The following is a 288,358-nucleotide window of genomic DNA, read 5'->3' as shown; positions in this document are numbered from 1 at the left end:
ACTTCCCCATGCCATGCTTCAGTAATGCTTGTTTAGAACATCCCCAGTGCTTCTTCATTGCCTCGTCTCCTGGCTTCTTTGGCTGGCCGACTCCTTCGCTGAGGCTAAGAGATGTTCATGCACAACAGACAGCACCCCATACCTGAGATATCTTTTATAGTTTTTTTTGTTTGTTTTTTTTTTTGTTGTTGTTGTTTGGGTTTCTGATGTGCTTGCCTGCTGAGCAGGACACTGGATGTTTATGTATCTCATTCCATAAGCAGTTTAGGACTTCCCTACGTTTATTGTAAACACACGCTTGGCTGCTCCATGTTACACAGGAGAAAAGAACACAGGCAGAAAAAAGGAAAAAGACAAGAAATATAGGATAAAAAAGTTTTGACTTGTAGGTTCAAATGATAACAATAACCACCTCAAACAAAGCTTTCATCATTTTTCTTTCAAAGAGATGGGGAAAAGGTGCTTATATCAAACCAGCACATTATTCTGCTTCTTTCAGATCTGCAGAATGAAATTTCCCCTCTGTTTTCTCCCCCTGCAAGCAAATCTCCAAATGTGCAGAATGCTCTGGAGCAAAAGGGCTCGACTGGTAATGACGGGGCTACAGTTTGAACCAGCAGCTTCTGAACAAAGGACAACAAACCCTCTGGGATTGCTTCTGGGACAGACAGTGAGTGTGGCAAGTGCAGCCACGTTTGGGCTAGCTTCCACACAGCTAGCAGGCTGTAGTAGTGAGGCTGAGCAGTAGGGACTCCATGCAGGATGCTCAGACTAGATACTACTTGAGTCACTCAGCTACACATTACTATCCTGGCTCCTCTCACTAACTGGAAGTCAGAGAGCTGTGCCTTTCACTGATAGATTTCTGGTTCCCATTGCGGCAGATTCCTGAGAAACAATGCTGTTGGAATTATAAAAATAACAGTCTATTCAGATGCACAGAAAGTAGACTTTTTACATTTCCATCCACAAGTAATGGCTGTGACTTCTCTCTTGCAGGGAAGTACAAGATCATTTTGCTTCCCATTTCTTTTGTTTTGTTTAGAGAAAATCCCCATTGTCATTTAACAAAATACAATCCAGACTCAGAGAATTTCAAACGTCTTGTTCCCTCTCTGAAAATCTTAAGCTTGCAAATATCTGCATGACCATATTTAACTCAAAAGGGGGAAATCATACATGCAGATTATACTTAAACATACCTTGTCAGTGCAGCTCTTCCTCTCCCCTTAGCACCTCGATGCATGTATTTTTTGTGACGGTCCTGGGCTCTGCCTCCTTCTTGATCCACTGGGAAAAAATTCTTCCTCTTCAAGAATTACCACAGTCACAGAAATGCACGTTCTCTTCCAAGAAAACTTCTAGGTTGCTATTCTCAATCTAGTGGAAGCAAAAGCAGCTGACACACTGCTGGATCCATGCAGTGAAATGAGACTCAGATGAGAGCAGATGAGAATCCCCAGAGCAGGGATGGACAAGGTCTGAAAGTACTTTGAAGTTAAAAGAAAGAAAAACCCCAAAACCCAGCTCAGAACTTTGTTACACAAACACCACAGGTGATAGGAACTGAGGGCAGGAAAAAATAGGGTGTGTCGTCAACCACTACTGATGACTAGTACTGATACCAAACCCCTAGAGTTGTGAAGATAAAAGACCAAAAGGACGCGGGGTTTGCAGACTGCCAGGACCTCAGCTGTGTTCATGAAACACACGCCTAATGCTGACCTTGAGAAGCCTATAGCAATCAGAGCAGAGTTTTGGGGCAAGCCAGGTGTGCTCAAGATGAGCATGATGTGAATATCTAAGGAAAGCAAGATCCTTTCCAATGAGCTTTTTGTTGCTGCTGTCCAGTTCAGGTGGTCTGTCCTTTGCTATGCAAACCATTCTCACCTACCAGCTCCATGTAAGGGAATCTTTTTGACACCTCTGCAACCCCACCCCTGCCCCCCCCCAGTCTAAAACATCTTTAATGTTTACTCCTCCTTCCCATGCCTGTATCTGAAAATGACACAAACTGCCAGATGTATTGTTGCAGCTGAGCTTTGCTTGTGCAAAGACCCAGCAATGAGGGAGAAAGTGAGTATAAATTAGGCTTGTGTTTCTTTGGTCCTAGGTTGAGCTGCCAGCAGTGCAGAGGCAATACGGGCAGCTACAGGTCCCTGAGAGGTTGTGGCAGGCAAGCTACGAGACCCATATGGTGTGAAAAGCCACTTCTAGCTATAGTATCTAGAGGTATTGCAGGTATGGTGATATAAACAATTGCACCTGCTTTCTGGCTATGCTGCACGGCCAGAACAGTGGACATGAGCTGCACTGACCCCAGGATCCAACACAAAATTCTATCCATTGTTCCCAAACATTTAACATAATGGGGAAAATTAATCCTCCTTGTCTGAAGTAAGTGGAGTAAAACAAGGAACTAATGCTACTAAGCAAAAATAGAGATTTTTAAAAATATCTGTTATTCCGTGATAATGTTCTCTGCTTAGCACCATTCAGAGGTAGTGCACATATGCAGCATTACTAAGAAAATGTAAACAAGACAATCTGAACATTGCTTTGCAGAGTCAGGTCCATTTCCTGAAAGAAACCCCAGTGTATAGCTGTGCACTTAGCTGACATGTTCAGTTACTAAGACTGAACTATGCATGTGTTTGGATGGAGTTTCTTGATGGTCCTTTTTTTAATTGTCTTTTGACATCCAGACCTAATCTCTGATCAGATTTATCTTTGGCCTCAAGATCCGAGATTTCTGCTATCAACCAAATTAAGTGCTTTCACTAACATCCCCAGTTCTGCAGAGAATTAAGGTTTGCAACAGTTTTTCATTCCCCTCTCCATGTGGTATTTCTGAAGAAGGTTTTGACTTTGACTTTTGAATGCAGTGTTCACAGAGCGCTGTTCAGTAGCCACTTCAGTACAGAATGTAAAAAATGATAGAACGAATTGAGGTTTAGCCTCTTAATGAAGGTAAACCTGAAGTTAATCCACAACTGGTAGAAAAACGAGCAGAAATCAGAAACCTTTCACAGCTGACAATGGAAAAGACACATCCCAAAATATTAATCTTTAATTGACGCATTGTTCATTCTTGCAGGGTTTTCTTTAAAGGAATTATCCTAGGAATGCCACCGATAGCATTAAACGATACTTATTTGTGTTACATCTGGTTTAGCCCTTTATTTATTTATATTTTACCTGAAAATGTATTTTCTTAGAGACCTTATAACAGCATTTCTGCATTATCAGTTCATTTTGTTATCCTCTTTCCTGGATACGCTAGCCAGGAAAAGGAATTCCCAGTCTGTAACAGACAGATTAATTCACATGTTTTAGGTTGTCCACACAGAAAATGCAATTTCTGGATCATTGAGGCATATGGATTATGAACAAGACACTCCAAAAACTAACTATCTAGACGGGGATATACTTACAAAAATCTTTTATGTCAAAGTCAGGATTTCACAACATAACACGCTAATGCAAAATCCAGTAGCACCTGAAAGATTAAGGTAGCTGCTGCTATCACTTGCACATACTTGAAAAAGATTTAAGAAAAAAATAAAAGAGTAAAAGTACATTCTTCAGAGAACAGCAAGTGTATTTCAAAATAAAAAACTGTATTTTTTATTTTTCTTTTTTTTTTTGTTGGGTATTTCTGTTAGGTTTTTTGGTAATTCTTTTTGCTTTTCTTTTTTTACAAGACTTAGTTGCCATATAACAAGTTATACGTGATGTGACTGATCTCCCCTCCAGTGCAAGTTCATGGTCATGTTTTCAGGCTATAGAACTCAACACTGTTTTCTCTTATACATATTCCCATAGTTTCATCAAAGATAGATACAATGTATAATACCTGTCTCTGGGAAAGTAATGTTTCGAACAGGCAAACTTTCATCTTAAAACAGAAGTGGAGAGGCTACAGTAGGTATAGCCACCTAAGTATGAACTTTAGGTCACAATTTCTACACATTCACCTACTGCACATAAACATTAAAAATAGTCTTAGCAATAGGATTTTATTTATATGTGCACGTATGTCCACCTTATCCCATATTTATGTTTGGCAACTATTTGGGAATTCAAAGGTGCAGCCCTCATTAATTGTATTATTTAAAAAAAAGAAATGAAGCATATCTACTCTATGAGAAAAGAAATTCTCAAATATCAATTTCCAATTTTAAATTTAATTTCAATAGGAAAATATTAAAAATGTGCACATCTAAATTTTTCCATGTTCTGTATATACATATGTGTGTGTACGTATACATAGAAATACTCATGTACCACACATATTCACAAAATTTAAGTGGAAATATTTCTGTCCACTATTTTCCCACATGTAAATGACATCATATCTTTAAAAATGTCAATAATAATATCATTAAAAATAATATTACATTTATTCCATCATCATCTTTTTGTGGTTTTATTCTTTCTTCATCCTTATTATGTCCATTGAGCATTAACAGGCCGGATTCTCCCTGCACTTCTACAGATGTTATGCCAACTGAATGTTGCTGACATCACATCAAGGACACATCTGGTTTACAGCAGCTTAAGTGAGAGGAGAATCAGGCCCAAACATCCCCAGGTAAATTAAAAATTGGTCATATCTGCTCATCTGGACCTGATGAAGATATACACACCACCATCTAAAATCCACTGAATGAAAAACATGTAGCTCACCACAAAGTTTTCAACGAGTAGCACGCTGAACCAAGCTCCCCCCACCCCTTTAATAAATAAAATAAGTGAGAAAATACCCTAAAAATATGGAGAAAACTTAAACATTGTGTACATTACATACTGTATAATACATGACAGTTTAGCATTTGACCTAAACTGTTTTCCTGACTAGTCAGGGGAGACCTGATAAATCATTGGTAAAGAAAAAAACAGGTATTTTAGAAATAAAGCATGTATTTCTAATATAAATGAGAACCTGTGTGTATTATATGGTATATACACACAGTACACACATGAAAAGAAACTTATGTTTTCTAGTTTTGAATAGCAGTCTCTAAGTGGAGAAAATTGTATTGTACAAATTTAATAAGCAGCTAGATTTCATGTTTAACATTCAAATTAATTTGGGGAGCAAACAAAGGTCCGTGCATCTTTCGACTCTGAAGTCTTGACACTCATTCATACATTTTAAAAAAAGCCCTCTTCAACATTACAAGCAATTTATGGCAAGAATGTACTTTGATGCAAGACACATGACACTTGGCTTACCTTTCAAAGAGGTTTGGTGGGTTTTTTTTAAAATAAATCTATTATATAAAGAAATGTGTGTTTGCCAAAAGTCTGTTAAAATTACATCAAAACAACTTTAAAACCTGCTCACTGAGGATAACTGAATTCAATTTCCTGTTTTTAAACATTTAGTTAACAGTTCAGAATATTGCCTGGTGTAGTTTCAATAAAGATGTGATATGAAGACCCATAAAAGAGTAAACATGTCTCCATTTCAATTTGCTATCACAACAAAACTTCTAGAAACAGCTTTCTTGGCTGGACAAGTTCAGTGTATGAGTAATCCCTTACAATAGCTCTATGCCCTTAATGCAATCTGTAATAAAACAGTGCTCCCCATAAGCCATTATTCACAAAACCTGAAATTCATGTGACATTCTGAAAAAGTCTCCTGCAGAACAGGTTAACAGTTAATTGAACATACATATTCAGTATATGTATCAAGGCCAGAAAGCAAACAACTGGCTATTCCTTGTTATCTGTGCATGTCAAATTTTACATTTAAAATTCACAGGGGTTTTTTGCCTTTTTTTTTTTTCCTGGTGCACTCACCTTCCATCATTGGTTGGCTTCAAAATATAGTTAAGTGGAAGATAGTATCTCACTCTAATTACATGGAATTCATATGAAAAAGTAAACCTTACATTGGACAATATTGTAGAACACCAGAGTAAGCTCCATAAAGAAATACGGTATCTTCCAGTATATATATATATAGAAAAAACCAAAAAACAACCAACCAACCAAACAAAAAAAACCCCAAAAGGAAGAACTTTATACAAGCAGTTATAGTAACTTTGTTTCAATTAAAGATGCAACTCTGTCTCACTCCTGGCAAGAATAAATTGGTAATGGCACTGCTTCTCCACAGTGCAAAGTATCCTGAGAAATTATTAAGAACAACAAAATACAGGGCTGTCATCACTAAGTTCTTGCACAAAACACAGCAATTAAGTATCTTAAATAAATAAAACAGCAGATAACCTATATTGTGTCTATCACAAAAAGGGGATGTGACCTGGGACACTGCTAATTCTTCCATCACTGGTAATTAGAAAAGGATTGCATTCAATTACTGTTAATATCTTTCAAGTTATCTATGGCCAATAATGTACAAGGAGGTAATTTGTAATTCAAGTTTTTTTGTTTGTTGTTTTTTTCTTCAACTAGCTACAAGCAGAGTTCTAAATTTTACACTGAAATATGACTCAAATTTAAAACAAGCCCTCTCCAAGGAGCATTTTCTAATTTTGTGCAACTTTGATGCAGAGCCCATCACAGTCCTATGAAGAGAGACAGTGCATCTTTAAGCTGATTGGCACTGAAATCCCGTTTTCTTTAGCTGCATTCTATTAGCTTGGCCAAGTTATCTCGTAACTCTGTTAGTTCAAATATTTTTCCATCAAGAATTTCTAAAAGTGTCTTCAAGTTATTGCGAAAAGCTTCTTGCTCATTCTGACTTTTCTCCAGACGTTGCTCTAGATCAGACAGCTGGCCTTCCAGGTCTTTGTTTCGAATTTCTACTTCCTTCAGAGAAAATACATAACATGTTAATGTGTTGTCTGTAAACAGAAAGCAGTCTAACCTCCTGCTGGTATTCGCGTGCTATTTTTGTCAACTGTTTTTTAAAACAATTTGTGACCCTTTACAGTTTCCGCTAAGCCAAAACCAGAACCCAAATAGTTATTTTGATTGCTACATATTGATGTACTACCACGTCCTCCATTTTTTCAGGAATTCATCTGAAGGACAGAAACTTTTGGAGAGGGATAAAATATAGTACGTGAACAACATATGTGATATACTTATTCAGGTAAGTTATTGTTTCCTTCATTCAGAAATGTGCCACCCACTGAAAACAGCTTCTCAAAGGTTTACTTAAGTTCAAGTATTCCTGATTTAGACTACATGAATTGCTCAAGGACATAGTCCCTATGAAATGGTGTCATACAGAAACTCATCCAGAATACTGCTTTATGGGTGGAGGAGTACTACCTTACTCCTGTCCCACATTACAGGCCTTTTCCCCCTGAAAATTAGAAACATAAACTAGCACGGCTGATGTCAAGGTGACACTGATTGTAACAAATTTAAGTGCAAGCCGAATGTCTTGTCTTGCTGCACGGTGCCCGGGAGCACCCGCCTGTGAGCCCCACGCTACCGCAGCTGCGGGAGCAGGGAAGGCGCGCGAGCCACCGGTGCCGTACGGACAAGCTGTTCACACAGCGGTGCACGTGCTGTGCACTGCTGAGGGGACCTGACCCCGAGCAAACTCGGCTCTCATTCACGAGGAAGGCAAGCCCCCGCTGGCGCGAGCCCACCGGGACCCCTCACAGCTCTGGCTTGCACCTGACAGGGGAGGGAGGTCATGGCTGCTCGGCTCTGTGCAAACAGGGTGCCCTCCCTTCCATCAAATTACTCACGCAGCAGTCGCGTGGGCCTGGAATAGCATATTGTTACTTGTCGCACGTCTTGTAAATTCACGCTAAATGTCCTAATTTCAGTTATGAAAAACACTTTCAAAGGCAGTGCAGGGACAGCGTATTTAGTACACCGTACACCCTGTGCAGCCATCCTCTGGAAAAGTGCATAGTGAATTCGTACGTACATTAACATTTTTTCAACACTGCTTCCCTTTACAGCAGCTTTGTGTCACAAAGCTTTAACAGGCCTGCTCTGAGTTTTTACAACTGGTTTCACACAGCCATTGGGAGGGAGATTTGGCAACAGTCACTGCTCGCAGCATGAGCGACTCCTCTTCCTTCCTTCCCGCTGTCCCACTGGTTTTGTTATGATTCTTCTGCCTCCCTCAAAGCTAACAAATATATTCATGTTTACACTGGAGAGATCTCAGCTAACCATAAGAAACAACCTGACCCATACAGAGTATGTATTTGGGCAGTCAAGAGTAAGAGGTATAAAATGCCAGCCTTGTGTCAGTCTGTAGCCCAAAACATGTTTCTTCTACCCATGAGGAGTCTGATGGAAGCACTGGTCGTCTGCTGCATCCCTGGCCAGAGAAGGGATGGGGTGATGTGGCCAGTGCTCAGTTTCGGCTCCCAGCCTCTGTGACCGGGGAGAGCTCTGCAGCCCCCAGCAGTGGTGCAGGTGGAGAAGGCAGAGCCTCGGGAACCTGACCACCTCATAATTGTGGCTGGTTGTGCAGCCAAGGATTACATCCAAGCTGAACTGGAATACCTGCCTTACTTCTTGTTTGTAAATGGGCAAGTTAACAGAGTTTTGGGCACTGGCCTTGAACAGCACAGCTGAGAGCAGGAATTACCCCTTGCTGCCAGGACCAAGGGAAGAATTAGTTTAATCTGTTTAACACTGAACAACATAGTGGCCAAAGCACTAAAGGAAGCTAACTGAAAAGATTATTTGTAGAAACAATATAAATTAAAATACATACATGCTTATGTAATGATTAGCTACCCCACCACTGCTATAACCAAACAAGCTAACTGATTATAACCCAGCCATGCCCTCTGAAGGGTCTCCTTCACTGAGCCTACTCCTGCCCTCCAAACTGCATACTGACAAGTACTGCCTGGCGTAGTGACTGCACGGGTTCCAGACCCTCTGAGGCCAAGTGACTGCAGTACAGGACAAAAAGGGAAATTCAAGGTCCTCTCAGCTCTACAGGAACGACACAGTCCTTTCCTTAGTTCACACAAAACTGATTGCTGTTTCTCCATGTTTGCTCAGGCGTCCTGCTTCTCCTGTCACTGCTCCTCTTCGACCCACCAAACGTGGGTGCTCTAGGAAGTTTCCTTGCCGCTGCTCTTACCCCAGAGATAATTAGTTTCTATAAGTAGGCCAGCCAGTGATGAAAGGGACCGCTTTGGAACAAATCCATGGATATATATATGGTTTTATTTTGTGATATCTGGGCCTGAAGAGCATCCCATTGGCCTGTATCTAGCACTGAAAATCATCTTTCAGGCCCTCCTCAGGCGCTCTTAAACAGAGGAATTGTTCCCCTGTGAGCTGTTAGGGTGGGAGCACCCAGATAAAACCGAAAGCTTTATGTCAGATGTAAGAACTTCCATCCATATTCAGCAAAAGGATGACTTTCAGTTGCTAGTCCTTGCCCTGTATCTCTTCAAATCAGAAGAGCTCCCTTCTTCTGTTTAAACTTCCAGCTTGCACATTTTATTTATATTCCATTCTTGACATCTCTTTCCTAATCCATACACATTTTGCTTCCCAAACATTTCCTCAGATATACTTTCTCCCACACTTCCTCCTGTTTTATTTTCCCTAACTTATGCTTAACTTATTTAATGATGTATGGGAAGTAGAACTAATTGAAATATGCAGGAGCTGTTGCTTTTAACTTCTGGAAAATGCTTCTTCCCAAATTTTACATTTGCTCCTTACACATATTTACCCTAGACTAGTATTAATAATTTTTGCAATAGCATTGCATTACACGTTCAAGTCCAGCTCATGTGCAGTTTCCTATTACAAATCAGTCTACCTCAAAACTGTTGCTTCTTGATTGGAAGAAGTGAAGAGGTATCCATGTAATGTAATCTCTTCCCCTAGTTGCGTAATTTCACTTTATTTGCACTTAATCTCATCTAACAATAAACTGACTCTTCTGATACATTCAGGCCGCTTGCAAGGTGTATTTTACACCATTTTTTTCAAGCTCTTCTTACAGTGGAGACAATAATTTCTTATACATTGTTTTCTTTTAGAAAAGAAATAAATTATTAACAGGTTATCTTTGTTGTTTGCACTGTAACAATCTTTTGTGGAATTCAGTGCAAGGATCCGAATAAAATTTCAAACCATACACAAGAGTTATATTTAGGAATCACCCATAGTAATAAAGGTATCCTGACTTACTGTGAGAGTCACACTGATCATGACTCATTGATATGTCTTCTCTACATTGCTAATGAAATTATTAAGTAACAAGGGTCCCAATACTTACCCTTCACAGTGAAAACATATTGCTCTTCACTGGAATTTGCCAATGATGGATTTCTAATTCATTCCCTGATATAAGTGTGTCAGAAATGCAATATACCTTGAAATAGTAATGTCTTTGTATAGCATTTTTCATACAGGCTATATTCCAAAATATTTTAGAGTTACATAATCCATTTGCAAACACAAGAGGGAAAAAATAAAGGAGAAGTAAAAAAGAGATGAACGGATATGGACCCTGGAGACAATCGCCCTGAAGACAGATGATGAGTCAACTACGTGAACAGATGTGAGATGGTTAGTCTAGAGCTACAGAAGAAAACACCATTTCACTGACGTCACAGGTGTAGGGTGAAGTGGCTCAGAGAAGGCCAGTACCATCAAAGCAGGATGATTACAGCAAAGCAAAGCAGGATGATTATAGCAAAGCAAAGACTCAAGATCTTTTAGATGGTCTGCATCAGGTCAATAATAAGCTTTAAGCTTAAAAGGCAGCTTTTAACTCAGATCGTAAGTGAGATTTAAATTTACTTGAACAGAACCATGTTGAACTATTTTCAGAAACTGATCACCTACAACATGACGTATGGACATATATACACAATATATCCATTTGGTTACTAAAGATATAAATATACCAAAAGGAAGCTACTGACTTTATAAAGTACAAATTTTAATAAAAAACTCAGGATTTTCTAATCTTTCATCTCTTGCTAGTCTCTCATATTTCTCCTTGCTAAGGATAGCTAATTCCTGGCTTGCTATTACTTTTCATATGATCTTACACTGAAATTATTGCATATGCTACTGCCAGAACAATTTCCAACTTTCATTATAATCTCCCTTTTGAGTCTCTCAGATAAGCCCCTTTTCAGCTGAAAACTCCCATTTTTAGCCTAAAGCCAGCAGCAATTTTTGGAATAGCAGAACAGGCAAGCACAGGTGTATTCAAAACAATCTTTAAAGGTTGTTTAAAGTAATAACTTGCTTTTTCCAAATAATTTGACTTAAGAATGGGGAAAAATGAATAAACTAATTTTGTTCTCATGTGGTTTATTCTGTAGGTTAAAATGAGATTCAAAGAAGTTCCAATTCATGTAATGCATTTTGAAGAATAACTGCTTAATGATCTTTAAGCTGTGGCTAGTCTGATGGGGCTTGCTTTCTGCATGATTTAGGTCGAGCCACAGAACAGCGAGGGTCACCTTTCAGCAGTTTGGATCTGGAGCTATTTAATGCCTGAGTTTCCAGTCCCATCAAAACCCTGAAGTCTGAATTCAGAGTTTAACCCACCTAAGCTTTGGGTCAGCCTCACTCCGAAGGCAGGTTTCACAAGGGAGGTGCGTATGTGCTGGCTGGTCAGCCCCACGACAGACAGACAGGAGCTGAGACATAGCAAGGGAGGGTATACTGAGGGCACACTGATTCTGGTAGGCTGAGGTATCTCGCTTTACACACAGTAAAGAAACACCCCAGAAAAAACAATAAAAACAATAATTCTAAATAATTCCAAGAGAATGTCAAAGTGTGTTTTTAAAGTCTGTACTACACAAAAACACTTTAACCTTTACTTTCTCAGGACATGTTTCAAAGCTGAATACAAACTCATCCCAAATAATATGATACACAGCCTGACAGTTTCAGTGGCACACAAGACCTATGGGAAGACACTGCAGTGAAAATGAGACCAGAACTGCCCAAGACATGTATTGATGAAGGACATCTGCTAGCCTGATAGTACTCTGTGGACTTGTAAATGAAATTTGGGTCCAGCAGGTGGAAATTTGGATACAAATTCCTAAGGATCATCCCAACCCACCACTTCACAATGCAGTCTAACATATATTTATCTGGCACCTTCAGTGAATATAGCACAAGTTGCTGATGCGAACTGCTCACTTCACGATCATTTTTCCCTTCTCTCTAAATTAAGATGATGCACTTTAGCTCACCTGTAACTTCTGGGTCAGAGAATCCCTCTGTGCCTGAAGCTCTCTGGCATTGTCAATTTCTTGTTTCAATCCTTCAATTTCCTAAGGGAGAAGAAACAACCCTGCTAGCAACGCGTTACCTAGCTTGGCCTCAGTGCAGGTAAGCTGGCTATCGCTTCTTCTCATGAGCAAGACATTGCAATGATACCAAAACTGGCAGTTGGCTACTGCTCATTACAGCACACGACATTTAAGCCCTGCTCTCAATAGTCCTGAATCACAGTCCTAAAACAGCAATTCCATTGTGAATAAACAACAATACAGATAAACATTTTATTTTATAAAAGTCCAAGGTTTCCACTCCCACACAAAAGATCTGAAATCATTTTTTCCTGGAAAAGTAAGTGTCCTTGTAATTAGAGAAACAATTTTGTACTTTAAGTTCTATTAGAATCTATCCTTCTCCATTTTTTCAAGAGAAAAATCCAATTTTCATCTGTGAGCTGCTTATTATGTCACTAGCAGTGGGGCTGAGCATCAAAAAATTGCCTGCTTTGACCATCAACTTCTGTAAAAAGAGAGTCTAAAAGAAAATGGTATCTTTAATTTAGCAAGAAGAAAGTAATAAGGTATAAAAATAACAAATACAGATGAAAAATGAATGGAAGAGAAACTTTTTCTTAGCTTACTTTCAGGAGACAAGAATAGAAACAGTTAATTAAACTAAAAGGTATCAAAACCATTAAGTACTTTTCCCTGGAAGGGCATATTCACCTCCCAGAACTCCTTTTGGAAAGATCTCTTTTCAGCCAACAACTCAGCATAATTCAGAAGTGAATGGGCACCAAAATGGGAAACATTACCAACCTGAGGCTAATCTCTTAAGCATGAGGGAGTTTGGAAAAGGCTTTGTTCCATTTTGGGAGGATACTCTGTAACTACTGTGCCTCTCCTGCATCCTCCTTGGAAACACCTAACAACTGCCCCGCTGGAGGCAAGACCCTGCAGGACACACTGCCCCTGCCAACACGCACACCAGTGCCCGCTGCGTCTGTCACAGAGCTCTTGAGGCATCTGCTCTTACACGGGGCACAAAATCCTTTATACACGGCTCCTTCCACCTCCTTTTCCCCATCCATAAAGGGGCGATTCTCGATCATTCTGTGGCACAAACCTGTTTTCCTCTAGGACCTGTGCCAGTGCAGGTGTTACTCCAGTTCCTTTTATTTTCTTGCTGCTGGCCCAGCCCAAGGCAGATGGCACAATAAATATCAAGTTTCAGGCTGGGACCTTGGCATGCGTTTAAGGAAATGGATGATCGTGAAAGTCAGCTATATTAACATAGCCTGAAAACCAGATTGGCCTGAAAAAGGCATTGATCTATTACTTGTCCAAACCCTACTCTCCAGAAAAAGGAAAGCATGCTTATGACAGCTTTCTGTCTTAGTGAATTTGGACTGCACCAGTGTGATGACTGCTCTGTGGAAACCACTTATAACTTACTTTTGCAAACAGAGATGCTTGGTAAAAGCAAACAGGAAAACATAATACTTTTTTTTATTGTTCAGATACCCAGCTCTATATTGGACCGATGCAATTATATACACAGAAATATATTAATCATTTCAAAGAAGCTGAAAAGGATTTTACTTTGTAACATCTATAGGAAATAATACAGTATTTACCAGCCATCACAAGCTTAGTATTGAAAGTCTTTAGAAATGACATAACAGAAAAGCCAAGAATAAATGTGAGCAAATACCTCTTCTTTTTTCTTCAGCGTAGACTCTAACTCCTGTATTGTCTGGTTTAATTCTGTTTTATGTGTGTGGACTGCATTGGCTTGACTGCTCACACACTCTAGCTCAGTCACCTGTTGAAATAGGTAGAAGCAACAAATAGAGAATTAAATTCAACAAATTCAAGGTACTATTACTTCTTTGCATCAATAGCTGCATTTGAAATATACCCTTAGTTCTGGGTGACTTATGTTGATTAAAATGTTGAGGGTGTTCTCACGAAGTCAGCATAAAATTCCTTAACAAATTGTTTAGCAAAAATTGGTTGCTATGACTTCTTGGAAACAATACATTTAATATGTTGCAGGCTGAAAAGAACATTAATTAAAACTTATACTTACTAATTATTGAAAATTTTATGAAAGAAGCTGAATTACCATTCCAGAAACAGTAATGGCTAGATGATTATACACTATACACTAGAGCTAGCTGTCTAACTAACCTCTCCATCTGACACTTTTTAATGTTGCACCATCTTATTTAACTAAGGCACAATGCTCACCCACTTCCTAGCAAGCCAATTAACATTTCACAGCCTCAATTTCTGACTCGACATCAACAGTGTAATAGCAGACACTCAGCCATCAATGTACAGCTGCCAACTTCTTACTTCCTCTAGTTTCAGATCTCGTCTCTCAGTCACAAAGCCAACAGCTAATGGCACAATTTGGATTTGCACAGTTCCTCTTTACTAGCAAATAGCAAATGCTCTCCATCTGCTCGTGGATCAGTTAAGATACCTGGCAATGGTATGCCCTTTCAATTTTATTTTTTAATCGAAGAGATGTTAATATCCTGCCATTCACAGATAAACAGCTGTCAAAAAATAGCTTCTGCACCAAAGAAATAAAATCCATGCAGCTAGAGTTTATGCAGAAAAGTCTTTGTTCATGTACCTCCCAAATTACAGATCAAAATATTAGAGAACTTTCACACTGCATGTTTGCATGGATGTGTGCACTAAAACCTTTCTGTTTAGTAACAAACTGTTAAAATATCAAAAATTCTATTTAAAACCTAATAACTCATTTTTTTCCCAGAAGATATGAACCTGTCAATCTTAGTATACAGTCTTCAACAAAGCTGCACCACCTACCTACAGTAAATAAGAAATCTGGCCCAAAAACTCCTTTGCACAAAGTGCTACCCAATTCTGCAATGAAAACCCTTAGGCCTCCCTTTAACTTTCTTGGAGGAGTAGCCCTTAGACGGAGGGCAGGCATTCTCCAAGACAATTTTATTTCTTAGATAAAAGAACATCTCGAGGAATCAAGACTGATGCCCTCCAGCACCAATGCAGTCTAGCTAGTGAAGCCCCTGTGATGCCAGTAATTTCAGACTCTGAACTATTTGTAGGCTCAAAAGGTACATTACTGAGTGCAGAGAGAAGTCAAAGGGAAGCCAAGATGAAATACAAGAACATTAAAACAAAACCCCTATCAACTTCTCCTTTATGAGTCACAGGGCATGAACTTCCCCTCTGTAACAGCCATGACGAGTCTAGTTTCTTCTCCTGGAAAACTGTGATTAGATTTTTTTGCACGTCAGGTTTATAAATGGAGAGAACTGAGATTACAGCAAATTCTTGGGAGGGGTAAGGGGAATGAGAGATGAGGATATAGCTTGGTAACACAACACCCCATCTTCCACCCCAAAGAACTATCTTATTTGCTGGAAGTGTCCCAAAAGAAATATCAGTGCTCATGCTGTTTGCTCAGTTTTATATGCCACTGAGCATTACAACTTTTAAATAGAATTTTCGATATTTTAACAATTTGTTACTAAACAGAAAGGTTTTAGTGCACACATCCATGCAAACATGCAGTGTGAAAGTTCTCTAATATTTTGATCTGTAATTCGAGAGGTACATGAACAAAGTCTTAGATAATTTTCTCAATTTGCTTCAATTACACAAAAATATATCTATGTAGATTCCTTCTGACTGCTACCAGTTGTGACTATTACAGTATTCACCACTACAGTTACACAAACATGAACAAGCAGAATTGGAACACACCAACTGTGATAAACCTATGTCTACACAGTGTCTGAACTAACATCTAGACACAGCAAGAATCACAGAGGCACAGAGTAATTTAGGCTGGAAGAGGACCCTGGTGGTCATTTGGTCAAGGCCTCCTGCTCAAAATAGGGCCAATTTTGAAGTCATGTTTCGTTGCTCAGGGTCTTGCCCAGTCAAGAACCCTTCACTATCTAGTAGAGCTGCCACAGTTTTACACAGGTTCCTGTATTTCTGACATTGAGGGTTTATGCAGAGCTCTAGCTTGTTCCTAAGTTTTGCTGGAACTGTCAAACTCACTCACCTCACGTACCTTCACCCCTTCTGATGTTTAACTTCTGAAACGTTTCCAAGCTTTTCTGCTGAACTGAGTCTTGAATTGGAGGTGGAAGCCCCTGTGAACCCAGGGTTAGGGTTGTTGAGGGAACCCAGGGTCAGGCCCTCTCCCACGCGTTGTGAAAGACTGGAACATTGTATGGTAACCTCCAAGAAGGCCAATTTCTCTTTTAAAGCTGTGGCACTCAGCAATACCCACTGGCTCTTACAAAGCACTAGCGCAGTGAATACTCATTTACACAAGTGTAAGAGCCTCAACTGGAGAGACAGAAGAAAACCCAGTCCCCAAACCACTTCTGTCCTAGCACCTAGTGCCTTGGAAGCAAGTATGCAGAAGTGTCTTAACCTGAGACTAAGGAAGCACTTGGACCCCCACTGTTCTCCACATGGTTTCCTCTGGACTGCTACACACAGAGATGATGCATGTCTTGGTGCAAGCTTGGAATCCAAGGAGGCTGGTGGATTGAACTCTGGTGGATGAAATATTACTGCTCTCAGCTGCATGTAGTGTTGCTGGCTGAAAACACCTGCAACAGCCCCGCCAGTTGCATGGCTCACATGAATGCTCCCCAGTACACTCTGGCCCATACTACCTCCAGATACCTATTGAAATTGCTTAAGCAAACACAGCTAGTTCTGCTTGAGCAGAGCAGGGAGTCCTCTCACAAACCTCCTTGCCAACAGAGGCAACTGCTGTCAGAAGGGCAATTAATTACCAACACTAAAAGGGCTGTGATGTCTTACTCTGGTCCAGCTTTTCTCTGGGCAAATGTCCATCTCTTACTGCTTATGCAAGAAATTAATGCATTGGTCAACTGTTTTGTTTACCATTCGTTGAAAAATCATTAAGTTGGAAAAAAAGAACAAATTCAATTTAAAAAACAGGGTTACTTTAATTGCAGTCTTATTTAAATGTCCATTCCTACAGAGATCTGAAAAGATGTCAAATATCTGCATGATGTTATCTTCTTGAACATACCGATAAAAAAGAAAATCATATTGTGACCCTTTCAAAAAAATCTGTACAGTAAGATGGACTAGAAAATGATGCGATATAAAGAATATACAATTGAAACCAGAAGTAACAAAAGATAAAGCTCAAGGCAAAAATCTGGATAGTATTTACTTGCTCTATTTCCTCATTTCAAATTGAATTTATTTTTCTCATGAACAGTGGTCCAAAAATCATTAAAAATAACTGTTTATGCATTATGCACAGAAAGGGGCATAAAGATGAGCTAAAATGCTTTGGTCTGACCCTCCCACGTGCTATTTTCAGGGACATCTCATTCAGTGTTTCATGTTTAAGAGCAAGGCTCAATCAATCATTCAAGCCTTTGCACAGCAACACTGAGCAATGTACCTGTGATTAAGCCTTGCTTCCAGTACAGAATTCGGACTGCAAGAACAGTCTTTGAACAATAACTGATTAAACAAGGTTTTCTATTGTGCTATTGTAAGACTGCACTGACTTGCATACCTGAAAAAAGTCAATACTGTGGCTTTGTATTTGAGACTAAAAAAGAAAAATTGTTCTTAGCCTCTGCTGCTTTATTTTGCATTTATCATCCAGGTAAGGATTGCAAGTAGGGAAAAAAAATCTGAAAGGGCTTTTTAGTGACTATTTAATGAGCTAACTCTTCTAGTGTATGGCTGGCATTATACTTAACTGCATACTTTAGTGAGAAATACATCAGCTGAAATAAGACAGCAAGGCAACTTGTTCTGGCAGAGCCTAGACCTTCTCAGCAGAGGCCATTCTAGAGTTTTCTGGAAATTTTAATCTAGTGTCAATGGCTTATAAATAGAGGAGGATGCCAGGCAGAAGTTTTCATTACAGCAGACAGCTAGCACACACTGGGCTGTGGGGCAGACTGGAGGAGTGAGTCTTTGGGCCACGTAACACAACAGAGTAACAGCCTTGATGTGAGCTTAAGACAGTGACTGCCCAAAGCTTCAGAAGACTGAAAAATCTCTCAAAGAAAACAAATCAAATCACAAAGAAACCAAGAGAGGAGATTGCATCAAATCCCAACACAGACAACAACTTCACAGGTAAAGACTTGTTTAGTCTTTACTCTAACTTGACTAGCTAGACAGAGGCAAAGAAGTGGGAATGACGGAAATATTTTGAGTGGTCACCTTCCCCAAGCAATTATTGACTGAATGAGTCTGCGCTATGTTTGCTGCGGGTTGATTCCATTTTTCAAACCACTTTGTTGAGATAAATTTGTACACTTCTGATCTCAACCAATAGTTTTTATTCACTATCTTAAATTCAGTACCAACAGATCGTGAAATTGCTTCTAAACTTCATGCAGAAATTACTTCAACTGCTACAGAAATGCAAAGACAGACAGTTTGGAACATATTTTCAGTGTAGCTGTAGCCTATTTTATATACCTGATGCTGTTAATCTGTTGTTTCCTAAAGGTATTTTTATCCTTTCTATTTACTGTGGAATGCAATATCCAAGGTCTACTAGCTGAGGCTACAGTACAGAACAGGCAGAGTGCTCACATGCAAGACTGAATTTAAATATTAATTATGTATTTTTAGCTGGTTGAGTTACATCCCTAAATGGATCATAACTGTGACTGTGACAATAATATTCCATCAATAATTCAAGATGAACCTCCTACAAAATAAAAAGAGCTCTTTAGTTTCCACAAGGAGAAGAGAAATGATGTTGCATCGCTCAGCAAAACTAGGAATAACTGCATAAAGTTTCACATATTTTATGCAGAAAAAGCTTCTCATTTCTTCACGGTCGACAGTAAGATGCAAGACAGCATGCAACAAGCTGATCATAAAAATAATTCCGATATAGCTTTCAAGAAATGTGAAAATGCAGAAAACAAGGAAAATTGCTTTTCAAGGTTGCTGCTGAAAGAACAAAAAGCACACCATAGTATTATTCATATATATCACTTCTGACAGCAAATTAGTTATTGTAGTTTTCCAAGATTTACCCATAGATAAAATGATAACCTGGGGGCAGGGGGGAGCTTTGTGCATTACCAAGAATATATTACTTTTTTCAACAGCGAAAACAATTAAAGATTTTGCTGAAAAGGACACATTTTTCTCTGTGGGCACTGATGCCTCAAGTCATGGAAATATCAAAATGTTTTCCACAGTTAATCATTTATACAAAGATAAGAGAGGAATAATCCATAATCTCCTTGATTTTTGTGAAGAAAGTAATGGAACTGCAGAAGGAATATTTGAAAATTTAAGAAATTTACTAAAATCAATGCTTTGAGCTTCAGCCGTGCATTATTACTTGCAACTGATAATGCTAATACTAACTTCAGGGGGCATCCCTTTCCCTGCAATCTAATTAGCGAATACTTTTTCCAGCTATCTGGCCAGCTCATGAAATACACGCAATGGCAAACACAGTACAGATATGTCATCCTTTAATCCCGAGGATTTAAATCCAGTAATTTCCTCATACTCCAACAGAATTATGGAATTATAGGATATAATTAATTCTACAAAGCTTTAACTACATCAAAATTTTGTGGCATGCCTCCACAAAGGATGCTTTTTCTAACTTGCAGATAAATGGATCTTAACACTTTTCTTAGGTTTTTTAGAAAGATGAAGATGGGGATGAGACACCCTTCAGTGAAAACTTTTTTTTCCACTTTCCCATACTGACAGTAGTTCGATTGGTGGTTTGGGGTTTTTTTTCAAATTACAATCTCATATATAACACATTCAGTGAAAGTGAATTCCCAGGAAAAAACACAATGAAATAGTCTTGGGTCCTAAATGCAAATCTGCTCTAAAATCAAACCAAGGCAAACAGAAAAAGACAGGAAAGACTTGCCTTCAGTTCACTATACATTAAAAAAAGCCAAATTCATATTTTGATTTCACGAACATAAGCTGATTCACCTTCTCTGTCTGAAAAGAGGCCATCTTTTTAGTAAACTGTAATTATTAACTGAGGTTGAATCTTGATAAAGGCTAGATGTGGATTATTTGCATTAGGAATCACACACAGAAAGGGAGCTGAGTGTATGTACTGGATTTCAGAAATCCTGTCCTAGGAAATGCTGTGATAGTCTAATGTCAAGACTGACAACTCATACCATTTGAAAAATAATATGGAACTTATGATAGTTGAAATGGATATTGGAGGAGTAAAAATGTACATCTAAGAAAAAAATACATATCTCCTGAAATAAAATGCTTGTATTTTTCTCTTGATATGCCCTAATGCCATGCAAAGAAGGTGGTCAGCCTCTGCAATCGTTTCTCAAGGATTTTTAAAATATTACTCTGGATTTCTTTTTACTAGAAACTAGTTCCACTGCAAGAAGGATAACCCACCTTAACCAGATAATTACAGCATGCTCTGAAACGTAAACTCTTTTTTAAGGCAAGATTGTAATTTCAAAAACAAAAAAGTCACCGTATTCCCATATGTCTTCTAAAAACTCAACTATCACAGTTAGAACAATTAGCCTTTCTGGATCTTACTGTGTCACAGAAAACCTTAATATTGCCCAGAACATCTCTCTTGAATATTTGGTCAATATTTAACCTTATGACCTCACTTGGGTAAGAGCTGCCCTTTTTTTGCCTTTTCCAGAGTTTCTAGTGCAACAAGAGTTTGCTTACAATTCCAGATGAAAGGACTGCATACGTAAATATATGGACTTAGTTGGCCATTTTTCGTGCACTCAGAATTGGTCCATCTGCAGACACATTTCTTTCAAATAAATGCATAAACAAATACTAACAAAATTATAATCCCACTGTTTTGGTTAAATTGCCAAGCTATCCATACCTACCCTGCAAAATATTAATCTATTTTCATTAGAAACAAATGGTACCAAGCTGCTATCTAGCCACATGCTAATTACAATACCTTAAGAAGGAAATTATATGTGGGTAACTTTTTTCTTTAATCAATGAAACCAAGTTTAAATATAATGAAAGTTTGGATTGTTCAGTGAGGGTAGGAGGGACACAGTCTTAAAGGAAGGATGGCAAGCGACAGGCATCACATAAAAAAGGTGCATTGCCAATAAATTTTTGGATCAAAACTCCATTTATAAATTTCTTGTTACCACACTTGCTGTCACCTTTTTCCATACTTCCACTTTTACATAATGTCCTTCCTCGGCCACATAAAACCAAACAGTTTTCATGGTAGTCCCACAGTGGTGGTAGGAAGACTTCTTAGCAACTATGAAGCCCACAATATGGGCTCTGATTCAGCAAGCAACTTTATCACACCTGCATGTTCAAAATTTAGTTTTGGTTATTCAATTATTAATGCAGCTGGTGGAAATTTGGAAGTGACTGCTAAAGGATCTGCAAAGATTTTCCATACATAATCTGAGCAGATGGCTTATATAGCATTCTATACTTCTTGTGGACTTTAATAACTGCTTTTAGAGATTGTTGTTTTCTTTAAGGAGCATAGAAATAGCTGAGTAAAATGACCATGGTTTTATTTCTGTATGCTCATGCATTTTTTTAACATCCACTTTAAAATTTCTTTTAACAGTAGTGAAATCAGGGTCCATTGTTTGTCAGGTGGTTTTGATGACTATATAAGATGTCCTCATACTTATTTCATTCATTGAATAAGAGAACCAGAACATAATAGGCTAATTTTATGTTATTTCCTAGGATATCCTGGTAAAATAACAAGCCAGAATTTAAGAGTTTACTTCTCTGTTCTTTCAGGAATACCCAAGAGCTTGATCACTTCCCTTCATCTTTTTTTATCTTAGGTTTCTTTTCCCGCATATAAATGATTTTCAAGGACTGCAGCTCTTATTATTATGCAGTGGTGTTATTACTCTGTGCTATTGCCCAGTGTCATAGGATGATTTACTTCAGCAGTTACCATGCAAGAAAAAAATTAATCATTTTCATTTTTAACATGACAAAGACAGAACTTTGGGTTACTTTCCATAATTCATATCACCATTCAATCCTTTCCTTTTTGTGGTATCCGGATTAATGTTAATACCAATGCTATTCTATTTGTCTGAAGTAGCTCACTTCAGGGTTTTTCTTTCTGTTACTGAGCTGTTCTAAACTCATGAATCCCTTTTGACTTCAAAAAGCTATGCAAGGTGTGTAGGAGTGCTCCCCAACCCCGCTTATGGGAAATCCTTGTTGTTAAGTTGCTTCTGAACAGATTAGAGGAGTGAAGGGTGAGAGCTCCAAGTTAAGCTCTTGACTGGGCATCACATCTTCCCAGAATTATTATCTCTTTGTATTTGAGAGGAAAAAAATCCATACACTCATTTAGCAAACTTTTGAAAAATATAATGTTGGACAAAATATCAAAGTACAGTATTTCTGACATTAGCTCACAATATATAAGAGGAGAGAACAAAACTTTAATTTATTGAAAACTTTGCACTCAGCCACACTGAATCTGTATTCTGTTTCATCTCAGCTCTAGGCATTATTAATGCAGAGAACAAATGGAAGAAGGAAGATAAAGGCCTCAGAGAAGGCAAATAAATGTAGGTTAATATGAAAAACTGAACTGATACATGAGTAAATCTTACACTTAATCAGAAATGGCAAATAATAAATGAAATCAATTTCAAAGAATGCAATCAAAATCAAAGAAAGGGGCATTTTAGCTTTGTTTCTGTATTTTATAAAGTGTAAACAATGTGATACGCAGAAAAACTATTTCAGTCAAATTTTAAAACAATTATAGAATAAAAAATGGTGGGCTTAAAATAATTTGAAACAACTTAAAAAGCAGAGCTTACAACAAATACTGCACAAGACCCAGTTTACCACAGTGAATGAAAAAAATAGAAGATAAAAGTTTACTAATCAATATGCATTACTTCTCCACACACACCACACTTGACAGAGGATATGAGTCTGCTGTAGCTTGCAGACAGATGACTCAGGCACCAAAACTTGTATATGAACCTAAAACATGTCAGGAGTGAATACCACAATTACATTATGTATAAACCACATAATATACTATTAAATTGAACTGAATATAGCAGCTAATGTCAGTAGTACCATTTTTCATTTTGGAGGCTGGTCTATTTCATACAAGTCTATGATCTTGTAAGTGGCTGTATCCCTCCAATGCATATGTATCTACACACATTCTTCTCCAGTTGGCAAGATGCTGTGACAGCCAATATTTCCATATAGAACAACAACTACATTACAACCGAATGTGCAAACTAATTTCCAGATTTTTCTTTCTCCTTGGAATCAAATCTTCTATGAGTATTTCTAAAGATCTGGTCTATCCAACTTTTCTCACCAAAGCTTCTTTTGGATCAAACCCCATTTTTCTGCTGAAAGGGCAACAGATGCGAGTTGCAGAATGGCAAATTTCAATTAGATATTAGGAAAAATAACTTGACAAGGGTGATCAAACATTAGAACAGGCTGCCCAGAGAGGCTGTGGTATCTCCATTTTTTGAGACTTGATTCACAGCCCTGAGTAACTTGATCCAGCCCTGGAGCTGGCTCTAACTTCAGTTGGCCCTGCTTTCAGTGGAGAACTGTACCAGATAACCTCCAAAGTTAGCCAGCATGCTAAATTATTCTGTGATTCTATGAACTAAAGATGGAGTTCATTTCATCTGACTAAAAGTATTTCTGTAGGACTATCTAGATGATTATCCTATGGAGAAAAGACAAGCACTTACAGAAGCAAATTCAACTCAACACCTTAGTCAGTTTGCTTAAGACTGGGACGCCTACTCTTCATGCTTTTGTCTCTCCAAGAATTAAAAGAAAAAAAAGATGACCATTGTAAACTTGATATATAACTTCTACATAATCTCAGGTGAAACAGATTCCAGTTTAAGGAACATTTTTTGGATCAGCTGCAGCTACATGTTTATACTGAGCTTAATGGATAAACTGAACAGAAAGATAACACAATACAGTGACGTAACACTGCTTGCTACCACATGTACCACAACCAACAGTCTCCAGATCTGCTATTTCAACAGCACATTTTCAATCTGTGGAAGAGAGAAACATCTGACTTGCAGTTTCTTTTTGAAATGGGGCACTATTTCAATATGAAAGATCAGTCTCCAGCATGCAGGTTAGAAAAGCTCTTGTATCACACCGTATGGATAACAGATTGAGGCTGATTTTTTTTTAACGTGTTCTGCATTCTTTTGCCTACAGAGTTTGATTTATTGGGTTAGCCAAGTCTGTGTTTTTCTAAAAGCAATTCCAATAGAGGGCAGTACTCTTGATGAACTATCCTGTTGTAATTTACAGGCATGCCCAGAGAGACAGAGACACAGAGCGTTCCTATATTCTATGTGAGGTATTAACAAGCCCCTAGGTCACAGATTACAGAAACATTTAGTAAAGGTATGTAAACGGTGATCAAAAGAGCACAGTGTAGATGATCCCATGTTACAAGATTTTGTGTTCCCTCAGAAATACAAAATAATTCCAGGAAATTTGCTGGGCAAAGGTTATGAAAAATCATCAGCTATTAACGTATGCAGCTACAAAGACTTGGTTACTACTTCTGTAACTAGTATCATATAAAAGCAAAGTGACATGCTAAAAATTCCTATGTTCATTGATTGTATTTGCCAATAACAGATCTTTTAATAAGATTTAACTAAGAGTGAGAGTAACATTAAAAAAAGGTATCTTTGCCTGTCTTGTCTAGTTGGGTCTCCCCACAGCAAATGCAGCTGCTGTTGCTATGTGTCGCTTTTCTTTTCTTTCTTAGGTAAGGACTGTATTGTCTCAGCTTTGCACCAAAAGCCATTAATACATTTTATTAGGAAGAATGCTACCTCATTATATCCACATTTTAGTGATGAGTTCTTCACTCTAAAGCTCAGCTGGTGGTCAAATCCACCTGAACATCTGCACTATATTTTAATACAAGGTTGTAATTTAAATAATTTTATCAACAATGACTGTTATCATCTATTCACAAACCTTGAGCACAGGTTAGAAGTCCCACCCTTCCAAAGTAAAAGCTTAAATGAGATGACAGACAAAGCAAAAGTCTCTCTCTGTACAAACACACATGACAAGCTTGTGCCCAACTGGAAAATTTCTGAAGCAAAGCAGTTTTCTCAGCAACTGCCAATTTCTTGAACTGAAAGCACTTTGCAAAAAGCACCAGTTATTTTAATTACACTTCATGCATTTCGTCCAGCCAGCGATACCACACACAGTTACAGTCCATTGGAAATTGTCGTTCTTCCCTATCAAATCATTTGGCTGGAACTTCAGGATCCTTGTCTGCAAGTCAGTCTAGGTATAGGACAGCCCCAACAACCTGCCATTTCCCCAGGTTTCTCAAGCTCAAAGGAATTCTTGCTACTCTTCCACATCCCCCACATCCCCAGGTTAGATGTAGCCCCCCTCTGATGAATATGAGCCTTGTTCTTGGGACTACTAACAGCCTCCAGATAGACAGGTCCAGCGCCGGTCTGAAAGAACCCTTCGCAATTTGCAGGATTTGGCTACCTGTAATTACCATACCTTATTTCATACAGGTGAGTAAAGCATAAAAAAAACAAATTAAAAGGTCTGCCACATTTGCTACTTGACCTTGCCCTTCTTGTGAACATATTCATGAAACCAGTTTTCATGCAAAAAGCAATGCTTTTGTTTTTATTTTCTTAACTAAGTACAGCTGTTTGATATTTTTCTAAGTTAACTGGTATTAACAAAAGTAATAGTTTCATCAATAAGACATCTTCCCTCTATACATGTGCTAATCTTGCCTTCACTTTGCACAAAAATGTGTCCTAAGCCATGATGACATATTCATATGGATAAAGGTGAATAGATTATACAATATATAAAGAATTACATGTAAAAAGAGAAGAGAAATGAAAATATTGTATGCTTGTTTTCATAATGCAGCCTTCACCTTGCATGTTTTATTCCTCCCTCAAACACTGTCACTCCTTCCCTCCCTGTGCACTAATTTTTGGTTTGCCAAATGACCTCTGCAAAATTTACATTGAAGGGAACCGGACCCAGCCCCTCCTGTATGAAAATGGAAGCAGATCTCTAACTGCATATAATGATCTTGAATCTATGTTCAGTTCTCTTTCGGTGCAAGGATAAGAGGAAGCTGTTCGTGTTTGTTGTATGGGGAAACTACAACAGGGTTTCTGTAACTTACAGATGAGATGTCAAGTTTCTGTGGACTTAAATGCAAGAGGTACTAAAGTGTAGTGCTATGGAGAAAGTCCTGAAACAGATGTGATGGCATCAAATGAAGAGTGAAAGATGGCAAACACGTTATAAGGTTAGATAACTCTTCCTGCAACAATATCCTTTGCAGAAAAAGAACTGCTACAAAGGATTTTCCCATCAGAGGAACCCTGTGTGCTTTAAAATAATCATTAATTTCTGTTTCAAAGATTAACCTAAAGCCCCAACAATAAACATATTTGTTTTACTTGAAAATGAGCGAATACCGTCACCGGTACTTCCACCTCAAGGATCCTGGCCATTTGCCTCGACTTACCCGCTTATGAAGACGTTCTGCTTCCTCCTGATACGCAGCAAGTTGTTGTTTCCATTGTTTTACGTTGGCAGTGGACTCCAGCAGGGCTGCTGTGAGCTTAGCGTTATTACCCTTCAGCGTGGCCAGTTCTGCCTCCCAATGCTTGCTGATTGTCGAACTGCACAGACAGAATGAGAATGGTCAGAGCCCCCAGATCTCTTCCTTTTTTCTTTTTGTTAAAATGTCTTATAATTTTTTTTCAAAATATCCAGGAAAAACATAATGATGCAAATATCCTATGACTGAATGTCCAAATGAGAATCCAAATGCTCAAATCATCAAAATTATAAATTCAGAAAACATAGTTATGTCGTTATTGGAAAACAACTTCTACCCTCCGAGTTCAACAGGGTATTTTTTTTAATAAAATGTTAAGGATGATGAAATCCACAACATCTTCCCAAAAGCAACAACATGTAATTCTGGAATATGTATATGATTAGTCACTATAGTCATACATATGTATTGTGAAAGTGCTTTTTTAATCTACTACTTTATGAAATATATTGTAGAAAAAGATTTGTCACCAACTTGAGTAAAGAGAGCTAATGTAGTGCTTCAGAACTACATCTTAGTTGTCTTAATGCAAGCCTTCTATCCCTGAAATACACTTTCTTTATTAAATACCATATTTACTTTGTACTTGCAAACTCAAAGATCTTGAATTTCAACACCATAATACTATGAATATACCTTTCCTCCATATATCAGCAAAGACACTAAAGACCAAGGAGCATAGAGATATTATTGCTCTGTTGCAAAGAGGAAGCCGATATTGGGGTTTACTGAAGTAGCCTATGAAGGAACAATCCTTGCCTACAGTTCAGTTATTCTCTGAGCAAACACAGGGCTTTAATTTTCACAGGTAATTAGTTTGCCATCATCCACAGACCCTATCTATGCACTCAGTATGCAAGCGGAAAACATCTCAGACACATCAGGTGAATGTATTAGTATGCAAATAGCATTTTAATGTTTACTTGTATAATGCTAACAGCATATGAGGTGCACACCTACATGGAGAACACATAGAGAAAATAACTCATTTTGTCTAACTGGCTTACTATTAAAGGCATCACTGAAAAGCAAAGATCTGTAACTCTGGCCAAAATTATTTTGCATATAGGCTTGTGATGAATTATGAGGAATTATTATAATCTAATTATTTATTATAACAAATATTTTAATACACCTAATTTAATTATAAATTTACTATTTTGCATGTAAGTTTATAGGTTTATTTGAACTTTATACATATGAACAACGAAACATTCTGCCATCATTTTGTCCACCAAGTTTCTTTCTTCCATTTCATGCATATGCACAGTCCGTCCCACCAAGGCATATTTCAAAAACATTATGACTCCTATAAATGCTCCTTAGGTGTTCAAAATCAAGCAGCCACCAAGGAACATTCATTACCAATTCAGATCACATCTACTGTTTCACTAAAACGTGATGTCTGATTCTTCCACACTCCAGCATTTCCTTCCAAATACGCTGCTTCATCCCCTTGAATAGGAATACAAGTTCCTTCAGAAGAGGAATATGGGTTCTTTCAAATTGCTCTAGCATTTCATGATCTATTCAACTAATTAGAAGTTCACCACTGGAAATTTGAAATCTTAAATGACTAAACTAAAATAACGATAATCCTACTTCATCAGGAACACTGACTCATATTAAAGGAGATGAGAACAAATTTCTGTAACTATGTCTACTCTTCTGTTTCTCTAATCAGATTTACTTTTCACTTATGGTAGCACAGCAGATCAACAAATTCTGTAAAAGACATGCTAAAAAAATCTAGTTCATTATCATATTCATAACTCCTCCCTGATGTTCTGATCTGGCAAACAAATATCTGTTCCAGCCATTTCATGCAAGGGAGTAGTTCTATTTAGTAGTCCTGCTGGGCAGGACTAGTAGCAAATTGTGTGTGTGAGACACCTGTATATGTTTACAAAATGTGCCTTACTACTCATCTTTCCCCACAGAAGAAATATACACACCAGGTTTTATACTGATGTAACGCAGCACACTAAAAGCTTTGTATCTGGGACAGTTACACGATGAGAACTGTTTGATCACTTAATATCTTAATTTAATAGGCAAACAGGGAAGAGAATGGATTTTTTCTTTCAATGTAATAATTTGTATACTCACAATGATACAAGGTAAACTTCTAAGCCATGAAGATCCCAGAAGACAGACTCTCAGGTAGTGCTGAGTAATAATGAGAGGGGGATTCGTGGTGTGTTTCACCTTCTCCTTTGCCCAGTGCCCTTACTAACCCACCAAGAAAACAGTCAGGAGCTCTTAAGTTATTGCTTGTATACTGGAATGTCAGCATTAAATATGAAGGATGTGTTTTCTATTACTGCCATGGCTACCCTTGTACAAAAGCTAGAAGGTTTCTTTGGAGCTGGTTATTTTAAAATTGTTTGTTTTCTATAGGAATGCACTAGTATTATTTCTCAATCGTACTTTTTATCCCTAAGAGATCTACATAGTGGGCATGAACATGTCTATTGTAATGCAGACAGTATTTGTTTGTAGCATATACTGTTTTTTTCTACAAATAATTTCTACTGTATCTTCTACAGATTGTACTATGGCTCCATAAAGTAGAAACATATTACTTAAATTACTCTAGTTTTGTATCTAGTAATACACAATGTTTCCCAGCTATTTAAACTTGTCCTGTTGCTTCTTATAAAACTCCACATTCTCTGACATAAACACAATGATGTGATGGATATTATACTAGGAAACACAGAACAAAAAATGTGATTTTTTTATTTCACAAAACCTAATTAATTAAAATAGCCCATAACCAATCCTGCCAGTGCTGACTTACTTTTTTCAAATACTTTCTTGACAAACTAAAAAAGAAAAAAAAAAAGAATTTAAATTATGCTTTGTGGATTAGTTTGGTTAAAACTGGATTTATTTTTATTTAGATTAATTATTTTAGGACCAGATAAAAGCACACCTACAGCAGGCCATTCTTAAGCTAGCCTAAGAGTATCTGCATTGATGCCTACATCTGTAGAGCTACATTGGTTCAAATTTATCAACACTTCCAGAGGAAACGCTGAGAAACATTCAGTTCAGACACAATGAGAATTCTCTCTCAGAAAAGAAGATGCTGGGGCTAACACCTGGGAGAGGGAACACACAGATCCAGAAGCTGAAGGACACATGTGGAAAATTCAAAGGGCTCCCAAAAACTGCTAGAGCCCATGGCCAGAATTTTGATGGTGGAACAGCTGCACTACAGTCCCTCAGGATAGCTGTGGGAGGGATGCACATACTCTTTCTCTCTAAAACCTTTTACTTAATTCCTGTTTGAAAGGTTTTTTGCAAAAAGGAATTGGTTTTGCCCTTGATGCATTAGATTCTGTCACAGGAGATACACACACAGGTCTGTCAGGTTATCTTAACAGTTTTAAGTATCTAAACCAAACCCAAATCATTCCTCGTGTGTTCTGAGATTATTTGCTGTAAGAAGCACATGAAATACGAACACTTACTCAGTGATCAAAGTGATCCAAACTGCAGTGCAACTTCTACCAGAACACCTTTCAGTTTTGCACCGTCATGCAAAGAGCAAAGCTGTATGTATACATTGCGGGGGACAGGCATACACGTTTGCAGTCCTGCAGTGCAAGAATTCCACCTACATACATGTTTCGTTTTGTTCTGAAAGCCATCCATCCCTTTGCCAGCAGTGTCACAATTTTAACAGTGAGTTCTTCAGACCTGTCAGAATTAACATCACTGACTGCCTGGCACACTCAAAGTTTCAAGATGGTCCTTCCAAAAAAGAGACATCCTTAACACTCCTGCTTGTTGCCTGTTTCTCAGTGTGAAAAGCTCCACCAAACTTTTAAAAATATCCTAACAGAGAATAAAGCCGGTCATTTCCCTTGTGAAACTTCTGAACATCTGAAAATAAGAGAACAAGCTGTTTTGCATACATCACTACATTAGTGCCAAACACAAGAGGGAGAACGGGCCTCTAATGGATAACAGCAAAATACGAGTCTTATTGGCTCAACTGATCACGCTACACAAAAAAAATGCTTTCATAACAGAGGTTTAGGTCTGATTGCACAGAAAATTGTCTTTACAATGACAACTGTTCACAGGATTGTAAGCACTTGTTAGTGAGCAAAAGCTCAAAATTCTCCTGAATCTCTGACCCCTTGGTGCCAGCCACAGTATCTGGTATGTGTGTAATATCAGACATATCCGCAGTCAAAACACCACATGGTTAACATCTACAGTTCCTGTAATTCATTCACTACCACAAAACACTCTTAGAACAACTGTTGGCTGGTATCATACAGCCTAACTGTGACGCCGCCTGAAAATTAAAGTAGGAGTCAATGATCTTCCATACTTTTAGGCATTTTGACGAATCAACATCAGGACAATCTCCTTTCTCATTGGAAGATTAGTTACAACCCCAGTAAGTCACTGAGGAATAGCTTTGCTATCTGTCCATCTGTGACCTGAATAGAGCGCCAGAGGCTATAAATGCATGATTATCTTTCTCTGCAAAGTAGGTCACTTAAGGAAAATTAATCTGAAAAGCTCCAATCACCATGTTTAGCCAGTTGGAGAAGGCTTGCAAAGGCAGGGGGCAGGGAGCAGACATTAATGAGTTGCATTCAGAATGAAGTTATTTGAGAGAAGCCTCGATGAAATGAAGAAACAAAAGCAGGGCTCCACCATGCATAACGGTTACTTGGGACGACAAACGCCATCACTCTGAACGTGCCCCCCTTCCTTCTTCTTCCCCCAGCTTTTACTGCTGAGCATGACATCATATGGTATGGAATATCCCTTTGGTCAGTTGGGGTCAGCTGTCCCAGCTGTGTCCCCTCCCAGCTTCTTGTGCACTCCACCCTGGTGGGGTGGTGTGAGAGGCAGAAAAGGCCTTGACTCTGTGTAAGCGCTGCTCAGCAGTAACGAAAGCATCCCTGTGTTAACAACACTGTTTTCAGCACAAATCCAAAACATGGCCCCATACTAGCTACTATGAAGAAAATGAACTCTATCCCAGCCAAAACCAGCACAGCAGTTCAAAGCAAGAGATTTTTCTGCTTTTTGAATCAGTATTGCTTATTCATTGTTTGCTGAGTTGTATGCAGTATCAACACTATAAAACATGGTTTAAGCTTTATTTCAGATTTACAGAAATAAAACGTGTGCAGAATTCTGCTTTATTAATATATTATGTGTTTTAATATTGGATTCATTGCATAAAATGAATTAATTTAGAAATTGGATTTCTCACTACAGCATAGTCATGGTTTCAAAGAACTACAGTTACTCAAGAGCACGTAAATTCTTTTCTTCAGGTGTCACTGTGATCTGCACTGGAGGTGTATGGTGAGCAGTGCTGTCTTGGGACAGCAGAAATGAAGAGGAATTCATCTGGGTAGAGAATGGAGTACTTTCACTACAAAATTTGGCAACTGGTATAGTAATTACATCCATAAGACTTGACAAACATGAAAAGAGCAGAGTCCCTGTAGCTGCTGCTCAGATTATAAATAGTGGCATGTGTTGGAAGCAGCACAAGAGCCTGGTGGAGCGAGCATTACCTATCAGCGGGAGAGGTATGTCAACCAGCTGGTAACAACGCGTTAGCTGTGCTGGCAGCAAAGGGTGATCCTTTCTGACAGCCTTGCTGGTGAGCCTTACGGAGCAGCTCTTCATGCTTAAAGAAGCAAAGGGGGATTGTGAATGATTTGGTTCTGCTACAGTAGCATCCAAGAGCTCTAGTGAACTCAAGCAGTGTAGCTTCTTCTCTTTGGAAGTGTAGGGCAAGCGTTTGGGTTTATGTAAACCCAATTCTGCACAAGGTCCTTATGAAATACTCCATATGAAATAAGTTTCAGATAATGCTGAGGTCCCAGGCTGGAAGGGTGAGATCTCTGCAATGGGCTACGCTTGCTATTGCCTACATTGGCATGATGTGACTGTCCTATCAGATGGAGATGTTGACTCGGCTGGCACAGAGGATGAGTGCAGCATTGCTCGAGGTATTCCTAAAAGCTCACAAGAATCCTCCTTTCGTTCATGCCAAGAATGACAGAAGCTCCTCACTTCATGTCGTGATTTAGAAGAAATTTTAAGCAGGCATTCTGGGAATTTCACCCCTTTTCAGAGATTTCAAAAGGCATCTTCTGTGGCCATCTATTAAATGTGTGAAATTACTTCATGACAGAAAGGATTTAAACATGATGGTTTTAGAGTTTGTCCTGCTGCTAGTCCAACGTACCATATGCCCTTGTTAATGACATGGAAATTTCTCCCTCTCTCTTGAACACTCAAAGCAAAATTGGAAACAGAAAAAGGTTTTGTCATTTATTTAACTATACCCAATTAGGAGTCCTAGAATAAGTGGGAAGCTGAAGAAAGTGCAGTGGAACGGATCAGGTCCTATCTCACCATGCCAGGAAGAGGCAAGAAAGAAAAATTTTGAGTTATTCTGCCATTTTAGTCTTCGTACAAAGCTGTCTGCTTGTACAGGCCCAGTAGATCTCAGCCACTCAAAATTTTGACTCTGAACTTATGGGCATGAGGGACACAGTCATCAACAGTATCATTAAGTAATTAAAGACCAGCAAAGGAAGGAAATGTACAGTAAGAATGGCAGCTTTTGTAAGAAGAAAACTTAAGAAAGAAACCAAAATTGCCTCTTCACAGCTACTGCTTATTGTCTTATCTGTAGTTGTGATTAACTGGACACATACAAAAGGAAGACTTATTTGATAAACTGGAATTTATTAAAAAAGGGTAAATCCTCTCAAAGTTATAATCAAGAGATAATTACCAGGAAATTGCTTTGAGTTAAATATTTTGAGTGAGGCCAATGAAAAACTAATTAATATTCAAAGAGATCCTTATCCTTAATTAGAGTATTCAAAAGAATTTTTAGCAAAAGAGAATAGCTCCCGTGGGGAGAGAAGTGGGAACATTAACAGAGCATGAAAGATCTGTTCTTCCCTTTGGGATAGGGAGTATCTACATGATCTCAATGGAGTTACATCAGCACAACACTAGGGAAACATAGTTGTGAATAGGCTCTTTAGATGGGTTAAATGACAAATTCGATCATAGTAAAAAAGATGAAGGAGGCCCTTGAAGCACATCGTACTTTAAGTGAGGTGACTAATAACAAAGCCACACACATCTAGTGGAAAGTGAGAAAGGCAGCTGAATGGCTGAAATCAGCAGATGAGAGCATGACTTTTCTGAGAGTCTATCATTCTCTACAAATGTTGAAGGTTTATCCAGAACGTATTGTTTTGTTTTGTTTTGCACACCCCTGTGCTTAACTCAGAGCTACAATATGCTTGAACTCCTAATTTCTATGTCACTGTAGAAGGCAGAAATGCAGAAGCTTTTTCTACAAATTTGGGTAGAGGGTTGCTTATGGAGCTATTACAGATTTCTCGTTCAAGGTGTTTCATATATGATCTTTCACTTTCATTTAGCTTTTAAGTTTGACCATGCTCTTGGATTCTGAATCATCTGAAGTATCTGTGCAGCTCATGGACAGAAGAGTTCCCTTGCCAGTTCTGTTACAGGCAGTCCTGTTCTCAGGCACCTCTTGTGCTATGCTTTATCAGCTCACTGGGGAAGGGTCAAGACCTTTGCAGACTTGACAGATGAAGATGACCAAAGAGGCTGAGTAATGGTATACTCTTTCCACTATATGACAGACCACTATACAATGCAAATTGGTGGCTATACTTTATTTAGATCCACCACCTAAATCCGTGTTCTGTATTTTGTAATACAGCCTTCATTCACCACAGGCCCCATAGAAACCACCACAACACAGACTGCCTTTCAGTATGGAAGCTTATCACTGAGGAATAGACTGGATATTGAATTCTTTTTAAGGAAGGAGAATTTCACAGAAATATTCTCTATGGTAACCCAGCAAGGTATTCCTGCAGAAGACAACAAAGCCAGAGAAAAAAATTCTAAAGTATGGTGGTGTTCACTGCTTACTGAAACAGTAAGAGTCAATAGCAACAGAAGAGCTCCTGAAAGGCACACCATGGGATGCAAAAGATTGGGTATTAACACAAAATTAATGCTTCAGCTATGATCCTTATCAATCATGGACTGAGATCCCAGCCCTGACCCAAATTAAAGTGGGGGACAAAGAGTAGAGTCATTCTTCTCCACAAGAAACAATAAAGTTTCCAAGCTTCTTGTATTGTCTGCTAGTATACTCTGGATGTGTTTACATAGGTGACATTTAAACTCTGTTTCTCATTAAACTTACACTCTTAAAAACAGTTTTATGCATGTCTTTTGTACACTGTAGCACAATGCATAAGACTTGTATTTAACCTGAATCATCACAGTAGCACTAAGAAAATCCCTGATTTCTCTAAAGAAGCTCAACTTTAATTTTATTCTTTTAAAAAGATCTCATTTTTGTCTTAGTCATTTCATTTTATACAGTAAAGAGACACTAGGTTATCTCTTCATGAAGGCCACAGAGCATAAACCCAAAGCAGTAACTCTGTCTTATAACTTTTAGCCCTTTGCAAGAGCAAGCATAGCTAATCAGTTTCTAGGGTTTTTTGCACTAAACATTAAAAACCTTGTAGACCTAACATTTATCACAGACTCTGAAAAATTAAAAAAGACTTGCCCTTGTTCCCTTACTGAAATTGCTTATCAGTATCACTGCAAGTATTTTATTCTCATGCCTGTGAGACATTCCAGACCTAAAATTTTATCACATAGCCTGAAAAAGTAAAAAAAAGATTTGCCCTTGCTCCTTTATTGAAATTGCTTATTGGTATCACTGGAAGTAGTTTATTCTTGCACCTGTAATGTATCTCATATTTTTCACAGCTGATACCCTATATGTTTTTTTAGTGCATTAAACACTAGGCATAGTTCCTTACTGTTGCTATGGTGCTGAACACTTCAAATATTCCAATAAAACTACATTTTTCAAAAGCAACCTAAGTTATTTAGGAACATAGGTCCCATTTTCTAAAATGACTAGGTATTTGGCTGTGAAGAAAGTCAAATTGACTTGGGCTCCTTATGGCACTTAATCATTTTATGAAAGCAAGTAGCTGATGTGGTTATCAGCATGTCATATACCAGGACATGGTGACCCTGACCATGATCTGAATTACAACCACTTTTATTCTGGAACTCATTTGTACACACAAGAATTTAAAGCAGTTTAACTGTAAATTCACACTTTGAATTAGTATAGATTAATTTTGCTGAGGCCCCTGGCTAGATAAAACTCTGTTTCCTACCTATAAGAACAATTTGTGTGTGCATTGAACCAATCCGCACTCTGTCAGCGGTGTAACAGAAGAGAGTATTTGACTGCCCTACACTTCTCTCACCTGGGCTCTCATTTATTGAGTGCTATTCTGATTTTAAGAGTTTCACTGAACTGTGCTCTCAATTACACCTTGGTGAGTTTGAGAAACTTCCCTAGCTTCACCACAAAAACGCTGTGGTAGTAAGGACAAGGAACAATTCTTTTCCCAGTAACCATACCTCTGCCACTAAGTAAAACAGGGCCAAAAAGCCCTGAGCTTCTGAAGGCCATATGGACGGAGGAGTCTGCACCCTCCACAAACTGCCCTGGTCTGTGTCAGCTGGCCAGACAGATCCCACAGTTTGCACATAGTCAGGTTTAGCACCCTTCCATCTTTGCAGTCTTCCAAGGCTTTATGTGATCTGCAACCCTTCCATGTCCATCTGAAACACTTCTGGGCATGCAATGCACATCCGTGCTCTTGTGCAATGGGAGTACCACTCTGGTGCATGGCAATGCAGCCCTCAAATCATGGCAGGTATGTGGAATTGGAAAAGGACTCCAGACAAAACAGTAACTGTGTCTTACAGCCACAAGGACACCTCATGGGTGCAGAAGAGATCCAGTGTCATTGCTGTAACGTGGAAATGGTTCAGCCCGCAGCCCTCAGTGCCAAGGCTCATTTTATTTAGTCGTGTAGATGTGGTTCATGAGGCTGTTGCAGCTACAGGTCGATTCTATGGAGCTCAGCAGGGATTCTCAGCTTTGTAACAATAGAGTGAAGACAGTAAAAGCTATGCTCTGAGCAATTGCAGCCACATGTAGAGTAGTGAGTTGGGTAAAGGGACTGATGATTAAATTTAATACATGGGAAGTCTCTGATACTGTCACTTTTTCTATGAATTACAGATTAACACTCACAGGAAGCAGTCCCCATGTAAGCTTTTCTCTCTCCTGTATTGTAAAAAAATTCCAGTTTTTAAGAAAAGCCTAACATGGCACCTTCCTTAATTCACTGGTAGTTGCTAGTTCTTATTTACTCAGTCTAGACTAAGTCATCTTAGGTTTCCTTCAGCTTCTATTCAGAATAATGCATAGGTCAGATGATTTGGCTCAAAAACTCAGCTGGAAGTTAAAAAGGCAATAATTTATAGACCCGCTCTTCCCACCTCAACACTTAATTGATGCAACGGTTTCAAAGAAGAATACAAAGCTTGGCTCCCCACTTCTCTCCCCACCCCATCTCACTTAGCTCGTCACAAACCCAACAGGGATGCCAAGAGCATGAAGTTGCACGTTAGTTTTGCTAGTTGCGAATTCACAGACAGCAGAACAGATGCTGAACTCCCTTCCTTTCATGAGGCTATGCCTATGTGCCGCAGCATTGTTTCAGCACATTTGTTTTCTAATATTGCAAGCTCTATTTCACTTGCCCTGATAAGGCACCTAGACTAGGAAAAGGATAGGGCAAGCAGCATGATGTAATGATGTTTAAAAGCCAGCTTTCCTGAGCCTCCTGCTGTGCTGAACATAAGCCCAGCACAAATGATCCCTACAGCACTAAAGTAGAATTAAACAAGAATACTAAAATCTCTGGAGAGTGTAGAAAGAAGGTGCTACACAATCAGTGTTGTCATCTAATTACATCAGTTTTAAATTTCAGAGTATTTCCTAAATAAAGTGAACAGGTAAGCCGCAGTCATACATAGTGATCAGTTAGATCACACTTCGGGCATGTAGGAAACTACTTTAGCTATCCTCTTAAAATTCAGGGCAACTTAATCTGAATGTATGGCCTACATGAAAAAGCATTTGGCTTCAATGAACCCATGTCTTATTTCTATACCTATTTTCACTATAGTGAGGGGAAAAAAAAACATTTCTTTTTCTTCTTTTGGCAAACTACAAAGTTGGATAACTTACTACAATTGAGTCAATTCAGTTTTAGGGTTTTGGTTTGGTTTGTTTTTTTTTGTCTGAGCCATGTTGTTTAAATAAAATTACTTCTTAATTTCCTATGTGGTTGCAGTCTCCCAGAAGAATAATTTCCACTATTCTAACTTCAACTTCGAAACCAAATCCCTTGCATTTCATGACAGCAAGACAGCACATCATTACACCACAGTGCCACAGAGTAAAATCTGCAAAAGCAACAACTCTACAATTGAAGTTCATCACAACAAACAGACTACATGTAATGTTTTATTATTGTGTACTTGAGAAAACAGAGTCCTAGACATCCCGGACACTTTATTTCAGCACCTTCACCCAGCTCCAGCTTCCTTCATTTGCCAAAAGGCTTAAGAGCTGATTAAAAAACCCCTTCTTATATTTTAGCTCATTGGTGATTTGTGCCAAGCCAATTCATTACAGACAAAACTTGATGGCTGTTTGGTGTCACTGTGAAATACTTTGAAGATGCTTATGAATTGCCAGTTGTCCACATCTCACCAAAGTGCTATTCAGCAACTTAAATTCATCTCAGCAGAGCCCCCTGTTATATGATCAAATCACTGATCAACACAAACCACTTTCTGCCTGTTACTACAAAATGTCACTGGCATCTACAGTGATATTAAAAGAACTCAAAAAATGTGACTCTTTATGTACAGAAGGCTTCCCTAACGCATAAAGCTGATGGAAAACTACAGGAAAAGTTGATCTCCATTTAGCTGTCTACCCTGTTTTATTCTTTAAGCTCTTACCTCAAGAAAAGAATATATTAAGTACTTCCTATTTTTGACGGACAAAATATTCCACTTCTATGTTTATGTGTGCCTGCCCCTAACCTCTACCTAAGTCTGCAGGAAGTAGGTTGATGCTATCGAGTTCTACTGCAAAGGGTCTGCCTACTATAATGCGACAGAAAATAATCAGCATGACACAATTATGTTCAATAACAAAACTTGTTCAGGTGTAGCCTGAATACTGTTTGTGCATTCAGACACATTCTGAAATGGCTTACAATAAAGCAACTCTGGACTTTTACTTGGTGAAAGAGTTTTTACTCTAGTCTTCCAGCAGCTTATGCTAGAGTAGGGAAAGGGAATGAAACAGCCCACCAGCCATGGAAGGGGGACAGCAATGCTGGGGAACACAACACTGTGTTGCCTCCATAGAAAACAGGAAACACAACTCTGGATCATAATGTTGGCAGGAGGTACAATTTAAGGCTGGACCTGATAAAGAGGACTTAGTGGCTGAAACCCATCCTCCCCAGGTTTAGATGTTTAAAAGCTAGGAGAGGTTAAGTATCCTGAGATGGCACTTCACCTGACCGGTCTTAGGCGCCAGCCTAGGAGGAAATGCATCAGGCACTATGGAAGCCCCTCAGGCGTAATTTTTCAACCTTGGTGTCATGTGGATGTGGCAGAATTTGCTGGTTTCCCCACAGAGGACCCCAGCCACAGCATTCTCCAAAGGAATTACTACCTTAACTAGGCTTACTTGTAAAGCCTACCTCTAAATAAGGGAGAAATCTTTAGCAATCTTAAGTCATTTGACAAAAACAACACACTCCAAAGAGTATCATATTAGTAAAACAGCATGGATGTTTTGGATTAGACTTGAAACCAAGCTTTTTACTTCATGTGAAAATTAAGAGCTCTTGGTCCTCTGTCCTACATCTCTTACAGGGATGCAAAATGATCCCTCAAAGAATACACAGCTACACAGCTTATGAATTTCAGTCAGCTCTATTCCAGATAAATTCTAGAAAAAAACAATTTTGATGAAAGCTATTTTTTGTATAAGGGATTCATTTAAATATGAAACATTTCTTTAAAAAATATACTAGGTTAGTCCTCATGCTATGTATTTTTAATATAGAGTGAGTTCTCTAAACTGCTTTTCTCTGCTTTGTCAAACTTTAGTTTTTCAATATGCATTCTTTCAAGAAGTGGGCAGAGGTAATCCATTTGGCTGAATCCTATCAATAAATATCTAAGACCAGCAAAGTGGCTTCATCAAGTTCACAATGATCTCTCTGCACCACGCAGACAACTGTATGTTGGCTCTGAACTGGAGAAGTCAGTAGTTCCTAAGCCACATGTGCCTGGGAGTGAAAAATATTCCAGGGGACAGAAGTGTTCATACAGCTCTATCCAGTCCTCCTTTCTGTGTGACCGCTGGAGGAGCCCATACCAGCTGCTCAAGGTACAGTTGCTAATTCTGAAGCTTTAACTATGGCATCAGAGAGGTAGCTGATAGGAGCTGCAGCCACCTCCTAAACTTATGCTCCATCTCTGCTTCCTTTCAACCCAAGCAGAATTTGGCACAGCAGCACATCCGTCTCGTGTCTTCAACAGGAAAAGAATCTGTAACTTAAATATTTGTTGCCAGCTATCATTGGCTCTGACTTTCATGGTCAATGCCCTAGGAGAAAGTTATTTAACTGATTAAAAATCAGCTAATTTTTGAGTCGATACGGGCTTCATTAACACCATCTAAGCACTTTATAATGGCAAAAGCCATGGATCCAAGGAACCACAGGTGAACCCACAAGTAATAATTCACCAAGACTTAAAGTGGAAACACTCCATGACTTAAGATGCTTGGCATCTTGTAACTCAGGTCAGATGTAATGTAAATTCCCCTACCCCATATCTAATAGTATCCTTATAAATGACAGTAAGAATAAAATGAATGACAGGCTCTTAAGCTTAAACATCTGCAGAAGATGGTGCTAGCCAGACTGATTTCTGTTTCCAGAGTGTGGTGTTTAGCTGCCTGCTGGGTTAAACCACAACAGTGTACCTCTTCTCCAAGGAAGAGTGCAGTTAATAAGGGAGTAATACAGAAAAGACTAAAAGGAATATAAAAATCTATAAAGTAAATTGATTATTTCATCTCCAGTGTGAGTCATTGAAGCATGAAGGTATGTTTATTTATATTCTGCTTGAAAGTTTGAGAAAAATGAGTTCTACACTGTTTCAAGAATAGTAATTGTTTAGTCATTAATGTTGTCATCATAGCTGTATGTCTATCATCAGACGGCAGTGAAACCATAACCCCACAGCACATATAAGATTTCAGAAGTGGACATCTATGTGTATATATGTGCAGCTTCCCATATGAGAAGTCCATGTATCTCATGATCTACCACTACACCTGAGGTAACACAGAAGGCAGAGTAACTTGTTGGTATCAGTAAGAGAAGGACTAAATTGGTATCAGTCAGATGCATTCGATGGAGCTTCAACTTCACTAAAACGTACTCAGTTACAGACTTCTTTTTTCCTCCTTTTAAAAAATACTTCCCCCAAGTATTCCACTGGTTTTGGCTCTGCTGCCTAAAAGACTTAACACATGTCCTTTCTCTTAGAATAGAACAGACAGATGAGGTACAGCAACACAGAAATTTTCAGAAGAGCAGAGGAGACACTACACCTGGCACAGACATAGAGGGTCCAAGTGACTTGGAAACAAAAAGAGCCTCCATTTGAAAAGAGACACTAACTGAAAGGTTTGGGCTTTTTTTGTTGTTGTTTTGCTGGAGTTGTTTTTCTTTGTTTGTTTCAGATTACTTCATTTTAGCTCCTGTCTTCTCAGTAAAGCAGGAAACTAATTCCTGCTACAGAATCATAGAATGGTTTGGGTTGGAAGGAACCTTTAAAGATCATCTAGTCCAACCTCGCTGCCATGGACAGGGACATCTTTCACTACAAGAGGCTGCTCAAAGCCCCATCCAACCTGACCGTGAACACTTCCAACCATGAGGCATCCACAACTTCTCTGAGCAGCATGGTCTGGTGTCTCATCACCCTCGTCATAAAAGATTTAAGTGAAAATATTCCAGTACTCGAGCAACTGAACAACAGGAGATGTTTCTTCATTAAAAACACACACTTCACAAATATTCAAGAAAGCATGGCTTTGCGGGGCAGGTTTATGTGGGCTTTAAAAGAGCAAGGCTGTATTTTGAGAATATATTGTTGCTATGAGTTATAAAACATTTCAATATGCCAAAACTGACAAAAAAGCCAAGTTTTCTCTTGCTTTCTGAGTTTTTTTAAAGCTTTTTTTTTTTTTAGCTTGTGGACTTTGAACTCAAAACTGTTCAGCAACACTTCAATTTCCTTTACTTCTAAGGAATATGACAGGCATTCTATCATGACTACAATGACTGTAAGTTACACAAGTTCATCCATGTTCTGCATATTGATTTTACAAAATAATCCAAAGTTGACAATAAGTGAACCTTGCAATGAGTAAAATACACAAGAATCAAAATAAAATTGTGATGCAGATTGCATACTTAAGAGTGATCTGAAGGCCACAAATCTTCAATTCTCTTTAATTTCCTTCCTCTAAAACCGTGTAACCTTTTCAATAATTTCTACATGGATGGGAATATGTATGCTGAAACCCAAGTCTAGACTATTCTCCAGCTTCATAGAACCAGATTAAAACTACAGTCCATTTAGAGGCAGAAAACAGTAAATGAACAAGTCTGGAAAAGTTTCTTTAGCATTTGTCTACCCATATAGATGGTTGCATAAGCGTTGTATTTTGTGTTGGTAAAGATAAGTGGACTAATTCTTGTACATGAAGCAGCTACACACCAGCTACAAGGAGCCTTTATGTTCTGACGTATACTTTTGAGTGGCTGTTGGGGCGTAATTTGAAGAGATCTCTTTGGAGAGGCAAAGCATGTGTGTGTGCAGAGGGGTGCAACTGTGTGATATTCTTACCTGCAGAACAGACTGCCATAGGAAAGTCTTGCTACAAACAGTCAAAATTCCAGGCTCTGAAGAAAGCCCCCCACCTCCTCATCAAGAATTAATCCCAGGCTGAAGGTATGGGCCTGAATGGTTCACGTCACCTTGGTCATGAAATACTTTCATGCATAACTTTCCTAACCTACGAGCAGACAGTGAAGTTTGAGTGATCAGACTTTGTAAAAAATACGTTTGTCCTGCAAAACATCCCCTCTGCCTTTGTTTTTCACAAAAGGCTTCTCTTTTCAAAGGTCATGACTGTCGCAAAACTCATTTGAGACTCAGGGGATGAATACCTGTGTGGTTCTTTCTTCCCTGGTTACTTCAGGTGTTACTGGCTTTCTGGTTTTGTTTCTTTATTGGGTGGCTGAAAAATGGTAAGTATGCACTGAGGCTTCCAATCCAAACAAAGCATGACAATTGTAGTTTCAAAGTATTAAGTCTTTCCACAGATGATTTTTTTAAAATAAAAAGAAGTCTACAAAGTGCCTATTTCCTCTCCAAATTTTTCATTGTGTTTTTTCTGGAGAGCAGTGCATTGAGACCTGCAGCATTTCTTCGGTGTCTGTTCTCTTTGATACTAATGATACTTCTCAGTTTTGAAAACAATGTTTGAAGAGACACTGGTTGTAGTCGGAAATGCCGCCCTAGCTTCAGCAAAATTTACCCAGAGAGACCTCAGGTGTATTAAAGACAACACCTTGGACCCCATGGTGTCCGGGGAAAGTTCAGTTTGCAGTTTATCCCTACTTGCTGGTTGAAGGGTTTCCTATGATGACACTAAACAACATCAAAACCACTGATAGCAGTAGGAGTAAAGAAAACATGAGGTATCAACTGTCTACATAAGATCTTCTATGACTATAATTTTAATTCTTCTTCTTGAAAAGATGATTGCATGGTTGAGCTTACAACTCACAAAACAGCAGATTCTAAATAGTATATGTACAAAATCATACCACAAAACAAACCTCACAGACACTGCTTACAAATTTAAACAAGTATACACACTACTACCAAAATGCACAATAGAAGTTCATTATTCTAGTAAATTACTAGGAAAATCTAGAATAAAGAGAATAGCTCCTCCACCAATGCCTAAAAATGACAAAAAAGTCACTCTGTGCTAAGAGTAGACTCCTAAAATGAATAACAGAAATTTCAGAAAACTGTATTCTTCAAAATACCTAACAAAATTAATGATTGTGAATTAATGCACATGACCAAAAAAAGCCAGAACCATTCACCCTGCAGAATCTGATTGAATGTTAAATGTCTTATATCTCAATTCACCGAGCCAATGTTTACAGCTGCTGAAGTATTAACAATCTTTTAATATCACCTTTTAATATCACCTTCTAATGTCATCTATTAATGTTATAATAATGTCATCTTCTAATGTCATCTTTTAATATGACTTTGGATAGGTTGAACACAATGGATGTATTTTAGAAAATGAAAGTTCATTCCTTAAGTAAATAGTTTCTTTTTTTTTTTTTTTTAATTTTTACTGGGCTTTTTTTTCTTATGTGTGCGATTAAAGGGGGGAAAAGTTATATAGTGCAAGTAGTATGTGGTTGGTTTTGTTCGGATTTGGGGGGGGGGTTTGTGTTTGGTTTTTTTTTTTTAATAGATTGCGTAAGCATTATATTCCTCTTTTACGAACCTACTTGACAAATATGTTTCAAGAGTGCTCGCTTGTCCCTGAGGATGGTATTTATATCATCTAATTTCAAACACCCAGCTCACATCGTCTGAACCACCCCTTGGAGCTCTCCCTAAATAAATGGCAGGAAGTAGTAATTCACATGCTCCAAACTAGAATGTGCTTAGGTGCACAAGGGAGATGGTGAAATTACTCTCTTAAGTGTTAGGCTATTTTTAGTTTTGGCTCCCATCCATTCCCCCAGCCATTAAAATTAGCTCTATTAGCTGCAGAGCTTCTTCATTTTGAAAAGCTAAGCAACAGATACACCATGACCATTCTTCCAATAGCAGGTACAAGTCCTCTCCACCTCTCCTTCCATTACTAGAGATATCTTACGGAAATGTTACAGGATGAGCTGTATTACGCTGTTACTGGTTTAAAGCCATGTAATGGTTTACTGTGTATTCCAAAAATAGCTTAAAGAATTTTTAGAAATTGTCACAATCAGGAAAGTCAGAGACAGGAAAAAAATTACATGAACACAAGGTAAGGTTTTCCTTTCAAATTAATAATTCCCTAGCAAGAACTTCTATTTTGAAGGATAGCCTACTTGTGCTAGATCCCAGCAGCTTAGGCAGAAGCGCAGGAGTGTGGGAAGCAGCAGGAACTGGGTCAGGGATGGATGGGAGAGCAATCCCTCCCTGTGTGCTTCTTCCAGAGACCACCAGGCTCTTGCCGGTGGAGCACAAGAGGCCAAAGAACAGTACTCCTACAACCTTCACAACATCAAACACATGTTGGTTGAGGTGAAGTCAAGCCCTATATCTAAGTTGCTATATTAACCAGCTCTTTGCTTACACTGACAGCAGGAACATATTACCTTTGAGTCTCTTCTCTGAGTGTGTCTCAAGAAATAATAATCTTTCCTCAACTGAGTAATTGAATTTACCAGAGTTCCTCCAGTCTGCCCTACAATGCCACAGTTCATTATAGTACTGTGCAATGTGAAGACAGTTACTGCCTTTTATGTTACAGAGAAACCTTTTTAAAAAGCCTGGTTTTATCAGTCACCATTCTAGAAGGTTTTCAAAACCCAACTGGATAATGCTTAGAGCAGCCTGGTCTGATCTCATAGCCGACCTACTTTGAGCAGGAACTTGGATTAGAGAACTCCTGAGCTTCCTCACAACAAGAAATTATCTTATGATCAGGTTAAATAACATTCAAAACCAAGAATTAAAAAAAAAAGTAATACACCCCCCCAGGACTACTTGGTAAGGAAGCTATGTGTAACCCTATAAAGAACATCCAAATACTAGGATTTGAGTACAAATTCAAATTACAAAACACCATAAAAACTACTAACTCAAAACTTTTGCTTAAAGCCAACTTAACAGTTCAGCATGATCCACAAAGTACCTTTACTGTAGCATAACTAAAATATTTAAGCTTGTAGAAGTGAGTAGTTTTAATACACAAAGTGAAAAATCTACTAAACAGATTTCTGCATACAACTTTTAATGAAAACTCAGTGAAGAAACATGAGCTAGCAGCAAGATTTCTGTTTTTTCTTTGTTGTACAGCATTGGATTTACATGCAGCATTATTAAATTGTAAGCTATCTAGACAATAACATATCTGAGATATAAACATCATTTGAAATAAGTCCATTTTCACTAAGGCAATGAGTCAAAATTCCCTATTAAAACTTGTTTGAATACAAAAATAGGAATTTTAACGAACAAGTAACAAACACACACATATATATTGTCTGATCAAAACATTATGTAATAGAAATTCCAAGTTTATGTATTACAAGAAAAAATGAGGTTAACAGATTCAAGTCACGGTTGACAGAAAATTGAAGACTTTCAAGAATTGTCCCAGAAGAATCCTCTTACGTTTTGTTTCTGAAAGTGTGTTTTATCAGCTTCATAAGGTGCCAAAAATGGAATAAAGCTTATTATAAACGAATGTATTCTCTTCAAGGGTGAAAGAGTTACCAAAAAGCCCCAAGCAGCAGTTTCAGAGTTCGCCAGATACACTATTCCGTTTTAATATTTGATTTATATTCTAAGGCTGAATAAGCTTAGTATAGTATTTCTTTGTGCTCATTCAGATGACCAGGAATTGTATACTATGCACCACCAGGATTAAAACTTTTATTTAAAAGCCAGTCACATCAGAAGTAGTTAAAATTTTTTAGCAACTTTTTTCTCTCCAAACCCCATTTTATGAACAACAGTTTTCAGTTGGGAAAAAACAAAAATCACAACTTAAAGAATGTGGAAAATATTTTTTAAACAAGGAAGATGTCTGAGGAAACTAAGACTTACTTAAGAATAAAAATACGTACTTTTTTTAGTGTTAATTATCTGAAATATTAGATTTAACTAGCTTCTGTTAGCAAAAAGCCTTCCTGGACTAGCTATCATTCAGAAAAGGACTGATCGGTGTCTCAGCCACGATTTTTTAAAATTCTAATGCCGGACTTAGGCTACATTTTACTTTCATTTGTTCAGGCAACATTTACTTATGAGAGCAGTGCTCAGGCTATACCATATTATAGGATGTGGGAGTTCCCACATAATATTACTTAATAATTCAACATTAACCATCATAGATAGTTTAAAAAAAGGCAAGATGTTTAATTACAAGAGTTTACCTTCTGTGCAAGGCTCGTAACTGTTTAATATCCTTAGCTCTCAAGCAATTGACTAGAATTACACTGCTTGTGAACAGCATTAGAACTTTCCAGATGAGGATAAATTAAAGCAACTAGACTTCTGCTTTATTATGCTTATGGGGTATGAATGGGATTTTAGATATATACCGGAGAATGTTTATTTCAATACTTATAATTATTTTCTGAAATAATAAGAAATTTGAGTTCTAATAACAAAATTCTGGTGACTTGGGTAATGTTGTTTTTTGGCTTTTGGGTGTAAGTGGTCAGAAAATAACTATAAATACCAACGTAGTCTACACTTACGCTGCTGAAATAACAGGCCCCAACTACTTACACTAAGACGTAGGAAGAGCAGAGAAGAACGCTTGCAGAAGAGGACATATCTGGCCAGTGAGGACATGTTATAATAAAATCAAATTGAACATTTTTCAGGTGTGCAGAGTAAAAATGACAAGTATTAAGATGTAGACTAAAGCATGACCTCCACACCTGTGATTTCTGACCTCGTTAATTCCTGTCAGACCCTTTCAGTTCATACAAAGACATGAAAACCCCTTACCTATACCACTGTTTTGACAGCAGCCCCCTTCAAACCTTTACCCCTGCCCTCTGCCGCAGAGACACCTGCACTCAGCTGAGCTTGCCAACCCTCTTGGCAGCGACGCGGTTCCCACCTCACCAGCCACCCTCACCGTGCAGTGCCGCGGCACCTCATCCTGCCCATGAAGCTCCAACACTTGCCTGATGGCTGCCCCGGCTCCTGCTGTGCATCCCCACACATGCCTTCCCTACACTCCAGCCTAAACTGAGGACCACTCCTTTTGGTTCTTCACAAGGTTAAGTATGTACTGGCAATGCCAGAGCAGAATATAGCTGTCCTGGTTTCGGCTGGGATAGAGTTAATTTTCTTCCTAGCAGCAGGCATAGTGCTGTGTTTTGGATTTAGTAGGAGAAGAATGTTGATAACACGCTGATGTTTTTAGTTGTTGCTGAGTACTGCTTATGCTAGTCAAGGACTTTTTCAGCTTCCCATGCTCTGCCAGGCGCACAAGAAACTGGGAGGGGGCACAGCCAGAATAGTTGATCCAAACTGACCAAAGGGCTATTCCATACCATATGACGTCATGCTCAGTATATAAACTGGGGGGGGTGGCCGGGGAGCAGCGATCGCTGCTCGGGAACTGTCTGGGTATCGGTCGGCGGGTGGTGAGCAATTGCATTGTGCATCACTTGCTTCGTGTATCATTATTATTATTATCATTATTATACTGTTACTATTAGCATTACTATTTTACTTTATTTCAATTATTAAACTGTTCTTATCTCAACCCAGGAGTGTTTCTCACTCTTACTCCTCCAATTCTCTCCCCCATCCCATCGGGGTAGGGGGAGTGAGCGAGCGGCTGCGTGGTGCTTAGTTGCTGGCTGGGGCTAAACCACGACAGTCCTTTTTGGCGCCCAACGTGGGGCTCGAAGGGTTTGAGATAACAACAGATTAACCAGAGTGTATTAAGGAGTCTGTTAACAGTTGCCGGTCACGATATTAGTTCTTCTGATCTGCACCATGTTCTTTTTTTTGCAGCATGCGTTAAAGCTTGCTGTCAGTTTGTGTAGTGTGCTATGCTCTGCAGTGATTCATGATCTTTTGCTTGGGAGGCTCCTTATCAAAACCCTGACCTTGAGCATTCTTTGGTATTTGGGTTTCATACAGAAGTCACTACTGTACTTCTGGTACTATCTTATAGAGAGAGTTAGCAATTATACTTCTTACTCTGAGAGGCTTGTTGTGGAGGAAATACAGAATGGCACCTTTGCTGCTTTCTTCTATGATGTTTCCTCCTTCATTACAACAACTTTCCTGTATCTTGAACACCCCTGGGCAGTTAAGATACTTCTATTGATAATTCTTGGGAATGTTGTTTCCGTTTTGATAAAGGTCAGTAAGCAGTTTAAAAATACCATCCAGAGATCTACCCCAAGGCTGGATAGTTATGAGTGGCAGGGTGTGTGGGAACGTATGCGCAAGTACCTAGGGCAGTGGGGACCTCCAGTGTTTTGGAACTTCACCCCTGAACAAGTGCAGAATCCTGAAGAATTAGTAAAGTATTTGGAAGAAGTATGTTGTCACCCTGGTAGCTCCAGAGAGACACAAATCATTGCAACATGCTGGGGACTGGCCCATGCCTATCGAGCCGTGGTCAACGCTAATCAGTACCCTCAAAAGAAAGAGAAGGTCTCTGGATCTGATGACAAAACAACAAGCACTGTGGCTACTCAAACCCCCACTACAGGCCCTGCGGCTACTCCAACCCCCACTACAGGCCTTGCAGCTACTCAAACCCCTGCCCCAGGCACTGTGGCTACTCCAGCCACAGCCATGAGCACTGCGGCTACTCAAACCCCAGTGACAGACACTGTGGCTAAACCAGAGAACCAACCTGTGCCGGTATCAGTTGCCCCTATACAGAAGAAAAAATACACGAGGAAATCAGTTCGTTTAGTAAGGGATGAAGATGAACCAGGGCCATCACGAGAACCAGAGGAGGAAGAACCCATAAATGAGATGGTGACCACCCGATCCCTATCCCTGAGTGAGCTGCGAGATATGCGAAAAGATTTTGGTCGTCATCCAGGCGAGCACATCATCACCTGGCTGCTCCGATGCTGGGATAATGGGGCCAGTAGCCTGGATTTAGAGGGTAGGGAAGCCAAGCAGCTGGGATCCCTTTCCAGGGAAGGGGGCATTGACAAAGCAATTGGAAAAGGGGCAAAACCGCTCAGCCTCTGGAGGCGACTTCTGTCAAGCGTGAAGGAAAGGTATCCCTTCAAGGAGGATGTTTTATACCGCCCAAGCAAATGGACCACCGTAGAGAAAGGTATCCAGTACCTGAGGGAATTAGGCGTGCTGGAGGTGATTTACAGTGACCTGAATGATGAGCGGTTAACCAAAGACCCAGATGAAGTCAGGTGCACACAATCCATGTGGCGGAAGGTGGTACGGAGCGCACCAGCATCGTATTCCAACTCGTTGGCAATACTAGCCTGGAAAGACGACGAGGCACCAACGGTGGATGAAGTGGCTAGACAACTCCGGGACTACGAAGAAAAGCTCTCTTCCTCCCTACAGGCCTGTGTCTCAGCTGTGGAAAAACTGTGCCAAGAGTTCCAACAACTCAGAGAGGATCTGTCCTACTCCCCACCTGCACGGACCAGTGTCTCAGCCATTAGGAGTCAACGTCCCTATGCTCAAGAGAGAGGATATAGAGGATACACACCACGGGGCACCCTGTGGTTTTACCTGCGTGATTATGGAGAGGACATGAGGAAGTGGGATGGAAAACCCACCTCAACCTTAGAGGCACGGGTGCGTGAGTTGCAAGGAAAAACTATTAGAAAAGGAGGTTCTCCCAGGAAAATTGCAGCTCCAGTTTCCAGTGAGCAGTTCCCAAGACAGAGTAAGAGGGCTAATTTTACTTCCGACCTTGATCAGGGGACTTTTGATTCACATTTACAGGAAGTGAACAGCGAATACTGTGACCAGTGTTAGAGGGGCCCTGCCTCCAGCCAGGTGGAGGAAAGGGACAACCGGGTTTACTGGACTGTGTGGATTCGATGGCCTGGAACGTCAGACCCACAGGAGTATAAGGCTCTAGTGGACACTGGTGCACAGTGCACGCTAATGCCATCAAACTATAGAGGGGCAGAACCCATTTGTATTTCTGGAGTGACAGGGGGATCCCAACAGCTAACTGTACTGGAAGCTGAAGTGAGCCTAACTGGGAATGAGTGGCAAAAGCACCCCATTGTGACTGGCCCAGATGCTCCGTGCATCCTTGGCATAGACTACCTCAGGAGAGGGTATTTCAAGGACCCAAAAGGGTACCGGTGGGCTTTTGGTATAGCTGCTTTGGAGACAGAGGAAATTAAACAGTTGTCCACCTTGCCCGGTCTCTCAGAGGACCCTTCGATTGTAGGGTTGCTGAAGGTTGAGGAACAACAGGTGCCGATTGCTACCACAACTGTGCACAGGCGGCAATATCGCACCAACCGAGACTCCCTGATTCCCATCCATAACCTGATTCGTCGACTGGAGAGCCAGGGAGTGATCAGCAAGACTCGCTCACCCTTTAACAGTCCCATATGGCCAGTGCGAAAGTCTAATGGGGAGTGGAGACTAACAGTGGACTATCGTGGCCTGAACGAAGTTACACCGCCGCTGAGTGCTGCCGTGCCAGACATGCTAGAACTTCAATATGAACTGGAGTCAAAGGCAGCTAAGTGGTATGCCACAATTGATATTGCTAATGCATTTTTCTCCATCCCTTTGGCAGCAGAGTGCAGGCCACAGTTTGCTTTTACCTGGAGGGGTGTTCAGTACACCTGGAACCGACTGCCCCAGGGGTGGAAGCACAGCCCCACCATTTGCCATGGACTGATCCAGACAGCACTGGAACAGGGTGAAGCTCCAGAACATCTGCAGTACATTGATGACATCATTGTGTGGGGCAACACAGCAGAAGACGTTTTTGAGAAGGGAAAGAAAATAGTCCAAATCCTTCTGAAGGCTGGTTTTGCCATAAAACAGAGTAAGGTCAAGGGACCTGCACAGGAGATCCAGTTTTTAGGAATAAAATGGCAAGATGGACGTCGTCAGATCCCAATGGATGTGATCAACAAAATAACAGCTATGTCCCCACCAACTAGCAAAAAGGAAACACAAGCTTTCTTAGGCGTTGTGGGTTTTTGGAGAATGCATATTCCAAATTACAGCCAGATCGTAAGCCCTCTCTATCAAGTGACCCGGAAGAAGAATGAATTCAAATGGGGCCCTGAGCAACAACAAGCCTTTGAAGAAATTAAACGTGAGATAGTTCATGCAGTAGCCCTTGGGCCAGTCTGGGCAGGGCAGGATATTAAAAATGTGCTCTACACTGCAGCCGGGGAGAATGGCCCTACCTGGAGCCTCTGGCAGAAAGCACCAGGGGAGACTCGAGGTCGACCCCTAGGGTTTTGGAGTCGGGGATACAGAGGATCCGAAGCCCGCTATACTCCAACTGAGAAGGAGATACTGGCAGCATATGAAGGGGTTCGAGCTGCTTCAGAAGTGGTTGGTACTGAAGCACAGCTCCTGCTGGCACCCCGACTGCCGGTGTTGGGCTGGATGTTCAAAGGGAGGGTCCCCTCTACACATCATGCAACTGATGCTACATGGAGTAAGTGGGTTGCATTGATCACACAACGGGCTCGAATAGGAAACCCCAGTCGCCCAGGAATCTTGGAAGTGATCATGGACTGGCCAGAAGGAAAAAACCTTAGAATATCACCAGAGGAGGAGGTGACACGTGCTGAAGAGGCCCCACTGTATAATAAATTGCCAGAAAATGAAAAGCAATATGCCCTGTTCACTGATGGGTCCTGTCGTCTCGTGGGAAAGCATCGGAGGTGGAAAGCTGCTGTATGGAGTCCTATACGACAAGTCGCAGAAACTGCTGAAGGAGAAGGGGAGTCGAGTCAGTTTGCAGAGGTGAAAGCCATCCAGCTGGCTTTAGATATTGCTGAAAGAGAAAAGTGGCCAGTCCTTTATCTCTATACTGACTCATGGATGGTGGCAAATGCCCTGTGGGGGTGGCTGCAGCAATGGAAGCAGAGCAACTGGCAGCGCAGAGGCAAACCAATCTGGGCTGCCGCATTGTGGCAAGATATTGCTGCCCGGGTAGAGAACCTGGTTGTAAAAGTTCGTCACGTAGATGCTCATGTACCTAAGAGTCGGGCCACTGAAGAACATCAAAACAACCAGCAAGTAGATCAGGCTGCTAAGATTGAAGTGGCTCAGGTGGATTTGGACTGGCAACATAAGGGTGAATTATTTATAGCTCGGTGGGCCCATGACGCCTCAGGCCATCAAGGAAGGGATGCAACGTATAAATGGGCTCGTGACCGAGGGGTGGACTTAACTATGGACAGTATTGCACAGGTTATTCATGAGTGTGAAACATGCGCTGCAATCAAGCAAGCCAAGCAGTTCAAGCCCCTTGGGTATAGTGAACGATGGCTGAAATATAAATATGGGGAGGCCTGGCAGATTGATTACATCACGCTCCCACAGACCCGCCAAGGCAAGCGCTATGTGCTCACCATGGTGGAAGCAACCACTGGATGGTTGGAAACATATCCCGTGCCCCATGCCACCGCCCGGAACACCATCCTGGGCCTTGAAAAGCAAGTCCTGTGGCGACGTGGCACCCCAGAAAGAATTGAGTCAGACAACGGGACTCATTTCCGAAACAACCTCATAGACACCTGGGCCAAAGAGCACGGCATTGAGTGGGTGTATCACATCCCTTACCATGCACCAGCCTCCGGGAAAATTGAGCGATACAATGGATTGTTAAAGACTACCCTGAGAGCAATGGGTGGTGGGACGTTTAAGCATTGGGATACGCATTTAGCAAAAGCCACCTGGTTAGTCAACACCAGGGGATCTGCCAATCGAGCTGGCCCTGCCCAATCAAAACTTCTACGTACTGTAGAAGGAGATAAAGTTCCTGTAGTGCACATGAAAAATATGCTGGGGAAGACAGTCTGGGTTACTTCCCCCTCAGGCAAAGGCAAACCCATTCGTGGGATTGCTTTTGCTCAAGGACCTGGGTGCACTTGGTGGGTGATGCGAAAGGATGGGGAAGCCCAATGTGTACCTCAAGGCAATTTGATTTTGGGTGAAAATAGCTAATGAACTGAATTGTATAATATTAATTGCTTTATAATACTGTATGTTATCTCTTAACTATATGTTATCTCTTAACTGCATGTTAATATAATAATATAGTAGGTTAACATTAAGTATATAATACTATATATTATGATTGCTATATGCCGCATCAATGGTATTGCAGTAAGAATTGCCCAGCTTAATGAAAATGAACTTTGATGAAACCATGTTGGAATGAGAACTGACTTCAGCATGCAACAGTCCAACACTGCACACCACCTCTCCTGCTCTGAAAGACTGTGATAACAGATGGAACCCAAAGTCATGGGCTAAATGAACTCAATGGACATTTTAGAGGGATGGGCCATAGACGAAGGGAATGATATCTGTGTGTATATCAAGATAGGGAAAGCGGTGGTGATTAATTGGAACACATTGGAAAGGGGAGGGCCTGTGCATGACGTAGATGGTATAGAATAAGGGGTGGATACTGTCCTGGTTTCGGCTGGGATAGAGTTAATTTTCTTCCTAGCAGCAGGCATAGTGCTGTGTTTTGGATTTAGTAGGAGAAGAATGTTGATAACACGCTGATGTTTTTAGTTGTTGCTGAGTACTGCTTATGCTAGTCAAGGACTTTTTCAGCTTCCCATGCTCTGCCAGGCGCACAAGAAACTGGGAGGGGGCACAGCCAGAATAGTTGATCCAAACTGACCAAAGGGCTATTCCATACCATATGACGTCATGCTCAGTATATAAACTGGGGGGGGTGGCCGGGGAGCAGCGATCGCTGCTCGGGAACTGTCTGGGTATCGGTCGGCAGGTGGTGAGCAATTGCATTGTGCATCACTTGCTTCGTGTATCATTATTATTATTATCATTATTATACTGTTACTATTAGCATTACTATTTTACTTTATTTCAATTATTAAACTGTTCTTATCTCAACCCAGGAGTGTTTCTCACTCTTACTCCTCCAATTCTCTCCCCCATCCCATCGGGGTAGGGGGAGTGAGCGAGCGGCTGCGTGGTGCTTAGTTGCTGGCTGGGGCTAAACCACGACAATAGCCTTCCTATTTATGGAAGAAATGAACTTGCTATGGTAGTGTTATTTCAGTGAAGCATAGCCAGCCTCAGTGACTCTCATGTCCCCTACAACTGAACTCTCTGGAGGGAAGACTACAAAGCCTTTTCTTTTGAAAAGCGCCCAGCAATTGATCAACAGTCTCCTGGAGGAAAGGCAAATATGCAAAAAGCATTGCCACGCACAAGACTACACTCAAATACCCTTCCAGCATTACCTTCCTCACCCAGAAGTACTGGCTAAACTTCACCTTTGCTGAAAGGCAGGGTGCAGGAGGAAGAGGCTCAGTGATCAGCAGGAGTCACCAGGGTGGACAAGTAAGGGGCTCAGTTCGGCAACTCCTCTCCGTCACACATGGAGTGCCACCAACACACAGCATCGTCAGAAGGGCAAGGACCAAGGAGGAGCACAATCCCTTTCTTTACACCTGACACATAAAAAGCCCAGGGAGCCTCCAACAATCGGGGTGTAAGGTTTGTTTTTTTTTTTTTCTTTGAAATCAGGGCAAGCAGGCTGCCTGCAGAGAACACCCTTTCAGCCAGCACAAGCAGCTAGATATGTCTACCTACTTGCCAATTTAGTATTATGAAATGCCTCCACAAAAACCAAGACTAACACAATCCTGGAGGCTTCACTTTCCATCTCTTTCATGCACTTCATGCATCTTTATTTATTTATAATAAATAAATAGTCTTTATTTATTTATAATAAAAACCTTATCTAGTCCAAAATTCAATTTATTTCAAAGGGGTTTAAGAATTTGCATTTTCTTCAGTAATAGCTTACTAACAAACTTGAAGCTACCATTAGCAAGACAAAACTCTGGTCTTTTGAGAATCATCATGAGGAGTGACCCTCAAGATGCAGAGTTATTGTTGGAAAACCAATTCTAGCTAGTGGTATTTAACAGGACAAAAAACTAACACCAGGCACTCACACTGCATACATAAGTAGATAGGAAAATGCAAAGCACAGAAAAGTTTTGTAACCTCTATTCTACACCACAAAAATTACAACTGGATAGTTTCAAAACATATCTTCAGTCATGCTCAATGCAGAGCAAAGCATAGTTACTATACTGGCATACCAGAAAACATTTACATACGCAGAATGACAGGGGAGATCTTGCAGCTCTCATTTTTTAAAGAAACAAACACCACTACTCATGTGTGGACTTTATAACAACTCCTTTTCACAAAAATATTGATAGAGAATTCCAACACACAAACAGTTTAAATGAACTCATTACAGAACACTGATAGATGTGCAACATTTGTAATACTCCTTCAACATGCACATAGCACTCTTACAAAACACCATCTCTTCTAAAACATGTAATAGATGCACTGGTGACAGTTGAAGTATAAAAATAAACACAATAACTCTGTTAAAAAATTAGTGCAAAAGTATAATTTTTTTCTCATTTGAAAATGTATATTATTTTTTCCAGATATGTTTAATAGTATTATTCTCTTACAAAAACCAAGAAGTCCTGCACAATTCCAATTCCGTCTCTGCTCATTCTGAATTGCATGACATATCTGATGTCCTAGTATTCCCCAACCTTTGATCAAGAGATCTTAAACTCCTTTTAAACTGAATTACACAATGTTTAGAAAAATAAATCTAGTATTTCTAGCTCTGTTCTAAGTTTATTAAATGTTTCAGTTACTCTCCATGGTCTCAATACATTATGTGTTTTATTGAGTGACCCATTTACAATAATTTCTAATAGGCAAGATATATCCACCTTAACTCATTATTTGTATCATCAAATAAAAAGTCCTACCTTTCTTAAAGAACAACAGAGCACAGCATTCCTAGTGCAACAAATGATAATTAAGTCTGAAGCAGAACTATACTTCTCTCATATTTTGAAAAAAAGTTGAAAAATGTTTTCAACTGTCAGAGAACTGTTCAATTAAAGGCTGCTTTAAACTTCATAATCCAGAAGTGTTGTAAGAGTCCCTTTTCTTCCAACAACTCGTCAGTGAAAGGCTGACATCCAGTCCTATCAGTCATTTAAAGAATGCGTGCAAAAATAATTTAATTGGAATATTCTACGAAGCAGTTAATTTTACTAAGATCTCAGACATTGAAATAATGCTTCCTGTTAAAGGGACACATGCACTAACCAGTGTTCAAGGGCTCGTGTTAAGCTGATTAAACTATAATGTTCCCCAAATCTTATTCCAAGAGATCTTCTCACATATATTTTTCTTAAAACAATGATTATATTGCAAATCTGAAAGCCAGTCCATTTTCGGGGGGGAAAGGGTTGGTTTTTTCCACACAATACAGGAGAAGGTCCCTTTAACGAGGAAGCAGACAGGTATCACTTAATCAGGATGTGGGAATGGAATCTGTACCTATGGGTAAATGGCAATGCGTTCTGGGTTGGTTCAGCCCTTGGTTCTGAGTTCTGTGTCACTTCCGGCGTCACTCTCTCATCATCTGTCCCGTTAATACTTTCCGGCGTTAAAGGAGACTGAATATCCCCTCCAGCTGATTCCTTAAGTAAAATAAATAACACATTAAAATTACAAACTGACCTGCTCAGGAAGGCAATGTGTATATAAGCACTAACATTAAGTCTTAAAAGAAACACAAATTTTAGGTAGTATTAATGTGAGGCTTACATTTCCAGCATCACTCACAGTCATATTTCATCATGTGAATTTAATTTATAAGTATACTACCATAAGATTCACATTATCTTCTACAAAACACAACTGATCTATGAATTATTTGCAAGTATCCAGCCTCGTGCTTATTACGGACCTCTCTCTCTCTTACCTGATCTTACATTCAGCCCTCATCCTGCTACACAATGTGTGACTATTGACACCGAGGATTCTTGTCTCTTTATATTCCAACATGGTGAAACAAACAATTCTGATATTTGTTTCAAAGTCTAGCTTTCATATTGTTTATTAACCAAAGTGAACTGTGGAAGGGCCATGGGTGGTGCGTTCACAGTTTCACCTATGAACCATCTGTAAAGAAAACTTGTTCAGCAGAGTCCTTGCAAAACTTTCATAGGCACATTAGACTGGCCTAGCTCTTGCTGGTCATGGTATCAGCTGGGAAGGAGAACACTCCAGCTATACCCAGGCCGCTTCCACTACTGCTATTGCCCTGATTTCAGCCAGGAGAGAGTTAATTTTATAATAAAAATTTTATATTTTATAATATAAAATTTTTATATTTTATATTAATATTTTATATTAATTTTATAATATAAAAATAGCAGCAGGCATAGTGCTGTGTTTTGGATTTAGTAGGAGAAGAATGCTGATAACACGCTGATGTTTTAGTTGTTGCTAAGTACTGCTTGTGCTAGTCAAGGACTTTTCAGCTTCCCATGCTCTGCCAGGCGCACAAGAAGCTGGGAAGGGGCACAGCCAGAATAGTTGATCCAAACTGACCAAAGGGCTATTCCATACCATATGACGTCATGCTCAGTATATAAACTGGGGGGGGTTGGCTGGGGAGCAGCGATCGCTGCTCAGGAACTGTCTGGGTATTGATCAGCGGGTGGTGAGCAATTGCACTGTGCATCACTTGCTTTGTATATTGTTATTACTGTTATTATTATATTGTTATTATTATTACTACTATTTTACTTTATTTTATTTCAATTATTAAACTGTTCGTGTCTCAACCCAGGAGTGTTTCTCACTCTTCTGATTCTCTCCCCCATCTTATTGGGGCAGGGGGAGTGAGCGATCGGCTGTGTGGTGCTTAGTTGCTGGCTGGGGTTAAACCACGACAGCTGTGTAGCTGGATACCTGAAAAGCTTAATGGCTGCCTTCCAGCAGAAGGCACTGGTGTGATTTTAATGACACTTCATCATGCCAACATGTACGTTTGTGTTTTGGCCAACAAACACCATTTGCTAATTTCCAGTCACTGAAAAGGACTTCTTTTTTATGCAAAGTACTCCCTTGTAGCCCACATCCTAAGTTAGAACTTTATAGGCTTTTCAGTCCCTGTATATGGTTCAATTTTAGTATTTTCTTTCCTGTTATATTCTTTTTCAATTAATGATTTTTGCAGGAGATAAGCAAGTCATATAAGCTAAGTAGCTCATCTCAATTTTAAAATGTCTTAGTAGGCTTTTAGTAGTCAAGTGGTAACATTTAACTCTAAGATAGAAGAGTTTCATTCATAGAGTTCAATGGATGTCACGGAGGGGTGTCTGTACAACAGAGGAATGGTTGAATTACAGTATTTCCAAAAGGTAAGCATCTCCTATGACCACACAGCCTTCTACCATCTGCATGGGGAACAGATAAAACTGCTATTTAATGTTATTAAACTGAAGCACAAGCAGAGTCTCTGGAAGACCAGCAGCTCCCCTTCCCAGCTTTTTGACACTCTGCATAGGAAGCTGAAGAACAGCAATCTCAGAAGGAATTACAAAGTATCTGAAGATGGTCATGATCTTACAAGACCAGGGTTTAATTTTGAGCCTCCACTTGTAGCCTTCAACTCGTTTACAGGGATAAGGCTTTTTGAAAGCCAATACTGAATCTGATCCTCCATCTATAGGAAATGTTGTCCTTCACTTTAAGACTTAACTAGATGGAAAAACTCAGTTCTTTTAAAGAAAGTAAGATCTGGCTGTCATCATCATGTTCCACACCTTTCTGGTGTCCCTTAACCAAAAATACTGTTGCTCAACATTTTCATTGCACTTTAAAATACATTAAGCATTTGCAGCATAACAGTTGTCAAAATTTTGCTTTTATTCTGCCATGTTTCTCACATAGTGAGAGATACGTATCTCACTCTACAACCTGAATTAGTGGGTGATACAACATTTTAATACTGACTTCAAATTCTATTATATTTAGCATTCATCAAGTTATACAATGCACATGCACCAATGTCTTCATTCTGTACCTTCTTATTAAATTTCTACTGATTAAAAAGCAGAAATTAGCTTACACTGATTTAATTCCACAGCTATAAACTGTTATTTATAATAGAAATGTAGTTTTTTTATTATATGAATGCAAATTGTCACCTACTTTCAGGAAGAATCTTGTTATTTTATAGTCAAAACTATTATCTTAAGTGTTAATACTTTAAAAGTCAAAACTAAATCTTGATTTTTACAGAATGACTTTACTGAACTGAAAATGCATTGAAATTGTGAAAGGAGAGCAGAGTTGGCAAGATAATCAGGCAAATTATTTTATACAAATTATATGGTTTTGTGTGTTATTATCCTCTAATTTGATAAACAGTTTCCACTGACATTAAATGAAAGCCAAGAGTTTGGCTTTCATATAAATGGGAAGAGAAAGAGTTTGGTTTTCTTATATATGGACCCCAGAGTTTCTCTTTTATTTCCTCCTCTTCCCAAACTACACTAGATAGTCTAAAAAATACATACCACACCCTACAAAATCTGGATGGCTTGTATCTTTAAGCTAAAGTTCCTACAATACTATTATTAGATACATAAAAGCCAGAGCCTACTTATTAAGATGTTTTAAGTGTGAATGCATAAAAATTATTTCAGTGTAAGGAAAACTAATATACAAGTTCCATCTAGGCTTATTTTTCAGCAAAGCACTTTCATAGACTTCAAATGTGAATGGAACTCAAGTGACAAAAATGAATGAAGACAAACATTGCAGTCTATGTAATACCTAAAGGTTCACTGCCTGCAAATTCATGAGGGGCTGATTTTGTAATTACAAGAGAAGCATCAGATTCTAGTATGTGTTCCTTCCACCAATAATACAGGTTAATCGGCACTCGCACACACTCACAACTATCCCTGCCTGATAAGTAATTTATTTGCTGCCAACTATAATGAAGCTAGCTATGAATAAAGCACCAAAGACAACAGAAAAAGCCACTTAAACTGAACAAAACTTTTACAAATGTTTACAAAGAGGATGTTCCCATTATATATTAATTGGAGAGAGTAAAACAATTTTAGAAACATTTTTGTGAGATGTTGATATGTAATGAAATTTTTATTCTATACCATTATAGCTTCACACATCCACTCCAGACTTTACAGAGTTGTGGAAGAAATTGCAGTCAGCCTTAAAAGAGATTTTCACCCTTTCTTTCTAGCTAGGAGAGCAGGTTAACTTAGTTCTAACATTCAACTCTATAGACACTATATGGAAAAAACAGTGCTTAAATTGAAAATGACAAATGTTCCTGTAAATCAGTAATATATTTTAAGGCCTGATATTTCCCACTTATAACAGCTACAAATAGATATTTCATCCATTTGAGAAGAAAGGATTAACAGCTTTCCTGTGGTATAAAACCACTATTGTATCATATATCGGTTTCTGGAGGATATTGAACTTTAAGTCACTCACCAGTCCTGGACTTACATATGGACTGAGGATTAGTGTTTTTCTACATGACAAGTGAATGTGAGAGTCTGACTCAGGTATATTTTGCTATTTAAGAGTTTTTCAAACATCTGCACTGTCTAAAGCAGCTCTGACCCTACTAATGAGTATGCAGGACTCTGGTGATGCCAAGCAGTAGAAAAATTACAGTGCCTACAGTATATAAACTAAACATAACAGAGGGGAATTAATCAAAAGATGACTTAAATTTCAAAATCTTATGAGCAAAACACATGCACTCACAAGAGGCTTTAAAGTAAAACAAGCACACTTCACAGCACAGATCACGCCACCTTTTAATGGTGACTAAATACAGAACAGAAGAAAAGGAGGAGTAGGTGGTTCTAAAGTCATGAACAAACCAAACCAATTCCAGCTCGTTTTCTTATTGGGTATTATACTGTTTTCTCATTAAGTATTCCAGACACTTCCCTGGCACTGCTGTTCTTTGTAGTGCTTCTCTGTTCAGTACTGACTGGCAATGGCGTAACTCTGCCAGATACTGATTCAGATACCACAACACATGTGAAACATCTGTTCCGGTATAGAAATTCACATAATATCCCAGAAAGTTACTTTTTCCAAAAGCTTTGTAAGTAAATTTTGTAATTCTACAAAGAAAAAGCCAACAGGTCATCAACTATGACCATTTTGCCAAAACCAACCCATTCCTTGCGCTAAAAAATGTTGTGATTCTAAAACGTTTCAGGCAATAGCTATTCCTAATAGTCTGCATAGGAGGGGCTCAGAATCACAGACAAGACTATTTTGAGTAAATTACTCACTACATAATTTCGGAAACTAACAGAGGTTTTAATCTGAAATGAGTGGGGTCAAAAGAAGTATCTGAGGACAGATTCTTGCTTAGAGAAAAAGAAAAACTGAGGTTCAGACTCCAGTTGGTTGCGAGACTGATGGTGTGAGACTGCAAACCACATGAACTGCTCTGTTTGGTTCTATACTTGAACCTAATTAAGGTTAGTTTGAAAAAGAAAAAAAAAGGGGGGGGCGGGGGATGACAACACAGTTTTCAAGCTATTGCTTCCTGCAGCTCAGTGAACTCCAGATCGAAGTGTTGCTCTTTCAGTTCATAGGCAAGCTTGCAACCGAAAGTAGACCGTGGGTGGCTTGTCACTGTAAGTATCTCCCTACCTATCATTAATTTAATGCAGAAGGATAACTGCAAGTCCAAGACAACAGAGGGATTGACACTTGCAGATAACTGGGTTATTGTTACAGAGCTCACTACTCTCATGCTACCTCCCAATGCTTTTCCTGTCAAAGCTTCCTAAAAAAGCCAGGTTCCTGCGAAGTCTTGACTGGCCACTGAAAATGTCTCCTTCCTCTTTTATTCTCCCTCTGCAAAGGATCACTATGCAAAATGGAAAGAAGAGCTGTAAAACAACTGAGAAAGGCACCACTTGAATTATTTGCCTTGCAGCCACTTTTTGGCAGATGATCAAAATGACAGCGAGTGCTCCTTCAAATGTGTCTAGGGTCCCACCTTCCCTCCCCACTACCAAGCACTGATCTTTCCCCCAGGTCATAAATCTGTTTGAATGAGCCCCAGCGCCATGGAAGTGCTGCAGCTTGCCATGAAGCCATCGCTTCTCATCTGCTCCAAACTCCAAAGTTCCTGACTCAACTCCCTTCTCTCTGGGGAACTAATGGGAAGCATTAAGTATGTGAAGACTATTATGCTGATGTGTCAGCACTTGCACTAACTCTATCCTTCAGAATAATATGCTAACTTATCAACACAGCGAAAAGCCACAAGATGAAACGTAGAGCCTGAATATGAAATTATTCCTAAGTGTGCAGTAATTAAATTGCAGCTCTCAATGTGCATTATAGAATTGCTCAAAGTAACATTTCTGTAACTGCCTAGAGTATAAAATGTTAGGTTCCAAGTATAAAAGGAAATCTGTACAGGAACATGAACATTATTAATAGCTTATACAGTTTAAGAGAAAGCTTTAACCCTGGGCAGCTGCTAGATGAAAGCATCTTGTCTCTGAGCAAGTAGTTCAAATTTATGTCCAAACCAAATGATAAGTCACTCCACTCAACAGTGCCAGGTTTAACTTCTGAGTCCAGACTATTAATCAATATGTCAAAAGAGAGACTGAGCAATTGTTTTGCCTATGATATCGAGTAACTAGAGGCCTGGCTAAAGTACTACACCGTTTCTAAAGCCAAGTGTATATTAGGTTATAATATTGAAATATCTACTTCCATTATCTCTGTGTTTATTTATGGAATTTATCAGAAGTTTAGAGACAGTCAAGAAAACTCATAAAAAAAGACTGCCTTATTTTCCTCCTGTTACAGCAGATCAAGCGGTTTCCCATTAATAACAAAGCCCAACCTAGCACTTGGGCAAAATGCCTACTGGGAAAACAAGATGAGGTTGGTTCATTGTGTATATTCTTGTGGTTTCCACTGACTTCTCTTGGAAGGACACCAAATATAGCTTTCTGGTGGCAATAAAACTATTTGTACAGCATGCTGCAAACTGCCTGCTACCCTTGTTCCATCAAAGATCAGGAGCACATTACAGCACAAAGCACCCAACAGATACACCGATTCAATGCATGAAAACTCCCCAGAAAAAAGACTCAGCTGCATTAATCCTACTCAACTCAGGAATCCCTGCTATAGTTTTAACGCTGCTCCATCCTCCAAGAGAAGGAATTACCTTTGTCTTCACTATTGCTTAAAACAAAGCAAATAGCTACACACACAGCCAGGAACACTGGATGGCAGGGGGCACAGGAGTGGAGGGACATAAAAGCCTCATGCAATTTCTTTTTTTAAAGCAAATTCAAAATATTCGTTTTCAAGAAAATTAATTTTAGCCATGACTAATGTAAATGTGACTATATTAATTTATCCTCCTGTTAGGCCTATATTAACCCAGTTCATGTTTGGAGATACCTTTTATAAACTCTTCTTTTACATCATGGCTAACTGTAATATAACTCCAGAACCAGCATGTGAATCTGTCATCTTCCTTCAACACATTTCACAACTGAATACTACAGTAGGAAATAAGTAAAAATAGTTTGCTGTTTTAACTTTGGTTTCTGTTGTAATGATTCTTCTATAAAAGTCCTTTACTGTGCACCACCTGAAGTTTCACAGATACAATAAGAAAAAGCACAAAAGGTGTTTACTGTAGATTTACTTACATAACTGCTCACCATGTTTACTCGTTTTTCTGGGGAAAGCTCAAAGACAGGAATGGGAATAAACAAAAGGCCAATTTTATTTTAAAACAAGTCCCTTTGACACTTCTGTAGTGTATGTTAAATGTATTCTTAGACTTCTTGACACTTCTAGCTGACTGTTGAGAGGATTCAGGGTAACTAGGAAGTACTCCTTTCATTTTTAATACAACATGTGTATGGAAGATACCATACAGTAAGTAGCACAGATATGAAGTACCAGGCTTGAATCAGGCAATAAGACTCACTTGAGAGGGTGTACTTGTTAGCTCCATCTTTTCTTGGGATTTTTCCTTTGCTAGTCGTGCAGCTTCTTTGAATTCCTGAAATTTTTCAGCAAACTGAAGGTACATATGTTTAAAAAAAAAGGAAAAAGAGAAAGAGTAGGCGTGAAGTAGTACATTACATGCAGAACAGAATGCTGTACTTAACATTTTACAAAGTCAAATTCTGTCAGTAGAATTTTTTAATGTTTCTTCTTATTAGATACTCATTTAAGTGAGTTGCAGTCCTATACCTTTCAGACAAAATGTACACTGTTTACATGTCAGGAAAATTACGATGCAATGAAGTTTGAACTGTTGCTGATAGTGCTAAAAAAACTCACCTCAGAGATGGCTAATAATAGTGACAAGCTGACTTACACAGCTGCTTTCAGATTCAGGTTTTACTCTCCTCCTTACAACAAATGATCTGGTTCTGAACCCTACAGTGGTCACCATTAGCCTACAGCTTTCAATAGGCTTCATTCTTTCATGACGGAAACAATACTTATTTCTTCCCAAATTTTAATGGTATTTATAATTTCAATAGCTAATTAGGAAAGCAGCAGTGGGAATATTGAGTCAAGTTCATTTTTTGATTGTTCGTTGACATCAGTCAAGTTAAAGAACAAATTAATTGAACCAAACGCATATACTGAACACTGAACTCAAGAATTCTACATTGAACTGCCATATGAAGCTTGATTTCTATGCTACATGTACCTCTTCCAGAAAATAGCTAAAGCAGCAGTTTAGAAATATGTGCACCCTTGAATTTGAGAGATTAAATCAATTTATTAAGAATAGGGCCTAGTTTCTCTGCCTAGAGAAAAAATTGGCTTCATACATCTCAGCTTGACACTACACTAATTGCTACAGTGGCCAAGCATTTGTTTTTGTTTCCTACTGCTTTTATACAGAACATTACCTTATTATGATCAGCTTAAGACTGAAACGATTCTGCAAAAACACTGGAAGCTTCACCAACACCTTCTAAGTCTCTCCAGCAGCAGCATACAAAGAAATTGTTTTGCACTGCGTGTATTGAGAAGGGATGAAGGCTACCCTTTGTGTGACACAATCTCCTCAAGTATTTTAAATCAGAACGTCACTGCCTATGCAAGACCTAAAAAACTTTATTGTCTTTAAACTTATCCTGGTTGTCTACTAGTATTTGAAGAAATATAATTTCTCTCCACTTGTACCCTATATTTCACCTGTCAGGTTATTTAAAAGTATACATTTCCTGAATATAGAAGGAGACAAAAGATACCACCCTGAAAGTCTAATCCAGCATCAAAAAACGTCTCAGAACAGATGATAAAATTGGCAACTGATCACCAGAACTAGGTGATACTTATTTAAGACTTGTACATAGACCTCAAAATCTGATGGGTAACCTATTATTTAAATCAGCTTTAAGACCAGAGGATTGGTAAAGGCAAAACATGATGCTGAGGTTTAGAATAAATAGCTGAAGACATACAAGGCAGTAAATATGATCTTCTGTACCACAGTGGTAGAAACTGTAAAAAAAAAGAATAATAGACAGATAAATAGATAACATTCTAAGAAAGAGCCAACAAGGCTAATGTAGCGGAAATTTCACAAATTTACTAGAATTCCTTCAGATAGTCAGGTGATGGGTAATAGCAATCTCTTGATAAAATTCCTGAATAACAAAGATGAGATCTCATGGTATGAAAGGAAAGGTTCTCTGAAGGATCAATATTTTAAAGAAAAGATGAAAAATTGTGCAGGGAGACTAGAATAGGCTCTTACAACTATCTGTAGTGGCACTTCTGACATTTAGCATACTCTTAAATTATATGGAATAAATCAGGTCAACTAATTCAAAGGGGTAAGACAGACCACAAACCTGAAAAGGAATATTTTTTCTCATACATCAGGATATCATCAAAAGCACAGACTTATATTCTGAATGAGAATGTTGTCTCATTTTTTTCTGAAAATCATGGGACATTCTGTTCCTCCTACTGCAGCAGCAAGAAGGATTCTGCTAGCAAATCCTGATCCTGTGAAAGGAATATTCTTCAACATACGAATAATCTTTCAGGTATCACTGACTTCTGATGGAGCAATCTTGAGGTGAATTTGTGGTCTAACATATTGAGATCTAATGAAGATAAATAAATGTTTAATTCATTTTCTTCTATACTGTTTGTATGTGAAGTTGATTAGAGTGCCATTATTTTTCTATCAGATATTCTCACTCTGCTAATTCTCAGTTACAATAATTCTACAGAAAGAGGTTACTGCTGTTGCACTCTGCCCTAGTAATTAGTTTAGGAGGACAAAGGTACATGAACCAAAAAAGAATAGTCCAAAAGTGAAATATCTACTATAAGCTAAGCAGACAATGATCTGAAAATAAACAGTTTATTCTTATCTGCTCTGATTATTTGCTTCATTAATCTGTTTAAATCAGTCACAGACTAGATTAAGTTTTTTGTAGTTGCAGGCTGTCTTTTGCTCCCTGGAACTTGAAATATTCCATTGGGGCCCAGAGACACTACTGCAAAACAAATTACATACAACAGAGGTGTTCACTTAAGGACTTTGATAAATCAAAATACAGAAAAGAAGTTCCAGAATCAATTTTTAAGGCAACTTCTAGAAGCAACCTGTTTCTGAACAAATCCATTAATACAGTTTGTTTGTTTGTTAGCCCTGTTATTAACATGCAGTAGTACCTTGAGCCCAAATTAGAGTTCATGTCCTACAGTGCTAGGGGTACCAACAGCACTCTGGCAAACGACTACAACACCAGTGCACAGAAGTCAGAGTTAGTAATCTGAGCAGAGAGACAAGACAAGAAAGAGAATATAGATGTGATTTCTCTAAAGCTACACAGCAGATCCAGGCTTTCTAATTCAGCTTTTCTGATTCCAAGACCAACATATCTACCAACTCCAGTGACTGAATAGACTGTAATCTAAAGAAAATTTTCCTTTCCCCCATCAAATATATTTATTAATTTTAAAATAACACCAGAGTTTCACCTTTATCAATTTTAGTAGCAATGATCAGCAATTTCAACTCATATGAATATCAGTTTGATAATTAAGATATAATACAGCAGGAACAGTTTTCTGAAAAGGTCTGGAAGATTGATCACCATAAGCTTCAGAAAAGGTCTGTGACTTGGTATTTTTCTCAACAGATTTGCATACTCTTTGTAAAACACAGCAATCTGAGTAACTGCTAATCAAACATGTACTTAAGACAAAATATCTACTGTAGCTTTTCAGATTATTTTTTCAACAACAATATAAAGTTTTAAGCCAAGGGCATGCTTCCAACCATTTGAGAACAGTGAAAGAATGGGATTGAAACAACTGTAATTAAGAAGGCAGTAAATTACCACATGGGGAGAGCAAGAAGTGAGTGAAGGATAGGACAGATAAAAAACAAAAAATATTTTCACTGGCAAGGATAACCTAGTGTTTAGGCAAACCTAGTTAGTCAGGCAAACACAGAGTGTGCATGACTACAGCGTGAGACTTTGCCTCCAAAAAAGCATTCTGTTACAGAAAACAACCTAGTCTACGAGGGAGGTAAACTAAACTAGCATTTATGCTAAATCCATTGAAATATTAAGAAAAGTTATTAGCATGTTGGTAAGCAAGTGCCTTTAGCACATATACACCTATTTAAGTAAGTGACAAAGTTTCCAAGTTCACTGAAGCAATGATAGGTGCACAAACGGACATGCAATATTAGTATTATTCAGAATTTCCTGTGTTTGTGTTGCTTTGTGGAAATCAAAGCTATCTGATTACAAGAGGAAGAAATCTTACAAGTGTAATACTTGTACAAATAAAGCAGATATACTCGTTCTCATTTTAAGGGTTTTCTAACAGGCCCATGTTTATCCTTGTATAGTGACAATTACTTTCTCAAAAGGGCTGGTACGATTTTCGTTTTTTTCAATAACAAGACAATCATTATTCCTTACTTAAACATGTACTATACATTCCTTTTATTGCACTTGGGTTTCCAAGTATCTTTTGTATCCTTCAAAGATGAAAATTCTCTGCTTAATGTAGAGACATGTTCTTAAACAGAACTGAAATTCCTCATTGAAAGAAAAATGACACCAGCTTGTACAGGTTCCTGAACTTATCTACCAGAGTAGTATCAATAGCAATAGGTATTGTAGAAAGGGTGCTCAGAGGAACTATACCATCACTTTGAGAAACAGGGGTTACTACTGCTTTCCTCAGAATAAGGTGTACTTCCCTCCTGCACACGTAGACCAGGAAAAAAACCTCACATATGGCACAGAGTTTCTTTAGTAAACATTTCAACTTTTGTATTCCAACAAGAAAATGTACTTTTCTTTTACACTGAATAAATTTCCCACTAGCTTTACTCTAAGCCTGCAGACATTGAAATATCTGTAACTTGATGCAGTAGTAGAAAAGTGAAAGTGAATGTGGCTTAAAAGACAAAAATGCATCTGAAGACTACCAACAATTTTTTTTTCTAGATCTAAATACAGAAGAAACACTAAATAGCTTGTTCCTTTAAATTCTATCATGAAAAACTGTAATGGAAGAACAACTTTAAAAAAAGAGAAACCTAACAAATAATTAGAAAGCATTAACAACATACACAGTGATAGCTGAAACCTCCCTCCTTTCCTCCATAAGTTAAAAGAAAATTTTCAGGTATCACACTTGTCTTTTTACATTATATGCATCGATATAATTTTTTAAAATTATTTTTAAATAATAACAGTAGTGAGCACTGAGTGAAGATACGGTGAGCAGGAATCAAATACTCCTAAGCCACTTGACTAGCTGAATAGTTGCCACTGGTCATACTTACTTTTGAAAGGTGATGTTCAGATGAAAATCCCAAGCCATAGACTGTATTCGCCCTGCTGTCTGCCCACTGGCCAAACTTCTGGGATGTTTTAGTAAATGTCATGTTGGGGGTGATAGTGCTATTTATTATTGCCTGAAAAAAAGTAATAGTTGTAAAAAAGGGATTTTGTGGTAGTGATTTTTTTTTTTTAAAGACTACTCAATTGAAAATGCCAATATTGTAGTCAAGTATTTGTGTACACCGAATGAGACACACACTGGGAACTAGGGAACAGTTTCTAATTCAATCACAGCTAAAATTACAAAAGCGTATTTTCACATACATTCTGTAAAAGGAGCAAAATTGGGGGGGGGGGGGGGCAGCACCTGTTTGCAATTGCAAGCAGTCACTTAGTAGTTAGCAAGTCTAAAAAAAGTCCTTTAAAGCATCTGCATAGGCTAATGAGATCAGAATACAAGAACTAGCAAAGTCCTTTTTCGTCTCACAAGTGTATTTCTTTGTCCCCCAATGCAGCGCTTCTTACGCTCCAGTGTAAGCTTCACTGTTGTATTCCCCCCAGCCCCAATGCATATGCAGTCCTCACTGGAAAACATGCAATATAACAAGAAGCCAAATTTCTTTTTACATTTCTGTATTACAAGAATCTGTTTTTCCTTTATACACACACAAGCATGCCTAACAGTGACAGGGTCATACACCAACTACAGAAGAAGAGATACTCTTAGAATAACTTTTTTTCTGAAGTTCTCGTTATATACAGGATGGAAGAAACACATCCTCCAGCATACAGCTTCTGTTAATGTAAACAAAAAATGCAACTATTACGTGATATGCTGGTTCCACTAAAAGCAACTGAAGTTTTACCATGGATTTCAACATATTTCCATCACATTAAAGTTTGACTAACATGTTCTAAATCTGCGATGCAGAACTGTCTAGCTGACTTAAAGTACGTCAAGATAAAGTCTTATAGTGACACCAATGGGTTCCATTTAACTAAAAACCTGATGGTTAGTACAGTTTATAACCAGCCAACACAAACAAGAAAGACTAGCCATAAACCCAAAGATATGTATATTTGAAGCAAAATGCATGCATGCTTTCTCATCTGTCTGGTGTCACATTTGTTAAATAATTCACAGCCCTTTTCATGAATCACTGGCGCTTTGTAACACCCACGTGAAGAACATCCTTAAAACTTCCCAGAAAATAGCACACGCTGTGAGCAGAACAATTCAGCAAGAATCTTTCTTACATGACATTTACTGTGCTCCAAAGGTTACTGTCAGTATGTGTCCTACTGCAATTGTCTTAACAATACCGAGTTGGGGGTCTTTTGAACATCAGTGTGCATGTTTCCTGCTTCCATGAAACCATAACCCCTGCCTTACCCCGGCAGGTTAAAGCCAGTGATTACTGAAGAATCCTAGAGCCGCAACAAAATCCACAGGGTCCAAACCATTTTCTCTGTCATAAATAACAAAATCTTTATTTTATTCTTTGAATAGCAGGAACTGTACAAATATGTAGAGAGTAACAGTATTTTCTCAGGATAGTGACAGTGAGAAATTTCAACATCAGAAAGACCAAGCACTGCTCTCCCAAGCCTGAGATCTTCTAGAAGTCAAAATCAGTCTCTATTACTTGCATGAGATGGCCTTCTGGGCAGATATTAAAATTAGTAGTTACAGAGTTTACTTAGCACGTTTTGCTGACATTTGGGTAGCACTGGAGCACAGCTACCATCAACACAGAAATTTCTCTGAATTCTACAGGGCAAGCCTGAAAAATTTGCAGCTGAGGGGCCAGCTCAGCCCAAAAAGAGCTCCCATGTGCATATGGTGATTCTCAGATGAACTGGCGGAGAGGTGTATTGCAAGAAAGTTCAGAAGAACACATTGTATTGCAACACATAGAAAGACAAGCAAAGATATTGCAGCACAGATGAATCTAACAAAACTGGCATCTTCTACGGTGGCTTTGACAGCTCCACTATACTCACATTAAATTAGAAGAGCAAATCTGGATGGAACTGAGGACATCAAACAGGCAGTTCTCTCTGATAACCTTTGCCTCAAAATGCAGGCTTTGGCTACCATTGTGAACAACTCCTGGAAAATTCTGGAATACCTGAAAGCTTACATTTGAACCAAGAAGCCTCACCAGGTGAAGGACAGGATTTGCAATGTGATCAGAGACTGAAGAACCGTCTCCAGCATTAATTGCCCACTAAATGTCTCCTCAGATTTTCATATAGGAGAAGCTGGTCAGTGAAGTCAGTGATAATTCAAACATCATTCTCCTTTCTTTAGACAAAAGGTTCAGAGCCCAAATAAAGCCAGCAGGCTTGCACTTGCACTATGGCCTCCAACTGACTTCATAGAAAATGGATGTTTATGCCACGTAGGACAGAAGAGATAATGTGAGACAGGTAGGTGAACTTCTTGGAAAGGAGGTGTTCGGGAGCTCTTTTTTTCTTGCATGCTTCTTGTCTTCGTGTGCACTGTTAGGGCTTGGAAGCCCGCTTTTGAAATAACCTGGTGGAAGCCCAGAACAGAGCTGTGCAAGTTCACTTAATGCTCAATCTCTCTTGCTGTGGAAGCTGTCAACAGTAATATGTTTGAAACTAAATATCCTGGGGACAGTGTAGAAAAGAGTCTTCCTCCCAACTCAAGCTCTAGCTATGTTGTCTAGCTTGCTTAAGCCCTAGTTCCATCCATTGCTTGATTAATAAGAACTTACATCACATATTTGAGAGTGTGCAGATTATGTCATGGATGTAAATTCCTCAAAGCAGAAGATGACTCTGAGGACAGGGACTTACGACCTCCAAGAAACACACAGGTTTAAAGCCTCCAGGACTGGCATTTGCTGCACTGGCATATCTGACTGCAAATTCACCCAGCAAAAAACGTTGCAGAAACCAACCAGTTTTTAGCTGAGATTGGTCACTGCTTCAGCTGACCATGTGGCTGGCTGCACAAGAGAGAACCCAGAGCAGGCTGCCTGGACCAGGATGTGGTATCTGTTTTGACAGCAGTCTGCATTTAAGCTGCGTTACAGTGACTGTCAAATAATTTCCTTGCAAGGGAGAAAGGTAGGAAGAAAACGTTTTAAAAAATAATTGTATTGCAAAAAGAGTTGTTCTGATTCTTCCCTTCATTTTCCAGCAGAGAAAACTGAGGTGGCTCCACTCCAGTGGACAGTATTAGTCCAAAGACAACAAGTTTCTCACTGGGAAGACTGCATTCAGTTCCCAGTGATACAAAAATAGAGTCCTTTCATTATATTTACCAATTTTACAAGGAAATCAAAGCTTTCAATCCTCACTGAATTAAAAGCATTAGTATGCTAGATATCTTGCATGCTAAATTAATTATGCTTTTAAGAAGTGCAACGCTACAGCATACTATAGATACAGTCAGTGTCAGCTACTTCTGGAAAATACTGGATATTAATCCTTCATATCTTCAGCTTAAAAAAAAAAAAGATTTATTTTTTAAATTATAATTTACAATTAAGCCTGTCTTGTCTACTCAAATAGGTACTGCTTTAACTGCTGTCCTCTACGCCACATTCCACTGTAGAATTACCAGTGTAACAAGTGTCAAATATTTCATCAACTTTTAAGAATGTTGTTAGTATAAATGTACAAGAATATCTTAAAAGCAGAACAGAGTCCATCTGACAGGCAGACATTTAGCTTTTGAAGAAAACTGATTTTGTTATCTTTAGATTTTGTTGGAATAATAAAATAGCTTTCATGTTTTCCTTTCATATTAGTTTAGCTACAAGAAAATAGGGCATGTGTCTTAGCTGTTTGTTTTACTGACTGCAAACCCAACAGCTGCAAGATATACAGCACTGGTCAAATACGATTTTATCTAGTGCTAAAATTGATGGCAATAATAATTAACACATGCAGTATTTAACTTCTTCAAAGGAAGATCACTGAATAGCTGTGCTTAAACACCTTACTTAAAACCTGTGTTTAGCATTAAACAGGTTATCACTTTAATGTGTGACTAGTTTCTTTTACAACATTCATTAAAATGTAAAGAACATCTATTGCAGTAACACTGGTAGGAGACTTGACTCAGAAATAATATCTACAAGGCTCACAGAACCTACAGACTGGAAAACCACTCTTTTCCAGAGTCTTCTCTGGTTTTAGATGAGCACAAATTATTAGGGGTTTTTTCCTATCTTGCATATATCAGAGAGTTAACTAGCACTGCAGGAAGCACATTACTTGATCTCCTTTCTTTTCTCAGTGATTAGCAGAGATTGAATGGAAAATATAGCATGATTCTGGGAATAATCCTAGGGTCTGTCTGCAGCGTTACTGGAGAAATAATGGAGGCTTCCTTCCATCACCTAGGATAAATAAGTACTAAAACACATTTTTCCCAGGAGCTATGAAATGACTATGTAATTAATGAGAACTGAAAGCCTTAGCAACAACTGCTCAATGTTGCCATGTCATATTGCATAAGAAATTTTATTTTTCAGGCTTTCTCTTGATTCCTAGAGTGGTAGGAGAAAAAGGTCGCATAAGAGACATTTACTTAAGAGGTCACAGAAACCAGTCTCGACTTCTATCAGATTATTATGCCCCACGCATTACAACTGTCCCTGTTAAGAAAAACAGGAGGGTAACTGTTGTAGGTGATTCCCTCCTGTGGGGAACAGAGGACCCAATATGCCATCCAGACCCATCCCACAGGGAAGTCTGCTGCCTTCCTGGGGCCCGGGTTAGGGACGTTATTAAGAAACTCCCTGATCTGGTACAGCCCTCTGATTATTACCCACTCCTGGTTATGCAGGTTGGCTGTGATGAGGTTGCAGAGAGAAGTCCAAAAGCGATCAAAAGGGACTTCAGGGCACTGGGACAATTGGTTGAAGGATTGGGAGGACAGGCAGTGTTTTCCTCTATCCCATCAGTGGCAAAGAAGAATGCTGAAAGGAACAGGAAAACTCACCTGATTAACAAGTGGCTCAGAGGCTGGTGCTGTCAGTGGAATTTTGGTTTTTTTGATCATGGGGACGTTTACATGGCACTGGGCCTGCTGGCAGCAGATGGAGTTCAGCTATCTCCAAAGGGGAAAAGGATTGTTGCTCATGAGTTGGCGGGACTCATTGACAGGGCTTTAAACTAGGTTCAAAGGGGGAAGGGGACATAACCCGGCTCACCAGAGAGGAGCCTAAGGGTGGCATGGCAACGTTGGGGGTGAAATCGATAGCCCGGCTCAAGTGCATCTACACCAATGCACGCAGCATGGGCAACAAACAGGAGGAGATGGAAGCCATTGTGCAGCAGGATAGCTACGACTTATTCGCCATCACAGAAACATGGTGGGATGACTCCCATGACTGGAGTGCTGCACTGGATGACTATAAGCTCTTCAGAAGGGATAGGCAAGGAAGGAGAGGCAGTGGGGTGACTCTGTACGTTAGGGAGTGTTTTGATTGTATAGAGCTCAACGATTGTGATGATAAGGCCAAGTGCACATGGGTGAGGATGAGGGGGAAGGCCAACAAGGCAGATGCCCTGCTGGGAGTCTGCTACAGACCACCCAAGCAGGATGAAGAGATAGATGAAGCATTCTATAAGTGGCTGGCAGAAGTCTCACAATTGCTAGCCCTTATTCTTGTGGGGGACTTCAACTTGCTGGACATCTGCTGGAAATACAACACAGCAGAGAGGCAACAGTCTTGGAGGTTCCTGGAGTGTGTGGAAGATAACTTCCTGACACAGCTGGTAAGTGAGCCTACCAGGGTGGTGCCTCACTTGACCTGCTGTTTACAAACAGAGAAGGACTGGTGGAAGATGTCATGGTTGGAGGCTGTCTTGGGCTTAGTGACCATGATATGATAGAGCTTTCGATTCCTGAAGGAAGGAGGAGGGCCAGCAAAACCACTACCATGGAATTCTGGAGGGCAGACTTTGACCTGTTCAGGACCCTGGTTGGGAAAGTCCCATGGGAGACAGTCCTGAAGGGCAAAAGTGTCCAGGAAGGCTGGACATTCTTCAAGAAGGAAGTCTTACAGGTGCAGGAGCAGGCTGTTCCCATGTGCCATAAGATTAACCGGTGGGGAAGACAACCAGCCTGGCTGAACAGGGAGCTTTTGCTGGGACTCAGGGAAAAAAGGAGAGTCTACCACCTTTGGAAGAAGGGGCAGGCAACTCAAAAAGAGTTCAGGGATCTCATTAGGTCATGCAAGGAGAAAATTAGAAAGGCAAAGGCCCAGCTAGAACCCCATCTGGCCACTGTTGTAAGAGATAATAAAAAATGTTTTTACAAATACATTAACAACAAAAAGAGAGCCAAGGAGAATCTGAGGTACTTAATGCCGCCTTTTCCTCTGACTTTAATAGCCAGACCAGTTATCCCCAGGGTATTCAGGCCCCTGAGCTGGAAGACAGGGATGGAGAGAAGAACGAAGCCCCCATAATCAAGGAGGAAGCAGTTAACAACCTGCTACGCCACCTGGATGCTCACAGGTCTATGGGGCCAGATGGGATCCACCTGAGAGTATTGAGGGAGGAGCTTACCAAGCCACTCTCCATCATCTATCAGCAGTCCTGGTTAACAGGGGACGTCCCTGATGACTGGAGGCTTGCCAACGTGATGCCCATCTACAAGAAGGGCTGGAAAGAGGATCCAGGGAACTACAGGCCTGTCAGCCTAACCATGGTGCTGGGGGACATCATGGAGCAGTTCATCTTGAGCATGCTCAACAGGCATGTGCAGGTCAACCAGGGGATCAGGCCCAGCCAGCACAGGTTCATGCTTGACCAACCTGATCTTCTATGACCTGGTGACCAACCTAGTGGATTACGGAAAGGCTGTGGATGTCATCTACCCGGACTTCAGTAAACCCTTTGACACCGTCTCCCACAGCATTCTCCCAAGGAAGCTGGCAGCTCACGGCTTGGACGAGCGTAGTCTTCGCTTGGTAAAAAACTGGGTGGGTGGCTGAGCCCAGAGAGTTGTGGTAAATGGAGTTCAACCCAGTTGGTGACTGGTCACAAGCGGTGTTCCCCAGGGCTGTGTTTTGGGTCCAGTCTTGTTTAATATCTTTATCAACGATCTGGATGAAGGGATTGAGTGTGCCCTCAGTAAGTTTGCAGATGACACCAAACTGGGTGGTAGTGTTGGTCTGCTCGAGGGTAGGATGGCCCTGCAGAGGGATCTGGACAGGCTGGACTGATGGGCCAAGGCCAACTGCATGAGGTTCAACAAGGCCAAGTGCTGGGTCCTGTACTTGGGTCACAACAACCCCATGCAACGCTACAAGCCTGGGGAAGAGTGGCTGGAAAGCTGCCTGGCTGAAAAGGACCTGGGGGTGTTGGTAGACAGCCGGCTGACCATGAGCCAGCAGTGTGCCCAGGTGGCCAAGAAGGCCAACAGCATCCTGGCTTGTATCAGGAATAGTGTGGCTGGCAGGAGCAGGGAAGTGATCGTCCCCCTGTACTTGGCACTGGTGAGGCCACACCTTGAATACTGTGTCCAGTTTTGGGCCCCTCAATACAAGAAGGACATTGAGGTGCTGGAGCATGTCCAGAGAAGGGCAACGAAGCTGGTGAAGGGTCTGGAGCACAGGCCTTATGAGGAACAGCTGAGGGAACTGAGGTTGTTTAGCCTGGAGAAGAGGAGGCTGAGGGGAGACCTTATCACTCTCTACAACTACTTGAAAGGAGGTTGTAGTGAGGTGGGTGTTGGTCTCTTCTCCCATGTAGTTAGCGACAGGACAAGAGGAAATGGGCTCAAGCTGCACCAGGGGAGGTTTAGATTGGATATTAGGAAAAATTTCTTCACGGAAATGGTAGTCAAGCTTTGGAACAGGCTGCCCAGAGAGGTGGTGGAGTCACCATTCCTGGAAGTGTTCAAAAAACGTGTAGACATGGCACTTTGGGACATGGTTTAGTGGGCATCGTGGCATTGGGTTGATGGTTGGACTGATGGTCTTAGAGATCCTTTCCAACCTTAATGATTCTGAGTTTTCACTTTCATTAAAAAATAATCCAGCCACCAAGCCAGGAAACATGAAACTATTACTCTACCCTTAATTGTTTTAGTGGTGGACTTGGTAGTGTTAGGTTAATGGTTGGACTGGATGATCTTAAAGGTCTTTTCCAACCTAAACAATTCTATGATTGGCACCAGGATCTCCCTGCCATGGGCAACAGGGATCCAGATACTGTATGTGACTATAAAACACAGCCTGTACACTGAACATTTGAACATCTATGGTCCTAGAACATTTTCTGGAGTCAAGTTAGAGGGAGATGCATCATTTCTTGTGCAATGTATTTTAAGAGGAGGTTGTAGCTTCAGAAAACAACATTACACAGAATGCATTAAAAATAAGCAGAACTTGCTTCTGTAGGACCTCTCTCAGCTGAATACGGCTCACAGAATCATTGTCATGGAATAAGGAAAAAAATTCTCTCTCAAAATACACCAAAGACCCACTCAAGCAAATTCAAGCGGGAATCTGCAACATACAATAGCATTCCTCAGATGTGAGTGAAGATCATGTCTTAAAAATGTCCTTTTGTTTTCAGGAAGAAAGATTTAATGACTTTCAGACAATCAGTACAGGAGTTAAATTTTATCCAGCAATCCTACTGAAATCCACTGACCTAAAGAGAGGGAAGCATGTGGGACAGAAATAGGATTATCACTCAAATCTGAAGTGTATATCTCTCAAACTTTCCTTATTGCAGTCTAAATGAACATACATGTGAGTTGCCATCACTTAACTGACTTACTGCTCAGCACCTGAGCCACTGTAACTGAGCAGCCACATGCATGTCATTCTCTCCACCGTACAAACCTACAGGGTGCTGTAAACCCCACCAGCAACAAGGTATACAATAAAACCTGGTTGGATCTATTCCCTCCAAGGGAGGGTCAAGACAGCTTCAAAGCCAGTATGGTTCGACAAGTGGTTTTGGCCACTGGCAACATGTGTATTTGAGACATTTTCAATGTAAAATTAATTTAAAAAAAAAAAAACAAACCACAAAATCATCTTTATTCAGTTTCATTTCAAAACTTAAAAATGGGAGAATTAAATTGCATAGCTTTTTCTCCTTTGCAAATTTAACACTTCTGTCTGACCAATCAACAATATAAGGCACTGCAAGCTCAGATGCCAGTAGTGTTACTGACACCCAGCTGTATGCCATCTAGCAGAGACACTACCTGGATGCACTCCAAACTTAAGGATGCTTTATATTTATCCCTTTGTACACACTATATTGTATATGTACAGACATGTTAAACAACATGGGGCCTTAATTAAAAATAAAAAAATTCTCTAGGAATTATGCTGAAAACCTTAAAATTCTTTCATGGGTCCCCCTGCTGTTCACCTGTGTATGTTTCAGAGCACTGTTGTGACGCCTAAAACCATGGGTCTTAATCATGATTGGGATCCTAGACCTTAGTCAGACATCTAACACTTGGATGAAAACATTATTAGGATTGCAGCAATCACAGACAGAGTAAATAAAAGTGATAGATTGCATTATCAATATGCCTTGCCAATAGTACTGCAAACGCAAAAGAAGTGCTGCAGTAGAAAAAAGAACAAATAAATAGATGAACAACAGTTTGACAATTTAACTCAGCAGCCACTTTGCAGGAGTTGCCACTCCAGTCAGAGGAACCCCAGTGGATACCAGAATAAGGATTTTGTAAACTGTGCAGATCGGTTAAGGTGCTACAGATTACAACTGGTAGTCTTGATTTCATACAGCATCTAGTTCCAATCTCAAAGTCTTTATTTATAAACAGTCACACAAAAGGTATTTTAATTATTTGACACAATGAAAAGTATCATTTGAAAGAAGGCTGGGAAGGGAAGAAACAAAGTAAGACTTAAGCTTGGAAAAATTCTGGTAGGCTTTGATACCAGAGCCTCAGTCACTTAAAGTAGTATCATACAGTGATCTTTGACTATAAGATCTATTTCTATATACTTCTTTATGGTAGAAATTCTCCTTCCTCATTTTAAAATAGCAATACTCTGCATAGGTAATATGCATAGGCAGGGTAATATCTTTTTGGTTTCAATACACAGCCACAAAATCTCTGTGAATACTGCTATGCTCTAACAGTATTTCAGTTCCAACCATCATAAGCTGATGCATCTCCAGAAGCTGCAAACAAGAGTCTCTTGAAAGGATTACAACTTTCGATTACACTCTGTATATCTTTAATGTCCTTATTGCAGAGTTTTCTGATATGTTGTTTGTAAAGTTACTGGTTTTATACCCACTTGGGGTAGAACCTACGGAACAGTCAAATATTTTCGCCACGTCAAATTAATTTCTTAGACAAGGTTTCTTACAACAGCAGTTCAACACATTAACCTTCCTAATTAAAAACAAAACAAAAAACCCACAACCAACCAACCAAAAAACACACTCCCCAAAAAACCCAAACCCAAACCAACTGAGTTTTGATAAAAGCTTACCACAGAGAGCTTTATTAGGAGGGAATCCTCACATTCTCTATAGCAAAAATTGGAAGATTACATAACAAAGGATTTACTAAGTGATTAGGGGCACTGAACAGATGTCCTTCATACCGCTGAAGCCAATGATATTGATAGATCATTGAATGCGGAAATGAAAACAGGTTACTGTAACCCTATTTGTACTTTTTAGTGCATCTCACAGAGAATGTCTTTTTAGCCAGCTCATAATACTAAGTAACAGGTCATCACTTAAATTCAGTAATAGATTTATCAAAGTAAATATGAACGCATGGAAAAGAGCATTTTCAAATAAACATTTAAAACATGTAATGAAGCAATGCTACCATTTTAACATGCCAGTAACCTGTTACTCAGATAATGACCAAAGCATCTGAGAAGATATATGAAGGACATCAGACTAGAAAAGAAATACAAAAATTGATGAAGCAAGCAAGTTTTCTGAAATAAAACTTACCTTTGAGCCATCCAAACTGATTATCCTGTAGACATTTCTTGTGCTGTCATAGAAGTAGGACACAGTAACAGCATGCTTGCTGGTGGGAACCCAGTTCTTCTTAGTATTTGGGTCAATCTGGAAGACATGAGCTCGGGTGCTGAAGATGGGTTGTTCCCTGATGGACAGAGAGTAAAGGTCATGAATCTAATTTGTATATAATATCATTGCACACAGGTTATCTGACAGGTGTGCCCACTGGGATGTACATATTTCACCTTGCATAATAAATTTCTCTAGGAACTTCTCTATGTGTTGCTGCATAGAGCAGATAAGTGCATTAATACACATATGCAAGGAAAATGCAAGCCTTCTAAGAAAGGCAAATATCAGCACCCAGTTGTAGAGTCACATAAAGACAGACATCTCAAATACAGAATCAGTCCTGTCACATCACCTCCCCAACCCTCACCCTCCGTCTATCCCTTTAAACCAACTGGCATTAACACATGTGGAACTTCATTTCATTACACTGCACACTGCAGAATGTGTATGACTTCAAACCCCCATCTTCTCAAAAATTTTTTAATACTCTGATTATTCTAATAAATTTTAGGCCATAATCTGCAACAGAACTGGCTGATTCAATGCAGTTACTCTAAAACTAACATTAATTAGGGCCAGGAACATGTGTTGTGAAACCCTCGCTCTTTGGAGCTTCACACCTGAACATTTTCACACTTCACACTTGAACACTATATATGTACAACATACATGGTCCGAAGTTAACTGCTTAGCAAACAAAATTATGTAAGGCAAAAAACCCTACTGTACTTCAGAATTTACAACTTATTTTCCCCATGATCATTACCACGACAGAGTATTGCACAGAAATCTAAAAATATTTTAGTACCACTAAGATAGTTTTCAGTTTAAATTTAGCTACGTTTCAGTGACAAATAGTTTGCTGTATTCTTCAGGGAATGTTGCCATCAAATCCCAAACATATTAAGTACCACAACTTTAAGTTGGATTTAACTTTTTAGGTTTTTGGACTCTCTTGTTTTCTCCCATTTCCAGGATGTAAAGAAACATTATCCTTTGTCCCTGCCCTCATTTCTCTTTAAGAGGTAAGTTTTTAATACGTTGTTCTGCCCAAAATAAATGCAAAAGAAAAAAGTAGGATTTGGGGTACTCATAGTCAAAGGGTTTTAATCTGGCTCCACTGCAAAGGGGTACATGTGAACTCTGAGAAATAGCTCTACTGCTGAGCAGCAAGAGCAGCTGAGACCAGCTGCTTTCAGCAGCAGAATTGTATTACTCAGCTAGGAGTTAAGGGTCCTTGAAGCTCATCTGCCAGAAGACATGGTGTTCTCCCATGTTGGGTGTTGCAAGAAGTTTCTGTATCCTTTCTGGGAAAGGATACGGAACAGACCAAAGACAGCAAAACAGAAAGTTTCAGTGAAAACTAAAGGAGAAGAAAGACAGGCCAGGGGGAGCAATGCACATGCTAGTCCTCCATACAAATGTCACTGTAACCTCAGCACTAACTCACCTTCTCCTTGCAAATCACCAAGCTATAGGAGGTTGGATAGCTGTTCCTGATCCTAATCCCTTGCACACAAACAAAGGTTATGCAAAGGTGACTTTTATAGCCCATTTGTTTAATAGAATCTTTACACTAATTCTTGTCGCTCTTTCAAGTAGCTACAATTACCTCTTCAATCATACTTCAACTTTAGTTTAATATTAGATACAGTTTGCATTTACCTCCCAATTAAGAATATCCAAATCTAATGTGATGCATATGACCATAATGCAACCAGTTCTTTAACTCTGGAAAGTTAAAGAGCCCATCAAAACAAAACTCTTAGAAGCGTGACAATTATTTGGATGAAAATTGACGTTGAAAGGAGAAGATAAAGGCTCTGAACACATTAACTAAAAAGACACAAGAAGACCTGAATCCAAATTGTAGATGTGTGGTTAATGAATACACATTTGACCAGCACTGATACTCAATTCTGTCACAGTACAGTATATCACACAAGTGGGACTTTCAACATACCACAGGTTAGGATTTTAATATGTAAAAGGTAGGCGAAAACTATATGACTAAAGCAAGTGGGATTGTCAGTAAAAGTCCAGTTGTTCAGCCCTGCTGCTCTTCTGTGCTGTCAGCACAAAAATCTTCCATAGCCCCACCTAAATATCCCCAGTTTGTTTGACAACGTGGCCTGCATATTCCTGCTAATTGCTCAGCAGTGTTGCTCAAAGACAAACCAAAGCACTCTGCAGGGCACATGTGTGGGTCTGGCATAGACGTTGCAGTTAGGTATGGAAGAGCATAAATGAAGTTTACTTACACTTTAATTGCTTCTGATAAAACTAGAGTTACAGTCTTTTCTTTCCATATTTTAACTGAAACTACAGCTTTGCTGAATGACAAGCTGTCTACACTCTGTGGAAAAACCATGGCTCCCTTCGTTAAACTAGTTGGATAAACCATAATTTTGCCAGATTACTGGGGTAATTAGGATTTTTTTCTGACAAAGACGCTAAACTTCAGATGCTTCTAGAATTACACCAACGTTTTGACATTTCATGATGAACATTTATAATGATTATTTCTTCAAACAAATGGAAGTTATGCACCTCATGTCTACAGGATTAAATGTGTTATAGAATGTGGCACTGATGTGCCACTGAAGTCCTTCGAAGCTGCTGTACAATTAGGTCATCTATACTTTTTTGTAGCAACATACTATAGTGTTGCTTAAATTTCAGATTTGCTAAAACATTCAGAAACAAACAAAAGGTAATATACAAAAACATATACAAGATTGGTAACTTCAGCTAATCAGTCTTTACTCAAACTTATTGTTCTTCCTTTATCAACACAGGACATGATGCCCTCCCAGTCTGGAAGTTTCAATTAGTTCAGTTGAAGTAATATTAGTTATAGGAGTATTAGTATTTGTTAAATAGGAGAATAGTTTCCTTTTTCCCTTGCTAAGTGCTCAGACAATTAATATATATAAAAATTATGTTATATATTATTTAATATATATTTTTATATGTAAGGATTAAAAAATCTGCCTTTGCCTACATAGAGCTGAGATAGGAAGAAAACAGCTTTAAATAAGAAAAAACAATCCTGTTAAAAAAACCCTATCAGTTCCTTACTCTTCCCTCTTTCTCCTTCTCTTTCAGCTTTCTCTTGTAGTTCCTTTATTACGAGAAAGTATTTAGTATTCATTAAATACACTAATAGGAACTAAGACAAGAACTCATCACTAATTACAAAGAGAAGTCATTCATTTTTCCAGAAATATCCTGATGCTGAACAAACCCAAAAGAAACTAAGAATGCCATAGTAACACAGTTTGACTATTAGAAATGTCTGCTCAGGCATGGCAGAAACAGTAAGGCTAACGTGCTGCTGTTCTTAATTGGCTTAGACTGCAACATCACAATGGTCAAACACAGACTAAAAAGAAGTAACTGCTAAGCCCTCTTGGACTTGAGTGGTAATGTGACAACTAAAGAAGCATGAGAAGTACCACTTAAGAAGGTAGAGTCACACCAGGTTTTTTTCATCATTGATACAGAAATCCATTCATTGATATGTGATCAGTCCTAGGCCAGGCTTAGGAGAAAAGCCTGTGTCCTAACAGTTGAATGAACAGTGTTTTCAACCACTCTTTCCATTTTGACGTCTTAACACATTGTTTTCAAAAAAATGCAGAGTACTGAATGTAAGAACCTAAGGTTTCATTTTTCCATATGTTAGACTAATTAAAGCTTTCACAAAAGAAGCTTAAGTTAGTACAGAAGGTTAAAAAGAATTTTCCTTGCTAATCCATAACTAGTATTTGTGGTGTGTTAATGACGCTAAAAGATTTTTTAACAATTATACCACCACCACCCCCGCTTTCTCCTGCATACTGGGCTAAATTGACAGGTGTTTGGTAGGGCAGGTGCTGCATTGTGTGGGATCAGGTCGGGGACTGCCCTGTGCAGACACAAGAACAGACCAGGACTGGGGCTGGAGAAAAAAAGGCAACACAGGAGATGACACCTGCGCAGGGCCTGGAGCAAAGAGCTGCCCAAGCAGAAGCAGACAGCAGACACGGGAGCATGTATGACACTGACGGGACTGTGGCCCATGGAGGAATTAAGTAAAACAAAAAAAAAAGAAAAAAGAGACACTGCAGGCACTGACCACCATCTTCCGAGTACCACCTGTGGTGAGGGGATGGAAGACCAGGAAGGAGTTGAAGAGGTGTCCGCAGGGAAGAGGAGGTGTGTTTTCTGTGTTTATTTGTTTGTCTTCATCTACATTGGCAATAAGCTGAATTAAAATTTTCTGAATCAAAATGGTTTTGTTGCACATGACAGTCTCTCCCCACTACAAACACAAAACCAGACCTAAGACTTCATATAACAGCTGCTTGGATCCCCAAAGGGTTCAAATACACTACAAGTTTTAAATCTCTAAGCAGAGCTATCTTCCCCAACCAGTAGGACAAAAGGGGATGACTAAGCAGGTCCAGTGTGATGGGGTCCTCCTATTCAGCTCAGCTTTGGTAGCTCTAAAGTATCTATTGAGTAATGAAAAGTCCGTGAGAATGAACATTTATGTCAATCGCTTCAGCAATTTCTATTTCCCTGATACGGCTCCTAAAAACCCCAAAGTGCATTATCCAGACTTACTAGTTTTGATGCACACGGAGTCTACATACAAGACTTTTTCAAGACAAGTCCAAAAAACGTGCCTTGGAAGTCCTTTTCACCACATTTGCAAGTTGCAAGCAGATCAAGATCCCACCTTTCAGATTTCAGTCTCAAGAGTTCCAGAGGAAGATGATGCCCTGTGCACCCAAAACCAGGACAACATCCCTGCGCTCAGAACTGGAGTACAACCAAACTCCAAGTTCCCTGTCCACAGTGGCGATTGGACAAAAAGTGTGCTGCCCTCAACCCATTACAGCTACGGGCACAGCAGACCCTGCCACATGTCAGCCTGCATGCCCAGTACATATGCTCTAGCAGTCCTAAGGACTGCAAACTCTCACAGTAGGCATCATGTGCATGTTTTTGCAGGTGGTAATTTTGCACACAGTGAATTCTGAGCCTCTATAGTATCTGTCATGCAAGGTAATTTCTCTCCATATCAGACATGAATCCCCTGCATGATCTCTCAGGCATTTGCCGATCATCCTCAGATTTAGGATAGGACAAAGACCTTTTTGCATTTTCAAAATGACAGCTTACCATGACTACAGCTCAATGCCCTGCTACAGCCATGAAAAATACTCTCCCTAGCTTGTTTTTAAAGCTGTAGCAAGCTTTCCTTATCTAAGGAGCTTGAGGAAAGATCCCTGAAAAGAAATGAGGAGAGTGATTAAAAGTGCAGCTATAGTCAAAACTAATTTGTCAACTATGGCATCAAAACACAGCCAATGGTTTCTCAGGAGCCTAAGTCAACAAGCTCTGCAGACACAATTCAAGGCAACGGAAAACCACAGAATTTTCCTTATTCCTAAAAATGCTCTGAAGTCTGATAAATACTGTATACGGTAGCTTGTATTGCATTACATTGACTTTTTGTTGTATGGAAACTGTTCTGAAATAAAATCTTTTTCTGCACAGAAAGTGACTGACAACTGCCATCTTGAAATAAAAATTAAAGTTATAAAGTACGTGAACAAAACATACTCAGCATACCTGTGAAATGTACCCCTTAATATTTTGCTTTTTATATTACATACATACAATAACAACTTTAATGTCTCAAAACAAACTTTGAGATAGTAAAAAAAGTGGAAGCTACACTTGAGCTTGAATTGAGATCAGAATCTCTCCCATACCACCAGCCATTTATCTAGTTTTACACTTACATTCTTAGATCTGCTTTTGATGTTATGTTTTAGGTTTGAGTTAGGTTTACGTGAGGTCAGCAAAAGCCCAGGAAGTTGTTCCTAAAAAGCTTGGTAAGCTTTCTGTATTCAGTTAGAAGTTGATGCATATATGCACTTATTTACCTATAAAGTTCGATGGCTGACTTTATAAAATATGTTCTATAGCTACATAATACCACACAGGGCAGTGCCTTCAAGCTTTTTTCTAAACTGTTTTGTTCCCATTTAACAATCAGCTTTTAGAATTAGATCTTTAACCACTTCTGAGCTAGCAGACCATCACAAATAACACCAACAATTTTTCAGGATATGAAGGGAGAAAAATTATCTATAAACTTTCATTAAACCTATAAGGTGAAGTAAAAAATACATTTACCTTTGATAGAAACATAATTACATACTGCAAGTTAGATTTTCAAGGATCTGAAGTTTTGACTAAAGTGTTTCAGCTTGAAATCAGAATCATACAGTACTTAATGGACACAAGATAAAGGAAGTCAGAAGAAAATGATTTAGTGATCTGCTCATATTTACATTTCTATGAAATTAGTGTTTTGTCATGGGTGATCAGGAGACAAGGCCTTGCTGATACACCACAAGACAGCTGCCAGGCCTGCTTGCTTAATCAGCTTGGCCAGCTCCAACACTTTGCTTTTCTAAGGGTGAATTGTAGCCTATGTTTTTAACATTTATTTTTATAAATCTACAATAGTCATTTTGATGCCCAGTACTGCCTATTTTTCAGAAAGAAAGGTTCAAACCCCAGCCCATAAACTCTGCCTCTTCCCCTCCACCTTTGCCCACACTACAGCATCTATGCTTCTCCATCCATGTTCTTTGCTCATTAGCTCTAGTCTTAAATGTGAACAGACATTTCATAGATGGTAGAAATACAGAACATGGTTTGAAGTAATTCCAGTCCTACGAAATTACAGATCAGACTTTGAAAACACTGAAGAATTAGTCAACTATTAGGTTTTTAAAGTTCCTTAGATGTCAAATAACTTTAGAAGAAAACGGCAAGCCCCCCATGGAACTGATGAAACAGCTTCTAACATTAAAGGGTATATAAATAAGCAAAAGCATTGCTGGACTCCCCTCTTAAACTGCACTGCACAATGGTGACACTAATGTTAAATGAACTGAGCCATAGCTGGTTTTAGAACTCAAATTGACTTGGTAGCTTTAGTCCAGTGAATGGGAAATCACAACATGCTCTAAGATACTGTCCAAGTTGTAAAAGCTGTTTACTACTGGAAATGATTTTGTGATGGGTTCATATAGAAGCCCCTGGAAAACAGCCTACAGGAAAAGACTCCAGAGCACTGGTATTACTTATAGCGAAGGCAGACAATTAGACATAACAGAAATACCATGGTACCCATTCCAGTGGAAGTTCTAGAGAACTTCATGTTCATCCAATTTTATACCTGCATAATTTTGTACCATCCTAAAGAGACAGCATGTCACACAGTCCCACAATCCCTCCAGTAAGGAGTTGCTGGTGATGATGGCAACCCCTTTTCCTCTCCTTTACCAAGTTTTGGGGGTCTTTTAAAGTATTTGTACAAATAGGAAAATTAATAAAAACTGGTCTAAAACAAAATTCTAACTCACAGTTGGACATCCGGTGTCTAACAAAAGGAAACTTCTACCTGAAACCTTCCTCCATTTTGGGGCAGAATATTTGACCCAAGAGATTCCTCTGTGACTATCAGGAGTTGAGCTCTTGCTCTCTCAACAAGCACGCTTTTCAACCTGTCTCTTTATTTTCATAAAATTCTCAGGAATCTATTATCTTTGAAATGTTAATGTCCCTATAAAGACTAGTTGAAATCTGAGAGCTAATCAGGCAGGAGGGGGAACAGTTGCACTGTATTTGCATACCTTAAAACCCTAGGCTTTAAAAAACCAAACAAACCCAAAAAAACGTCAAAACATTTTCCTATGGGCTAAGAAGTATATGTAAAACACATATGTATACAGCTAGGTGCAAAGAATATAGTTTTATACAAGCTAGGCTAAATTTGACACCTGTGAGTAAACAGAATTCTAATGAAGTCAGTGATTATGGACTTTATTAGTAGAAAAACTGTCTACTTATGATTATTTGTATCAATGAATAAAAGTTGCTGTGTGAGACAGGAGGCAAGTCAGGAAAGCAGGTAACTTCAAAATGCAGGGCAGAAAACATTTCTGAAATCAATTCCTTCTGATAACATTTTGGCATATCCACTGATGTGGACGGCATCTTTATGACTATGTAATCCTATAAAATAGTCCATTTGGGAAAAAAAATGAACAACTGTATGTGCCAATCCCAACTAAATGCTCAGGAAGCCCATACATGAGACCTTCCAGAGGAAAAAGGGAGAGAAGAAAGGCAGAGGAGTATCCCACAAGCAGGCACTGTAAGACAACTGCAGGCAGCACTTAAAATTTATAGTCATCACATAAAATCACAAGAGCTAGGGTTACCATACCTTGGGAAATAAGGCTCTTGCTATTAAACAAAACAAAAAAACCCCCAAAAACCATAATTATGAAGAGCAATGAGAAAGTTAATTTAAACTCATTCCTCGTCTGTCTGAGCTTCCCATTCATAAGAGACCACTGAAGGACAGTAGTTATTAGTAAACTTTAGACTAGTAAAGAGCTTCTTCCACAGCACAGATTTAAAATTAACTGTAGCACAGCACAGAAATTACAGTCTCACAAATTGAGTAACATCAGCAGCATGGAAGCTGGCAGAGTTGCAAAGCACAGGACAAATCAGTGCTCAGGTTCCCACTCTCCACAGAGGACAAGAAAAGTCAGGCACAATGAGTTTCCTGTCGGGACAGTGGTGATGGCAGGACAGGACGTTGCCTGTGCTGACAGACCCAGGCACAGGAGAATGGAGAGGGTCTTAGACCAGGACCCAAGCAACCTGGCTTTGATCTGTCTCTCAGACCTACCTTCTTGCCTCATTGCAAGTCATTCATTTGACTTGACCAACTCTTCCTTGGCACCCTCCCTCTTAAAAAATACACTTTTCCAATCTATTTCACCAGTACTTTTGTTCAGGCATCTCACTGACTGTGAAACCCTACAAAACATCAGGAACAAGGGTCCCTTAAACAGCTGTCCCCTAAATATTTGTCTCTGACACTCTTCTTTGTCCTGCTTGCCTTCATAGCCTTAACATTGCATTCATTTTGACATGCTCTGATCAGTGTTTTTACATCCACACACACATGTATCCACCTCAAAGATATTACAAAGTGTGTTAATAATGAAGTTGGTCACTAATTCAGTTAGCATACTTTGAGCACACCAAGCAAACAGATTCTGCCCTCAATATCTTGCATTAGGAACAACACGCTTGCAGCCCTCCTCGGCCCTGACCATATCACAAGGCACAGAAAATGCAAAAGCCCTCAGAAGCCAAGAATTGTCTTCTGTCTCATCCTCTCTTCAGATGCCTAACATAGGTGGGAAAGGCTTTAACATATTAACTTAAAATTCATGAGATTGATGGAATAAATTATTTTGGTAGGTCAGTGTTAACTTCACTGCATGACAGATGTTTTACATTTTTTCTTTTCTTAATTTCCAGAGCAAGTTTGAGATATCAGTAGAGAAAATTTAAGTGACTTCTCTAGTTGCATTACTATTTCTCAGAACAGAGTGAAAATCTGAATGACAGTGTCCGCTCATCTTCCTTCCAACAAGCAATGGATCATATTCATCCATGATACAGTGCAATCAGATTGGGCCTTACTAGAAATGTTCAATGTCCAGATCAACAGCAAAAACTCATGATTTGCTTTCTCACAAATCGGAGAAAGCAAAAACTGAAACAACATGCAAATGTACGCGCGTTCTTCAGAGAAAGAACAGGACATAGCGCACAGGACTCTGCAGTAAAATTCAGCTTACTTAGATGTGACTCAGTTACAGCTGTAGCTCAGGCATCTCAACCTGCTGTCTAGGTAGTATCTCACTAGTTGTTTGTCCTTGCCATGCTGAACCTCTGCTAGAAGTCTGCTTCCTAACTGCAACAGGAAAGCTTGCAGTGTGGCACTGCTGTTTTCTGGGGCTCCCAAGATGGTAAAGGCATTCCTGCTGAGCTCTAAAAGCAGAGTCAACATGCCCTCAAAGTCTTGATCAAAATAGAACACGCTGAATTACATTTGCCAGTTAAGATGCAAACTCCTTCATTCCTAATAAAATAGATACTACTTAAAATTAAGGCTTATATTCTAGAGCAAGGAAAAAAAGACAACAAAACTCTTAAATGTTTGGTATAATGTCAGTGAACATGGAGCTGCTTGTGCTAAAGAGTAAAAAAGGTACCTGGAGGATAGGTACAGTATAATGTTAACCTGATTTAAAAGAAAAAAAAAGAAAAATAGATAAACATTGGATTTGCTTTCACTTCTATAATTCTGTGGGGTTTTAAGAAATGCCTGTTCTCCAGTGTCCCCAGCTATCACATGCTGCTCCAGTTCCGCAGGAAGGCAACCAGCCAAAGTGTTACAGGAAACATCCACACCAAGAGTTTATCACTGACTATGAAAGTTCCTCCAGCAGCCGCATGAAGGTCCATCTCTCTAATGTTTTCCTTTTTTGTCCTTCCATCCAACCTTCAAAAGTTCATTTTCATACCATGAACCAAGTGAGAGCTTTGGGAGTCAGATGAGATAACAAAAAGTGCATTATCAAGGACAAATACTCAGCTTTATATTCATGCTTTTCACTTCAGTTTATCAAGTTATTCCAGGGATATAGGCATCTTCAGAATTTTTCTAGGTACCCAAGTGATTATTCCTCTAAATCGTGCAAGTAAGTGGACAACAGCGTCTCTGAATTAACGTTTACCTTAAATTTATTTTTAAATTACAAGGTTGGAGAGAACTAATCATCAGCTTTTAATGACTTAAGAGCTTAATAACTTAAGCTATGTTAGGTTGAATTTTAGTATAGATATTTACCTACAGTGAAAATACTAAGTAATCATGACAGCTGAAATTGATCCAAAGTTGTATTTTATTCCTGGATTTTGCTCTGTCCAAAAATTCTTGTCAAGGAAGTCAAGAGAGGAGTTCTTCTATCTTTACAACTAGACAATTAAGTTTAAGATATATAGCTATTTTCCAGATCTAGTCACTGAAAGTGTTAACCAGAAGCAAACAGAAGAACAACCTCTTGTCAGGTTCTATTCTATGAACAAAGAACCCTGGCACGACAGGCCAATGAGACATTTCTGAAAGTAGTCTAGATGTTAACATTCCTGCAACAGGCCTTACATACAGTCGACTAAGCCAAGCTGCATCTGGAATAAGAAATAGGCAGGCAATGGTCTAAAAATACTAATTTCCCTACATTCTACAGTATGGAAAAGTAACTTTGCCACACTTGCAACACAAACAGAAATGAGAGGAATGAAGCACAATGTATCAAAGGAAGAAATAACATCATTCATACCTGTTAGGAAAAAAAGTTTAGAAAGGTCCAAAAGCAATTGATAACCAGTTTTTTCTTTTTAATTCCCCTAGTTCCTTGATAATCACTGTATAGAGGCAATCTTTCCTTTGCAATCTACATCTAAAATCTCCTATGCAATGGAGTTGTGCGTCAGTCAGATCACTCCCACAGAACTCAGGCAAGTATTTTAAGGGAGAACATAAAGCAGCTTAACTGTTCAGCTTGAACTTTTACTGTTACTTTGTACAGCACTTTAACACACAGTCATAAAACAAGTAAATTACAGTTTCCTGCCCTCTGCACCACCAGTTTTCTCGAGTTTAAATAAATAGACATTTTCTAGACATGGTCCTCAGGGACAGTAACTATAGTCTTCAGAACCTTTATAAGACCGACAGCTTTAAGGAAAAAAAAAAAAAAAAGAAGAGAAAAGAAAGAAAGAAAACCCCTATACCAGCAGAACAAGCACAGGTCTCCAAATACAGAAGCAAAGAGGGTGAGAGCACAAAGTTGCTCTGGGATCCGGAGACGCTGCTGGTGAGCCAGGACTCCGTGTTGTGCTTTACAAGCAGGCCCAGCAGCACCCTCCTTTCCAGGGGCATGGAGGAGGAAGAGGAAGAAGAGGAAGGCTCCAGATGGGACATGATTCTCAATCTACTGCCATCTCCAGAATGCAAGTCTATTTCCATCTAGCATGTTTTCCTTGTCACGTTTCACAGACAACCTCAAACTAGTTCACGGACTCTGAGATCTAAAGTTCAGTAGTTTCCTTTGCAAAACAATTTTCAGTTTGTGAGAAGGGTTGTTTATGCCATTCACAAATAACTAATTAGACCAACTGATGCTGACTAAACAAGGTGAGAATTAAGCCAAATCAGATGGGGCCACTTAGGTGCTGTTGCTGAGGCACAGATGGGGGAAAAACAGCATGCTGCAAGCGCATGAAGACTCTTTGATGTTAGTCATACTGTTTGGTGGGATATAAGGGTCATAAGACAGCAGTAGTAGAAGAGCCATCCAGAGTAGCACATTCAAACAACTGACAGACTGAAACTCCTTGCTTTGTCCTGACATGAAAGCACAAGACTGTCCAAAAATCAACACCCTCTTTTCTAAAGTTTGCTTAGATCAATTCAGTTGCTCTAATGAAATCCTCCAGCAGCATTGACAAGTGTCACTGTGCACAGCAAGAAGGAACCAAGAACAGAGGGTTGGCACTAGGACATGCAGTCATGCGGAGCACTGAAATAACAGAGTGACAATCCTACATTAGTGTAAGTTCCATAAAACATGGCAGAGTTCAACAAACAATGTAAACGCAGTATTTTCTAATTTGACATTCAGTGTGATTTTGTGTGCTCCATCAAGTCTCATCATTGCCTATGACAAGAATTTCTGTTCCGATGGCTGTTTTTCACAGGTATGAGGCAACAGAGACAAAGCTGAGAATTTGACAATACAGACAATAGAGACAGATGAGAATTTTGGAACCTAAAAAGGAATAGAAGGAAGACAAAACCATAGAATCAGTTCATCATGTGTTTCCACCGAGATAATCAGCAATTATATGGTAAACAGTAATAGTATTTAAAAATTAGTATTTTTAGATTATGGTAAGTTTAACTGCTGTTTTTCCAATCATCTTTGACTTTGAGAAACAACACTCAACTAACTCTAGTCATAATTTTTCTGTTCTAAAGACTAGATCTCTCAGCAACTTGTTCACAACAGAAAAATCAAGGAATACATATCTTCCTTGCTTATTATGAGACACTCGGAATTTGTCTTGAACATATTTCTGTAGCAAAATAAGGTTTCCTCACTTGGCACCACAAACTTTAGCAACTCCTCCTTGTAATACTTCTTACCAGTTTTCTTTCATTACCCTCCTTGCTGGCGTTAAACTTCTATTTTGCTTCCTTGTAGGTCTTCATAGAGAAATGATCACACCTCCTTACCACTTCTCACCCCATCAGCCAAGCCCACCTCACCTTTTTCCACATCTCCAAATTACTAATTTTGACATGTCTTCTACAGGTGAAAATGCTTTTTATTGTAGTAGGCCTGGCACTTGTCATTCATTTCATTTCCAGCTTAAAACCCACAAACCCCTTACTTAACAGGAAGAAGTTGTCAGTTAACAGTCAGTTTTGAGAGCTTTTACACTTAACCTTCAGAAATAAACACCCTGAAATAAACCATTAGCAAAACCTGCACCTTGACTGCAGACACCTCAAAGCTGAAGTCATGCTTCCACCAGCACCAGTGGAAGTATCAGAACTTACACATGGAGCAAGCAGAATGAACCAGGCTGAATAAACATTCCATCACTATCACCATCAACTGATCTTCAAACAATTTGCAATCCCATCCAGACTGCTACAGCTGCATGCTAAGTTTCAAAAAGAATCACTGGTCCACATCACAAGATGAGAACTGGATTATTTCATTTGTATCAAGGAACTGAATTAGACTCCTAGAAAGGTAAACAAATTAATTTTATATTCATAAGTAACAAATCAATTTGAATCATCCCACTGAGCACTGCAGGAACTACAAAGCCTCTTGAATACCCTTTGAGCATGCCATTACCACGCCAGCAAGTCCCTCCCTTCTGATAACTTACAGCCTAATAAACAGCACTGAATTTTTGAAGTAGTGGTTGCTTCTATACTGAGCAGTAACTGGAAGTGATAGATCTCTGTTTCCCTGATTGTTTACACCACACATATGCCAAACACGTGCTGAGACTTCTCCTAAGGCAGAACACCCAAATACTGTTCCTGATGGGTCTCCAGAGCAGTTTGCTTTGTCAGATCACTGAAGGCATCCCTAGGATGGCTCCAAATCCTGTTTCCCCCAGTGATGTGCCTTGCACGGTCAGGCAACTTCCCACTGTAATGGTGAGATTCACAACAAGCATACGGGGCTCAATCCAGTTTTAAATATACAAGTATGACCACACACTTTGCATGGAGCAAACAGTGCCCTGCACAGCCCACTACAGAAGCTGACATGGGAATAGGTACGCAGGTCTGCACAGTCAATGTCAGCCAAGGGATTGTGCCAAGTGCTGTGCCATGGGGATGGGCCCCAACAACTAGAGCGGAACAGCCATACCTGGACTAGGCTGTCTCACTGATGAGCAGCTCATAGGGAAGATGACCGTGCTGGAACCACAATGGCTGCATCAGTACTACCCTTGGGTATTGCTATCCAAATAATGTAAAGAAACATTTCTTCACTGATGGCTCATGCGCTTGCTTTGATTGCACTGGTGGAGGCTGGTAAAGACAAATTATTATGTGTTAATTGTACCAGGACTAGATTATCAGCCACTTTGCAAAACATACTTCAAAATATAGCTTGTACTTCAGAAAGGCACCTACCATGACTGCAGTTCTAACCCCAAGATAGCAGACAGGTATCAGGGCTTTACCCAGATGGAAGTTACTTTACTTGTTGGAAGTGTAATTACAGGGAAAAGATCAGATCTCAGGAAACTGCTTAGCTTTTTGACAAATGGAGCAACAAAATGTACACCATACAGTTTGTGCAGAAGCACTGGCTCAGATGCCTGTGTGACAGATAAAACTGGAATTTTGTTCCCTATTTCACATGGAATTGCCTACATCAGCAGCCTATACTTAACAGGTCAATAAAAATATTCAAGCAATAAATACACACTACTACCGTTCAGAAGCATCTAATCAAAGACCAGGAACTAGTGCTTGTTAAAAGCTCATTAGTTATTTCAGTATGACCCTTTTTTATGAACAGGAATGATTTTCCTTACATGGTACCTGAATGAACTGGTAGGGTTCAATGCATTCAAAACCTATGTACAAAACAAGAACTAGAAAAGCCTCCCTCACCTGCTCCTTTGCATAAATACCAGAATAGATATTAAATGTAAGAAGCCAAGCCCTAGTGTTTCTGTATCCAAGAAACAGTGGCCAGAAATGAGCAGGTTTATTAGCTACTTACAGAATGCTTGCATTGCAAAATCAGTTTTAAAGAAAACTGTATTCAAAAATATTTTATTCATGTATGCTAAACTTGGTACAGTCTTCCCAAATTGAAGCAGTTCAGTGCTCACATTTACTTCCAAAAGAGGCTTGACTGAAGCATCAAATACAAGTCTATGTAGCAGAAACTGCCATTTCCCACTCTCTAACAAGTTTTGCGTTTAGAAACAGAATACATACTACAATATATGACTGCTTAACCTAGTAAACAGAATGGCATGAGCAGGAAGTACTAATACTAAATCGCAAAAATATCTCAGTGCTTACAAGCAAATGAAGAGGAATGGTTCTTCAGGAAGACAAACAGCATACATATAAGACAAGATGATTTAGAGCAAAATTTTGTATCTTGCAGTTAAAGTATCAGTTTTAATCACCACTTAATTGGCTCTGTGTGAAGTTTGATCAGGACCACTGATTTCCCAAACCTCTGGCATACAAGAATATTAGTTTATAAGCATAATGGTATCTGAAACCAGAATCCTTGTCTTTTTTCTTTTTCCTAATGGCCTTCACTAAGGTGTCAGGTGACACAAGCAGGTCACCATGACTGTCAAGTTTCAGTGAAGAAGGTTAACTGCTATTGTGCCTCTCTGGTTAGGGATATTTCTTGTTCAATACAAGCTTCTCATAGAAGAATACTAGCTGCATTTTTCAATGTGAGAGACAAAATTTCACTTTGTGATCATAACCAGCAATGCTAATCATAAACTGTGCATTGTCATCAAGTTCTTAATAGCAGCACACAGTCATGTATTTTGCTGCAAAACTGCTATTTATACGAGGTAGCATTCAATGGTAGGTTTTCCAAAAATCAGTTTGCTTACCCACAGTCTGAAATCATTCTATCCCATCCAATATTTCTCCTCTACAATGAGGAAGCTAGCAGGACTTGTACAGGGTGAAGACAAAAGTCTGTGTCTTAATAACTGGGTAAATTCCACCCATATTCTTCCTGAGGGACTTCAGAAAAGTATTGTCATATGCAAGTTGCAGGATCATCAAGCCAGCGATTTTAAATAGACTCATTAGGATTTGTCCAGAGCCACACAGGACATCAAATCAATGCTCTGTTCCAGGTTCCCACTACATACATTTTCCAAGGTTGCAGAACTGTTTGGATGGTAGGATTTTGTAAAACCACTTTGAAGATGGTCTTGACAGCTAATACTCTTCCTTGACAGAATCGCCCTGCCAGGGTGTTCAACTATTCTTTTGCAAATGATTCCAGAAACATATATAACATCCTACGCATGTTGCTCGAAGTGACAACAAAGTCCTCTGAATCAGCAAAGTCTTGAGTTTTTCAAAACAATAACCAGTGGCAGAAGTAGCAAGACAACAAGACAAGCAAGAAAGTGGAACAGAAGGTAACCTTTACAAGATCTAGACTTGGGTCCTATCTGTAAAGGCGGAGTTAGTGCAAGTGATTTGAGGATTACCATGCCCACCTCTGAGCACTGAAGATCAGCAGCATTCTTTAAGTCTAGGATTTAAGGTTGTTACTAAGGAGCAGAAGAGAAGGACTCTTTAAATATATTTTCATGCTAAGTAAAGTTCTTTGTAAGAACAATTGGGGAAGTAGCAGATTGGTTTCCTTTGTCTAAGAACTTCACTTCAGAATAATATGAATTCTCAAATCCTGCTAATGATAAAAGTAAGTTGCAGATGTTATAGAAAAGGCCTCTATAATGCCCTTCAATACATCCCAGTAATAGAGCTATTCTAGCTTTTGTTCCAACCTGATGTTAAGAATTCATAATTAATGTGGACAAAAAGGGAGGATTTTTTTAAAAGATGTATCTCACATTTAAGGTCACCAAATACATGATTGTCAGTAAAAATTATCTCAGATCTTGAGTGGCCCATTAAGATCTGTTGTAAGAGACATGGCAGCATTTTGCATTCAGATGTGAGGTAACTTAGGGAATCTAGAGTTTAGCGCTCACATTTCACAGAAATCCCATCAAAATGGATCATTATTAACCATGTGCTTCAGCACCTGTGTCTTTTTCCAGAAAAATTCCCAAAGATCCTGGGAGTTTTACTATTGTGCATAACCAGACACGCTGCCATTTGAGCTGTGCAGTGCATCTGAAGAACCAAGCCTACCTAGGACACAAATCAGCAGGAGACCACCTATTCCCAAGAACTGACAATCGTTTCCTGGTAGGAACCCAGTTCCTACGTACGTCTAGATGCAGAGAGCTCTGGGTGCCTGGGTAGTAGGCTTGCTAAGGCAGACACAGGAAATCCTTCTATGTTTTGTAAAAGAACAAGAGCAAATATTGACATGGGAGGGACATAAAGTCAGATGTTGAAAAAGCACTAGGAAGTTAGTATCCAGAAACTGAAAGTTAATCCAAGAGAAATTGTTCCTATCTAATTGCAGGTTAACTCTTTTAGTCACAAACAAATCAGTGAAAAATATGGCTAGTGCAAAAGTACAGGTGTTGCAGTTTCAAAGTCAATTGGCCAAACAGCTGCTTAGGACCTCAGTTACTGCATGCAATGATTTGACAACAGAGCTACACAGCATATATTATTCCATATGATTATTTTTGTTGCCATGGAAAACACTTCATACCCTAAGAAGCCCTTACATGGCTGCATACTCTACAGTAAGTCATGTGCTGGAAAAAAGCACCGTTTTCCCCAGTATCACACAGTACATTCTTTGAGATTTTTGTACAGACAAGCCAGGGCTAGCAGACTGCTGGAAATGAATAGGCACAAGAAGTAGGAACTGCAAGAATATATGTCAAAGATGATTTATTTCACCAACACTTCACTGTAAAGTGTTGACCATTTAAAGCTCATTCTTCAGTTTTCAAAACTCAAGGAAGATCTCATTATATGTCCTGTTACAAGAATAGCTGCAAGATTAACTATGGATTCAAGACTATAGCATACTATTTACAGAATAATTAATTTAAAAGCATTTGAAAGACCCAAATTCTAAACCCTGTCAATATCACCTATTATGTTTGTTACTATGAAAGACACTATGGAAAGGGAAAAAAAACGCCATTTCTCAACAAGCTGAGACTCAGCCTAGTAGACACTCTCAAAAATACCCTTCCAGAACTGAGCTTCAAAACCAAGGAGCAAACTTGCACAGGGACAGCTCTGAGTCTGCATCTTTTTGAATGCTTCCCACCAGAATAAACAGACATTGCTGTACCAAAAGATAGGCCTATCCCATCCGTAATGGCACTTTCTTTGTGCCAACCCCTGTATTTGTACAGCCATGCAGTCAGCTAGGTTACAGTACTGATGTGGCTCACTGCACAAATGTCTGTGCTGCAGTAGACAACAGGAAAAAGCAGCCCCCATCCTCTGTTGTTCCCACTTTTTGATGACAAGCTCATTGAAAGCTTAACAGTCAAGATGTTGACAAAGAATACAGCCACAAAGATGGACAAAACAGTGCCTGTGAATCATTTGCATGTATATGGACAAAGAAGAAAAACCTGAAAGGAACTATGTATTTCAAGTTCTTCCCTCTTTATTCAGGTAAAAGCCATTAGTCAAAACGAGTGATGCGGACTGCTTAAGTTAGCTAACTTGGTATCTGTATCTAAAAAAAAAGTCATGACTAGATACTGGAAATGTCAATATATGCTTGTATCTGGCAATCCAGCATCATCCGTTCGTTGCATGTGTAAACAGTGTCTCCCTAGACTTATTTTTCTAATGATGACTGGCATTCATCACTACTTGCCACCGGAGAAGCGTGTCAGAATGCAGTGTGTTGCCAGAAGCATATTTGTGATGCAGTTCCAGAAAATCAATACAGTATTCAAGCACAGTTCCATTACTTTGCAGAATGGAGCAGACGACATTAATACCACTACCAGGGTTCTGTGTAGATACAACAGAGCCCAACACTGCATGGTGCAAGGCACAGGTGGAATAAAACCACAGCTCCCTCTAGCCTCCTCTCCCCTCTAACCTCCCTGTCCTGAACACAGTACTAATTTTGGTGGATCTCACAGCCCAGCCTTGGAGAAAATAAAACCTAAAATACTCACAACAGAACGGGGAAAAGAAACCTGTTATCAAAATCAGATCTCAAAGTGGATTTTTCATAGTGCAATGCTTCCATACCCATTGCACCTTACCTTAAGACTGAATACATCTCAAAAAGCCTCACATGGAGAACAGCACGAAACCCGAAACTAGAAAGCATGCTCCTGCAAATTTTTTTTACAGAATGCTTTCACCTAAGTAGGGCTTTTAAATACACATTTCAACCTAACACGGTATCTTTAAAAAAAAAAAAAAAAACCACAACAAAAGACATGGACCAACTACTCTGATTTTGGTTTTACTTTAAATAATACGGAGTACTTTGTCCCTTTGTTCATTGTTACAGTTTCTTGTTACCAAGACTATGACCACACACACGGGAAGCCTGAGATTTTTCTTGAGTGCAGGACTGTCTTAGATACAAAAGGTATATTGTTAAAACACAGGCACACTTAATTTCTGTGTGCATACATATACACATACTTACATGAGTTCCATTCCAGATCTGGTCTCAGCCTCACTGGGTATCTCTACACCACGCTCGCTCCCTTGCTAAGCACCTCTTGAACTACAACTTCTGGACTAGAAGAGACATCAGCTCTTGGTAATTACTTTAGGCCTCAACAGCTTCAAAATTAAAGATACCTAAAGGAGTAGAACAACGAAGTTTCTAAACTGTATGAAGTGTTTGCATTGTTTAGATGCTCACTGGTCTGGAATACACTGGAAAACCATAGGCTTAGTTAAAACAATGTCCCAGGCACCTATACTAATGAGCAACTACTAGTAAATTAGTGATACATCACAAGATAGTGCTCTTCTCTTCATAGTACTCTAACACATAGACAAAGATTTGGAAAGCTATGATTTAAAAAGTGATCAGCTAAGAGCTTTAAATCAAATTACAGTCTTAAGAGACAATCATAAAGAAAACATGTTTTCGAACAAAATTCCCATAAAAGCAGTATCTGAATTCTACTTACTGCTTTTACTAACTAGTGGGCAGAAACCCTCTAATGCCAGTTAGGTGTCATTGCCTCCCCTGATCAGAAGTGCTGGCCTGTTACAGTATTTCAAGCTATTGCAATCTCTATGGCTTCAAGACTGCATTATTTACTCAAGTATTGGCTTGACATCTGGTTGTGAGTCCTGTAAAGATAACAGGAATTGTGGTAGGGCAAGCACTGTTTGGGAGGGAGAAATGGCAAGAACACACACATAAAGCATTCATTTGATGTTTGCCTTGAGACACTGAGAATAAAAATAATCTCAACATGATGAATGTGAAGGGCTGAAATGTTTATTTTCAGCAGAACTAGGATTTCACCCAAAGAGATGGTCTACATAATCCTTATAATGCATGGAAGTACTGAAACAGATCAATTGCAACCTTAAGGCATTACAAGCATCTTCACTAGATCAGCATGGAAATCATCCCCCATGGTGTTCACGACACTCATTTATGTGTTGCCAGGCCAGAAGAGCTGGTTTAGATTTCTCATGCTTATTTAATGGTGATAAAACTATTGTGACAGAAGAGAATTTAAGCATGGTAGAGGTCTCCACACATTGCTGCCTGACAAAGTAGTTCATTAACCATTTCAAGCTGATTTACATACAGTCCATCTGTCTAGGTGTTTACACCTTACTAATTTTTTTCAGATAATCAAGTTTTGTGGGTGTTATCTATAGTAAGTGATGTTTTTGTTACGCTCTCCACACTGCTACGGAAGACAGCATAAACTCCTTTGCTGCCACTGCTTTCGTACAATAAGCATCTCATTTTACCCCTGAGACAGCAAGATGGCCAGGAACTGCAGTAACACTGAACTACTGCCAAGACACTGTACCTTCTGCTCTATGATCTGCAACATTTCTGTGTCGAGGAGCACAGCTGATGGAACTGTTGCTAATACAAAGTTTTGGGAGAGCTATCATTAAGCCTTGTGGGAGGGAAAAAGACAGGTTAAAGAACCTGAGTCAGGTCAAATTGAACTGTCAACAATGTTTCTGGCTCCTAACAGCTTTATACTGTTCATGTCTTGTTACCCAGCTAGAGAAAGGAAACTGAAAAGTTTAAGGACAAGACTGTGGTTTGGAAACACCTAAAAAAGAAAGTGCACAGGCAGCAAACCAAAACCAATTTCCACAGCAAGGTCTGTCTATCTGATATGTTCAAACAGTATAGACTTTCACGTATTTTTGGATTTTAAAGCTTCAAATGGGCTTTGTAAAAATTCTTACATCCTACAGTTTAGAATTATCATGATTTGTCAGTTCCCTACAACTGTAGTAACCTGTCTTCAAAATGAGACCCTGCATCCTGAGTGCTTTGAAGAAACCCATTTGACTTACTCCCTGTCCTTCAAAAACGCTAAGAGCGGACCAACCAGCACAGACATTTTCCTGACTGCCAAATATTAAAATAAAATGCTTATTTCTAGGCAACTACAATGCTAATAAGTACATCCTAAAATACTCATCTTCCACAATATTCTCCAGCCAACTTAAGAACCCTAGTATTCTAATTCTGCCATCTCAAACTGACACATATCATAACCACCGTTATGAAGATAATGTACTAAATATAGCCCCAACAAAAGTGAAGAGAAGCTGAAGTCTTTACAAAGCTACCTTGATTAACATGACATGACAGAGACAAGCACATCTTATAGAAGCTTTTACCTTGTAATTCCTTATCATTCCTCAAGAGTGAAAGGAAAAGCTAGTAAAATAAATTTTGATATTTGTCCACAGCACAGAATGCCATAAAGGAAAGTAGTTATGTAGTGACTACCCATTAATAAACCAGGAATTAATCCAAGAAATGAAGTTTAACAGGACACCAACTTCTCACCGCTACCAGAATTCATGGCTGTGCAGATTCCATACTGTGTCTAGCACGAACTGTATTCATTTCAGCCTAAGCAATGACTGCATCACAGTCCACAAATACAAACCTCTAACTTCCCTGCCCCCAGCTGAAATTAAAAGCAGTACCAATGACCAGTAAAATAGGGTGATGGTTTGCAGCTTTAACATGGAATTTACCTGGTCAATGTATACAATAATCTAGGCTACCAATATACACCCTGAGTAAGTTTACTTAAGATCTATTTCTTGAGGATTTTTAATGTAATCAAACCTCCACTCAAAGAACACTGGTTGTGCAATACTGACAAATTCTGTATTTCTCAATACTGGGAATACAAGAGAGACATATTATGAACTAGGACAGAACATACTGAGGTCATCTTATTTACACAAAAATCCATGTTCTCCTATTAAAGAACACTATATTCTGTCTGGTCAACCCAACAGAAGGGCCTGCACAAATAAATGGTTATATCACTCAACAGTGACTATCGATAAGAACTTGTCTTTATGCAACAAGGATGAGCAACTAGGAGAGGAGAGACAGACTGCCAGGTAGAGAAGCAACAGTGGACATCCTATGTGCCTGGCCTATACAATCCCCAGAACTTGATTCATTGACCTTCTCATGTGAGAGGAGAGACAACCACAGACATATGAGACACAGCACTAAGAAGAGTGTCTCCTGAACTACTCCACCCTAAAGACCATTCTCTAGTTTCAGGTTTCTCAGAACAAGTATTTAATAGCAGCACTGGTCCAGAGACCAGTCACCCACAGTTTGGCATCCACCGCATACACAGCACATAATTACCTGGCTTGCCTGACAGTATTCAATGTGCCGAGCAGGCTGAACTACGCTGGCAGAACACTGAACTCTTCACTGTAACAAATGAGACTAAGAAAGCCACCACTGGTTTGGCAAGCCAATTCCTCTCCCCCATATCTCAAGTTTTCTGTGTTCTCACCACTGGAATAGGTAAACTCCCCATCAGCCAGGTACTACAAGCTCACTGTACAAGCTTACGCAGGGTAGCAGTACCCATTAAATATTGAATACAGTACCCAGACCCTCGTGTGGCCAGGTAGATGGATTATCAACCATTCTGCAACCTGCCTCTAGAGCAGTCAGTTTTAAGACCTTAGTAGAGTATCAAAAGACTGTTTTTACAACTGCAGTGTGAAGAGTCCGGTACACATTGGTCTAGAAATACTCTGAACATGGGCAACTGCATTTAGATGCTAACACAAAAATCAAGACCTCTGCTCTGAACACTAGCAAATGTCTGATACTTAACCACAGATCCACAGAGGTGGTGGCGGCCCTGGCGTGGCTCACATTTAGAGAGCAGCGAGATTATCAGTAACGGGTATCTACATTTCTGGCTTTGTCCACCCTGTTAGAAGATGGTCTGCAAAGGAACTCTATATTGCAACACATCAACGTGTATTGTCTAAAGAGTCTTCAAAATCTTTGCCAGCAAGTTTTGTCTTCTTGTCCTCAATGGGCCAAATACACTACTCAAGTCATCACACCAACAACTTCAGTATTTAGGATTATTTTAACTCCCTCCACAGATATGGATTTGTACCATTCGTTAAGAAGCTATGACATTAAAACACCAGCAGTACTGGAGTTGATGAAATGGGGGAGGCTTTTTTTTGTTTGTCAGGTTTTTGTTTTCAGAAATGCTCAATGTAATTCTGGAGAAAGAACATTTACTCCTCTTCAACAGTTCCCTGTATTTGTAATATGATACACTTAACTGACGTATCTACAAACACAATACTGATTTTAAATAAATGAGAGGTTTTCCATTATTTGAATTTTAAAAGCTACATAATTCTGTGTCTGCTTAACAGTTTTAACGATATATCCCCAAAATACTGTAATATTGTTTGGCCTTTTGGCAGGTTTTTGAAACACACGATCGTTTTCTTGAATATGTAAATAGCTGCAAGCTTGGGTTTATTCTGCTTGGGATTTTTTTTCTTCCTTTTTTTTTTTTTTTTAAATGGAAGGGAAGGCAACAGGAAAACAAAAGCTATCCTAGGAAGTCATTCTTTCCTACATCTTGTACAGTGAACCCCAGTGACTAGGACAGAGCCAAGGATGCAGCCATTATCACCCCACATGCAAGGAAGTTAATAAATTGGAGAATTCCAACCGTCCTTTACAGCTTGAGGAAAGAGACACAATTTTAACTTCCATATTAACGTACCAATTTCACATTCGAGTTCCTGAATGACCAAAATACAAAGGACATGATTTATGACTTTTCTACTCTGAACTATGTCATAGAGTCTTAGAAAACCAGCATCCTGTTAATGCATTAAAAGTCTGCCTCCACCGTGCAGTTAGCCAAATCATAGCAGGCTTCTTTCTGTTGCTTCTGAACATGGACGAGTTTCCATTCCATTCAGAGGCTACCAGACAAGCCCAGTAGTAGGGTTGATTTCTGTCATCTCACTAATCAAATTCGTAAGGATACAGAGGTGGGAAATTTTCACAGGTATCTATGTCACTTTTTTTATCTACTAATTTAGATGTGATCACACTCATTTTAAAGACTCTATTCCTTCCCATTTCCTTAACACCTCATTTATTCCTTCCCATTTCCTTAACACCTCAAGCGGATGCCCCAGTTTACTAGGGGACCTGCCGTAAGGCAGATTTCCTGGGCGCCTTCTTCAGTTCATGGGGAAATTCACACGTTGTTTCATATCCTCTGAAGACTCCGGAAGAGTTAAAACGAGCCTTCGCCGCTCTGAAGTTTCACCTCCCCACACCGAGCCTACGGCGCTCGTTTGCAGGACTGACCACCCCTAAACGCCCCGGGGAAGGTCCTCAGGGTGGGGATCCGGGAGCCGAGAGGGCTCTTCCCGCGATCCGGTGCGGCTACGGCGGCGGCAAGCCTCTGCAGACCGCCCCTGACGGCGCGCACCGCTTCCCTCTCACCGCCTCGATGCACAGCACCGATGGCAGCGGCGCCGCTCCCGCCGCCCGCGCACCGCGCCCGCCCGAGCCCTCGCCTCCCTGGGCACCCCTCCATCCTGAGCCCTCGCCTCCCTGCGCACCCCTCCATCCTGAGCCCTCGCCTCCCTGCGCACCCCTCCATCTCGAGCCCTCGCCTCCCTGTGCACCCCTCCAGCCCGAGCCCTCGCCTCCCTGCGCACCCCTCCAGCCCGACCCCTCGCCTCCCTGCGCACCCCTCCATCTCGAGCCCTCGCCTCCCTGTGCACCCCTCCAGCCCGAGCCCTCGCCTCCCTGTGCACCCCTCCATCCTGAGCCCTCGCCTCCCTGCGCACCCCTCCATCTCGAGCCCTCGCCTCCCTGTGCACCCCTCCAGCCCGAGCCCTCGCCTCCCTGCGCACCCCTCCAGCCCGAGCCCTCGCCTCCCTGCGCACCCCTCCAGCCCGAGCCCTCGCCTCCCTGCGCACCCCTCCAGCCCGACCCCTCGCCTCCCCGCGCACCCCTCCCGCCGCGGGCAGCCGCTCCCCCCGCCCCGCCACTGGCCGGCGGCCCCCGCGACATCCTTACCCCATGGCGGCCGGCGGCGCCGGGCGCCGGCGGTGCCGCGTCCCCGGGGCGCTCCTCGCCGCGCCGGCAGCTCCGCAGCCCCGTGGCGGCGGGGGCCGCTGCGCTGGGCTGGCCGCGCCGCGCAGGCCCGGGGGGGCCGCGCCGCCGGCTCGCAGCTGCCGGGCCGAGCGGGGCCGCCCGCGCCCTAGGGAGCGCCCCCCGCGGGCCGGGCTCCCATGGCCGCCGGCCCCGCCAGGCGCCCGCAGGCAGCGGCTCCGGCTCCGGCTCCGGCCCCCGGGCGGGCGGGCGGGCGGCGGCGGCGGGGGCAGACGGGTCCCTCCTGCGGGCGGGCGGGGAGGCGCTCGCCTTCTCCGCGAGGGCTGGCGGCGGCTGCGGCGCTTCTCGCCGGTACGTGAGCGGCCGCCGAGGGCTCCGGGCGCCTCAGAGGCGGAGCGGGACGGGGCAGGCGGTGCGCGCAGGGCTCCACGCCGCCGCTCCCCCTAGCAGCCCCGCCGGCAGCGCGGCGGGCACCGATGCATTCTCCCGAGGAGGCAGAGCGAGCCGCCGCACCGGCGCTGGCATCGGGCTCCCGGCGTGAGGCGGCTGGCGGCGGGCTGCGGCCGCGCGTCCCCCCCGCGGGCACCGGGGCGCCGCGCTCCCCCGATCCGCCCGCCCGCCCACCCCCGGCTGCGGAGATGCGGGGCGCCGCTCCTCCTTCCCGCGGCGGCGGGTCGGCTCCTGGCCGTCACGCCTTCTCCTGCGGCGAGCGGGCGGGCATCGTCCTGGGGCGCGGCGGCTCGGTCAGTGCCAGCGGGCGGCGGGAGGGGCTGCTGCCGCCGCCGCCGCCGAGCCCGCGCTCCTCTGCGGCGGGGCCGCGGGCTCAGCCCCGCCGCTGGGACGGACGGAGGGAGGGAGGAGAGGAGGGAGGGAGGGAGGGAGCGCCGCGTCAGGCGGTGCCCGGCTGCTCCGGCGCCCCCGAGCCGCTGCCTCTGCCCGCTCGCATCCCCCGCCGCCGCCGCCTCACGCCCGTCCCCCCGCCGTGGGCAGGCGCAGCCCGCTCCTCCCAGGGGAAGGGCAGGGACGGCAGGGCAGGGACGGCAGGGCAGGGACGGCAGGGCAGGGACGGCAGGGAGCGCAAGAGCCGCGCCGCGCCCGGCCCTACAGCCCCCCGCGCATGCCGCCGCACGCAGCCAGCCCGCTCCTGCCAGCGGCGGCCCCTGCCCGCTCTGCCTCCATCCTCCGCCCGGGGAGCTTTAAATAGCACACGTCACCGCGCTCCCCTACGCACCGACGTCACGCACCGCTCCCGGCGCTGACGTCACCGGGGTGCGGGGGATGATGTCAGAGTGGTCCACGCCGCCGGAAGCTCTTCTATAATAGGCAATGGCGGCGGGGGGGAGAGGGCGGGGGGCAGGGCTCGGGGCCCGCCGTGCCGCCGCCGCCGCCTCCGTGCGCCTCCTCGGGGCCCGGCCGCCGCCGCCGCCCCCGCCCCCGCCCCCTGCGGCGCCGTCGCCACGGCGAGGCCGCGCGCGCCCGCCCGCCCCGGGGCTGCGCCCTGCGGCCGGGAGCGGGGAGCGGGGAGGAGGCGGCGGCGCGGAGCCCACCCCGCAAGGCGGCTGCGGCAGCTTCCCGGGCCCCTGCCCCGCGGGTGGGGACGGCGGGGCGCCCCGCTCCCGGGGCAGCTGGGCTCCTGGCCGGAGCAGGCGCCTGCGTCCCCCTGCTCTGCAAGCGCCTCAAACGCGACGGCGCGCCTGCCGGAACGGGAAGGAAACACAGCAGCTATTCCAAAATTGCCCCCCAAAAATGTAGATTCCAGCACGTCCACGCTAGTAGTGTTGCAAAGAAACAGCCAGCACGCTGGGCTTGCCAGATCCTACTATTTTTGGCTCAGTCCTCCAACCGTACCATGCGAACAGATAGCATGTGTTGTTGCTTCTAATTCAACAGTAGCCCGAGCTCCAGCACCACCTACGACCTTGCTGGGCACCTACCGCATCCCAGGCGCAGCAAATACTTCCATTAACTCTCCAAGTTTTCCTGAATTTGTAAGTGCTAGGTATAACTGCTCCTAGACGATGCCAATGGCATCGGGATGCCCCAGGTGGAACATGCATCCCGGCTCCTTGCTACTTCTAGGACCACTTTCAATATTTTCATGGTATTTTCCTGCTTAAGCGACATTGTAGCCACCGGAGGCATATTAAACTATAACAAACATAAGAGGGAGGTATCAGTAAGACACTAGATGTCAACCCCCACATAAAAGTGGAAGAAGACCCAAGTTTTACCAATGGACGTTATGGCATTGCAAAACACAACAAAACCAACAATGGTATGTTCACAGCCGTTGCTTTAAAAACAGGTTGTTTGTCCTCTCCTAAGATCTCTGCTACCTGGGACCAAGTGTATCCCAAGAAGAGGTTGGAATGAAAGACAGCTAAAGGATTTACCTAACAATCTCATGTCCCAGAGTAAGGACAGACATTTTCAAAAGTTACTTTAAGTCACATATGCACATGTTTCACAGAACCTTGCTTCAACATTGTGACCTATAAAAGCAATCAGCTATGAGAAGAATGAAGATGACAAATTAAATATCAAGGGAAACCTTCTCCAAACAAAAACGAGCATTAAGAAACCTAGCATGAATCATTCCCAGCAGTAGCAGTGAGGCAGACTGCCTCACAGGGGAAAAAATAACAGCTTCTTCAGTTTCCCATTTCTCACACACCATCTCATAACCTAAAGTAAAGGCACTGAGCTACAAAAACTTAGTAGACTGAGTGGCAACAACCTAAGGTTTGTTGTGGGCAACGCTCAGAACATGCATAGTTATGACGAGACTGCATTACTTTTCTGGACTGCCGTTGTCATTTCTTGGTTGGGTTTCATGTGCTAACTCTGAAACACAGGAAGCTCTATGTATTTTCCACTAAAAACCAAATTAGATGTACAGGCTTCTATCAGTAAAACTGTTTGAGGCAGTCCCCACGTGGTGGGGGAAAGATGAAGATCCACAACAGTTCTTTCTTCTATATGATAAGACTGATAAGAGTGAAAGAGACTATGATCAAAAATAATTCAGACTAGGCAAGCGTAAACAGCACACAGCTTATAAATATATTCCTTGATGTCAAGTAGCTAGGAGCCTAGATTCATTAGCTTCTGAAAGTCCCACATGACATTTGTCATGCAGTAACGGCAGGTCAAGAGCAAAGAAACTAAGGCTCTAAATCCACATATGAGTAACTGTTGCATCATTTTTGTTCTTTCAGCTCAAGCTCACACACTAATCCAAATGCTTTAGTATTTCATTATGTCCAAAGTATTTTGTTTAGATATCACAGAGATGGCTCCATCTGTCTCCGCCTTTCAACTTGTTCACATATTTGGCTTGCATGAAGTATGTTTTCCCGCCGTATGGGTGCAAAACCAGAAATCCCTGAGACTGAAGATAAAAGAAGAAATGCAAAAGAAACCAAACACACACTGAGCCCTGGGGGAAAGAATTGCATGCTCACTTGAGAATTAGAGGTGTGAACAGATTCAGGGGCAAAGAAACACTGCTATCTCCAGAACAACCCCGTGTGGGATACCAAGAGTGTCTTTACTGACTCGTGAAATGCCCTATCTATTTCATGCTTCTCTATAATAAAATATGAGTACTGGGAGAGATAAGATCCTGGGTGAGGGAACAGAGCTATAGGGACAAAGAAAGCATCACTCCAAGTAAATCTCATGGTTCATCTTTATTTCCTCTTAATTCTTCATTTAAACAGTGGTAATTGATTCTTATAGTTAAGCATAGTAGCTCCACATAATTGATTACTTCTCTTCCATATTTATTGTTACTGCTCTTCCAGGTCTGACTGAGCTTTCTCGAAGCCTTAAGTTTTGTCTCAATTACACCCTTTTACAATTTTCATCAGTTTCCACATTGATTTGGTTGAGATAACGTTATTTGTCTTGTGGAAAAAGCCTTTGTTTATGCTTGCCAAGCTTACTGAAATTACTTCTCTGTCTTGCCATTCCCCAAATTAATATATGATGCAAAAAGATGGTGACATCCATCAGCTAAGGCTGAATTGTACATGTTGATACAAAGAAAGCAAGCTAGATGATTAAATCATAGGCATTAACAGGAGAAACAACACAGAATCGCCTCATCTTGAAGACTAAAGTAATATAACATAGAGAAGTTTAATAGTGATGACAAGAGGCTCACCTCTAAGTTGTTTGTTTTGGTTTTTTTTCCCCTGCTATTTTGGAACACTTCTTTGTCTAGAGCCCTCTGATGCAGGCATTCTTTGAGCTATAAAGCACGCTGCCTGATGAAACTATGTCCTGCTTTCGGCTGGGATAGAGTTAATTTTCTTCCTAGCAGTAGGCATAGTGCTGTGTTTTGGATTTAGTAGGAGAAGAATGTTGATAACATGCTGATGTTTTTAGTTGTTGCTGAGTACTGCTTATGCTAGTCAAGGACTTTTTCAGCTTCCCATGCTCTGCCAGGCGCACAAGAAACTGGGAGGGGGCACAGCCAGAATAGTCGATCCAAACTGACCAAAGGGCTATTCCATACCATATGACATCATGCTCAGTATATAAACTGGGGGGGGGGGGGGTGGCCAGGGAGCAGCGATCGCTGCTCGGGAACTGTCTGGGTATCGGTCGGCGGGTGGTGAGCAATTGCATTGTGCATCACTTGCTTCGTGTATCATTATTATTATTATCATTATTATACTGTTACTATTAGCATTACTATTTTACTTTATTTCAATTATTAAACTGTTCTTATCTCAACCCAGGAGTGTTTCTCACTCTTACTCCTCCAATTCTCTCCCCCATCCCATCGGGGTAGGGGGAGTGAGCGAGCGGCTGCGTGGTGCTTAGTTGCTGGCTGGGGCTAAACCACGACAAACTATCAGCAGGTCAGTGGCGGTTACTCCGCAAAGACACCAAGCAATGCCACAATCCAACAAGAGATGTATGGCTTCAGGCAGGGCAAAGCACAGGGTGGTGCAGGAGAAAAACTGTTGTTTGCGGCTCTGAAGTAGCATATTCCTGGCATGTGTATTCATAGCCAACGATCGCGCTGCCAAACCCTGTTCTGACACCCTTGCCCTGAATGTCCAACCAGCTGGGGCAACACCTGTAAACTTGGCAGCAGTATCAGTACCTCTGAAAGGAGTGTTGGGTTGAACCTCCCAGTGAGATACCTGTAGATGGAAAAAAACCCAGATGGCTGTGCCGTCTGAATCTCAAGCCTGCTGAGTATCAACATGGCCACTGGCCTGGCCAAAGTTCCAGAAGAGCAGCAGAACAGAGCTGGAAAAGCAAGAAGCATCCCAAGGGTCTGCATTTTGCCTAATCTTCCATGGTACCCCTGTTTTCTCTATGCAAAACCAGATCTGTACTGGTTGATCGCACATTGGTTAGGAGCTACCATTCCCACAGAAAAGACAAACATGCTTGTAAAAGACAGGGAAATCCCGTTTCACTGGATAAAGAAAATACCTGAACTGCAATTCCTTGTTCAGCCCTAGTCAGCACATTAAGAAAAAAGGAATTCGAGCTGCACCAAAACCAGAGAGAAACTCTAAGGATGTTTAGGGAACCTCAGAGCCGTTATTTGAGAGTAGAAAAATAAAAACTGGCTTGTTTGGTTTATCAAACTAAAATCCCGTATGACATACTATTATGGTCTCCACATATTTTGGGTGAGGTTAATGCAAGCAAGGGAGCAAAAAGAGCTATTAAAGGGCACAAGAATAAACGAGTATAAACTTGCCATAAGTATTTTGTCCTGGCACTCCCAAAGGTTGTTGATCTTCAAGGAGCTGGTAGCTTCAAGAGCAACCTTCCAAAATAAGGACGGGGTGCAAAAGAAACAGTGACTGAAAAGTAATCACAGATGGCAGCCATCACTGCCTCCATGTGGGAGGAGGTGAAGGTAGGTGGAAGGATAGAGACATCCTTCCTCCAGCAGCTTGCAGCCTGCAGACACTACTTCCTCCACGGCTCTGGGCTGGGATACTACTGCTGCTCCCTTACATCAGCTGCCATTTGGTTTAATATCAGATGAGTGTAAATTCCAAAATCCCTAAGGAAACCAAAGATGTTTATTTTATTCCCTTTGAAGATGAGGGAGCCAGCACCTCACACTTCCCTCACTTCTCATGCATTGATGCTATTTTGTGTCTCTTCCTTCCTCCTACTCCTTTATGCCTTTTCCTTGCCCTCCTTTCTCATGCCTAATCACAAATCTCCCTCCCCACACACATGCTTCTTTCAGTGAGTGGGATGACTTCTCCATCATTTTCCCTTGCAGGATCTGCATTTGATTTATAACTGAAGTAGAGAAAAGAGGGGAAGAGAGTAAATGGCATCCTCTTCCCTGAGCCCAAGGTTTCTGCCTGCATTTTCATCAGTCTAGAAGAATCTTTACTGTCATATCAGGTGGGCCTGGAGGGATTCTGGAGAATTTTACATTCACCATTTTTTCTCCTGGAATAGATGAAGAAACCTAAGTGTTGCCTTATATTCAAGTAAATGTAGTCCTCTCAAGCTAGGACTAGATTTGTTTTTGAAAGCAATTGTATGACATAATTCCCTGAGATGCCTTACAGTCCAATATTTCTAACTCTGTCCTGTTGCCAGTGAATGCTAGTTTTCCGGCACCCACTTCGAACATTTCATTGTCTTGCCACCAGAAATAGATCACACATCTCCTACACAGCTCTGTGGCACTACACCCATACAAGAATTTTTTAAAGATACTGAGCCCTGAGTAATGCTTTCATTTCTTAGTCAGGTTTATCAGTGGCTGTTATTTCCTCCAGTGTTTTTTCTGACCATACAGAAAGCACAGTTTATGCCAGTAGACTGATTATGCCAGGTTGTCATTTCTGTCTAATTACTCCAAGTTTATCCAGATACCTCACTCAGCTTTGCTTCCCCAAATCATTGCAGATATTTTTGCAGTTTCAGCTGAAGATGCTGAAAATACTGTAAAAAAACAATGTATTTTTTTACTTACAATTTTTGAAATGTAGCAATAATGGCATTGTGGATCTGAAACCTCTCCAACAGCATTCCTTTCTTGGCAAAACTGTATTTGCACACAATGAGTCTTCTTTTCTAGTGTGTCCTCTGTGGATCACATCTCAGTAACCACATACTGATAAAGAAGTTCTTTCTGTCATATTTACATTATAGACAATATGGTCTGTGTTTTTATAAAGAGTAAGTCATAGCAATCATATGGCGTTTTTCTTTTTGATTGCTCCTGCCAAACCAGACCAAGTTGATTTCTAATAGAACTAACAAATTCCAAGCATCACCCATTATTTTGGTATCCATTCTTCCTATATTGAAGTAAAAGGTTAATATTTTTATTTCTCAGGGTCTGAAAGCTTGTAGTCTATGAAGTACTCATTCACTAGTGAATATGAGATTTCCTTAGAATAATTAGCTTCTGTTTTTAGCAGTTCTTCTTTCATACTTACTTTTTTTAAAGTTCTTGTAGACATTCTAGCAATAGCATCTGTGAATATTTGAAGAAACTGCTTAATTTTCTGCCTGAGTTTTCCTTCTTACTGGTGAGTTTTTCTGAGACTTTGAAAAAGTCATATTTGGAGAATATTATGCTGTATTTCTGTAAATCTTTCCATGAAGAACATCCGGAATTTCCAACTATTTCCACAGAGCTTCCATGCACCTGGACTTCAGCTGCTGCTGAGAATGAAGTCCTGGCATATACAACGTTTTTTCTCCATGTGAGAAAATTTTGACCAAGGCTTCGAGAAGCACTAACGTCTTCATGCCGTGAAACAGAAAAAAGAAATTTGGCCATAAATATTCTGAGGTTTTTTTTTGCACTTTTAGTCTTCTTCCATTCCTCTGGCAGGCTGGTCCAATTTACAACAGCCTAAATTTTGAAAAAATTAAATTACTTTTCACACACACTTGGGAATTTACCTACAAATCTCGAAAGATTGCTCCAGTGCCATTCTGCAGCTCAGGCTTAAGACAGAAGATGACTTTGAGGCTGGGACCAGCTTGATAAAAAGTCAGACCAGCTTTTCATGTTATGGGAAAACAGTCTGAACTCCAAGTGGAAACCATGACTAAGGATCAGAGAGAGAAATGGCAGGCAAAAGAGTGCGAACCAGTAAATCAAGAATGAAAGAGAGATCAGATAAAGACCCAGGGCTAAAATCCCATGAGAGAAACTTGAAAAAGGTTAACAGGCAGGGAAACAGACTGAATAAAAAATAGGATGGGGAAAATCTAAGTTGGAGGGTGGAAGGCAGGCTTTGACTGGTAGGGCAGTGAATAGAGAAATCTGATGTTTAGAAGCAGGAACTGACAAGTCAAAGATAATACAGACTGGAGGAGTCAAAAGAGCAGAGGGTGAAATGGGGTATCATAGAGAAGAGAGGACAGAACTGTTCAAATCTCACGGGTGAAACCGGATGGGCAGCGCACTCAGCAGGCCAGGCGCTTCCTCCAGATGCAGGTAAAGGACCCAGCATGTCATTCCTCTGCTGTCAGGACACAGCAGTGAAACCCACAGGCTCCGTCTGCATTTCACCCCTATCCTGTCCTGTGCGATTTGTGTAATGGTGGTAAACTGTAAATCGTACTAGTTATTCGGAATAGTTGAGTGACTCCATCCAGGTGCAAGAGTTTCTTTTGGGAAGAAAAAATACATGTTTTTTTCTAATATTGATTAGGCAGGAGTAGGGAAGTAAAAACCCCCCAAAGTTCTGCGCTTCAAGATGTCAGTCAGCATATAGTGGATTAGATAAAAAAAAAGAAATAAAAGAGAAAGCTTGATGTTTTCTGTAATCCCTACTAATGTCCCACGGAAACTAAGAAGAAAGCTGAAATAGCGTATTTGCTTCCAAATACAAAGCATGACATTACGCAGTTTATTTTAATATTTTCTAATAATATTTCTCAGATGTGGCTCGTAGTTCAGAAGTTAAGAAATTTCAGATGCTTCAATTAGGTATCACTGTCCCATTTAACAGGTAGTCGGGGCAAAAAAATCACAGAATGAACAACCTTGTCCAAGGTCATCAGAAACCAGCAGGTCTACTAATATGGCCCTTGTGTTCTGAGACGCAAACCAATGGCCTGTCAACGCAGCCACACTACTTCTTTTTAAATGTTTTTCCTCATGGATGTGTGCACTGCTGGTATTATTTCTCTGTTGTTTTTCTTTACTTTTGTTAGTACAATAAACCATCTGGATCGTGTCCAAGTTTAGATCCATTTAATCTCACCACAGAGAAACAAACCTCTTATGGTACAAGGGAATTCATGTCAAATATGGAGCAAAGGTTTTCTTTTAGTTCATCCTTTCTGCTGATGGGCAAAAATTGTGGACATAGACTCAGAGAGAGAAGTAAGGGACAGCATGCAAGCCTGACCACTCATAGTTGTCCTCTCACCTTGTAATTCCCCAGCATCTGCAGTAACTATGTTAAGGAAATATGAAATCCTCCTGTAAGATGGAGAAGCCAAATCCAAGAAAATAATTTGACTTTGCCTTTTTATGTCCAGTAGTCATGTTCCCACCTTTCATAAAATCCATCACTGAGACATTAGTAATTATTTGTGGGATATGATTTTGCAGGAAGTTTGTTTGTACTGACACAGAGCAATCAGTGGTATTTAATAGAGTTCTGTATTAGGCTGATTAACGCGTATGGCTTTTAAGATCTCAGAGTTTTCCTCCACAGTACTGTTCATTAAAGCCTAATTTTTAATTCTTTTTTTCTTATAACTGGTTTTAGTGAGGGCTGTAATTGTTGAGTCAATGTTAAATAACAGTATTTCTCCCCCTCAGAGTGTATTAGTTTATCAACACATTTAAAGCCTGATTTATGGTTGCACATGAAACTGGATGGGCAGCGCGCTCAGCAGGCCAGGCGCTTCCTCCAGATGCAGGTAAAGGACCCAGCATGTCATTCCTCTGCTGTCAGGACACAGCAGTGAAACCCACAGGCTCCATCTGCTTTTCACCCCTGCCCTGTTCCGAGCGATCTGTGTAATGGTGGTAAACTGTAAATCATACTAGTTATTCGGAATAGTCGAGTGGCTCCATCCTGCTGGTGGCCCATGTGGGACCACATGATGCCACACGGTGGGATCTGTCTTTTACGGTTCAGATTTTTTAAGGACATTCAGAGATTGCACTGAAAGGTGGCATCATTAGGCTCTCAAGGGGTAGAAATTCCACAACAGAGGATGCACAGGCAAACTTTGTAATTTCCCTGTATATACACATTACGATGAAGTAACTACATGACCGTAGATATTTGTTGTACAGTATTCCTACCTCATTCACTGAACAGGATGGGTCTGCTTGGAACACGATCTGCAGTGAAGGAAAACTTGAAGGCTGAAGGATGTATGAAGTGAGCAGAAGGCAGAAACGCAAAGCAGCTGAATTGCAATTACACAAGCAACCTCATGCCTGTCATTTCCTAACCCTGAATACTTGCCTTTACATTTGACTTCTACTGGCATAGTTTGGTATAGTTTTTTCTGTGTCTTTATATTTATGTAAAGAAGTTGAGGTTTTCCCTCTTACAAAGCAGTGAAAGAGAGAAATCAGACTGGGATGTTACCTTTCTCCTCCATCTCTGTTCCCATCTTCTGCTATGGTTTATGATTCCCTTTGTCCTTCCAGTGTGCTTTTGCACTCCTGATCCTGCTCATGGAATGACCATAACAAGATCTGTAATAGCCCCGTGTCAGTGCCTGCTCGCTTGCCCCACCGGCAGCCAGGACACTGCCACCCTCACATTGCTTTCAGCCAGCCCAAAGAAAAACCCATTTCCCGCCTCCTCCTAATGGGGCCAAATACCTCACCCTGCCCTTTCAGCTCCTCTGCCTCGTCTTCTGTTGGCCAGACTCACAGCTCGTGGGCTGGGTAGGGCAGCCAATGCAGCCTTCAGTGCTGTCCCGTCCAAACTCCCCCTCCTTTGGCCGTGGCCTCCTGGCACGACAGGACAGGGCATTGCTGCTCAGAGACTGCACAGTGTCCCACAGAATAGAATAGAATAGAACAGAATAGAATAGGACAGAATGGAATAGAATGGAGTGGAATGGAATGGAATGGAGTGGAATGGAATGGAATGGAATGGAATGGAATGGAATGGAATGGAATGGAATGGAATGGAATGGAATGGAATGGAATGGAATTGAATAGAATAGAATAGAATAGAATAGAATAGAATAGAATAGAATAGAATAGAATAGAATAGAATAGAATAGAATAGAATAGAATACAATAGAATACAATAGAATACAATAGAATACAATAGAATAGAATAGAATAGAATAGACTATTTCTGTTGGGAGGGACCTACAACGATCATCTAGTCCAACTGTTACCTGGAAATAAAGCTCCCAAAACCAAAAATGGTTTTGAAAGGAGATACTGCTTTATTCTGCGCAGGGTGCAAGGTGGAAGAATTCCATAAGTCAGGCACACCAAGTTTGGATTCCATTCCCTTATTTGTACATTGAATATACAATTTCCATGCCTTTCTATTAGCTAATCATTAACTTGTCTTCATGCGCTCATCTTCATTGGTTAACAGTTTACTCGCATAGTCTTTAAAGCCATAGTGTCTTTTTAATTCACTGCGCTTGCGCAGGAGGAGTTGGGGGGGTACTTGCTTCAGTCCTTAATCGGGTCGGTGGTCGCGATCTCCCCCTGCCCGAATTACCTCTTACCCAGTTCCTCCTATTTTGTGCATACCCATTTGTTTTACCATCCCCTTATCTTTGAAGGTCAGCAACCAGCCGTTTAGCCATCCTCCCTTCCTTCTTACATTTTATCAATGTAGCAAAATATGCAGTAATTCACTGCTACTCAAGGCATATATTTCATTAGTAAAACCAGATCTACTACTTAAAGGCATGGGACTATATTTCATTAGTATAACAAGATCTACTACTTAAAGGCAACACAGCTACCTGACCACTTCAGGGCTGACCAGAAGTGACAGCGTGTTGTTAAGGGCGTTGTCCGAATGCCTCTCAAATACTGGCAGGCTTGGGGCATCGACCACCTCTCTAGCAAGCCCGTTCCAGTCTTTGACCACCCCCTCGGTGGAGAAATGCTTCCTCATCTCCAGTCTAAACCTCCCCCGGCACAACTTTGAGCCATTCCCACGCGTCCTATCACTGGATCCCAGGGAGAAGAGCTCAGCACCTCCCTCTCCACTTCCCCTCCTCAGGAAGCTGTGGAGAGCAATGAGGCTGCCCCTCAGCCTCCTTTTCTCCAAACTAGGCAAGCCCAGAGTCCTTAGCCGCTCCTCACAGGCCATGCCCATGTGCAGTGACCTCGCATTAGAGCATTCCAGTTCCTGTGGTTCTGCAGCTGAGCAAACCCTTTTCTGAAAGGCGCTGACTGCCCCCCACCACACACACTCTCGCAGGCAGGGCAGCCTCGTGCCCTTCCCTAAACACCTCCTGGCACAGGCGCCACGGCTTCTGGCTTCTCCGATGGGCTCAGCTGTGCTCCGGGCTGTGTCCCTCGGAGCCGGATGGAGCCGTCCGGGACGGCCGTGTCCAGCCCAGGGCAGCCCCAGCCTCTCCTCACAGAGGCCACCCCTGCAGCGAGATGCTCTCTTTCACATTTAAAGCCTATTTTCTGGCTTTCTAGGAAGTAGTTGCCAATGAAAACTGTATATATAAAGATTTTACTTTACCTGAACATCATGCTCACCTCTTGTAATATTCATACATTCTAGAAATGTATTTACAATCACCCAAACAGTGCTGCCAAAAGCAATACCAGCAGTTTGAGAAAACAAAATTCATTACACGGATTTTCACATCCTTCTCACAGTGCATCTTTTTATTTATACAATTTTGATTACACTCTTCCAAACTTCTATGAACATACTGGAAACTTTAGTTGCAAGCACGCCTTCTGCTTATACAGATTCTCCCAGACAGCATATGAATGGCTGTCATAGACAGAGGACTTTTTCTCAGCAATGTACCATACACCACCTTTCAAGATAGTACACTAAAGATGTTAGCTTGCTGCCAGGTCTCTTGACTTGAGGTTCCTATGTTCAGCATCCAGGCATTGCTTGCATATCAGTCAAGCCAATGCCTAATTAAAAGACGACAAAACTTCATATAAACCTGCCCCTTTAGCAGGCAGATACAGGAATTCTGAATTGGACCAGCCAGTTTTCAGGGTTGTAGCCTAATGCAAACTTTGCCAAGTCTTCATACTGCTCACCAAGCTGTTGGGAAGCAAATTGGAGGAGAAGGAGCAAGAGCTGTGTCCTGTGAAGTACAAGATGAAGTACTGGAGGAAACAATGTACATTTGCAAAGCACTAATGCTGTGTTTTCATGCTTTGCTGAAGAAGCATATCATCATTGTGGTTAGACTTTCATGAAGTACCATTTTCAGTTTACCTCCTGCAAATTGTGTTTTCTAAGATTTTGCTCTTCTTGTGATGATATTCTATATAATGTGATGGCCATATTGTGCAATTCTAACTCAGAAAAAACACTTTTTAATACCTTGGCCAATACATCAGCCATAATATTCTCTTCTAGATACACATCATACAGTCACCTTAATATTAGAGTGCAAGATACAGTCAGCCACAGCTAATGCCTGATTTCTAACGTTTGGTGAGTGGCCAGTGCAATTAATATGTATTATAAATAGCATTCAATATAATTAGAATTCACATAATAAATGGAGAACACCTATATAGAGTTGTATAAAGAGGAAGTAATTAAAAGCATAGCATACTACCTACCTAGAGGTGTAGAGTTAAGGTTTCCACGGCAACCTTAACTCTGCATTTCCTGCCTTTTGCGATTTCAAAAGCTCAGCTTCAGTGTGCGTTTAATACAGTATTTCACACTGAATACTTCTACCAGTAGAAGAATTATTCTGAAACCTGACATTTCTAGGACTCCTAATACTAACCCAGTTTGCACAGCAACATTATAAATTATTCAGAAGAAACCGTACTAATACATAGCTCACAACGAAGCCTGAACTTGCCCCAGGCTGCTGTAATGTATTACAGATATGTGGTAGCCTCTTCATAGATAAGGTGCTGGCAGCTTCCCTTTGGACCCCTGTTTCATTTCCTCTATGACACTGGCTGAAAAACTATCTGGCCTGAAAAATGCCAGATTAAAACTGAAGGCAAGAAGGAACATGCCTGCAAATGTAAAATGGGAAAAATTACTTTATTTTAATTACAACTCATTAAAGAACATACTCCAAGCGCACCTGGAAAAATGCTGGTTGTGAATAAAAGCAACATTGTGGATTACTGATGCATTAGACAGAATTGTTCCAATTTTGAACCTGTAACTTTTGATTAGACTTCTGTAACTGACTTCAGCAAGAGTGTGTATGGACACACAGATATGTGTCCATCTCTTGGCTGCATGCATCTTAAAATGAAAGTCACTTTCATAGCTTACTAGTAATATAAATGCTAGTAACGTGAGAGAGAGTGACCTGGGTTTATCAGAGCCAAAGTACATAGGTCCAACTCTTTATAGGCTGCTTTACTTAAACACTAAGTAAAAACTATGTTTTTAGTTATTCCTACTGTAAGGCTTCCTAGAAAAGCCCTGAAGAAAATGCATTTACACATATTGTAAAATTTAAGGTAATCTTTAAACCTGTTAAAATATCCTGATTTCTTGAGTAAAAACTCTTAAACGCTAGTACATTTTACTTCGGTTTTTATGGTATATGAAAATGCTCCTCATTCTGCCAAATGTTTTTGAAATTTGGCAAACTTTACAATAGCTTTTGCATAAGGAGACTTGTAATACCCAGAAGAGTAATATCTTTAATAATCTGCTCGGGGGGGATAAGATTAAGGAATTTCTTAGTCGATGGGCACACATCTTTGCCAGCAAAGCCACTACATAAAGTTTTTTTCCGTCATTTACATCCAACTGACAAAATTTACTTCTTAAACATGGGAAAACTCCTGAATCAAATAAACTGGGTGTTCAGATTCCCAACTTGTTCAAATCTCAATATACTCGTAGAGACCTCATAACTTCGAAGTGCATGCTTAATTTAGTAAAGTCAAGTATAAAATAGATGTAATACTTACTGTCTCTATAAAATGCTTGGTTCAAGAGAGAAAAAAGTTTGCATCTGTCTGTCTCCCAGGTTGGGGATGTTAATATATGCACAAAGTAAAGTTAATGAGTAGGTATTGCCTCCAGATCCATTAACCCAAATAGTTTTTTCTCAGCCACTGATAAAAACCAGGCCACGGTGAAATACCTACTAGACCTTTGTAACAATAACCAAATTCCCTCTTAAATACCTAACCCTCAGGAACTGACTTATCAGACAAACCCCTCAAAAACTTTACTGACTAGTTTAGGACTTGGGGAACACGAACATCCTCCCAAGAGTACAATGGATTAAAACAAAACCAAGTGAAAAAGACAATTTTGTAGAGTTGTGCAGAATTAATTGGCATCATCCACTGTTTTCAATCAAAATTCATGACCCTGTTTGTTTATTTTAAAACTTGTCATTATTCACACAAAAGAGAAAATACTAAAATTTAGGAAAACCCAGAACTTAGACTTTCCTTTTAAAAAGTTGTATTTAAATGAGTTTAATTACAAAATTTACAAAACCAAAGTACTGAAATAATGAAATTACTAGCAAATATACTCATCAATCTAACCAGTGCACAGCATTAACCATTTATCACAACAGCCTTCATTCTCACCAAAACCAAATAGTGTCTTTTCCAAAAGTAATCTAAAATGGCGTAGCACAAACAACTCATCTCAAAAAGATACAGGTATCATTCATATATAGACATGGGTTTAGATCATCCCAAATAAAGATAACTGTAAATATCTGTTTTGCTATAAATTGGCACAGCAGATTTATAAAATCTGTATTTTATAATTTTAAGTTGGAATTCATAGATACAGCATACATGTCTGCATAGTTACTTAACATTTTCATATTAATGCCTATGATACACTAATTACATTTAATATATACTATATTTAATAAATATATCAATTGATCTCTCACTTAAAAAGTACTAAAGAAAGCATATAAAGACATATACAAACATCATTGAACCTGGCTGAACATTAACATCAGAACTAGGATGCTGTGGGGAGAAAATACTGCTTTTGTTTAATTAAGAAAATTATTAATTTTTCCTTCAGTATTTACTTGCTAAACTTTTCAGTCTTGCTTTTAATGTGGTGGATATTTACATGAACACCTGCCAACCTTCAGCAATTGTTTTGTGCCTTTTTAATACTGTTTCTTAATGTACATCTAATTTAAGTTCTTTGTATTGTTATTAAAATCTTGTATTATTTTCCTGAGGAAAGCTTCTTTTTGCCTGGCACATAAAATTTATTTCAGAGCTAAGTCTCTGGTTTGGCTTCAGTCCCAGAATATCCTGATTTCTAAACAAACTGCAAAGCATATCATGTGGGTATCATGATTAAAAAGCTGCAGTCTTCACTATGGATTCTGCACCATATTAATCCCTGGTATAGCTGCATTTATTTCATTGGCATTACATTTCTTATTTTAATATACTTGCCATGTTTGGTCTCAGTACAAAATATGAAAATGGCATACTTAAAATGAAGCACTGTACTGATACAAGTTTCATTATTTCAGAGCTGGTCCTGGAGACTAATAACATCATAAATGATCATATATTACAGCTGGTGAAACTGAAAAAAAATTTCAACTAAGTTGAGTAATTTCCCAGTAGGGAAAGAATGAGCACATGCTTTTAATCACCCTTAATCAGGTAACACTTTTAAAAACAGTATCAAACGCTTTCATGGGGTTTTTTTTGCTATGGTAAAGCACATTCTAAACATACACCTGTCTCGGTTCCCATAGGCCTTGTCTGGTGCCAAGAGATAGAGAAAAGAGCCTATAGACTTTTCAAAATTAGACAAAGGTTTCCACAGAGGAATAGGTCTTTTTCCTTCATTTTTTTTCTCTTTGAACTATTGAATGTTGAACTGCTTTGACTAAACTTTCCCGCATTATTTACCTTCAGACAGCAACTATACCTGGAGCACTTCCACTCCAGAAGTTTCAGATTACAAATAGCACCAAACAGGAACTTTAATGTTGCATAATTGTTTCCATTCTATGAGAGAGATTGCAGCTGGTTTACCAGAGACCTCTTTGCTAATGACTTCTGGAAACCACTCCCTTTTTCTATCCATCAGAACTAAATATTGTTTATAGTTTCTAGAGGGTGAATTTGGCCTCTGCTTCTATTATAGATCATAAATTTCCTTCATTGGTCATTCAGTTTCTTTGTTGTTGTTCCAACAAATTAGCTTTACAAACTGTTCTGCTACAATAAAACCACCATTTTTACTCTGAAGCAATATTTCTCTTTGGAGGCAGAAACACAAGACCAGTCCTAATCCTATTCTACTTTGGGGGATCTGGTGGAATTTCTAGTGCTAGTTCTCAAATTCCTTATTGTACAGTTGTTCAGCTGAGTACCTCTTGACCAGCTGTCTGGTTCTTTGCTTTAATGACTAAAACCAGAAGTAAGGCTTGCTACGTCTTTTCTGACAGAACAGCATCTAACCTGTTAACTTTCTGAGATCACAGTCAGGGTCAGGAAGTAAGAAGGCACATATTGGAAAAAATAGAACATCTCTCAGCATGTTGTCTCACAGAGTTGTCTCAGAAAACTGTTGGCGATTTGTAAAACGTCAGGTTATTTCAGGTGCCTCACTGAAATGTGTAGCTATTTTGACAAGTGGATGCAGGTATGACATGGGGAAAAATCCTTTAGAGTGAACAGTCTGTGCCAAAAAAAATGGTTAGATTTAGTATCTAGATTAAGGCAAACACAAAATATCAGTGTGCCTTGTGCAAAGGAGTGGAGGAAAAGGAGATGACGAAAAACACAGCAACACAAGTTACTTTAATTGGGTAAGTGCATTTCTGTATCTTTTCTTTTTCCTGTTTACTGTACAGAAAATGTTGATGCTTAATACACTGCTATAAACACTGCCTGTTACCAGGTGTATTGACTGTATCACGTTATATTTATTGAAGGCCCCGTGGCAAATGTGAGAAACTTTGAAGAATGATGTTATTGGTTAATGGATAGATAAGGGTGAGAAGAGTGGTCAAATGGTCTGGAGAACATGGTCTGAATGGGCCAAATGGGGAACTCCAGCTATCAAGAGTCATATCACTGACTTTAACACTTAAGACACAAAGTTTCTGCCTTGAGCAGAAACTGGAAAGTTAAGTTTTGATTCCAAACAAATAGCATATAAAGAGGGCTCAGTTCCAGATGAAAATCCAAGTCCTGTATAACTGGACACTGGTAAGACTCTCATGAAACTAAATATCTACTGTACTATTCGTGCTCTGTTTAAGATCTCTCAGGACTGAATTCCTTCACAGGGAAGAACTCTCTTCATCCCAAAACTTCGCATTTCAAATCCGTATCGACACTCACCCCCCCAGACAACTCACACCAGGACTTTGTAACATTTATAAACCATACCCTTTACCCTACGCCTACTCTTAACTGGGCTGACCTTAGCCAAAGACCCCACACACCATGGCAAGATGGAAAAGTTCTCAGGGGAGAATTCTTTGTGATACACAAACTTGCCCTTCATAGCCTGTAGTGCAGCCCCACCACAACAGCACCCTTCAGCTTTGTCTCTCTTCTAATTCTAACCCCAAAAGTGGCCAGGTAGCCCTTAGGTCCAGAAAACCCAACCTGTGGCATAGATGAAAAGAGTTCTCGGGAGAGAACTGGTTTGGCAGCCCACATCTTCCCTTGGCAGCCTGTCTGCAGTCCCGCTTCATCTAGATCCCTGGGCTTTGTCTCTCTTTGAACCTTAATGCTTTGAACCTTATGCACTTCTGTGCATAGAGCTTTAACACCGGACAGCCCCAAACGTGGCCCAGATAAAAAAGGCCCGAGAGAATTCCTTCTGCAGCCCCGACCTTCCCTCAGCAGCCCCACTCCAGCTAGACCCCTAGGAACTGTCTCTCTCCTCACCCTGAATGTGCCCAGGGCCTTAACCCCACGTAAACGCAAACATTGCCCTGACAAAAGTCTTTGTGGGTAATTCTTCTGCAGACCAAACTGTCCCCCTTTGCAGATCTACCACAACTAGATCCCTAGGAACTCTCTCTCTTCTAGCCCTAAAATTGCCCAGAAGCCACGTTCTGCAGCCCAAACCTTCCCTTGGCAGCTTCTTTGCAGTCCCACTCCACCTAGATCCCTAGGCTTTGTCTCTCACTGAACTCAAACCCTAGCCTTAACCCAAGGCATGTGCTGAACCTTACCCAAAGACCTCAAAAAAAAAAAAAAAAAGGCCAAAATAAAAAATTATTAAGGGAAATGTCTTTGTGGCTAAATTTTCCTTTGCAGCTTCACTCCACATATGCCACTGGGGTATGTCTCTCATAAATAGCCATGGGATGACCCTCATACAAGGACCCCAAGCCACGGCCAAGATAAAGAAGTCTTGAGGGAAGGATTCTTTCTGCAGCCTAAACTTTCCTTTGCCAGTTCATTTGCAGCCCCACTTCACCTGGGCCCCTGCACTTTGTCTCTTTCTTATCCATTAAAGCCTACCTATGAGTGGCCAGAGCCTTAAGCCACGACAACTCCCGCGGTGGCCCGCTCTCAGCTGAGCAAGCCCTCAAGCAAGAAGCTCTCAGCCGAGCAAGCCCTCAACTCAACAGTGTCTCTGTGTGTGTGCAAACTCACTGTTTCGGTACATACTCAATGCCAAGAGCTCACTTGCGGTAATCATCCTCCTCCAGAGGAAGGAATCAAATCTTGATTCGGCTCATACCGTCTGAACTCTTGATCCTTCAGTGTGCAAGCCATTTACCCTGTTCTTGACTTTGGATTTATCCTGGCATACCTACAACCTCTGGTGGCCAAATCCTAACTTACTTATTCAAATACTATCTTTACAACACACTTCTGAACAGCAGTTCAATTACAGTCAGTCAGTAACGGTAAGAAGCAGAAGGCCCGCACTGTCATTTCTTATCTTTTGGCCTTAGCCAGAACCGGCCGTCAGCGGAGCAGCGCGAGCTGTAACCTCGGCCTTCTGTTGTCCGCCAGCACAGAAAGGCCGTCAGACCGTCGTCAGAGCAGCCGCTTGCGACTCACGGCAGCTGTCGACGGAGCCGAGACAGGCCGCCAGCCCGGGCTGTCGCTCTCCGCCTTTACAGGGCCGTGACGCCGCCGCAGCCCCCGCGCAAGGACGGAGCCGCTCCCTCCGAGGCCTGACAGAGCTGCGCAGGAACGGGGCGGCCGGAGGCCGCCAACCACCGCTGCCCCCCCCGCCCCGCAGCACCTCGGCGGCCGGCTGCCCCGGCCCCAGGCCTGCCCGCCGCCGGCCTGCGTGTGAGGCGACCGCCCTGCCCGCCCGCCGGTAGCGGTAGCGGCCCCGGCCCCGGCCCCGGCCCCCGCCCCCGCGGCCCCACCGCAGCGGGGGCCGCCCCCGCGCATGCGCCCCGCCGCGCCGCCAGGGGGAGGCGCCGAGGCGGGCGGAGCGGCCGCTTCCGGTCGGCGTCGCTGCGTGCGGGTGAGAGGGCAGCGCTCGGCGGGAGGGGCTCTTCTCCGCGTCCGGGTAGGCTGCGGGCGAGGGGGCCGCTCGGTGCCGCCCGCGGGCCTGCCCCGCCCGCCTCCGGTCAGGCCCGGCGTGAGTCTCTCGGCGGGGTGCGGGCGTCCCCTCTTGCTGTGGGGAGAGGCGCCGGGGGGGGGGGGCGGGGGCGGGGAGCGGGGCCGGGGGGGTGGGGGGTGGCTCCGGCCGCCTCCCGCTGGGCCGCCGGGCGCTGAGGCGGGGGGGTGGCGGGGCTCCGGCCGCCGGGGGAGCGGCGCGTGCGCTTGGGCTGGCCCGCACGGGAAGCCCAGCGGCGTTTCCTGGTGTGGTTCCCCCAAAAGTACACGCTTGTTTGGAAGAGGTGCCCGCTGGGACAGGTGTACCTGAATTGGAACGATTATGAAACTTTTTTGGAGAGCCTGGCAGTTCCGCCACAGTAATCGCTACTGAAAGTCACGGTGAATGCTGCGGTGTTTCTGTGAAACAGCAGTGTTGCTACACTGTTTTGGTTTTGGGAAGGCAACTCCTTCGTTGCTGTTCTTTCTGGTGTTTACAACTTAGACTAAAAAGAACGCGTTACTTTTGCAGCTCGTTACTTTTGCAGCTCAGTCTTGAATTCTGACACACATCTGTTAGTGGTGAATTATATCCATGAACTGCTTATGTATGCTGTGTGTGATGCCGAGAGGGACTGGGCTGCTTAGAGAGGAATGAGGGGTCCTAACAGTTGTTACATTGCCTGTCTGTACTAGAAATGGAAAAGTTTAGACTGTATATAAATATCTTTCAGCTTAAACGTAAATGGCAGGTGACTTTCTTGTCATGCATTTCAGTTTTGTGTCTTCAGCAAAATTAAACGTAAACATCCCAAAATGACTTTCACTAATACATAATATTCCCATTCCTACCTCCCTCCCCCCCCCAAAAAAAAAAAAAAAAAGGAGGAAAAAACTGTGAGCGTGAATCTTGAGCTTTTTCTTGGAGCTAGTACAGCTGTGTCCATGTAGGTAGTACTGGATTTTCACTAGTGTGAGCTGTCATCACAGGCAGTAAGGAATGACGTCAAACCTGAGCAAATAAACATGATAACAAGTCATAGTGGTAGGTAAAAGGCGGCTTCAAGGCTGTGGTAAGAGTGAGACCTTATTACAGTAAAGTTTGGAATAACTGATTTTATTTCAGTGTATGAGAGAATGCCTATTAATGTAACTGTTAATACAATTTTTTTTTTTTTTGAGTTTGTAATTGAGAGAACCCAAGAGTGATACTTTAATTTTATTCCAAAGTTGGACTACTGTGTGCTGATAGGATTTCCATGCTGGGGCATGGATCTATCAGCATTTTTTCCAGTTGTGTTACAGAAGCTTTGGGTTGATAAAAAGGTTTTTATGTAATAATTAGGGAAATACTGCCGTTGCTTTTATGACTCCTGAATGTTCCAGTTAAAAGTTGTTTGAAAAAACTACTTCCTCTTGTATTTGAATCCCTGTATCGCGCTAATTGGATAAATACTCATATGCAGAGTATTGAGCTCAATCACGTACATCAGTCACTGCGTGTGTCAGTGACACATCTTCTCTGTTTGCAGGATTCTTATTTAAGTCTGAAGTAAAAAATGAAGAAACTTGAAAATAATGTCAGGTTTCCACTGCAGCTGAGAGATATGTACAGTACTGATAACTGGTTTTAAAAATCTTCTGATACAGCTTTTCTAGTGGGAAGTCTGAACTTTCATTGTTTCCAACATATAAGTTGAGCTTAAGGTAAAATTTGCAGAATGGATGCAATTCGTAGTTTAACGTACTGTAGAGGCAAAGATTTTCTTTTTCATCCAACCTTTCTGCTAGTCTGTAATGCATATAATGATGCAAGATCAAACAGCAGTCAGTCGTGCCAGAATCAATTTAAAAGGTAGTAAACCCACATTTTTCTATCACAGAATGCATTCAGTAAATAAAAACATAGAATAATGCCATATAGATTATGTTCTTAAAGTATGAATAGATTACTTGCCAGTTGCTGTCATCATTTGGCTGCTGCTTTGCTTATCGTGTCATGAAAAAATGAATTTTGCTTATAGTTCATGATCAGAACATGCATCTTCATGTTCTTATGAAGTGTTTCTTCCCATATATTGTGAAGCTCATTGTGGAATGTTTGAAATAAGAAGCATATTCCACTGTAATATGTTGCTTTTCCTTGAGATGAAAACTCTTATCTTGTATCATATAATTTTTCTAAAATTAAAATTGAGGGGAGCAAATAAAAATTCACTTTTAAACATAAATAAAGTAAGTAGTAATTGTGAAACTTAAGAGTATATAGTATTTTTAGTTAGTGTCTTGTCCAGAAAGGAGATAAAACTAGTCCACAATCACAATTCTTTTAAGCAATTTCTGGAAATATATTCTGGATTATTTGAATTTGTAAACCAAGAGTTTAAAAGGTAGCTAGTATTTCTTGTTGCCTAATTCAGATTTTTTTTTTTTTTTTAATGTAGGTAAAAGGATATATGTTCACTTCAAGTAGAAAAGAGCATGTTCCCAAATTCCTCCAGCTTGGGTCGTCCACCCTTCCCTCCAAAACGTCAACAACAGAGTAATTTCTTCAATAAAGTTCCTCTAAATATGCCACCTACTCTTCTCTCTCACCAGCAAGTTATTGATGCTCAGTTTAATTTTCAGAATGCAGTGTAAGTACAGTAAGATTTGATAGTGGAGATTGGGTTGAAAAGAGAGTTAACAGTCTTTTGAGAGAAGTATGTCTGTTTATGGAGGATATTCTTCATTGGTTTTAATATTAAACTGCATTAAACTTGAAAAAAATAGCAAGGTGTCACGTGTAAAACAGAGCTGTATCATTTCCGTTGGTGACCTGCAAGTTTTAATGCTCTCATGCATTGTGCATAATGCATAAGATGCTGTTGCACTGATTAGAGTTAATAATCCACAGTTCAGTTTTAAAGATCTTCAACTGTATTTGTTTACTGGGGAAAACAGGGAGGATATGAGAAGGGGAAGAAACATTTATTCTTGGGGCTAGATTTGAAGACACCATAGTGTTTTTTAGGCTCTTAAATTTAACAGTACCTTAAATTAATTTGTTTGCTAACCTCTTCTTACACATGTGCTGTGAAGAATGACCATCTTCTATTTTTTCCAGTTAAAAACATATGCTAAAATAGCTCTTCATTTTGGATAGAAAAGGCAGATATATTTCTTCTAAAAAAAAAAAAAAAAATGATGGGACTTGCTGAGTTTCATATTCACTTAAGAAAAACTATCAACCCATAAAAAGCATCTTAGTTATCATATGAGTAACAGTTACGGACTGTAGTCTTTCCAGGGCTCTTTTGAGTGGGAACCTTGCAACTATTCCAGTTGTTACACCGCAGCCAATGGCTTACAGAAATGGCAGTCCAGTACAGACGTCTGATGCCCTCACGTCATTCCGAGGAAGAAAGTAAGTTCTTTGTGAATGTGTAATTAATTCTGGTTGTAATGTACCCATGGTGAAGCTTGTCTAGTATCAATTGCTTGTGCAACTTGAATTTTGTTAGGAATTGCAAGAATACCAAATAAAATGGGTTTTGATGAAACAGGCCGTGTCGTGACTCTTTAAAGCGTTCATGTACCTGCTTTTGAGAATTTTAGAGACTTAGTATGTGTAGTTTTTCTCTTCCAACAGCTGTAGCCTTGCAGAACTGTGACTTAATGTATTTTATTTTAATACTATAATAGATTGTACTCTGTGTATGCTTGACTATAAGAGGAGTGTTCTCTTCCTCTTAATTTGTCAAGTTAAGAGTAAGACTGCACCCTCAATGTTTTATGGGAATTGCGATGTTTTTCTGATGACACACTAGATGTTTCTCCTGATTTTCTTAATTATGTGATGCTTTATTTTTCAAATACAAAGTGCTAAATTCAAGCCTATGTAAGTTCTTTTTTCAAGAGGAATTTTATGGAAACGTACTTCTTCCACTTTTCAAAAGCATAAACTTACTTGAATTTACATAACTTCCTTTGTTACTTTAGTTGCAACATAAAGAGGAATTTCAGATGAATGTATGATTTTATTTTCTTTTAATATTCTAGAAAAAAAATCACTTACCAGTTCAGAAATAGTAGTTGATATATGTTTGTAATAACTGTGGGGATCAGCTGATAGGGAGGAAGCTTTATGTAATCTCTCTTCAAAACTATTTGCTGTATGTTATTTATCTTCCAGAGTTAACAGATGAGAAAATAAGTACAATTAAATATATGGTATTAAGTTATAGTTGAGTATATAACTATCACATGAACTAAAGAAGTTCCTGGTTTCATGCTGCATGCACATTTTCCTCTTGACCAGTCTGGTTTATGGAAAGCTATGCCATGTTAGGAGATCTGCTGTCAACTAGTTAATCTTTAGATCTTGAGTTGACTCTTTTTAAGGTATTTTTGCTGAACGTGAGTTTATGCAAGTTCTTCTCAGTCAAAATAGGCTGAAACAGCATTATGTTTTGACTTAGCGTTACATTATGAGTTCCTTTAAGATTGCGGGTATGTAATGTTATCAGAACATCTCTCAGACTTGAAAACTGAAATGATGACTTGAGGTCTCTTCAGTTAAATTTTTATTATTAATAGTACTGTCTCTCCAGCTCCCAAAACTACTTTGATGCCAGCTTTTCTGACTACAAGAAATAACTAGTTTTATTAATAGTTAACTCATTGATGCATATGAACATTTGATTTCATGCTTTTTAATTAAAAAAACATGTGAGTACCCCCATGCTGGTTAACTTTATGCAATACTTGATGTGTAAATAAAACATGAATGCCCTCTCCTATTCTTTACTGTGGATGGACCACAGTATTCAACCACTGGTCAGCTTTCAGTATAACTTTTTTTGTAATGAAGAGTTCAGATGTCAAGGGGCTATCTGTAAGATCATGATATCTCTTCAAATATATTTGAATTCCTGTGACAAATGACTTAATGAGGAGAGACAGACTAGTGTTTGAGAATGAGACATTAGGTTTATGACCTGTGTAGCTTAGTACAATTGTTAGCTTGATTTGTCAAATGAACAGTGTTTCTTTTTTGCCCAGCTTACACAGTTTACTGTCCGTACAATCTAAGACACAGACAAATGCTACGTTTTGAATGGCTATTGTGATAAGTTTCTCTTTCTCCCCTCCCCACTACCGAATTTATTTTATTCATCACTGGGTATTGAGAACTCTCAAAACTTCTCACTGCACTTACATTGATTTAAGAGAAAAGTGCTGTTACATAGCCTGTATGTATCTTTTAAAAAAAAAAAAAAAAAAGTATGTTGTCACCAAAATAGTATGACCAGCTTTCTGAGCTGTCCTGCTTAACTGAATTAATTTAGGTTTCAATTGGTTAATACAGACACTTTTGTAAAGCAGTTGCATCGAGTCACTTCAAGGGTGGCTGCACTTTTGCAGTTGTGTGTTCTCTTTTCACATTCCAGGTTTATTTCACCTAATATCTAGGATGGGCATGCCTTTTGTTCTGTAGAATACTTGCGTTTAGTGAAATAGTCACGTAATTAAGCACTGATTTTTTTACTTTCTAGCAACTGTCTTCTAATCATAGGTTGGTGTTTGCAAACTAGAGGAATTACTGTCTCTCTTTTTTCTTTTTTTACATTTAGGAGACTAAGTGAACAAAATGTTCCGCATGATGTCAAACGGCAGCGGTTTCAGTCACACCGTTCTGAAACAACTGTAGTTAACCAAGCAGTGCCTTTACCAGAAGACCGTAGATACTCCTTCCCAGGATCAGTTCAGTCTCCACTGTTCTATGCACGTTACGTACCAGATTTAACTGGATATCTCCCTCCATTGCAAGACACTTTATTTCCAAACCCTGTAGAAACCACGCTTCCTGTGGCCAAAGATAAGGTAATACCTTTCTGTGCCTGTGTTTTACATCTGCCTTCTGAGTAGGCAGCATCCAGTGGTGCTGTGGGAGACCACAAAAATTTCTGCAAGGTTTTTTGACAGTGTCCTGGGGTCTCTATTGCTGAGCTGTCATTAGAAGGAATATTAATAAATGTAGCTGCCACTATGATCCTATATAGCCTCCTTGTGTGTGTTTGGGTTAGGAGCATTTTTGGGACGTAAGGGTGGTGTTTGCTTGTGTTTTTGGTTTCCATACTAATGTCAGGAAACCTACATATCTGCTCCAGAAAGTAGAAATTGGAGGGATGGTCCATTTGTCACATGATTGGGGGGCAGGGAGAATCCTGATGGGGGGAAAAAAAACCCCAACATGTGAGAGAAGCCCATTCTGAATAAATATGGTATTGGGCCTATAAAGATGTCCTCTGCCTCTCTTCAGGAGGAGATAAAAGTTACTGTCCTGGCTGTTCTGGAATATAGAAGAGGATGTCTTCTTTAGGTAGACAGTGGAGATGGAACTGTGTTTTTTGTTCTTTTTTAATTTAAAAAAAAAAAAGCATGTGGCAAATCAGTCTTCATACTTTATCTTCACCAACATGACGGAAGATTTTTTTTTTAGTATAAATATGCCTGTTGATTATAACATATAACAGTGTTGTGAAAGAGAAACAGTTAATACCTCCTTCCACCAGAGAACTGACTGCTGCTTTAATAGTTTGTGTGTGATAAAAAAGAAAAGCTAACTTAAATCAGTTTTAATATCTTTTTTTCTCCCCATTACTGGTAGGCAAACTGACATTAAAGTCAGCAGAAGATATCTCTGGTGTTTTACTGCTTATTCCCTGGAAGGCTGCAGATACTGATGAGGCAAAAATTATTTTCTGTGGATAGACATAACAGATTGAACAAATTTAAATTTGAAAACTTTGCTGGATTTTTTTTAATGCAGTCTTCTGTGTTTCCTGTAATTGCATCTCTGACAGGAAAGAATGTTCACTTCTCTGTATCTTTACTTTTTGAATATGTGTCTCAAGTTAAGTCAGCAGGTTTTGGAGTTGTTTCAAGCATGTCAGCAACAGACCTGTGATCTGAACAGAAAAGAGCTCTGCAGAACAGAAATCCAGAGAGAAATTCAGCGAATTTTTCCACGTATGTTTTGAATTTGATTACTTAATATCAGTTTGAATGTTCTTCAGGTTTGCGGTGGTTCTTCCTCTTAAACTATGATATGTCACATCAGTTTTTATTCTGTGATTCTTCTATTACAGAGAGTAGACTCTTTTTGGTTGGGTCCTCACTGAATGGGTTTGGCACTCGTAGCAGTGATGGTGACTTGTGCCTGGTGATTAAAGAAGAACCAGTAAGTAATTTAAAACATATATAGTTAAAACAAAGTCTGTTTTTTAAAATGTTTGTGCTTTTATAAGGCTGGATTCTAAAATGAAAAACAAATGGTCAGATCCTTTTGGTTTAATAACATATTTTTGCACTCATAATAGCTAGTAACTGTGAGCTCAATAATGTTGCAAATATGTCTTTAACCCTATAAACCCTTTAACCCAACAAAACATCCAAAAAATAAGCATTACCTTCAATCCTAAGTGAAAAAAGCACAGCAAAACAGAGAAGTAAATTGCCTAGAATCATGAAGAAAACTGTTTAGAGAGCTCTAACTCATTTTAGATGCAGGAACAACTTTTAATAAGTCCAGGGGTTTTATTTCATTATTTAGATTCATAGCCACTAATTTTAGTGAGCAGGCATAAGAAGGAATTTGATACGCAAAATATCTTAAGTACTTTTGGTGAGAGAAAATGTGTATTAGAATTTAGTTTGAGAGAAAAGATGTAACAAAAAAGAAATCTAAATAGAGCATAATTTTGAAAGAATTGAAGCATCATTGAAAAGGAAGTAAAGGACGCTTTTGTGTAAGTGGGGCTAGGTTTTCATCAAGTTCTATGATTTACGAATGCCTGATAGTTACTTGCATATTGAATATGAATTTTTATGTCTGGCCTTTGCTGCACTAAATGTATATGTAGGCTGTGGAATGTGTTGGTGTACGTGTTCATGTCTTATTCTGAGAATTAATTTTATTTGAAAAGTAAAGCATGCTTACTTGGAACATCTGAATGAGAGATACCAACTTCTTTCTTTAATTTTCATATCATATTTCAGGTAAATCAGAAGACTGAAGCAAGGCATATACTCAGCTTAGTCCAAAAACTCTTCAGTACTAAACTTTGTAAGTTCCCAGATACAGTGAGGTGGTAAGATTATTGGCAATTTTGGAAGAAGTATTGATGCACAGTTGTAACTAATTTATGTAATTGCACCTTGTCTAGCTTCTAATCACAGTATTGTTTAGAGAAAAGCTATAAATATTTAGTAATGTTACTTACCTTGGTGCTGATGGATAGTAATTAGAAAAACAGAATGGTTGCCTTGCAAATGAGTGGACTCCAAGAACGGGTAGCATCTAAAATGAGTTGAATTGTGGACCATGGTTGGGTGGGGTTGGGGGAAGTAGATTTCTGTTTGGGAAACCTCTGTTAGTGAACTCTTACTACTCTTAGATTGCAGTGCCTTCCTGGGGACAATACTCTTAAGAATTTGTAAAATAAGATGCTACTCACAGTAGACTGTGTAGAATTGATTGTTTTTTTTCAGGGTGGAGGGGGCAGTGCTTGATACCAGTGAAATAATTAACTTAGGTGCCTAGTGAAGAAAATATTAGGTGTTGACAATACCAGCACATATAGGAGAAAGGTCAATTCATAGTTCTACAAGTTGTTGTTTAGACTCCCTTCAGATGAAAAATTCACATGGGCAGTTCTTGACTTAAATGTGAAAGTCTCCTACTTCAAAGAGGCTTTTTTACCAGCCTTTCGAATTATAAAAGACCCTGTCATTTATTGATATCAGTGACTGTGTCCCTCTGCTTCTCAGACTTGTGATATTCTTTGATGCCACTCCTTATATTGCTGTTCTGAACAATCCTGCAACAGTAAAAGGAACAAACCATAAATTTAAATGCAGACTTCAAAATCTCTTCATTGGCAAGATTTCAGCAGCTCACTTGAAGAGACACTTGATAGATCCATTACAGAATAGGCATCTGATATTTAATGACTTATTACTGTTGTATATTGATGTTTGCATAAGGAGTCCAGAACTTAGTCTGAGTTTGCCTAGGATGCAAGTCATTCCAGTGCTTTATGAGAAGCACAGTGATGAAATAGTTGTGTTTTCAGCGATCAGAAAAGGAGCACCTAAATATATTACCCTCTTCTTTTTTGAAGAGGTTGTGTTCTGTGACAGAGCTTTAGACAAAATCAAGTTTGTTTGCCAGGTAATACAAGTATCAGAAAGACAAGCTGGTCATGTGGGAGCAATCCCTGAAAGTTTTTGTTTGTGCCATTGCTCATTTTTGATGCTTTCCTAATTCTGTTATCTTGCAAGTGCCTTTGGTCAGCTTCATTTCATCAAAATGTTCTTTGGAAGCTGAGGCAGGACAAAACACTGCTGATATTACTGCTTCTGTCAGACTGTCCTAGTTGTGGTATGTAGACCGCTTAGATTTTCTCTTCATAATCTTAACATCACTATGGGCATAAATTCCTATACCTAGCTATATGTCCCTGTGCCTGTGTATGGATGTTCTGTGGATAGAACCAATAGAAGTTGTTTGAAAATGTTCACCTCTTTCAAAATGAAAAGGCTTTGTCATATGGGTCTTTCCATTTGGATTTAGTTCATTTACAAACCATAGCTCAACTATGCTAAGGTTCAGTACTTCTGAAACAAGGGGGTTGCCCAGTTATTTTGGTTAAAGCTTATTTAGGCAAATATAATTGCTGTCATTTCAGAATAGCTTGTGGGTTGGTTTTGGTTGGGGGCAGGGAGGAAGTTCCCCCAGTCTAGACTTCAGAAGCTAACAGATTCATATGCTTTTTCTTCACCTCTGGGGAAACGATCTTAGCAGTATGCGCTTCAGTGGTGTCCTGTTGGTACACCTGCAGGTTTGTGGAGTCAGGTTTATGTGCTTAGAAATGGCTGTTCATTGTTAGCTCCAGACTGGCTGCTAAGCTCTTTTTTAATAGAACTACAGTTTTTTCAGTGATTTCCTACCTTCTACAGTCTTCAGAAGTCAGCTGCCGCTTAATCGTCAAGGACGGGATCTACAAGTACATACATTTAGAGCAAAAGCCTACAGAAATTGTAATTCTTTTGAGATGTTACTTCAACTTGAACCAGAATTCTAAATTTGCAACTTTTAAAGGGTTAGCAGTGCACATATGCTGCTGCTGCATACAGACAAGTCTTACACTTGCCTGTACCAACCTTCTTCAAGAATTGCAATTTCATTCCAGCAGTATTCTGTATTGCATATGCCTTTTAACAACCTAAAAGGTATGAACCTTCTTCTGATCATTATTTTGAAGTTTTGTGCTGTCCAGTTAATACATATGGTGCTATCCTGTAATCTTAAGGTAATCCCTTTTTGACAATACTAGGTAACTGCTTCCTTCTTTCTTCTGTAGAAGAAGGGCTGCAGCATGTTCCCAACAAGTGTGTGAGCTGTCATTAAACTTATTCCTTGCTTCACACAAGAGAATGCAAGTAGTTTGGGCCAAACATGAAAGCTAATGAAGTATGTGCTAAAATGTAAGAGAAATAACAAGGGGGAGGAAAGATATGATGTTATTTAAAATGAAGTTCTTGGGCTGGTTTTGTGAAAGTTAAAGCATGAAAAGAAATAAGGAGGAGATTTGTGGTATAGGTAAAGTTCTAGAGCTTTTTTAACCTTTTCTCAGATCATTGCAGTTCAAAAACTTGGGAGAAGTTTTTTCTAGCTGTGCCTCTCCTAACATCTTTCTCTTTGTTCTTGCACTCTGTGGTGTTCCTGTACATTCCAAAATAAGGGCTATAAGAAGAGTGTGATTCTCTGCTTAGTTCACCTTAATTCCATGATTGATTGATAAATTAGGAAGCATTCCAAGTGCAGATTAGATCAGTCTCCTTCACAACTTGTCTTTCTTTTAGGTAAATCATCTTCAGAACTTTTAAGTGCCATCTCTTTTATCCTTTAGATACAGTTAACTGTGATTGTTAGATTAGTGTTTCATTCTAGGAGGTTTGGAAAGTGGATTCAAAATCTATCTAAGCTCCAGCTTATTTCAGTTTCAGGGTTGCAAAAGGTAACAAGTGTGGGCAAGGAACTTGAGCCCATCAGATTTAAAGTCTTAGAGCAGAGGCTTTTCTGTGGTGTTGTTCTGCATCTGGAATACTGACTGAAATGAAGATGTGGGTTTTTTGGTGGTTTTTTTTTTTTAATAGTCTAGTCACTGAGTAAAGTAGGAAAAAGATTCTGGTATTTGTTCACTGCTTTTTGTGGACGTGTTAGTCTTAAAGGTATGCATTGTGTTTCTCTTAGATGTAAGGATAGCAGTAATATACATTCTGTTTCAAAGACTAGCAGAGTATGTGTAACTTTTCCACTTACTTGTTCAGATCCCTGCACATACCTATTTTTTTCAATATTGGCTAACATTCCCAGAACTGTATGGTCAAGCCAGTGTCTTTCAGAAATGTGAACTGTGAAACATGAATTTGCTGTGGTAACTGTTACAACATATTGAAGAGAGTATAGTCCAAACCACTGAGGGTAAACATCAAACTGATTACTCTCTTCAGATTTGTCTAGGCAGGATTAATTCGAAAAACAACTTAGCAGTACTGGGTTGACTGGTGTTTACTATCTGAATAAATGACAAAGAGCTTGTTTTCTCTTAGTTATACAAAGAAGTGCAGTAGTGTTGAGACTGGGATATCGGAGTGGAATCCACCTAATGGTTTTCTAGTGGGGAATGTACAACAGTTAGGAAAAGCAAGGGAACTTAAACTCAGATGAATGACCTTGAAGAACTATGCAGGTGAGTGAGTGAATTCCAAACATCAACAATTAATTCATCCTGTGCTGGGTTGTACCCTCCTAGATTCTTTGACTCTTGATTCAGAATATTGTGTCACCCAGTTTCTCTTTCTATAGTATAACCCTGTCAATGAGAGCAGGTTACATGTGCAGGATGCCAAAGATCTTTTTGGCATATACCATGTTTGGGATTAATATTTTGTACAATTGCTTAATCTTTTATTCTGTAAAAGGAGAGACTTAAGCTGTTTAATCTGAAATTCTGCATGAATAAGTTACTTATGAAACAGTGCTTAGTCTTCTTTGAAGTGGTTATACTCTTTTTTCACTACAGCTGAAGTGGCATTTGTGACGTTTTCATAGACATGCCCAAAACTGTGGAGCAGCTATGTGGAATTCTTTACGTGTACTTTGGTGTAGCCCCTATGGTCACAGCTTCAAGGTCAGATAGTCAGTTTACTAAGGCACTTACTCAACCTGTACATATTTCAGAATTCCACATCCTGTGTTTGTGGCTGTTTCTTCCCTTGTATGTATGACAATCTAATGTACAGTAGAGATTCTGCTAACAGTGTCATCAGTGCGAGCCAGGAAAGAAGGTACCAGCAGCAAGTTACTGCCTTCTAGCATCCTCTTTGCTTCATTTCATCCTAGGAAACAGATTAGGATTATGTTTTGGGATTTTTTTTTTTCTTAGCCAACTAATTTGGCACAAGCATCCATCAAGTGCTGGGATGCATTTGCAGACAAGGATGTGTTTGGAAGTGGTTGCCACTAGAATTAGATCGGTTAACTTTTGAAGGGCACTTGAGAAAGGTCATAGTGAGGAAAGTTGAATTGCTATGGTATGAAGATAGGTACCCACCATTGTCTACCATGTGCTAATGTGTTGGGCATCTTTGTCTTAAATTTGGTAGTGAAAGGAAAGGAGGCTGTCATGGTTTAGCCCCAGTTGGCAACTAAGCACCACACAGCTGTTCGCTCACCCTCACCCTCCCCGGTGGGATGAGGGAGAGAATTGGAGAAAAAAAAAGTAAAACCCATGGGTTGAGACAAAGGCAGTTTAATAGGACAGCAGAGGAAGAGAAAGTAGTAATAATAATAAAAGAATATACAAAACAGGTGATGTACAGTGCAACCACTCACCACCCACTGACCAATGCCCAGCCTGTCCCCAAGCAGCAATCACTGTCTCCCAGCCAACTCCCCCAGTTTATATACTGAGCTTATACTGAGTTTATATACTGATGTCATATGGTGTGGAATATGCTTTGGCCAGTTTGGGTCAACTGTCCTGGCTGCGCTCCCTCCCAGTTTCTTGTGCACCTAGCAGAGCAAGGGAAGTTGAAAAGTCCTTGACTAGTGTAAGCGCTACGTAACACACTGATGTTTTAGTTGTTGCTATCAGCATTATTTTCATACTAAATCCAAAATGCAGCACTATGCCAGCTACTAGGAAGAAAATTAACTCTAACCCAGCTGAAACCAGGACAGTATCCACCCCTTATCTGAGCCTGTTGTGTGATCAGTGTGACCCACTTATTCCATGTAGCATCAGTTGCGTGGTGTGTACAGGGGACCCTCCCTTTGAACATCCAGCCCAGCACCAGCAGTCGGGGTGCCAGCAGGAGCTGTGCTTCAGTACCAATCACTTCCAAAGCAGCTGAAACCCATGCTGCCAATATCTCTTTTGTAGTTGGAGTATAGTGGGCCTTGGATCGTCTGTATCGCTGGCTCCAAAACCCTAGGGGTTGACCTCAAGTCTCCCCTGGTGCTTTCTGCCAGAGGCTCCAGGTAGGGCCATTCTCCCCAGCTGTGGTGTAGAGCACATTTTTTACATCTTGCCCTGCCCGGACCAGCCCAAGGGCTAATGCATGAACTGTCTCCCGTTTAATTTGTTCAAAGGCTTGTGGTTGGTCAGGGCCCTATTTGAAATTGTTCTTCTTCTGGGTCACTTGATAGAGAGTGCTCATGATTAGACTGTAATTTGGAATATGCATTCTCCAAAAACCCACAATGCCTAAGAAAGCTTGTGTTTCCCTTTTGCTGGTTGGTGGGGACATAGCTGTTATTTTGTTGATCACATCCATTGGGATCTGATGATGTCCATCTTGCCATTTTATTCCTAAGAACTGGATCTCCTGTGCAGTTTGCTTTGCGGTGCAGTGGGGAGCATGGGAGGTCCCTTGACGTTAACTTTGTTTTATGGCAAAACCAGCTTCAGAAGCATTTGGACTGTTTTCTTCCCTTTCTCAAAAATCTCTTCTGCTGTGTTGCCCCATATGATGATGTCATCAATGTATTGCAGGTGTTCTGGAGCTTCACCCTGTTCCAGTGCTGTCTGGATCAGTCCATGGCGAATGGTAGGGCTTGTTTCCGCCTCTGGGGCAGTCGATTCCAGGTGTCCTGGCCTCCAAGTGAAAGTGAACTGTGGCCTGCACTCTGCTGCCAAAGGGATGGAGAAAAATGCATTAGTGATATCAATTGTGGCATACCACTTGGCTGCCTTTGACTCCAGCTCATATTGAAGTTCTAGCATGTCTGGCACAGTAGCACTCAGCAGCGGCGTGACTTTGTTCAGGCCACGGTAGTCTACTGTTAGTCTCCAATCTCTGTTAGACTTTTGCGTTGTTAAAGGGTGAGCGAGTCTTGCTGATCACTCCTTGGCTCTCTAGTTGATGAATCGGCTTATAGATGGGAATCGGGGAGTCTTGGTGTGATATTGCTGCTGGTGTACCATTGTGGTAGCGATCAGTACCTGTTGTTCTTCAGCCCTCAGCAACACCACAACAAAAGGGTCCTCCAAGAGACTAGGCAGGGTGGACAGCTGTTTAATTTCCTCTGTCTCCAAGGCAGCTATACCAAAAGCCCACCAGTACCCCTTTGGGTCCTTGAAATACCCTCTCCTGAGGTAGTCTATGCCAAAGATGCATGGAGCCTCTGGGCCAGTCACAGTGGGGTGCTTTTGCCACTCATTCCCAGTTAGGCTCACTTCAGCCTCCAATACAGTTAGCTGTTGGGATCCCCCTGTCACTCCAGCAATACAGAAGGGTTCTGCCCCTGTATAGCTTGATGGCATTAGGGTACACTGTGCACCAGTGTCCCCTAGAGCCTTATACTTCTGTGGGTCTGATGTGTCAGGCCATTGAATCCACACACCCCAGTAAATCCAGTTGTCCCTTTCCTCCACCTGGCTGGAGGCAGGGTCCCTCTAGTACTGGTCATAGTATTTGTTACTCACTTCTTGTAGATGTGAGTCAAGAGTCCCTTCATTAAGGTCAGATGTAAGATCAGCCATTCTGCTCTGTCTGGGGAACTGCCCACTGGAAACTGGAGCAGCAATTTTCCTGGAAGAACCCCCTCGTGTGATTGTTTTTCTTTGCAACTCATGTACCTATGCCTCTAGGGTTGAGGTAGATTTTTCATCCCACTTCCATCCTCTCCATGGTCATGCAGGTAAAACCATAGGGTGCCCCATGGTGTGTACTCTCTATATTCTCTCTCTTGAGCAGAAGAACGCTTACTCCTGATAGCTGAGATATTGCTCTGTATAGGTGGAGAGTAGGACCTATCCTCTTTGAGTTGCTGGACTTCCTGGGACAGTTTCTCCACAGCTCAGATGAAGGAGGAAGAGAGACTTCCGTTGTACTGCTGGAGTTGGCCAGCCAATTCATCCACTGTTTCTCCCTCTGCATCTTTCCAGGTGTTACTGCCAGTGAGTTGGCATATGATGATGGTGTGCTCTATACAAAATTCTGCCACGTGGGTCATGTGCTCCTGACTTCATCTGGATCTTTGGATAGCTGCTTGTTGTCCAGGTCATTATAAATCACCTCCAGCACAGCTAATTCCCTCAGGTACTTGATACCTCTCTCCATGGTGATCCACTTGCCTGGGTGACGTATAACATCTTCTTGAAGATAGACCTTTCCTTCATGCCTGACAGGAGTCATCTCCAGAGGCTGAGGGCTTGTGCTCCTTTTCCAATCACTTTGTCAATGCCCCCTTCCCTAGAAAGGGATCCCAGCTGCTTAGCTTCCTTATTCCAGGCTTATGGCCCCATTATCCCAGCATTGGAGCAGGCAGGTGACAATGTGCTCACCTGGATGACAGCTGAAATCCTTTTGCATATCTCGCAGCTCATTCAGGAATACAGATCAGGTGGTTTCCGTGTTTTAAAGAGTTCTTCCTATCCCTCTCAGGAATGCTCCTGCCAAGTTCTTCCTTGAGGGGAAGCAGGGAATTCTTCCTCTTCTTCCTCCTGTTCTTGTGATGGTCCTGCCTTAGAGTAGTCTGCCTCCTCATGGGCGGGGCAGTATGCTTCTTCCTCCTGTTTCCTCTTAGGAGAAGCTTCTTCATCCCTTACTAAATGAGCTGACTTTTGCTTCCAAGATTTATTCTTGTGTATGGGGGTGACGGATACCAACATGAGTTGGTTCTCTGGTTCAGCCGCAGTGCCTGCCACAGGTGTTTGAGTAGCCGCAGTATTCTTAAATATTTGTTTAACCCTAAGCAAGACCTGACACGCATTCAGGAGACATAGCAACAGGAACATGCTGGTTTGAACATCCCAAGAATTTTAAAAATTCTCAAGAGCTATGGTAATTAGGCTGGAGAAGAAGGGGAAGGTGGAAGAAGGTGTCTCCCCTATAGGTTGGCTCTAGGAGAAAAAGTAAAAAGCATAATTATTAATAATTTACAATAGATGTGACGGCAGTTCTGAGTACAAATACAAGATTGATCTCATGACCAATAATTTTATCATGCCTTAAGCCGATGTTGCACAGTACAGCAAAGTGATAACCTTTATCCATCTCCCAGAGGTGATAAACAGCACATAAACACTGATAAACAGTTTATATGGCAAGTAAGGTGTTACATAACACAACTCTGAGAACAAATACAACTCTTGAGAGGAAGAAAATCAACATGGTGACCAGTGATTACTAAACTAATATAATGGATGCTTATAGCAAGTTTGGACATGCTGTGGTCAGATCTGTTGTTACCTCAACCTTTGAGCCTCATGTTGGGCACCAAAATATGACTGTTGTGGTTTAACCCCCGTTGGCAACTAAGCACCACACAGCCACTCACTCACCCTGCTACCTGCAGCGGGATGAGGGAGAGAATCAGGGGAAAAAAAAAAAATAGTAAAACCTGTGGGTTGAGATAAAAGCACTTTAATAGGACAGCAGAAGTAATAATAATGATAAAAGAATACACAAAACAATTGATGCACAATGCAGCCGCTCACCACCTGCTGATTGATGCTCAGCCAGTCCCTAAACAGCAATCGCTGCCCCCCAGCCAACTCCCCCCAGTTTATATACTGAGCATGGTGTCATATGGTATGGAATAGCCCTTTGGTCAGTTTGGGTCAGCTATTCTGGCTGCGCCCCTTCCCAGCTTCTTGTGCAACCTGGCAGAGCATGGAAAGCTGAAAAGTCCCTGACTAGTGTAAGCACTACTTAGCTACAACTAAAACATCAGTGTGTTATCAGCATTCTCATACTAAATCCAAACCACAGCACTATGCCAGCTACTAGGGGGAAAATTAACTCTATCCTAGCCGAAACCAGGACAGAGGCAGAGCACTCTACATGCTTTATTGCTTTGCTTTAAGAATGCTCTGGGATGTTGGAGGAGGGATATTTGGATGTGTCTGCAGGTGCAGCTAGAAAGAGGGGATGCTTGTGTAAGTCATACTAGATTGTGTGTTTAGTGAACGTGGATTGGAGTTCTGTAAGATTCTCCCTTTAAAATTAGTAAATTAGTAAGATTATCTGTTTTCTTAAGTGCCAGTTTGTGTGTTGCTTAGGATCATACAATGAATTCAAATCCAGATAAAAGATTACCTCAGGTCAAATCCGTCTAACTGTGTGTATCCATAAAACACTTTCAGAAAGTCTCAAAAAAAAAGTAAAATTTGTTTTAATTGAATGTTGCACAGTAGGGTTCTACCAAACCTGAAGTTGTCACCCAAGTGCAATGGAGATGACACTGTTTAATCAAAGTTGCTATCCAAACCATTAGAAATACCTGTTTGCTTTGGGTTTTTTCCCCCAAAAAAAGTGAAGATCAGCTTTTATTTAAGGTTATTTTTAGTCTGTATTACTTCTAGCTTTGTCATACTTACTTATGCTAATTTGAGGTTAATTCATAGAAGCAAGGGGAAGATGTATGATGTTGCATATGGGCAAATTCAAGTGCTCCTAGATTTTGCAACAGAAGAAATTACTAAAATTGTGCTGCTTGTTCAAATTTGTATAATGTAACCTACAGGCTCTGCTTTTCTTTGTGTTTTGCATTACTTTCTTGGGCACATTTCTCATTCAGGATTATGGGCAACTATTAAACATAGCATGAGATATCATTAAGAGTAGGGAAATTGCAGCTAATATGATTGACACAACAGTTTTGGGGACCTGAGTGCAAAGGTGCATTTGGTGGCACTGTATGAGTCTGGCAGAGCTTAATATTTTTGGGTTTGGATGGTCTGGCATTGAGCCTATGTGTCTGTACTGCATGGGTAATCATCTGAGGTGCAGTCTTGTGATTATATATTTACTGCATGTCCTATCACCATTAAAGCAAAAGGCAAATGAAGCTTATCCCATCTGTGATGGAAAGTGTTGTCCTGTTTTCAGTAACAATTCGATTGGAAATTTATTTCTTGGTATGTACTTCATCAGTCAAATTAGCAGTTTTTAAAGGAATTTTTAAGCATAATCGCGTAGTGAAGATAGAGTTATGTTAATATTTTTTGATCAGTAAAATGTGTAATTTCACCTGTAGGCAAACTAGACACAATTGAAACGTATGCAGCTGATCATGTGCCCATTGCTACAGTGTAGTGCTGGGCTTAAGTGTCCAGCCATCCTGGATGGATATGTTCTTGCTGTCTTCTTTTTGAATCTTAATTATAACTGTTTGGGATTTCTATTACAAGTACAGCTCAGGGGAAGCGTTGTAGAACTGCATTCCTTATGTTCAAATTTATTGAATATACTTTGCCCAGAAAAATCTTACGCTAATGTTTTTCTGTAACATTTAGTGCATTTCTTTCCACACACTTTCCTAGACTGTATTTTTGCTAAAATTTGCTTGAAGTTAAAGGTTACTTAGTTTAGCACAACCCTTCTGAGAATATTTTTGCTAAAGTTAATAAGCTACTATTTGCTATAAATCCATCAATATGACTCCACTTTAGGATTTTATTTTAAGATCAGCATCTTACAGGAAACTTATTTGCATATTTTTCTCCCTTTCAGCAAGCTACATTGAGCGACCTCAGCTGATTCGAGCAAAAGTGCCAATAGTGAGGTTCAGGGATAAAGTCAGGCAAGTATTCTGTTCAACATAATTTTTTAGACTGACACAGGAAAGTACTCTATATATGTACTGTCTATATGAGTAGTCCCACTGAAGTCATGCTTTGTTTATTTGTGTTGTGCTATAGTCATATTGCAAATTTGTACAGCTAGCAGCATACAGTGGCAGTCAGCTTACTTCCTTGATGGCCTGAAACATTTCTTGTGGTTGAGATGCTGTTTAGTTTCTGTGATGTGAATTAGTAGCAGTACATCATGTATTTCTATGGGTTATTTGTACATAGTGGACTCCAGGTGTCAACGGTGGGAAGAAAACTGTTGTGAAAGATAGTTTTGGTTGCTGTGCAAACATAACTGTTGAGCTACTTAAGGACTAATTCACAGCATTTACACTACACAAACAACACTAAAACAAACTTTAGTTTCTTGTGATGACATTGTTTTCTTGATTAAAAAATTTTTCTTCATTTTAGAAGAGTATATTCTGCTGTCTTCTAAGGAGGCGTTCTGTTTAACAAAGTAGTTACATGTTCTTTTCACAGTGTTAGGTACTAATTTTATGACTTTTAGAAGGGGGGAGTAATTGGAGAGAAATGGACGTGTTGTATGTTACTGTATTCATCGTATCTTCATTATGAAGACATGAAAATGAATAATCAAGAGGGATGTACTAGGACAGAGGACAATGTATTTCTTATTGTGCATGATAAAAGTATCTGACAGAAGGAAAAACTGTGCAAAGCGCTCAAATTGGTTGGGAGTCTGAGTAATGTTCAAATCTTCCTATATTTATGGGCTTAGATTTTGTAAGACTTGTGTGTATCACCTTCATGGAATAATATAGCTTGACTATTCTTTGTAAATAGGACTTTGAACAACTCTCTTGTATGTAACTACCTTATCCTGCCTATATGCTTCTAAAATTTTGCAGCCCTGTCTCTGTCTTTTAAAAACAAACAAGCCCACTTCTCTGGCTTCTCTTTATAAAAGCATATCACAGTGTGCTTTTATCACAATATACCTTTATCAGGGCAGAAACCCTGCTGTGATAAAACGGAATCTGTCATGTTTACAATTTGAACTAATAAATACCATCCATTTAAGCTTTTCTTGCATCTGAGATTGTGTAACACTTGTTAGGGTTTTTGCTGTACAGTTTTTTCCATTTACACCTAATCCCATACTTACTACTGTATACTTGCCTCCCTTTTAAAAATTTGAATGATTTTTATCTAGGACCTTTCTCCTCTAAGAGTTCAGAAGGTTGTTTCTCCCATGCTTTCTGAAAGTATTAAACTCGTCAAAGTAAAATTTGGGTTAAATGGCTTGGCTACATATAACAATGCTAGCCTTTTCATAGATACACTAAGTGGTAGATTCCTTGTACAAATATTGAAAATCATGGAGCTATAGCAAGAATTTTTTTTTCCAACTTAAAATCAGAAAATAAGTATGGAAGTGATTGTGTCAGAAGATTTAAGTCTTTCTGTAGGCTTTTATATTTCATACTACAGTCACCAAAAAAAGTAATAGTCATGATATTTATATACCTTACAGACAGGATCTAAAGAATTCTTTATTTCCTGCTAAATCAAAGTATAATCTTAGAATCATAGAATCGTTTAGGTTGGAAAAGACCTTTAAGATCATCCAGTCCAACCGTTAATCTAACCTTGCCAAGTCCACCACTAAACCAACTAAGGGTGAAGCAGCAATTTCACGTTTCCTGGCTTGGTGGCTGGATTATTTTTAAGGAAAGTAAAAACTAGGAATCATTAAGGTTGGGAAGGGTCTCTAAGATCGTCAGTCCAACACCACCATGCCTACTAAACCATGTCCCACGTGCCACATCTACCTGTTTTTTGAACACTTCCAGGGATGGTGACTCCACCACCTCTCTGGGCAGCCTGTTCCAATGCTTGACTACACTTTACGTGAAGAAATTTTTCCTAATATCCAGTCTAAACCTCCCCTGGTGCAGCTTGAGCCCATTTCCTCTCATCCTATTGCTAACTACTTGGGAGAAGAGACCAACACCCACCTCACTACAACCTCCTTTCAAGTAGTTGTAGAGAGCAATAAGGTCTCCCCTCAGCCTCCTCCAGGCTAAACAGCCCCAGTTCCCTCAGCCGCTCCTCATAAGGCTTGTGCTCCAGACCCTTCACCAGCTTCGTTGCCCTTCTCTGAACACACTCCAGCACCTCAATGTCTTTCTTGTATTGAGGGGCCCAAAACTGGACACAGTATTCAAGGTGTGGCCTCACCAGTGCCAAGTACAGGGGGACGATCACTTCCCTGCTCCTGCTGGCCACACCATTCCTGATACGAGCCAGGATGCTGTTGGCCTTCTTGGCCACCTGGGCACACTGCTGGCTCATGTTCAGCCGGCTGTCTACCAACACCCCCAGGTCCTTTTCAGCCAGGCAGCTTTCCAGCCACTCTTCCCCAGGCTTGTAGCGTTGCATGGGGTTGTTGTGAGCCAAGTGCTCACTGGTCAACAAGATCCAGCACTTGGCCTTGTTGAACTTCATGTAGTTGGCCTCAGCCCATCAGTCCAGCCTGTCCAGATCCCTCTGCAGGGCCATCCTACCCTTGACCAGATTGACACTCCCACCCAATTTGGTGTCATCTGCAAACTTACTCAGGGCGCACTCAATCCCTTCATCCAGATCGTTGATAACGATTTTAAACAACACTGGCCTAAGATCTAAGATCTTCTTAGACTACAAGCTGCCCATTAGATTTTTCAGAGAAAAATCAGTACTGTTCACCATCTGGTTTCCTGTGTTGTTTTTTTAGAAGAGGGAGAACGACATGACTTTGGGTTGGGTTTTTTGTTTGGATCCCCCCCACCTCTTTCCATATATTTTTCTCCTATGTAACCTGTCACCTCCACCCACATTTTGTCTTTTTATTTAAGCATCTGTTTCCAATCGCTCATCAGCCTCTGTCTTTTGTAGGCTTATACATAATACATACATGCACACTCATTGATTGTTTAACAGAGGTCTTGAAAAGTGGATTGGATATTCTGTACCCAGGGCCCTAAGCTTGCTTTAGCCAAAACCAGAAACTAAACATGACAAGCTTCCTGTGAAAGCCAGTTTTCTTGATGCCCAGCTGCTGGGAGAAGGTGGTAGAATTCAGTGGGTGGTATGTCTGCGTCTGGATTCTAATGTGTTGCCAATGGTCCATATGTACCTGAAAATTGCCATTTCCCACTTTGATTTGGTGAATGAGAAGGCATTCAGTTTGTGTGTGTTCTCCTTTTTCATCTTAAAGGGTTTTTTAATGCTGTAACAGTAAGGGAAGATCCATTGCACTTAAAAACTTAGTATCTTTTCTTTTTTGGTAGTCTTTCCCAGGAAATAATTCCAGTATTGGCTCTGCTACACGACAAGCTTTTGATTAATTAACACCACTTCTGTACTACAGAGGATGCAAAAGCTTCCTCTTCTGCTGCATTTGATGTGCAGTTGACTCTTTTCCTCTCCTTTAGTGCTTTTGGTAGAACTTGAATCTCAACAGTACAAACCTTTTTCACTTGCCATAATTGCAACATCTATTAAATGTGCATCTTAAAGTACAAAATAACTGCAATAGAACTTGGCTTAATCAGCATCTGGTAAACAGTAATCTTGTCAATTGGGGTTAATTGGAATTACACATGCAGCCTGACATATTTCTTTATTGTATTTGCACATTCAACTGATATTCTTACTGGTGCATATGCTTATTTTTACAACTGATAAGCAGTAGCTTGAGCTTGTTTATTTCCTGTAGTATTATGTACTATGCTCTTAAAACATCTAAAAAGTCTTGCTTGATATTACTTCAGGTTTAAAATTATGTAGTATTTTTGATGAATGGTTTAATGTAGTTAATGATGTCAAAAACCTTTTGTAGGCATCAAATTAGGGTGTTTTCTTCAGTTTAAGAAATTCCAGGTCCATGTTCCCCTTATAATTCAAGAAAATCCAAACGAATATTCAGGCAAACAAATGCTATGTGAATGAGACTTGGATATCTAAAATGGAAATAGCTGTACATTGCAGATAGCTACTTCTTTGTCAATAATAGGCTCTTCTTGTTTGAGTTATAGTGTTGCTATAGCTTATTAACTGTGAATTTAACATAGTTTCTTCAGTACTGTGAGTAGTTAAGCTCTATATGCAGTATGAAATTCAAACTTTGGGGTGGGGTGTGATATAAATAAAGCAGGTAGTGCTTGTTTGCCTTGTTCTTATTTGCTGCTAACAGCATGAAACCATTATTAAAACTGTTTTATCACAAAACACGCAGTGTTTACTAATAAACACTTTTCATTTCAAAGTGCGTGCTGATTATCTCTGACCATCATTGCAGAAAAGTGATTCTTACCTTTTGACCCCTTCCAAATCTCCTCAGTTAATTGGCATGATTTCCTAAACTGATACCTCAGAGAATCCTTCCTGGCATCAGAAATTGTCCATAGTAAGTCATGTAGTGGAATTCTAGTCGGGAGAAAGATTTGTTAAAAATGCAAAACATATTTGATATCTTAAGTTGTCCTAAGGTCTAAATTTGGATCTACATGTGTTCTCTATGTAAAACAACAGTTACATTTTTATAACAACGGAATTCAAGTCTACAAGCAATTAAAGTACTATAAACAAAACCACAGTAGAAATCACAGCATCATCTGTTTTAAGAAAGTTTCTAGAGTATCACCGTAATGTTACATTTCTCCCCCTCTGTCACTAAGTAGGTAATAAATATTCTGAAATTGAATACCATGATGCTTGTTTCTTTTTCTTTTCTCCTCCCCAATAGCTGTGTGGAGTTTGACTTGAATGTAAACAATGTTGTAGGAATAAGAAATACATTCCTTCTGAGAACCTATGCATACAGTAAGTTTTTAATGTATTTTCTTATTTCTATAAACTTTGGTGTTTAAATTTGTGGCTTGGTATTGATAGACTATTAAAATTCAGTTGAATATATTAGGTTACTATATATAAAAGTACCTAGTGAGCCACATTAGATAGCTTTAAGATAACTTCTTGTTGCTCACTGTAAATATATAGAGGAAACTGATAAATGCTAGGTATGTTTTTAATTGAACATTATAATATTCAGAAGATAACAAAGATTCTTCATATTAAGGTCCATGTATCTGCTACAAGGGCTGGTTCAGTATTCTGCAGATAATGAGATCATTATACTAATGACTATCTAGCAGTATAATCTCCAGTTTCTTTTACTTCCTTACAGCCACTGGTAGGTATGTGTGGCTGATAGCTAGCTGTGTCTGTATGCTGTTACAGACTCTTTAATTGGAAAATATGAAATACTGCTTCAGTTTTTATACTAACCCCAGAACAAAACTGGTTTGTGTCTCCTCAGGAGTTTGCACTTTAGGAAAAGACTGTGAAACAGACTTCTGAAGGGGAAGTAATAAGAACAGCACTCTTAGTGCTAAACTAAGGTTTTCTTACTTAGCATCACAATGTCATTTGGCAGATAAATACATAAGGGGTAGACCTCAGGCTAATTCCTCTAGGCCATTTGTGGCTCTTCCTTTACCACCTTCTTCAGTTCTTGCATACAGGAATTCCTTTCTATTTAGGGTAGGAAGTTACCAGTAGAAGTTAACCTTTATTAGTTAACTTTTACTAATATTTCAGTCAGAGTACTTTCAGTGTTCCATACTCACATTATTAGAAGAGTCTACAACTTGTCCTGGATCAGCTGGTTAACTGTAATTTCTTCATACATCCAGGAACACATATGCCTGGAGAAGGATTTCCTTCCAAGCTTAAAAAGGTTAAGGAAATAATCTTTGTCATTCATAGCTACAGGTGAGGGGTCACTTCACCAAGTCTAATGTTGATATAGTTGTTCCTAGATTCTGCCACAGATTTCCCTTATTCCTCTCAACAAATCTGCAGGGCAGACGAGAGTGAAAAGAGCGGTGGAAGGGGTCCTTTTCCTCTGTTCTGCCTTGGTGCCCACTTTTCTAAGGCCAGCAAAATTAACTTTATGTCTCCCGATGAAGGATAAATATTGTTGCTTTCTTGAGGTCAAGAAGTGCGTGGGTAGCTAACGGAGGCTTGTGATTAAAAATACTATCTCCTCAATGTGCTAGACCTTCTTAATAGGCAAACTGTATCAAGCATAGTCTGTCTTGTCTTCTTTGGAACAGAAGAGTCTTAGGTGACATAAGACAAACAAAAGTAAATGGAAACTTTTGTCACACAGTCTCTTTACATACTTTTAGAAGTTGTATCAATCAGGGTGGATAGCATTAAAAGTATTAGCCTGCTCAGTTAAATTTGTGGCTGAAGGGCTTCACCCTGCATGGGAGAAAAGATCAAATTACCTCTTGTGTGGAATATGTATGGGTCTTTTTGTTCTAATGGAACAAAATAGATGCTTAAGCAAACAAGGGACTGGTTATCTTAAGTGAGCATGATTAAAAAAAAATTCATAAATATTTCTGTGGATTCGTGTCTTTTTTGAAATCAGCCTTTCTATGTCAGTGCATTGGTGCTGTAGAAAACATCAAAGATGATACGGCAAAGTGAAGCCGAATGTCCACAGAAAATGTAGGTAGATTAAGCAGAGCTAGAAACTGAAGTCTATGCTGTTGTGTTATCAGTTGTTTGCCTAAGGAGGCATGTCTGCAATTAAATCAGCAGTTGATGGTAGGTACTTTTCAGTTAGTAGAGGCTGGACCTTTGAGCAAATGACATTCCTGAGCATCTTCTTGAAGGGGTAGTTTGTTGACTGATGAAAGAGTATCAGGAAAAGTTTACTGACCATGTTGCACACTAACTTTGTTATATACTAATTACAGGCACTAGCCTTATCTCAGAATAATGTCAACTAAAAACATTTTGTACTGTGACACACACACACAAAAAACAGTCCCATTTAGAATTTGAGCCTATCTGCATTTTTCTCTCATGGAAAAAACATATTTCAGTTAATGCACGTTCATATGGCTGTACAGTAGTTCTTCTGCATCTCACAGCATACTAATAGTCATATTTTTTTAGTTCAACCACTGGTGAATAATGTCGGGAATGAGGTGACTGGTGGTGGTGAGTTTTGTTGTTTCTAAGAGGTCTTCCAGATCTAGGATATTCATGCTGAGAAAAGAGTACCACTTACAGGGGCACATGTGCTGAACCACTGTGAACAGGTTGTGAGAAAGTCACATGCTTGATGGGATTTTCAGAATAACAGAGTATCCCAGCTGGTGCTGTTGCAGGATGTCTGTTGTCCTGGATGAAGTGATAACCTGTTGATATATTCCTGTCCTGATGTGCAGAATACAAAACTTCGCACAATGTTGTTAGGTTAGAAAAGATACTCCAGAGCATATAAGGTGTTGTAAGTCCATCATAAGGCACTTGACTGACCTGATGATCTGCTTCCATGTATCTGCAAAGTATGCTGCAGGGTCCCTAGGAGGTGGTGGTGAGTGACATCTCCCTACAACACATTGCTATCTTAATTAGAAGGCTATCTATATTCCCCAGAAATTCAGAAGATCATACCTGGAATATGGCTGTATTTATGTCTTTCGTCATTAAAAGCGTGTGTCTTGATTTAATGAGTTACTGTATCTAACATCTCATCGCCATAAAAAGCTATTGAGGACCAGGCAAATTTAAAATTAATGTTCGTATGCAGGGGTTACTACTTTCATGGATCCTGATGAAAACTTAAGAATGAGCTCTGTGTCCTCCAACCAGAATTCTTTTCCCTGCCCTCAAAGTTTATATAACCTAAATTTAAAAAAAAAAAAAAAAAAAAAAGTGGTCTGTCTTGGCAGCAAGTTAATTCAGGGAAAATCAGTACAATGAACTGGAGAGAACTTAAAAGTAAAATGTGACACTGCTACATTGACTCATGCATCCAGTTTTGTCTTATCTGCAAGTTACGTGGCATACCCCTTGTAATGTGTCTGTGGATCTTGCTACTCAAAAGACTGTTTTCAAATGCAAGTATTTTTTGTGATTTTTTGTAAGATGGATAGTAGTTGGAGAATAACTAAGTAAATTCTATAAAATGGTTGCAAAAGGTAACCTTAGAATACAAGAGTATCACGTTGATCAAGTAGGAAGAAATGTTGATTGATTGCTGTCTAGTTAAATGTGCTTTTTTTGAGACGTATTTATTTTACTTGCAGTTGAGAATCGAGTTCGTCCATTAGTACTTGTTGTTAAGAAGTGGGCGAGTTTTCATGACATAAATGATGCCAGTCGTGGTACTTTAAACAGCTATAGTCTTGTATTGATGGTTTTGCACTATTTACAGAGTAAGTATTTTTTTACGTGTTGAAACTGTCCCTTTTAAGTTCATATTTGTGTAGTTTTCCTCCTTAATGAAATTAAACACCAGCAGGAGTCATCTTCCACACAGAAAAATCTGATAATAAAGTGGGTTTACTACATTTCCTTAGTGCTGCATTTTTCTTTAACAAGTGGACCTCTTCTCTGGAGGGAGAGTTATGAGCTTTAAAAAGGTTTTTTAAAAAAAAAAAAAAAAATCAATGTACCTGCAGGACACTGTATAAAATAAACTCAAGCACTAGTTAATAAAAATCTGCCTTTTAACAGAAGGAAAATAAACTGAAGCTCTAGTTAACAGAATTCTACCTTTTAACAAAGGGAAAAACCTAAACATAACAATTCCAGTGTTTTTTTGTTTGGGGTTTTGTTTTGGGGGGGTGGGGAGGTTTATTTGGGAACTTCCAAGAAAATTCAAAGGGACAACAAATGCTGTGGGGTCACTCTTCTGTCTTCTGGTGAGTAAAGGACTGAACATAGGGGATGTGTATATGCAAGAATGCATTACCATGTGGTTAGATTTTTCCACTGATTATTGTCTTCTGTAAGGTGGCAGATATTGAAGGCCATTAGAAGTTGGGATATTTGGCTGCCAGTGGCAGTATCTTTTCTTGTGACTTCAATATGTTGAAACACTGAACATCTGTATGGAGCTGGAGAGCTTTACCTGAGAAGCTGAGGATCCCTGTTGAGAATTCAAGATATCCATGCAGTCCAGAAATGTTTTTGAGGAATAGGTTGAAATTAGCTTATCCGCCTGTTTCTTTCATTAGAGGAAGTCCACATTTGTGATTTTTGTAGTTTGCAGGTCTTGCTTAAGACTTAAGGATTATCATTTAAGAAATCATTTAGCTGATTATGAGTTTCTTGGTTCTTTATTGGGAGATAAGTGGCTTCAGAAAGGAAGGCAAGGAACCCCTGAAGTGTATATCTTGTGGAGTAACATGCCTGTAGAAGTATTTTCTTAATTCCTGTGAGTTCATGGAATAGAATAGTCTATAGACTGCATATTTTGCTGCTTGTATTCATTCTGCACCTTTGTTTTAATTTTTTTGTAATATGCTGATTATTATTGTTCATGTTATTTTAATGCAATCTGGTTCTTAACCTTTTATGATCGTATCTGTGGACAAATGGCATAGGCTCTCACTTTAGTCTTTTCCTCTTGATCAGGTTGTGTAGACTTTAATTTTTTTTTTTTTTTTAAATCAGGTAGAAACAATATTTAGGTCCTCTGACAGCTTGTTTGGCCTGGAACATAGATATTTGCTGTTGAGTGGGTAGCTACACCCACTCTGTACTAGGGTGGAAAGTTTTTTATGGTAGTTGACTCAAGATGGTGGCTTTCTTTCAGCTGAGCAGTATCTGTAGTAGAGGACCTAGGAAGGCATTTTGTGTATTTGGGATCCGCTTGGCTGGGTTACTTCTGAATTCTTTGATGCCCATACTGTGTGCTTGTTGTTAATGTCCCAGTCATGAGGACAGTAGGATATAAGCTAGTCTATCCAGTGACTACATCTTTTTTCTCTACATCTACTATGGTGGAGTTCCACAGATTTATTTCTTTCTGTGGAAAGAAAATGTGATCCAGTCTGTTGTGACAGCTCTGAAACTACACTGTAGGTGACTGAGTACTTCAGTGTTAGATCCTTAATACACACCAGGAAAAAAAAAAAATCAAACAAAACATGTTGATTTGAATAAGATTAAATGACAGTGAACTTAAAAATGCCAAAGTGATTATTAGATACAAGATCAAAAATGTTGGGAACTATTGGATGTGAAGATTGCTATGCAAAGGTGAAGCACAAGCAGGAGAGGAGAAAAAGTATCTCTACGTGGTCTAGCAATTAGTGACCATCTTAACAGTGACTTGATAAGCATTTGATAGTTAGTGGTATACTTTAAATGGAAACAGGCTTTTCCACTTGGAAATTTATTCTCCGAATCTATTTTCATTGTATCACAGTTACTCTAGAGCCTTGTATTGAGTGCTGTATGCAGTCATGGATAGCCAATTTCTGAGCTGTGTATAAAAGTAATACACAAAAGGGAAGACAGTAGGAGTTACAAAGAAGTAGAAATGTGTAGGCTTGCCAGAAAGTTAACAACCATGCCAGCATGAGGGTATTTGCTGTAGTCATCTGTGGCAGCTGCCACAGCTGTCTAGGGAAGGGGGGGAAAAAAAGTTCAAATAATCCTTTTTATGCAAAACTGTGATCAGTCAGCTGCCTGGGAAGGATCAGGAGTCCACAGACCAGAGAGGAGCCTTTTACCTGTGCTTCATCAGCCTTTTCTGCTAAAAAAGACTGAAGTGTGGCTCTGGACATGTGTCTAGCACCAGCTGTTTAGATCCTGATGTTTTATTCATGCAGATTTTAGCCTTCCCCACCCCCCCTTCTTTTAATTTCTGCTACATGCATGTCATGCTACTTAAAGTAGTTGTGTCCTAGTCATAGAATTTCTAATAGAGATTTTGTTGATAGAATCATAGAATCATAGAATGCTTTGGGTTGGAAGGGACCTTGAGAGATCATCGAGCCATGATGTTACCGGGGGGGGTGGGGGGGGTGGGGGGGGGGGTGGTGGTGGTATAAAACTAAAAGCTTTCTTTTGCAGTAAATAGTGTCCCTGTCTTTGCTAGACAAATTTCTTTACTGCTTAATCCATTTCCATATTCTTTGGATGTCTTTGGACCTAAGGTTAGTGTGGCTTGAGTTTATTTTGTAGATACATCAGTGTCTTGTACATGAACTTTCCTCCAGGTAACAGGTTCAACTATCTTGTACAGTAAAAGGAAAACTCATGTGGCAAATGAGCGGTAAGTGGTAACTTTTCCCCTTAATTCCATCCTCTTAGTGTAGCATACAGACCCAGATAAAATGTTTTGATTGCTTTTATCGCTCAGATTTTGTTGCCTTTTATTTTAGTGTGGCAGAGAACTGGAAATTATCCAAGATGTTGCAGAAATAAGATGCTCTTGCATATTTCTAAACACCCACAAACAAAATAAAAATATTGTTAAAGCAGCTGTGATCGTATTCTTAGCGGTCTGGCTAGTTAATGTAGTATACTCTTTGAAGATATCCCAAGCATATTCTGAGAGTTCTGCTGTTCTGATTCTTAGTCCCTATGGAAAAAGGATTCTGTAACTTCTCATCCCCTATGAGACCTTGTCTGAAAGGTGAATTAAGTCCCAAGTCAAAGTCCTGGGTGCTGAACTTAATTATCATTCTCCCCAGTGAATGATGTAGACTAGTTGTTTAAAAAAAAAAAAAAAACAAACCCCAAACATGCAGGAGTGCTCTAACAATTCTGTAGCTGCTCTAAGGCTTGAGTGGGATGTGAATACTTCGGCATTTTTTTTCTATCTGTAGAACCATCTAACCTGGGAGATAAGATTTTTCCCTGTTATTTGTATTGTGAAATGGATGCCCTTCCCACCTATGACTTTCATAAAAGTTACAATTGTTCAGTTCATTTTGTGTTTGTTAGTTAATGTCTGCATAATCTTTATAACCTGTTTGCTGTTTAATAGACCAGCTAACAGCATTAGACTGTTTATGTATTTTATGGGGATTTTGCTAGCAATGCCTATTAAGCATGTTGGGCTTTTTATCTTTAGGTTACTTTGCAGACTCATTATGTAATACTTCGCAGCTGAAGAATGTGTACTTTTGCAGTATCTGGAGACATTATTGTGATAGAATCATATTGAGTTAGATGTAGGAAAAACAATGAGTGAAGCTCTGATTTTTCCTTCAGGGAATCTAGTAGATGAGTTTCTTATAGCCATGAATGAACATGAATTTTACAAGTGAAGTCGTACCCAGCTGCTGTAAAATTTTCCATGTCGTCTACAAATAGTAGTATCTTACTAACAGTTTCCCTTAGCTGAATTAATTCCTTATACTACTATATACAAACTATAGTAATAGAAAGATTTGGTGAATAACTTTTATTTTACAAAATGCATGAAAGTGAAGCTCTTGATAGATGTTTTTAAGATGGAATTTCAGTCCAGCCCTCTGGTGTAGTTGATATGATATTGTTTCCTGTGAATTACATGAATCACAGCAACTTTAAACTTCTTTTTTTATAGCCCTACCTGAACCCATCCTTCCATCCCTTCAAAAAAATTACCCAGTAAGTGTTTCTTATGAATTTACTACATCATATATGTGTATGAAGCTGCTTATCTAAAATATATGAATTCTTAAATATCTCATGGATTAAGCTAAACACAGTCTGTAAGCCTGGTCATTGATACACTAAAAGTAAGCATGAAAAAGGTTATTTGCTGCCTTTGGTAATTTCTTTAGTGAAAACAGTCTGTTATATATGAGATTTCACACGGTTGGAAACAAGTGCTAATGAGAGCTGATGACCTAATGCTCTTTATGCTGGCCTGAAAATATCACTGTGTCATCTGTAACTTTCTGATTCTTTTTCTTAATACGTTAAATAGTGTTTTTTCCATGCAACTGTGGTGTTTCAGAATCCCATACCTTCCCACAGCTGTTGAGTGGCCTGATACTTCTGGGTGCAGAGAGTGAATGATACAGGTTTACTAAGGAGACTTTTGAGACCTCACAAAATTTGGCTTCAGTCCAACAAGAAAATGTGTTTTTGGGACTTTGCGGTTATATCCAGATCATACTCTGTTCATTTCCAGAGAACTCTGTGAATTGGTATGCCATGATCCTCTGCAGAATTAAGACTGTAATTAGTGAGACTTAATCTAAGGAAGGTTACCTAGAAATAAGAGCTACCCTCCTAAGTATTTGTCTGGGGACAAAAGAGCTATTGCTGACTAGTTCTGTGCTGTAACTTACAGAAATTCCTCAGTTCTTTCCTCCTTACCTTTCCTTTCACATGTCACTTTTTAAGTTTTTCTTTATTCATAGTCGCCATAGTTTGGTGTCCCTGTCTTATGTATGTTTTTTTACTGTTGCTAATAATTGTGCTGAGGTAGTATCAGAAAGCCATTCCTTCTTTTGCATATATTTCCTATAATGCTGAAATGGGAATTATTTGATGACACTGTTCATCAGGGAGAAAATACTGTGGTGTCAGCCATTTTAGGTAATTGGGATAATCAAGATGCAGAAGAAAGCTTTGAGCTGTAGTACAGTGCAGTTTTATTTCTATTTTGTAAACCTGCTTTGGCATACTTGTGCTAAATTTTTACAGTCTTTATTTTTCCTTCTGATTTTTTACTGTACTATATACCTTCTAATTTCTTCATTGTTAGTGCTCAAAAGCATTTGAAGCTGTTTGTCATTTCTTGTACACTTAGCTTTATCTGATGGGGTTTTTGACTTGCTAAATTTGTAATTATGTTTGCTTAAAGCTCATATGCTGTAGTATGTTAAGTTTTGTATAGCATGTAGTTTAAAGAAAACAAGAATTGGTAAGAATTGGTAACTTTTGACTCCTTTTTGTAATAATAATAACATTTATATTTGTAATGTTTGAACTGTGTAAAGGCTTTCAGAGCACTATACAAGTATTAATGGCTTAAATGATTAAAGCAAAAGTATACAATACCATAAGCTGAAAAACCTAATGAATTTGTACTAAATGCAAGGTTTTATCTTGTGTCATGTGAAAGTGCTAAATCACTTGCCAGGTACCCGTGTTTCTAGAACACTGCTGTAATAACATTTTTTACCATGTTTCAATGTAGATTTTTGTTGGTTTTGTTAGTTATCTTGCCTTTGGAGGATTGACTAATTATTTTAGGACTGCTAATAAAATAAAAAGAGTATTTTATACAAGCTTACTATAAAACCAAATCAAAACTATGGATTAAGATTAAAAAAAATTATGCTAGAAATCTGCAAATATATTTTTGGTCTGCTCTCTCCATTAGGAATATAACTAAGTGTTTAAAAATTGTGAAAGTTAGAATTCCTGAATACTGATATTGCAAAGAAATTTAAAATGAAAAATACACCAGAACAATTCTGGTCTTGTAGCTTGCAGTGATAATTACAAAGTACAGGCAAATGGCAGTATCCAAAGAACCCATATGTCTGTCTTGTGGCTGTAGCTGGTCAAAGCTGTGTCTACATCCTAATACTACACATAAATACTGCTTCTGGCCTTCTGAAACAAACCACCCTACCTACACTCTGTTTTTTTTCAAAATCAAATCTGCAGCTCTTTCCGCAGCCTGAGAATACTTCTGTGCTTTGAAGGAAACTGCTTGTTTTAAATTGTAGGTGCCATGTAAAAGACACATGCTTATCTTGAGCGAGAAGCAAAAGGCAGATTCTGTGACTCAGTGTATCCCTACTGCAGATGTGAAGGGTGAGAAGTCCTGGAAAGCCACCAAATCTGCCCACCTGTGCATTGTGTTGCCATGGAGGAGTCTCCAGCTAGCACCGACCTGATGTGTTTTGCAACTGCTAGTTTAGAGGGAGTATTGGACCATATCAGATGTGGGGTTGGATTCTGGGGCTTCCTACCCCCCCAGCCAAATGGGGTAGATGAGATTAGCCCACAAAATGTGTTGATCAGTTCTGAAGTATACATAGAACTTGCCTCCAAGTCAGGACTTCTAGAGATGATGGATGGTGCTTACTGTAGCTCCTTCATGCATGGGAATCAGTCCTTGGACAGACATAATTTGCTTCACTTCTCGACTTGCACTTTTTTAAAGTATAAACATGAGTTAAATGTTCATTTGTAAGACTGGGGAAGGCTATTTTGTATGTGCAAATATAAATACCTATCAAAAATGGCAGGATAATATGCTGATGATACCACTGTAAACTTTTTTGAAGGAAGACTCTTGTACAGTCAGAGTTAAACTCATTATACGTCAAGATATTAAAAGATAAAGATTTTTTTTATGTATGTTTGTGTTCCTTTCCAGTGCATAAGGTGGAGTGAGAGTATGTATAACCATTATGTAGCTTGAACATGAAGCATGTTGTTTAATGCTAGTGTTTCCTTGAGAAATCAGCCAACCAAGGTAAAGATCAGAGATCTAGCAAAAAAGGATAAAAGACTTTGGGGTCCCTTTTTCTGGGGTATTTTGAAATAATGGATAGCTCATTTATATTTGTTGCTCAATCAGGTCCCAAATTTCTTTTCCATTTCTTAAGACGGCAAGAAGCAAAGACACAGCAAGCAAATCAGGGACTAGTTTTAAAAGAAGCTGAATTTTTTGCCTTCTAGAGCAAGAGGGGAAAGCTTACAGGGAAGGCCTACCTGAAACTAAGCTAGTTTGAAGGATGGTTTGTAACTCTGTTTTATTACCAGCCTCCCTTATGTGCAGAATCTCTAAGCTGTACCTTGTTCTGTTTATCTAGTCATTCCCCAAGTCCCTCTGGCAGGAGGAAAACTGCTGTTATCCCTGTTTTACAATAAGTGAATGGGGGCGTGCTGAGGCTAATGGATTTTCTTGGGTTGTCTGTGGCAAAGCAGAAAAATGAGCGTAGGTATCCTGTGGCTGGTCTGACCTCTTGTTCGCTGGACACTGAATGATTGCTTTGTCAAGAAATTACCTTAAATGAACTGCATTCTTGGTTATTGATTTATTGAATATTGGTATATCTTGACAGAAGTTTTCCTTAAATCTTTCCCATACCCAATTTTAAGTAATAATTAATTTGGTTTTACATCTAAAACTTTCTAATCTGGTAATAGGAATTTCTTCCATAAGAAATTTTCTGTATTTCAGAAAGATGAAACCCTTTCTTCTTCCTACGTGTGGTGATCAGCCACTCGCAGTGTTTAAAAAAAAAAAAGTCGACTAACAATATGAGAAATGTGATTAACAGTTTGCTTTAGTTAGTGTAAAAAAATCTTATTTTCCTCCAGAAAAGTAGTTTCAGTCTTGCTTTCCATTTTGTAATATTTAGCTGTCTTTCTAAAGAGTAACTTTCATAGTGGTATAACCACTAAAACAAGTGGAGATGGGAAGTATTTATATGTGTGTCTCTTGAACTAGGTGGCTGGGTTTTCAAATGATAAGCTGCTGTAGACTGTAATTTGCCTTTTTACTAGACCACTTGTATAGAATAATATTTATTTTTTGTGTAGGCTGTAATTTGCATTTTTACTAGAGCGCTTGTATAGAATAATATGCATTTATTTTTTGAAGGCAAATGCTTTTGTGAGTAAGGAAAACTTTGATTTGCCTGACCTTTGTGAGGCAAGTGTATTTAATAGACATGGTAAAACTTGGAACTGCAGGTTTCATGAAATTGAACTTGCTTTGGGGAAAAAAAAATTGAACAAAATAATTTTAGATTGCAGAATTGAACAGTTTTAATCCTAATTACTAGATGAAGATTTAGAAAATTGCCTTCTAATGCAGGTTAGGAATTTTATCTCTTCTGCCATGGGTGGGAATCTTTGGAATGTGGTATATTTCCTGCCCCTGAAATTATGAGTCTTTTTCTGTTTTATCACTGCTGCTTACATGGCTTTTGATCAGTTGCAAACTCGGTGAAGAAACAGACAAACTAAATATCCTGAAAAATGCCTTCATCTGGACTATGCTTCTATCATAATCACCCTTTTCAAAATACAGATTTGTGATTTTAAAACTCTGCAAGGTTTTGTAACTTCCTATTTCATTAACTGCTAACAAATCTTATTGAAAAAAATCTTTGAAGTTGTATTTGATGTTGTTTTGATCTTTCATTTTTTCTGGATGTGAGCATATGCACACAGGCACACATACATTCTTTTTTGCTGTAAGTTTTGTTACAACTATATTTGATATATTGTCTTTTGCTATTGTACTGTTGATTTATTTTTTCTTATTCATATGATGTACAAATACAAATTAATTAATTGTGATCAATATATAAAACAAATAAAATGAACTTAAGGTCAAGATTGATAACAAAAAGCAGCATCCTCTCTAAGCTTGTAATAGTGCTAAAGAAAATAGTGTATTTATTATGCTGAAAAATAATACCCCAAAGTCTAACTTCTTAGCTGCTCAGTATGCCAACCCCAACCTCGCTATGGTGGCAGATTTTTCTTGCAGTTGAGAAGTTCTCAGACATTTGAACATTCAAAGCATTATAAAAAAAAAAAATCTTGTTCTCCTTTTCAAAAATGTCTGCTGCCTCCAAACATTTACTTATTAGTCTTAGTAGGTATCTGTTGTAGTAATTCCTTGCATTTCTATTTTATATTGTTTGGAAGCCGGCAGCCCTTGTTCTCATTCCTTCCATGTGCCGCCCGCCCGCACATTTCCTCATGAGCTGTTATACTGCTAATACTAAATTCATTTGTTGTGACTCTTCTACACCTTTCTGTGGGAATGGGCAAGGAGTGACTTTCTGTCTAGTACCTGTCTGGTTACCTTTGGGGTTAAAACTGTATATACTGTATAACACAGGAACAACTGTTTCCCTTTTAGATCTTTATAAGCTGCATATGTGCTTTTTATGTCTGTCTCCCTCCATGGTTTTGGTGTGTTCTGTTGGATTGTAAGCTGTTAAATTCTGAGCTCAGCTACCTGTAATAATATTTTATATGCAAAGTTACATCATATGAGAACAAGACTTGAAAATTCTCATAGCTGGAAGAATGGCCTTTTTTCCCCAGAAGGTGTTACGCAAGGTCCCAGGAGTTTTGCTAGAATTGGAAAAAGAGGATGGGAGTCCCAGACTTTCCAGTCCTGCTGGTTTGATCGCAAACCATACTTTTCTCAGAGGAAGCACTGCGAGCTGTGAACGTGGAAATAGTATTACAGTGTATACTGCTTCCAGCAATATTCCAGTACTATAAAGTTTGAGTCATGCCTGATACTATTCTTTAAAATAACAAAGGAGTGGGAGGGGAGATACAGTTATGACTGAATAGGTTCCTAAATTTACATAGATGTATTTATTTATGTGACTATAAAGCTTATATCTTGAGTGTATCTTGAGTTCATCTTCCTTAAAATACACAACATTGCTGTAAAATGTAGTATCCTGGTATTACCAGGTTTTAAAAATTGTTCCTCTGGCAAGAGAAGATAGGTTCTCTTCCAGGTACCCCAGTCTCAGACGAATCTAAAGTCTGCAGTGGACACCCAAAACAGTATAGCAGATCTAAACCCATGTTAATTTAGTCTTGTGTAGATTCCTTTTTAAGCTGGCAATAGTGACTTTTGTTTATAGCAAACCTGACTTTTTCTCTCCCCCTCCTCCCTGAAGAAAAGCATACTTCAGCTTAAACGCTGCATTCTGTGTATTCAGGTTTTTTGTATAACTTTTTTTTTTTTATTCTTTCAGATAGGTTGGCTAGAGGAGGTGCTGCTGCAGTCTTTGAACTCATTATGTGGGAAGATGCAGGTTCATATTAGAGCCAGTGGGTTTCATATGCAATTTTAACTCTATACTGTGGGAAAAATAAGTCAGGCCTTCCTTTTGGATAGTTTCTGTACCACAGTTATGGAAACTAGGCGATAAGTGCATTAGCTTCACCTACCCTATCTCAGTTTAACTGCAGCCAGCTCAGTGCAGGCTACCTTACTCAGCTTCTGCTCATGTAGTTTTACTAGCATGTAAATGTAAGTCCAGTTCAGGGATTCTCCCATTTGCTAAAATTCTTTAGCAAACAGAAGGCAAGGGATTGTCTCAGACACTCCTGTGCAAGATGATTCTACCTGAGTTCAGGGGGGAGTAACTAGTATCCAACAGAGGAGCACAAGAGGAAGAGTCCTTCACTTGCTAAGATGTCCTTGAACTTCTAATAAGCAAATGATAGCCAGCCTTTTTATTGTGAAAAATATATGCACCTAGATTAAGATTGTGTGTGTGTGTATATACATACTCTCTGTTTTTATTTTGACAGGAATCTTTTGATCCTACTATGCAGTTGCATCTTGTTCATCAAGCTCCATGTACCATTCCTCCTTACCTCTCAAAAAATGGGTCAAGCCTTGGAGATTTGCTAATAGGCTTCTTCAAATATTATGCCACAGAATTTGAGTAAGTAATAAGCTCATCTTAGTGTTTTAGGATATGCAAAGCTTTGATTCCTTCTATTCAGTATAGCAATACTTTATAACACTTGAAGAGAAAGAATAGTAGTAATGCAGGAGTGGTAACTGACTGACAGGAGACGGGAGAAAAGACTGAAGGACAACAGGAGTGCTGATAAAGAGTGTCTGACATCTTTTGCTTAGCCAAGCATGCCATCCTGTAAAATAGGTGCCAGAAGTTAAAGAGCTTGGTCCTTTAAAAATAGCTGGGTTTTGTTACCTTACACTATTCTAAAACTGCCTGTCCATGTATGAGAAAAATCTATTTTTCTTAGTTGTAATTTAAGGTATTGAGTCAACGGAGGTAGCTGACCAGGTGGCTCCTTATTTTGGCTATAATATATGTCAATATAGTCCACACCTAGTGATGAATTCTCCCATGTGTAGTTGGTTCACTAACTTTGCTGGTTTGCTAGAATCTGAGTTAAATTTTGGCATCTGGACTTCACAGAAGAGAAGGAGAAACTGAAGTTGTGAGGGCATCTCAGAAAGCTGTAGATTACCAACACTTTGCCAAATTGTCACTCGAGAATTTCTCAGAAAAAGTGCTTGTCCATATAAAATATCAAATGGTTTTATTTCAGTAAGCTTAAAGATCTTCTAAAGAACTTGTTTCTGAGGCAGTTCGTTCATATATGTTGCTGTCCTGTGTATGTGCATCATATCCATTTCCTGGAAGGAGAACAAAATGTATAACTGCTGGATAGTCATAATTTTTTAAGTGTTTGTATTTTACCTCAATGTAAGAAGTGAACAATCATGAAACCCTTATAAGAAAACATCTCTGGGGTGTGCACCACGTGTGGAATATGTAAGCTAAATCCAGATGGCCTGTGGCAGTTCATGAACTAATTGCATTTTGTGCATGCTTAACCCTGATTCAGAGAGATTTTCACATAAATGATTTTCCTTCAACGATCTCTGCAGATAAGGGAATGGTATTTCATCCTAAAAGTTTCTCCTGAGTACCTATCTTTTCAGCTGGCAAGGTGCTGTTTGCTAAACAGGTGAATTAGAAGACACTGCTGGAGGATGTCCTTGAGTTCCTAATTAATGTGGGACATTAGATGCATCCTTTACTATTTGTCTGTGTAACGAGCTGTTAATCTTCATATATATGAAAGTAAATATCTTTTCTGCTAAGGAAGAGGTTTCTGGTTTACCTGTGCAAACTAGCAAAGAAGATCTTGTCCAAATGCAGCAAAAATACCTAATTTGACTTTTCTGGTTTGGGTGCTTGTGAACAGTCAAGAGCAGATTTCTGTGTAAGTCAGCAGCTGGTCCAGGAAGACTTGTTCTTCTTGTCTGCTGTTAGATATGCCGGATATACTAAGAAGTATGAAGACTAACAATGCTGCAATATCAGTACTTGAACTGATGGTAATCCCTGAATATTATTTTTCATGATGATCATAAATGAGGAAAAAATGTTACCTAAATTTAATCATAAAGGCACAGGGGAGCTTCTGGTTAAAACAAAGCTTGAAAAAGTGGACAGTGAAGATAGGATAGTTGCTGACATCAAGGGAGGAAAAGGTTTTTAAAAAGCAATGAACCAAACAAAAAAAGAATATCTGGCTTGTTTTTCTAGTGTTAAGCATTTGACTGGTGGTAGCCTGTTTTAAAAAAAAAAAAAAAAAAAACCAAACCCACCTGTAAAAAATAGCCATTGGAATTCCTGTGTTGAAAATGTTTACATAGCTGAGAAGTCGTATCAGGAAATGACGCACCTGATGCAGCAACCTATATTATTTTTAACTCTTTCTGCTACAGAAATCAAACTTAGTCAGGTATACTGTTTACTTGACCATCTGTGTATCCCTGATAACTATAAATCCTGTTTGAAAGGAGCAGGGTGTGTGTCTCGAAGATACTAAAATTCCATATAGTTTCATAAAAACTGATAATTGGCTGCAGAAGAGAAACCCAAATTAATACCCATGCTGGGGAAAAGGCAGGCAGAATGTAGTGTTTAAACATTTGTGTGTGTGTGATAGCCAGGCAATGAGAACAAGTACAGTATCACACTATCCACAGTATCTGTTATATTTGCTTTCAAGTTGCTGATGGAAACAACATTATAGGTGGGAATGCGGATAAAAATTAAATACACACAACACTGGGCTCTGTTCTGCCTTTCATGGAAGAACTAGTGTTTTACTCCTGAATGTGTTGAGTATTTTCATTGGTCTAATCAATATTTTTTTCAGTGTTTGCTTTCCCTGTAAAACATTTAGTAGTGGCTTTATGCACAGAAATTTCGAGATTATATTTCAGATACTGTGACTATTAAGTTAGGTCACATTTAGATGACCTGTACTGTGCCAGTGAACTTTCACTATTGAACTGTAATGTGTTTGATGAAAAGATTCCTAAAGAGAATACTACTTCAATTTTTGTAAGAGTGACTTTTGTAGATTCCTATCTACGGAGTAGGACACAATACTACCACATTTGATACACAGGATCTGTTTGCTGAAAGAACAGCATGCAGTCAAGAATGATCAGATCATGTGTGAAGATCATAATTTTGGACAGAATGAGTCATTGATGCCACCTGCCTGGAATGCGTAACTGATCAACTATGTATTGGGTCAGGAAGATGAAGGGAAGATGGAGATACATTGTTTTAAACTTACCTCTCAGTCTAGCAAAGGCCAGTAGGTATTTCAGTTAAAATCTATGTTTTATTTTACTTGATGTAGTGAATAATATTTAAGGGCAGGATGGGCCCAAAGACTAGGGCACAAAGGAAGGAACAGGAGTGGCTCAAAGGAAGAAACAGGAACCTTGCACGCTGTGCAGTCGTGAATAGGTTTATCTCCTTGTGCTATGCTTTTTTCCCTTATGCTTTTAATCTGCTTTGTTTATTTAGACTATAAGCTCTTTCCGAAAATTGCTGATTGCCATGTATTTATACAGTGCACATTCCACAGTCCTACTCTGGGATTTTTGGTGTGTCCATAAAAAGTAATTTTTATCCCCCTTCATAAATTACCAGAAATGTGATTTGGAAATTGCTGCATGTATTGGACTTATGCACTACATACGGCAAAGCTTGATTTGCTGACATGGTTGTATAATTAGCTTGCCATAAGAGTTCAAGTCTGCATAATGTTTTGTATGATACAGCTGGCTAGAAGTATGCTTATAACTCCATTTTAACTTTTAGTATTTCAAACTGTCAGAGGTCTGCTGATCACTCAGTGAATGTGACCAAGTAAAAAATATATGGAGGTGTTCTCAAAAGAAAATATTTGGAAGCTGGCCCATGTTTACCAGGCCCTCTGGAGAGAGTATCTGATTTCATTTCTGCAGCTATGAGTGAAAGCAGCAGGTTTTCACTTGGCTGGCTGTTTACAAAGTGAGACCTTGAAGCAAGGCCTTGCTCCCCTGAAATTACTGCTAGGGCACTTGGAGATTGTCTCCTTTGGGACTGCACTTCTCTTAAATTCATTATTTTAAGTTATGTAGCCGTTGTTTAAGGTCATTCACTGATAAAGTTGTATTTGGTGAACATGGTAAAAGATTGCTTACATTATTGTGACAAAATATAACATACAGTTGCTGACAGCTCTCTTCAAGGTAGAACTGGTCAGGTAATAAAGGGATCATTTTTTAATAGTATATGGAATTAAATATGCTTGCAATTTGTACCCATGTTACTGTGTTTATGCAAGTGGCTTTGGCTTATAAGAACACCCTGGAAAAGATAAGCTTTTAAATCTATTTGTAGTGTATTCATACACACTTAAAACTGGAAATGCCTGGTCTTTTTCTTTCAAATTCTTGCCGCCTTCATGAGGAGCACATACCTAATATGGGCGGTGACACCAGAAATAACTGGTAATTGAAATGTTTAAATGGTTAATGTTAACTTACGGATTGAAAGTGTGTATGCAGAGAATATGTGTTTTGTTTGGCAGTAATTAAGTTATTGTGTGCAAGCCAAAATGGTTTAAATTGATACACAAACCATTTGCTATTGGTAATTCATTTCTAATTCGGGCTGATTTTGGTACCAAGGCAGGGTTAGTGAAGGTTTAATGAGACTATTAGATAAAGTAGGGGGGTTTTTAAGTTTAAATAAAAGCTGTTTAAATAGCTAGAAATGTCACCTTTTTCGTTGCTTTTTGCTAAACCAGTGTATTATAAATGCATTTATTTTTTGCTGAGGAATCAAGCCAAGTATAACCTAGAGAAAAAGAAGTCAAGAGAAAAATTATATGTTTGAAGTGAAACAATACTGCCTGGTTTAACCAAACACAGATCAAATACTGTGTTGCGTGACTTCCCCCCCCCCGGCCTGGATCTCTCTGATTTTTAAATAAGCTTTTAGAAAAAGCAGAAAAGTTGAACTGTTGCTGCCTTCTGCTCATGACTAATGTTCTGGAGCTGCAGTTTAAGCTTCTTTGATGCTCTAGTCACATGCTTTCTCTCTTTTGTCTTTTTTTGTGTTTGTTTTTTCTGAGCAATTCATCTGAATTTCTTGTTAAGCTTGTGTTGATGGTAGTGTATTAAAAGACATGGTAAGAAAGTATTTGGTGCTTCAGAATATCTCCAATTCTGCAAAAGTAGTCTGCTATGGGAATTAAGGAGAGAGTGATGAGTTAGAATCAAAGCTTTAGTTTGCATTGAATGCTAGAAATGATCATCACCTGTACTAATTTTCAAAAGAATATATCAAGAGAAATCTAAATATACACAACATTGGGTGAAAAAGTAATCCAAGGTATCGTAAACTATGCTTCATGTGCTGTGTCCTGCACCTTTTTGAAATAGGCCCTATTCATATTCTTAAATAGAAGAGTTACGTATGTGTTCTATGGAAGTACAGTTATTCAAAGAACTCACTTTCATAAGTGGTTTTGATCATGAGTTGTATCCAAGATAATTTGTAGAATTACAGGCACAGATTTTTAGCTAGTATAAACTGACTTAACGGAGTTATGGCAGCTGATCTGTGGCCTAGGGAGCATAAGAGTTCTTCCAAATTTAACTGAAGAATTATAGACTGTATTTTGATTTACAGTTGATATTTACAGATTTACTGCAGGTGGTTGACGCACCCAGCCAAGCTCCTCTCTCTTTGCATTATGTCAAAAAATTGATTCAGTCAGGAGATCATGTCAGGTGTACCTAACACTAGCATGCTACCCAGCTGTTTCTAACCCCCATTTAGTCAAGGCATATGGTGACATATTGTTGGTGATCCAGGCGTTTCACTGATAGGGTATTTCCCTGCTTTAGCTAAGAGCAGCTGAAAACTGCCTGGGTAGATCAGAACATAAAACTGCAAGTGGTTGCTTTGGCTTCCATTACGCTTGGCATACCGTTGTGCCAAGCATCATAAAGATCATAAAGATGCTTGGCACATCGTGAAGATTGCCCTGTAAACTGCCTGCTGTTCCTGTTTCGGTGTGATTGTTTCCTATGGTTTTGTTGTTGGAAAATTGTGTGCAGAAAGCAGTAGAATATCTTCAAACGGGTATTTGAGTTGTTGCTCTGTTACACTTGTAGGAGATCTAAAATTCAGCATATACAAAGTGTTAGTGCTTTCTAATAATAGGTTCCTTGCACCAGGAATGCTGGCTTGTAAGCAAGCTATCTTTATGCTGTTGAATTTTTTTTTTTAATGGAATGCAGTATGTGACTGAATCTGCACTTAAACTCCTTACATTCCTTTTTTCCCCCCAGAAAATTCTGAAAGATTTAAGGCCATAATTTCTCTTGAACTTAGAAATAAATGTCAGTGTCCCTATTCAAGTTGACACTGTTTTTTGAAAAAAATTATTCTGTTGTGGATATATGTTACTCATGGATACCTGTGATGTTCTGCTTTGTAGATGTTTTTGTAAATAAAATTCTGTTTGTGGAAGATTTTTCTTGTTTCCCACACATCATTCCTTACTCTTATATAGTGAAGTATGAAGATTAGACTGTTACACTAAATTACTCATTATTATAAAGTACTGTGTTATCCAGGCTTACGACATAGCAATTTAACATTTTTTTTTAATGTAAACTGACATTATTATAGACTCAAGAGTTAAAAGTTCTGCAAATTGTTTTCCTTTTCCCTAGTTGGAGCCATCAAATGATTTCAGTTCGCGAGGCCAAAGCTATTCCAAGACCTGATGGTATTGAATGGAGAAACAAATTTATTTGTGTAGAAGGTAAAATGTAAAGCTGCATTATAATTTTTAACTGTTAAGACACTAAACACATAAATCTCAATTAGACTTAACCTTAGTTGTATTTTTAATAATGCACACATGTATTATATTTATGTAGAAAATGAAGTTTAAGCAATGTAAATAGTTTTGGAAGCAGTCCCATCAAAAACATTTGAGAAGGAAGCTTTAAGTTCTATAGTGTTTAAAAATAGTTCTCTTGACCTTTTCTTCAAGAGGACTCATTGCCCTGTTACTTTGGGAACAGGGATTAGGACTTTGCCAAGGAATGGACTTTATGACAGTAGTATGTGTTTTCTTGCTCTGCAAAAATAGTCGTCAGTTTTGCCAAGATTGAGCGTCTGAAAAAACACAGTGGGCACATACTCAGATTCCTGTCTAAGAATATTCTTTGTTCTTGAAATACTCTGGCATCCCAAGTCCTAGCAGTGACTAGATTATGCGTTATGTCGATCCCCTTGTTGCTACTGGGTTTGGCTGGCTTATGAATGTACAGTTTCTGCAGAGACTGTATAATGCCCTCCAGAACTGGAGTGTAAACTCAGGCTACCTTTCGGAGTTGCAGGTCTCTACCTTCTTAGTGCAGGCTGAACTGGGCAGCAGCACTATACAGGGAACCTGCTTCGTGTGCTCTTGATGGCTTTCAGCTGCTGTGAGGAATCTATATGGAGAAGATGAACAGTTAGCATGCGTAGGAGATGAAGCTCAGACAGGGAAAGAGAAGCTAATGGACCAAGAGAAGGACTGATATGTTAGGAGAATGCAAAGAGAAGCAGGGAAGGGACTGAGAGGTGCTGTGTAACTGGAAACAGTTAACACAAAGAGGTAAGAAAGGGGAGTGAGAATCAGAATGCAGCAGGTGAAGGGGAATTGGTTGGACAAGGGAGTGTGGATAAGGAACCAGGGTGGCATGGGAGCAGAGTTAGAAGTAGGTGGTTTAGGACACTGGGGTGAAGAGGGAAGGTTTGAAATGGGAGAGGTGGTCTGGGCCCCAGCTGTAAATAAGTGGATGCTATTAGGATCAGGATATCAAGGTTTGAAGTTTAAGGATAAAAGAGGAATAGAACATGGACAGGAGCCAAATGCTATGGAAAGAGCTGTTAGAAACTGGGACAATTTTGCTGGGGGAGGAGGGGGATAAGGCAGAAGCCTTGTAGCTGGACAGACACTCCTCAAGATTGCTGGGGTGGGGAGCGCACCTGTGTGTGTGTGCACGTAATTTCTGCATTTGTGCTGCTCTGTGCAGAGAATAATTGCCTACTGGTGAAATTAGTTATTTCGTGGCCCAGAGCTCACCAACTTGGCGGTAATCATATGGACAGCAGTGTGAAGCCACATGATGGGATTCCTGTTCTTTATTTGACTTTTGGGGGAAAAAATCAACTACCAGTCATAGGGAAAAAAATACACAGAAAGATGACTGCACACTTGACTCTGCAGTCTCAGAGATAAGAAATGCGAGAATTAGAGTATCTGCACAGCTGAAATGATTCGGGATAGCGCAGTGCAGACATTGCCAAGGCTCTGGTCTGAATGTAGGAGGTGGGAATGCTGGGCAGCTGTGTCTGCTGCTGTCACATGATGCTGATCCGCTGTGTTGCGGGGGGGCTGTATGTTTCTCAATTTTTTTATGACATTACAATGTGGTTGAATAATTGGGTTTTCTTTCTGTCAGGTTGGAAAATAGAATATGAACATACAAAATAGGCATTTTAGAATTTGTATTAAATGGGCTTGATTACATAGAACTTTAAGACTGCATCTTGCATTTGCACTATTAAAAAAGCAAAACTTTCTATAGGTGGCACATCTGATTCCTTCCTGTTACAGTGTGCTTCAATTTTAAGAGCGGGTTTTAGCCTCACATACCAAGTTTTTACTTCTAAATTGAAAGGGAAAAAATAAATTTCCTATTTCAATTCAAAGTAGGCTTCATGCTTATAACAGCTGTTAAGCTGAACTAGTTTTAACAAAGTATGTAAACTTCTGTGTACTTTGAGAAGAAGCTTTTCAAAGCTAGCTAAACATGTGAACATATTCTGGTTTCCAAGTCTTTGCCAGATTTTCCAATTAGCAGAGTGAAATTTCAGTAATTGGTATTATTGCATATATTTTTAATGCTTTAAATATATTTGTTGATAGATTACACAAGTCTATGCCTACAAGTTGCCATAATTCTCCATGTAGCGCTGTATTTAGGCTCGCTTGAAGAAAAAATTGTGTTCTGGTTTAATTTTTATTGGCCCTAAGACTGATTCTCACTTGTATTTCTGCTGATAGACGAACAAATACAGTAGAGATGCTCTTTCAGACAGTTTAAAATGTCAGGGTATTACCATTATGGGGATGCAGAGAACACTGCTTTTAGCTAGTGTTTGTGAACATTCCTTGTTAGAAGCTCTAAATTGCTAGTGACTGTTCTGGTTTCAGTTTAAATCTTGTCTATATCAAATAACATCATACACTCTCCTGTTGAAAAAGACAGTTTGGAAAAGCTAGAAACAGCAATTTTGTGAAACAATTAAATTGGTAGTCATTTAGGGAAACTGGATCAGAAGCCATCTAAGCTGCACCTGATTCATGCTTCTTTCAGATCCACATGTGAAAAATAATTCTAAAAATAATTCCTCAGGGCTTGGTTTGCAGTAGTTCTGAAGCTTTATGATTTCTTGTATTTTCGTTTGGAAAGATGATTCCCTTTAGCCTTTCCCTCAAGCATCAGTGTTGTATTACCTATTTTCTTTTAATATTCTTATCTCTGTGTGAATGAAATAACTTACAATGGACTCTCACTTTCTTGATGGTTAGAAAATGTAGTGGTGTAAATAGTAGCTGATTGCAAAATTGTTCTTGCTGCACTCCAGGGAATGAGTTTGTCTTTTGACTGTCAGTAAATATGCAGGAAGAATAAAGGGAAGATGTGAGTCAGCTTTTGTGACTAGTGTACCTTTTTTCCCATTGACGGTTTCAGAAGACTGTACATCTTTGCTGTTGTTGCTTTAAAAAATACGTATCTTGTGATTCAACATAAAGTACATAAAGATCCTAACATTAAAGAAACAGTTAATATCACATTTAAGACACACAAAAGAAATGCTGTACTGCTTCACATGGTAAGGGACATGGAATTCTTAGTGGCAGTTGGTCACTGTGTCAAATTATGTGACTGATTTCAGAGAACTATATCTATTTGATTGCCAGTTTTTGTTCCACTCTAAATGTATGATGCATTCTAAAGTAAAATAAATCTGCCTGTAAACATCCACTGAACACTTTATAGGTAGTTTGAAGATACACCTTTTAGAAACCTGCCAGATACATTTATTGCATGAAGCAATTTCTTTGTGAATTTGAATAGCTTGCAGAAATAAAAAAACAGTGCCATAGAGCATGTTCCATATTTGAAGTCCCAGTCTCCATAATGGCATAAGCCCTTCTGCTGTCTGTTAAATGCTTTATTTTTCTATATGTCCCTATCTGAACAAAAGCATTTCATAACCAACTAAACAAAGAAGCTACCTCATCTAGCAAATACTTTGTGGTTCTGTGGCCCTTAAGGACTTTCATACATTCTGCCAGTGTGAAATATACCATGTTACTTAAGCAGTTCTCTGGTAAGGCAAAAAAGACTATAAAGTCTGTTTTGTAGTGCATTGTAATGCATAGTCTCTGCATCAGAAGCTTTTAGTATCTATTGCTTTAATATTGGCAACCCTATCAGTAGCAAGGAGTACTTTTTAATCCTTCAATTTAAAAAAAAAAAGTTCCAAAGTATTAATTGTGTTAGCAAAAAAAAAAGGGAAACCATCACATAAATTTGTAGTCTGTTAGAAGGTGGAAACCCCAAATTGTTAACCTATGAATAGATATTGTAAAATAGGTATGAACTGATAAATACATTTTTTACAGCAGTTGGTACATCTTATATAAAAAGTTACAGTAAATGTTTTACTGTACTCCTTGTATTTCACTGAGAAGCTGTTGAATGAGATTAAAGTGAATAGTTCCAAGAGGTACATGTGTAGTAAGTTTCAAAGCATTTTAATATGCAAAATCATATTCTGATGTCATCACAGACCATTAAGCAGTAACAAATAAATACTATTGCGTAAATTCAGCACAATCATAGTGTGCTTCAATAGCTATAATAACCTGACGTTGTTATATATTACATACCATTAGACCATTCAGAGTTTGGGGCTTTGTTTTGGATGAATGTTGTGTAGAAATAAAGATTGAGAAGCACAATAGAATCAGCCACTCGAAACACTCTTGGGAAGCAATGATATGTTGACTCCTCTGGGTTTTGTCTGATTACTTGCGCAGTGAAGACAGCCTCACTCTAGGGGTTTTTTAACACTTTTAATGTTTATGTTTGATCTTGCAGAGCCCTTTGATGGGACAAACACTGCTAGAGCTGTACATGAAAAACAGAAATTTGATATTATCAAAGGTGAATTTCTGAAGGTAAAAAGTACATCTCATTTAATTCTTCCGGTCACTTTGGTTTTCAAGATAGTTATACAAATGCTAGTCATTGAACCTGCCTGTTTCTGATGTTTGTGTTATGAACATTTTTGTGCTTTCTACTATATAAATAATACAAATGTATTTTTAAAAAATTTTGTGGAAAATTATTTAGTAAGAGTATTTAATAATGTCTGCCATTAAGCATCAGGCTTAAGTTGAAATGGGTACTCGAAATAGTAAACACTTTGTCTCAGATTTTCTTGTGTGTGTAAAATTCTAATGGTAGTTAATAGCTTTAGAATTGCAACTTTATCTTCATTCATTATTTCTTCCTACATGAATTTGGCTGATAATAAAGTTTTATACTTCTTACTATCGCTTTTTTGTAAGTATCACCACCCAATGGTTTTCTGCTGTCTTTTGAAAACTGAATTAAATTGGTACTTTTCTTTAGGGAGACCACACTCATAATTTTAGAACATGAGTAGTTCAAACCGGAGCTTTCACTGTTCCAGTCAGTGGAGGAGGCAAGGACACTTTGAAGCAAATGAAAATTTAGGCCTTGGTTAAACATCCTTTTTCTAAAAATCCTCACTACCAGCTCTCTTATGCTTGTCTCCTGTCATAGGCATTGCATTCGGAATTGCAGCTCAAATTCTGGTTTTCTGAGATCTCTGACTATTCATAATGTAGTTATGACTAGTGATTAGTGCACAGAACTGGCTTCAGCTTTAACCAGTTAGTCTCCCCTGTTATGCTGTTGTTGGAGGCTCCTGTTTACTCCAGCTAATCAAGTCCTTAAGTATCTTGAGGGCTTCTCCAGCAAAAAGGAATCAATACCAGATACTTGTAATAAAAGAAATGCTATACGGTGATGCCTCAGTCAGAAAAGCAAATTTTTTGCTTTGTAATTCTGTTCAGAAATGCCAGTTTCCTTCTGTTTAACCATGCTGGCATACAAAATACTGAACTGTTCACATACTTTTACATAAAATACTTGATTTTGTGAATCTGCTAAAGCAGTGGTTTTCAATGTAGTTTGGGCTCTTTCATTGCAGAGTGAACTTCTCAGAGTTTTCAATTAAAAAACCTGGTTTCAAACCTGTGGTGTTTTCTGAAAAATGTAAAAGCAGTTGTTGATTCTAGCTGTCTGGAAGCCTATACGCTAGAGTGTTACGGCCCTGAAAAAATCTCCTTTTTACTAGGAACCATAAGGAATGACAGTTGCTTAAAACAGCAAGTACTTACTAATATCTTGCACTTTTTTTTTAAGAAGCCTAAGGAATCTGTTTTCTCATTGCCCTTGAGAGATTATTCTTCTTGTGGTTTTCATTACACATTGTGGTTTAAATGAATTCTGCATAAAGACAGGAGGGTCAATGCAGTTACTTGCAGGTTCATGGCCTAACAGATGTGACAGATGTGTCCTGGAATTCACACTAGAATACAGAAGAAAATTTAAATAACCTATTTGAAAGACACAATTAAGTTCTGGAAATGTCATAACATCTTGTATCAGGAACTTTGACATGGGTGAATTTGAGACAATTATTTTGCAGTCAAAATATCAATGTAATGCTTAAATGTTAACATCTCAGTCTCCACAAATCCACTCTCTTTTTGAAAGGCTGTACCTTCCTTGGTAGGTCATTGCATTTTGTGTACCTTTTGGATTTTCTGTTCCCTTAAAAAAAACAAAAAAACAAAAAAAAAAAACCAAAAAACAAAAAAACACCACCACCAAAACACACCACCCCCCAAAAAAAACCCTCTCTTTTCAAGGAAGGGAAAAATGTCAACCTTATTTTTGTGGATCTGTCAGGCTTACTGCTTACAATGGTATTTAAGTATTAATGGCAGCAATATTTAGCCTTTTAAAACCTTGTACTTTTTTCCCCAGTCTTGGCAGGTATTACGAGACAGGAAAGACCTGAACTGTATATTACCTTTAAGAACAACCATACAGAAAAGATAACCAACTTCTTTCACTTTCTTCTTATTGGATCCTGCTGAAATAAAGAAAAGTATCAAAATCAAGAGGCAGTTACCCCATGGTTTTTTATGACATGTTTTTCTCTGTAAACTTTTGTTAAGGAAATGTTTATAAGAAAGATTGCATATTTTATTATCAACATTTGTTAATACAGCTGTTCATTCAAAGATATGTTTTCTGAGAATGCTTGCATTGTTGACTTCTAGAAGAAAGTGAAACAGCAAACCACAAAAATAAATCCATTTTAAGGAGGGTATGGGAATATACTGACTTGTTTCCATAATCTGTGTAATCATTAATTCAGACACATTTAACCATGAAATAAAGACATTCAGAGCTAAACAATGTACAAGTCTCACTATATCCTTAAGGCATTGCACACAATACCCACTTCTTGATGAACAGACAGCCCGTGCTTTACATCTGCTTAATTGCAGTGAGCACTTTTTCTCAACTTGGCACTTTCCAGCTTTATTTCCCTTTTACATGGAACAAGCAGCAACAGTTTATGAAAATTAAGCTAGATTATGGTTGGTAGTGTTCTGGATATCAAGAACTGTAAACTGGAATTTTCAAGCAACAGTTCTACTACAAAGAAGTTGAAATAAAAAAGGACAAATCAATACACACAAATGATTCATATCCACACAGAGTAAGCAAGGTATTTTTTAGTGCTTCCTTTCACATATTTGAAGTAGTAATGAAGTCTGCTCTGGGGCGGGGGGGATAGGGGGGGTAATACACCAAAAAAAAACCAAACCCTCCCAAACCTCACCTCAAAACCCTGCCACTGCTACAATGAGCTGGGCTTCTGTTTTGATTTTGTTTAATAATATTTGTAATTGGTCAGCTACTGTAAATTAAATTTAAATAAGTAACCTTGAAAATTTTACCTTTTCCAATAAAACATTGTGAACCTTCTTTTAGACCTGCTGTAGCACAATTTGTGCCTCTCACGTATTTGTTATTGAAGACCAATTAATTGTTAAAACTGTACTTAGCATTGATGTCAAATTAATATTTTCATTTTTTTAAGTTTAATATTTTGTATGGTGTCCAGTGAAATAAAGTTTGTATATAGAAGATACAGCTCATTTTTCCAGTTTATGTTATTTTGTACTGCATATTCAAAATATTTCATATAATTAAGTAGAAGAGGAAATGCCCTGTAAAGGTAAGGCCCCTGTTGCAAATCATAAACTTCTAAATGGCTATTCTGTGCTGCCTCTGTATACAGGTTAAAATCTATTGCCATCTCTAACGAGATTATGAAAACCCTTATAACTGTGTAAAATAACAAGCATTATTTCTTCTTGTGCACACTATTCAAATTTTACAATTTAGAAGTTCTAGAAACTGTAAACTGTTTGTTGCAAGGTTACTTACTACACGCTTCATCATTATCTAGTCTACGTAAGATTTTGGCTTGCTTCTTAAAACAGCTTCCTTCTGCAATTTAAACACTCTTTCAGATTTAATCCGACTCTAGCAATCCACTAAAATGTTCTCCCTCCATGCGTATGTTCCCCCTCACTGCCCTTCCTCTTTATAAGTCTCAGTGAAACATTCACTTTGACCTGCTTTATGTAAAATGGAAGCACAGGTTTTTAATACAGGATGATGTCTGGATTCAAAGCCCTAAATGGATTTTGGGGAGGGGAGGGGGCTGCTCTTTTTTTAAAAAGGTGCTGGCTATCTGTTTGTGTAGAAAATGTAAAATGTTCCCAATGCAGGATAACTAAGAAGGGACATACATGTTCAAACCTGGCAAAAATGTATTTCAGGTGAGCTGGATGTGCGGCACAAAACTTTATCCGTGTCTCTCTCTTACGAGTCTGCATTGCATCAATTAAGGTGTCGACATATCTCACACCTTAAATTACTGCTTTATGTTTGACACCGCTCTTTCCTAACTGTTTTTAAATAGTTAAAAAAATTGCGGTACCTCTGTGCAACTCCATAAAAGTTGACACACCAGCTCAGTGATCTTTTTAATACAAGCCAAGGTCTGTAATCACAATGGCCTGTGTCTTTCAAAAGAAGCCTTTTGTGGGTTTTTTCCTCAAGTTTATGTACTTCTGATAAGCTACGTTTATAATCAGAAATATAAAGTCTAGATGGTAGTTTTCCCCAACTGTCTGCGGATGAGCCTGTTCATTGCATCCTCTCTAACAACAGAAAACTCCCCAGTAATTTACTGTGTTAGCTAAGCAAGGTACAAGATGGTGTAACATGGTTTAGCTTAGAGCAAAAGAAGCTAGTGGGTAAAAAGTGGCAGTGCCTTCACATATTAAAAAATGATCTGAGAGGTTTGGAAAACAAATTTCAACCAGATGTCATATTATATTGTTCTCCTGTCAAGGCAAACAAGAGCAGCACCACTTTCTGTGGAAGTGCCAGACAACTGGAACAACAGTGAGTGAACAGAATGGTATTTGTTAAATGGTGGGCTGCAACTTAGTCAGAAAACTTCAGATAAAATACTGCAAAATAAATGATTCGGGGAAAGTGAGTAGGAGCTGAACTTTAACTAACTTTGGATTCAGTTCTGCATAGTCTGAAGTTGGTCAGAAGTTTAATGACCTGGATTTTCATCTACTCCGGGCAGGTATCCAGAGCAAGAAATCCACTAATGGCTATCATAAATCTTAGTGTAAAGTTTTCCCTTCTTGTCACCTTCAAAATAGAAACCTTCACACACCTATCCCTTGGCATACAAACTTGCAGGAAATTTTTCGAGAAGTCTTCGGTAAAAGGTGTTTTTCATGGCTGACCAAGGTTTCAGCATGTATGCAGGATGCTAACTTCTCTGAGGCTTCTTACTACCTTGAAATAAAAATGCTTTAGTTCAGCTCTGTTTTTTACTTTAGGACTAGTTTTGAGTACGTATTTTGGCATTGGGTTTGCTGGTCATTTCTCACTTTATACAAAACTACTAGTGTCTGGTCCAGGATTTTGGGAAATCTCTTTAGTCTTCTAGCAGTGGTTTTAATTAACAGGCTCAGAGGTGTACAGGAGCCTGTACACTTGTATTAGAAAGAGCTTCCTATTCGGTAACAGTAGTGCAGCACTGGCGTAGGCTGTATACTATGAAACTTGAAGTTTCTCTTCTAGCTCTCTTGCTCTCACCTCTCCTAAAATGTGATTGCATAAGCGTACTCTCTGTACCTTCAGGTGTTCTGACAGTATGAGAGGTTACTTTTAAGAAAACCCTTACAAAAAGTTCATATAAACTGATTTTAAGACTCGGATTGAAGGGTGACATGGTTATTTGGGGGAAATGGGCAGCCATAGTAAGAGGATGTAAGATAATTTATAGATAACCTAAAGTTAGTGTTTGTGAATAGCATCCTAAATGCTTCTTTGAAACCAATGCTTTATTTGAACTTGGATCACTGGACTCACTTCACAGTGTATCTGGTGTTAAATTTAAGTTCGTCAGAGTGTCACCTTACTGGACTCTACTTGCTTGGGCTTATCTCACATGTATTTTGTAGTGCTTGTTTTTGTTATGTTTGTCTTGTTTTCTCTAATCCTTGTGTGTTTTGATACAAATCTTTCCCTCATTGATTTTACAGAGTATGATGCTTGTAGTAAAAGCATGAAAGAATATGCTTTTTTGGTCAACTTACAGGTCAAATTAAGTTGTCAGAAGTACAGAAGGGAGAGCACTAGTCTGAAAATAATTTGAAGGGGTACTGGTAAAAGGGTACTCACCTTCCTCTTGCTGTGCTGAAGACTGAATCAGAACTTGTGCAATATATGTATGCTTCGTATATAAGCATTTCTAGAAGATTGTAGTGCTCTTGTCTTCCCCATGTAAAGAATATGAAGTCCTCTACCTTAACTTTCATTGTGCTCTGTACACTGTCTCTGTGCTCATCCTAAAATCTGGAGTTTAAGTTAGTATCTGTTTCAAGTACACTTCTTCCAGAAATTATGTTCTGATCTTGTAAATTGTGTAACTCAGCCGGTAGGTGAAAAGAGCAGACAGGTTTTATCTGTACGTACACGTACTGTTTAGGAAATATTTTACTTCAAGTCAATCTGCCAGTAGAATTTTAATTTAGCATTGTAGAGAGAGCTTGTACTCAGAAATACCTTCTTGAGTGTTTCTGTACACAAGGAAAAGTTCGCTGATTGATATATAACCAGCTATTTATTTAAAGAAAAAAAAACAAACAAAAAAAAAGAAAAAAGGGATTAGAGTTACACTGTGTATACAATGTTTTATATCTGGAATAACTTGGAAGTTCTTTATTTAGAATCAGAATTTTGGTGCTTCTCCACCTCTTCTAAAAAATAATTGGGGGGGGGGAGGGAAGAAGTCATTACCTTGGCTAGTACAGGTTGGAAATATTTCCACTTTGTGAAAAGCACTGCATTTGGTGTGAAATGCAGAATAATAAAAGGTAAATGTGGTTTAACCTAAACCCTACATGATAATGTAGTTTGCTTTAAATTAAAACTGGCTCAAGTCCACTCAAAGAGGAAATTTGAAATGTCCTGTGATTTAATACATTGGCAAATTTGGGGGTTCAAATATATTCCCTCTGTGGTGTTAAAAACTACCCTGCGTCTGATACCTCTTACGGTATGGTATTAATTACTAAAGGTGTGTGGTAGTAATTGTATTTGACCTCTTTAGCTCTAATTTGAGGCACTCTGGGTCCCCTGGTGCGCTCAGGGGTGGCACTTGCTTTTGGACGTGCGAAATGCACCTTCTCTGGGGGCCACGAGAAAGCTCTCCTTCCGCTTCATCGGTGCCGGCCACCCCAAATTCGCCGGAGGTGGCTTGGGAAGGTCTGCTGGGGCCCCAGCCCCTTCCTCCCTGACCCCATCTCGTCTGTAAGAACACCCCGCCGGCAGCGGCGGGCACGCCAAGGTGGCGAGCAGCCGGACAGACGGCCGTCGGGTTCTGCCACGTGTCCTGGCACCCGGTTGGTGCTAGGACCCGGGGTAGGACCAGCAGCGACTCGGCGCTGTAACTTCGCTGCCTTCTATTTAAAGACTGCCCTGAGTCAGGAGAAGCGAGAGCTGCTGGGGATGACAGTTGCTTCAGGCAACCCTGGGGAGGACAGGGTCGGGGGTAAAAATCACCGTCGAGGGCCTGAGCTGGGAAGGGCATGGAGCGGTACCGCAGCGCCCAGTGCGACAGGGCGTCCGAGACCTCGTCCTTCCTAGAGGATGAAGAAGAGGAGGAGGAAGAGGAGGAGGAAGAAGAAGAGGAAGAAGAAGAGGAGGAGGAGGCTGTGGACCCGGAGGAAGCAGAGGAGCTGACAAACAGGTACTGTCTCCCCAGGGACTCGCAGCCTCGGGGGGAGCTGGCAGCTTCATCCCAAAGCGCATCCCAGGGGGGATGTCAGGATTGGGGCCCGGTGCTGGTTTTAATGCCTTTCCCCCTTCCCCAATTGCCACAGATAAAAAGCGGGCAGGGGGGGAGAGAAGGGGAGCTGTTAATGGGGGGTGTTTTGGATGGATATGGCTGTAATTAAGATTTGTGCAGTCAAGTGCCTGCCCTGAATTCCCTGAAACCTTTTCTATTTAAAGATCCTCTGGCGTGCCAGCTCAAGTGCCATCTCCCTCTGCTCCTCCCTCTCTGGCTGACTCTTTGTCACATATTGATCTTAAATGCTCTGCAGATTTGCTTGTCAGGGAGAAAATGGTCAAAGATTATAATGGCACATTGAAATTTGTTCCTTTTTATGACCCTTTCTCCCTTCCTGCTTGTCCTTCCCCCTTCAGTCTCTTCTTCCCCAAAAAAGGAAAAACTTGTACATGCTCACCACCGCCCGCCATGATTTGTGTGGCTGATTTTTAGGGTGCAATGAGGAATATTTTATCACTTTGATTTTTTTTTTATTTTTTTTTTTTTTCTTAATAGCTCTTGTACAGAAACAGTTTGTTGTCCTAATATTGCACTCCTACCATCAGGAAAATAACGAGTGAGGCAGTGGCCTGGCGCCCAGCGCATGGCCCTGGTCCTGTGCAGGACGCAGAGGCGTCTGCAACCTGATGCACACGGACAGACACCTCCGGCCGCGCCAGCGCTGGGGGTCTCGGAAACAGACCTTGAGGCCTGAGAGTCCCCTGGCATGTACTGGGTCGCAAGTTTTCTTCCTTGTCTTGAGCAAAGCCTATCAATTTTGTGTGGATACTGTAGGAAGAACAAAAAGACATTGATGTTGACAGTTTTAAGGTATTTCCAGAAATGAGTTTTTAAGAAATTTGGGTCATGCAGTTCCTGAAACCTCAGTGCTGTGGACCCATCCTGCGTTGACAAACCGCTCTGACAAACGGTATCACAGTTCAAAGCGCTTTCCAACACTGCTGATGGTCACTGGGAGAGAAAAAGATGGCAGAAGAGAGGCATAACCCACCCCGAGTGCTGCAGGAACGAAAGTCAAACAGGGAAACATAGCCCAGGACTGTAGGAAAACCTGCTTGCAGAGGTAATAAATTGCTGGTTTTCCAAAGAAGTCGGGGGACACTCCTGGTGTGTAATGCTGCTTTTCTCCTGAGGGGGATGTTGACTCTGCGGTCCTGTACAGGCAGAGAGGGGTTACGTGCTGATAAATGCTGCTTGCACATGGGTGCAGCCCTGTGAGAAAACCAGCTGAAGTCAGTGGAATGGAGCTACTCGCTGCAGACAGCTAGAACACAACTGACTTGATAGTTTTTTAATGCAATCTGCAATTAAATGGCTAATAATAAAACTCAAATTGTAAAAGATAAGTGTGAATAGCTAACTTTTCCCTTAAAGGGAGGGAAATCTATGTAGCCTTGGAGTTATTTACTGCTCGCGCTGGGAGGATGGCTTCTCCACGGGTGCCTGTTAGCAGCTCCCGGCAGCTGGGTCTTGCTTCTGGTTGGCAGCTTCTGCAATGCAAACTCAGGCGTTGCATCTCACCGCTTAATTAAATCACAGCGACCATTCCCTTTAGCTCTCGGTTATATTAGGAATTGCAGAGTTCATCTCTATCCTTAACCGTCTTACTAACAAGAGAGGTCAGAGTCTACCGGAGAGGTTTTCAACAGCTGTGCTCAGTCGTACCTGAGTATATTTAAATCCATGTGATTAGTTTAATTAGATTAAAGGAGATGTTAAATTTGGGGCTTGGCACAGATATGGTAACTGCACCAAGCACTCAGCAATAGCTTAGTAAAGTTAACAAAACTGATTCTTTAACTGCTTAAATTCTGTTACTGCAAATGTCAGTGTGGTTGCTGAGCTTAGAGCCTTCTCCTGTGCCGAGTTGCCTGCGCAGAGCTCCTGGGAGGTGCTGGCTAAGCAAGAACAGCCGGGCTGAGCCCCTGAGACATACTTACTCAGGCTGTAAGTTAATTATTTGTTGACAAACAGGTTTTCAAGCCCCTGTTGCAGAACAGATTCCTCCCCGCTCCCCGCCCCGTTGTAAAAATAGAGCTTAGAGGAGATGTAACCAATATGCAAACTTGGCTGAAGACAGCCTGTCCCGGACCCTGCCGTCATTGATTTATTTTTAACAACCCCAAACTTTCTGCTGCTTTTGTCTTCCTCTGCATGCAGTTGAACAGCACCTGGTTGTGCAACATCCGCAGTCAGCAGGAAATTCCCCATTGGCTCCTATTTCCACCTTTCAAGCATGCTAAATATCCTCATTCCTGTTTCATAAGAGAGTTACGCAGCAAGATGACTGGCCCAAGGTCAGAAGTGCCCCTGTGGCAGAAGCCGAAAGGCACTAACCCCTGAGCCCTGACCGACCCGCTCCGCTTCCACACCGGTTCCTCTGCAGCAGCTGCAGGGAGCCAGATCCCGAAAGCGACAGCAGAGCTTATGACTTGCTCCAAAATTATGATGCATGCACATAAAAAGCAGAATAGTTTGGGGTTCACATCTTTTTTACCCTTTTTGATGTAATCTTGAAATAATTTGGTTTCCTAACACAGGGTTTTTTGCAAGTAATGAGACCAACACATGACATCAGAAACTGTTATAAAGATGGGATAAGGCATCGCGCTCTTATCAGCATAAATAACCCACTGATCTTCAGAGGGTTCATGCGCTATTTTCTTGCCTTTGGGCGTTTTACTATCTGATAGACAGATCGTGCAGATGTCTTTTGTTTCTAGCTCCATGTAGAATTAATTATCTAAACGGGAAAAATGTTTTGAAAGCATGTATTGTGTGTTTTAAGGCAAACCTGAGTATAAAATTAATAGGTTTTAATTTTTGTATTGGTAACAGTGAGATTAAAGTCTAGCTGTAGGAAGATAGTTTACTGGTTAACTGGTTTATGTACCCACTGGAATATTCGAGTCTCTAACAACTACATGGTGGATGAGCTGCTCTGACATGGTTCTGTCCCTGGGATCGTTCCCGGACGATTTCCTTTTGCAGTGCGGAGATCTCTGGATGTGCCTGTGTGTTCTGCAGCTAATTTATATGTGTTTCCAGGTAGGTGGTTTGCCTGGAATGGGTATGGAGATGATGTTATCTCTTCATTTAGTGATAACCTAAGACCAGTAAATGAGCAGAAAGTCCTCGAGTTCTGGATTTTTTTTTTTTTTTTAAATGAAGCCGTTCTTCCACAAGATCAGAGGTGTGGAAGTTTCAGAGACAAGTCTAGCTTAGGATGAGTGGTGAAAAGGATGAAAGGGGAAGCAAAGTGGAGAAGGGGACTGCCCACCACATGAAGGATGCTGCAGCATCCAGGAGAGCAAAGGAGTGGAACGATGGCAAATGGGAGAGTGAGAAGGAGAGCATGGGGATTTGTCTTCCCAAGTAAAAGCTTGCCATACTCTTTCCAAAGCAAAGAAAGAGACGGGGGGAAAGGGTCTGTGATTTTAGTTTCCTAGATAAGGCAGCACCTGCCTGGGGCTGGGGTAGAAGGGGTTGCCAGGGCTGTTTGTTCTCTGCTGGCTGCAGGCACACGCACAGGGAAGGTGAGAGCAGTGGGAAGCAGGGGCTTTCCAGCACCCCGCACGGCGGGATGGAAGCTCAAGCTACAGGGCACCAGGAGCAGCTGAACAGGGCGAAGCGTTGAGGCGGGGGCATTGCAGCCAGGAGAGGTGCAGCTGGTGAACCCACCCCACGTCCCGGCCCCCACCAGCAGCTGCAGCCGGGAAATACACTTCACACTGTGTTTTGTTTCTCTTCAGCCTTTTACATTATATTAGCTGAGTCCTTGATAGAGGTCTAGATTGCAGTTTGGATCTAAAATAACACTCAGACTTTGCGAAGTTCCCCGTTAGGTCTCAACGAAGTGATTAAATCACTGTGTAAAGGAAGTCTCCCAGCCAGACCAGGGTGTTTGTTCAATTACCTGTGCTCCCTCCACGAACTGTACAGTGGAAAATCCAGAATGCAGCAGCGAGGCAGACCTCCTGGGCACAGAGGTGCTGCGGTTTCGCAAGCAGCGTGTGAAGCTGTGACTGGTAATGCCACTGTGCCATGCCATGACCTGACGTCTGGAAAGAGACCAGCACTGCAGCGGGTTGTGTCACTTCCCAGGCATTTGCAAGTGTTGAGGATGGAACAAAATGTCTGAGACTGGCCCAGCTCCTGGCTCCCAGCTACTCTTAATAAAATCAGCTTTGTAGCAGTGCAAGCAGCAGTCTTACTGCTTTTAAATAATTATTTGTTTAAATTTGGACAGATGCATGAGCCACTGTGTTGCTAGAAGGGTCATCATTAACACCAAAGCAAGCTAGCAGTAGGTTAAGAAGTGAAAGGCTGGGTTTAAAATAGCGACTTTCTGTGGCTCCTAATTCTCTTACCCTGAAGAAGGAGTTGGATGAGCTATAGCCCTAGGAAATGCAGAGCAATAGGCAGAGACCTCGCTGGGCATACGGATCACTACAGGGGAAAGGGGCAGCATGGTAAAGGCAGAAACTACAGGAATGTACAGAACAATGGCACAAACACAGAAAAAGAAAATATTTCCTTCAGTTTGGAAGGCAAGCTGGCTGGTACAAATTTCCACCTCCTCTACACTGTGCCTTCAGGGTTCAAGTAGGAGCCTTCAGGTGATGAGAGGTCTTATCAGTGCAGGCCATCACCAGAGCTTGACATCTTGGTCATTTTATCTGGGTTGTTTTCAGCTTGCAAGGTGATATGCAGCAAACAGCAACAAGTTTTGATGATACCAGGAGTGACAAGGCCTGATGTGAAGCAGATGAAGGGAGGCTCTGGAGGATTTTAGAAAGCTGATGGGCTGCCTACACTTCTGTGATGGTGGTGGTGTAGCACAGGTAGACAGACCTCACTCAGTGTGTCTGAACACGACTTCTCTGGCAGCTGGGGAGGTGAAAACTCTTCCCTGGTATGATACATAAGGAAACGTGCCCAGCCTGCCAGGCTGGACTAGAAACCTGAAATCCCAGCAGGCACAGCATGGAAGTCGTCATGAGAAGCAGAGGAATGTGAGGAGCAGGAAGAGGCGATAAGAAGAATCTGGTTTTGAGCTATTATGACAGGAAGAACAAAACCAGTTGTCAGTGTGTTCAAGAATTAACAAAAGGTTTGAGCCAATGTCCTAGCATGGAAATAAGAGACTGACAGCATGTGTGCCAACAGGATTGGATGTGAAGTGTCTACATGGAAAAAAGGCAGCACTGGCTTTCGTCCCTGGATGTCAGTGGCTTCACATCTGTATTTATGGAGCTGAAACATTGTGAACGTCTGTTGTGGGTTGACCCTGGCTGGACGCCAGGTGCCCACCAAAGCCGCTTTATCGCTCCCGTCCTCAGCCGGGCAGGGGAGAGAAAATGCAACTAAAGGCTTGTGGGTTGAGATAAGGACAGGGGGAGATCACTCACCAATTACTGTCGTGGACAAAACAGACTCAACTTGGGGAAGTCAGCTTAATTTTTTACCAGTCAAATCAGTGTAGGATAATGAGAAATAAAACTAAATCTTAAAAACACCTTCCCCCCACCCCTCCCTTCTTCCCACACTCAACTTCACTCCTGATTTCTCTACCTGCTCCCCTGCAGAGGTGCAGGGGGATGGGGAATGGGGGTTGCCGTCAGTTCATCTCACGTTGTCTCTGCCGCTCCTTCCTCCTCAGGGGGAGGACTCTTCATACACTCTTCCCCTACTCCAGCGTGGGGTCCCTTCCACAGGAGAGAGTCCTCCACGATCTTCTCCAACGTGGGTCCTTCCACAGGCTGCAGTTCTTCGCAAACTGCTCCAGCATGGGTCCCTTCCATGGGGTGCAGTCCTTCAGGAGCAGACTGCTCCAGCCTGGGTCCCCAATGGGGTCACAAGTCCTGCCAGCAAACCTGCTCCAGTGTGAGCTCCTCTCTCCATGGGTCCACAGATCCTGCAAGGAGCCTGCTCCAGCGCGGGCTTCCCATGGGGTCACAGCCTCCTTCGGGCACATCCCCCTGCTCTGGTGTGGGGTCCTCCCCGGGCTGCAGGTGGAGATCTGCTCCACTGTGGACCTCCATGGGCTGCAGGGGCACAGCCTGCCTCACCATGGTCTGCACCCCGGGCTGCAGGGGAATGTCTGCTCCAGTGCCTGGAGCACCTCCTCCCCCTCCTTCTTCACTGACCTTGGTGTCTGCAGAGTTGTTCCTCTCACATATTCTCACTCCTCTCTCTGGCTGCAGTTGTGCAGGTCTTTTTTCCCCCATCTAAAGTATGTTATCCCAGAGGTGCTACCACTGTTGCTGATGGGCTTGGCCTTGGCCGGCAGTGGGTCTGTCTTGGAGCTGGCTGGCATTGGCTCTGTTGGACATGGGGGAAGCTTCTAACAGCTTCTCACTGAAGCCACCCCTGTAGCCCCCCCACTACCAAAATCTTGCCATGCAAACCCAATACAATGTCTTTTGCAAGGGCAGACACTTCCTCTGACTAGAGAGAGGTCTTTCAGCTAGTACTGTGCACCGTGAAAGTTGTATACAAAACTAGGGTAGCATGTGAAAATACACTGGGAGAAAATGCTTGAATTACGTGACTTTCATTCTGGTCTTAAAAAATATAAAGCATCACCTCATTGCCCAGTAGAGGAATATGGACTGTGACCACAACCTTGGAAATGAGATGATAACGTGAATAATCCAAGCTTTTTGCATAGGCAGGGCCAGGGCAGCCCATTCTTATTCACTAATATCAGCTGAAGTGAGAGTGCTGCTCTGTTCTGCATGGGGTTTTAATAACACCAGATAGTGCAGAAAAATAGGTTAAAAAATATATGAGGGTTATTTAGAACTTGAAAAATCTGAAAAAAGATTAGGCATCTGTTGTGGTGGACTCATCTAAGTCCTGAAAGCTTCCTGAGTACTATTGCTATTGATTTATTTTATTTTATTTTATTTTGCTGTGCTCAAGTCAACCTAATGCCAAGCTATGAAACTGGGAAAGGAAAAGCTAGTAGCAAAGTTGGTATAGATTTATTTGCTTTGCCTTTTCCTTGAACCTGTAAGTCTTACCTTATGGAGCTAGCCTTGCTAGAGAGTACTACACCAAGGCATATAATCAGCTGTACATGCTGAGGTTTTGTATTTGTTTGAGGGCTGGTTTTGGGGTGGGTTTTTGGCTAAGATGTGATTAGTAGTATTGCACTGTCAGACTCACTTTGAACTGTGGGCTTTAGTCCAAGCTGTCCTGCTAGTCACAGTCTCCAGGCCAGCCCAGTCTCCGCAGCTGGCTTTAAGTGCCATCCCTGGCCTTTGATACCACATTGTCCCACCACCTCCTGGTCAGGCTGTTGTCCCACAGGGTGACTTCAGTCTTCAGTTAGCACCAAGGACACCAGAGATGAGATGGTCTGTGCATCGCTCTGCATGACCCTCAGCGTGGGCCAGCACAGGCCACCCCTTCTTGTGCTGTGCTCTGGAGAGCAAATAAGATAAGGAAAGATAAGGCCAACACTGCTAGTATCAGGATTACCTTTTTGTTTCTGATAGGTATTGAGCAGTTTTGCTGAAGGCCCTTTACAAAAACCTTGCAGTTCGGAGTTCGCCTGATGGAGCAATTATGGCTCTCCTCCGGATTCCCTCTCCTCCTCCCTCAAAGACCTCTGCCTTCTGCCAGGTGCTCAGCACCCTCCAGAGCAATTCTGACTGCTCCCCAGGTGTGTCCCCCCACTTCTGCAGCCATCTGGCTGGCATCTCTGCAGGCATCTCTGGCACCCTTGCAGCACTGGGTCACAGCCTGTGGCAGTCAGTCAGGTGGGTTCTGCTTCTCTGATCCCATGGTCAGGAACCAGATTTATTCACTCTTGCTGAAGAAGTGCTTTATCCTAATCGCCTGGAAAGTGACCCTTCCTTCTGTTCAGTGGAAGTAGGACCTTGTGTGGCCATAGACTGGCATCCTTCCATGGGAGTGACAGAGATTTCACCAATTCTTCTGCTCTGCTGAAGCATCTGTCTTTGCCAGCAGATACTCTGCCTTTCTTTCCATCAGCTATGAACATGATTTCCCTGAATGAACTGCTGATTGTTATGGTTATGATTATGATTACCTTTTATATGTCTTTTTAAAAATAACTATTGTAACCCTAAAAATACTTTTTAAAAAATAATATTATGTCTTTTAATTGCTTTTGCTGTTCTGTGCACTCTTACTTCTAAGACTGTTTTTTTCCTAAAGCTTCCTAGAAGATGTTTCTCCAGCCTTTTTTTTTAACTGAGAGAGATTTAATTGCAGCATACGATAGTGTACTGATTGCATATTATAAGGTTTAAAGTTAGCTTTATAAAACATTGCTATTTCATTTGGGGAGGGCTCAGTATATTTTTACTGTTGAAAGTATTCTAAATTACTTTGTTAAATACGTAGAGCGCTTAGGGGATGAAACATATGAGAAGATGGTAACAAACTAGTGAACAGATTCTCTACTCCTTTGAGCATTGTATAATCATTTATGCTTAGGCAAAGCAAATGTGGGTGCTATTAAAACAGACAGTATCTTATAAGTGTTTAATGCAAGGTGTAAATTATACCATGAGATAACCAGGCATTAGAGAATAGCTGCAGAATCAGCTCAATCTCACACTGGCAAAACAAGGTCAGATCAAAGACTATTTTTCCTGCATTGTCAAGAGCATGTAAACACCTCCCCTTCATTGAACTAACCTTGCAACATGCAGCTTTACAGAAATGTGTCTAAAATACATTTGTCAGATGAAATATGACTTTGCTTATGCTTGTGTTTCAAAATTTATGCACATGCAGTATTTTTACAACTTTGAGAAGTATTTTTGTTTTAATGCAAAAATCTAGATTTGCAATAATTTAATCTGTTGTGTAATTTTATGGCTTTTTTTTTTTCTTCTGTTCTTTTTTTTTTTTTTTTTTTTTTTTAGTTTAAAAGATCTTATCCAAAGTGAAGATGTGAAACCCAAGCTGCAGTACATCATGACTAACCCTTCCTTTTCTATGGTAACAGTTCAAAGTGAAGATAGTGGGATAACCTGGGAAACCAGCTCAAGCAGATCTTCTACTCCCTGGGCCTCAGAAACTAGTACAACTTCTGATCTTTACAGTATGGAAAGTTCACCAGTAGGTTCTCCTCCAGGAAAAGTTATCTTTATTATGGATGAAGGTAAAATTGTTCGGAAAAGGAAGCGTAAATCTTCAAATAGGGTGCTGATGGCTACAAACCTGAAGGGAGGCCAGGGCAATAAGAAACGTGACTCTTCTGGAATGCAGAGGCAAGAAACAAGAACTGTTCTAGGAGATGTGCAGGGCTCCGTGTTGAACGTTGAACTGGTGGAAGCACAAGACACAGATGAGGAAATGTTGGATGACAAAGATCTAGAGAACATCGCAGAAGAGCCAGTAAAACGTGCTCCGATAAGATCAATATTTAGAGAAAGCAGACTGAGAAAAGTAGGGCCGATCCTTGGAGGACCAGTACAAGCTAGAATCCAGCTGTTTAACTCAATTTTTGGAGGGACTGAGATAGACCCTGAAACACTGGAGAAAACCGGAATCCAGAGAAGTAGCTCAGTTTCAGGAGATTCTGAACAGTTCCTTGAAATGTCAGTAAAAGAAAGATTGCAGAAGTACAGTTCACCTTCAGAAACAACACATCCAAAACCCTTCCAGCGAGCAAGAAGTAGAAATCTTGAAACACCATCAGAGAGAAGAAGGAGGCAAAGACAGCAACTCACAGCACATGCAAATCAAAGCTATGCTTCACCAACAACACCTCTTGAAAAGTGGATTACTAATAAAGATGATGTTTCATCTGAAAATACTAAACCCATTAAAATGAAAGATAAACCAAGCAGATTTTCAAGCTTTGGTGCAGAAACAGCTCTTCAACATGAAGAAAGAAAAGACAGACAATCTCTTTTGGAGATTCCAAATCAGGTAACAGGACAGTCACTGAAGTCCTGCCCTCCTGAAGAAGCCAAGAAGCAGCAAAGTTATTCACCTGCAGCCAAAACATCAAAAACAGAGCAATCAACCTCTATTTCATTAGAGTCTGATGCTAAATCAGAGAAAGAAGTGACGCTTCCTTCAGCTGAAACTGCAAACAAGAAACCAGACCAATCCCTGCTGACAGCATCACATCTTCTGGATGAACTGACGGAGCAGGAAATTCAGCCCAATTCTGCACCACAGTCTGTTTCAGCAGATTTTGTTAATGAATTAGGTAGACAAAGTACCCAACCTATTTTGCCTACAGCATCCATGTCAGAACATCCTGAGAGGGAAGCACAGAAGTCAGCAGTTCAGCCCTACTTACCTAGTACTCCATCAGCTAAATCCAAATATGCCACTCTATCTGAAACAAGACAGGAGGATATTATTCCTCAGTCATCAGAAACTGCACAATCTGAGTCTGAACACGTGCTTTTACCACATTCTGTAGATGAAACAGAGAAGGAAGAAATGGCATGTCGTTCATCAACAACTGCATGGTCAGAAACTGAGCATTTGGGTCCATTGTATTCTGCTAAAAAGAAAGAGAGTCAAAAGACCCCACCACCAGAAACCCAAGATGTTCACTTAAAGAAGCAAACAGAATCCAAGGAGCAAGGAATTAAACTCAATTTGCCTATTCCTGAAAAGATAGGTTCTAAATATTTTGGCATTTCGTATCCTGTTCACAGAGAAACAGAAGAAATTCAGGAAACTTCCGCTGTAAATAGAGGAGTAGATTTGGATCAGCCTGATTTTTCCATTGAAAAAAACAAACAAGTAGAGGGTGCACAAATGGAGATGGAGCATCCAGATTTCTTATATTCCAGAAGAGAAATTGGGGAATCAGAGGGAGCACAGATGGAGACAGAGCATTCAGACTTCTCTTTTTCCAAGGAAGAAACAGAGGAATTTGAGGGTACACAGCTGGAGATGGAGCACCCAGACTCTTCCTTTTCCAGGGGAGAAATGGAGGAACCTGAAAGTGCACAACTGGAGGCAGAACATCCAGATTTCTCATATTCCAGGGAAGAAACAGAGGAATCGGAGACTGCGAGACTGGAGACAGAATATCCAGAATTGTTTTTTTCCACAAAAGAAACAGAGGAATTGGATAGTGCCCAACTGAAGACAGAACATCCAGATTTCTCATATGCCAAGGAAAAAACAGAAGAATTGGAGAGTGCCCAACCAGAGACAGAGCACACAGATTTCTCACATTCCATGAAAGAAAGAGAAGAATCAGAGAGTGCCCAACTGGAGACAGAGTACCTGGATTTCTCATACTCCAGAGAAGAAATGGTGGAATTGGCGAGTGCACAGCTGGAGGTGGATCACCCGGACTTTTCTTTTTCCAGGGAAGAAACAGAGGAATCGGAGAGTGCCCAACTGGAGACAGAGCGCCCGGATTTCTCATACTCCAGAGAAGCAATGGTGGAATTGGAGAGTGAACAGCTGGAGATGGATCATCCAGACTTTTCTTTTTCCAGGGAAAAAACAGAAGAATCAGAGGGTGCACAGCTGGAAACAGAACAAGATGAGTTTTTATTTTCCAGGGAAGAAACAGAAAAACAAAAATCTGTTCCTTTTGAACTGGAACAGCCAGAGTCTTATTCCCCAGAAGACGCAAAGCAAGGAGAAACAGCACAGCTTGTGCTAGTACCTTCAGATTTCTCATGTTTAGTGGAAGAAGCAGAGAAAGAAGACACTACAGAACTGCAGTTGGAACATCCAGGCATATCTGATTCCACCAGAACAGCTGAGACACAGCAAACTGGGTATCTTGCAACAGCATGTTCAGATTTACCATATCCCATGAATAAAACAAAGCTGCAAGAATTGGCACAAGTAGATGTGGACAATTCTTTTATGTCCTATTTTGGTGACAAAGGAGAACAGCCACAGCCTTTACAGCAGGATTCACAACCTGGAGCTAAGCAGTATTCTGGTACCAAGGGAGTGCAAGGAGAAACTACTCACCTGCAGTCAGAGCATCCAGTTGTGTCATATTCTATTGGAAAAGAACAGCAACATAAAACCTCACAGCTGAGGACAGAACAGCCAGAGATGACATATTCCACTGGCAAAACAGAACAGGAAATATTGCAACCAAAGTTAGAGCAAGCAGATTTGCCGTATTCCCATGGAGAAACAGCACAAGAAGCTGTACAAAAAGACTTAGAAGGTTCAGAGCCATCATGTTTCATTAGCAAAGCAGAGCAACATGAGAATATACAACTAGCTTCAGAAAATAGTGATTTCTCATTTATCACTGGAGAAGTAATGCAAGAAGGAGTGAAGTCAGGATCTTTGGGCTTCTCACATTTGACTGACAGAGCAAAGACCCGGGAAATGGCACAACTGGAGCAGGAGCAGTTGCTTCCCTCTTGTTCCACTGCTCATAGTCAGGAACAGGAAACCACACCACTGGATGTGGCCCAGCCAGAGGTGTCATATTCCTTTGGCAAAATGGAACAACAAGGTATAGTACAGAGAGAGGGAGAGCAGCAGGAAACAGCCCAACAAAAAGCTATGCAAATAGAAATGGAGTGTTCAGATTTGTCAGAAACCTGGGGGAAAGAAGAGCCACAGGTCATAGACCAAATTAATTTGGCACAGCAAGAAACAGTTCAACCAGAGTTAGTACATCTGTCTTTGCCACATTCTCTCAGTGAACAAATGCAAGAAGAAATGGAAGCAGGGCCAGCATATCCAGAACAGACAGAAATGCAGGAGGAAATGACACAGCACAAATCAGAGCAACCATTTCTTCCAAGTTTTACTGGCAAAACAGAAAAACAAGAAGTAGTACATCCAGAGCTGGAGCAAACATTTTTGCCATCTTCCAGTGGAAAAGAAGCTCCACTGGAAATGGAAGTGAGTTCAGAATGTCCAGATTTGCCATATTCCTTTCATGAAGCTGAACAACAAAAACAGTTGAAACATCCAACGTTACCGTTTCATTTGAAGCAACAAGAAACTGCACTATCGGTGATGGAACATCCAGATTTTTCATGCAACAGTGGTGAAGCAAATCCAAGTGACACTGCAGAGCAGGAGTCAGGACATCCAGAGCTTTCCTGCTCCATGGGAGAAACACAAGGACAATCAGAACATTTGGATTCACCAGGAACACTGGGTGAAGCGGCACAAGGTGAAAGTATGGAAGTGGAATCTAAATACGCAAATTTGACATATTCTGATGGCCAAAAAACCCAGAAAGAAACTTCACAATTGGATTCAAAATATCCAGATTTATCATTTTCCTTTGGTAAAGCCAAAGAACAAGAAACTCAAGAGTTTGAATCTAAATATCAAGAACTACTTAAAATGGCCAAGAAAAGAGCTTCTCCAGCAATTGCACAAATAGAGTCAAAACATTCAGATTTGACATATTCCCTTGGCAAAGCAAATGAGCAGGAAATTTCACCATGGGAAATGAAGCATCCTGATTTGTCACATTGCACTGATGAGACAAACCAACAAGAAATAGTAGTGTTGGATCAGAAACACAGAAAAATTTCTGTTGGCAGAGAAAAGCAGCAGCAAACCACAAAACAGCAGTTAGAGCAAGGAAAGTTATCACATTCTCCTGCTAAATCAGAGCAATTAAAACATGGCCAGGAGGACTTGGAACAACCAGATTTATCATTTTCCATTGACCAGCCAGATGATGAAATGGCCCCGCCAGGGGCAGGACACGCTGATGTGATATATCCTCTGGACAGCCCAGAGGTGCGACAAAGAGTACAACAAGAACCACAGCAAACAGGTTTAACTTACCCCTTTGGAAAAGCAGAACAGAAAATAGTTCAGCCAGAAGTGGAAATTCCACATTTGTCTCATTCTGTGAGTATGGCAGAAGAAGAAGAAATGGCAGAACCAGGGCAGGGACATCCTGACTTGCCTTATTCCATTTTCAAAGCAGGACTGCAGACTGCACAGCTGAAACCCAAACACCCTGGTCTAGCATGGTCCCTCGACAAAGTGCAAGAAATGACCCAGCTGGCATTGGAAGAGACAGATACGTTGTATGTTCATGACAAAACAGAGCAATTCCCACCTGCCCAGCTGGAGCTGGACCATACAGACATTGCATCCCCCACCGACAAAGCAGGGCAGCAAGGCATGGAGCACACAGCCTTGGGACACCCTGATGAGGGACAGTCTGTCAGCAGAGCAGAGCATCTGCAAGCTCCAAAAGAGAAACTAGGAGCTCCAGATGCATCACCTCATAGTGAAAAAGCAGAGCAAAGAGAAATGGCAAAACCAGAGCCAAAGCATCCTGATTTATCATATTCCATTGGTAAAATGCAGACACAAGAAACTACACAACTGGGGTTTGGAAAACCAGATCTATCATCTTGGCCTGGCAAAACACAGCGAGCACAAACTGCTCAAGAGGAGCAGCCAGGCTTCCTGTATTCCTTCAAAAAAGCTGTACAAGGAGAGAAAGCACAGCCGGAATTTGGACATTCACAATTATCTTATTCTGTTAGTGAGGCAGAACAAGAAACTGCACATGCGAAATCAAACCATTCAGATTTATCTGCTGGCAGATTAGAACACCATGAAATCATACAACCAGAGGCAGAACGAATGGATTTATCATATTCAGTTGGTGAAACACAGCAACTTCAAATGGCTGAAGTGGATTTGGAGCATCCGGATTTATTGCACTCCACTGGCACAGTACAGCAACAAGAAAACATTAAACCAGAGCCGGAACAGCCAGGTGATTTTTCATCAGCTCTCAGCAAAGAAAAGCAATGGCAAGGTGCAGGAATGCAGGCAGAACACCCTGAGCTGCAGTGCTCTATGGGGAAAACAGAAGGACTGCAAAATTCCCAAGCAAAATCAGAATATGCAGATTTGTCATTCTGTCTTGGCACAGCAGAACCTCATAAAACAACACAGCCAGAGTTGAAAGAACACAATTTGTTGCATTCTTTGGTCAAAACAAAGCCATCATGGGCTGCCCCACTAGAGTCTGAACATTCAGACATCTCAGATGCCATGGGCAAAGTACCGAACCCTGATTTGTCCTCTTCCATTAATGAATTAAAACGAAGTGCACAACTGGAGGTCAAACAGGAGAGGGGAAGCTATACATTACACCCAGAGGAAACTGTACGACTGAAATTGGAACAGCCGACGTTGTCGAGTTCTTGTGGCACAGCACAGCAACCAAACAGGACCCCACTGGAAGGGGAATTCCCAGACTTTTTTTATTCCTCTGGCAAAAAAGAGCAACAAGAAATGGTAAAACAAGAGCTAGAGCATTCAGGTTTATCATATTCCACTGATAAAACACAGCTACAAGAAACCACACAACTTGAGTTAGTCCAACCAGATTTATCATCTTGCCCTGGGAAGACAGAGCAACCACAAACTGTTCAAGTGGAAGCAGAGCATCAGGGCTTGCTGCATTTCACTGACAAAACAGAATGGCGAGGAACAGCACAGCCGGAGGTTGAACATCCAGATTTGTTGTATTCCAGTGACAAAGTAGAGCAGCCACTGGCTACACAATGGAAATCAGAGCAGCCTGTAACACCCCATCCCATTGAAAAAACAGAGCAACAACGAATGGCACATCCAGAGCAGAAACTTCCAAATTTATCATATTCCATTTGCAAAACAGTGTCACAAGAAGCCACACAAATGGACTTAGGGCAACAAGATTTAACATATGCCCTTGGTAAAACAGATGAAATGCAAACTGTGGAAGGTGAACTGGAACATAAAGGTTTGTTGTATTCTTCGGGCAAAAGAGAACAAGAAGTCGTATTGCCAGAGTTGCGACATCTGCAGCTATCTTACCCTGTTAGAGAAATAGAAAACAAAGCTACACATCAGAAATCAAACTATCCAGATTTGTCATATGCTATTGCTCAACAAGAGCACCATGAAATTGAACAACCAGAAGTGGAAGAAATGGATTTATCTTATCCAGCTGGCAAATCGGAGTGCTCACAACCCACCCAAAAAGTACTGCAACAGCCAGAGTTTTTAGAGTCCTCTGAGAAACTAGAGGAAAAGGGAATGGCCCAGCCTGGCTTTTTGCACTCCCTTGGTGAAGAAGAGCAGAAATCAGCTTCACTGTTTGACTTAGTGCAACCAGGTTTATCACATTCACTTGGCAAAACAGAAAAACAGGAAACTGCACAAGCAGGTTTCATGCCTTCTGGTTTTTCATATTCCACAGGAAAAGCAGAGCAGTTGCAAATGGAACAACTAAAATCAAGATGTCCCGATTTGTCATATTCTCTTGGCAAACCAGAGACTCATGCAGTGAAAACACCAGATTTATTGTACTCCTATGGCAAAGCAGAGCAACCACAGGCTGCCCATCTGGAGCACCCAGAGACATCATATTTCATGGGTGAAATGGAGCAAAGGGATGGGGCCCAACCTGAACTGCAGTGTACTAATTTGCAGTACTCTGTTGTTGAAACAGAGCAACCAGAAACAACTTCTGTATCATATACCTTTGGCAGGACTGAGGGGCAGGGAACTGCACAATCGGTCTTTGAACAATCAGATTTATTAAGTTGTACTGACAAAGCAGAAAAGCATGAAACAGCCCTGCTGAGAGCAGGGCATTCAGAGAAGCATGACACTGGGGCTACTTCATCTCTAACTGCTCAGTTGGAAACTAAACAACAAGATTTATCCATTTCCACTGAGGAAGCAGAGAGCCAACTGTATTCTGCTCTTACTGAACAAGCAGTGTCTGTACCTTTGCGTTTTCCACATTCTGTCCATGAAACAAAACCAGAAGAAAGTCCAAAGTCTCTGCCTGTAACTGGAGGCCTGTCCCCCAAGCACTTAGATTTATCTTACACCCACTGTAAAACAGAGCAGACAGAAGCTGCCCAGCCTGCATCAGGTTTCTTCTTTGCAAGAAAAGAAGCAGAGAATACAAAAGTTGATGTACATTTACCTGTGGCTGCACAGTCAGAGGTTGAATGTGTAAGTTTACCTGAAACAGAGAGAGAACAGACTCCACATTACTTCCACACAGCTATGCAATTAGAATCTGAACAATTAAATTTGTCATATTCTACAGATAAAGCAGAAACTCTAGAAAGTCAAGATTATTTAACTGTGTCTTCAAAACTGGAGTCTGAACCTTCAGTTCCACTTCATTCAGCTGATGAAACATATCAGCAAGAAATTCCACCTTATTCAAAACCAGCCTCTAAGTATTTAGTTCCCACATGGTCACTTGCTGAAGAAGAAAAGCAAAGCATTCAGCCACTTACTCCCCAGTCTGCACAATCAGAGTGTAAACATGTGATTCCGCCACATGATGAAAAAGAACTGCAAAACATTCAGCTCTATTCACCTAAATCAGCAAGCTTGGAGACAGTGCAGTTGGAGAGTATGTTTCTAACACACACACAAGACCAAGACGAGCAAGAATCTCAAGACTGTTTGTTGGACACAAAATATTTGTCATCAGAGCAGCTAAGAAATCCCTCCAAATTCACTACTGAGCAGGATAAGCAAGAAATACAACCTGATGTGCAGACAGTGCCAAGGTTGGTGACCACAGAGTCAAAGGTGACTGCTGTAGCAGACCAGCAAGCAGTGTCATCAGATTCATTTGTACCTTTTCATACATTACCTGAAAAGTCAGTATCAGTGGTTTTCACTGATAATGAAGAGAAAAAAAATACTCCATCATCTTTATCTGATGTAGTAGGCATGCTTGGAAAACAACCTAGCATAGTTTCAGGCATTTATACTGAAGGAGAGGATAGATGTGAAATGCAACCATATTTTGCAGACCAAAAGCATACATCCTTAGAACATCTGGAAGCTGTTTCATCAGATCTTGCTTATGAAACAGTGACACACAAACCTCAGCATTATTCTGGTGAACAGGGCAGCCTTTCTTTGGTAGATATGAAGTCCGTTAGCTCTAGTTCTCATGAAGAGCAGAATCCAGATATTCCATCTTTTGGGCTAGCTAGCTGGCTGGTGGAAGAAGTGAAAACTCGCTCAATTAGTCCAATAAGAGCTACAGAAGTAGACAGACAAGAAATTAAACTTTCTCCAAATGAAGCTTCTGATTTTGGATCAAAACAATTCCCAACTGGAAGTTGCACAGAACTTACAGTTCATGGTGCTACAAAGAATAAAGAAGATACTTTTAGAGTTTCTGATTCAGTGTCAAGTGAAATTTCCTACAGAGTGACCTCAGAAACTAGTCACAGAACACAAAGGTATGGTTTACCATCTCTGGGAAGACATAATCCAGGTCCAGACAAAGTTCCAGAGCATGAAACTAGGACTGGAAACCCCACAGAAATGGAAGCAATGCAACATCCGGAGGTAGACAAAGTGCCTGAGGTGCCTGAGCCTTACCTGAGAGGAGAAGAGGAAAAAATGGAACATGCAAGCACTGTAGAAGGTAGTCAGCAAGCTCCAGAGCCTACTGAACAAAAAGATCTGTTTAATATAATTTCAGAAGGTTATGAAATACTCAATATTCATGCTCCTACACATATTTCCTCTGTTGATCAAGAAGAAAGTAAACACATGCCAGATAAACTAGAATACTTGGAAACAAATCCTTCATTTAAAAGAAAATTAGGTGATGATGGCCATAGAGCTGTAGCTTCTGGAACAACCACAGAAATTTCAGAAAGCTCAGTGTTGGGAAAGGCTGCAAGCCATGAACTAAAAGAATTGGTCAAAAGTGATGATGTTGAGGAAACTGGAGAAACACAAGAAGAAAATCCCATCTTGCCAGAAAACAATAATAATGCAGTGCTGGATCCTAATAATGGTATCGCCGATATGGATTATTTTGAAAAATATACATTGATTGATGACAAATCCCCAATTAAGCCACATTTTGAAAGACCAAGTTCATTGTTTCCTGTGACAGAAGATCCCAACGAACCTGTGGAAGCAGCCACTTCTTTTAAAGAAAGTGCAGAGGTAGATACCTTGGAAGAGGAGTTTTCCTTACTTGAGGATCTGGATGAAGTCTTTTATGGTACTGTGAAAGCAGAAAGCAAAATGCAGTCCTATGCAGATGCTCCAAAACATTTACCTCCGCAGAAATCAACCGATATTAGCAGCAAAAAGCTTACGAATGTAGAAGATGAATGGAAGTCACCAGGGACCCCACTCTTTGATTCAGAAGAAAGAGTGCTGGAACGATCTCTGTTGTTCCCTACTACTGTTGCTGCAGTTAATCCAGAGCTTCTAGAGGAGCCACCTGCTCTGTCCTTTTTATACAAGGACCTCTATGCAGAAGCAGTAGGAGAAAAGACAAAGGATGAGACTCCTTCTGATGAGGAAAGTGGTAATTCTAACGCATCTTTCCCTAGCAGAAATTCAGACACAGATGATGGAACAGGACTGTATTTTGAAAAATACATTCTTAAAGATGAAATTCCAAGTAAGGCCATAGGGCCTCAAAAGGATCAGATACCAGAGGATGAGTCCTTTAGTGGAGGAATTTCAGTTCACAGTTCAGAGGACAAACAAAAGCAGGGGTCTGGTGATGTTCAGTGTATCAGAACTGATAGGGGTGTTGTGGAGAGAGAGAAAGTCCAAGTTGACAGTGACATTCAAGCAACAATTTGTAAACCAATGCATGCCATTCCTTTTGGAAGCAAAGTAATTCTTTCAGGTGCAAGAAGTGATACCACTGAACAAAGAGAAGAAGAAAATGTACCTGTAGAAACAACTGAGGAGTTGCCAGAGCAATCAAGTCATCAAGTGTTGTATAGTCAACTAGTGGATTATCAGGGAGCTGCATATCAAGAAGGTAGTGATAAGCAGGAGGAACAGCATGAAATAACAGCAATTCCTGAAAGGGAAAAGTATGTCCCGTATGTCCGGACTCCTGTTGAAGACAGTGAAGATGATCAGTATACCCAGGAAAATCTTTCACGTATCCCTGCCATTCAGCAAACAGAGAAGCCAGACTTGCAAAGAGAGGAGCAGCACCCTGGTGTTTATGAAGATCTTGCTGAGTCAATGGACTATGATGTGATTACACAAGAAGAACTTTTGCAAGATGAAGTATCATCTCAGTTCACACATGAGGAGCTATTATTTGAAGACAGGGACTCTTTTGAGCATGTTGGTGATAGTTATGAATTTGTTAATGAGCCAGAGCAAAGGACACCTGTTGAGGTTGAAGAGTCAGGCTTTGTGGTGATGTATCCTGAAAAATCAGCAACAAACATTCCTCAAGTTGAGAGCCCACAAAGAGAACTGAAGAAAGTGCAAGCAGACACATACTGTTACCACTGCAAATGCCCAATATCTGCTATTGACAAGCTTTTTGGGGAACATAAAGACCATGAAGTCACAACACTAGATGATGCTGCAACCAGCATGAAGGTAAGAATTAATTTGGGTGAGAGAAGGAGCTACTGAAGCTTATTTCTCCAGACCTCCTGTGTTGTCAGTGGAGAGGCTTCAGAGAGCAGTCCAGAGGCTAAATCACAGTATCTATAAAATAAAAACTATTCCTAAACACCTGTTAGAGATCTTGAAGGGAGACTATCTTATTAAGGTATTCTCTAGAGTCCTAGGCTTGCTAAGCTGATATTTTTGTTTGTTCATAACTTTGAATTACCTTGTTTATATGTAGCTGTTACCAGACTTTCCGTCTTTTAGCCTACCCGCCTGTGTAAGTTTGTTCTGGTTTGTATGTGTAGGGGTAGAAATGGGAAGAGTGTTGTTTCTATGAAAAGAAAATTTCAGTAACAGCAGCTCATTTCACTTGACAGAGTACAGAAACATCCATATGTGGGGACCAGTATCACCATAAAATGTTCCCCATCCCAGTTATCTGTGTTGGTTGTTCAGACATGTTAGGCAAGTTACACAGTTTCCACTACACAGTTTTGTTGAAACTCCATCCTCATTTTCTGTTCAGTTTGTGTTCATCTGTGCCAGTAGTGTTTTAGCTGTAGCGCAGGTAAGAGTTTAGCAAGTCCTATTTCTCCCCACTATCCCGAAGCTGTACCACTCTGAAAGATAGATAAAAATGCCCTCCATTTCAGTAGCCTTGTCCTTTGCTATCAATACTAGTGAAGAGGCTTTAATTTCCGTGGAAGCTATTATTCATTAAATCACAGTTCTGCCTGTGAAAACAGAATGTGTGTGATGTCTCGCTTTTCCTACATCAGATTTGTTCATGTACAAGTATACAGATGTTCCGTTCTTGGTCACCAGCTATTTAATCTCACCCCAGTATCTGAAAGGTGAGGTCTCTTTCCTGGCACATGTTCAGTCGACGGTAATATAGATTTAGTGTAATTCCATTAAAATTCCAGAAGGGCTTGTATCAATGATATTTATGTTATCTTTATGTTAACTTATATGCAAGAAAGAGAAATTAAAAGTAGGAGGAGTCAATGTGGTGGTTTCAAATACCAGTATTTACAAACTATCTCCATGGTGTGCAGATGTATGACAGCAGAGTTGCTTTTTATATACGACCATTCATGCTTGACTTAGAAGTGATAATCAGCCACCACTAAGTCAGTAATCAAGTTACAGGCCCCAACCATCTTTCAAATATACCTGCATTGCAGCAATTCAAGCCGCAAATAAATGTCCCATGATATCACTCCCTGGCTGTGGTGCATGGACATGAAGCCAGTATTAAATCTGGCCACAACACAGGCTTGGCTTCACATGATTTCTAGCACTCAGGGCTCAGGTTACTCTGAGATGGCATTTGTGTGTTTCTTGTTACTTCTGTGTAACTACTGAGAAAACATTAAGATAGCAAAATGCTCGTCGCCTGAATTTTAACTGTAGGAATGTAGCTTCACCTTAAATGAAATGAGCCATGGATGGCATCTGTCAGATTTTATAGGTTATCTTGACAAACAGAAGTTTGCCTCTGAATCTTGGTGATTGGCCCTAAATATTTATAAAGTGAGCCTTCAATTGTACAGTGAAATGTGACATTTATAATTAATGGAAAGTCATATGCTAGTTTTCAACAGATCTAGCTGTAGAAGTTTGCCATAATAGGAAGCTGTTACCAAAGGAAGTTAACCTCTTTTCAGATTTATGTCAGCTAATTAAAATTAAGTATTTTTATAAATTGTACCTGAGCAGTTGGCCAGCTTGCTTTCATGAAAGGTCAAGAAAGACTAAGAAAAAGTTCTGAGTCATCTCTGATGCCTGTTGTCCCTTGGATTGCTTTTGTTTCCACATCTAATTCAACCAGTGATTTTGATGAATTCTGGTTTATAGGAGATATCTTTAAAATTCTAATAAAAAAAATCACAACATTGCATAATCTAGTAGCTTCATAATTACCTGCATCATATTCCTTTTTATGAGCTTGTCCCTGCGATCTTCTGAAGTCCCTCATGAGGCTCTGAGTACCCTCAGTCTCTAGCAAAGCTGCACTGGAATTCATGTTCAACAACTTGTATAGACACTCAGCACCTTGTTGAACTGAGCTCACTTTTTTTGGTTTGTAAACAGTTTTGTGACTGTTCCAGTTGCTATTTCTGTGCTTGTCTTTGTAGCCAGGGAGATACTTGAACTTAATTTAGCAATTGTTCCAATGGCAGCTCACGGCAAAACAAAAATATTCACCTAAAATAAGTTTCATGTATAAACTTTATAAAATAACGTGCTTATGTTACTGAAATTTTAAATTTCAGGATCATTTAGGTGAATTGCTAATAGCACTGGAAGAAAAGTCAATGAAGATTGAAGAGTTTGTGAGCGATATTGAATCGCTATTTAACTCTGTTGAGGTAAGTCCAGTGTTTTATCGCACTAGTTTTCCTTCACTCTGCAGAATTACTTCTAAGAGATGCTTGCTTTGTCTTGTAGCATCATTGCTTCCAGTAAAATGTGCTGTTTCTCCAGTCCTCAAACTGATCTCTCCGACTGGAAGGTGTTAACTTTAGCGGAAGAAAAAGATTGGGTTTTTTGCACATTATTGCAAAGTGGAATATGTGACTGTCAAGCACTGGAGGAAAAAGTCCCCTTAATTTTGTTTATGCTTACAACAAGCTCACACTGTTTGTGTCTTTATTTAGAATCCTGTGTGAAGCATCTAAATGAGTTGCCCAGTCTTAACTTCTTAATGCCCAAGTTCTTAAGCCTTCAGGACTGTATTAATTTCAGTTGAAAGTGTGGATCTTTAGTTATTTTGTAGTCAGACTTCCTGTCTCAATGCTTAAATATAGAAGTTTAATTTTAAACATTAACAGTAAAAAAAAAAATCTGCCATTGTTTTTAGTGTATTTCTCTAGCATTATTTCTCCCATATGAGCTTTCTTACAGAATTAAAAGTTCTCTTATTCTCAGGATGCCAGAAGGAATCTGGTGGATGGCTCATGTCTGGGTAATTGAGAGTTTCTGTGTATTTGTTAAACATTGTAATTTTATTCTGCAGATCAGTTTACATCTGTTTTTACTTTGCAGGAAAACTGTAAGAAAAATGGAGAGTTATTAGAAAAGCAGAATGAAGAGATGCTTAAGAAAGTGGTAGCACAATATGATGAGAAATCAGAGAACTTTGAGGAAGTGAAGAAGATGAAAATGGAGTACCTGTATGAGCAGATGGTTAACTTCCAGCAAACTGTTGATTCAGCAAAGGAAATTTTGGAGACGACAGTAAAAGAAATGGAAGAACTCGATGGATTTGTTTTCCTAAATGTAAGTAAAAATGGCTTTCATACTCTAGCTTTTATGATACTACTTAGGAAAGCACTTATACAGTACCTAGGCTGAGAATGAGTTATTTACCTTCCTTTTTTTTTAAGATAGCTAAATCCTGCAAGCTCAGCTATTCCACTCTGAAACTGCTAGATCATTTGCTTTTGTCATGTGAATGCTTAGAGAAAATTGCAAAGATGATGCATAGAATGAAAATGTGCCTTATGCGATTGAAATGGTTCTGTTTTGTTTTGTGAAGAGAAGGCTAAGAGGCACTTCGATAATTTATCTAGAATTAATTATCCACTGAGGAGTAAGAAATGTTATGGTAGAAGATACTTTAGTGTATGTAAAATAAAAGTGAAACAATAAAATGTAATTGAAAATGATCTAAACCGGAAGCACAGTTGTTGTTGATTTGCCAGGTTTTTGTTGGTGTTTTTTTTTTTTAAAGAGCAGACACAGACAGTAGTTATGCACTCAAATTACTGAGGCTGTAATAAATATTTACTGCTGAAAAGCAGTGAGTGGCCATGTGGTGCTTAGTGGCCAGCCAGGGTTAAACGACGACAATGGGCTATGTTTAGGAATGTGCATGTAAGGTGCACGTCTGAAATGGTCCTTTCTGAATATAAAAAACATCCCTTCATGACTTAAGTTACCTAGCTCATACAGTCCTCAGTTGTAAGCTGGTGTCAGAGGGCCTTGCAGGTTAACCATTAACCATCTGGGTCCTCCAAGATTGTTCTTGTGCTGCAGGACTTGTCTGTAAGTGAGCTGTGACACTTTCTCCTTTATAGGAGTGTATCAGCAGCCTTGAAGGGGATGCGATTTCTGGAATGATGATCTTGTATCGTTAGGGAATTAGCATGTCATCTGGAAGCTGCAGAGAAACTATCCTGGGATGCAAGAAATGAAAAATTCAAATTAGTGTCTAAAGACTGATCATTCATGCAAAATAAAACAGCTTCCCAAATATAAGCCCCCAGCCCATATACTAGCAGTTATGGAAATGGTGGACCAATATTTGGCTTTCTCCCCTGCTCCAAGCGACACAATATCTTAGTATCCCATAACCAAGTTAATGCTACGGGAGACTGGTTATTTTGGGATGGATGAGAAATATATCTTATTTTCCTGAACTTTGTGAGGTGCTGCATCAGTGCTTTGGCACAAAGATAATTTTGTAATCTGAAATTCTTTTGTGGGGTGGGAAAACTATTAGATTCCCCACCCCTTTCTGTTAGTGATAGAGGACAGGAACTTTTCTGTCCATGAGTCAGAAAATGTTAGCTAAAGATCCATGGAGCATGGGAGAAACTCTCACTCCATAAGTACAAATCTCACGCAGGTTCTAGTAACCAGAAGTTACAAAGGAGATTTCAGCCAGAATTTGGATGTAAGTGTTCTTAATGTGCAAGTGATTTCTTTCTGTAAAAACCATGGTTTAAGAAAGCATTTGACTGTGCTCTGGTCTTTAAACCTGGATATTGAATACTGACCCCTCAGGAGTTTAAAACTAGATTTAGACTCGAATAATCTGCTGAGCCAGACCTTTGAAGTGGAATATTCTTAAGGAACCAAGTTCTGTGCTGATGTGAATGAGCAGCATCCCAGGCAACATCAAGTCAATAAAGCCATGTGTATTTTATGTCTGTGGAGAGTAGCAAGGCTGTTAGATGACTAGCTCGTCAACATTTTCAGGGTTTTGAAAACTGTTAATACATTTCTTTTTTTTCTCCTTTAGTCATCTAAAGAGTTGAATAAAAGGTATATGAAGTATGGGTTAAGTGCACCGTAGTGAGTACTAGGCCTAGCATGTTGGATGCTTCATTTAGTATTTGCAAGCTTTGAAAACACACTGCTAATATTCATAACTACTTTTATAAACCTTGCAAATAATGAAACTAAAAGGTTTTATACTTGTTGCTGTAACTGACTGGTTTTGAAGTGTTTTGCATGTGTTCTGTAATACATTGATTAAGTCACATTTTAAAATGTCAGCTCAATTTTAAATCTCTACACAGACATTTTTAAACAGATGTTCCTTGTAGGTATTGTTATACACAAATGTACTAAAAAACCATTTTGACCATGCTTCCATCTTTTAGGCATCACTGGTACCTTCTTTTTTCACTAGTCCGGTTCTGTATTACCAGGTTTCTGAAAGGTTGTAATGTAAAGTGTCACTCACATGGCTGGGATTGTTGGGCTATATTTCTGAACACAATTCCAGAAAAACATGAGATTATGTAGCTTTCAAAAGCTTACCAGGAGACTATGGGCTGATATTCTCCCATGCCTCTTCATTGGCACCACCTGAATCGGGATGTGTCAGAAGGCTGTTGCCTCATCACAGCTGCATCCTGGCCCGCCTGCACATACTGGTAAATACATGCAGTCACAAACAGTTCTCTGCCATGTGTGATTTCCTCAAGGGAGTCATTTTGGTAAGACCTATCCCTTATGAGAGAAGTGTTCAATTACGAGCCCGTGTTCCCCCAATAAATTTTCTAAGGTCAGCTATAAGTATTCAGACAGGCTGGCTGCAGGCTTCTCCTATGCAAGGTCCCAAACCTGCTTTGCCCACACCACCACCACAGAGTTTGCCCGAAGGGCCTGGGTGCTGTGTGGTACATATTAAACATACCCTTGCAGTGCTGCCTCAGCCATCACAGCGATATGCATGCTGACACATGTTGATGGACTGAGGTATAACAATGACACGAGGGTTCCAGTTCATGGTCAAATTGCAACCCCAGGAGAATGGTCTGAAGAGAATGTGCCAAACACCCCTTCGTGGTTCCCATTAATCTGCAGAATTAGGACTGCAATTGGACTCCCCTGTTCTAAGTCAAAATATGACAGTCCAGCCACATATCTGCATGTAGTTTATTACAGAGGAACAGAGCAGGTGTAATGTGATGAAATTATTTTCCAAAGCTTTCTGTATACTTGGTCTTTATGCATTAACTTACTAAACTTAGAGTTTATTCTGTTTTGTGCATGGGTTTGGTTATTACTTTGGTAATACCTGACTTGCTAAAAAAGGTTAAGAACAAGTCTATATAACAATGCATGTTTTTCTAAAGAAAGTATATTTTCTATTTGTTGTGCTTTGTTAAGATTATGCATAATTAACTGCTTTGGTGACTGAAAAAAAGAAGGGGAGAAAGGTAAAATTCGGTTGCCTTGAAAAAAAAAAATCTTTCATTTCCTTGAAGCTGCTTCTGCCTCTGAGTTAAAAATATGTTGGGTTTTTTCCTGTAATGAACTCAGCAAATATGGGCTAATTAAGTGGAATCCATCTTCCTTCTTATGTTTTTTTTTTGCTTGCCACAAGCAGCTGGTTTGTATTACATCTCTGGAGTCAGCTGCTGTAATTTAGCTCTAAGGTTTGTAACCTTTAAAGGCACTGTGTTAGTAAGTTTGAACCCCTGTGCTCTTGAGAGTCTTGCAGTGAACTTCAAATCCTCACGTTCTCACGGGTCAAGTGTATACAGACCATATGTGCTCTCTCTGCACTCCTGATCTGAAGTCACAGTATGCTCTAAGTGTTCAAAATCAGGGAAACAGCTTCTCCTTGCATGTTGTCCTCAAGTTCCTGGGAAATATTTAGAGAAGCAAACGTTGCATGATCTTTTCTTCTGGCCTTTGGAAACTATGTGATGCCACAAGGGATTTTTACAGCTATGTGTTGTCTTCCAAATAGGTTACTTTCTGCAATGGATACTACTCTCTCTTTAGAAAAGGTGCCCAGTGCTTTTTCACTGTTTGAGCACTATGCGGACAGTCCAGGACAAAGCAACCAGCACTCCCTAAAATGTGTGGCTGGTAAGCATCTCTGAATATCATCTTTACAAAAGCTAACGTTTTGGCAAAGCTTTGGAAATTTTATGAAGCTAAAAACAGAATCTATTTGAGAAGTATAAATTTGCAAACCATGTAATTAGCAATCAGAGTTGAATGTAAAATGGAGTCTAATTGTGCACAAGTGTTTGGCTTATAGTAGGACACTAAGATGAGCAACAGAGGGAAAAGTGCTAAAGTGGGGGATTCTTGCATCATTTAAGCTATATGTACTTCAGACTAGCAAAAGGTCTCTATCTGTAATCTCCCAGGGCTAAAGAAGTTGCTGTTCCCTTGCAGGCAGGGACAGAAGAGGCAATCAGAGGGTCTCCTGAGCTCTCGTCCTCCAGGGAGGCAGCCCCAGCATTGCTGGCGTGGGGAGGAGAGCAGGGGGCCGGCTGATGGCCGAGGTCCCTGGGTTTGTGCCAAGTGAATGGAGGCATCTGGAACCCCCATGGGACGTGAAGGGAAAGCTGTTAACTGTAGCTAGAAACAGTCTCTGCTTCAGAAGGCAGCGGTGAAAATTGCACATAATAAAGGGGTTTATTCATCTCTATCTGATATTTCATATCCTGTAAATAGCCTGCCTGTGTGGGCTTCCTGCTCTGCCTGTACATATACCTATAGAAAGTATCCGGATCTGGACAGCTGTCAATGAAGAGTGTGTCAGCACCAATTTGTGGATTCATTTTCCTCATAACGGGGTCTCACTCCAGTGCTTCTTTCTCAAGAGAAGGTTTGTTTTGGGAGCTTGCATCTCACTGTCATGTTTTGTGACCTCCCATTCACCGTCACATGCACCACCGCCGTCATAGTCACTCTCTGGCTTTTCAAGCAACGCCCCTTTCTCACGTGTTTCGTCCCTGAGCACTGGAACTAGAGCATTGATTTCCCTAAGGTGCTTTGTTTCCTGAGTGGATTTTCAGGTGCCTAGTGGGACAGTGGAGAAGTGCTGTCCTGCGCAGACTTTCCGGTGTCTAATAAGAGCTGAGTGCACTCAGCAGTGTGACTGTGGGGAGACTGTCTCTCTCCTCCACACCACTACTTTTATTAGACCTAGAGGAACTGAATATCTCTGAGACTTTAACTTCCTTGTCAGATTTGTATGAATTTGCCTGTGGCGTTCAAAGCTTATCAGGTGAGGTTGGACAGGCACTTGTGCATGCAGTGTTATCTCAGCTTCATTTCTTTAGGAAGTCAGATAAAAAGATCTTTTTTGTAACTCACTCTCAGCCAGGGTTAACTTAGTGGTGCAAATGTGCTACGTGTCTTGGTTTAGTTCCTAAACTCCGTCTTGCAGTCCCATGGGTGCAACCATTCTTTCCTCCTGGGCTGCTACCTACTGGCAAGGTCATCCAGGAGGACAGGCAGTCATGCTGTATTTTCTTTTCCCACAAGTCACTCCAACATGCTTTTCCCCAAACTGCTGAGATCTGCTTTTCGATTTCATTTACATTAGCTACTGTGTTTGCTGAACACCAAATGGCTCTAGACCCGTTTTGCTTTGACAAACTGGAAATTAATGACTGTCCACTAGCAAGTGACCTTCAAAGCTCCTCATCCTTTATACTGCTCTTTCTCTTTTTAAAATACCCAGTTTTCACTCTTCACTTCCACTACCAAATATTTCAACTGGTATTGTGATTTTTACTTTGGTGAGCAGTAGACAACGGGGGTTTTTTTCCCCTCAAGATTATACCCTTCCTGAATGAAAATAGAGGTAAATGCCTACATGAAACTTTATTTGGAATTGAACTCCTTGAGTACATCATTTATCTGATACTGGAGGCAAATGTGAGACACTCTCAGATTCTTTTTTGACTGAAGCCACTTGATGAAACACATGTGAATTTGCCATGTTTCTCCAATCCAGATATTTTTCCTTCAGAAAGTATAGTCCTTTACTCAGCAATTTCATAGAACTTTATTTTCACCACTTCAGAAACATTTTTCTTTCAAAATACCCTCCATTTCCAAATTTTCCATATCCACTAATGAAAAGGCCTTTTCCATCAAATTCTTCCTCCTTTCACATAAGCCACCCCATTAACAAACGCATACGCATAAAAAAAACCCTTGCAGCATGACATTGAGCATACTGGAACCCAGGCTGTGCCACAAGAAGAGTGGGTAAAATTTAAAAATTGTTATTTCCAAAGCCTGCCATAAGTCCTGCTGTTTTATACCAGAAGGCAAGGACGATCTTCCCTTGAAGCCACAGAGGAGTGTAACAGCTCTCCTTCTTCAAGTCCACAAAGCCAAGGAAATGTTATTTCTCATTACATTGGAAAGGGATAAATATCCAGAAAATATTTGGGATTATTATTTTTCTCCTGGGGTCTGTGGAGATTAGGTAGCATGAAGGAAAGTCTTCCTCACACCACAGCACTTCAATGAAAATGGAACTGATGAGAAGGTGTCGCACTTTTCTGTTGAAAAATATGATTTAGTCAAACTTGTGGTACAAATATCTCATTTCTTTGACTAAAATTCATTTTAAAAGGGGCCAGCACTTTGATAGCACATAAATGTTCTGTTTCTGAAGAGAATAGTTCAACTTCTTGCTTTGAAATTACTTCCTTTCAAAAGTTTGTTTCATATTATGCAACAGGAATTAGAAATCAAATGTTTCTCAATGTTAACAAACTGTTTTGATCTGTAACTTTTTTTTCAGAAGTTTCATTCATTAAGCTAGCTTCTGTTGCAATTTGGCATAATAATAAATCTTGCAGTTGTGGGGTTTCTGTGATCATAAATAGCGGTTTCTAGGCAACTTCACAGGAAAAAAAAAAAGGCTGGTTTCCCCACTGGGTCCACTGAAAGGAAGTCTTTTCCTAAAAATGATCAATTTTTAAATTGACCAACTCTAGATGCAGTCAAAAGACAAAATGCAGATTGTTTTTAGCAATGATAAGGATAATTTTTTTCAATGGGAAGCAGATGTAATCCTACTGTACTGGTAGCTCTCTGTTTAAATCATAAGGAAACAGCCAGCATCTGCATTTGCCTTGTTCATGCCACAGGGGATCATCATCATTACTGTGAAGATAACTGAAAAAAAAGCAAAAGCTTTCTGCTCAGATTCTAAGAGAATTCATGCAATATGGAAATTTACTGGGTGAAGAAATAGAACCATATATTTTCATTCCCTGCAATCACTTTAACAATGAACATTTCTGGGGGCTTTCTGCTTCTTTCTTTCCCCTCCCTCTCTTTTAAGCCATAGTCATAGAGGGGAACAATATCTCATCAGGGATGGATCTGTGCTGATCAGGACACAAAGTTTATATGAAATCTGGGGAACCTTGGAGGTCTTTAAAGCACTCTTTGTGAAGGATGCTCCTAGTTGTGCCATGAAGTTCAGGTACTTTGGCAGAGCTTAGGTTCACCTGCACACCAAGGATGCTCTGTCCACAGGGTCTGTGGGAAAATGACCATGCTAGGCAGGAGCACCTGGTAGTGCACCTGCAGTAGGAGTCCACATCTGGGCAGTGGTGGAGGCAAGGCTGCGGGGAGCCTCCTGCTCCCCAAGCTGTTAGTGCGGGAGCTCTCAGCCTTCCTTTACTTAAAACACAACCCTGCTGCTGTATATTTCAGTGGACTTGACACACTGCATGAATCTGTTCTTGGTGTGGCAGGTCCTTTCTCCTGCCCACCTTTCTGGGATCAGGTACAAACATCTGTCTCTGGAGGAAGCTTTCTTCTTCTGCAAGCCCCTTCTTCCCATCAGTGAGTTATCCCATGCTGTTTGCTACAAACAAGTGCTTTCAGTCCCCGCTTTCATGAGCATCCTCTTCATAGGGTGTCATCTCCTCTGGTGCCTGTGCTGCAAGGCAAGGTCAGGTAATGAAGAAGGCAGTCACCCAAAGGAGGTGATGTTAGGCTCCAGGGTCTTCTGGCTTTTCTGAGGTTATCAGGAAGTCTCATCTCATGGTTTCATCAGCACATGTGCCTCAAAGTGGAGCACAGAGCTAGAGAGCTCTGCCTGTGACTGAAGGGAGTAGGTTTCCTGGGGAAAGGAGAGGGATCACTGGAGCTGTATGACAGCTCTGCGGGTCCAGGATTGCCACAGCCCTGTGAGCCCCGCTGCCAGAGGTTGGAAATGAGCAGCTGTGCCATGACTCATCTGCATGATGGTCCTGCCCCATAGGGAAGGACCCCAAGAGCTGGGCAGGTTGTGGGCACATGCTTTGTACTGGGTTCAGGTGGTCCCACTACTAGGGCTGGATCTTATTTTGTCCATACTGTGAGGGAAATGGATAGATTCCAATGCCGAGCAATTAACTTTTCTGTTCCTAGTTTAGGAGGACCTATTGCTCTGAAACTGCACCAGTATTATCCATATTTCATGCACTTGCTGTAGTTATTCTGTGGAAATAAGCAGCCTGAGTGAAAATAGACAACCAGGTTGTCTCAAGAACCTGTAGGTAATTCGGTTGAAAATACAGGAGTGTGAATAACAATGTCAGACTCTCCTCTCAGTCCCACAGACACCGACTGTTGTACCTCAGGAACCAAATTCAGCCACCAGCACTTCCATTGCCGTTTACTGGGCTGTGAATGATGGGGACGCCATTGACTGTTTCCAGGTCTACTGTATGGAGGAGCCGCAAGCGAGCAAAGATGCAGGCGGTGCGTAAGGTCTTACCTTCACAATGGCAGGAGTCCTTTCTGCTCTGGTCTGGGGTCAGCAGAGAGGAGGCCAAAGTGCAGGGGAGGGCTCAGGATGCAGAAAGTAGAGGGGCTGTGAAGACGTCACGTGTAGAACTAAGGACGGGTAACGGTGGAGAAGAACTTGAGGTAGATGCTGTTCCTTGTCCTCCCCTTTGTCCCCCAAAATGCAAGATGAATATCATGGTCTGTAAAGTGCAGGGCAGTTGTTTGCAGAGAAGCAGCAACATCCCTGTTGAGGTGCCTTCTTTTATGAAGTAGCCTGACCTTCAGAGAGGATGTGTCCATGCTGCCCTGTGGGTACTCATGGGGACTGCAGATAGACCTCCCAAAGGGACAGGCTTCATTAGGTTTTCAGGGCCCTGTGCGTACTTTGGAAATGTGTCCTAATAAAAAAAAATGACAGGAAAGTATAATCAGTATTTCTACATGTAAACAAAGATTTTTTTCAAAATGACATTAAAATATTTTGAATGTTAAATATGAAAATGAGAAAAGAGGATTGAAATGCTCATTCATTAAAAAGCTCAGACTGGTCATAAAGTCACTTCAAGCAACTGGGCTCTGCACAAATCCATGTGCTCGTGTGTGCATGTGTGTGCATGTTAAAGGATGTTAAGGGCTTTTTATAATAGCTAATTTATAGTTCAGGGCTGTAAAGTCCATTATGAGAAATTGTTATGTTATAGAGTGGTGAAACCAGGGTTGACAACTGCTGATAGTATGTCCCAAATTTACAGCCTAGTACTAAGGAGGACTGAGGGCCATCATCTCCCCTTGCCATCAATGGGGCTTAAGTGCACTCAGCTCAAGGGCACATCCAAAGTTTCTGTCAGAACTGCGTCAGAGTAAAATAGGGAGATCTTGGCTAGTAAAGCTTTCTGGATTTTTTTTAATTGACTGGGTTTTACATGTTAGTTGAGAGGCGCAATCGTAGGCTCTATCAGTGCAACACATGAGTGTGACATCCCATGCATGTCTGTGTTCCTCCTAGCTTTGGTGGAGGAGTACAGAGTGACGGTGAAGGAGAGCCACTGCATTTTGGAGGACCTGGAGCCGGATCACTGCTACAGTGTGTGGGTCATGGCTGTGAATGGCACAGGCTGTAGCTTACCTAGTGAAAAAGCCATTTTTAAAACAGGTATGTACATATTTTGGCATTTAATTATTATTTTGGCATTTGATTATTATAAGCTTCATGTCCTTAGACCAGTTCTAGTCTACAGTGTTACTGAAACAGAAGCAATTGCTTCATTTAGCCCATCTGGCAGATAGCAGGCAACTCATGGCTGTTTCCCTTTTTGCTGAGAGACAGCAGCATAATGACTCCTGGGAGGAAACTTGAAGGCATTCAGATTTGAAGACGCTTCTGGGCCTTGTGACTGGGGCATTGGGGTAGCACATGATGAATTTCTTTTCTGCGTACACTGCAATGCTCCAGGGCAGCTCTGGGAAAGCCACCTGTCTGCTCCCTGCTGCTGCTGCTCCTCCTGTGGTAAATGAGGCGATGGCTGCATTTTTTGCCTCTCTGCCATCCTCCCAAATACATCTATGTTGCATTGATTCAAATAATTAATTTTTCAGGGGAAGGCCTGCTTTACTGAGGTTAGCATGTTGTGTCTAGTTCAGTGGGACACAAATCTCAGGTGTGGCTGAGAGGCTCTGCTGCTGTTTAAGTGTTATAAATTAAGATGAGTGATTAGATGAGTATTGTTTATGAGCCTCATTTGACTGATTAATTTTTCTGAGCTTTAATTTCTTTAATAATTTGTATTGACAAAATTATTGCTTCTTGAATTATGAGCAAGGTGAAGTGTCTTGTATCTGAGGCCCTCTTGCCAGACAATATTTTTAGTGTTACAGGATAAAAACAATCATTCCATTCGTGCAGTCACAGAATACAGACAAGGGTATTTAACAATTTCATAGTGAAATAGCTCTGTACATCACTGAGTGTATTGTTGAAATCACTTGGCAACAAACACAGCTTCAAGCCTTTTTCTTAATCCACTAGACTTCAATTTGGTTGATAATTCTCCTTGATACTCTTTTGATATTCATATTTTTAGCAAAGATGATTTTCCAGAGAATTCAAAGTAGAAATTCAAATTTTATGGCCTCAACAATGTAATTGTGAGCATGGTGCAGAATTCCTTCAAAATGGTCAAATAATAATAAGTTATTACTAGCTAATAAATCATAATTTCAAAAGGGATTCTCACCTCTCTGAAGCTCTTATTTTTAAGAACTGTCTTTGCCTTTTGGCATCAGGCTCACCATTCTTTTTCCCAAAACTGAAGCCTTCTGAAGAAGTTAATTTCCTTGAGTCTTTGATGCTTTCTGTTGGCCTGTTTCTTTAAGAAAACAAATAAACTAGATCAAATAAGGGCTCATTAAACACCTTCCCTCAAGCTGAGGTGAACTCCCTCTGGAGTGCACTGAGCCCCAGGTGGACTTGTGGGGACACTGCTGAGCACTGACTGATGCAAAACTGCTGCATCCCCTTGACATCAGAGGCAGAAAGGTGAGCACTTGTAATGGAAAACAGTTCTTCAGTGTGAGCCCAGCTGCTTTTGCATAAAGCTAGAATACTTTGATTCTTCAAGTAGCCCAATGAACTCGGAAGCAAGAATTTAGAGAGTTTATTTTTAGTAATTCAAATTAAAAGTTGGCACATACAAGAAAATAATTTGCTGGTGTATGGGAACATACACATTAATGGTGGATCAAAGCTGTGCTTCTCCAGGTTTTGGGAATCCCCACAAGGTTTGCTGGTTGGGAGTGCACCCGAAGAGGTGGCAGTCGACCTGGGGAGATGCGGGGAATGCAGATGGGAGCTGCTGCAGCACCCCGCAGCACTTCCCATCTCCTGTTCCTCCAACCTCCAAAACACAGCCTGTCCTCCCCTCCCCTGGGAAACACGGTGTTTCCAAGCAGTATTTTCTGTGATGGAACGATGCTGAAGGCAGCAAGTATCCCTCTACCCCTCCTCCCCCCGTCCATCTCAAACTGATCTCCAGATGAAGGCTCTTCGCAATCCTAAAGACACAGGAGTGAGTGCACCTTCTTCTGTTGTTCAAAACCTATGTGATTCTCACCCTGTATCTGAGGGACCGAGAAAGAACCTACCCTTTTTGGCTCTTTGCCTCTCATAAGATCACTTATATGAGTGCTGGAATATTACCAAGAAATCAGATACATATTCTAACTGCCGTTAGTTTGTTAAAAAAATCTCCGAAGCACAATAACAGCTTTTTCTGGTATGCTGACTCCATCTACTCTTTAGACAGATAAATTAAAAAAAAAATGCTTGATGCCTTGTGACATACTATTTGCACATGCATAAATGTGGATATGTGTGTCAGTTGCTGAATGCAGGTATTAGGGGGTTTAGCCATTATCTTTTCATTCATTAGAAACAGATGCATTTAAAAACAGATAATAATGAAATATGTCAGAAGAGAATTAAGGGATTATTGCTAAGGGAGCTACACAGATGTATTACCAGATTAGAATCTATCCCACAGATTGTTTCTTCTGCAGAATACCTATATTATCTGTTCCTGTAGCAAAACATCTTAAGTACATCTTAACCTGAACTGTTAACCTCCTGATTTTCACCAAACCAGGAAATCAATATGTACTTGTGGGTGTTTTTCTTTCCTTTTCCATTAATAAAAAATTATTTTTCTAACAGAACAGAATGCATCTGGAACGCTGTTTGCAGTTCTGTAAGATTATCTTGTCATAAAATTGTCTAATTTCTACTTCTGTCCTAGGCCTCCTATTTGGAACCCGACCTCTTCAAAAGCAAAATAACTTTCTATGACCTTTTTTTAATTAATAACCTTTCTTTTAAGGATTGGTATTAAGACTGTTTCTACGAGTCTCAACAACAGGTTGTAAGGTTGGTTTATGTTGCTATTCCCTGGAAAGGGAAAGAGCGAGTGAATACAACTAATCCATTTTCAGCCTGTGATGTTGGATGTGCAATTTCACACAATAGCTTTTGATTACTTGCATTCAGTGCACTATTTTACATTCCGTTTTCTGTCTTGCAGTTGGGCCTGTAGTTCTTAAACTGAGGCTCTAAAAAAGAGAAATTACAGGACCAAATTTTAGCATTGCAAAAATAAACAGGACATAAGCAGAAAGTCAGCATCTCCCCATCAATTCTGCAGCAGCACATTTGTTTCAGATGCAGTTCATGCAGGGACTGCTGAGGACAGGATTGAGGTGATGCGTGGAGAGCTATAAGCAGTACTGCCTTGGTGCTCTGCTCCTTGAAGATTGGCAGCAATGAGGAAAATTTGCTTGAGGAAAGACATAAAAATCTACACGGGCATTCTAAGAATGTGCGGAAATGCACAAATATTCACAGTGACTTTCCCAGTCTGGGTTTTTTTTTCCCCATAATGTAGCCCTCTGCCATTGAAACACAAACAAGCAAAATATCGTTGCTGGATGGGCAGAACTAACTGTCCTGTGGGTTTTTGGGGAGGTGACTCTTCCTTTCCCTTGCAAGCATCCCCTGCCAGCTGCTGGTGCCCTCCTTGCGGTACAGCTAACGTGTCCCTGTGTCCCCAGCGCCCGCTGTCCCTACCATCAAGGCCGAGGACTGCATGGTGTGTTGGGACATGGCCACCGTCCGCTGGCCTGCCTGCTCGGCGTCGGCAGAGTCCTTCACCCTGGAGTACTGCCGACAGCACTCGCCGGAAGGAGAGGGTCTCAGGTCAGTGCGGCGGTCGCAAGCACCACTCGGTCGGATTAGGCAGCTGCTAACGAGCGTCCCCCAGACTGTGTGTTGTTATGCAAGAGATTATTCTGCCTTCAACCACGCAAGGAAGAAATCTGCTTCTGCGTGCTGAGGAACTTACAGGACGGACACTAATCTATGAGATTAGGCTGAGACATAAAAATACTTCCTTTTTATTCTGCTTAACTGGGCAATCCCTTTCATCTGGGGCCAAAACCCTGGAGACGTTGTGCTGTCTGCAAGCAACCAGAAGTTGCATGGCTGTGCTGGCTGGGGAAGCAATCACTGCCCTGCAGCTGCCACAGCCCCGGGCAGGGCACTGGAGGGCGGGTGAGCTCCATGGGAAGGAGCGGGACGGAGGAGCCTGGCCCAGTTTGCTCCTTGCTTTCTGGTGAACAAGACAGGAGCCAGCTCGGGTCATAGAGAGGGTGATATGGGTCCCAGTAACGTTGGTGACCCATCTGCACTGTCTGGATGTGTGGGCAGATCCCTCCCAAAGCACATCCGACTGCAGCACTGCCCGGCTCTGCAGGCATGCCACAGGGGTCAAAGAGCAACCCAAAAAGCAGCTTTGAAATTGGGGGTGGTGTCTGCTTACACCAGACCCTCTCTGGTTTCCCCTGTGCTATGTCTGTGCTGCGTAGAGGAGAGGGTGGGGAGGGACGTAAGCACCACTGAGCCATGAAACCACACACTGTGTTGAAATGTAGAGATTATGTGGTGCTCTGTATGTCCTTGGGGCTTGGGGGGTTTTGTTTGCTTCTTTTTAAAAAATAGAGACAACAATATTCCAGCAAAATACAGTTGCAGAGGTCTGAGAAGCTTTGGGAGGTGGGGGGTGACTTGCCATACGGAGTCCTGTGGAAGAGCCTCAGTCCAGCTGAGTTTGTCTGTCTTCACCTCCCAGGGAGCATGATTAGGGTCTTCACCCACCCGGAGGGCTAGTTCACATGGACTTCATGGAGGTGTGACAGAGAGGGAAGAGCTCCACCCCTTGTAGTCAAGACTAGTTAAGTGGACTAAAGTGTTTACAGGTTTCTAGCAGACAGGTAGGACAGTGAAATAGCGTGCGCCTATGGAAGCGTAAGGAGCTACAAAAGTAGGCTAAAAATTGAAATAAAAAACTTCTGCGGGGTTGGGAGACCTTTTTTTCCATGCAGTACCAGTGTGCTGTGTTACTGCAATCAAGGAGAGGTCTTGCCCAGCTCTCCTGCCTCTCGGAGGGCAGCTGTGACCTGCTCTGTTTCATACATATTTCACGAGGCCATCAGGTCCCTGTCAACCTGCCAAAGTGGCTGTTGGTCAGGGATAATGTAGCTGCTCCCAAAACCTGTGCTGTGTGTTTACCCTTGAGTTTCTTTGCTGTGAACTGGAATTGCCTCTTTTTCTCAAAACCAAACTAGAAAGTGTGCCAGTTTCTGTAATCTGTAAGCAAGGTGTCAATAACACCAAGCAGTTTGCTTGTGTGGTGATAAATGTGGCAAAAAGCTGCCAGAACCAACCCATTCCCTTTCTCAAGAGAGCTGGTGCAAAATGTGACATGTTTATAATTATACTGAGTCACATTTGACTTCTTGGCCTCCCTGTGGGCAGAAGCTGGCCTTTTACTGTGACAAGTGTGAAAAATTCCCACAGGACAAAATAATGAATTTTCTCAGAATTGCTGTAGTTTAAATTTCTGTGTTTGTAGAAGGGCTCTGACCTCTTTTTACAGTGTCAAAGACCATCTTTTACCACGTATTTTCCCTCAAAGCAGTGCCCCTCTTTCCTTTTTCAAAAGCAGCCCCTTGAGGTTAACTTCGAAAGTTTCTACAATAGCGATGATGTTCAGTGATGGAGAATTTTTTTTTTTTTAAGATTTCTGTAAAGCCAAGGAAAAAAGAGCCCACTGGTAGATGGAGCATACTGCCTGTATTGCTCCCATCCAAGGCCCCCAAGGTGCTAGTTAGGACTAGAAATCAATTCCTTATGTAGCTGATACAGTAAGAAGCTGCCTTCTGGAAGTACCTTAGGGAGCTTAGAGTTCCTATGTCAGGTACTTATATCAGGTGGAATAAAACTGTGTCTTTATGCACACCTAGAAGGATTTGGGCCTGGAAATGCTGTAGTTTATTCTGGTTGTATTCCTTGAAAACTTGGAGTTTGTCCTTTGCAGGTTTCCTGAGCAGTACTCATCTTGGGGACCAGCCAAACATGGAGCCCTTTGACAGACAGCCTGTGCCTCTCATGCTTGCAGTGGCCCCACAGTTGAGCAATTTCCCATGTGGGAGTTCAAACACATTTCTCAGCAACCCTGGAAAGTTCATACAACTGCTGCTGGGGGCACAGTGGGAAAGCAGAGGTGGGCAAAGGACATCCAATGGAAGTCCTGGAGAAAACACCATGGTCCCATCCCACAGGGCTGCTTTTACACATGTCATTTTGGGAGCTCATCCAAGGCAAGGGACACTGCCAAGAGAGCAGGTAGGGAGAAATGCCCCCATCAAACAGCCAGAGATGTATGTGGAGCCTCTGGTCTGGGCTGACCCCCTGTAGCCTTCAGCACGCCACAGAATCACAGGATGGTTGAGGTTGGAAGGGTCCTCTGGAAGTCATCTGGTCCGACGCCCTTGCTCAAGCAGGGCCACCTAGAGCCAGTTGCCTCGGTGGCTTTTGAATATCTCCAAGGATGTCCTTTGAGCAGTCCTGGAGCAGTCCTAGATCCCCATGGAGAGAATTTGAAGAATGTCTGGAAATAAATCTTCATAAAAAGTTTCCTTCTAAATACCATTTAAAAAAATCTCTATTTTCTCCTTTGGGTTCTCTTCCCTTGCCAGCTTGCCACCTGAGGGACATGGTTTCATATAAAACCACCTTGAATCTTCTGCAACAATGGGTCCCTGGCCTGCTGCTGTGGTTTTAAAGCTGCTTCCTGGGTTGATTCTGCTTCTAGAATCTTTATGAGGCTTTGAAATGTTTCTTTCAGTTTCCAGAGCTCTGCTATTTTCTTGCTGTTCAGGCTCTTTGTGTTGAGAAGTCAATGGAACTGTGGGTGGAAGATGGAAAACTGTGAGAAATGTAGTCCAGGGATTAGGTGTGTGGGCTGTTCGGATGAAAACCATGTATCACATCATGAGAAATCTGTAAGACTCAGGGAGGCAGAAATTAGTACAGTATACAGAGAGTTCATAAAAGTGGAAGTGACTGAGTGTCATCTGCTCTGCCAATACAAGACCAGCACTGCTAGTGACCAAAATTTTCTGTCTACCCATAGAGCAGGTCTGATGCTGGAAAAAGGAGAGCAAGCCTCCCTCCTGTTGTGTTGCCCACATGACTGTCCTGCCAGGTCAGGAAACAAGGTGTGGAAAATAAGGAATCGTCCTCCCCTATGCCTGTGCTGAGCTTGCCATCTGATATAGCAGCAAGGACCGTTGCAGGTGGTGCCTTGGTGTTCTAAACCCAAAACAGCCACAGCTGGGACAGAAGAGAGGAAAGGAAGCATGTGGCACAGCTGGGAGCAAACTCAGAGCTATTTGTTCTTTATTTTTAGCTTCAAGAGCTTTTTTCCGCCCATGGTACCACCCTTCTCTGTGCTTCTACACTTATCTTGAGAAGCTGGCATGCTTTCAGCTCTAACTCCACATAGGTGGTACCAGCACAGGTCTGGAGGTGCAGTTTCAGTGGGATCTTGGGGGTGGAGATGACAATTACGGCACAGAGGGTGTTCTGAATCACTGTGAGGTGTATCATTTGCTCAGTTCATGCAATATTAAAAAATACCCTCTAGACATTGTTTCCTTGAAATAAATGCGGATGCTGATGAGAGAAACATGCATCAAAACACTGCATCAGATTTCCCTAAACCCAGGAAAATCACAACTTTAACAGACAACAGCTACTATAATATTCCTTGGCAATTTAAAGGTGAAGAAATGTGTAACTACTTTCTGTCCTGCTTTGAATAGCATGTACCTGAAATTTGGAGACTGGATGTTGAGACTTAAACATTCCTCTTAGAGGGATCAGGAGGAGATACTTAAAATACTTAAAATATTTCTTGAATTTCTATGCACTGAATTTTGTATCATGATACCAAGACATTGTGGGGACAGTGCAAAAATGATAACATTTAGGCTAAAGGCTAGGATGCCTCATGCTTTGATAATAACATCATTACAATTCTAATCATCTATAAAGTGGGCAGGTGTATTTAAAGTAGAAAATAGCTGACAGAAAAAATGTTGTAGGTGGATTTTTCTGTCTTTCATGACCAAAATTACACAGTTCAATACTTCAGGTGAGCTTGAGGAAGCTCTAGCTGCAATAGTGGTTACAAGAACTTGGAAATGAAACAGGCTTTCCCCCAACACAGTCAGGATGTATTTTCCCTTCCCTTCTCCTATGCATAACCTATATGCTGTAAGACAAGCAGTAATTGTACCTTCTCCTCATCCTTGCTTTTTTGTCACTGATTGCAGGGTCAGCCTGAAGCATGACAAACTCCAGTGACTGCTGACTAACAGTCTAAACAGAAAGAGAGGTGATAGCAAGGTCTATTTCTTCTTTGCACGCAGCCTATTGTGAGCTTGGAGCTGGCTCAGGGTGTTGTAAATGAAATTCCTGCTTGCTGGCATATTCTGTTCCATTAGTTGGCAGCAGCGGGACTGTTTTTTAAGCCTTAATCATAGCTAAAATTGATGGGCTTTTATTCTTGGGCAGCTTAAAGCTGGCTAAAATAGATTACAAAGCGGAGAATGCTATTTGAAAATCTGATCACTGTTTTACTGACCAGATCTGCTTAAAGTCCAGACTTTTCTGTCTCACTGTTGCAGCTGAAAAGAGGCATGCTATTGCTGTCAGATTTAAACACGTGACCAAATTCTGATTTGGAGAATTTCAGATTTGAAAGAGACCTGAGTCTGAACTGTGATGGCTGACCCTATTCTGCAATTGGTTGGACTCAAACTCTTTTCTGAATACCCAGGCTCTATGATCCAGACTCCAGAATATGAATACCCCAAGTCTACTCATTACACCAGAATGTACCTGTCTGCTTGGATTTAGACACAATTTTGTGTTTTATTAACGAGCCATCAGTTAAATAGCACATAGTGAAAAAGAAGATCTGATTGCTTTGGAAGGACACTGACTTACATGGGATTTTTCCAGAAGACGGAAGAGCGAGCCATACAGAGGGCATCACTGTGCTTAAGACATGTTGATCTACATGTTGCCATAAACAGCTTCCAAAGAATAGCTTAGCGTATCCTCCCTTCATCTCATTTGTAACTCAAATTTTGGCTCAAAACTTGTTTCTACTGGTCTGTGCTTCAGATTCACACCAAAAATGGCAGGATGGTGCTTTTAAGGAACAGACTGGGTGAGACTTTTCTAGGAAGCATGCACAAATTTCTTCAAAGCTTAGGTGCCCACTTCTTTTCCTATGCCTCTGCTTCCATCCACGTTTTCCTTTCTCTCATTTCTTTTATATTTGCCTCCTTGCTCCGTTCCCATCTTGTTTTTTATTTCAATTCATCTTTCCTTTTTCTCTTGTCCCCTATACTGAAATGAGCCTTTTTGCTCATTCAAGTCTAAAGATCTCAGGTTCTCATCAGACAACTCATCAGGTTCCACCTCTTCCCTGAACCTTTCAGCATGAACCGACCAGCCTGCTGAACATCCAGTGCCTTGCTGAAGTGCTCTTGTGGTTGGGGCTTTGGTTAGTCACAACGGTGAAGCAAACCATGCAATTGCTACCATGTTTGGACAACCCACTTCTGTTTACTGCATCAGTTCCAGCTTTAATATAACACATTCCCCAAAGGCAGCATGGCCCTGTGCTGATCACACAAGAGCCCCAAACTCTCTGAAATTCTTTCAAATTGAAAAAAATAGATCACAGGAACACCCAGTGCTTTTTCTCAATGCTTTCAATTGCTTTTAATGACAGCTGTCAGTACAAAATACCTGTTACAAACTAATAAGGATGATGCACCAGTCTTTTCGCAGGATGCCATCCTCCTAGACGCAGAGCTCTATGTGGTGTTTGCAGGAATTTGGTGTATGTAGGGCTGTGAGATTTTACCTTTATGTGATAAATGCAGCAGGGACAGGTGTGTGAAAAATCCTGATGCACAAGCACTGATTATTCTTCAGATTATACTGCTCTCTGGTGGGACATATGCAGAAAAACAGTCACTACAAATTAATAGCAATGATCTGATCTGACTGCTGACTTGCCTGCCTTACCTCCTCTGGGGTCACAGCAATTAGTGTTCGAAAAGGTAATTTGTTTAATCTAGGTCCCCATAGAGACATTACCTGGAGGAGGGAGACCATCCTGGGCTCCACTCTCAAACCCGAGGTGGAAGGGAGAGTGCCTTGCATGCTCTCCAAAGGCACATCTCCTGTTTGTGAGTTTGCTGGAGAGCAGAGCAAGACTCCTGCATTTAGCTCTTCCTCACATTACTGAGGTTAGCGTCTTTCAGCGCAGAGGACAGGGGGGTTATCGCAAAAGACCTGCATTACACTTGAAAATTTAAATACTTACCTTGAAGATTCCTATAAGCATTTCTGGCAGGAAATGATCTAATTTATACAGATAAACAGTCTTTACTTGCAGGTGCAAAATGCAGTGGGTATGTACTGTCTGGCTTTGCCATTATCATAAGAGGCAAAAATTAGGAAAATCAGGATTCAGTGTACGAGAATTTGTTAAGCCAATCTTTCATACTCCTGACAATAGAGAAAATAAAATTGGCATCTTTCTAGCCATCTAAAGGACTTTCACTGGCACTTCAAAGCGCCTGTGAAGCAGATTGAGTGGGTGCTGCTTCTCGCTTTCCTGCAGTGTGTCAAGACATCAGCAGTGGAGGATGTGAGAGCTGGAGCTTTTGAGACACCACAAATGGGAGACTTAGTCAAAGCAGGGCACCGTGCAAAGGCAGTTCCCCTGCTGCTGCCTCTTGCAAAACCAGCCTGTTAGAGTGCACAGCACTGTGAGGGAGACAGCCAAGGCTTTGTTGATGAACAATTTGTGAGCAAGGAGTTCATAACAAGAAGTTCATGGTTTCTGTGTGGTTTCAGATAAGGGTATTCATTCTTTTGGATAAGTACAAACACAACAAGCACATTCACTGTCGTGCAACTGAATTAATTGCAAGAGTTTTTTTTCTTCAGAAGCTTGTTCATTTTGTAATGCAGCCTTTTTACAGGAGGCAGATGAGAATTTGATTCTGTGCCGCTTGCATTTTATGTGATGACTTATGCTGCAAAATGAACATGAAGTGAGCATTACACCAAATGACTGCACTGGGCGAGAAGGTGATACAGGAACAAAGGCCTGAAAATTTGTCAGATGAAGTAAGGAGGATACCTCAAGTAAAATGCCAAAGTTCCTACATAACCTAGTTGTTGTGTGAAAACAGTGTTCGCCTTTCCAATTTGGAGTTTCTCTATGGTGCCTGTTGTTTCAGTAGCCAATGATACTGTTAGGTGGTTTAGCTGTTTGCACAAATTATTCTGTCCTGGTTTGGATATCTGTGTATGTTTTCATGTATGAAAATCTTCCAAATTTGCAGATCTTTTGCTGGTATAAAGAGACCTGAACTGAAAGTATCCCTGGAGCCCAATGTGAACTATTTCTTCTACTTGAGGGCTGTCAACCCATTTGGGACAAGTGAACAAAGCGAAGCAGCTCTCATCTCAACTAAAGGTAGATCACCATTTCTGATGTCAAAACAAAGGGATGGAGGGGCAAAGCAGCCAAAGATGGCATTTTCCTCTGGAAAGCATAACTGAAATTTCCGATACAGGAGTAAGCAAGTTATTGAGATGAAAGGGATTGTATTTTATCTGCTTAAAATTAGCACAGTCAGGGACTACTTCTCTTGGAGTAGGTAGATTTATGTCAGTGTAAAACTGATACAACCTCAGAAGCAAAAACATTTAATTCTGTTAGAGACATTAAATGATTAAATATTCTTCAGGGACCTCAGTTTGCTTGGGTTTGGCAGAGCACATTCTTATAAAAGATGCCACGATCTTTAAAAAACCCCGCAATTAAAACCTTATGGGCTTTGTGTTTCAGGAATGAGGAAGCATGCAGAGCAGTTTTAAAATGTAATGGACAATTTAAACTTTAAGGTTTCCAGATAAATAGTGTTAAATCATGTATGGTTCTTCCAAACCAGCCTCAAAATTGCTATTTTGAAAAAGCAATTGATTGAAAATGTTTCAGCCTTCTTGAATACTGAAGACTTCTTTATCACCTAGCTACATTCCTGAATAATAAACTGCCGTCCCAGTTGGGCACAGCTTGGGAGAGTCCTTGCATTTGCACCCAGTTTTCTGCTGCTCCTACCTGCCAGCAGACACAACTCTGTCCAGCTAAGATGGCAGTAATATTTGCTTAACATTTTATGATTCATCTTGTGTTAACGTTGCCAGTCTCTCAGAACTGGTGTTTCTTTGTCATGAATTGTACCAGGAACTCGATTTCACCTGCTGAGCGACACAGCCCATGCTGCTTTACAAATCTCCTCCAATGCAACAGTGATCTGCCTTCCTGAGAAAGCCAAATTCACTGGGTGAGTAGCAGCATGATGAGTATGACCGCCCTGCGGGGTTCAGGATGGGTCCCTTACTCTTATTTTTGCCTATAGGTAGCTTTCAAATGGCAGTTACTAATTTGGTGGAAGAACTGAATCATTTCAGTCATGTAGCCCCTGGATGTTGTGTAATTGACCCCCCTTTCAAGCACTGCAATATCTCGACAAAGGCAGTAGCAGTATTGATATAGCTTGCTGGGAGTTCAGTGGTGCACTGAGGAACCTCCAGAACATCAAAGGCAGTGGTCCCTACTGGGACTGCTGGGCTTGCCTCCGTCCATGATCACTGCTTAATCCTTCAGAGCACTTCAGTCTCAAAGCAACTTGTTGCTTCCCTGAGAACGCCAGGTTTGTGGGCTTACTTGCGAAAATATTGTGGGTAGAGGTAATCCATCCTTTTACTTTGCTTGTCTACTGAGGGCATTATTGGTAACGTTTTCCAAAGCATCTGTGGCTTTGGAGAACTAGGAAGTGCTCATGAGATATGTTAGAACAGTTGTACCAGGCTAGCTCCATCCATTGCAAACATGATTTATACTGATATCAGTCCCATCACAAGTCCACTTGTACAAGTTGTGCCATACTGATATGACTTCTTAAAAGATAATGAGGTATTACTGGTTTAAGCAATTTTTTTTTACTGTTAACAGCTGAATGCACACAAGATGTTTGTCAGTGTGTCTGCTTAAAAGAGTCATGCTTTCTAGTTTGAAAAAGCCTGCTAAATTTGAGGTCTTTTTTGCCTCTCAAGTCACCTTTTCCAACTTTTGTTAGCTTCATATAATTTTGGGTAAAGTTGCATAGTTTTTAGTCCTCAAGATGAGTCCATCTCAGTGCAAAGAAGAAATGACTCTCAGTAACGACATTCAAATCTTTGATAAAACCCTGCAGTTAGAAGAACAGAGTGCAATCCATTGGTAATTTCAGATGCAGCTGCATGACGTGACTATAAGTATGACAATATGCTTGGTCTACCACCACACTCACTTTAGTGTACACCTCTTCCACAAACAGGTTTCCTTCAGTCCTGGGTGAACTGCTGCCTGCTCGGGGATGTCATTACTGGGAAACTGTTGTCTCTGCCTGCAGAAGCTACAGAATTGGGATTTGCTATGAGGCAACATCACAGAGCAGCATCCTGGGGCTGAGTGATACCTCCTGGTGCATGCGGTGCTGTCCTACACAAACCAGGTAAGGCTGAGTCTGTCTAGCTGCTTCGGAAGTCCTTCACATAAATAAAGCTGGCCAGCTTCAAGAATCATGAGAGCAGGAAGGACCTGTCTGCTTTCTTTCTGCAAATTTGAGTAATAAGAAAAGAACAACTACAAAGGAACTTAGGCTTCCTCTTAATTAAAAAAATCTTATAAAGCACCTTAAAAAATAAAATTAATCTCAAACAGACCGATTTACTGCCCTTCACCCAGCCAGTGAATAAAACTTAAAAAAGTCATTTGCCACTGCTTTGTCACTCCAGGCTTATATCCTGAACTACTTCACAAAATCCCAGCAAGTGTATTTATTTCCATAAATGCAGTCTTCTTAGAATCTATATCTATCTGCAGGAGCCATCAAGCTTCCATAGGGAATGCTTTCTCCTGCCTTGTTCTCCATAGTGACAGGCACTCACGTGCCACTGTGGCAGGACTGCCAGGTACCGGGGTAGTCTTCAGCTGGCCAGTGCCAGGCTGCTTGGAGGTTTGTAAGGCATAACCAGGTTAATGGGGTAAAGGTGCTCTTGACCTAAACAAGTGTGCTTTTTTAGTGTGAAATCATACAGATGCGTGAACATAACTACCTAAATGAAACATCTGAGATGCAAAGGGTTTTGCCAAAGCAGAGCTCATGCTTAAATCCCCACAAAGGCATGTAATAAGAAAGATATAGATGAATACGATTACAGCAAGTCTGCTTTTACCCTGAGAGTCCAAAGATGCCAAGTGAAAGGGCTCATCAGCATGTCAGGCAGGGCTCTGAAGCATTGCCACATTCGCTTTCTGACATACTACGTACTGAGCAAAATGCTGTTGCCATGTGATACACTGCTGTATGCAGCCACCTGTTAATAGGTGGGAATTAAGTGGTAGGTTATTTCTGGAAAATCACCATGAGAAGGCTCACTGTGTTCTGGTTCCCATTTTCCTGCAGCTTTCTTTACAGATTTCTTCACACTGGTGTGATGAGCGATGTCCGTGTGACAGAACACCCAGCCAGGATTGGCATCCTGTTGGATTACAATAGTGGCAGACTGTTGTTCTTCAATGCAGAGAGAGGACTGGTGCTGTTCGCCATCAGGCACAAATTCACTGATGCTGCTCACCCAGCCTTTGCCCTGGAGAAGGCTGGAGTGCTTACCCTGCGCACGGGTATGGAGCTGCCGGAGTTTGTGAAGCACAGCTAATCCCCTGCTTCGCACTCTCGGGAAAACTGACAATTCTAGTGTCAGGGGACAGGGAGGGGAAAAGGGGTGTCAGGAGGGATGTCTAGTCTTCACTGATGAATGCCACGCACACAGCTCTCCCCCACATCATCAGTAATTGTAGTTAGTGCTCAGCCACATAATCACCCTGAGCCTGGAAAGAAAATTGACTCCTTCAGGTAGAGTGTGCACCTAGCGATATACACAGCAGTACTTTTGAGGGGAAAAAAAGTTTTGTTAGATATGAATATTAAGAGGGGGGGGAAATGTACTTTCCCTGTGAAAATAATGACAGTGCTAGCTGTGTATTTAAAGTTGATGATGAGCCTGTGTATAAAATAAATGCATCTCTCACTGCAATACATGAAAGCCATCATTTTATCATTTGCCAGGACAGTCGGAGCCCGAATCCAAGATGACATGTTTGAAAAATGTGCAAAAGTTTCAACAACAAGCATTCTGCAGGTTAATACATCCTGTGCCATTGTTTGCCAAGTCTTCCATTTAAATGCACAAATTAAGAAAACGTGGAAACTTAGATATCTACGCATTTCCAAAATGAGTGAGTCCCAGACTAGTCTTCATATCATTCATGTAAAGTTTGAGTATGCAACACCTACCTACCCTGCTTGCAGCAAACTAAGACAGCTACCTGACTCTGTCAGTAAATATCTGTACCTGTAAATAGGTACTCATGAAACACATGTATGAGGAAACTTGATAGTAGTGGTAAAAGTCTTCCCTATGTTTTTTATCCTCAATTTGTGGGCTAGGTGGTTTAATGGTGAAGGGAAGGTTGCCACCTGGGAGCTTAGAGAAGAGTCAAATTGCCAGCGACCTGCTTGTGGATCACCCCTTTTCCATCACTGCTTTTTACCTTCGCACTTACCAATTTGATGCTGCTGATTTCAGGCTAAAAATGGCCGGTGCCAGCAGAGGAGTAGGATGCTGATTTTCCCCCTTGGCTTTTTCAAACCGTTTTTCCAAGCACTTCACACTTCGGTGGTATGGCTGTCTTCTTGTCTGCCCCAAGGGCTGAATGCACGAGTGCCAGTGGTGTCGAACTCCAGTGAAGGCGGGGGTGAAATTAATCTTAAGGCAGGCGGGCAATGCTTTTCATGCTGTGCCTGCTCTGGAGATTTCTGCCGCAGGGGACTACACTGCCAGACTAATTTCTGAGCTCAGCTGAAGAGCTGTAGTCCCCAAAGTAAAGCAGATTTCAGGAGTCTAACAGAGAGGGTTTGCTTCTGAAGAGAGGACTTAAATGAGTTACAGGGAGGCTTCTGCTTTTTATGCTCAGAGGAGGTGCATGCTGCTGCTGTTTTATTTATGATTTAACACCACCAAGGCATGTGCTTGCTGATCTAGCCTACTGTATGCTTGGTGTCCCAGAGGACCCACACTCCACACTGTCATAGCAGGCTCAGGCAGGATGGTTGAAGCAAGATAAACAAGATCCTGTGACCATTTATTTTAAGCCAGAGCTCTTTTTGGCATTTCAATTAAAGAGTGCTAGTTCTGAGCCCCTGCCGGGGAGAGAGGGGAATGAAAAAGAAAAGGTAGTGCCCTGTTGTCTCAAGCAAGTGTTTTGTAGAGGTGTGCAGAATGGTGAGAGAAAGGTCCAGGATTAATTGGGAAAGAAAGACAGAAAGGGTATTGAGGGTAGCATTATTGTGAAGGCTGAAGAGGAGGAGGCAGAAGGCAGGCTGGAAACTCGCACAGAGCAGATGGTGATAAACCAAGAGGCAGGTCAGTGGTGTTGGCAGGGTGCTTAACTCAGGTTCCTGCAGCCCCTGAGCTTGCCAGAGGTTTGGCTTAACATGGTGCTTTGAACCAAACCTGAAAAATCCCAGCTTTGGGGTGATTTTACCTGCATTCTCCTCACCCTGGTCACTGCTGTCCCAAGAGTGGGATTGCGTCATGGACACCAACGTGGTGTATTGCCAAGGGGACAGCCAGCGAGAAGGAGAGCAAAATGACATGAAATTATTTGGGTGTCTTTTTGAATAAAGGCAAGAAGCAATTGCCTTGTTGAAGGTAACTGCATATTAGTAAATAGCAGTTTTAACGTGACAAGCGAAAGCCTCGTCTATTGCGCTGCATTGTTACTCAGGTACTACTGCAACATTTGAGCTTGGAAAAATGTTTTTCTTGGAGGCACCTCATTCTTAGAAATATTTGGTTCAATTTGAAAAACTGCCTGACTCTCTTCTCTTGCTAATTTTTGTATGAGGTTCAGCTTTTAGATTGGGCAGTATCAAAAAGTCTATTTACTGTTTATGTGAAAGCTGGATAAATTATTTTAAATTGAAAATGTCACTCAAGGAGCCTAAACAGTACTGATTTGAATGCCTAAATCTGGTCTGCATTAATCTATGCCAGATGAAGAAATGCCTACAGAGAGTATCTGGTTCAGAAAGATGGAACAAAGTGCACACTAAACAAAAAACAATATACAAGAGTTAAGATTCAGTATAGGGAGAAAATTCATATTATTGAGGAAAGCAGATCCTGAGAGCCACAGATAAGCCACAAATAAGCTGTTAGTACTTATAATACATGGTGCAAACTCTCCTGTCCTTGGAAAGCCTAGAGGTACATCTGCTGTGATCTTTTACTTGCCTGATGGGCACAAAGTGGCACTAAGTTCAGGAATTCATTTTCCAGAAGGTAACTGTCCATAGACACTTACATGTACAGTGCAGTCCATATAACACTGCATTCAGATGAATTGAAATTTTGAGGCTTGTTGCATCCATTTTTTTCTGGCCATTGTAGTTTGTAGCAATATACTAGAAGAGAAAGACAAAAAACTCCCAGTCACTGTATTTTTCTTGCACTTGATGAGTTTAGCATTTAGAAATACCTTGAAAACAGCATGACTTATTTTTCAGCAAAGGATATTAGTTATCTTGGCTGACAGTAACTAAGACTTTGTGCAAATGCTGACAGGGTTGTGTGATATTGTACACAGTCTGATCATCATTCCATGCCTAGAATTACATAGAAATACATTTTAAGAGTTACACAAAGAACTGTAAAAGAGATCACCAGTAATTTTGGGGTTTATTTTCATCCTGAAAGTACAAAACCTGATGCCTAACACTGTAAATATTGTTAATAAATATCTGGACTGATCTGAAATACATTGCATTAAAAGCAAAACGATTTCTTTTCACTTCAGCAGGTTTTAGATTAGGCTTGTAAACCCTTGCGCACTGAGATCAGAATATAGGCCTGACTGGAAGAAGAGAAACATTAATTTCTACTGTCAAAACAGCGCTGAACTGGAATATTGCTACTATCAGTAGTATTGATCCACAAACCTTGCTTAGGTCTTTCTGCTCCAGAGAGAGTTTAATGCTTCCATGCAATGTCAGGCACAGGAACTTGGCAATGCATCTGCAAACTGCAGTACTTGCATGCAGGCACAACTTTGCTCTTCCTCTAGCTCTTTTTAAAAAGGGGAATGTCACTGAAACTTAACTGTTTGTATTGAAAATGGTCTAGTGATGCTTTATTTTAGAAATAGGTATATTAAAAACCTCCCTCTCCCCGCTACTATAGTGGAACTTAATTACATGTTATCACTAAGCCTGTTATAAGACATAGACCCGGTATGGCATAATAGCAATGAACTGTTGCTAAATCCACAGTACTGTGATATTTTCTGTGATATACATGTGAAATATGATGCCTTTTAGCACTGCAGTGTTTTGAGTAGGTATGTAAAGATATATTTAATGGAATCTGTGGAACGGAATAATATGAATTTATCATCTTTTGGAATCATCCTCATTTCAGGATAATAGATAGGACCTCTGCCATGTTGAGGTTTAAATTGGATTTGAAAAATCACATTCTGTGGTGGAATCATGATTACATTACTGTCATTTTGCTGATGGATTTACTAGCTATCAAGAAGCTTCAGTATGCTCAAGATAGTCACACAACCAGCAAGGAAGTGAGAGCATGTTTTCCACTTCCAGCCACATGCTGTGGAAGGGAGATTGAACTAGAAAAGTGCCTTCATATTTCATGTTGAGTTTGTCCAATTTTCTACCACAGTGGAAAGTAGCATTTGCTGACCAGAGACGACTCTGCAGTGCACTTCCTACAGGAGCACAACCCAGAAGGAAATGGAGCAGATGTCCACCCCAGACCTGCAATGATTTTGTCAACAGTTAGAAAATGCACCATTTCAAGTGCAGTTCCATCTGTGCAGAAATGACAGCTTCCTTTTCAGGACTTGTATTACAGAGACGCTGTCTTTCTAAATCATATTCTTCTCAATCCTGAAGAAACAGTGCTGCAAGCAGAGATGGAAGTCATCAATAGCTTGTCATACACCATTAAGGCAGTGGTCAGCTGAATTCCAGCTGCCAGACTGTTGCCACGCTACTGAGGAGTGAGGAATGGGGAGCTGGACCCCAGCCAGAACAGGTACAGGAGAGAACTGGCTTCTGCTGAGTAGGCAAGAAGCCAGTGTGGCTTTTAATGCTGGGGCTGGCAAAAGGAGACGTTCATCTGAGCATCCCTTTATATACCCCAGCCTTCTGAGGCTGTACAAGTCTATCTCACATCATTTCATGAGCCTGGCTCGGAAGGCATATTCTCCACAAAGACAAGAACATTTTGAAGTAAAATTAACAGAGATTATTTTACCTAATGCTGTAATTGTGTTTTAGATATGTGTCTGTCTGCTTCCTGCTATCTTTTTTAAAAAAAGAAAATTACTGGAAAATGATACTTGTAGAATGAAGCACAGCCATTAGCAGGGGGGGAAAAAAAAAGTAACAAACACAAATAAACCTTGAATACTTTGTAATAAGGGAGGGAGCTTTACATGCTACTCCAACACATCCAACGCTGTTGGTGTCCCACACTGGCTACTGGTATCATTCTCTCTATCCATGAAGGTTTTTTTGGCCTGAAACACATATTAATAAAAATATTATATGCAAGATGTGCAACTAGCAGTAAAGAACTATTAAATAGTAATAGTAAATAACTATTAAATGACTGCCAGTGCTTAGGAAGTAATCTGTATCGGTATTTAGTGTACCAAGTCAGGGCTGTCCTTTCAAAGCAAAGAATGTGTGTTGAGGTAGGTAAAGAGTTTTCTCTGGTTCAGTCGCAGCAGAATTACACAGGAACACATACGAATAGCCTGCCCAGGTACAGAAAGGGCATTAGTCTCTAGAGTATAAAAGCAGATTTTGGAAGTTAAACTGAGGCATTTCTTTGTGATTAAAAAAAAACCCCAAAAGCCTATTGTGTCTCTGAGCCCAAGTGTAAAATTGCATTTTTTTGCTCAGGGCCATATATTTCTGTACATGCTTCTCCAGCAGAAGCTGATGCTACATTCTGTGATTGCAATGCTGTGAGACTCCGTTTTGCTGCATGGCACTGCAGTTATTGTTGCACACGTTCGGCAAGTTCAGTAGAGCCTGAATAAGTTGGGCTTGCTGATCACATGTGACACATTCGGAGAATTAAAGAGCAATAAATCAGACAGTTCCTTGAAACATGGGATTCCCAGGACACCTGCATATTCATGGGGGAAAAATGCCATGAGCTTTTCTTGCAGTTATTCTTCCATGGCTGCAGGACCCTGGAAATCCCCATGGAAGAAGCATGGCTGTTAGAGTGCATCAGAACAGTGTTCTGCTGCAAGAAACGTTCATGCTGGAAGGGCTTACTTTGGGCCTTTATCATGCCTGAGGTACCTCTTCTGCTTGAGTTAACAGGATAAAGGTAGGGAGGTCACATTCAATTTAACACGGGGGGAAAAAAGTCCTCTTTCCTGATCCGTTGTAAGGAAGCATTTGTTGTTCTGCTACTAAAAGCTTGCTTTCCAACTGCTTTGTAGTGTATTCCTCATCTTTAAAAAAGGCAGGATCTCTGCTAACATCAAAATGAGTTACAGGAAATCCCAAGCAGTTATACAGAGCTCTGTCTTCGTCATCACATTTACATTGCTGTTTTTCAAACAAGACCAGAAATAATTTAAGATCTTCACATTAGTGAAACTCTTCCCTTAATTAATATAGTTTTGATCTTGAGTTAAACAAGTTGGCTTTAACTTTCCAAGCTTAAAATAGTTATCTGCCTTTTATAGCTAAGTATTTCTGGTTTTAGGTGGTACACATGCTCTGCTCATATACCATCTTGAAACTGCAAGGCAGCTCTATCATCTGCAGTGCAGTGGTTATGGAGGACATTAAAGATTATGGGGTAACGGGTTGAAGGAAAAGGCTGTAACCCTCAAGAGGTTACTAACAAAACAGCAGATCCATGACCAGCACCACCCATGTGTAGCCAGCAGGATGTTAGCATAGGGAAGCAAAAGCTTGGAGATGTTACAGAGTCGTAACCCAAGGGAGAGGTGAATGCTGACTTTTACTGCACAAAGAAAGGAGCAAATAGGCAAGAGAGATATGTTGGATGTTAGGACCAAGGGCTTATTTTTGTCAACCTGTAACAGATATGTAACAGGACATCTAAGTCCTCTTTTTAATGTACAGTTAATTAGACTGCACGTGAACCCAATGGATTGCACGTGTATACATTGTAAAAACGGAAGTTATGTCAGGCTTGTGGCACTGAAATGAATCCAGAGTGATAGTTCCCACACTATGGCTTGATGTAGTCTGGTTCCTTGGATACTCCCCGCAGCTGAGAGCTGTGGAACAGCCATCCTCGATTCACCACCTGCTTCAGCTGAGGCTCCCAGTCTGGTTTGTAGACAAAGGAGAATGAAACCGCAGAAATGAGGCTAGCAGTGAGAAGACAGGCAGATGCTGCCAGCAGGGCGAGCTTCCACAGGACTGCCACCAAGGGGGCTGCCGGGAAGGACCCTGATGCTGGAGTGCAGTTTCACTTTCTTAGCCCTGCAGAGGTGCAGCAGAGTAAACTGCTAAATCACCCCTCTGAGCCCCAGGCTTCTACACTTAGGGGAGCAAAAAAACCAGGAGTGACAGAATGGCAAGTTTCAAATCAGGTGGCAGAAAGAGTACAGAACATGCTGGCATGTGAAACAGTTGGTCTTCACAAAGCAACAACTCCTAATCGCAGCTGAGAATGTGTGACGTGCACTCAACTTACAGCAATTTCACAGCTATACATCTCTTGCTGTAATTCTGGAAGAGTGCAATTAATTGTTCTGCAAGTCTCCCTGAAATTTGCACAGTCCAGCTTTGGAAAATAGGCAATTTGTTAAAATGAAAAACTCCTTTATAAGGAAATTCTTGACTTGCTGTGTGCAACTGGCACTCTGTAATCCCTTCTATGAGCTTCCCCATTCTCTCCAAGGTGGGGAAGGTGCTTGTACCATGGATCCAGGCCAGCTCTGGTACAACACCAGTATATATGGTATATCATCCCTCCAGAATGACACCTGCTTGGCTAGCAAAGACTTGGGTTAGCTCACCAGTGTGGTAAGCATACTAACAGTCACCCAACAGCTTGTTCAATCTTACCTGCCTCTCATAGATTAGCCACTACATGATTGCTTTTTACTTTTAAAATATTCATACTTCGCTTGCAGCATCCTTGCACCCACCAAAACTAACATCTACAACAAATAACATCTACAAGCAAGCAAACTAGCAGCCATAGCAAGTATTACATTTTCTCTCTCATTTCTCCTGCAGCCTGTAATGACAGCACTGATTTCTGTTTTTGCAAGTGTCTAATTCAGTGACTGCAGCAGTGTGAGAAGCACTCTCTCCTACTTAAGTCTGCAAAGTATGCATGTGTGGGAGTACATCATGCAACGCTTCACAAGAAGGACTGAAAATTTTTTAAGACACTGTTTTCCCTGATCTCACTCCTGGAATGACCCTGGTGCCCCCGACGAGTATTTGGGCAGTTTTATGCCAGCACGCGAGTTCTTGTAACTGAGCTTGAGGGGAGAGGAAGAGTATTTAATTTTCAGAAAATGGGCTGTGTAGAACTTCCCAGGAGAACAGCAGAAGGCAGGGTAATGTTTCTAAGCCACATTAATTCCGGGTTACTCAGTAACTCGAATGAAATGTGTCTATATCTGTCATTACATGTGCAGCTTTGGAAAACAGTGCCATTCCCTCTTGAATCCTGAAGATCTACCAATCTAAAAGCTCCATCACCTGAATCACAGAATTACAGAATGGTTGAGGTTGGCAGGGACCTCTGCAGGTCATCTTGTGAAACCCGCCCCCCCCACCCCCCCCAGCTCAAGCAGGTCCACCTACAGCTGGTTGCGCAGGACAATGTCCAGGTAGATTCTGAAAAATCTTCAAGGATGGAGATTGCACCAGTTCTGTGAGCAACTGGTGCCATTGCTCCATCACCCTCGAGGTAAAAAGTGTTTCCTGCCTCCCAGCCGCAGCCACGGTGTTTGGGACCGGAGGACTCGGGCTGCTGTTGTAGAGGAACATCAGAGAAAGGCTCGGAGGGCTGTGACTGGAGGGTAACAGGGGCCACTGGAGTGCAGAGGTGCCGGCAGGAGGCCCCAGCAGGGACAGGGCTGTCGGCATGGCCTCTGTCTACAGCACCCCGCTGTCGTCAGGACAGGCGGCCTGGCTGATGGCCAAGGGGCTTGGGCAGCCTTGCCCTGGTGCGTTGAAGGGGAAGGTGTGGAGTGTGTGAGAGAAAGGAGCTCTGCTGCAGCATTACGTTTAAGAAGTTCACAACACACTCCAAGAAATTATGCCCTTTTGCTTTCCTACATTGTTGCGACCCTGCTGGAAAGCATGCCCTGCAGTGGCTTTTGCTTTGGTTTTGAAAGAACCACACCCAAAAAAAGCTTCTGCATCTTTATTTGATACCCATGAAATCAAGCAGCCGCGCTCTCAGCGCCAGCAGGTCGTAGCGGAGGGTGGGTCCGTCCACGGGGCTGGCCAGGCGCTCCCCTGCAGCCTGCTGGGCGGAGGTGTTGGAGGAGCCTGGAGCTGCATCACCCCGCACCCCTCGGTGCCTCCCCGCAGCTCCCCTTCTCCCAGCTGCGGGCTCGTTGTTGGTGGGCCTTGGGCGCAGGCGGTAGTGCCGCCGTGGGGATCTGCTGCTCACCCGCTCCCTGGCCGCGGTCCTCTGCCGGCGGGCGGACGAGCCAGCCACGTACTCCTGGTAGCCATCATCCACCCTCACCGTGTGCAGGACACGGTCGAAAGGCTGCCTGCAGAGCGGGCACGCAGCTCTCGTGGCAGCCCACCGCCAGATGCAGCCGAAGCAGAAGGTGTGGAAGCATCCGTCGACGTAGGCTGCGTTGTCGATCTCTCCCAGGCAGACGGAGCACAGGTCGTCTGCCACAGCCTCCCACCGCTCTGCCTGCTGCAGCTGGCTGGCGGCGGCCGCCGTGGCAGAGCCGCTCTGCTCCGGAGCCTCCTCAGCACCCGATGCCATGTCCTGCCAAGAGAGATCTTCAGTGTTTTCCTGGCGCTAGGAACAGAAAAGCAAAGCAAGCCCCGGAAAGCAGTGGGAGAGGGGAGGCAAGGGCCCCCCAGAGGGTCTCCTTGCGGGCTGAAAAGTGGCAGCAGAAGCAGCCCCGTGGGACAGCCAGCCCCAAGGACTGCCCTCCACACCTGCCTGACCCCTCAGCTCCCCCCAGGGACACTGCCCACAGTCCCAGACCGCACACCACCTCCCCTCCCCCCAGACAACCAGCACGACTCCAGCGAGCACAGGTACCTGAAGGAGGCGGTCAGGGAAGGCAGAGAAACAGGCTGGGAGCCTCCAGCGGTGCCCACAGCCACAGCACAGCTGTCCTGCAGGACCTGCAGCATCCCCGGCAGTCAAGGCTCTGCACAAAGGCAGCACTCCAGGTGGAGGTCCTCAGTTCTGATGGACCACCGGTACCCAGGTCATTTTCTGTGTAGCTGCTTTCCAGTTAGTCAGTCCCCAGCATATACTGTTGCTTGTTCCTCCCCAGGAACAGGACTTTGCAATTCCCTGTTCAATTTGTTGAACTTGATAATGTTCCCTTCAGCCTATTTCTCCAGCCTGTCAAGGTCCCTCTGGATGGCAGCCTGACCTCTAGCATATCAGCCACTCCTCCCTGTTTTGTGTCATCAGCAAACTTGCTGAGGGTACAGTCTGTCTCATCATCCATTTCATTAATAAAGATGTTGAACAATATTGGACCCAGCACTGACCCCAAGGTACATGGCTAGTTACCAGCTTCCAACTAGACTTCATACCATTGATCACCATGCTGAATCCACCTGCCCAAGCTCCCAACAAATGTCTCCTTTCAAACCCCTTCAAAAAAACTATTTTAAGCTGCTGCAGTAATATTAGCACTATATAATGGAAACTTTGCATGTAATCACATCTCTGTGGGATGTTTGAGCTTCACCATGACATTCTGGTGAGGCAGATCCCCAAGATTTTGTGGAGGTCTAATGCCCACATAGTTACTGCTTAGCAACCAAGAGCTTCTTCAGGAGAAAGTAAATCCTTTGCAGCCTGGGAGTTGGTTGCTGTGACTTCCATCCAGGAAGGAGGAGGAGAGCTGAAACTGTGAAGTGAGTGGCTCTCAGCACATTCATCTCCAAGAAGATACCAATGGCTTTATTCCTTACACCATGATCTGTGTCACTACCTGAACCAAGCACAACTCAGAGCCAGCCACTGCCTTGCAGACTCCCAGGTGCTCTGGGGACATGAGGAAGGCTCACTTCTTTCCTCAGGAAGATTATTGCTTATAGGTCTGCAAGAGTTCTGCTGTCAGAAGCCAGGCTGTTCTGAAAGTTTGTCCTCTTTTATACACTTCAATTAAGTTTACTCATTTCTTCAGCCCACCCTTGAGAAACACTGGCCATGCGCCTTGTGGGGAGCTGGGGCCAGCTGAGGCTCAGTACTTGCTTGGAATCTGTCCTTTCACCTCTAAAATTGCCAGAGGAGACATGCTCCATAAGCTGCAGTGTCTACTGATCTTCTTCCAGAGCTCTAGAACTGGCTTTGCACAGAGATAGATGAAGGAAAGCAGCTGAATTGCTGAGCCAGGCTGGGAGCAATGGTTATTTTCCAGTGAGTAATGGGCATGTCCAGAGATGTCTGACGCAGTCCATTCAGAGTATGCTCCGGCTGCAAGATCACTGGCAAAGAGGTGCTTGTCCTGGGTTATCAATAATGGCTGAAATTGGACTCCCATTGATACTTTGCACCTCTTCTGTAGGGTAAAGAATATGTGCTCTTTCTCTTTCCCTCTTATTGCATCTTTCCCTGCCATGAAAACAAGATACTGTATAGAAAGAGGAGACAAAAGCAAAAAAAGGTGCTTCTCAGCTGTGTTTCAAGTGTTCTTTATGTTAAAAACTGACTCTAAATCTCTGATAGCACCCTAGCTAACTTATCTCACACTTCTCAGTTTTTCTGTCATTTTCATTATCCTTTAATAGGTCCATTCTGATGTGTGATTTACATTGTTCTGCCACTTCTCAGGGTCCTTTCTGTAAATACGAAGAAGTTGCCTTGGAGTTCCTTCTATAAATATTAAGGCAGTCTTAGCCAGCATCTTATACTGTCTATGTGGCAACATTTCAGAGCTATTTTTAGGCCCACAGTCTTGAAGGCTGGTTGCCGAATTCATCATCCCTTTGCTCCAGGAGGTTCTCTTGTCCAATAAGATCTAAAATTCCATGACCTCTCTGACAAGCAATCTGGTACTTGATGTTCCTTGTGGCTCCAGATTTTTTCCTTGTTCCAAATGTAAATGTTCCTTGCTATGATATAAGCAGTGACCTTTCTTACAAGTGACATGCAGAAAGAGCTATTTCCTTCTAGTTTGCAGATACTTTTTTACATTATTGTGTCTCTGCTCAATCTTTTCTTTGCTTAAATCCAATTTTTATTCTATTTTCTCAGACATTATATTTTCCATACCTCTGAACAGCAACTTTTCCTGCTCTGGATGCTCTCCAACTGGTCTGGTCTTTTTGCATTTTTTTTTCCTGACGTCTGCTGCCTAATACAAGACATGGAAGCCATCTAGTACTGAGTCAAGAAGATTTTTTTTCCTTAAGTCTTAGCTATGTTTGCATACTCCCATGAAGTGTTTACCTTTTGTCCAATAGCATGATGCTGTTCAGCTTATGGTCCAGTGAAACCTACAGAAGCATTCCTGAAATACTGCTGCAAAACAAATTATTCCCACCCTATGAGTGTGTAATTATGTATTCTTACCTAAGTTCAGAGTATTTGTTCTTGTTCTTCAGGATTTTCACCCTCTTCCTATTGTGGGGGTCATTTTGGGCTCTGCTTCTGTATTCCAACAACCTTGTGTCACTGTGACTGTCATCAGACTCTTGTGTAGGCTACTGTTCCCAGCATCCAAGCCATTGAAGTTGCTCTGGAATAGCAGTGGACTCACACAACTCTCCTGGCCTCCACTTCCTACTTCTTACAGTAATACTTCTTCTATCTGGGTATTTTAGAGCTGAAACATGTATTTTCCAATAAATAATTTGTAAAGAATAGAGTTTTTTCAAGAATTCATTTTGTTGCTGTTTCTGGCCATCTGTTGTCCATAAGGGGCAATATATGGTAAGAACAGAACTGTTGAACTGCACAGAAAATGTTGTCAGGACCCAAGATTTGGTGTATCTTTGCTTTTCGCACTGGAATGTCTCTTTTTCTTCGTCTGAGAAAGAATTTGAATGATCCCAACCCTATGGTGTTACTGTTTTCAAAAACAGTATTATGTCTCATGGCTGGTTGAACTGCACAGAAAATGTTGTCAGGACCCAAGATTAGGTATATCTTTGCTTTTTGCACTGGAATGTCTCTTTTTTTTTGTCTGAGAAAGAATTTGAATGATCCCAACCCTATGGTGTTACTGTTTTCAAAAACAGTATTATGTCTCATGGCTGTTGAGAAGATCATTTAATTTTGTACAAATATAGCCTTTGATTAGGACAGTTGTACTGCATTTGTCTTTTGTTTTCCTGTAGAGGATGAGAAAAAATTATCTGTAAGAAAACAGGGTAACATTTTTTTTCTTTTCTGGTACGCTATATCAAGAGCTAGCACAAAAATATTGTTGAGCTAGAGCTGTACAATTTAGATAAAGAATTTTATCAGAAATGAATGAGATTACAGGAGGAATATCCTCTCAGCAGTATTGAAAGGCAGTTCATCCATGTTTATGCTCTCACAGCAGTGCTCTGTATAGAACTGAGAGAGGGAAACATAATTTTCCAGCTCATATGAGACTTTGCCATTCTTGGACCAGCCTGATCCTTCACATAAAATAAAGAAGCCTTGTGGCCAGGTGCCATCAATACCCAACAGCTGAGATTAGCCAGAAGTTGATGTTCCAGCCATGTCCTATTTCCTTTACCTGTGCTGCAGTCTTGTAGTGGGACACAGCAGTGCACTGCCAATAGCACTCTTCTGTAGGTGGCACCCAGCGTGTCTGCCTGTGCTAGACATGCCTTGTCATTTTTTTTTGTGGTGCAAAAGTGGTAGTATGGTCCTCTGTGTGTTGCAGTGATGTGCACTTGGACAATTAGTTTACATTGTTCTCTGTCAGATGACAGCAGTGATCATTCCCTGTCCTGAAAAGCATGTAGTAGGTGATATGCAAGAAAAGACACTGCTTGATAGTTCCAGAAGGAAAATCATGCAGAGGACATCCCAGCAGTCTCACCCTCTTTTCTGTTAGATGCAGACTGAAAGATCTGAGGAATAAGTCAGTATCCAGATCCACTTAGCTGGGATCCACTTAGAGGACAGTGATTGTGAACTGGAGGTCAGGAATTACACCCATTAAGCGAGTCTCTAATAAGTTTTGATTGGTTCCAGCTGCTGTCATGTGAAAGTCCACTCTGAGCAAATTGTACTATTTAAGTATTTTGGTGGTATGGTAATGTTTCTGAATGCATGCCAGGAACAGTAGCAAAAAATACCTTCACTATGCTAATGACTAAAGTCATTAGCTTCTACAGGGGCCAGCTTCCCAATATCCTTCAAATACCAGGCAGTCTGAGTCAGTCTTGATCTTCTCTTTGGGAAAACAAATTCACTCCTTTGCCGAAAAATAGCATGAGAGGAGTGACCTTGCAATTACTCTGCCGTTCTACGGGGCTGGGGATCTCGCTGGGGAGAATAGCACATCTTTCTGAGGCTTGGGGTGAGCCACCCAGCAGTCAACTCTTTTATGCCCCAATGCTGCAGGTGCATAAAAGGTATTTTAGTCTCTGTGATACTGTCTTTTCCCCTCTGCACTGCCTAAACCTCTTTTTCTTTTGTGCCCCTCTTCCTTTCTAAGAAGCAGCAGCCGCCACCACCAGTGGAGCTCTGATTTATTTCTCCATTTGACTTTTCTCTTATGTCACTTGTCGTTAAATGCCTCTGAAAATCGAGGCCAGGCTCTGTGCTGACAGAAGTTGAGCCTTTGGGAAGAGATGGTGGATTTGTATCTGTACTGCCTAGCCGGGACCCTTAGCCCCAGTAAAACATTATGCAGGTAGTTGCTGCTTCTTAGTTGGCTTCACATACAGCTACATGCATGTCCCTGCCTCCCACCAGGATCTGAGATGGTGGGCCTCAGGAGACCTCTTTGTGGGGTTTTGTGAACTGCCCCCATCATGCTGCCTCTGCTATGGATGCAGCAAGCCAAAGCAGAATGAGCACTAAAGGACTCAGGTCCGAAGGTGTATCCTTAAACTTTAAGTGTATACATTCTCCCTCACTGGCCACACAACTCCTCACTTCAACATACTCTCTGGCTTTTAATATCAAATATATCTTTAAAATTAGAACTAACAAGAAGACTAAGAAAAGGGAAAAGGGAAATAAAGTGATTTAAAATTATAAAACTGAAAACATTTTTTTCTCTTATGAATTTGATATGCAGAACAGATGGTCCTCAAAAAAAAAAAAAAAGCTCAGGCAGAAGAAAGGAGCGTAGAATGAGTCTGTATCCTGCTCCCACTGCACTGGGGCCATGAGCAGCTGAAAGGCTAATGCAATCGATTATTCTGTTGAATGAAAATGTCCATCCCTTAGTGGTTCCAACTGCAGAGAAAACAGCTCTGTTTTTTTTAAATTCAGGGTTCCTTCTTTTCTTTTTTTTCCTCAGTAACCAGTGTGCAACAAAATCACATAATGTGACACTGAAATACACTGTCAGTTGGAAACCTTAGCTGCCCTTCTTAGAATACATTTTCATTAATAATCTATTTGTGCAAGAGCTAGAGAATTTCTCTGAAAGGATGTTTGTAATGGGATTGTTCTTCAAGTAAAGTAGCGAAGAAGAAAATGCAAATAGTAAGAGCTCTTATTTTCTTGAGCCTAAAATATATTCTATTTCCAGCCCTCCAGACATTTGCTTAGCAGGTCAGTGTGCTTCTAAACAGCTGAATTGTTCTTCTCTAGAGATTGCTCTGTAAAGCTCAGTTGTTGTTAACTATAAACCTTAGCCTCTGAAATGTAAAACCCATTGAAATGGGTTTGACCTGTAAGAAATCATTTGTCTGCTTCAAAAAACTAACATTTCTCTCTCCTCCCCTCTAATGATGCACAAGTGGTAACTGAAGGACCAGTAGTTCCTTTAACTCTCTGCTAAACTTTTCTTGAAGTCAGTGTATTATCTGCCTTGGTGGTCACCACAAAATTTGTCAAAAACACAAACCATCTTGTTTTCTTTTTCTTCTGTATTCACAGCTCTCTTAAGCTGCTTTCTAATCACCTGCTTTCTTAAGCTGCTTTCTAATAATTTTGAAAGTGGAAGCCAAGCAAGTGATTCTCCTGTAGTACATTTTTATTTCAAGTAATTGAGTTATTAGCAATTTATGCTGGCTTGGTCTCTGGCCATTCTTCTGTGGCAGGCCTGTGACAGTGTATTTACGAGGAGGGTTGCTTTGAGAACTAACATTCAAAGCCCATTTCAGATTGGGCTCATTAAAAGCTTAATGTTTACCAGATGCCAAAGGGAGAATGTTTTGAGGCATTTCCTCGTAAATAAGGGTTTGGACCCTCCATCTCGCAAATCAAAGGATGCTTCCTCAAAGCAAATGCTTTCTATTCCAGCTTTGGTATTATGTTTTGTACTCTCCCTTCAATTTGTTTCATTTGACAGTATTGTAATTACAAGCCAGCCACGGACATGTGTTCAACTGAGGCAAAGCACAGAGATTGAAGCACAAGAATATTGTTGAATTTCAAGAAGCATTTTTCATGGATGATCATCCTGTTCTCTAAGCCTAAAAACTCAGGGAAATGGCAAGGCTCTGCTTTTTCTAATTGTTTCTGAGACATGGATCACAGTCATTTTAAAGGGGAACAAAACAGAACAAATTCATTCCAATTGCATTACAAACAAGGAAAAGACCTCACAGTTTCACCTAGAGGGGCATCTGTTGAATTCAGACTGCAGACATTACAGAAATAGCCATTCAGAAACTATTCCTTCTCCTCTGCAGAATCAGTCCTCTGATCGCTTATATCCCCTTTATGCCATTGTAAGACCTTGACTTGAATAGACTAGCTTCTGGTTTATCCCCTTGTCAACAGTAGACAGTATATTCCCACATGTTCACACATCCAATGCAGTGGGAACAGCAGGCAGTACAATCATGTTAATCTATGAAAAAGAATTAGGAAGCATCCTATTAACAAGAGCATTTCCCCAGAGGCAGAAGTAGAGGAATCTGGCTTTCATGAAGAATAGCTTCTGTATGTTCTGTGGTTTTCTTCCTTTGGCTGCTCTAAATACCTGTCTGAAAAGGGCCTTTGTGCTGGAAATGAAGTATTCAGAAACTGTACTTCAAAACATTATCACAAAAAGTTTCTGTATACTATAAAAGCTCCCACCCTGTATATGTATTTGCTGCTGTTACTGCTTTGTGATACTTCTGCATGAGGAAAGACCATTTTTGTACTTAGAGTTGAATAAAAATAACATTTGAATGTGAAAGATATTTGCTGGTTTTTAGAACATTTTGATTTCTGGAAACAGGCCACCTGCTGCGTAGGACCCTTAAGTCTCCTAGCTAATAATCTTCTCTCCACTTGGACTAATTTTAGCTATTGCCACTTGAAACTTTTAATGGTTTGAGCCACCTACTGCCTTAACACAACTTTTCCAGCCCCTCTGTAGCACTCTGCCTGTTCCTATATCTGAGGATTATAAATAGTTTTATTTGGAAAATGGTCACTGGAGATGGAGGTGGAGAGACAGGAATCATCTGAGAGTAAATAGATTGTTAATTCCCTTCTGAGCACTGAGCTGCTGATTCACTCCCAATCAGTTCCCACACAGCCTGGGTTGAGTCAGCCCAGAGGGTGTTGAATAGTCAAGAGCAAAGACGATTCAGAGGATAATGGTTCTGCAAAGACCAAAACAGAGAAGTGATTCAGAAGGGGGAACTAAAAGAAGAAAAACATACACTGGAGGGGGGGGGGGAGGGGGGGATCAAAAGCTAAATAAAAATAGACAAGCAACCCCTATGCTGCCACCTCTCTGTGGGAAACAAAGGTGTTCAGGGAGCTTAGAGAAGAAACAGAGTTTAATGAAAGGAAAGGAGTGGATGGAAGAGGAGAAAAGACATTAAAACCCAAAAATAGCATTGGAGTGAAATCATCAGGGGAGAGCCAGAAAGGAAAAAGGGTGTAGGCAGAAAATGGGCTCAGAGTAGGGACACACTTCCAGATGTGTCTCAGCCTAACCACTGACTTCCCATCCACGTAAGCATGCACATAAAAGCTTGCATCTATAAATGTCATACCATACCTATCCATGGGGAGGAAATAGCTGAAGTGTGGCCCTACAGTCAAGGACTTTCCATCCTTTACAGATCAAAGAGCATGAGATAGAAAACAAACAAACAAAAAAAGGTTCATATGAGAAATGGGCACTCCAGAGATACATGAACATATCAGGAAGCACATTCACCCAGATTAAAACCAGGCTTCTCCCTTTGAGTTTCCCGTCAATTCAGTGAAGAGGGTGATGCTCCTGATCTGGATGCTCTGAATCATCCTGTGGAACATCTCCACAATCTTTGGTTGCTCTACCACTTCAAAAAGTGTCCTAAGCCTCCTCAGTCCTCACACTGCAGTTCTCTTAAATCTCAAGTTCAGTGCTGCAGCCTCTGGGCATACTTGGGCTCAGGACAGAGACCTGGCACACCGGAGAGTGTCCTGTCTCATGTCTTGTGCAAAACCTTTCCCTCCTTGCAATTTGTTCATATGAAAGGCAAGTAGTTACTATGGTGCTGCACCTCCCACAGCAATGAGCTCTCTGCTTGCATTCAGCACTGCTGAATGTATGTTCTGCCACAGTAATATAGTCTCCAATTTCCTTCCTCTTAAAGCTTCTTATTTTAAAATAGTTTGTATATATTTAACCTGTGCTAGTTTAAGGAGCCCATAGGGAAGGCTTGTCAACAACAAGACAGAAGGAGATTGTTAGCAAGAGAATATATTGACTTGCATCTGCCAGATTTAATGCACAGTAATTGTTAAGATTTAGGCACAGATTAGTGGTATTAATCCCAAAGCTTAAGGACAAGCTCTTAAAGGCATGTCCCTGGACACATCTGTCTATACAGAGCTATATGGATGATGCAAGGCACCCTTGACCAAGATGCCTAGGTTAGAAGTGTGTTTGCCCAGAGATACCTGTGGGGTGAGTGGAGAGAGGTGGCAGCTGAGATGATTCAGCTTTCAGCTGGGCCAACTTGTCCTCTGCAGGTTGCCCCCAGTCCCTTTAGTGAGTCAAAGAGCACTTGTATTCCCTGCCTTACCACCTCAGCCAGATGATTAAAGATAGGAGGGGATGAGCCCAAATCTACATCCCCAATTTTAGGCACTAAGATAGGTGTTCAAGTGAGGCTGTGCAAGTTCCTCCAAGAGTATGTTGACCACTTATATGTGAAAACAAATAATAAGTAACAGTGATGTGAATGTTTCCACAAAAATTAATCCCACATCATTCCTCTAGGGAGCTGAGATAGACTTAGCATTGCATCTGAGCCTGCTGTGTACTGCTCTGACACCCAAACACTTTCCAGAACTGATGAAAAATAAAATTAACAGTTCTGGTATATTGTTCATAATGTCACCCTCTCAGCCAAAGGGAGAGACTTGTATAACCATGGTTTATGGTCTGATGAGCCCTTGAGGCTTGTTTAGAGGAGGTTGTTCTGTTTTGGTTTTGCTGTGTATTCACATCAGAGAATGCAAAGTCTGAAAAACACTCTTCACACTTAGAGTAAATACCATTGAGCTTTGAGATGCTCCCTAGCTCCTGCCATGGCTGAAGAGCATCTTCCAGGGTCTCAGACCAGCTACTGAGAAAGTCATGTCTTGTGAAATGGAATTAGGTATTTTATCTCTGAGGCACTAAAGTAGGCCTCCAGAGAGGATATTCTGACTGCTGACTGGGAAAGATTATCACAAGGTGGCTAGAGCCACAGAGTAAATGACTGTGTTGCAGAACCCCAAAATGGTAACGCCTATCAGCACTGCAATGCTTTTTAGCAGCTGTAGATTTAATAAGCATCTTACTGATTTTTTGTTTTATTGTCAAAGAAGCAATTGATTGGAATCCATGAAAGAAAAACAATTGTTAGGAAAAAACCCATACATACAAGATACCTATGATAACTTTGGTCTGGTAATGAGAAAGGAAAGCGGCAAGTTTTCCTGTGCCACCAATGCAGGCAGTGGGAGCTGCACCTGCCCTCACATACACCTGTGTTTCTGCAGCATGCTGCTCAGTGCAGGGAGCTAGTAGCAGGAAGAGTGAGCCACAGATCTGGTGAGGAGATCCTTGTGATTACAGCTTGAGTACTCATATCATGGGACAGCCAAAACCCAAAAGGACCTTTGACGAGAATTTTTGGTTTTGGTTGTCTTGCAAAACCAGAGGATGATGGTGACAGAGGAATAAAAGCCAAACTGATGTAGCTGAGATGAGATGTGTTTCTACTGAAACATTTTCATTGTCAGTGGCACTTCTGGAGAACAAACATTGCTGCAAAGTGATAAGTTGCATTGTTTGCCAGACAGGTGGTGACGATCAGCAGTTCCACCACTCCTACGTGGTGCAGGCTCCCAAGAACTGTGCAAAGAGCTTCCCCCATCCAACACCACTTCCCACCACTTTGGGGTTGGAAGGACATTTCTGGGGTGAAAGATGCCAGAGATGCACTGTGCTACCATGGAGCTCATCCACCTGCAGGTTACTAATAGACATACTGCTAAGCAAACTGATGGAGGCAGTGAGTGTGTTAACTGTACTCCTCTCATTTCAGCAGGATTGGGAGTCATGGTGGAAGAGACAAAGAAACATCAGAAGCTTGGGCAAGGGTCCAGACTCAGAGGGTCTGGGTGGCACAGGCATCTGCATGCTTCAATCACTTAGTCTCCATAGGGAGCAGCACTGTGCTTCAGTGCCTTCAGGGGCTTCACAGCCCTGTGAGAGTGTAACACATGATGAACTCAGTGGTTGATATTTTGCTGGTTAAGTGGATAAAACACTATCCACAAATTTAAGGGGACAAGGAAGCTTTCTTTCTCTCCTCCCTTTTCTGAAAATGAGAGAACAATAAAGAGTGCCTTCAGCAGTAACACAGAGGAAATCACTTTTGATCTTAGTCATCCCATATTTACCTCTTGGTAAGAACATCAGCTAAGTCACAAACTCTCCAGTGGATACAGTAGTGGAGTCAAATTCTCCCACCCCCAAAATACCAAAGGGAGGAAATAGAGCCAACATGGCCATGGCAAAAAGAAAGCACTGGATAAGAGTGGTACCTTTTTTTTTTTTCCTTCTCTAATAGGTACTACCTTTCATTGGCATAAGAAAGCATATTTAAAATTAGTTATTTTGTTCAAAATGTGTTATTCTGCTCACATGAGAATTTCTGTCAAGTTCACGGCTTTTAAAGCAGTGAATTTACTGTACTTTATTAATCTGGTACCATTTAGTAGGTCACTGATTGGTACAATAAAGGACAGCCCCAAGAAATGGCAGTGCTATAAAGGCAGGCAATAAAACTCTCTGATACAGCAAATGTTACCTATCTTTAAATGTCTGCTATTGCATTTAGGATGAAACTTGCCAGAATGAATCACTTCAGGGAGAAGATGAAATCTTTTGGAGCTTTTTTTTTGGTGGGGCGGGGGGGAAATAACACTTGCCTGCTTCAGTCATTTCTTACAAGTAAAAGACATATGCAAGGTGGTACTGTTGTTCTCAACTCTGAATCGCTGTCTGCATCCCTCCTTTGGGGGGATGGATATAGGCAGGCTACTGGTGTGGTAGTACAGAAACCCTATAGGCGACCATGCTGCCTGTGTCAGGACTGACCAGACTGCAGACCCTGCTGTCAGTAGTGGTGAACTCTGCTGGGTCAGCGTGAAAGCACCTGGCTCAGCCTGGTGTTGACCAGAGTCACGACTGCTCTGCAGGCACTGCTTAGCTTTGCTTGTCTTCTTTGTGGGCTGGAGGGCTGAAACCTCAGTGAGAAGTATATACTACTTATCTCCAAATTCAGACAGACGTCTTTGTAGAGTACCCTCTTCATTACTTACCATGCTACAGGCTTAGGCACTCTATGCTCAGCTTACTCTGATACATGGATGGCTCACAGCCACAATGGTAGTGCAAGGGGCTCCAAACAGATGTGAAGCCTGGGCACATCTCTCCTCTGACCATTACACTGTATGCTTTGCACTGCTACCTAACACCCTGCTCTAGGACCTGCAGCAATTTTCTTTGCTGCCCTCCCCACAAGGCTATTCTGGATTGACTTGCCATTAACTAACAACATGGTAGTAGGGAAAGGAACAGAAATGGAAGTATCTGTACCTTTTGAAAAGCTACAACAGTAGGAGACATGTCAGCTTGAATTTTTCCTTCCTTCAGAGTACCTTTGGTTTTATAGGTCTTACACCGAACATGACAGGCATTTTATAATTTACACGCTTGAACACATGCTTAACTTCAGAGGACTGTTCCCATAATTGGAGTTAAGTCTGTGTTTAAGTGTGTTGCTTAATCAGTGACTGAAGGCTAATGCAGAAACATTGATTCATTAAATAATAAGAATTTCTAACACCTTAACACACTAATAAACTGCTAATTGGTTTCTGCCTGTTTGCACTGATAGGATTTAAGACAAAAACAGTATACTTGAAAAACAATTTGGGATCCTTATTAAGCAGAAAGGAGCGGACTTGCCTTAACTCATTATGTTTGACTGGAAAAATGATGTTTGTTTTTACTCATGGTGTAATTAATCGTGTCCAGGTTAGGTGGAAAGATTCTTATATCAGCTAATGCCTTAGTGCATTAAGAAAATTTTGAAGGCAAGTTTTTTTAACAGCTCACTGTTGGGTGGCATGGTTCTAATCTGTGTATGTGCTTGACAGATGTGGACCTGGAATATTACTGGGGGTTTTTTTGGAAAAAAAATTTAAGAAGGAATAACAATAAACAGATTTTTCTTTTTATATATTCTGCCCAGAAGGCAAAAAGATTTTGTTTGCTGAAAGCACTAATTTTCTGTTCAAAATGGGACATCTCAAGAGTTGGGGAAGTGCAGGTACCATGAGGAATTTAAGAAACTTGCACCTTTACATGAAGACAAGTGGAGATCCCAAAAAGACTGAGGGGAAAAAAAAGCACTCCTCAGGGCCGGGGGGTGGGGGGGGGTGGGAGGGGTGGGGCGGGGAGAGTGACACTGGAAACTAAGGCACAATCAAGTTAACAAAGTAATGTACTGAGGTAACCCCTTCTCTATTAGCAGCCTTCATCTGGAAAAGCCCAAGTTCAAACCTGTTATCCATGAATATCTTGCTTGGGATATATTTTAACTCCATTCTGAGGGATGAAGTTCCTTATAGAAGGAGCATGACTTATGACCTAAGGTAATGCTTCATATCCTCTGGAAAATAGAAGATTGCCTTCTAGGAATTTGAATCCACTATGTGTAGGATGTTTGTCTGCAAACTCAGCTGCAGAAAAGAGAGAGGTACTCCTGCTATAGCCTACTACATCGGTATGCTGGATACCTGAGGCTAGGTACTTTAGTTACCCAATGCCACATTGGAGTTAACAAGTCAGCTAGCATTTTATGGGAATACTTGAAGGAGAAATATTTTCTTTCACTTTATTCAATGGGTTAAAATCTTAGGATATTGGGCAGTTCAGAAAAGAAGAATAGACAATAAGAGAGCTGACCTAAGCCTCCAAGTGAGAACAATGGGTGCTCTGGGGATCAGATCCTGACTTGAGCATCATGGTATTTGAAAAATCTCAGCACAGCTCCTCTGTCTGCATACCTTCAGACAACATCCTGACAGGGATTGCATCTGGAGCTAGAGTGCATCAGCATTTGAATAACCTTCCTTTTCCAAATGCTGAGCTCTCCCCAAACTGCTGTGCTTAATGAATCACAGCATATCAATTAAATTGCTGATGTACCCATCTTCCAAGGGGACACTGACTCAAGTGGTAACACAGTGAAGGAGCAAACTGGTCCTCCCTTTGAACTGGTACAATATACTACAGGTCTTTTACAAAAAAGTCTCTTTCACAAAGCTGCTACTTTGGAGAAACAGGTTTTTTTTAAAAAAAAAAAGTGAATGCTCTCTGTTGTACTTATTTATTTATTTGTTGTTCTCCAGCTTAAATCATGCCAACACCACTTTTTTTACTTGAGTGTTGCCCAGACTGGGCACTTTTTAACACCCTGCTTTTCTCACTTAATTGGGAAAAGTTTCTAACTGAAATACCTCCCAAGGGCAGATACTTGAGGTTGGTGCTATTTCTAGCAAAGAATACTGCTTAATGGGGTAGTGCTAAATGGGAACACCAGCCACTTTTTGTTCGTCTCCCATTCCTGACAGTGCTGCAGGTTCCTGCTCTCTTCTCCTCAGGTGCCAGCTCCCCAGCTTGCCTCAACCCAGAGACAGGCAGAAAAGCTCCTCTCTTGTGCATTCAGTACCAGCTACGAGTGCTGGGCCACTAAACTGGAGATTTTATACCAGTTAAATATGATCAAGGGAGAAGTCCTCATCCTATATCAGCCAGGGTCCCCTCATAGCTTCACATTTATTAAGGGTATCCTACACCAGCCGGTGGAGCTAGAGGCTGCTCAGAGGCTGTTCCTCTGAGAAGATCCTGCTCTAGTCGCACAGCTTACAAGCACTGCCACCTTTCTGTGCTGTTTTTCTTTCCAGTGGGAGTGAGGATGTTTGGAGCAGGAAGCACTGTGAGGAATCTGCGTGGCTTTGGAACAGTTTCTTCTTGCAGTGATTTAACACTGAGTTCCAGCTCTCCCACCAAGATAAGCCAGCTACTCCATAGCAGCCTGGATGAGATTCTAATCCTGCCACATCATCAGTCTAAACAGGGAGAAAACAGCCTTTATTGGATTGGCTAAGCTTTCAATTAAAATAGATGGAATGCTAAAACATTACAAATGCTTAACCAGTAAAGTGAGGACAGGATAAAAATGAATGGTTTTAGAAACCAGCACTGAGAGAAAAAAGAGCTCTTAAAGAAACCCAAGAGCATAATATGTCGTATCTACCAGGGAGAAAAATAAGCACTAGGAAAGGAAAACATACTATTATGATGATAAAAGGAACTATGTTAGAGTGACTGTCTGCAGACTCCAACATCAAAATTAGACTAAATAATTTCTTTTCCCAGAACTGCGAAAGAGCGGTTTCCTCCACATGAATAATGTGTTTACTAAGTATTTTCTTGTGCTCTTCATTAGTGAGCCATTGCAGCAGTGCTCTGATTTTTTTCCTGGAAGCTAGTACTTGCCAAACTAACACCTGAGGCTTCCCATGAGCCATCAGTCTGAGGGTCTGTACATTAGTGGAGAAATCTGATGTTCATAGTCTGGTAGCACTCCTGGGCTTGCAGAAAGCTACACAGTGTTTCCTCTTTGCATGTGTTCCCAAATGACTGACCTTCATAATATATAGTACAGGTTTCTGTGAGCTAGGAATTCATGCTGGGCAGTAAAGGTGGATCCTCTGTAGCACCATGGGGATGTAGCAGCCTCAAACAGCTATATCATTATAGTTCATGGGTTTGTAGTAGTCAAATGAGAGCATTCAAAGGAAAACACTGAAATAACTAGTTCTAGAGACCACTGAATATCCCCTGCCCAGTAAGGCAGTCTTTGAAGTCTAGACATAAATAACCTGGATGGTTAAACTGTACTTGGTATAACTGGATAATCATTTCCATGTGCATGGCAGCACAACATGTGGATAGCTTTTGCTTTTGGAAAACAATTTGAATGTATCAATGCTTCTGTATCACATACCAAGCAGTGAATAGCTGAGACCAGAACAGCAGCAAGGATGGAGGAGCAAACGTGCTTGAACACCGTTAGCTCCCAGTGTGAACGTGGGAGTCAGAACACTGTGACCACCCAGGAAGACACGCTGGAGGCTCTGCAGGGAAGGAACAAGGAGAAACTGCCTGATGAAGGGTTGGTGAGGAAGTGGGAGAGTGTTATAGTAAGCATGCTTAGCCCACAGTGGTTAGTCTGATTAGCTTGTGAGTACTCTGTTTTAACTACCTCCTTGTATTGCTGTTGTACTGGATTAGACTGCCCCAGGGTTCTTGCTAAAACCTAGACCTGCACATCTTCTTGCCCCTGTAGTCTGACAAAGCTTTGCAAGCCACAAAGTTCCTCTCAGTATGAAACTCTCCTTGGACACATGGAGTGGGGGGAGCTTCCTCGCTTCTCTTTTGTACTTCTGCAAAAAATGTGTCCCCTTTGTGATCTCTACTTATTTTTTTCTTTCTTTTTTGGCTCTTATTTGTGCCAAGAAAGATGCTTTCCTGCTGCAAACCCCCTTTTGCCTTGGATCCTGCTGTGGTTTGCCCTTACATCTGCCTAAGCCAAGCAAAAGTGGGAATAGAAGAATAGGATTATGCAGACTTTCTCTGCTGAGACAGCTTTTAGCTGTTACCCATGTACTTGATCTAACAGGCTTTTGTGGGGTTTTTAACTCCATTTCACCATCCATGATAGGAAAATATTCTGGCCATAATTTGCAATTACAGGGAAAGGAGAATATCAGTTCCCTTTTTCAAACAATCAGCAATAATGGAGCAAAAATGTTCAAAATGATGACCTGCTCTTCACCTGATCTCCTTTTCTGTGTCATGGCCAGCAGGTAGTGTGATCTGCTGGGAAGCTGGTTTTTAAGCACAAGCAGGGAAAACTTGAGCCTGACTAAAAGTTCCTGCAAATCTTTGCACCATGGAAAGGGCACCAGCCCAGACTCACGTTATCTGGAATTTGTATTAGAGTTGAGCACACCTAGAAGTGTTAAGATCAGCTTCCTGTATTTGTTGTCCATTTAGGACAGACACAAATGTATTCAGTGCCTAGATTTCAGCCTTTTTTATTCCACTTTTTGAGGGAATTTTGACCAAGCCTTTCTCTTTAGGAATGCTACAGCAAACTCAAGCTCTGTGCCATCTCTTAGTTTGCTCCCTGCAGGAATGTTCCCTTCCCTCAGCCACCAACTGGTTGCTGGTTGGATTTCCTGCCTTTGCCCTTTGCTTCTTTCCATATTGAATCCCATCTGGTCATACACCTTAAAAATGTAATGTGCTAGTGTGCTAGCTGTCTTTATACCACACAGAAGGTATAAACATAGGAGAAATCAATGACCTGGATTTATAAGCTGTCAGACAGAGAAGATGAGAAAATATTGGGAAAAGATATGTCTGGGGAGAGAGAGGAGGCAGTTATTCTGGGCCTAAGAGATAAATGGTTTTTGTTTTCAATAGCAGCTGGTCTCAATTTTCATTGAGGTAGTTTGAACTGATTTTTAAGGAGAAGTAGAAGGACTGAGAAACATGAAATTTTTGGCAATTCAGATTTGTTAGACCTGCAGAGGCTATCAGAAAGATAAGGGAGAATGAACATTTTTGCACTTAATGTATTCTATAAACACCTTTTGTACTAGACTTGAGAAAGCGCCGGTGTGGTCAAGAGACTCTATAACAAGAAGATGCAGAAGTTCCTCAGGAGGTCAGGTTCTGCCTTCATACTGGTAATGGATGCATGAAAAGGCTAGATAGCTGAAATTTCACTGTGGCAGTCTGGCAACAAATAAACCATGTCCCACAAAAGGCTGTGCCAGAAAGATCACCAGTGAGAATTCCAGGTACTACAAGATGCTTGAAAAATATGTATCACCTTTCAGGCTTGAAGCAATAGAAATTGCAATTTTAAATCTGGATATCCTCTCAGATCCCTAGGCTTTTTTTGATAGGCACCTAGTGGAAAAAATGGGAGATTACCAAGATTGTGGTCTGGAATTTGCTGAGGAGTTTAACCATAGTATGTCCTACTTCTTGATAGTGACTGCAGAAGTCTGATATCCACAATGGGATTTTGTTGCAAACCATGGGTGCAGTTAAATCTGCTCTGTTTTGTTCCAGTTGCCATGAGCCTTTACATTGTGGATGATAGACTATCTGCTATTTTTAAAAACTACCACTAGAGATTCAGTTCCTGTCATAGCACATAAATATTATTGCCTTTAAACAATTTTAACCCAAATGCTGTTCTGAGTCACAAAGACAAGCACTGACACTGGTAATGATATGTAAACTCACAGCAACCCAAGAACAATGACAGTTTTGGACATGCAGTATTGAGCAAGGTAGTCCTGGGAAGGTTGTCTGAACACCATTCTGCGAGTTCCTCTGAGTCAGGCCTTCACCCCTCAACAGATGTCTCATTCAGACAAGGAGGCCGAAGGGAGACATTATCACTCTCTACAACTACCTGAAAGGACGTTGTAGTGAGGTGGGTGTTGGTCTCTTCTCCCAAGTAGTTAGTGATAGGACAAGAGGAAATGGGCTCAAGCTGCATCAGGGGAGGTTTAGATTGGATATTAGGAAAAATTTCTTTACAGAAAAAGTAGTCAAGCATTGGAACAGGCTGCCCAGAGAGGTGCTGGAGTCACGATCCCTGGAGGTGTTCAAAAAATGGGTAGACGTGGCACTTTAGGACATGGTTTAGTAGGCATGGTGGTGTTGGGTTGATGGTTGGACTGATGATCTTAGAGATCCTTTCCAACCTTAATGATTCCTAGTTTTCACTTTCATTAAAAAATAATCCAGCCACCAAACCAGGAAACATGAAATTATTACTCTACCCTTAACTGGTTTAGTGGTGGACTTGGTAGTGCTAGGTTAATGGTTGGACTGGATGATCTTAAAGGCCTTTTCCTATCTAAATGATTCTATGATTCTATGGTTCAGAAGAACCTGAACCTAGATGGAGGGTCCAGAAATGGACACACCCCATGGGCTTGTAGCCAAGACAGGAAAACCCCTAAGGGGTCTCTTGCAGAGCAAGGGTCTTAGTCAGATGAGGTGTTGGTATCCATGAGTTGCAGGACATTCTGTGGCAAGGGTGAGGGCACAGAGACTGGAGACTAGGGCATTTGAGTGCCCTCTGCAATAGCAGTGGAGCCGATTTCTTTGGTTGCTTGCTGAGATTTGTGAAGGCAGTGAGCAGTCTTTAATAGGAACTGATATTTTAAAATAGTGTAATGGTTCCCACAAATCATCAGCTTCACCTATCACTGACATTTAATTATGTGGTGCCCAGGAGGATTTTCACCACTTTTTTTTGTTTCATCTATCAAATTCTGAAGGTGTATCATTATAGTCTCTGAAAGTATTCTCAAAATATTCCCTGCACCAAGGCCATAACACTGTTGGTGAGCTACATTCAGGTGAAGATTCACTCTGTCCCTATTAGACACTGTGCTCCCAGGAAGACACCAGGGATTTTTATCCCTACAGAATTTTTTAAAGGTTTCAGTGGTAATCCTCTTCCATAACTGGGGTGAGACTAAGATCTTCTGGCATGAAAAGTTATTGTCTCATCCACCCAGAAACAACCAGTAGTTCCTATGTCCAGCCATATCTCTAAAGTTCCAGTCGCTGGAACTCCGATAATTATTCACAGAAATTCAAACAGCGTTAAGAAAAGATGACTGGTAGGCCCAAAGGAGAGAACTGTTAGAGTTGTCAGAGCTTTCAGCAGAGCAAGGCATTGGACCAGATGAGCTCCAGATGTCCTTTCCAGTTGATACTGTTCTATGATGCTACTGCTGTTAAGAACAGGCAGCTGAATTCTCATCTTTCAATTCCTATGTAAAAACTCAGACCAGCAAGCTCTTGCCCCTCTGAAGTGGGCAGGTTTTGAAAGAAAGTATTTCTTCAGAAAATTCCTCCTTGGCTATCATATTGCATGCTCAGCTGTGTTTCAGCTAGACATGTTCCCTGGGGGAAGCTATTAGCCAGTGCTGCCTAGTACTTTTTGATGATCCAGGTTTTCATCAGAATTTGTTTAAGTCTGGGTAGGTCACACTCTGCCATCTGACAGTTAAAAATTACCTTGCCTAAATCTTTGTAGATTTGGTGTCTCTCAGCCCCATGTGCTTTAAGCAGGGCTACCCATGGTATGATGGGATTTACCCCTAAGACTGTGTAGTGAACTGTCCTGATCTTGGCAACCCTGAAAAGCTACTGAGCTGGCCCTGTAATGCTGTCTGATATAAAGGAATTGTTCTGGCAAGCAAGACGGAGTTTCTGAATTGTTGATTTTTTCTTTTAATTTGGACATGCATTGCTCTCTCTGGCAGCTCATTTATGTGTAGGTTAGAAGAAAATACTGAGAGAGAAGCACAGCTTCTTAGTCTATTCAGCTCCTGTCTATTCAGGCTACAAGGTGCTTGTGACCTGTTGTGTCAGTCAAGATACTTGCTTAGCAAGTGCCTTACAGGTAGCTGTATGTTCCCTAAATATTCTTTGCCTAAGCTTTGGTGCCTGATAACCAGCTGAACAATTCACTCCAGGCTTCCACTCATGTCTGCATAACTTGCATTGCACCCACCAACGCCAAAACTGCTGACATCTGCTGCAGTGGCTGTGGGCTTGGAAATGACATCAAATACAGCTTGCAGAATGTGGTCAGGAGAAATCCTCACAGGTGTTTCTGGGTCTTCTTTCAGGAAACTGTGTGAGATCAGGTTAGTCATGATATTCCTCTGTAAGTGTACCTCATAGGGGACTGCACCAGCCCTGACACACTTTTAGTGGTGACATTTCAGGTTTGACCCATTTTGGATGTGCTTTTCCCTTCATATATCAGTCATAGGCTCTAAGAATAACAGGTGGCTTTTCTGGATGATGTGTATTTCTTTCACATAATCTAGTCCAGTGTCCTCAATTGTCTTCTAACTGCATGTTACAGATGTGATGGTTTCCCTCACCTAAACATCATACGTACAGAGGTCCAGTCCCTTCTTGGTGTTAGAGTTTGCACTCCTTTGAAGAGTTTCTGAAGCCCCTGTGACACATAGATATTGTACGCAAGTGAGATTCACACCAAATTGGCAATACAAAACCTCCATTCTGTTTCACTAGTCCTGGTTAAATCTGTACAGACTTTGTACAGACGTAGCACATGTCTTGCCTTTGCAGCTTGTCAAGCATTTTCAGTCATGTTAGGTGCATTATCTGGCCCTCCAGCTACCAAGGAAAGTGACCCTGAACCATTCCAGTCATGCGCTGATGTTCATTTTTGGGAAAATTCCCAGGTTTCCTGTTATAATCCAGCTGGCATAAGCTTTGCTTTGAATATAAAAGAAGTATTGCAGATACCAAGCTACAGATGCCACCTCTCCTGGGGAGTTCTACAATTCAGCAGTGATCTCAGGAATGACACGCTGATCACCTTTGCTTGGGATCTATTTCCTCTGCTTTGATCTACTCCATCTTCCAGTGAGGTTACTCCTGTTTTTCTTGTGATCTGACAGACCTCACCTTTCGTGGGCTCTTCGTCATAGCTGCCTCTGACCTGCTCCCAGACTCAGAGCACTTGCTCCACATAAGTCTCAGTGCTAAGAGAGTCAGATCCCAGGGCAAGCTTGCCCCCTTACTGCTACTTGCTTACTTCAGACTACCTGCCTCACAGTTAGCAAAGACATTTTTGTTTATTTTTTCTGAAGTATGGGCACTTTTCCCATTTCTTTATAAGCACTTTCTCTGTGCCTTTTTACCTTCCACCTAGTAATGAGTCATCAAGTAAAGCTTGATTTCTGGCATTTTATTTATTCTCACTTCATTCAGAAGCCATTTCCATTAACTACTGGAGCAGAACTCTGTGGTGTTGAATCTCTTTTCTGCTATTGCAGTAACCTATCCCATCCTGTCCCCTCTCCCACCCCTCCATGCTGTGGGGTTGACTTTTTCCCTTAGCTATTTGTGTTGGCACCTCAGGCAATAGCATTTCAGCTCCAGCATTCTTTCCAGGTCAGGAACAGCAGGGAGTTTTCCTTCTGACTGCTTCTGATAATTTCCTACAAGGTGAAAAGAGAAGAAGTTTGTGCTCTGAACTCCCAAATGGGCATTGATTTACACGTTTGGAGTTACAGGTCTAGACAGCCATTGGACTAATGATATTTTAAAAGTGCAAATATGCTTTTTTTTAAAAATGCACCTTCTGTCATCCTTTTCAAGCAACAGACATTCAAAATGTCTTGCAGGTGGAAGCTAGCTCCCATGGCCTCTGTGTATAAAAGGTTGTCAATTATTATTTTTTGAGATCTAATGTTGAGAAAGGCAAGTACTTCTTAACAAAGCTGCAGGGGTAGCTCCTTTAGGTGAACTTCCCAGTTATAAACTGAAGCATTATTTACTGTCTGTGTAGGAAATTAGTGTAAGAAGACTAAGCACAAGACCCTGTGAAATGGGAGTGGGATTTTATTTTACAAATCTCTGTGTAAGTTGCTTTTACCTACTGACACTCTCACGTGCACATATTCCAAAGCAGCAAGACATATAGGCAAGTTTCCTAACTGTTTCCTTTCCCAGTTTTGCGTATCTGTGCAGCTGTGATCTGTTGTCCTGTTGGGAGAGCTGGAAGAAGAATGGCACATGCACCAGGCTGCACTTCTGTTGTCATTCTCCTGGCACCAGAGCATGGCTTTATCAAAGCACAGACTCTCTGGTCTTGGTGTAAACAACACATTCCTCTGTGTTTACCAGCTTTATAACTTACAGTCGTGTCCTTGGATATGAGCACAGGCCATTCTTTTAACCCTTGCTTTGTTGTTTTTTCTCATGCTTTCACACACATATTTTCACTTTATCTTAGAATTGTAATATTTCTGTTACAAATCTCTGCACCTGCCAGTAGGTATCAGGATAGCTTGGGGGTGGAGATTTTCAAAGGACACAATATGGCAGGTTTTCTCACTAACTAAGCGTAGTCCCAGGTCACACGCTAATGCCAATACAACCCCATTCTGGGTATCTCACTGGTACTTGTTTTCACAAAACACTGAGTAGCTTTTTATATTCTTTAAGAAGCCATACATTCCTGATACTTGTGGAAGGTGCTAGGCCTGGAGGAGGATGGTCTCTTCCAAGAGAAATAACAAAAAATTAATTTGGAGGAGCGTGCCAGTGGGAAGCCACACTTCAGGTCAGTTCATTTGCTGTGTACATCCAGAACTGGCTTCTCTGCTGGAGCTTCAGCCAGGATATGAAGCAGTCATGACCGCCTTTGAGGTGAGACCTGCCTGGGTTGAGACCAACAAAACTCATTCCACATACATAACCCAACAGTCCCTTGAGGGACAGGCACACTGTGCCATCTGCTGTCTTCAGCCCAGCAGAGGTGTGCCAATCATTTTCAGCAAACAGAAATGTTTGAGCAGTACAGCAAGTAGTAATACTTCCAATCTGTTAGCAGAGCTTTCTTCTTTCTTTAAGAAGTTCCGTTCTTTTGGTCTCTTGCCTTAATCTTTTGGGAATCGTCACTGGGCCTGTCTTTATTTAAAAACTGCTCCTGTGTCTGCTGGTATATGTGTAGAAGCGCATTTCTTGGACACCGAGCTCAAAAGATCTCATTGATAAGCTGCTGAGCTTCCAGAGAGTGTCATGATGAAGTCCATCTGAGACATATGCTCCGAAGACCTTACATGAAAGATACCCATTTTCTTTTATTATGAATAAAGGTTACAGAAAAAGGACTCTGACACTAAGTATAGTGTAAGTAAATAAATCACATGCAAAGAAATTCAAGCAGCATACTTATTCTATGGTTTTGTATAAAAACATATTATCTTTATTAGCTGTAAAAATTAAAATCATCTGCAGGATCTTGCAGTAATTCATTTAATTTCCTGTTTTCTGAGTTATTTGACTTCTCAAGCATGATTGTTAAGAGCAGGGGAAAAAGCATCAACTGCTTTTCTTTGAAGATGGTACAGGAAACTCAGGAAACGTAAGTTTCAAAGATTAGCCAGTTCAGAAGAGGAATATATTTTACCAAGTCCATGTATATTCCAAATAGTGAACTCACTCTCAACAGAGCTGTGGCAACCAGCAGCCTCCATCTGTTTTAAAAAAAGGAAGAAACAATGTTCTTCCCATATGTTGAGGGCCAGGAAAAAAGAGATACGTAAAATGGTTGTGTAATAGTGTCAGAAAATAGGCACCTGCTACCTTTACTGTATCAAAATAGTTGAGGTTTTTCTCCTCCCCACTGCCTCCCAGTCCCACCTCCACCCCAATGTAAAGATCAGGTCTTCAATGATGAGTTCTTCCCCATCAAAGCATTGCAACTGTTTTCCTTCCCACACCCCAAATCTAGAGGCAGAAACCTCCCCTTCAGGGAAACACAAATATGTTGTTGGGGAGTAGGGAAGCCATCATGTCAGGTCTGCCCACAGAAACACAGGTAAGGGGTTTAGCTCTCAGCACACAGATCTTCAGCAGCTCTGTCCTGTCCCTGTGGAGTCCCTGGGCCCGTACAGACCACGGTCTCACTCCCATCACTGGACTCCAGCTAATATGCCTTCCTCTGGCCTCAGGAGTGCCTCAAAAAGGAGGCAACAAAAATGCAGCAGCATGAATGGGCCACATGTAAAAGCTAATCCTGATGAGGGCTTTCAAAACATTCATGTGGATTCTTCTTAAAGGCTTGATGCAGCAGAGAGAAATAGTGGTGTCCGTAATGCACATGGTTGTATTCCTGCGTCACCTGCTCCCAGGGCCCCATAACACAGTCTTGTGATCCATCCAAGTTTCAGGGTTAGGAGGCAAGAGCATGAGCACAATCTCACAAATGCGATTCAGATCCCCTCCAGCTGCTGAACAATTTCAGCAACCATCCCCTCTAAGCAAAGTAAATCTTTCAGGGGCTAAGATCAGAAATTATCCAATGTTACCTCCACTTGGGATGTTGAGGGATTGCCCTAGCTGCCCTCTTCAACAAATGCCAAACTTCTGACTCAAAACACACCATTCTGCATGGGCTTCATCTTTGCTCCTGGGGAAGAAAAGCAGCCAAGAGGAAGTCTCCTCAGAGAACAACTTTTATCTAACCTCAAAGGCAAGATCTTCAGAGAGTGAAGGATTAATGAGCTCATTAGCAAACAAGTTGCATGCTGCTACAGACAATAGCAATATCTGATTTCAGGCACTGAAACCTTTTGATTCCTCTCTTATTTGTAGGCCAGATCCCTTGAGCTATCTACTTCCAGGACCAAGCGTTAATTATATGGCTGAAATGCAGGCCTAGTGCATGCAGATGAACTGTAGTTTCAAGAAAGCTGAGCCAGGGAAGATGCAAGTGTCTCAGTGCTGAAAACCCAGAAGAGGTGCTGTGACCATCCAATCTGAGCTTTCCTAAACCTCAAGCCAGAGAAGCATCCTGAATTCATTTCAGCTTGCGTTGGAGCCGACCAGTTGGAAAACCAGCCCTCTCCATCTTACAGTTTCCATGGAGGCGGAACCACCACAACATTGCAAAGACGTCCCAAAACCAAAATATTCTCCCTATTAAGAACACAGTGCCCTATTTCTGGTTGACTTTGTCACACCTCAACATCTGGCCATTGAATCTGGCTATACCATTCTCTGCCAGGATAATGAAACTTAACATCCTATTTCTGTGCCCTTACAAGTATTGTTAGGCTGTCATCAAGAACATCCAGACCCCTCTGGTTTTTGCTAAGCGGTACAGATTTGAGCTCCTGCAGTCCTTTACTAAAAGGCATTTTCTGATCTGTTAATCACTCCTAGCTCTGCTCTGACAGCCTCTAATTCACCAGAATCCTTCTTGAACTGCAGGCATCAGGAGCTAGCTGAGCACTCCAGGATTTGCACCAACATCAGACAGACATGTGGCAACTTCTTTGCAACCGGGTGCAGCCTCATTATACACGTCCTCCTTCAGCCCTTGTGGCCCTCATGTCACACAGGGGAGCTCACGATTAGCTAAGTGTCTGCCATGACCCCACATCCTTCTTCAAAATGCTGGGACAAGTTCCCTTATTCTGCAAACCTACACTATGCTTTGCAGTCTTCAATGGATGACTTGCCATTTAGCTGTATTCAAATGTACTCTGTTTGCTTACCCCACACAGTCAGCCTGTCTAGGTTCCACATGGTTATATCTTTATTTTGCACTCCTTTGCATTCGGGGGTATTTTTTACCATCTGTGCTGCTAACAGGCAGTGTGATAGAATATAAAAAGAGTATTAGTTATTCAGCCCAGAAACAGCAGGGAGGGTGACTACTCTTCAGCTCCTTCCTTCCCTTTTTTCTGTCTCTCTTGTAGCTGCTGCCATTTTGGCTGAGCATAAGGACTGTTACAAAAGAGGACAGTGTGTAGTAACGCAGATGGAGAAGAGGGTTTACTGTGAATGTGGACACAAGTGCACAGGATCTGCTCCGTACCCTCTCCTGGGTGCTCACCCCCACGCAATCCAAAAGAGGCAGTGCATGGACACAGGGATGGCTACCTTGCACAGCTGAAGCATTTGAGCTTCCTCTGCAGGTGCACGGGAACACGTTTTAAGCTAGCTAACCGGTTAGCCACAGCAGTTAACCATGTGGGCTCAGCACTGCGGCACTCACCCGGGCTCTTTAGTAAGACTTAGTTTGCCGTGACTGCTGTGCTAACAACATCCAAGCCTATCTCTGCAACTGGCATAGCCTCAGTTGTGTGTTATATACTCAAAGGGCATTCTGGATTCAGTAATGCTTTATTTTTAAGGTACTAAACACCTTGCAGAATTAGTCTGTAAAATATACCTCAATATCTTTTCTCATTTGCCTTTTAACCACCAAAGGAATTAATTAGTATCAGCATGAGTGTAAGAACTGTGGAAAGCGGAATGAGCTATATGCACTTTCTTGAGTCTGTTCAGCTCCCAGAGAGTTCTTCATCAGAATTCATCCAAATGTCATCCTTGGTTTGCTTCTTTCAGAAACCTGCTATTCCTGTGTGTTTAAAATGATCCTGTGGATGTGCTGTTCATCTGAGCTAATTAAAGCCTGTAGACTAACAGGCACATTTTGCTCCTTTTTCTATCAACAAATGCTGGAGAGGCTCTATGTGCAAAGACGTGTAGTAGATCTTGGGGTTATACTATGACAACTTTATTTGTAATAAAAGGGATGGATCTGAGCTGGTACTGTTTATTGCAAAACTCATTTTGAGTGTTGGGTTTTGTTTTGATGTGCCAATAATAACATAATAATTTTCATTCCAGGAAGGGGGAAGGAGGAATATATTACATTCTCATCTTTTAAAATAGTTCTTTTTAAAACAGCTTCACCCTTATAAAAAAGTTAATATTGAATAGGTTAATGTTACAATTTGGTTTATTAATGCTTTCAAATACTTTTTGGCCAGCTCTTGATATAGCTTTTTTTATTTATATCTCTGGGGGTTATATTTTAAGAATGCTGGCCAGGCATTTATTATATCTTTGCCTTTTAAATCTCTAGTGATTGGCTAACTAAATCTATGGCTTTGAAAACTCACTCTTTATTCTGTGTAATGGGCTATTAAGCAAACAAAACAATGGAGAAATCTAGTCTGGAAGGTGTCACTGTATGCCCTATTCTCATTTTTTATTGTTGTCACTACCCTCATAACATATTAAAGACTGAAATAGTTTGAATGGAAATACATGCAAGGCTATTTTAACAGCCAAACCCAGAATGTTGCACAGCCACATTCTGTTATCCCCATAGAGTCTCAAATTTCTGTTGAGATTTAAGAAAATCGTTCTTCAATTTTTCAAAAAGGTATTGGTTCATCTGTGATCCTCTATTGTTATCTACAGTTTGCTCTGTTGGCTGCAAGCCCTTTTGAAAACACAAGTGCTGTTCTCTGCTTGGAGCATGGATCAGCAAAGGCTGTTCCCATAGTATATATTAAGACCATATTGGAATGAAATGCCTGAGTAACAAATTAGATTTATAGACAGATGGATAAGACAGACAAATAGATGAATTGGATAGAGATCCAGTCCCAGCTGACATATGTTGAATCAATATTAAAATAGCTGTGTTAAACCACAAGGCTTTTACACTGTGTATGTTGACAGGAGTTAACGGGTGGAGAACGAAAGCAAGCTTTTTCCAAAGCAAGGTAATGAAACAATTTTTTCAATGATGATCTCAGTAAGACAAGGACATTGGTATCCCAAAATGGACAACATTTCCTATTTAAGAGCATACAGTACTGGTACAGGTTTGCCAGGTTATCCTGTAAATCCAGAGTGAACAGGTTATAAGCACCGCATGAAGGGACGTTAATGCAAAGAAAATCCCATTGCTCCTAATGCTGAGAGTAACTGCTGTAATTGGCACAGGCCTTCCCCCTCCCCTGGCTGGATGGCACAGGACACAGGGTATTGAAAGGTATCCCCAAGACAGGTTGGGCTGCTTGGTACCAGCTGTAGGAGGGATAGGCATTGCTGCATAGTGACTCTGAGACCATTACAAGCTCTTACCTCTTTTGGGATGTGTCTCATTTAATCAGAAACTCCTCCTGCTGCTATATTATTCGTGGAAATAGTGCCTTAAGCATCTGCTAGTCTGGGGTCCTTTCGCACTAGGCATTACACAAAGTTGTAGCGTATTATAGCCCCACCCCTATTGTACTCAAGGGGAACTTTATCCCTGTGCCTGTAGGAACTGTAGCATACCTTCCCATATCAACCCATGCATGTCCTCTGTAGTACAGCTCTCAGGTACTAAGGCATGGCCTGAGACTTGATCTCAGTAAGGAAGAGGTAAAACCTGTGATGAGAAATAATTGGATCAGTGGCCACACTAAGGTAAAATAACCAGCTAAGGGGCAGGACAAGAAGCAGTAGGTATCTGAAGATGAGTTTAAACCATTACCAGTACTTCTGCATTGACTTAATAAGCCTGTGCAAGGTTTCCATCAGCAAAGACTTGGAGCCTGAATATCACACTTTTCCAGGGTAAAAAACAAACAAAAAATCCCCAACAGAAAACCCTAAGAAGCCATGGGGCATAAGGATCACTTTTCTGGATTTGGGGAAGCACAAACAAAATTTTTTATCCATCATCTTAACCACACAAATCCAACACTGGTCAAATTATTCCCCCACCTCACCCCTTCCTCAGGAATGCACACCAGATTTAAAAGCAGATGTACATTGCTATTTGGGTACTTTGCAAACATCTGGTGGTGATCAGAGGCCTCTGTGTCAGTTAATCCAGCTCACAGCTGGATTAATTCTAAGAAAAATAAATATCTTCCACAGCTACTGGACTGTTGAACCCCTGAGGACCTGGGTAGGAGTGAGGAAGGTTCTTATTAAATTGCCTCCTGTGTTATCAGCTGGCTGTGCCTTACAAAAGGGACAGGCATCCTGAGTCCCCAGTCCTGGCTGAGTGAGGTGGCTGAAAGTGCCTTGGTCTGGGCTTAAACTGTCAGCAGGTGACACGTCAGAAGGTACTTGTTGGTCTGGAAATCACTTCTGCTGTGCACTGTAGCATCAGTGTAGTCCTGCTATGTCCACCCTGGTGCAGAGCCAGGAAATAGGTCTGTATCTTGAAAAGCAAAAGGGAGATCAGCTCATGATATGAAGGACAATCATCTCCTGCAGAAGTGGCAGATGGGGAGAGGACTATCTGTTTTGCAAAGCCAAGTCTGGGGCGGATGCATGTGAAGACCAAGCTATGAGAGCTAACTACCTACAGCTGCCAGATTTGAGCCTCTTCTCTGCATTACACACCTTGGAGCAGAAGGGTTGGTTGGGTTGGGGGAGAGTGGGATCTCCACTGTCAGCAGTTATCAGTATTAACTGCTATTTCAATGGTGCCTTAGTAGTGCTACGACAGGAGCTCATCACCAGCTTCTCATTCTTTGTGAAGTGCTGGGATCCTAGAGGATTGGTCAGATCTGTTTTTATTCTGCCAGGGTAGAACTGGTATAGGGAAGGTCTTGAAAGGCCTCACTTTAGTTTACGATGTCTTGTATCACCTCCAAGGAAGAATCTCAGAGCTGCTGCAGGTGATGCAAAACCTGCACCTGACAGCAGATGAAATAAAAAGGTAGGTGAGTATAAAATGTGGAACTGCTGTTGATTTTGCTCAAGTGGCTTAGCTGGGTCTTCATCTAGTCAAGAAGCATGCTAGCAAGAAACTCAGAGAAGGCATGAACTCCCTTTTTCAAGGCATCTCGAGTATGTGACAACGCTCTCATGCTATTTTTTGGCCTATTTCATGCTGGAGAAACTCTTGAGATAATTTACTGTCAAATGAAGTACAGCACACAGAGCCGGTGTGAAATCCAAGTATAACAGAGTAGCACACAGCGCTGTAGGCGACATTATATACAGGTATATGTGTGTCTTCTTATTATAGCAGTTTCCAAACTGTGGGGTCATGGTTAGCTCAAGAGGTGATAATCCTTAAATGCTGAGGTAGATGGAAAAGATTGTCATATAGCCATCTTGATTGGGGAGGCTCTTCGTGCCTTGTAAAATCTAAAAATCTCATGTTTCTCACCATTTTTTCTAATTTAGCTTTCTATGGAGGGTTTTAACAATGTGAGAAGTAATTAGAAGTAAATATGGAGGTTTTCTCCATCTGCTCATATTTTAAATCCACAGTTGGTCAAGCCCAGCACACTGAATTTGCAAGAGGTTTTACTCTCTTCTATGTACAGTACAACTCACCTAAAGCCCTAGGGAGAAGGTTTGCAGGAGGAGGCAGCAAAATTGCCATAGCACCGAACCCCAGACCCTACCATGCCCTGCAGGGCAATGAACAGCAGGACAAACCCTGCCACTTCCAGAAGGTTTTCTGGCAATGAAGACAGAGCATCTTGGCTGTAGGAGGGGATGGGGAGCTCTGGGTTGTGGATGGAGGAATGTGCTGGGTGCAGGGAGGGAGCTGCTGTGGGGCACTGCAGCGGCAGCCAGGCAAGGGCAGGACACCACCAGGAGATCTGTCACCCTATCTTCCTTTGCTGCTGAAGGACTCACTAGCTACACAGTTTACAAACTCTCTGCAATAGTGTCCAAAGTAATCCTGACCTGGAAAAAAAGAGTGTTTTCCTTTCCTTAGTTCACTGTCCCATCAGGTTAACTAGACTGGAAACACAGACTTGTCCCAAAGAATAAGACTTGTCCCAATGAATACTGGCCTATATTTCTGTCAGGTAAATGATAAGGGCTTATAATGCAAAGGCATATACTTAAGATCACCTTATGATAACACTTTGATTGCCTTTTTGAGTTAGTGTTAACTTTGCAAAATTTCAAAAACTGCTGAAGTTTGAGAAGTTTGATGTTCCTGCCTGAGGCAGGGACGCAGCTGAGTGGTTTTGTTTAGGAGGAAGCAAAGGGTGTTTTTGTCAGAAAATACCGAGTGTTTATACAACAATCAGCCCTGCTCAGATGGCACATCTGCTTTTTCAGAGACTGGCAGAAATGCAGTCATAACAGCAACATTTTGTCCCCAGAACCACTTGAAAAAGAAAAAGAAAAAAAAAAAAAACCAAACCAAAAAAAACCCCAAACAACCCACCAACCCAAATCTGGTCACTGTCTCCACCTGGAGGGAAAAGGCTGCCTGACATAATCAACTTGTCCCACAGCATGAGCCCCACTCCTGCCCACAGAATAGGGCAGCCTGCTGGCAACAGAAGAGCCTCCAGAATGCCTCGTGGAGATTTCCCCAGCAGCGTGAAGAAGAGATTGGGTAGACAACAGGGAATTTGAAATATTTGCCAGGAGCCCCTGTAAAGCTGGGCACTATTAGGTTCAGGTGTGGTGGCAGTTATTCTTTTTTCTTGGCTGGGTAACATGAGTGTAAGAAAAGTACTACTGCCATTTAAATAACAAGTGTAACTTCTAATTGCTCTGAAATACCTCTGGTTTCCAAAGGACTGCAGTAGGAATATAATTTCTGCTTTCCTCAAGAAGTTGTCTTTCCACTTGATGATAAATTCTTCCTCTATTTCTTTCCTTAGTAGTTTCTTTATTGCCCTTTTCCCTCCCTTTTTTGAGTCTATAGGCTGAGGTACCTCTAAATCATACCAGTGGTCTTTATCATTTCCCACCAGAGCATACTTAGCCTCAAGTGAGTTTGAGCCCAGGGTCCTTTTTTCCCTCTTTGCTATCTAGGAGGTGACCTCTCTTTTCCATTTGCCTGGAGTGAATATTACTAGAAGCAGGGAGGCAAACTAGGAAGCCAATGGAGCAGAGTAGAGACAAGAATTAGAGCCGCTGCTTTTATCTCCCAGAAGGAATTCTACTGTGCAAAAATGTGTGAAACCAGTGAATTTTAGCCACCTGTTTGTGAGAGCTTGTTATGCTGGTTTTGAAATACTGTGCAGCAGGAAGGGCTGGCCACAGCCACAGGAAGGGCTGGACGAATGGCTGTGGAAACAGGAGGCTTGGTCTCACAGAGGTGTGCTGGTGTGCAGTGGCTGGGTGGCCTGAATCTGCAGCAGGAAGGACTCCGGTATCTCACAGCCTGGCATGCAGCTGTGTGCATAGCCCCAGCCTATAATTAAGCAGTGAGCCTTGGTCATCCTCTCCCTGACAGTCACTTAACCATACCTCAGCTCCCCACTGTATGTGGTGTGTGTCTTGTGGCTCTCAGCCACACTGAGAGGTTGATATGTGGTTTCCAGGACCATGAATACTGGCTCTGTGTGCCACCATGGCTGTCATTTAGGTGTCTCCACTGTCAACGGGAGATGAAAAGTAGAACAGAGATGAGATGAAGCTGAGATAATATTTAAGAGGCAACAGCATCTAAAAACCCACATTAAGAAGGCTCTTATCTGTGTGTTCAGCACCATCGCAGATGGTTACCAGGCTAGACATAGACTTGCTGGCCCAGATGTTTCATGGTGCGGGAATCCCACTGTTGCCTTGAAGCCAGTATGTGAACCTGCATGATCATACCTATGTTCAGCATTTCAGTGTGAGGAAAGCCCAGGTTCATCTTAGTCTTTGTGGTTTCCAGGGAGTAATGTGATGACCATTTTGTCAAAGTATGTCCAAGGTTGCTTGCTGGTCTGGCCTGCTGGGCATTTGGGTGAGAGCCACACTTTGAAATGGTTCTGCGATGGGTTCACTCTCACCTGCCAGAGCTGCTCCAGCAAAAGGAGAAGCTCAGTATTTAGTAAGAAACAGAGCATGGTTGCCTGAGGAGCTCTGTGCTGACTTTCGGCCAGTGTGTTTCATGTGAGCCCAGCCACGCCTGCCATATACAGACATCCTTGGGCAGTGCTACCCCCAAGGCAGTGCCTCCACATAGCCTCTCTCCAGACTGGGAGCTGCTAGAGTTTCAAACTATTTCAGATGGACTGCATCTGTGCAAGGTAGTAATACTTACTTATGCCAATAGCAACCACCCCATCACTTGTCATCTTTTGCAAAAGAAGCAGAACAGTATTTGGATGAGAGTCCTCCAAGGATGACTTGCATGCTGCAACTTGTGGTGGCACTGGCTGACTAAGCAAAGTCTGCTTTGAGAGTGTGTGATGGGAGTGTGCTGCAGGTAGTGTTGTCTTTGATATGAGGCACGAAAGAGAAGTCCTTGCCACTTATTGCTGTTCCCATTTCAGAAGTGCCTTTCTATCTGTAGGAGTGAGTGTCTAGTATAAGCTTTTGCATCAGGATGTTACCTTGGATTTACTGGCTGGATTCCAATTCAGGCACTTAACCATCTACCTCTGCAAACTATCCATGCTGTTTCAGTTGGCTACAGAATGATTTTTCATTTCATGTTCAAATCTGATTTAAATAATTACTTCATACATTTGAACAATTCCTTTATTTCTCACCCAGTGGTGGGTGAAAGGATGTTATGTAGCATATACTTGGATACACTTCAGTAAAAGCTATTACCATCACTACTTAGGTTGCAATGCTGAACAAATCCATGCTGAAGGGAGCAAGCCAGCAAAACTGGAAAATACTTCATTGTAAAACATAGCGTAGGGCTTATAGTGTCCTACTCAATATACCAGCAGCTCATGGCAGAAATCTATAGTAACTCCAACATATTATTAATAGTAAATGTTTTGTTCTTGAAAAGGTTACTCATGCTTAAGCTCACCATAAGAAATCAGATCTCTCTTCAGCAAAAACAAGCCAGTTAAACACACAGCTTAGTGTCTGCAACAGTGGCCAAACCCTATTCTAGATGCCTACAGTTTCCTGACACCCCGAGACGACAGACTCCTCCTCAGCTACTTGAGTTCCTTCATTTCACCAAGTAAACTTTTTTTTTTCTCTTATATTCCAGGTGTTGAAATTCTTTCGCCACCCTCTGCTCAAAACCCTATTTATCCTTTTACTCCCACTTTTCAGAACTGTCATGGTTATCAGCTCAGCAATGTGCAATGTAGATTCTTGAAATCTGATGTCATCTTGCTTGGCATATGTTACACCCTCAAATAAGCTGTTGTGCTGAATAATGTACCATATGTATATATCCTAGGTCCTCCCAGCACCGTGAAGACATATCAGTGCTCTGTGTGCCACTTAAACCAGGATTTTTGTCCTTGTGTAGAGCTTCCAAGTCTGGTGTTACCAACTGAAATAAAATCCTCAGCTCACCCTCTCTTCTCCGCAGCATACTGCTCTGCCTATCAGACCCTGAGAAGGTTCTGGGAAAAGACTACTCCGATGATCTTTTAAAGAAAGAAATTGCACTTGTTTATATACGCCCACTTCTCCTGTAACACTTGAGGTGCTGCTTTGGTGGGGTGGGTTGTGTGTGCGTAGGATGGGAAGTGGAGTGGAAAGAAAATGCAGCAGTGAATTTCATCCTTCCACAGGAAACTCAACAGAGAGATTAACATCCAAAATGGTCTTCCCGTAGGGGTTCAAATGGCATGCTAGGAGAGCATCCTCTCCCGGGGTGTCAGTGCAGAAGTAGATTGGCTCACCAGAGACAGTGTGGAGCCATTTCCTTGGAGGTTTTTTGTGACTTGGCTGGACACAGCCCAGTTCAACTTAGCAACGTTCCTGCTCTGAGTGGGGACAGACAAGAAACCTCGAAGCCCTTTCCAGCCAACACTGTGGTGGTGCTGTGTGCCAGAGTCTGACCACCCTGGCCTAGGAGGCTGCAGACCATGACCTCAAGCCTGGGGGAAGGAGAGAAGAGAGTGACCCAGAGTGCCCAGAGCAGGCAGGGTGGTACCGCAGTGCTGCTGCTCCAGCTGCAGGCCATGCCCAAGCCTTGGATTCCCTTGAAATGACCCTGCAGGGAATGGTCCCCACCTGGAGACAATGGAGCAGGCAGCCACTCCTCCCAAGGGGCCCTTCCTCCCTTTCCCCAGAGTCTTGGGCCTTTCATTTTAACTGATGAGGTCCCTAAAACATCCCATTTTCAGGGAAACTTCCGTAATGTCTTTTCTTGGAGGAACACAATAATGACTGCATGTAAAGTAGTGCTCTCTAATTGTTACTCATGAACGGAAGCATTAGCTCTAATGAGCCACCTTCATTTTTCAGCTTTAATGCTTTTTGCATGCATGTTACTGGCATCATGTGTTTAAGTGATTCAAATGTAAAGACTTTGAAGCCACTAAAGGAAACTGGAGTCTGATCCCCATTGTGGTATCTGGTTTACAGTTAGCAAAACATTCTGTTTTTTCTGGATCCCATTTGCACCCTGGGAAAACACTAGGAACAGATGGTTTACTATCCAAGTTTTACAAGTGGTTCAAACAGGAGTAGGCACCCTGCATGCTGCAAATGTTTATAGAGGTTAAGCATAATCAGCTCCCACTAGTCCCTGCCAACTGCATTAATTAAGTTAGTGGTGAGTGTGGGGAAAAAGCCTAAGGAAATATAGTTTTATGAACATAATACATTATTGTATACAGTATTTTAGATCACAGCTAAAAAGCCGACATAAATGAAAGAGTCCCATGTCTAGAGCAGAGACTTTAATTTTCATGTTAGGTTATTTACAAATACCAGTAACTAACAGAATAAATCTTTAGTTTCATTTCACCCTGCAGATGGGAAAAGCTCTTAAAACAGTTGCTGGTGAGAGGTACTCTATCTGGAGTGCTTTTTTGTCAACACTGATGTGTTAGCAGAGAGTGAGAAATAATGGGAATAATTATTTGCATAGTGGTTCTTTGGGGCAACTGAAAAGCCATCCTTGGTGTTCTTGCTTTTGGCCAACAACAGTTCAACTTTATACATCTCTTTCTTTCTTTGGGCAAGACAGTGTGAGAGAGATGCTGGTCAGGATTTACAAAGCTCGAATTGATGAAGAAACATAGGACCCCATCTTCTTATCTACATCTGAAGTGCAAGGCAACAAGCAGGTCTGTCTTTGTTCTGTGATTTCTATGTATATTGATTTCTAGGTGTATTTTTTAAGTTCAGCAAGAGCTGTACATCAGCAGAGATCAACAGTCAGTAGAATGTGCAGTCTAATGGGTTTGTTTCTTGCTTGTCCAAAGTGAAAGATCTAATGAGTAGCTCACTCTCCCTTGCAGGTGAAATATTTTCATAGCTTCCTCTCTGAAAATGTGAAAGAGCTTCATTATGCTGTTAAAATCAGCATAATGACTCATTTAATAGCCCAAACAGATCTGCTCAGAAATCACTACAACTCATGAAATATGAGGTATAGGTTCTGTTTCATTAGACTGTAGGAATATTGACCTGGAGGAAAAGATTTCATATTAAATAAATGCCATTAGCTAAGAGCATCCATGCTACAAATGGAGTTTTAAATTTGGAATTTGGGGAGAAGTGGTGTAATGGGCTCTAGGTTGCAGACAGGCTTTGTTACACAGCCTTTACACTGCATTTTTTAAACTAAGCCACAGGTGTTAGTAGCTATAAGATGACCCGTGGATAGTATACTGGTTGTTCACAGGGTTAGTGATTCAGGAGAAAAAAAGTCTTTTTTCTGACTCAGTACCGAAACAATGTGACACTCCGGTTTACTTTTAGGCCACAAAACCTAGGGCCTGATCAGCTGGCCTAATTTACATACAATAGATCTTTGTTTAATAAGTATTGAATTTTCATATGACAGAGAACTTAACTTCTGGAATCTGAACAGAATTGAAATGCATTTACTGCTTGTATTGTGACAGCCAGCATTTTGTTTCCTGGAAAAATCTGCAGTCACTCTGCTCAAGGCTTGCTGAGGACTGAGACTAGTTGTTGTGACAAGGCATCATCAGGTTTGGCACTTCCACAGCAATTGAAGTTCTGCTCTTCTTTCCAAAGCCTTAAATACTTTTAAATACCTTCTAGAAAAAAACACAGCTCTGCCTTATACACTTGACTCCTCAGGAAGACAGAATATTAGAAATCGCAACTATGTTCAGTTTTTAGTGAAGGAAGAGGGTTGGAAAGGAAGGAGAATAACATTCACTCATGCTCTAACACAACTAATGTTATTCAAAGAAATTCAAAGGGCGAGTATTAAATCGTTATGAAGTAACAAGAGAAATGCTTCTATCAAGAAATAATCCTTTTGTTTCTCTGTCTAAATCATTTTGTCAAAAGCTCCAGGTAATTCTTATCTTATTATTAAATGTTCTGGGGTAAAACAATTACTGTGTTAGTTCAACAGACAGAGAACCAAATAATTGGGAAGGTGCTGAAAAAGGGTGAAGAGCCGCGGAGCACAAGCAGGGCAACTGCTTATACCAGGTCAAGCTATCCTGTCTATTCAGTGTTGATGTTTGAGCTGTGACAGCACTGGAGGCTTCTGCAAAAGTGCACCAGGAAAAATACAGTTTTGTAAAAACATGGGAGGGGAGAAGTTAATATATCTGCCATCAGACGTAGTCAGAAGAAACAGTAGGTAAATTAAATGCATCTATATCAATTTAAAATGACTCTATAATCAATTCTTTCCAGGGTGTGTCACCTTCATATGCTGAATTACCTAATTTTTTGTAGGAATTATCTCAAACCAAGCCCCAGGGAGACATCTGGTAAACCTACAACTGAAGGAAGTGTTACTAAAGCTGAAAATACACAAGAAAGTTATTAAAACCTCAGACCACACTGAACTGACTGAAACAGAATGCAAAGGATGTCATTACTGTTAAGAACTAGCAGCTAATTGCTTAATGAAAAGCAGATGGTTTGCATCCTGTGGGTAACTTCCAGGAGTGTAGCCTATTTTATTTAATTCAAATGGTCTTTGGAAGAAATGTGGTCTGGTTTTGGTCTGTACCATCCCCCTTGTGGCAATATGCAATTTCAATAATGCTTTAACAGAGCAGCAGATGTAGTGAAACAATGCAGCCTCTAAGGTTGTCAAAAACCCTTCATATAGCCTGACAATTCAGAGAGCAGACATCATTCTGGCACTTACTGTTTCTTTCTCCAAGTGTACATCTTGTGATACAGGAAGTAAGACACTGCCCTCTATGCCAGTGAACAATTCTCTTACTCAAATGGTGAACAAAGCACCTCTCAAAACTGACTTTTTGTTTTATGTCAGACTTTCCAGGCACAAGAAACCAACAGGCATGCAGAAGTTTTGGGTGCCAGAACTGTATGTTAGAAACTTGAGAGTGGAAAATGCAGTCTTATGCAGACGCAGGCAGGACTTGACTACAAATGCATGTCCTTACTGTGAAGGAGGTAAGGAAATCTTCCTTTATTCTGCCAGATAAAACAGAAAACCCATACTCTGCAAAGGTTTTCCAGACTACAAATCGCTTCAGAAACTTGGCATGTGCTTTAACCCAGCGCTGGAAACCAGCCCCTCATATTTCTCAGGAACACCCACCTCTCCTGCAACCAGATGAGTCAGCCAGCATCCAGGAGCCTCCTTCCAGGAATCTGGCCCACTCAGAAACCCAGCAAAGAAGCACTGGCAACAGTCAGTGCAGAGGACTGACACCATCTTGATAAAAGGGAAAACACAGTGGGCAAATACTCTTAACAAAGTCTACACTGACCATTAGACCGAAGGCCCTAAAATTGCCTTGGACTCCAACTGTTTTCCTTTGTGAACCATACAGGTTAGTAAAAGAGACTTCTGCCCCCACTATTCTGTTGCTGATATCCCAACTTCTCTCACTTAAGCTGTGCATCAGTGCTTTGTCATGGTTATGGGTGGATTTCTGATGCCCAAGGACAAAGACAGGGCATCCCTATTTGTCTCCTGTCCTACTGCCAACTGGTCATTAAATCCCAGGGCAAAAGCTATAAAAGCAGTGATGGGAGCATCCTAGCATGTGTTGGAACTTCCCAAACCAAACCCGGTAAGCAATTACATGGACAGCTGGCAACTTTAGCTTCAGTCTTCCTCAGGCTGGTGAGATTGCAGGAGAGCAAACTGGCACAACGCCAGCGTCAAGACATGCCAACATAAGTCAGGGCCCTTCTGCAACAAACTGCCCTAAGTGTACCTAAGTGTGACCTAAAAGAAAGCTGAGCTGGTAATATTAGGAGAAATGTGGGTAATGCCCTACTCTTCCCACTGTCTTTCACTGTGGGACTGTAATCCCAGCTAACCTTGTTCTCCCTGGACTCTTTGGTGACATTTGATGTCTACTGGACAGGGCTGCAAACAGCACAGAGCCCTTGGAGATTGCTCTCAAGACCTGCCCATTGCTGAAGGTGGTATCTAGCAGATCCGGTGTCTCCTACAAAATATTCTTTGGGAAAGAAAAGTAAGCATCCTGCCTGCTTCAGTCCTTCTGAGCACGTCACTCCGTTGCTATGTTCTCTACACTGGGTGCTGCTGACTGCCAACACCATTTCAACACTTACTCTTCCCTCTGTGAAGACAGCTACCTGGCTCAGCTAAAATAAGGAGACCAGATAAACAGAATAATCCTTGTGAGCCACTAAGGAAGCAGATAGAACAGATGGGAAACTGCTTTCTTACCCCATGGAAGTCAGGGGGATTTCTGAGTTTTTCATATCCTGCAATGAGGAAACAGGACCTTTCAAGGACTTTTGTGAAAAATAAGGTATCACTGCCCACGGCAGAAAAGCTACTAATCCGCTGGTTCGGACACTTGCCTAGGGCTGTGGAGCAGCCAAAATGAGTTCTCACTTTCCTCAATTCAGAGCAGAGAGCTGAAATCCCTCTCCCATGTAATCACAGGGTATTAGCTATTCCAGGCGAATTTGTGCCTGTTCCGGATCCATCAGTTCCCTTCACTCCCCTCCAAAGTCCTATCTGGGTATGAGCAATCTTTCCTATCCAAAACAGTACAATTTTTGTAGAACATATAGGTTTCAAAAATTTGCATTTTCCAACAGCAACAGTTTCAGCAGAACTTGTGTCACTGGCCATGGAGGTGCTGCAACCTTTATTCTTCACAGCTGCTGCTAAGCCGTGGAACATGCTACTGGAGGAATTTCTAGAGATGCCTCTCACTATGGTCACAACTAAGAGCAAACTGGGAAATCCTGACCTGAATATATGCAGGCCAGTTTAACCAAGTATTGGTCTTGCCTTTCAACAGTGAGAAGAAAGGCTCTTTTTTTTTTTTTTTTTTTTTTTTGGGGGGGGGGGGGGTGGTGGTGGTGGGGTTTTTTGTGCTTTTAATAATTCTCAGAAGACAAAGATACCCCACAGCCAGACCCCACATGAAAACCTAAAGACTTTCCCTTTAGCATCTGACTCTTTAATGCTATGGCATTCAAGTGCAAGTTAAATATAAGTTGAAATAACTGACTGTAGGAATGGAAAAAGGTTGGAGAAGGAGACTTAAGATTTAAAATAAAAGCAAGAAAAATGCATAGGGAAAAGAAAATCAGCCACATTTGTTTGAAATAATTACCTAAATAATCAATAATTGCAAGTGCCAAAACCCTATAGGAACATGGGTAGGCGATAACAGCTATGTGGGAGTCAACAGAGAGTGATGCATCAAGGATAAGAGGGCAGACACGGGGATGCTGTTTGCAGCCCAGTAAGGACAGCAGCCTGCTGTCCAGCAAATGACAATACAAGCAAACCTGGACTCCCACCTCCATCACTTGAAGGTTGCTTTGGGTAAGTCATAGCTTTGCAGAGACTCACACTTCCTTGTGTGTGCTCTCCCTCTCTCACCTCTACGCTCTTGGAAACAAAAACCATGAGGTGTTTGTGTGAATTGGCAGGCTGCCTAGCCACCCCTGTCAAAATGGCTTGGCAAATTTGAGCTGAGCACCGGATGCTTACACAGGGACTACTTCTACTTAATGAGACCGCTTGATACCCAAGGCATGCAATTTCTCTGCACTCTTGGTTTAACTAAAGGACCAGGAACATTCTGTATTTTGATAACAGTAAATCACCAACAGACCCCACATGTAACACTTCAACATTGTAAAAATTTGGAACATTGACATTCATGATGAAAAAAAACCCATGTGGTTTTAATGAGCAAAAGGGAGCTGAACAGTGCTGAGGAACAGCTTTTTGACATAGGCTGATTTACTGCTAGATCTTACTTGCTGTGGAACCAGAGTTGTCCCATCATTGATTCCTGGTCTCAAGCTTAGCTTTTAATGAAACTCAGAAAACCTTGCTCGCTCAGTCTTGTGCTGAGGCAGACTGGCCTAGCACATTACAAGTGATTTCTTTCTTTATTTTTCAAAACCTGCAGCAAGTCTTCGGATTCCCTGCCCACCTTTTGCCCACAAAAGCAGTATGTCGTAGCTAGTGAAGCAGTCTTTCACAGTCCCAAGTACTGTGACACTCTTAAATCTCTCAGACAACAGGTCAGTGAGGGTGAAAGCAGATGCCCCTGATGGCTTTCCCTTGATAACTTTTTCTTCCTTCTCGTTCCCAGCTTCTCATTCCAACCTGATCTGATTTCGCTTGGGACCTGGGATCAGTTCCTGGGAGCTTTGTGCCAAGCAGAAGCAGCAAATCAGTGTGGTACTGGGAACACTGGACCTCCTTCTTCCCTTCTTTGCTTTAACACATCCCTAAGGTGATGCACAAATTCACTTGCCTCCATGGCAGCTACCCCTGATACAGAGCTCTGCTCTAGAACGGGCTGCCCCCGGCCCTCCCCGTTTCTGGGCAGGTCTCCTAGTGCAAGGAGACCAGTATAGTGGGGCTTGGCTTCTGCCCTGCTGCCCAGACCAAGATACAAGGTACCACAAGAGCACTAAGGCCCAAGTCATCATCATCCCTGCATAGCTGGGTCTCACACAGATGCAGAACGGCAGTGCTGCTGGGAGGCTTGTATGCCAGACATCACGTGGGCATATGCCTGGCAAGTGGCCAGGCTGGGGGAATGGCTCCCCACCCAGAAACCTGCCTACGCTCAGCCACCGCTCACCTTCCCCAGCAGGGACCAGCACTCCCAAGCTCTGCAGGCAAAGCTGCCCCATGGGTGCTCCCTTACCTGCTTTGGGGGCAAAATGCTTCATGAGCTCAAGCTGCTTAAAGCTGGTACTCAGCAGGCACACACCTGGCAGCTCCCGACAACATACGCCAGAGCATCTGTGGTGGCCAAAATGCCTGGCCCAGCCGGGTGGAGGAGAGTGGCTTTTCCACTGGCACACACAGTTAGGGCTCAATGAGGGGCAAAGGGGTCCAGGAAGGAAGTCTTAAGGGCGCAGGAGCAGGCTGTCCCCGTGTGTCGTAAGACCAACCGGAGGGGAAATCGACCGGCCTGGCTGAATAGGGAGCTTTTGCGGGGACTCAGGGAAAAAAGGAGAGTCTACCGCCTTTGGCAGAAGGGGCGGGCAGCTCAGGAGGAGTACAGGGATCTTGTTAGGTCCTGCAGGGAGGAAATTAGAAAGGCAAAAGCCCAGCTAGAACTCAATCTGGCCAGTGCTGTAAAAGACAATAAAAAATGCTTTTATAAGTACATCAGCAATAAAAGGAGAGCCAAGGAGGATCTCCATTCTTTGCTGGATGTGGGGGGGAACATTGTCACCGAGGACAAGGAAAAGGCTGAAGTACTTAACGCCTTCTTTGCCTCTGTGTTCAACAGCCAGGCCGGTCATCCCCAGGGTACTCAGGCCCTTGAGCAAGAGGATAGGGATGGGGACCAGAATGGAGCCCTCATAGTCCAGGAGGAAGCAGTTAATGACCTGCTATGCCACCTGGACGCTCACAAGTCTATGGGGCCGGATGGGATCCACCCAAGAGTACTGAGGGAGCTGGCAGAGGAGCTTGCCAAGCCACTTTCCATCATCTATCAACAGTCCTGGTTAACAGGGGAGGTCCCTGATGACTGGAGGCTTGCCAATGTGACGCCCATCTACAAGAAGGGCTGGAAGGAGGACCCGGGGAACTACAGGCCTGTCAGCCTGACCTCGGTGCCGGGGAAGATTATGGAGAGGTTCATCTTGAGCGAACTCCACAGGCAAGTACAGGTCAACCAGGGGATCAGGCCCAGCCAGCATGGGTTCACAAAAGGCAGGTCCTGCTTGACCAACCTGATCTCCTTCTGTGACCTGGTGACCCGCCTGGTAGATGATGGAAAGGCTGTGGATGTCATCTACCTCGACTTTAGCAAAGCTTTTGACACCGTCTCGCATAATATCCTCCTCGGGAAGCTGGCAGCTCACGGCTTAGACAGGCATACTCTTCGCTGGGTAAAGAACTGGTTGGGTGGCCGAGCCCAGAGAGTAGTGATAAATGGTGTTAAGTCCAGTTGGCGGCCGGTCACGAGCGGTGCTCCCCAGGGCTCTGTTTTAGGGCCAGTCTTGTTCAATATCTTTATCAATGATCTGGATGAGGGGATCGAGTGCACCCTCAGTAAGTTTGCAGACGACACCAAATTGGGTGGGAGTGTCAATCTGCTCGAGGGTAGGATGGCCCTGCAGAGGGACCTGGACAGGCTGGATCGATGGGCCGTGGCCAACTGTATGAGGTTCAACAAGGCCAAGTGCCGGGTCCTGCACTTCGGTCACAACAACCCCATGCAACGCTACAGGCTTGGGGAGGAGTGGCTGGAAAGCTGCCTGGCCGAAAAGGACCTGGGGGTGTTAGTAGATAGCCGGCTGAACATGAGCCAGCAGTGTGCCCAGGTGGCCAAGAAGGCCAACAGCATCCTGGCTTGTATCAGGAATGCTGTGGCCAGCAGGAGCAGGGAGGTGATTGTCCCCCTGTACTCGGCGCTGGTGAGGCCGCACCTGGAATACTGTGTCCAGTTTTGGGCCCCTCACTACAAGAAAGACATTGAGGTGCTGGAGCGTGTTCAGAGGCGGGCAACGAAGCTGGTGAAGGGTCTGGAGAACAAGTCTTATGAGGAGCGGCTGAGGGAACTGGGGTTGTTTAGCCTGGAAAAGAGGAGGCTGAGGGGAGACCTTATCGCTCTCTACAACTACCTGAAAGGAGGTTGTAGTGAGGTGGGTGTTGGTCTCTTCTCCCAAGTAGCTAGCGATAGGACAAGAGGAAGTGGGCTTAAGCTGCGCCAGGGGAGGTTTAGACTGGAAATTAGGAAAAATTTCTTTACGGAAAGGGTGGTCAGGCATTGGAACAGGCTGCCCAGAGAGGTGGTGGAGTCACCATCCCTGGAGGCGTTTAAAAAACGGGTAGATGTGGCACTTCGGGATATGGTTTAGTCTGGTCTACCCTTGATTAGCCTAGAGTGGGCTTGGTAGTGTAGGTTAATGGTTGGACTGGATGATCTTAAAGGTCTTTTCCAACCTAGATGATTCTATGATTCTATGATTCTATGAGGACAGTGGCCAGATGCCGAGTGGAGAGCTCTGGGCTGTGTGCTTTGGTATTTGACCGGCTCAACCCTCTGCACGGCTCTTTAATACCACCTGCTGTGCTGAATGGCCTGATCCTGCATCAGTGCTCTAGCAAGCGCATCGAAATCCACCACCTCACTGGCGTTGGTTAGCACGAAGCGGGATTATGGAGCATTTTGCTGAATCAGGCTAACCACTAAGAACAGACTAAAATGCTTTGTGAAACAGGACATTTGTACTGTGAAACAGTACATTTCTTTTATGCAGTGTCTTGTTAGTCAACACGGTCTTCAAGTGTGTTAGGGATTGGACAACTTGTTGCCAACAGTGCAGACCAGCCAGATTTGAGCTACAGTGTAGTTTGTTAGGCTAACATAAAAAGCTGGTCTGCCTTTCTGTATGAAGGCAAAAAAACCAAACCAAAACAAAACAAAAGCACCAGGAATGGTACCTACCGCAATGCCAAGAATATCAAGCAAGAGAAGAAACCTACTCAAGCGAGTCTGGAAACTGTTTTAACCAGGAATCATTGGGTGTTTTTCTTAATGGGGTGCTAAGCTCCATTAGCAAAAGTGATGTGACCTCACCATGATTGAAGTGTATTTAAAAGCCTGATATAACAATATTTTCGGAGTGGAGAAAAGACATTTTTAAAGCTATCTTGGAAATGTTAAATAGACTGTATTTGTAGCAATTAATTCGTAACATTTTTCATCTTATTTCTTCAGGAATACACATGTTCCTACAACCAGGCAACAGAAAGACAGAAAACAGCCCTAAAGATATCCACATACACGCTTTCACCGCAAGACTGCCTGGGAGCAGGGGCGTTAAGTTTGCAACCCGCCAGAGCGGTTCACCCCACCTAGAGCTGGCAGCCTCCTCCACAAGGGAAAGTATGGCAGGCCGGATGAGCTGCTTGAGAGGTAACACTGTTCCCAGCCACCACTTTCCAGGGGGAAGAGCAGGGTCCCACCAGCTGCCCTGGTAGCAGCAAGACAATGGAAACCCAAGGGTATATCCTCCACTTGCACACTGTAGGCGCGTGCACAAAAAGCCCAGTATCTGGAGACAGCAGAGCTGCAGCACGTGCAACAGCCAGCTGCTCTGCGCAGGACGCAGGCTGCACACAAGGGTTTCATGGCCCCACCGCTGCTGCTCAGCCAGAAGGGCTGAACCCTTCGTTTGCGGAGCACCTGCAACCTCAGGCGGTGGAGGAAAAGCCAAACACCGCAGCAGGCTTTCACTCTACAGCCGAGGTAGGTAGCTACAGCTGCCTTTATATCCAGCAGACACGCACATTTTCAGGACTCAATTTACTTTGCAATTTTAGGTATCTACTTGAAGGAGATGAATCGTACCTAGATCCCATCTTTCTCCGCTAGCCAGAGAAAGAGCTTTGACTATTTCAGATGCAGATAGCTACAGTTACTCAAACTGATCCCACCCCTTGACAGTCTTAACTGCCCAGCTTCAAAACTCAGGCACACAAAGTATGCCAGTAAACTAATGGGCAAGTCTGAGCTGTGAGGCCGGAGATGACACTTTCCACACAAAGGAGTTCAGTTTTGAACTCGCATTGCATAAAAAGTAAAAAAAGGAAAGACGTGCACGGCTGCACAACCTCACTGGTTGTCTGGGATGGTGTGTACTACTGCAGGCAATGTTTGCTGTGATCTCTAGCCCTACTGTCCTCTGCCATCCAGTGAATGAAGTTACTCAGGCATTGGTTTGTCAAAATTTTGCTGTCACACAACCCGAGGCTCACATTTATTAAGATTAGAAAACCTGTGCTTACCCATTCCCACCTTCCCAAAAGCAGTTGTGTTGAAAGGAAGGATTGGTACTGAGGAGTTGTGGTTAAAATTTAAAATCTGACCTTATGGATACACTAAATTGTTCCAATTTCTTGTTCTAGCAGTCAGCAGCTTTTATTTTTCTTTTTTCTTTTTTTTTTTTTTTTTTTTACAGAGAAGATAAACCTTTTCACAAGGAGAAAAAAAAATGTTCAAAAAACCTGACATAATTTCCATAAAAAACAGTATCAAAACTCCACTAAAAATTGAAAATTTTAATCTTGGAACAATGACCTTTTTACAAAGAGATTTTAAAGATTTGAGTGTACATATTCACAAACCAACAAACTAAGGCATAATCTCCATAGCCATGTCTACAAATTAAAGACTTTGAAAAGCCATGTGACTTGATCGCATTTAAACCTTGTCAAGATACAGGCAGTAAAACTTTTGAATATTGGGCTTACTTTTACATGTAGTGGACTGTCGGCTTATACAACTATCATGACTATGAGCTAGGTTAATTTCAAATCACCGAAACAAATACTGTAGTAAAAGCATGAAGCTTAAACATCATTTTAAAGTGCTCATTAGAAACGCAACATTTCTTAGAAATCTTAAAGATATTACATTCCTTACATATTGAGTCTGAAAGTACAGTATGTACACAATCTACAGGCTTGCTTGTATAAATAGGAAATAATTTATCTCTCTATCTCAAATGTGACTAGTAGCTGAAGGGAAGCTGAAAGACTATTTTGATTTGGCCAGAAAAAGGAAAGAAACAGAACAGTCATCCCCTACATGCAGCCACCGGAATTCTGAATCCCAAGTGCTGCCATTTTGGCCAGCCACCGGAATTCTGTATCCCAAGTGCTGCCA

The 288,358-nt window shown here is 41.1% G+C and overlaps 3 protein-coding genes across 8 annotated transcripts; 2 read left to right on the top strand and 1 right to left on the bottom strand.

Annotated features, from left to right (window-relative positions):
• Positions 1-6,597: 6,597 nt before the first annotated feature.
• HOMER1 (homer scaffold protein 1) lies at positions 6,598-69,859 on the bottom strand. The gene is made up of 7 exons (XM_075726067.1): positions 69,743-69,859; positions 64,874-64,966; positions 57,376-57,518; positions 26,788-26,944; positions 13,894-14,004; positions 12,153-12,233; positions 6,598-6,786 (listed from the first exon to the last, which is right to left on the bottom strand). Exons 1-7 carry the CDS (start codon positions 69,842-69,844, stop codon positions 6,598-6,600), a joined length of 876 nt encoding a protein of 291 aa, XP_075582182.1. The 5' UTR covers positions 69,845-69,859.
• Positions 69,860-127,259: 57,400 nt separating this feature from the next.
• Positions 127,260-178,432, top strand: TENT2 (terminal nucleotidyltransferase 2). Of its 6 annotated transcripts, none has more exons than XM_075725857.1 (15): positions 127,260-127,296; positions 129,698-129,889; positions 130,543-130,659; positions 132,869-133,118; positions 134,153-134,267; positions 134,387-134,478; positions 135,297-135,363; positions 146,328-146,397; positions 151,200-151,276; positions 154,567-154,695; positions 158,829-158,872; positions 165,542-165,678; positions 171,816-171,907; positions 176,313-176,392; positions 178,296-178,432. In XM_075725857.1, the coding sequence occupies exons 2-15, from the start codon at positions 129,735-129,737 to the stop codon at positions 178,368-178,370; spliced, it is 1,500 nt and encodes a 499-aa protein (XP_075581972.1). In that variant the 5' UTR covers positions 127,260-127,296; positions 129,698-129,734; the 3' UTR covers positions 178,371-178,432. The 6 variants fall into 6 exon arrangements, with proteins under 6 accessions (XP_075581972.1, XP_075581970.1, XP_075581971.1 ...); XM_075725855.1 differs by having other exon boundaries at positions 130,534-130,659; positions 176,313-176,378; XM_075725856.1 differs by having other exon boundaries at positions 130,534-130,659.
• A 5,082-nt stretch (positions 178,433-183,514) lies between these two features.
• Positions 183,515-231,685, top strand: CMYA5 (cardiomyopathy associated 5). The gene is made up of 13 exons (XM_009493824.2): positions 183,515-183,675; positions 192,684-204,123; positions 206,418-206,513; positions 207,190-207,423; positions 209,171-209,193; positions 211,136-211,257; positions 215,755-215,904; positions 216,938-217,084; positions 220,531-220,675; positions 228,259-228,392; positions 229,167-229,266; positions 230,302-230,478; positions 231,433-231,685. The coding sequence occupies exons 1-13, from the start codon at positions 183,515-183,517 to the stop codon at positions 231,683-231,685; spliced, it is 13,182 nt and encodes a 4,393-aa protein (XP_009492099.2).
• Positions 231,686-288,358: the final 56,673 nt, after the last annotated feature.

This window comes from Pelecanus crispus, chromosome Z, assembly GCF_030463565.1.
Source record: "Pelecanus crispus isolate bPelCri1 chromosome Z, bPelCri1.pri, whole genome shotgun sequence".
Taxonomy (NCBI): Eukaryota; Metazoa; Chordata; class Aves; order Pelecaniformes; family Pelecanidae; genus Pelecanus; species Pelecanus crispus.
The sequence above is the reverse complement of the archived record's forward strand: the minus strand, read 5'-3'. Positions and strand labels throughout refer to the sequence as shown.

Excerpts from the sequence above, each read along its gene's own strand:
- HOMER1 (XM_075726067.1), bottom strand. The coding sequence starts at position 69,844 with ATGACATTTACTAAAACATCCCAGAAGTTTGGCCAGTGGGCAGACAGC. Across the intron at positions 57,519-64,873 it reads TAACAAGTACACCCTCTCAA|GAATCAGCTGGAGGGGATAT; the intron begins GTGAGTCTTATT and ends ATTTTACTTAAG. Across the intron at positions 12,234-13,893 it reads CGCTGAAGAAAAAAGAAGAG|GAAATTGAAGGATTGAAACA; the intron begins GTATTTGCTCAC and ends CTTCTCCCTTAG.
- TENT2 (XM_075725855.1), top strand. The coding sequence starts at position 129,735 with ATGTTCCCAAATTCCTCCAGCTTGGGTCGTCCACCCTTCCCTCCAAAA. Across the intron at positions 134,268-134,386 it reads AATTCAGCGAATTTTTCCAC|AGAGTAGACTCTTTTTGGTT; the intron begins GTATGTTTTGAA and ends CTTCTATTACAG. Across the intron at positions 165,679-171,815 it reads TATTATGCCACAGAATTTGA|TTGGAGCCATCAAATGATTT; the intron begins GTAAGTAATAAG and ends CCTTTTCCCTAG.
- CMYA5 (XM_009493824.2), top strand. The coding sequence starts at position 183,515 with ATGGAGCGGTACCGCAGCGCCCAGTGCGACAGGGCGTCCGAGACCTCG. Across the intron at positions 209,194-211,135 it reads TCTAAAGAGTTGAATAAAAG|GTTACTTTCTGCAATGGATA; the intron begins GTATATGAAGTA and ends TCTTCCAAATAG. Across the intron at positions 215,905-216,937 it reads AGCGAGCAAAGATGCAGGCG|CTTTGGTGGAGGAGTACAGA; the intron begins GTGCGTAAGGTC and ends TGTTCCTCCTAG.